The 240,796-nt window shown below is 45.1% G+C and overlaps 6 protein-coding genes, 1 long non-coding RNA gene and 1 pseudogene across 17 annotated transcripts; 3 read left to right on the top strand and 5 right to left on the bottom strand.

The window, feature by feature from the left end:
* Positions 1–18,323: 18,323 nt before the first annotated feature.
* Positions 18,324–41,733, bottom strand: LOC118218140 (serum response factor-like). 2 transcript variants are annotated; one of them, XM_035400563.1, is made up of 8 exons: positions 40,554–41,733; positions 34,904–35,170; positions 26,172–26,403; positions 24,087–24,224; positions 23,455–23,571; positions 22,583–22,774; positions 22,208–22,284; positions 18,324–21,317 (listed from the first exon to the last, which is right to left on the bottom strand). In XM_035400563.1, exons 1-8 carry the CDS (start codon positions 41,202–41,204, stop codon positions 21,219–21,221), a joined length of 1,773 nt encoding a protein of 590 aa, XP_035256454.1. In that variant the 5' UTR covers positions 41,205–41,733; the 3' UTR covers positions 18,324–21,218. The 2 variants fall into 2 exon arrangements, with proteins under 2 accessions (XP_035256454.1, XP_035256455.1); XM_035400564.1 differs by lacking the exon at positions 24,087–24,224.
* On the top strand, positions 28,170–28,370 carry LOC118218142. The gene is made up of 2 exons (XR_004763378.1): positions 28,170–28,214; positions 28,256–28,370. It is a non-coding gene; the product is annotated as an uncharacterized LOC118218142 (long non-coding RNA).
* A 3,750-nt stretch (positions 41,734–45,483) lies between the features above and the next one.
* Positions 45,484–78,535, bottom strand: LOC118218487 (inactive tyrosine-protein kinase 7-like). Its single transcript, XM_035401165.1, has 20 exons — positions 77,940–78,535; positions 62,269–62,562; positions 59,284–59,386; positions 58,991–59,175; positions 58,727–58,874; positions 56,416–56,546; positions 55,748–56,014; positions 54,958–55,094; positions 54,552–54,687; positions 53,706–53,825; positions 53,242–53,391; positions 52,434–52,578; positions 51,896–52,023; positions 50,955–51,149; positions 50,052–50,207; positions 48,947–49,179; positions 48,757–48,831; positions 48,391–48,542; positions 47,928–48,103; positions 45,484–47,755 (listed from the first exon to the last, which is right to left on the bottom strand). Exons 1-20 carry the CDS (start codon positions 78,079–78,081, stop codon positions 47,595–47,597), a joined length of 3,234 nt encoding a protein of 1,077 aa, XP_035257056.1. The 5' UTR covers positions 78,082–78,535; the 3' UTR covers positions 45,484–47,594.
* Positions 78,536–80,116: 1,581 nt separating this feature from the next.
* LOC118218256 (kinesin light chain 1-like) lies at positions 80,117–94,660 on the bottom strand. Of its 4 annotated transcripts, XM_035400807.1 has the most exons (17): positions 94,588–94,660; positions 94,342–94,484; positions 91,565–91,834; positions 90,733–90,963; positions 89,694–89,772; positions 89,203–89,431; positions 88,909–88,996; positions 88,669–88,770; positions 88,367–88,540; positions 87,863–87,962; positions 87,249–87,301; positions 87,085–87,152; positions 86,508–86,616; positions 85,814–85,954; positions 81,859–81,983; positions 81,298–81,355; positions 80,117–81,136 (listed from the first exon to the last, which is right to left on the bottom strand). In XM_035400807.1, exons 3-17 carry the CDS (start codon positions 91,814–91,816, stop codon positions 81,062–81,064), a joined length of 1,884 nt encoding a protein of 627 aa, XP_035256698.1. In that variant the 5' UTR covers positions 91,817–91,834; positions 94,342–94,484; positions 94,588–94,660; the 3' UTR covers positions 80,117–81,061. The 4 variants fall into 4 exon arrangements, with proteins under 4 accessions (XP_035256698.1, XP_035256697.1, XP_035256699.1 ...); XM_035400806.1 differs by having other exon boundaries at positions 94,342–94,641; XM_035400808.1 differs by lacking the exons at positions 94,342–94,484; positions 94,588–94,660 and adding an exon at positions 93,940–94,136.
* A 601-nt stretch (positions 94,661–95,261) lies between these two features.
* Positions 95,262–98,172, top strand: mrpl2 (mitochondrial ribosomal protein L2). Its single transcript, XM_035400676.1, has 8 exons — positions 95,262–95,350; positions 95,810–95,937; positions 96,033–96,231; positions 96,333–96,474; positions 96,710–96,825; positions 96,913–97,023; positions 97,287–97,360; positions 97,549–98,172. The coding sequence occupies exons 2-8, from the start codon at positions 95,836–95,838 to the stop codon at positions 97,759–97,761; spliced, it is 957 nt and encodes a 318-aa protein (XP_035256567.1). The 5' UTR covers positions 95,262–95,350; positions 95,810–95,835; the 3' UTR covers positions 97,762–98,172.
* Positions 98,173–98,211: 39 nt separating this feature from the next.
* Positions 98,212–227,805, bottom strand: LOC118218189 (phosphofurin acidic cluster sorting protein 1-like). 7 transcript variants are annotated; one of them, XM_035400670.1, is made up of 25 exons: positions 129,959–129,979; positions 129,147–129,483; positions 117,113–117,200; positions 115,866–115,955; positions 115,293–115,418; positions 113,775–113,922; positions 113,367–113,458; positions 111,894–111,974; positions 111,373–111,432; positions 107,825–107,976; positions 107,109–107,202; positions 106,754–106,837; positions 106,231–106,334; positions 105,377–105,506; positions 104,781–104,885; positions 104,295–104,401; positions 103,616–103,770; positions 103,402–103,512; positions 102,995–103,097; positions 102,469–102,511; positions 102,248–102,287; positions 101,814–101,940; positions 101,181–101,407; positions 100,965–101,078; positions 98,212–100,661 (listed from the first exon to the last, which is right to left on the bottom strand). In XM_035400670.1, the coding sequence occupies exons 2-25, from the start codon at positions 129,353–129,355 to the stop codon at positions 100,546–100,548; spliced, it is 2,706 nt and encodes a 901-aa protein (XP_035256561.1). In that variant the 5' UTR covers positions 129,356–129,483; positions 129,959–129,979; the 3' UTR covers positions 98,212–100,545. The 7 variants fall into 7 exon arrangements, with proteins under 7 accessions (XP_035256561.1, XP_035256564.1, XP_035256565.1 ...); XM_035400673.1 differs by lacking the exons at positions 129,147–129,483; positions 129,959–129,979 and adding an exon at positions 227,531–227,805; XM_035400674.1 differs by lacking the exons at positions 129,147–129,483; positions 129,959–129,979 and adding an exon at positions 184,315–184,408.
* Positions 183,815–186,317, top strand: LOC118218191 (annotated as a pseudogene).
* A 1,200-nt stretch (positions 227,806–229,005) lies between the features above and the next one.
* Positions 229,006–235,802, bottom strand: npas4l (neuronal PAS domain protein 4 like). Its single transcript, XM_035400933.1, is given in 10 exon segments — positions 229,006–229,781; positions 230,386–230,798; positions 231,099–231,944; positions 232,081–232,222; positions 232,736–232,845; positions 233,000–233,258; positions 233,457–233,556; positions 233,681–233,808; positions 234,068–234,279; positions 235,594–235,802. Coding segments are annotated over 10 exon segments (2,352 nt in total). The 5' UTR covers positions 235,707–235,802; the 3' UTR covers positions 229,006–229,752.
* Positions 235,803–240,796: the final 4,994 nt, after the last annotated feature.

Below are 240,796 nucleotides of genomic sequence, written 5' to 3'. Positions count from 1 at the left end.
CATAGATTCTACAAGTCTTCCCAAAGATTTTCGCTCATTTGGTGTTTTGATGCTGGTGGAGAGCGCTGCCTAACAGGTCGGTCCAAAATCTCCCACGGGTGTTCAAAAGGGTTCAGAGCCCCCAGACCCACTCATTGTATGGGATGAAGTATTCAGGCCTGCACCATTCTGCCATCCGTATCCCAATAATGAACCCTATTTCAGAGTCACTATCTTTTCCTCTTGCCATCTTGATCCAAAATCGACTGGGCCTGCTCAGCATTTTTATACATGCCACAGAGTGTGATATGATGTCAGTTGCTTAATTTTATTACACCTGTATGGAAGCATCTGCATTAGTTATGTACAATGACATTCTAGAGAACCGTACGCTTTCAACTTTGTCAACAGTTTGGGGAAGGCCCTTTCTTGTTTCAGCATGACCGTGCCACCGTGCACAAAGCGAGGTCCATAACATGGTTTGCTGAGTTTGGTAGGGCAGAACTTGACTGGCCTGCACAGAGCTCTGACCTCTACCCCATTAAACACCTTTGGGATGAATTGGAATGTTGACTGCGAGCCAGGCTTTTCACCCAACATCAGTGTCTGACTTCCATTCAGCCACAAGAGCATTAGTGAAGTAAATCCCTGCAGCAATGTTCCAAAATCTACTGGAAAGCCTTCCCAGAAGAGTGGAGGCTGTTACAGCAGCAAAGGGAGGTCCAACTCCATATTAATGTTTTTAAGTGTTTGTGGTGTACGTGTGTGGGTGTGTGTGCACATGCATTTGCCCTTAGGACCTGAAATAGCACAGCTAAGAGAGAAGGGGGAGGGGATGTGTGTGTGTGTATATATATGTATATGTATATAGTATGTATGTATGTGTATATATACAGTATATAGAGGACAGAATTGGTCATGTGGATTTGGTCCAAGCACAGTGAGTGACAGGTCTGACAGTTCTGTGAGATTTCCGGATGAGCAGAGACCATATAGCTGTATGAGTTGTTTTAATGGAAAGCTATATATTTTGATATTTGTATAGATTAATGGGTAATTAAGTTGTAAGTGTAAAGTTGTATATGCTATGATTGGTGTATTCATTACAGAATTTGTTGAAGGTGTTGTGGTGCTGTCAGTGTGGCCTGATTATGAGGGTTGTGGGTGCGTGGAATCCGGACTGCACAGGGTCAGCTGCTATGAACTCCGTGAATCAGCTGCCTGTTTTCCCTTGGCTTTCCTACAAACCTCGCATATCAAACTTGAACTCTGAAATGTGATAAACTATTTAGAAATGTTAAATGCAATTGTGATTGATGTACATAGATATTTTTGTTTTGTACTTTTTAAAATTAGGAATGTGCTTTTGTTCATTCAAATGATAATTATATTAATGGTTTTGGCCTACAACTGGATCTTAGTTTGTGGGCTCTTTGCTAAGAAGAAATAAAAATGAGAAATTATAACTTGCAAGAGGGGCTTACTGCATTACACTGATTCATAAGCATCTTTCCAGAACATTCATCACTGAGGATTCTGAGGGTTGAGTGCCAGTGGCTGAGTTGGGCCCCAGTCAATTCTGGGAGCATCTTTTCGGTCCAGCCCAGAGCATCATGTTCCTCTAAACTGTACCTGTGTACTTTACTGTCTAGACATGCTTCTATCAAGAGGTGAAACAGGGTGGAATAAAAGCGGTATCATTTAATTTCAGTGGACAAAAAAGGGTGGAGTTTCAGGAACATTTTGCTGGCATAACACATTCAGTATTTATGCTGCAATTATTAAGGCTTAACTTAGAATTCAAATCTACCAGCCAGTCACTGGCCCGAATATCATGCACACCACTGCTATTCAACAATATGCCGCCTCCCAGGGACCTTCTGGACCTAGAGGGGACTCCGGAGGGAAAATATCAGGCCCCACTTCTCCAGAACAGAACCTGCCAGGCATTCAAGATGGGAGAACTGTGAGTGGGCAAGGTCAGGACGGGAGCAGCTGGCACGATAACCAGGAAATGGTATAAGAACACCTCAATAAAATTTATTGTGGAGACATACTCAACAATAACCCTGGAACAAATTTAAAAAATAAAACAATACCCTCACCATGACATTCATTCTGACAATAACGACACAATACTAGAAGCATCAAAGAATCCAAAAAAAGGCACACTCTCAGTGGCCCCCTCAGACATGAACCATCTAAGCATGCTCAGTGCACCCCAAAGGCATGACCCGTCTGAGCATGGTCAATACGTTCCTCAAGCATGACCCATCTGAGCATGCACTGTGTACCCCACAGGCATGAACCATTTGAGAATGCTCATTACACCACACAGGCATGACCCATCTGAGCATGCTCAGTGCACCACACAGGCATGACCCATTTGAGCATGCTCAGTGCAGCACACATGCATGACCCATCTGAGCATGCTCATTTTTAGTGGAATGCATTTTTAATCATAAAAATGTGAAAAAATAATATATTTGATTTATTTCATCATATTTATTAAATATACACAATTCCTGATGCAACTGAAAGAATGAAACAGGAATTTAAAACGTTGACCCATTTTGCACATTTTGGACATAAGACTATAGTCTTATATATTTTGCTTATTTTTACTGAAATACATTATTAATCATAAAAATGTGAAAAAATTATATATTTGATTCATTTCTTCATATGAATTAAATAAACATAATTTATAATGCTATTGAATGAATAAAAGAGGAATTGAAGATATCAACCGGTTTTACACATTTTGGACATAAGACTATAGTCTTATCTATTTTGCTTATTTTTAGTGAAATGCATTTTTAATCATAAAAATGTGAAAAAATAATATATTTGATTTATTTCTTCATATTTATTAAATATACACAATTCCTGATGCAACTGAAAGAATGAAACAGGAATTTAAAACGTTGACCCATTTTGCACATTTTGGACATAAGACTATATATAGTCTTATCTATTTTGCTTATTTTTAGTGAAATGCATTTTTAATCATAAAAATGTGAAAAAATAATATATTTGATTCATTTCTTCATATTAATTAAACATACACAATTCCTGATGCAACTGAAAGAATGAAACAGGAATTTAAAATGTTGACCCATTTTGCACATTTTGGACATAAGACTATAGTCTTATATATTTTGCTTATTTTTACTGAAATACATTATTAATCATAAAAATGTGAAAAAATTATATATTTGATTCATTTCTTCATATGAATTAAATAAACATAATTTATAATGCTATTGAATGAATAAAAGAGGAATTGAAGATATCAACCGGTTTTACACATTTTGGACATAAGACTATAGTCTTATCTATTTTGCTTATTTTTAGTGAAATGCATTTTTAATCATAAAAATGTGAAAAAATAATATATTTGATTTATTTCTTCATATTTATTGAATATACGCAATTCCTGATGCAACTGAAAGAATGAAACAGGAATTTAAAACGTTGACCCATTTTGCACATTTTGGACATAAGACTATAGTCTTATCTATTTTGCTTATTTTTAGTGAAATGCATTTTTAATCATAAAAATGTGAAAAAATAACATATTTGATTTATTTCATCATATTTATTAAATATACACAATTCCTGATGCAACTGAAAGAATGAAACAGGAATTTAAAACGTTGACCCATTTTGCACATTTTGGACATAAGACTATAGTCTTATCTATTTTGCTTATTTTTAGTGAAATGCATTTTTAATCATAAAATTGTGAAAAAATTATATATTTGATTCATTTCTTCATATGAATTAAATAAACATAATTTATAATGCTATTGAATGAATAAAAGAGGAATTGAAGATGTCAACCGGTTTTACACATTTTGGACAGAAGACTATAGTCTTATCTATTTTGCTTATTTTTAGTGAAATGCATTTTTAATCATAAAAATGTGAAAAAATTATATATTTGATTTATTTCTTCATATTTATTGAATATACACAATTCCTGATGCAACTGAAAGAACGAAAGAGGAATTTAAAACGTTGACCCATTTTGCACATTTTGGACATAAGACTATAGTCTTATCTATTTTGCTTATTTTTAGTGAAATGCATTTTTAATCATAAAAATGTGAAAAAATAATATATTTGATTCATTTCTTCATATTAATTAAATATACACAATTCCTGATGCAACTGAAAGAATGAAACAGGAATTTAAAATGTTGACCCATTTTGCACATTTTGGACATAAGACTATAGTCTTATCTATTTTGCTTATTTTTAGTGAAATGCATTTTTAATCATAAAAATGTGAAAAAATTATATATTTGATTCATTTCTTCATATGAATTAAATAAACATAATTTATAATGCAATTGAATGAATAAAAGAGGAATTGAAGATATCAACCGGTTTTACACATTTTGGACATAAGACTATAGTCTTATCTATTTTGCTTATTTTTAGTGAAATGCATTTTTAATCATAAAAATATGAAAAAATAATATATTTGATTTATTTCTTCATATTTATTAAATATACACAATTCCTGATGCAACTGAAAGAATGAAACAGGAATATAAAATGTTCACCCATTTTGCACATTTTGGACATAAGACTATAGTCTTATCTATTTTGCTTATTTTTAGTGAAATGCATTTTTAATCATAAAAATGTGAAAAAATTATATATTTGATTTATTTATTCATATTTATTAAATATACACAATTCCTGATGCAACTGAAAGAATGAAACAGGAATTTAAAACGTTGACCCATTTTGCACATTTTGGACATAAGACTATAGTCTTATCTATTTTGCTTATTTTTAGTGAAATGCATTTTTAATCATAAAATTGTGAAAAAATTATATATTTGATTCATTTCTTCATATGAATTAAATAAACATAATTTATAATGCAATTGAATGAATAAAAGAGGAATTGAAGATATCAACCGGTTTTACACATTTTGGACATAAGACTATAGTCTTATCTATTTTGCTTATTTTTAGTGAAATGCATTTTTAATCATAAAATTGTGAAAAAATTATATATTTGATTCATTTCTTCATATGAATTAAATAAACATAATTTATAATGCAATTGAATGAATAAAAGAGGAATTGAAGATATCAACCGGTTTTACACATTTTGGACGTAAGACTATAGTCTTATCTATTTTGCTTATTTTTAGTTAAATGCATTTTTAATCATAAAAATGTGAAAAAATAATATATTTGATTTATTTCATCATATTTATTGAATATACACAATTCCTGATGCAACTGAAAGAATGAAACAGGAATTTAAAACGTTGACCCATTTTGCACATTTTGGACATAAGACTATAGTCTTATCTATTTTGCTTATTTTTAGTGAAATGCATTTTTAATCATAAAAATGTGAAAAAATAATATATTTGATTTATTTCATCATATTTATTGAATATACACAATTCCTGATGCAACTGAAAGAATGAAACAGGAATTTAAAACGTTGACCCATTTTGCACATTTTGGACATAAGACTATAGTCTTATCTATTTTGCTTATTTTTAGTGAAATGCATTTTTAATCATAAAATTGTGAAAAAATTATATATTTGATTCATTTCTTCATATGAATTAAATAAACATAATTTATTATGCAATTGAATGAATAAAAGAGGAATTGAAGATATCAACCGGTTTTACACATTTTGGACATAAGACTATAGTCTTATCTATTTTGCTTATTTTTAGTGAAATGCATTTTTAATCATAAAAATGTGAAAAAATAATATATTTGATTTATTTCTTCATATTAATTAAATATACACAATTCCTGATGCAACTAAAAGAATGAAACAGGAATTTAAAATGTTGACCCATTTTGCACATTTTGGACATAAGACTATATAGTCTTATATATTTTGCTTATTTTTACTGAAATACATTTTTAATCATAAAAATGTGAAAAAACTATATATTTGATTCATTTCTTCATATGAATTAAATAAACATAATTTATAATGCTATTGAATGAATAAAAGAGGAATTGAAGATGTCAACCGGTTTTACACATTTTGGACATAAGACTATAGTCTTATCTATTTTGCTTATTTTTAGTGAAATGCATTTTTAATCATAAAAATGTGAAAAAATAATATATTTGATTCATTTCTTCATATTAATTAAATATACACAATTCCTGATGCAACTGAAAGAATGAAACAGGAATTTAAAATGTTGACCCATTTTGCACATTTTGGACATAAGACTATAGTCTTATCTATTTTGCTTATTTTTAGTGAAATGCATTTTTAATCATAAAAATGTGAAAAAATTATATATTTGATTCATTTCTTCATATGAATTAAATAAACATAATTTATAATGCAATTGAATGAATAAAGAGGAATTGAAGATATCAACCGGTTTTACACATTTTGGACATAAGACTATAGTCTTATCTATTTTGCTTATTTTTAGTGAAATGCATTTTTAATCATAAAAATGTGAAAAAATTATATATTTGATTTATTTCTTCATATTAATTAAATATACACAATTCCTGTTGCAACTGAAAGAATGAAACAGGAATTTAAAATGTTGACCCATTTTGCACATTTTGGACATAAGACTATAGTCTTATCTATTTTGCTTATTTTTAGTGAAATGCATTTTTAATCATAAAAATGTGAAAAAATAATATATTTGATTTATTTCTTCATATTTATTAAATATACACAATTCCTGATGCAACTGAAAGAATGAAACAGGAATATAAAATGTTGACCCATTTTGCACATTTTGGACATAAGACTATAGTCTTATCTATTTTGCTTATTTTTAGTGAAATGCATTTTTAATCATAAAAATGTGAAAAAATTATATATTTGATTTATTTCTTCATATTTATTAAATATACACAATTCCTGATGCAACTGAAAGAATGAAACAGGAATTTAAAACGTTGACCCATTTTGCACATTTTGGACATAAGACTATATATAGTCTTATCTATTTTGCTTATTTTTAGTGAAATGCATTTTTAATCATAAAAATGTGAAAAAATAATATATTTGATTCATTTCTTCATATTTATTAAATATACACAATTCCTGATGCAACTGAAAGAATGAAACAGGAATTTAAAACGTTGACCCATTTTGCACATTTTGGACATAAGACTATAGTCTTATCTATTTTGCTTATTTTTAGTGAAATGCATTTTTAATCATAAAAATGTGAAAAAATAATATATTTGATTCATTTCTTCATATTAATTAAACATACACAATTCCTGATGCAACTGAAAGAATGAAACAGGAATATAAAATGTTGACCCATTTTGCACATTTTGGACATAAGACTATAGTCTTATATATTTTGCTTATTGTTACTGAAATACATTTTTAATCAAAAAATGTGAAAAAACTATATATTTGATTCATTTCTTCATATGAATTAAATAAACATAATTTATAATGCTATTGAATGAATAAAAGAGGAATTGAAGATGTCAACCGGTTTTACACATTTTGGACATAAGACTATAGTCTTATCTATTTTGCTTATTTTTAGTGAAATGCATTTTTAATCATAAAAATGTGAAAAAATTATATATTTGATTTATTTCATCATATTTATTGAATATACGCAATTCCTGATGCAACTGAAAGAATGAAACAGGAATTTAAAACGTTGATCCATTTTGCACATTTTGGACATAAGACTATAGTCTTATCTATTTTGCTTATTTTTAGTGAAATGCATTTTTAATCATAAAAATGTGAAAAAATAACATATTTGATTTATTTCATCATATTTATTAAATATACACAATTCCTGATGCAACTGAAAGAATGAAACAGGAATTTAAAACGTTGACCCATTTTGCACATTTTGGACATAAGACTATAGTCTTATATATTTTGCTTATTTTTACTGAAATACATTTTTAATCATAAAAATGTGAAAAAACTATATATTTGATTCATTTCTTCATATGAATTAAATAAACATAATTTATAATGCTATTGAATGAATAAAAGAGGAATTGAAGATGTCAACCGGTTTTACACATTTTGGACATAAGACTATAGTCTTATCTATTTTGCTTATTTTTAGTGAAATGCATTTTTAATCATAAAAATGTGAAAAAATAATATATTTGATTTATTTCTTCATATTTATTAAATATACACAATTCCTGATGCAACTGAAAGAATGAAACAGGAATATAAAATGTTGACCCATTTTGCACATTTTGGACATAAGACTATAGTCTTATCTATTTTGCTTATTTTTACTGAAATACATTTTTAATCAAAAAAAATGTGAAAAAACTATATATTTGATTCATTTCTTCATATGAATTAAATAAACATAATTTATAATGCTATTGAATGAATAAAAGAGGAATTGAAGATGTCAACCGGTTTTACACATTTTGGACATAAGACTGTAGTCTTATCTATTTTGCTTATTTTTAGTGAAATGCATTTTTAATCATAAAAATGTGAAAAAATTATATATTTGATTTATTTCATCATATTTATTGAATATACGCAATTCCTGATGCAACTGAAAGAATGAAACAGGAATTTAAAACGTTGATCCATTTTGCACATTTTGGACATAAGACTATAGTCTTATCTATTTTGCTTATTTTTAGTGAAATGCATTTTTAATCATAAAAATGTGAAAAAATAATATATTTGATTCATTTCTTCATATTAATTAAATATACACAATTCCTGATGCAACTGAAAGAATGAAACAGGAATTTAAAATGTTGACCCATTTTGCACATTTTGGACATAAGACTATAGTCTTATCTATTTTGCTTATTTTTAGTGAAATGCATTTTTAATCATAAAAATATGAAAAAATAATATATTTGATTTATTTCTTCATATTTATTAAATATACACAATTCCTGATGCAACTGAAAGAATGAAACAGGAATATAAAATGTTCACCCATTTTGCACATTTTGGACATAAGACTATAGTCTTATCTATTTTGCTTATTTTTAGTGAAATGCATTTTTAATCATAAAAATGTGAAAAAATTATATATTTGATTTATTTCTTCATATTTATTAAATATACACAATTCCTGATGCAACTGAAAGAATGAAACAGGAATTTAAAACGTTGACCCATTTTGCACATTTTGGACATAAGACTATAGTCTTATCTATTTTGCTTATTTTTAGTGAAATGCATTTTTAATCATAAAATTGTGAAAAAATTATATATTTGATTCATTTCTTCATATGAATTAAATAAACATAATTTATAATGCAATTGAATGAATAAAAGAGGAATTGAAGATATCAACCGGTTTTACACATTTTGGACATAAGACTATAGTCTTATCTATTTTGCTTATTTTTAGTGAAATGCATTTTTAATCATAAAATTGTGAAAAAATTATATATTTGATTCATTTCTTCATATGAATTAAATAAACATAATTTATAATGCAATTGAATGAATAAAAGAGGAATTGAAGATATCAACCGGTTTTACACATTTTGGACGTAAGACTATAGTCTTATCTATTTTGCTTATTTTTAGTTAAATGCATTTTTAATCATAAAAATGTGAAAAAATAATATATTTGATTTATTTCATCATATTTATTGAATATACACAATTCCTGATGCAACTGAAAGAATGAAACAGGAATTTAAAACGTTGACCCATTTTGCACATTTTGGACATAAGACTATAGTCTTATCTATTTTGCTTATTTTTAGTGAAATGCATTTTTAATCATAAAAATGTGAAAAAATAATATATTTGATTTATTTCATCATATTTATTGAATATACACAATTCCTGATGCAACTGAAAGAATGAAACAGGAATTTAAAACGTTGACCCATTTTGCACATTTTGGACATAAGACTATAGTCTTATCTATTTTGCTTATTTTTAGTGAAATGCATTTTTAATCATAAAATTGTGAAAAAATTATATATTTGATTCATTTCTTCATATGAATTAAATAAACATAATTTATAATGCAATTGAATGAATAAAAGAGGAATTGAAGATATCAACCGGTTTTACACATTTTGGACATAAGACTATAGTCTTATCTATTTTGCTTATTTTTAGTGAAATGCATTTTTAATCATAAAATTGTGAAAAAATTATATATTTGATTCATTTCTTCATATGAATTAAATAAACATAATTTATTATGCAATTGAATGAATAAAAGAGGAATTGAAGATGTCAACCGGTTTTACACATTTTGGACATAAGACTATAGTCTTATCTATTTTGCTTATTTTTAGTGAAATGCATTTTTAATCATAAAAATGTGAAAAAATAATATATTTGATTCATTTCTTCATATTAATTAAATATACACAATTCCTGATGCAACTGAAAGAATGAAACAGGAATTTAAAATGTTGACCCATTTTGCACATTTTGGACATAAGACTATAGTCTTATCTATTTTGCTTATTTTTAGTGAAATGCATTTTTAATCATAAAAATGTGAAAAAATTATATATTTGATTCATTTCTTCATATGAATTAAATAAACATAATTTATAATGCAATTGAATGAATAAAAGAGGAATTGAAGATATCAACCGGTTTTACACATTTTGGACATAAGACTATAGTCTTATCTATTTTGCTTATTTTTAGTGAAATGCATTTTTAATCATAAAAATGTGAAAAAATTATATATTTGATTTATTTCTTCATATTAATTAAATATACACAATTCCTGTTGCAACTGAAAGAATGAAACAGGAATTTAAAATGTTGACCCATTTTGCACATTTTGGACATAAGACTATAGTCTTATCTATTTTGCTTATTTTTAGTGAAATGCATTTTTAATCATAAAAATGTGAAAAAATAATATATTTGATTTATTTCTTCATATTTATTAAATATACACAATTCCTGATGCAACTGAAAGAATGAAACAGGAATATAAAATGTTGACCCATTTTGCACATTTTGGACATAAGACTATAGTCTTATCTATTTTGCTTATTTTTAGTGAAATGCATTTTTAATCATAAAAATGTGAAAAAATTATATATTTGATTTATTTCTTCATATTTATTAAATATACACAATTCCTGATGCAACTGAAAGAATGAAACAGGAATTTAAAACGTTGACCCATTTTGCACATTTTGGACATAAGACTATATATAGTCTTATCTATTTTGCTTATTTTTAGTGAAATGCATTTTTAATCATAAAAATGTGAAAAAATAATATATTTGATTCATTTCTTCATATTTATTAAATATACACAATTCCTGATGCAACTGAAAGAATGAAACAGGAATTTAAAACGTTGACCCATTTTGCACATTTTGGACATAAGACTATAGTCTTATCTATTTTGCTTATTTTTAGTGAAATGCATTTTTAATCATAAAAATGTGAAAAAATAATATATTTGATTCATTTCTTCATATTAATTAAACATACACAATTCCTGATGCAACTGAAAGAATGAAACAGGAATATAAAATGTTGACCCATTTTGCACATTTTGGACATAAGACTATAGTCTTATATATTTTGCTTATTGTTACTGAAATACATTTTTAATCAAAAAAATGTGAAAAAACTATATATTTGATTCATTTCTTCATATGAATTAAATAAACATAATTTATAATGCTATTGAATGAATAAAAGAGGAATTGAAGATGTCAACCGGTTTTACACATTTTGGACATAAGACTATAGTCTTATCTATTTTGCTTATTTTTAGTGAAATGCATTTTTAATCATAAAAATGTGAAAAAATTATATATTTGATTTATTTCATCATATTTATTGAATATACGCAATTCCTGATGCAACTGAAAGAATGAAACAGGAATTTAAAACGTTGATCCATTTTGCACATTTTGGACATAAGACTATAGTCTTATCTATTTTGCTTATTTTTAGTGAAATGCATTTTTAATCATAAAAATGTGAAAAAATAACATATTTGATTTATTTCATCATATTTATTAAATATACACAATTCCTGATGCAACTGAAAGAATGAAACAGGAATTTAAAACGTTGACCCATTTTGCACATTTTGGACATAAGACTATAGTCTTATATATTTTGCTTATTTTTACTGAAATACATTTTTAATCATAAAAATGTGAAAAAACTATATATTTGATTCATTTCTTCATATGAATTAAATAAACATAATTTATAATGCTATTGAATGAATAAAAGAGGAATTGAAGATGTCAACCGGTTTTACACATTTTGGACATAAGACTATAGTCTTATCTATTTTGCTTATTTTTAGTGAAATGCATTTTTAATCATAAAAATGTGAAAAAATAATATATTTGATTTATTTCTTCATATTTATTAAATATACACAATTCCTGATGCAACTGAAAGAATGAAACAGGAATATAAAATGTTGACCCATTTTGCACATTTTGGACATAAGACTATAGTCTTATCTATTTTGCTTATTTTTACTGAAATACATTTTTAATCAAAAAAAATGTGAAAAAACTATATATTTGATTCATTTCTTCATATGAATTAAATAAACATAATTTATAATGCTATTGAATGAATAAAAGAGGAATTGAAGATGTCAACCGGTTTTACACATTTTGGACATAAGACTGTAGTCTTATCTATTTTGCTTATTTTTAGTGAAATGCATTTTTAATCATAAAAATGTGAAAAAATTATATATTTGATTTATTTCATCATATTTATTGAATATACGCAATTCCTGATGCAACTGAAAGAATGAAACAGGAATTTAAAACGTTGATCCATTTTGCACATTTTGGACATAAGACTATAGTCTTATCTATTTTGCTTATTTTTAGTGAAATGCATTTTTAATCATAAAAATGTGAAAAAATAATATATTTGATTCATTTCTTCATATTAATTAAATATACACAATTCCTGATGCAACTGAAAGAATGAAACAGGAATTTAAAATGTTGACCCATTTTGCACATTTTGGACATAAGACTATAGTCTTATCTATTTTGCTTATTTTTAGTGAAATGCATTTTTAATCATAAAAATGTGAAAAAATTATATATTTGATTCATTTCTTCATATGAATTAAATAAACATAATTTATAATGCAATTGAATGAATAAAAGAGGAATTGAAGATATCAACCGGTTTTACACATTTTGGACATAAGACTATAGTCTTATCTATTTTGCTTATTTTTAGTGAAATGCATTTTTAATCATAAAAATATGAAAAAATAATATATTTGATTTATTTCTTCATATTTATTAAATATACACAATTCCTGATGCAACTGAAAGAATGAAACAGGAATATAAAATGTTCACCCATTTTGCACATTTTGGACATAAGACTATAGTCTTATCTATTTTGCTTATTTTTAGTGAAATGCATTTTTAATCATAAAAATGTGAAAAAATTATATATTTGATTTATTTCTTCATATTTATTAAATATACACAATTCCTGATGCAACTGAAAGAATGAAACAGGAATTTAAAACGTTGACCCATTTTGCACATTTTGGACATAAGACTATAGTCTTATCTATTTTGCTTATTTTTAGTGAAATGCATTTTTAATCATAAAATTGTGAAAAAATTATATATTTGATTCATTTCTTCATATGAATTAAATAAACATAATTTATAATGCAATTGAATGAATAAAAGAGGAATTGAAGATATCAACCGGTTTTACACATTTTGGACATAAGACTATAGTCTTATCTATTTTGCTTATTTTTAGTGAAATGCATTTTTAATCATAAAATTGTGAAAAAATTATATATTTGATTCATTTCTTCATATGAATTAAATAAACATAATTTATAATGCAATTGAATGAATAAAAGAGGAATTGAAGATATCAACCGGTTTTACACATTTTGGACGTAAGACTATAGTCTTATCTATTTTGCTTATTTTTAGTTAAATGCATTTTTAATCATAAAAATGTGAAAAAATAATATATTTGATTTATTTCATCATATTTATTGAATATACACAATTCCTGATGCAACTGAAAGAATGAAACAGGAATTTAAAACGTTGACCCATTTTGCACATTTTGGACATAAGACTATAGTCTTATCTATTTTGCTTATTTTTAGTGAAATGCATTTTTAATCATAAAAATGTGAAAAAATAATATATTTGATTTATTTCATCATATTTATTGAATATACACAATTCCTGATGCAACTGAAAGAATGAAACAGGAATTTAAAACGTTGACCCATTTTGCACATTTTGGACATAAGACTATAGTCTTATCTATTTTGCTTATTTTTAGTGAAATGCATTTTTAATCATAAAATTGTGAAAAAATTATATATTTGATTCATTTCTTCATATGAATTAAATAAACATAATTTATAATGCAATTGAATGAATAAAAGAGGAATTGAAGATATCAACCGGTTTTACACATTTTGGACATAAGACTATAGTCTTATCTATTTTGCTTATTTTTAGTGAAATGCATTTTTAATCATAAAAATGTGAAAAAATAATATATTTGATTCATTTCTTCATATTAATTAAATATACACAATTCCTGTTGCAACTGAAAGAATGAAACAGGAATTTAAAATGTTGACCCATTTTGCACATTTTGGACATAAGACTATAGTCTTATCTATTTTGCTTATTTTTAGTGAAATGCATTTTTAATCATAAAAATGTGAAAAAATTATATATTTGATTTATTTCTTCATATTTATTAAATATACACAATTCCTGATGCAACTGAAAGAATGAAACAGGAATTTAAAACGTTGACCCATTTTGCACATTTTGGACATAAGACTATATATAGTCTTATCTATTTTGCTTATTTTTAGTGAAATGCATTTTTAATCATAAAAATGTGAAAAAATAATATATTTGATTCATTTCTTCATATTTATTAAATATACACAATTCCTGATGCAACTGAAAGAATGAAACAGGAATTTAAAACGTTGACCCATTTTGCACATTTTGGACATAAGACTATAGTCTTATCTATTTTGCTTATTTTTAGTGAAATGCATTTTTAATCATAAAAATGTGAAAAAATAATATATTTGATTCATTTCTTCATATTAATTAAACATACACAATTCCTGATGCAACTGAAAGAATGAAACAGGAATTTAAAATGTTGACCCATTTTGCACATTTTGGACATAAGACTATAGTCTTATATATTTTGCTCATTTTTACTGAAATACATTTTTAATCATAAAAATGTGAAAAAACTATATATTTGATTCATTTCTTCATATGAATTAAATAAACATAATTTATAATGCTATTGAATGAATAAAAGAGGAATTGAAGATGTCAACCGGTTTTACACATTTTGGACATAAGACTATTGTCTTATCTATTTTGCTTATTTTTAGTGAAATGTCTCATCTATTTTGCTTATTTTTAGTGAAATGCATTTTAATCATAAATATTTGAACAAAATGACGTATTTGGTTTATATTTACATATTTATTAAATATACGCAATTTCTGGTGCGGTCTGGTTTCTTTTTCCACATTTTGGACATAAGCGTATAGTCTCATCTATTTTATTTCTTTTTTATCATAAACTTCTGATAATACATTGTATCTGATTTATTTCTTTATATTTATTTATACAGGAATATGACAATGAAATATAACATTACATTTTATTTGGCAGCGGCTTTATCCACAGTGATTCAGAAGAACTGCATATGACATTAGAGCAACTACAGAACACAGGTCAGATAAGGTAGCTACAATTCCTATGTGTCAATTATACATAGCCACGAACGTATACATATTATGTTGTATTTTAGAAAATATTTGAATAGGATAATATTTGAATAGGATACGGATATGAAAAAAGTAATTTGCTTTACATGTATATTGCCTAGCAGTATTGTTCCTAGCAATGGTACCTATGGCCTGCTAATGTTATATATTCCACACACGATTCTGTCTTTACATCCCAATTGTAATTAAATGTCCAGAATAGCTAAATACCGAACGAAGAAACACAACATAGCTGCACTGCGGAATACCATACAATATTCTCACACGTTAAGGGTGCACTCCATGAAAAAGATTGTTATAACACTGATTACCGTTGCCATCTATATATAACCATTCATGTTGCTAAAAATGTGATTTTCAATATCTCTGACCACCTCACCCCCTTTGCAGGACATTTCGCTTGTAGCACTCGAGGGTGTGTCCTCAATGGAGGTGTGGGTGGGGTTGAGGAAGTGAGAGGAGACCAGCACAGAGTCTAGTAGGGCTACAAAAAACCTGTATAGGATACCTTTAACTGCTGTCCCTTTTTTCAGTGCATCTAAATTAGGTGGTTCACATTTACGTTAACCAGACTGTGCATCCCAGCAAGAACCAATGAGTGTATTGGTCTCATGCACAGTTTTGGGGTAACACCGTAAACGGTAACTCACCAAGCATATCAATAGTTTTACTAGACAGCTCTGCTCTGGAATAGATGTTTCAGTGTCCAGATGAATCCTTCTATCATTTTATACAAATCGTAATTCGGTCATCGACTGGGATATATCACACATACAAGATGAAGTAACCTCAGTTAGGGCTCCCTGAGATGTTGTTAGTTTAGGTACCTGGACAAACATATTTTTTCAGGTTAAAGTTGCTTCTTCATGGCGCAAGGTTCACAAAAGTGCATATATCCTAGCAGCTTTATCTGCTAGGATAGAAGGTATTGGTGTCAGAGAACAATTGGATGAATGCCTGGCAGAAGTAGATAGTCTTGCTTTCTGGGATTCATGGTCTTGCCAACCATTCTATCAGCACACCCCAGTCAATGCATGTCTACGTGAACCCATATTCACACAAACATCCACATAACAGGTTTTGAAGTTAATGGAGTCAGATAAACCTGTACCTGTACCTCCCTGCGACCAAATTTAAATCCTGATTTATATATATATATATATATATATATATATATATATATATATACACACACACACACACACACTCACCGGCCACTTCATTAGGTACACTTGTTCAACTGCAAACTGCACCCGTTAACGCAAATATCTAATCAGCCAATCACGTGGCAGTAACTCAATGCATGTAGGCATGTAGGCATGGTCAAGACGATCTGCTGAAGTTCAAACTAAGCGTCAGAATGGGAAAGAAAGGAGATTTAAGTGACTTTGAACATGGCATAGTTGTTGTTGCCAGATGGGCTGGCTTGAGTATTTCAAAAACTGCTGATCTACTGGGATTTTCACGCACAACCATCTCTAGGGTTTACAGAGAATGGCCTGAAAAAGAGAAAATATCCAGTGAGCGGCAGTTCTCTGGGCAAAAATGCCTTGTTGATGGCAGAGGCCAGAGGAGAACGGCCAGACTGATTTGAGCTGATATAAAGGCAAAAGTAACTCAAATAACCACTCCTTACAACCGAGCTATGCAGAAGAGCATCTCCTGTCACTTAATGAAGTGGCCAGTGAGTGTGTATATATATATATATATTGACATTAAGTATGTAATATTACAACAATTAGTTCAATTAGTTAAACATTTAGCCAAAATATTTGAGACTGAAGGATTATAAAAACATATAAAAAGGTCCCAGTTATTACAGGTTATATTAAATTAGTTCTTATTCATTTCCTCTGCTTTATTCGGATGTGTGCGATTTGACAGTTTCACTTCTGGTTGTGTATGCTCAAGCTATGATGAATAGAAAATTTGGTTCATTCCAAATTGTGGGAGAAAAAATTGAGGAACTGAAAGAATATGGTAATCTTACTGAAAGATACAGTAGTGCTAAGTAGTTTCATATGTATTTGCTTTAAATGCAGTCCAATGTAATGCATCTGCGTAAAAAGTTAACTGACGAGAGTATTGTTTAAAATATAGCTTTGCAAACCATTTTACCTTTCCTCAACATAAGACATAAACATGTTGGAGAACATTTTAAACATTACAAAGCAATTTAAATTAGATTAAAGAGCAAATCAAAACAACACCTACTGAACATAAAATTAATTTATGACTCATTACACAGCCTCACCACTAGAGGTCCTTAAATGGTAAATGGTAAATGGACTGCATTTATATAGCGCTTTTATCCAAAGCGCTTTACAATTGATGCCTCTTATTCACCAGAGCAGTTAGGGGTTAGGTGTCTTGCTCAGGGACACTTCGACACGCCGAGAGTGGGGATCAAACCGGCAACCCTCCAACTGCCAGACAACTGCTCTTACCTCATGAGCTATGTCCTTATTGTTTGCATCTCATGCCCCCTTTAAACCAGACTACCAAAATATTACACCAGTCCCAGTCCCAGAATTTCACAATCAGAAATATCCACTGATGGCTTATTTATGGTTTTGCTTTTATTTTTTATTACAAAACATTTTCTGTACAGTTACCTTTACACACAGACTCCTCAGATTGGACATCATAACCTTGACTCACCTAACAGCAGAGTCTGAATACATTCATTTTATTTTCACTCTTTTAATTACTATAAATGAAAAGTGTTAATGTTTTGCTTGGCAATAACATTGGGAAAGCAAAAACAAGTGATGTTTCTCTCAGCTGTAAAGAGAATGCATATCGTCATATTTTTTTCCTTTTTTCCTTGACAGAACACTGACGTTTCAGCACACATTTTCAAAAAATGGAAAAAAGCCAGGTTCTGCTTATAACTTGAACTCTGCCTAAGATAAAGTTCTCCAACTCCGAGGGACGCAAGGTTTGGACTTAGTCAAAGTAGCACAATTCAAATTAAGTCTTGTTTTGAAATGCTTACAAGTAGTGAACTACATTTCTACACAATTGAACAAACCAAATGGCACAAGGTCAGTGGATAAACTGGCCATTTTCATATTTGCCCTTTCCCTCCCAGTTTTGAATGACTGGATGTACTGATGAATTGAGATCTGCGCTCTGTTCAGAAATGTGCCGTTAGCCATGGCTGCTTCCCACTGGCCGGTGGACACAGAGTAGGAGGAAGAGGAGGAGGAGGAGGAGGACACCGCGTGCGCTCTTGTGTGACATGCGGGCGCTGGCCGGGTGCGTGGTGAGAAACGGGGCGAAGCAGCCGCATGCGGGGATGCCAGCCGTGTGACACGGAAAAGCCCGGATTGTGTGGCAGGAGGCAAGGCATTTCCCTCGTGTGGCTCTGTTGGTATAGTCAGTGATTTCACACCCAAATTTGTACGCTGTACATGCGTGTAAAATCCGTGCCTGATTGTAAAATCCGGATAGCGGGATAATTTCTGGTGCTGGGACAATAATCCTGCGACCACTGCTGCTCTGCCAAATACACATGCTACCACAACCCTGGCTCTGCAGAATGTGCATGTTAACACCACTGCAGCTCTGCAGAATGCACATGTTAACACCACTGCAGCTCTGCAGAATGCACATGTTAACACCACTGCAGCTCCGCAGAATGTGCATATTAACACCACTGCAGCTCTGCAGAATGCGCATGTTAACACCACTTCAGCTCTGCAGAATGTGCATGTTAACACCACTGCAGCTCTGCAGAATGTGCATGTTAACACCACTGCAGCTCTGCAGAATGTGCATGTTAACACCACTGCAGCTCTGCAGAATGTGCATGTTAACACCACTGCAGCTCTGCAGAATGTGCATGTTAACACCACTGCATGTGATACTCATGCATGCAGCAGGAGACGCGCTGCTCCACAGTGCAGTTCAGAACATCAAAGCCACACACTGGAGCTAACTCCAGCTTCTCACTGTCTCCAGCTTACAGTAACTGACACAGAAACTGAATATGCTGTTAAATGTCCTCCCCGTAAGCAGTGACTCATAGTGATGCACAGCATTGACAGATGCCCCACCCCTCCCAGGACCTCTGATACCCAAGGGAGAGGTAGCATGGGGGGTAAAACAGAGGTAGTATGTGAGTCATTCAACCATTGAGATAGCAGTCCCTTTTCTACCAGTGGAACCAGGCTGGACTTTGACTCTTTGAGAGTTTTAGTCCGTTTTACTCCCCCCCCCCCCCCCCCCCACTTCCCTAGGTCCCCTTCACGCACTCTCGTGACCACATGGTCTAAACATTCCACAATTTCAAAATGAAAAAGGTTAGGGAGCCAAGCCAGCCTTTAGCGTGTTCCTGATAATACAGCAAACCCCAAATCTATGGTATTAAATAATCACACTGACCAGGTCCGAGCGTGAGGAGCTGACACAGCAGACTAGAGGGAGTTTGCAACTGCGACTAGCTGATCAGAAACACGGTAAACCTGCAGCTGCTGCAGCTTACATCAGCACCCATGCAGCTAGGGGGCAGAAACACCCTCCCACCCCCCACTGAGCTCTTCATCAACGCTGGACTAACCCAGAGATGACAATAGAATGCAGGGGTGCCAGCCGTGGGACATGGAAAGGGCCGGATTCTGTGGCACTGCCAACACTTACAGGCCCAGTCTGGGCCCCGCTGGGAGACACACCCCTCACACACGTCTAGAGCTCCTGCGTTTTTGGCACAAGATTCTGTCTAAAAAAACCCAAAATGAAAGTGCTTTGGCTCGTGGCTCTGATTCCTATAGAATATATAAATCAACATAATATACACGTATATTACATTCATTTACATACATAATGTGTAAATAAATTTCAGAAAGTCATAAGTCATATGAACATACAAAACCAATACATTAAAAAAATGCCCCATGCAGTTTTTAGCACAAATGGGCTAAAAATATCATTTCCGTTTTCATTTAAAAAAAGAATTATATACATTTCCACATTAACCCACTGGATCTTAGATCTTCCCTCAGCCACCTGTTTAACATCCCCACCCCAAACGAAAGTGTGTGCACATGCACGCACGCACGCACAAACACCACACGTTCACACGTGTACACACGTACACACACACACGCACATACACACACAAACACCCCACATAGACACACACACACACGCACATACACACACAAACACCACACACACATACATACACACACACGCATGTACACACACACCTCTTTGGCTGTGGTGTGAAGCTGCAGCACTTGCTTTGTGTGCGTATCAGAAAGGACCCTTTTTAAAAGCACACACACAGCTATCCGCACAGCGTGGGTCCGGAGGTCCTGGCCTTCCTCGTATGTTTATATAATGCTGTGAGAAGGCATCTGTGAATAATGGTGGCAGCGTCCGTGTGTCCTAGAGGTGGTGCTAACGTCCGTGTGTCCTGGGGTTGAGTCTGGCACGTCAGGCCATCTGTCAGTCGCCCTTGGTTGTGTGGGCAGAGTCCAGGTTGACCACCTGCAGCTCTGTCAGGTTACTGCTGCTGCCCCCGGCGGACTGCTGACCAATCACCATCTGCCATGGAGCAAAGACCAGTCAGCAGATTGCTTACCTACTTGACGTACTGATAGGAGCAAAAAACACTTACATTTTTAACAAAGATGTTGATACAACAACAGAGAAATAAACACTGCAGTTGTTCTGAAATGTAGTATTTTAGTTTTCAAACTGCTTAGGATAAAGATATGTGTACTGGGCACCACACTGGCAGGACACCCTGAGGCTCCTCCCTCGGAAAGTTCTGGAAAGTTTTGGAGCCATGGAACCGGCTCATATATGCCCAGCTAAACTTCATTACATTACGGGCATTGAGCAGACTTATCCAGAGTGACTTTTGCTTTTTTTTTTTTTTAAACATGGTGCACATTTATACTGCAGCGGTGGAGATTAAGTATCAGGTAAAATGGCAGTGTCGTACCAGTGCCCTTTAGGGTACAAGGCCAGTTTCTCAAACATTATACTACACTGCCACCTATTTCTTCCTGCAACCTTCCTGGAAAACTCCTCCCTAATCCATCCAGGAAATTAATGGATTTGATGCATATGTGGAAGAGGGGATAATGGAGGGCAGGGACAGAGAGAAGAGACAGAACAGGGACAGAGAGTAGAGAGAACAGGGACAGAGAGAAGAGAGAGAACAGGGATAGAGCATGGATAGAGCAGAGACAGAACAGGGATAGAGCAGAGACAGAGAGAAGAGACAGAACAGGGACAGAGAGAATGGACAGAGAGAAGACAGAAAACAGAGGCAGAGAGAAGAGAGAGAACAGGGACAGAGAGAAGAGAGAGAGAGAAGACAGAAAACAGACAGAGAGAAGAGAGAACAGTGACAGAGAGAAGAGAGAACAGGGACAGAGAGAAGAGAGAGAACAGGGATGGAGCAGGGACAGGGCAGTTGGTCGTACTGGGTGTAGCTGCACTGCAGATACGGGGATCTGGACTGCTCCAGGGGGCGCTGTGAGGAACACCTGAGGCACAGCTCCTGAGGGACGGAACACAGAAAAACACAGCGCCCAATCAGAACACATCTCTGCCTGTACCACAGTAATGACTGGCTAGATCCATTGTCAATCAACAGCTTTACAACAGGCCACACTCAGTCTTTAAATAATTCAGTTGCTAGCCCCCAGTTTGTTAGCGCTATTTAGTTAAATTAAAGTCAGTAGATATCCAGCACTGTGCTCTTCTAAGCATGGCTGTGCCTGCCATTGTGACCTTTGACTCTTCTGTCCCTTTCCTATTGGTGGGGAGTGGGTGGCGCTGGCGTGCTATTGGCTCACCTGCGTCCTGGCCCTGCGTATGGGACACCTGCATGGCGGTGGGCGCTTGCGAGAAGGCGTTGAGCACAGCCAAGCTTCCATCAGCCAGCGTGGGTGTGGAAGCGTACATCACCGTGTGCGGGCTCGGGTACATCATGTGACCCCCCATGGATGTGGGCACTGAGGAAGTGACGATGGTGGCAGGTACACTCACTGTGGGGGGGCGGGGGGCAGTGGGAGAGATCAGCTTCAACTTTAAACAGAATCATTAAGACAGCTGCATAGCTGAACATACATCACTGTCCTAGTGTCACATAATATACATTTCCAGGACTGACTTATGTAGCAATCACGAGTTAAAGGTTTGACTGAACAGAAAGAGGCAGTCTGACTGCACATCTCATAGATGCAAATGGGTAACTGATGAATGGCTGGCACCAGTAATGCTTCCAGGGATGCCTGTGGATTTCAGCATCCATCCTCTAGGTGGTGCTGCTGCATTTGTGGAAATGAGCCTGCACTGAAAGCTCATACTTATGGCACAAAATGATAACTGTACTGGTCCATCCATCCACACAACATCTAACCCACTTATTCCTGGGCAGGGTTGAGGGCGGCTGGAGCCTATCCCAGTGGGCACTGGGCGAGAGGCAGATCTATGCCCTGGACAGGCCGCCACTCCATCGCAGGGCACCGGCAACACCCAGTCACACATCTAACAGCACTGGTATTAGACTAAAATGATAGATCCTGTGTAAGTCAGGCTCTCTTCTGTTGTCTTTGTACTTTACTGTACGTTGACCTGTCCAAGCCATTTACCACGTGCTTGGCATGGTCCACATTTTCATGAGTGCCAGCTTGGCACGTGCTGCAGGAGCGCCCCCTACAGGTACCTGTGGAGCTGCTGGAGGACTGGGAGGCCTCAGTGCTGCTGTCGCTGCTGTTGATGGAGCCCTGCTGTGGGGGGAGGGGCACCTGGATGGCCTGGAGCTGCTGTGGAACTCCTGCCCCTGGGAGACATGAGGGAGAGACAACATCTTCACAACACTACCACAGCGTTACAGCAACGTAAACACTGCAACAGCGTTACAGCAACGTAAACACTGCAACAGCGTTACATCAAGCCTTTCTGTGTGTAACAGCAGCCTCTATATTCACATGCACACACACACACAGACAAACACTCTCTCGCACACATATACACACACACATATGCATGCACGAGCACACGTACAGATGCACCTATGCGTGTGCGTACACACAGACAGACACACCTACATGTATGCGTGCATACACCACATGCACATGCACACACACGCACGCACACACACACGCGTACACACACACACACGCACGCACACACGCACACGCACGCACATACACACACTCACACTATACACACGCACGCATGCACACACACACACACACACACACACACACTCACACATACACGCACGCATGCACACACACACACTCACACTACACACATGCACGCACACACACACACGCACGCACACACACACACCTGTGAGCGAGACGGTGGCAGGGAAGCGGAAGACGGCCTGCTGGCTGTGCGGAGCCTGAGTCGCCGTGGCAGTGAAGCTGGGGCCCTGCTGCAGCTGAGTCAGCGGAATGGTGGGGGCACCGGGGGGGATCGGAGTGCCTGTGGGGTGGGGGAGGGGGGACGCATCACTACTGAGTGTGTGTGTGTGTGCATGTGTGTGTGTATGTGCACGTGTGTGTGGGTGTGTGTGTGTGTGTGTATGTGCACGTGTGTGTGGGTGTGTGTGTGTGTGTGTATGCACATGTATGCATGCCCAGCACAGCTGCATGTCTGCAGTCACCAACTCTTTGAATACCATAAGCACCGCCCACAGGGAGACTGGCTCCACACTATAAGCACCGCCCACAGGGAGACTGGCTCTACACTATAAGCACCGCCCACAGGGAGACTGGCTCTACACTATAAGCACCGCCCACAGGGAGACTGGCTCTACACTATAAGCACCGCCCACAGGGAGACTGGCTCTACACTATAAGCACCGCCCACAGGGAGACTGGCTCTACACTATAAGCACCGCCCACAGGGAGACTAACCCCACATGGCTGAAGATAATTCTGGCCCATTCCCTATCAATAAAAGCTTTTCTTTTCCATCAAAAGGTTCTAAAATAAATTCTACCTGTAGAAATAAAATTTTAAAAGCTTGCACCTCTATCAAATAAAAACCTCTTGTTGTGATATGAGCCACAGAAACTGGGCATTTTGAAACATTCTGCCACAATGCAGACCAATATTACCAAATAACCTGGAGGGGATCGGCCTTCTCCCCCTGTCCCCTCAGGTGTCCCACAGGGCTCAGTGTTTTGTCCTCTCCTCTCATCTCTGCAGATGACTTGGTCCAGTTATCTCTGCTCATGCCATATCGTATCACTGCTATGCTGATGCCACTCAACCCCCTCATGTTCTTCCTCTGACAAGCAAGCTCAGGCACGTATCTCTGCATGCCTAGCTGATTTCCTCCCACATCAGGTAACTCAGCCTACGGAAGACAGAACTCTCCTGGCAAAGAGTTCCCCGCGGACTGAAGCTCCAGTCGCTGTCGATGGCTCTGCAGGGTCCCCCTCCCACTCAGGACCCCCCTCCTCTTCTCAGCCTGAGCCTGAATGACCAGCAGAGCTTCCCTAAGCTCAGTACAGCAGCTGTCCGTCTGGTCCTGCGGGTTCTCTCTTCACAACACCATCAAAATACAGCCCTGCTTAACAGAGAGGCTACACAGCAACCTGCACAACCCAGGTAATCTCACCTGGGCTACTCTAGTGCCTTGCTGTTTGGTCTAATGGCCTGTACGCACAGACCCCTGCACCCGGCCCAGGACGCCGCTGCTGCTGCCGGGTCTTCCACCTCTTTAAGTACACACAGGCCACACCACTTTTCAACACCCTTCACTGGCTTCAGGTAGGTCCCTCTTATATTCAGGACCTCTCACACTCATACCAAGCTGTGGATAGTTTATAGTGCTTTTTGGTTTTCTGATGATGATCACCTGACACTCCAACCAGACCTTTCTGTTCAGCATCCTCCTGCCAGCAGGCTTTCCCATCCATCTGAGCTCCCAGCAGCCTCTGCTGACGGCCCACGAAAAATGGCTTAATAAACATTTAAGGAAGAGCTCCAGTAATCAGTGAATATTCATTAGTAATTACAGACCAGGCTTGGCCATTTTTGTCTGTGTGGTTTTTGATTACTTTCTACAAGCAGTCAGAACTTGTTTGGAAACAGTTTCCTTTTTGGATCTTTTGGGCTGTATGACGGCAGAAGACTGAATGCAGCAGTGCAAAGCTTGTCTGTCTATCAGGAAGGACTGAGAAGCTAATCCATGTCTTATGAAGCATAGTATGGAAAGACGTCAGACTGCTTTAAAGAGCCCAATGAATATTTCCAAAGCAAAATAATCCAAATGCTACATTTTTCCCCCACTGCCATGATTCCTGATCATGTAACCATCGGAAACCACAAATGAGGAACCCAGAGAGCGTTCCACTGAGGAGGTGTAGGACCTGCCGGAGGCTGGGATGGGGTGCGGGACCCCACGGCTCCCCCTGCTCACCTGGCATGAAGGTGAAGCCGCTGGGCAGCTGCATGACGCTGCCGGTGGAGCCGCTGGTCTTCAGCACGGTCCCGTTGGCGCTGCTGATGCTGTTGGTGCTGGCAGAGACAGGGGCCAGGTAGTTGGTGATGGGGAAGGAGGTGGCACTGCTGACCTGCATGGTGGTGGAGGTGGCGGAGGCGCTGGTGGTGCCGGGCAGGCTGGTCACTGTGAAGGCGGGTTTCAGGGTGTCCTGAGGACAGATGGTGACACACACAACGACGTTAAACCCCGACATACACAGCCACGCCCCCAGACTGACACAGCCCCGCCCTCAGTTTACAAAGCCCCTCCCTCAGATTAACATAGCCCTGCCCTCAGACCAACACAGCCACACCCTCAGACCAACACAGCCACGCCCCCAGAGCTCATCTCACAGGAGATCCCTGATCACTGGATCTGCTTCATACTCGGAGGCCTGAGCTGACATTCCCATCGCATAAGGAACAAACTCAGTGGCTCCGATTAAAACTTGATAATAACAGAAAACCAACCATTATGAGTCTGGTGCGAGTAAAGACTACAGAACACCAGAAACAAATCTCTGAAGTCCTCTGAACAACTGACGCCATAAAGTAAGAATGTAGGAGGACTTCTTTACAGGTGAGGAAATATCAAAATACAGACTAAATAATAAACACATGCTTTACGCCTTCAACAATATCTGCGAAAAGAACAAATTACTGCAGCCCTGACTGATGCAACAAGAAACAATGGTCTTCTCAGCCAGCATCTGCTGATAGGAGCTTAAAATCGGTATCGGCCCAATGAGATAATGGAAGGGTGCAAATTATGGGGCGGTTTGGGGGGGTCTAGCCCCCCTAACTGAGACTTGAACCCCACTGAAGGACGTAAACACAAAAGGTTAGAGGGGTTCTAAAATTTTTACCTACACCAAGTAATTCTTCTAGTAAATACTCAAATGTGTTTCCACAGGTATGTCTTAAATGAAACTGTACTACAATTTCAAACACCCCTTCGGTGGATTCCTTAACCATTGAGTTTATCTGAGCAACACTGGCTCACTCATTACATTGGCATTAATTGCTAAGAGAAAAATTGTACTTCTGCATACTTACTGAAAGACACCTGAGCTCCCAGGGCCTCCCTGGTCCGCGTTTGCAATCACACCCCCCCTCCCCGGGGTCCACAATCTCACAGACCCCCCCCCAAAAACCCAGAGTGTCATTCGAACTCTGTTGGTAAGTCAACTGAGCAACAGCAGGCTGTAGGTTTACTTCAGTAAATAACCATGCAGTTATTTCCCTCATTTCTGTAGGCTTGCTCAGCCTTTTAATAATTCATTATCTTTGCTGTTACACTGCAGAGGTTTTATATTTTATGGCTGTACACTGAATCATGCACACATGAACAACATCATGAATACAGCTGATAAATCTTATAGGTGTATGTCAGCTGCCATGAACTGCTTTGTGACTTAGTTGCGCAGGTTATTAGGCCTAATTAAATGAGTAATTGAGATGACTCTGGAATAACAATGTGAAGACTTGATGATTTCTCTTTAGGTGCCTTCATGAGGAGGCTGTTGGCAAGCTGCCACAGAAGGCCTGCTTAAAGCCTACAATATCCAGGGTGCACCACTGACCATTCTAAACAAGCTTAAAGCCTAACAACCCGCCAAAGCCTGGAGCTGGCTAACCTTCCCCACAGCCACAGAGCTGCACTGATCAGAACAGAGAAATATAGGCTAAACACAGACTCCAGCTTCAGTGAGAGCTTCAGCAGGATCAATCAGCTTCAGCTCCAAAGCTGCTCTCTAGCCTTTGAAAATCTTGGTAGGAGGGATAATAATAACCAGTGTTCTGCACTACAAAGTTCCTAAAACTGTGACAGGTTTCCATGACAACAGGTCTCACAGCAGGGTCTCCATGCAAAGAAGGGTTTAGTTCTGGTAGAATCCACTGTTCTGAACACTGACAAACTGGGGCTTTTTGTACAGAGCACCGCACCCAACTCACATCAACGCCCTGCCACAGGTGACAGGTCAGATGGGCGGGTTAAGTGTGAGAGTCTGGAGGTGAAAGGTCAGATGGGCGGGTTAAGTGTGAGAGTCTGGAGGTGAAAGGTCAGATGGGCGGGTTAAGTGTGAGAGTCTGGAGGTGAAAGGTCAGATGGGCGGGTTAAGTGTGAGAGTCTGGAGGTGAAAGGTCAGATGGGTGGGTTAAGTGTGAGAGTCTGGAGGTGAAAGGTCAGATGGGCGGGTTAAGTGTGAGAGTCTGGAGGTGAAAGGTCAGATGGGCGGGTTAAGTGTGAGAGTCTGGAGGTGACAGGTCAGATGGGCGGGTTAAGTGTGAGAGTCTGGAGGTGAAAGGTCAGATGGGCGGGTTAAGTGTGAGAGTCTGGAGGTGAAAGGTCAGATGGGCGGGTTAAGTGTGAGAGTCTGGAGGTGAAAGTGGACAGAGGTCTGACAGGAAAAACTACACAGGGGCGACTGGCTGCTCGGGATGGGATGGGACGGGGGGGGGGGGGGGGGCATGGGATGGTTAACATGGTGGGGGACAACCTCTTACATTTTTAAAACCCTACTGTACTACAACCCAGTAACTCAACAAACCCAGATACAGACACGGCACACCAAAGTCTTCTGTGGAGGATAAACGCACATCCACACTACAATCGGAGTGATACTGAAGTCTTACTGTATGTGCTGTCAGCATATAAACCTTTACCTGAACATGATGCATTTACCTGAACATGACACATGCATTACCTCTGGCACCAGAAACATAAACAAAGGGAGTTACGAAGGTTGGAAGGATTTTCCATCGTCAGTAATCCTGACCCGGCAGTACCCCGTACACGTTCACTTTTAAACACACAGTACAGAGTAAACACAGCCTCTCAGCCAGAGACTGAGAGAGAAGCAGGAGGGGTGTAAGTAACAGACACAGCCCGTCTGCATGCTTATGTTTAACGAGCTGCTGTTATATGTAACTTATTCAGTGGGGGAGGGGTAATAATTACCCAGCATGCAGTTCAGTGTGCAAGGCCGAGGGAGGGGTTCCTTGATCCGAGAACACACACCAGGTTTTGCTGATAAGGCCCATCAACCCCCCCCCCCACCCCGCCCCCGCTGTGCCCCACTCCCTGTCATCCCAAATCTCACAGGAAGTGAGGAGATTATTGTACAGGGGCCTAAACTCCATTTTCTGTGACAGAGTTGTGAGGTCATTACTCCAAACACAGAAAAAGCAAATATCTGGGGGGAGGGGGAGGGGTCAGTCGAGGGCCTCTTCCCATGAACACAGGGTGGGTAGAGCAGCAGTGCTGGGGACCTGTAGCTGCAGTACATGCGCCCATGCAGGGAACATGGAGGACTGAGCCTGCAGTCAATCCCACAATCCTGTGCAAAGCAGAATAACAAGACTTCTGTTAAGATGTGAAAAGTACAATCAGCTTGGTTAAAGATGGGCTGCTCAGCGATTTCTACCCTAACAGAGCTGGAATCAGAGGGTAAGCCTGTACCAGACAGAAACTCAATCTCATTTTTTGAGGTTTCTCTTGCCTCGCCACCTGGACCCCACCTCTGTGCACGGTTTAAAGCCTTACTGACGACGCCTCTCCAGACCTTCTCCAGATTCTGCCCGTGTGCTTATGCACGTTTATCCATGTGTTATTATCTCTGAGTGGAGATGGTGCTGTAACGGACGACACCCCCCATGTGACCCCACTGCCCTGTCCCCCCTGTCCCCCCTGTCCCCACTGCCCTGTCCCCACTGTGTTGTCCTCGCCCCCTACAGGCCCACCACCACAATGCAGCTCCAAGGACTGACTCAGCAGCACCCAGAGCATCTGTGGCTTTAACACAGCCCGCTCCGCTACAGAAGACACACAGCATTAAACAACACAAATCAACATGCAGAACAACAGAGAAAAGGCTTTGCTTTGTTGGATTCCTGATTAACAGCATTAGGCAAAAAAATGCTGCTCCATCTAATGAAGTCAAAAACACTTGCACTTTAAACCTCAACATCTGAGCATTATGACAGTTAAGAGGGAATAAATGGGGAGAGAGAGCGAGCAGTTATGCGGCCCAAGCTAAAAATCACAAAGCCCACTTCTGTCCAAATATGGAGGTAGTGCTCAACTTAAAAAAAAAAAAAAAACCCAGAACAAACAGCTCTCACTGAGCATGAGCCACTGCAGGTAGAAACTGAAAGCATGACTGTGCCAGCAGGGACAGGAGTATGCAGCAGCAAGTGTTACAAACACCCAGAGGGGGGGGAGGCAGGAAGGATCATAAACCCCAGGGGGGGAGGGGGGGGGCAGGAAGGGTTAAAAAGTTAAAAACCCCTAGAAGGAGGGGCACCTGACAGTGCAGTGGGCTGACTGTACCCCAGGCCTGCCTCAACTCCAGCACTAATCTCCCGTATACCACCCCCCACCCACCTCCTGCCCCCCCCCACCCACCTCCTGCCCCCCCCCACCCGTCACGCCACCAGCACTGAGGAGCTCAGGTCCCCCCCCCCAGGACTACCACCCCCCCACCCCCCCTACTGCTGCCAGGCACGAGAACCTCAGGGCTAAAAAAGGAAAGGCAGAGCCATCTGAAGAGAGCAGCCAATAGCTGTTCCCCTGGCAAGTCTTTCACCAACAAAAAAGAGGGGGGGGGTTGTGTTCCTTATCTGCACCCCTCCCCTCAGCTCTGCCCCTCTCGGGCAGGAGAAACCCAATTTAGGAGCAGCCCTGTGATAAGGGCGCGTGTCAGTGTAAATGAACTTTCCGTTATCTCGCTGACACTCACAGACGGGCCTGCAGCCCCTCTGCCACAGCCCAGCCACAGCTCACAGAGCTGCACGACCACAGCCCCAACAAAATAACCCCACACTTAAGCGCCCCACGATTAGGGCTCCCATCCACAGCCCGGCCTGTCTGAGCGCCACAGCGCTCCCCTGCTCCTCCCCAAACGGCCCACGGAACACCTCCGCATGGGAACCTAAGGAGCTTCTCCCAAAAATACCATTACCGAGACATCTGGCAAACGCATAAAAGCTCAAACCAGTCATTAAAAAAAAGCATCCAGAACTTTCACTGCTTTGTCCCTCCACTGTGAGGGATAAACTGAAGCGTTCCTTTCACCGGTTAGCCATACATTTCTACCGCTGGAGCCAGTCCACCAGCTGACCAGGGCATAAAACGACCAGCAAATCACAGCAATCGGTCTCAAGATGAGAGGGCCTCTAATTTAAAGAGGAGAACTGGGCATGAACGTCAACTTTAACAGCATTCCTTCAGCGGATAAAGCTCATAAAGGGCACATCTGAGCCAACCCGCACATCCTCATCTCCAGATAAGGACAGGGCCTGTTTGCACCACAGGCCGACCGATGTGGGAAGACATCAGTGCTTGATAACAAAAAGCAAATACACGGCGTCACAAATGACAGCTGCTATGATGTCATTTATGGGTACTCTGCAGGGAGTCCTTATGACATCAGCATCATCACTGAAAGAGTGTGACTCTGGCTCCTTGCTCCGACTCCTCTGAACAGCCAGTGACTCCAGAACCCTACTGTCCTTACAGGAAGAACTTTCCAGAACCAGCAGCCACAACCATAAGCTGTACAGTGAGCTCTTTATAAGCGTAATTATCAGTAAGCTGGCGAACAAATATTACACTTTATAGCCTGAACTTTACAAGACACAGTTCCCATTAATAATATTTGAAAAGTATTTTTTTTTATGAACGTCTCCCCTCTAACAGAAACCTGAGGTGGAACGTAACAGCTCCCTTAATTGAGACTCATTTGTTCAGGCAGATCTCATTCTCAAAGAGCCATGCAGAGTAAATCCATTATAATGTAACACCCCTGGGTGATGTGCAAATGCAATGTAAGAACAGCGTTATGTTTGGGGGGGCAGGGTACGAGCTTGCTGTATTGCAGGTTTTTTTTTTTTTGGGGGCGGGGGGGGTCCTGCTCAATGGCAGTTTGTTTGGGAGGGAGGTCCGCTCAATGGCGGTTTGTTTGCGGGGGGGCTGCGCATATATACCTGCCCTACAGCAAGGTCTGCGCAGACAGAGCTTCTCTACAGCAGGGTCTGCACAGACAGAGCTTCTCTACAGCAAGGTCTGTGCAGACGGAGCAGCTCTACAGCAGGGTCTGCGCAGACAGAGCTTCTCTACAGCAAGGTCTGCGCAGACAGAGCTTCTCTACAGCAGGGCCTGCGCAGACAGAGCTTCTCTACAGCAAGGTCTGCGCAGACAGAGCTTCTCTACAGCAGGGCCTGCACAGACAGAGCTTCTCTACAGCAAGGTCTGTGCAGACGGAGCAGCTCTACAGCAGGGTCTGCGCGGACAGAGCTTCTCTACAGCAAGGTCTGCGCAGACAGAGCTTCTCTACAGCAGGGCCTGCGCAGACAGAGCTTCTCTACAGCAAGGTCTGTGCAGTCGGAGCAGCTCTACAGCAGGGTCTGCGCAGACAGACAGATGAAGGTGGTTTATGGCTGCAGGATGTGGGACTTACATTAGCTCCAGGGTTCTGATGTGTTTGAAAGCGCTGTTTAACTTCACACAGCCGGCCCCAGCCACACCCATCCATTCTGCTGTTTATAGAAGTGTGTAGGAGACTAAACTGAGCCCCCCCCCCCTCACCCCCAACCCCTTTGGCTAGGAGAGACAGAGGGGAGCACAGCTTTGTGCCTGAGCCAGGAAAGGGCAGCAGACGCCCCCCCCTCCCCAATGGAGCACTACTGCCAAGTGGCTCCATTCCATTTGTCCTCCGATGTAACCCCCCCATATACATACTCCCCCATATCACAAAATAAGACAGAAAGAGTGTGGGACTCGCAGACTGACAGCTGAGGCTTATAAGGAATGCAAGGGACCCCAGCCAAAGGAGCAGGCAGGCAAAGTATACCATATATGGGCATGGAGACAGAATGTACATTTTATCAATGAGAAGGGCGAGCTCCAGAGTGTCGGACATCTTGTGCTTTCACACGACGAGACCAAGAACAATCACAAAACCTGCTCCACACACACCGAGCCGGTGGTAAACGAGGACCCAGTGAAGGGATGTCGCCTTCGACAGAAAGCCTAAATTAAATAAAGAGAGGAGAAAAAGGCGGAGAACACAGTGCATGAACCTTTTCACTGCAAAGCCCAGCCTCCACCAGCAGGGGGGGACGCAGAGAGCACTACAGCACAACACCAGGAACAGGAAGGACTGGCCTAGCGCAGAGACACAGGGGTAGCAGGGGTGTCCAATCCAAGTGGATCCAACTACAGTACACTGTTTTGCGCAAGCGCACGTACTGGTACGTTTGTTCACTAAGCCTGTACGTAGCTGCACCATTAAACCAAACCACAGCACCAACAAACCAAACCACAGCACCAAAAAAACCAAACCACGCCACCAGGTTTCAAAGCCTCCATTTTCTGTGCAGTTCACTGTAGCTCCATCTGATGAATCAGTTCTCAGCTCCAGGTGTCCCTGGAGAATCCCCTGTGTGTCCATTAGTCCTCATTATCACTGATGCTGCCATTAGTGCATCTGCACTGGATCACCAACTAAAAAGTGTTATTAAAACTCCATGTTATATTCAGGTCAACACCCATTAAGTCATTCGACACAGCGCCCTACACACGCACTGCACGCATACTACACACACCCTACACACACCCTACACACACCCTACCCGCACCCTACACACACCCTGAGACAAAAACAGGAAACCTCAACGCATTCAAAACAAACGGCAGCAGGAAATGGGGCCAGTGTCACTAAAATGTAATAACATCACTAAAATAAACCCTGATAACTACACCAGCTGGGCCGCACAGTCCACTCTGTACTGCCACCACTGGTGAGTGTTCAGTACTGTGGAAGCCACAGAAATACTGAGCACCAGTGGCGCCCATGCCAGTGAAAGACACCACAGATGAAATCGCAGGAGGTCGGCAGGCAGGCTCACTTCTGGGACCGCGGCTCTTGCACCCTGTTGCGGCTCCCTGTGTTTTATTTCCTGTTTGGATTACTCCCCTTTCATTCCCTCACAGCTGATGTGCTGGCTGGGGTGAGGCTGAAGGGGTGTGGCTTGTAATTGTAAGCACCTGGCTGGGCTCCAGAAAAGGGCTTAGGTTGCCCAAGGACCGGAGCTTCCTCCAAGATTGGGTATCATCTAGCTGACCCTTGTTTTTTTCGGGTTTTGGGCATTATTGTTACTGTCCCCCTTTTATCTAATAAATTAATTTCAATTTTTGAAACTCGTTGTGTGTCTCCACTATGTTGTGGCTGTGAGTTCTGGCCTAACAGAAATCTGGGATGGACTAAAGCTGAAACACCTTCACCTGCACCCCCATGAGCCCAGCACAGGACTCCCCTGAGCCAGGCTCCCAACAGCGTAACAGCACAGGCTTACAGGTAGCCATGGCAACTCTCTCTTCACCTCCTGTGACACATCATTAACTCCATGAAAAAAAGACATCTGGCTTTCAAGAGAAACTTTAATGGCCAGGTCCACCAGACTCACACCAGCTGTCAATAATTATTATAAGTTGATATGATAGCCGTTAGCGCTGGCATGGTCAGGAATCAATCACCAGGCAGTAGGGCCCATCCATGACCAGGAGCATTAACGGTATGAGCCACCCAGCAGCCCCTACAATACCCATTTAAAAAATAATAGTGATAATAATAATAACAACAATTAATTCATATCAATATTATACACCTTGGTTTCTCCGCAGCTGTCGGACTCGGACACCTGGTAGGTGAGGTCGGTCTCCTCGAAGCCGGTGGCGCTCATGCGCTGGTCGGTGGAGGGGTCGGAGCGGGGCGGCGAGTCGGGCGAGTTGAGGCAGGTCTGGATCAGGGCCTTGCCCGTCTCGCTGGTGATCATGGGCTGCAGCTTGCGCGTGGCGAAGGTGTACACGTGCCCCGTCTCGCTGGCCACCAGCAGCAGCACCTGCGTGCCCGTCAGCGTGGAGAGCTCGTACGCCTGCGGGGAGGGAGCGGGAGAGAGAGATGAAGAACTCCACTCTGCATTCTCTCTCATCTGCAGCGGCAGGGCCCTACAGCCCAGACCTCAAAAACCTTCTTTAAATACACCCAGCAGCATGGTACAGACAGCAGTGAGGTACAGCCAGCAGTGTGATATAGCCAGCAGTGTGGTACACCCAGCAGTGTGGTACAGCCAGCAGTGTGGTACACCCAGCAGTGCGGTACAGCCAGCAGTGTGTTACAGGTAGCAGTGAGGAACAGCCAATAGTGTGGAACAGCCAACAGTGTGGTACAGTCAGCAGTGTGGTACAACACTAAAATCTTAGAGCCCAAAGGACGGCTTTTCTATGGGACTCTGCTGGCAGTGCTGTACCTGTGAGCACAGTGATGCACTTTAAATGCTACAGTGAAAGCATGGAGCTATGCAACCATGTCATTTCTACGGATGGGTTAGGGGGAGGCTGCTCAACCCCGTTCCTGGAAATATACCGTCCTGTACATTTACATTTCAACATGTTGGCACACCTGATCCTACTAATGAGATCTCCAGCTGTGGAATGAATTGTGCTTTGTTAGGGTTGGAGTGAAAAGCTAAAGGGTGGAGGAACTCCAGGAACAGGGTTGGGCAGCTCTGGGTTAATGCTAGTGTTGAGTTGCGACACACCAGCCTGCCTGAATGAGTGCGTCAGTAAAGACCAGGCTTTTTAAATACAGATTCTCTACTGAAAAGAACGAGTAGACACTGCTGCTCTCCCACATAAGAGGAGGAAGCTACAGGCTCCAAATCCGGATCCTTTCACTCCGAACATGGAACAGCCAGAGGGACCGACCTGTTCACAATCAGCAGCAACAATGCACAGCTCAGAACAGCGCACAGCGCTAATCTGATTACCAGGTAATCACAGATGTTTCAATCATGTGGAATCAGAGACAAGAACTTTCCTCAACAGTGCAGCCACCTAACCCAAAAGAAAAAATCTCCACGCTGAAGACAGGAATAATCAAAACATTACACTCGTGACCTATGGCCTGTATCAACATTACTAAAATAGCAGATGACAAAGCTCAAAAAATAGAACAAGCAGGATTACAGGGGATTCTGGGAGTAACTGAATTCCGCAGGGAGAAACTACAAGAAACTGCTGGAAAGAGAAAAGAGGGAAGTAAACTGTGATGCGCATTTCATGTGATGCGGACCGATTATGTGCAGCAGTGCAACCTCTGGAGGGTGAGCTCCAGGGCCATTTATTATAACATAACATAACATAATGACGAGAACTGGCGATTCAGCCCAACAATGCTCGCCAATGCTCCCCTCATTTCATCTCCAAACAGCACATCATATGGCAGCAAATATTCTACCTCCTATTGGATCAGGGTCCAGTGGATCAGCTCTTATTGGAGCAGGGGCAAGTAGATCAGCTCTTATTGGAGCAGGGGCCAGTGGATCAGCTCTTATTGGAGCAGGGGCCAGTGGATCAGCTCTTATTGGAGCAGGGCCCAGTGGAACAGCTCTTATTGGAGCAGGGGCCAGTGGATCAGCTCTTATTGGAGTAGGGGCCAGTGGATCAGCTCTTATTGGAGCAGGGGCCAGTGGATCAGCTCTTATTGGAGCAGGGCCCAGTGGAACAGCTCTTATTGGAGCAGGGCCCAGTGGAACAGCTCTTATTGGAGCAGGGGCCAGTGGATCAGCTCTTATTGGAGCAGGGGCAAGTAGATCAGCTCTTATTGGAGTAGGGGCCAGTGGATCAGCTCTTATTGGAGCAGGGGCCAGTGGATCAGCTCTTATTGGAGCAGGGCCCAGTGGATCAGCTCTTATTGGAGCAGGGGCCAGTGGATCAGCTCTTATTGGAGCAGGGCCCAGTGGATCAGCTCTTATTGGTGCAGGGGCCAGTCCTAACATGCCAATGCCACACATCTCTTTACAGACAGAGGAAGGAAGTGGGGGTATGGCAGACACCCACACTGTTATTCTTCTGCAGTACTGCCCTGTACTTCACATCAATCAGACAGCAGCACTGTCCATCACACTAGTCCCCTCCCCCTTACTGCTCTCAACACTGTCCATCACACTAGTCCCCTCCCCCTTACTGCTCTCAACACTGTCCATCACACCAGTCCCCTCCCCCTTACTGCTCTCAACACTGTCCATCACACCAGTCCCCTCCCCCTTACTGCTCTCAACACTGTCCATCACACCAGTCCCCTCCCCCTTACTGCTCTCAACACTGTCCATCACACCAGTCCCCTCCCCCTTACTGCTCTCAACACTGTCCATCACACCAGTCCCCACCCCTGGCCCCACACCAACCCTCTCTCAGAGAAGCTGGGTATAGGTTATACAAACAAAGAGCTCAAACAGGGCCTTAAATAAACAGCACTGAGAATTTAATTAATTAGCCTCTTTCAAACTACACAGAGGTAAAGCAATTCCAGGACATGGGTCTCCATGGAAACGCTGCAGGTGTAGACCTCAGCAAAGACCCTTTATAAACCATAACAGCTGACTCCTGCCTCATTTCCCATATGGGTTCCTGATATAAAGAAATATATTATGTCACTTATTTGAGATCACCACACTGTTTCCAAGACAACAGCACGGGGAACCCAATCTCTGCATTCTAAAGACAGGTGCTGGGCATATCAGTGGTTACAGGCAGTTCTGTAAGTAACTACAATATCACGTTTAATAACTTTCTGTGCTCTACTTCGGTAAATAAAATGCAGAATCACTTTGTATTTGAATCAAGAAGCTGCTATAATGGCCTTGTGGTGGTGAAAAGGGTGTTCCAAAACCTCCATTATGACCGCAATCAGAATCCCTGCACCCAAGGTCATGGGCAGTGATCGTGGCCCCTCATTGGCCAATGCATTCACCTACACTCCGTTGGAAACGCACCACCATTAAATCCACCAATCATCCTTCCCGCAACTGTGTCTAACCTTAGAACAGAATCTACACTTTCAAATGACACCTGTTTAGACAGAATTTACACATTCCAACTACACCAGTTTACACAGAATCTACACATTCCAACTACACCAGTTACACAGAATCTACACATTCCAACTACACCCGTTTGCACAGAATCTACACATTCCAACTACACCTGTTTACACAGAATCTACACATTCCAACTACACCCGTTTACACAGAATAGACACATTCCAACTACACCAGTTTACACAGAATCTACACATTCCAACTACACCAGTTACACAGAATCTACACATTCCAACTACACCCGTTTGCACAGAATCTACACATTCCAACTACACCTGTTTACACAGAATCTACACATTCCAACTACACCCGTTTACACAGAATAGACACATTCCAACTACACCTGTTTACACAGAATAGACACATTCATATGCTCACAGCCACTAATCTGCACCTGAGTGGGCTGCACCTCAGCACAGCTCATTGCCTCAGGCATGGTGCAGGATAAGACATGAAGTAATAATAAATTATTACACGTGATCAGCAACAGCAAGAATGGTCACATGACACGGCCTGCTCCACCGGGATCTGGGTGCAGAGGGCACTCACAGTAACCTGACAGAACTGCCAGTTTCTGTTTGAAAGGACACAGTAGAAGGAAGAACAGTTCAACAGAAACAGGCTCACAGTTATCAGGGTGGGGGCTGCAGATCAGGTTAAATAAAGTTACACAAAGCCAAGCCCCAAAACCAACATATACCCACAATGCCTACTTCACATTATAGCTAGCATATACATACACTGCCTACTGTACAGTATAGCATGTACCTACACTGCCTACTGTACAGTACAGCATATACCAACATTGCTTACTGTACAGTGTAGCATATGCCTACAACGCCTACTGTACAGTATAGCATATACCTACACTGCCTACAGCACAGTTTAGCTTATACCTTCACCCCCTACAGCACAGTATAGCATATACCTACACTGCCTACTGCACAGTATAGCATATACCTACACTGCCTATTATACAGTACACTGCTTGCTGTATGGACTAGTACAGTGTTTCCCAACCTTTTTCCTTTTGCGGCACACTTTCCAAATTTACAGAATCTTATGGCACACCGCGAGCGAAGTACTGACATTGATGTGACATGCCAACAGTAGGCCTAAATGTTCTTTTGGGGTTTTAATTAAGCGATGTGTATTTTAATTACATTTATTTTGGCTTTTGTGAATGGGATTTGTTCATTTAAGTTTTTTAAATTCATTTAAACATTAAACATTTTTTTAAAGGATTTTTCACATGGCTCACCTGACCTCGTCTGACGGCACACCAGAGTGCCGTGGCACACCAGTTGGGAAATGCTGGACTAGTAGGCTACATACCAACAGTGCCTACTGTACATTGTAGCATTTAGCAATGCTACATACTGGTTAGCATGGGTGTGCGCTAATGCACAGTTTCATAGGGCATGGGAACTGCAGGAGGCCTTCCGACAATGTACACACAGGAAAGTGCCTAATCCTCCCCACAGAGACTTCACAGACAGCAGCAGATTAGACTGATTTGTGGAAAACCTCATGCACCACTGCAGGACACCAGGGGCAGATTTGTTATTCAGCATATGACTACTGTTACTAAAGGGACAAAACTGGCCATTGCCCTCCCTCACTGTCAACAAATAATCACACACTGAGTATAAGGACACTAAGCAAGGGTCATGATGACACATTTTTCTGACTTCGTAAATATGTTCCAAGTCAACTACAGATGAGAGGGGTGTGTGCGTGTGACTACAGCTGCTGCTGCATGGGGCGGGGGTTGAAACAGAATATGCCAGTTGCTCTTTTCTATTTACAGCGAAAGGCCAGTCAGTCTGCTGGAGCGGCAGTAAAGACACCATGTGCCTCGGAGTCCCGCATCACCGCCCAGGACCGCACGTGCAAGGAACGTCCTCGCGCTGTATTTGTAAACATCCAAGACACGCGGCATGGTGGACTGCGAATAATATTCTACAACTTACTTCTCTTCCACCTTGATGCACCCTGCGATCACTCTTATCCATAGGCTACTCTTACCTTTCCGTAAACCCTACTGCTCCTTGGTCGTTTCAGAAAAACGCCAAACCATGAAAGATAGGTGTACTGGTAGCAAAGTAAGAAGATACACGAGAAATGTTCTTTGTTCTAGATAGATACATTCTGAACATAACCAATAATACATTTTCACTGACATACGCTTGCAGTAAATAGCACACACGTGCATCCGGCACAGTGGAAGTCGGATGATGATCGGAATGGCGAAAGTTCAGTTCTGGAACTGACGACTAGGCTATTCGTGGAAGCAGACTTTCTTTATAAATAAAGTTTTACTTTTAAGCGAAGAAGACAACACTCCCAGTCTGCTACGTGATAAACATTAACTAACCTTTTTCATGATGCCAGTCTTCCTCTTACTGAAAGTCGTGTACCGCCTCAGTTTGTTGTCGATAAACTCCATTTTAATCTTCACTCGGCCACGGGTCTTCTTCCCAGGTTTTGCCCCGGCAACCACGCCGGACACTACACCGTAGCCACCGGGCTGCACGCCCGCCTCCTGTCCCACAACCGCGGCGTCCATCTCGGCTCTCTCACGCTTCACCCCTCTTCTGCTGTCCCCAACTGAACCCACGGGGTCATCGTCATCCCCCGAATCAGAGTCAGCGTCCGAACCGCTGTATGCCTGAGGTAGGTTTTCCCTGTCTGGATCAAATCTGCCCCCGGAGGCACCAAGCCCGGCGTTCATGCATGGTATAGAACCTTGGCCAGTGCCCTGTAATGTGGTCAATCCTGCTCCGTTACCCGGCCTAGCCCCACTTCTTGAACCCATTCCAGTCCCGTTTCCCCCCAACATCCCTGACCCGTCGCCCGGTCGCCCTACCCCCGCGAGGCTATCACCCACCACGGTCGCCGTTAATCCTGTTCTGACCAAGCCGGGCCGAATCCCGCCACCGATCACTGCCGAGCTTTCACCAGTATTACCCCTGCCGGACGAGGACCCGTTTCCAGTTGGTGCCGACCCAGCCTGGCTAGGTAACATTATATTACGCGAACAGCCGTGTCTCCAAAATGCCAGTCAGTCCCTGGCGTGCAAGTATGTTCGTGAAATTACAGCAAGGCACAGACACTAATCTGGCAAAGGTAAACAAACAGGAAAAACTACGGGTCCCAATGGTTAAAATGGGTCCCGGATCGCTTTAAAATAGCAAAGCAAGTTTCCCAAAGTGGTGCCCTTAAGACCCTTCACCCCAGCTCAGTCAAACTCTACCTCCCTTATTTCCAAAACTCGCTGCACATTCTCCAAAAGGAAAACGCATATAACGCCCCTCTGATTACTCCGCCATGTTATGTAGTTCACCAGATAAACATTTAAGATGTCGTCGGTTTCCGCCTGAAAGGTACACTGGCCGTACCACTCTCCAAATACACACAATGCGTCGCGTGAGAACAGCACAAATATAAGCAAAATATTATACTCCCGAAATTAACAATATGAACGTGGACGAATATATTGACTAGAGATCTACTTTCCTCCTTATAAAGAGATACAATGTTCCCTTTTATGGTGGTGTCTCTCCTTATTTGGTGAGTCACAGCGTCGCGTTTCTATTGGCTGTCGAGGATATGAACAGGAGAGCGATTGGTCAAAATGACGTTTCATTAGAATACATACCACAATGGTTGGGTTCACTTAGACGTCACCGAGGGGAAGGACAGACTGAGGCTTGTGTGCAATGCAAATAGCTACTGTACCCGAAAAGTTACACTACCAGTTAGCTAGTACTGCAAAATATTTTTTCTCGAAAGATATAGTTATCGAGCAGGCAAGCCCTAACATTACACTCTATAATAGGGCGAGAGGAATAATCAATGTTCTTGCTTTACACCTTTAAACTTTGGATGCCCAAAATCGTCTACGGAAAATTATATTGCGAGATGGTTTATTAAACATTCGAACACTACCTTACTGCAGCGACCCTGATTTGATTAACTGCTCAACAGTTTTAATGAACTGTTTAACGTCGTGGTTTATTTGCGGACCTTTCATATTATCACACAAGCTATTTCTGCATGCGAACTCTAGTAATATTATTTGGGAAATATGTTGCGTATCCGTTTCAAGAGAATGGCACGCGCGGGGACGCAGTGGCCGCATGTCGACGCTGTGGGAAACGGGTGCACAGCCAGGATCACAAGAAGACCAGAAGAACCCACCGTTTGAAATTTCACATGGCTTTCGAAAGGTAGTAAAGAGATTAGAATATAATTACATAAAACGTAAAAATATATATGGTCTGTTAATCAAGTTAAAATCAGGTTAGTGGTTAAAATTTTATACAGTATGTGTACGACATATATGCTACAGTATAGTAAAGAATGATCCATTAATGTAGCAAATACATTTGTGGTGATTGTTTGTGGCTGTAGTAATACACAACCACAACAAATCTCCACAAACTAATAAATAGCGTGCTATATATATGTATGCAAGGCATCTAAGATTTTGATCACAGGCTTTTACCACTCATTACATTTACATTACATTCCATTAATTTGGCAGATGCTTTGTTATTTGGGCAATAGGCTTTGTTCTTTAAAACAGTACAGCTTATAAGGAGGAGTACATTTTGGCTGAACCACGCTGTCTGGATCTCCTCTCGCTACTTTTGGAACCCATACATCAAACCAAGTTGTCTAGTTGCCATGGACACGCTTTTAAGCTGCAGCTACATTTGATTAGGCCTTCACATGTACAAGCTGAAATAACATAGAAGCCTTCAGTTTATTAATTATGGAGCACTAATTTGCAACTAAAAAGCAGCAAATGTGTTTAGCAGCTAATTAATCCAATATTTCTGCTAGCTCATGGCTCCTTTAAAAAAATTAAGCAATATTAATAATGAACATAATTACCTGTGATCAACAGTTAGTTGTCCCTTGTATTCCATCTGTACACAATATTATTATTAAGTAGCACCTTGGCTCAATTACGTGAGCACAAACTTGGCTATAACCTCCTTCATCTTTTGGTAATTAAGGCATGTTAGAGTTCATACATATAGAAACAGGGTTAGAAATAACCTGACCCACTGGAAATTTCATTCAATCCACCCTGGTAAAGATGTACAGATCGCTGTGATGTGAGCATCATCTTGTCCCGGACTGGACATGCATGAGTGCTCACATTTAGATACAGGTTTACTGGAAAACGCAGCGTTGCAACAGTCATGTTTATGTGAAGTTGGCCTGTGTCTCACAAAGAGTCCGGTCCTGCGTAATCTGAAGGATCAACAGATGAGAGTACAAAGAATATGGCTACAGTTCAGAGCCCTTCAGCTGAGTTAACTGATTCAGAGCTGCAGGGGTTAGTATGTGTTCATATAAATACAGAAAGATGTCACAGCACAGTTACGGTGTTGTCATTCAGGATGCCGTCTGTGGTGATCACTTTGATCTGCTGCTTTCCCCTTCCGCTATTCACCAGCAGTGATAAGTGTGTGTGTGTGCATGTGTGTGTGGGGGGGTGGGGGGGCATGTTTGCATGACAAAAGGACAGCAAGGGCCTCTACACATCCACCGTGGGTTGTTCTGGAAAAACAAGCATTTCCAGCCTGGCCATTCAGAACCAGCACCCACCCACACACGTCCCCGTCTGACAGCCACTAAGGAACAGAGTGAACGTTCTGAACATAAGCAGGGTTATCTTTCATCTCTGAAGAGTAAAAAAATCTAAGTGTTAACTCAAGTTTTCTCTAGCCAAGCTTTGGATTCTTTTCATATAGAACCATGTTTTCCCAAATACGGTCAGATTGGACCGTAAATCCAAAATGTTTACAAAATCTGAATCACTGAAATGTTTCTCTTTTTCATGGAGACATGTAAAGTAAGAATAGGCATGGCCATGTATGGAACACCTACCAGTACAGATGGGTAGATTGCTAAACTAATGAGTGAGGCTAATGTGTTTGGAGTATGGCTGTTACTGTTACTGATACCCAACAGGGGGCGCCACTGTAGAAAGAGCAGGAGTCTCAGGAGCCAGAAGAAGGGAAACTTGAGCACTCCTCAGTGGATTTAATACAGTCCCCAGCTGGGTAAAACCAAACCTGACTCAGGTATTTTACCCTCAATGAAAACCCAGCCGTAATGAATGTAAGTGTGTATAATACACCTCAGAAGCATCTCCTCCTCAGACACTGAAACTCTCTCTAGGACTGTACTTCACCCATGACCTGAGTGGAGCACAACTTTGAAAGTGCTCAAGAGCAGAGCCACCTAGTGGCCATTTGAAATAAGCCACCCTGAGGGAAATAAAAAAATTTAAAAAAAAGCATTCCACCTTGGCTCCTTGGCTCTTGAGTTGGATCACGTCAGAAATGTGGCAGTATCCATATGCAGCAGATCAGTCTCTTTATGAAGAGTGGTCCCTCAATACATAAGCACTACACGAACGGTGGAGTCTCCATCAGGCTCTTCTTAAAGGGACAGTTCACCTTTTGATATTCAGTTTTTAAGCATTTTATCGATTTTAAATATTTAGAGACGTTTCTAACGAACCTCTGGCTTTACAATGGCTTGTATAAGGGCATTTGTGGGTTTCATGGTCTAAAGCAAGAAAATACACATCAAGTAACTCAAAGCAGCTTGTACAGTGATGTTATGCCTCCATTACATTACAGTGCAGGCATTTAGCAGATGCTCTTATCCAGAGCGAATTGCACAACATTCTACATTGCATCTATTTATTCAGCTGGACAAATACTGAAGCAATGCAGGTTAAGGAATTTAGTCAAGGGTACAACAGCAGTGTCCTACTTGGGAATCTAAACTTTAGGTTACAAGACCAACTCCTTACCCATTATACGACACTGCCGCCCCAGAGGTTGTGTGTGTGCCTGTGTGTGCGTGTCTGTGTGTACATTGCCCAGCTACGTTCAGTCTTATGGGACATATTTCTTATGACACACACAACCTGGGACCTCCACTCAAGGAAAGCAGCACAATTTACTAAATGTATTTTTATAATGGTGAATAAAATGATTCTGTTCATATGTGCAGCCTTGGGAAACATCACTGTGCCAGCTGCCTTTGAATTACTTGAAGTGTATTTTCTTGCTTTAGACTGCTAACCTTCAAATGCCTCAATACCAGTCATTGTAAAGCTGGCTTCTAGTCACAAACTTCTGTGAATATATAAAATGTCCTTCAGTGGATATAAAATCTATCGAGGCCAATGGAAAATACAAACTGCAACTGAAATATAAAAAAACCCCAGAAAGTGAAATATCCATTTAATCAAAGTTTAACCTCACATGCTCAATGCTCAGATATCACAAAGCTTTATTGAAAGTAAGTACTGTACATGGTTACTGTAACCTTCTTCAGAAGCAGATTAGAAGAGATTAGTGTATGTGCCTAACATTCAGATACAATAAAACAGCTAGGCATGTGCAAAGAAATAAAAAAATAAATCCAAAGGTATTGGAAAAGGTCCAAGATAAAAAATATCTTGATAAGACCATGTACTAAGCTGAAAAAAATCCTTCATTTTCAGGCACTTTGAGTCAATAATGTGGCAAAGACCAACCGTGGGACCAGTTTGCATGTCACTTATTAACACACAGATTTTATTCTACAACATCTCCAATCCCACGCAAATTTAGAATGTCCGATTTCCAAAGGGTGTACAATCACGCTCATATACGGCCCCTGCTGCCGGCTCGGGAGAGCGAAGACAACTCGCGGTTCTACTCCGAAACGCGTGGTGTCAGCCAACCGCTCTTTTTCACGCCGCAGCCACAAGCCGTGCATGCGCAGAGCGGGGGTGGAGGAGGCCCAATCATACGCGTGTACAGAGAGCGAGCCACGGGCGCCCGCGGTATGCACCGCGCGTCCCTTTGGATAAAAGCGTCCGCCTAATTAATGTAAGTCGCTCAAGCAATAAACACTGCTATCCCCGCCGACTGACTCCCTCCCATAATCCTCGGGCAACGCAAAGCCAGCTGTGTGCGCCCCCGCGGAGCTGCTGGCCAGTCGGCACTGGTGCGGGCCGGACTCGAACCGAGACCGCGGTGCTCACTCGTTACCGAGCACCCAGCATTCCCATCGAGATGCTTTTAAAAAGACAAAAAAAAACAAAAAAAACATAAGAATTTAAAATAACGATTTAAAAATAAACTGAGTTTGGTTAGTGCGCATGGTTTCTGCACCGCTCTAGGTGGGACGGCCCAGAGGTGGGTCTCTTCAGGGATTGGCTGTTTGAATAATGCGGCCTGCACGGGAGGCCAGGATGACTGACAGCATGAAAAGCTTTCCTCCCAAGCCTGTCTCCAGGTCTTCACTGTCCGTGGCTCCTCCACACTCAGGTAAACACTGACAGGTATACCTTAAAAACACACATGCAAAAAACATATGCCACCACTTCCAGTCCCCATCCCAGGGTTTCAAACGTACAGTATCGGGTCCATCCCAGTGTTTGAAACAAACACTATCAAGTTAATCTCAGTGTTTGAAAGGTACAGTATCAGGTCCATCTCAGTGTTTGAAAGGTACAGTATCAGGTCCATCTCAGTGTTTGAAAGGTACAGTATCAGGTCCATCCCAGTGTTTGAAAGGTACAGTATCAGGTCCATCTCAGTGTTTGAAGCGTACAGTATCAGGTCCATTCTAGCGTTTGAAACGTACAGTATCAGGTCCATCCCAGTGTTTGAAACAAACACTATCAAGTTCATCTCAGTGTTTCAAACATACAGTGTCAGGTCTCATCCAGTGTATGAAACATACTGTATCAGGTCTAATCCAGTGTATGAAACATACAGTATCAGGTCTAATCCAGTGTATGAACCATACTGTATCAGGTCTCATCCAGTGTATGAAACATACTGTATCAGGTCTAGTCCAGTGTATGAAACATACTGTATCAGGTCTAATCCAGTGTATGAAACATACAGTATCAGGTCTAATCCAGTGTATGAACCATACTGTATCAGGTCTCATCCAGTGTATGAAACATACTGTATCAGGTCTAATCCAGTGTATGAAACATACTGTATCAGGTCTAATCCAGTGTATGAAACATACAGTATCAGGTCCATACCACTGCCTGAAATGTACAGTATCAGGTCCACCTTCAGCAGCGCCCCCTGCTGACTTTGTGCGTTTTCCCTGGGCTGGCGGGTGGTGGCAGCAGACGCTCGGAATGGTGACCTGCAGAGGTAGTTCCCATGGTCCTTTGCACTAGCGGCAGAGGATATCCTGTTGGGCTGTTGGTTGCAGAAGTCTGGCCTCAGACCCACAACCAATGAGCACTAATACTGTGGAAGAGCGGAGGCTGCAAGCGTCTTCCTGCCATTCTGTCCCTGCACACCCAACCTACCATTATGAAGGCTAGCCCTATATCTGAGTCTCTGGGCGGGGGACTCCGCCCCCCTCAGGCCTTGCTGTTGGAGGGCAGCTGTCCCAGCGCGGAGAGCAGTTCGCTGAAGGTTGGGCGCTCTTTCGGGCTCAGAGACCAGCAGTGCAGCATCAGCCTGTAAATTCTGGAGGGACAGTTCTCTGGAACAGCCAACTTCAGAGTTCCTTCCTTTAGAGCTGCAGAGAGAGAGACGGGGGGGAAAGGGGGGGAGAGAGAGAAAGAGAGAGAGTGTGTGTGTGAAGGTCTTAAAAGTTTTATATATGACAGTATAGTATGTGTAAAGGTCTTGGAAGGGCAGTAAAGATGGAACTGAAACCGTAGGAGGACCAGTGTTTAAAACAGCCTCACCTTCCAGGACCTCCTCGTCGCTGAGCTCGGCGTAGGGGAGCGCCCCGTGGCTGAACACCTCCCACATCAGCACCCCAAACGACCACACATCCGCCTTGGTGAAGTCATCCTCAAAGACAGCCTCAGCTGGCAGCCAGCGCAGCGGAATCCTAGCCTGCCGATACTGGTAGTACTCACTGTGGAGACAGACAGACAGTTAGACAGACTGTGAGGGCCACGCCAAATCTTCCCAGCCAAAGCCACCAGACTCGGTGTTGTGAGACTCTCAGACCAGTAGGCGGCAGCAGAGTCACGTTGCACTTGCGGACAGTGCTGAAGGTAATGATTGCTGGTAATCCATGTGTGCTTGTTGCAGAGTATAAGTGCGCTTCCTTTGCCATGAAGAGAACGGAAAATCAGCCGATGGACAGAAACAGTAAGGGAAGTAGGAAGCGTTGGGGGGGGGGGCATTTGAGGCCCCTACCTGCTGTACACGTCCTGGCTGAGGCCGAGCGCGGACACTTTGACGCGGCGCTGAGCGCTGATCAGGCAGTTCCGAGCCGCCAGGTCCCCGTGCACAAAGCGCCGGGCGGACAGGTGCTCCATGCCCTCCGCTACCTGGGCACAGATGGACACCTGCAGGGAGGGAGGCAGAAACAGAGGGAGGAGGTAGTGTCATCAGTCTGACCCCCGTCTCAGACCTGGAGTCAACACTGGACTCACCATGGGGAAGGGGGGGCTGCATGGGGGGGATGAGTGGAGATTATGGGAGGTTGTATGGGGGGGTGTGGAGATTATGGGATGGGCTGCATGGGGGGGTGGGGGGCGGTGTGCAGTGCAACATACTCACTTTCTGCTTGGTGCTGATCGGATGTTTGAGCTTCTCTTTGCTTTTTGAGATTCTGAGAAACTGTTTCAGATCCCCCTGAGGAGAGAGATTAAATCCCATGAACCACCTGCACGCAGCACTACCATATCAGCTGACCACCTGTAAGTGTTGCGGCGGCAGGCTAGCCGTTGCCCCAGAGACGGGTTTTTACCAGGTCCACGTATTCCAGGATCATGCAGTGAGGCTCCGCCTCCCGACACAGGCCCAGCAGCCGCACCACGTGGGCGTGGCTCAGTTTGGCGAACATGTCCGTCTCGCGGCGGAAGCCCAGCCTCAGCCGCTCGTCACGCGTCTGCAGACTCTTCACCAGCACCAGCGTCTCCTCCTCCTCATCCTCAATGCCCTTCGCCTTCGCCAGCAACACCTCCCCAAACTCACCCCTCCCTGCAGTACATACATAAACAGACTCACTCACAAACGCGTAACACCATGCATGTGTAAATAGGAGCAACTGGATACACACTATACAGGACCTGTGTGTGTGTAAATATGTGTGTGTCCTACACCTCTGTGTGTGGTACGTGCATACCTTTTATTTGTGTGTTCCTGTGTCTGTGATGTTTGCATTATCTGTATTATCTGTATGTGTTTTATGTGCATACCTGTATGTATATGTATGAGTATATGTGTGTGTATGTATGTGACTGTGCGAGTGTATAAGTGGGTGTGTGTGTGTACACCTGAGTCTATGTGTGCATTTGTATTTGCGAGTGTGTGCGTGGATGTGCATTTGAGTACGTGTGTGTGTGTGTCTGATATAGGCATTATGGACTGAAGACACATCTCTTCACACTGTTCCTTGGCTAACATTAACATTACACTTCTCTGCAGCGCTACCCACCAATCAAGTAGCACTTCCAGGCAGCACTTGTATCTTGATGTTGTAGTCCTTTAATTTTTTATTTTTCTCTTTCTCTCGTAATTGTGCTACACTTCCATCTACAGAATTAGCCACAGCTTTACTAACTTAGCCTTAGGACTTAGCTGTAGTGTGTGAAATAGAGTTGTTGTTCATCACCATGGACAGCTGCTTGTTTATGGCAGAATTGTACTTCATCTGACCTGTGTCAACATTTGCCCAATGAACGTAATGTAATGTAACATAGTGTGTCATAATGTAATGGAACGTAGTGTGTCGTAGTGTAATGTAATGGAACGTAGTGTGTCATAATGTAATGGAACGTAGTGTGTCGTAGTGTAATGTAATGTAATGGAACGTAGTGTGTCGTAGTGTAATGTAATGTCATGTCTCTTACCCAGTGTAGTGATGGTTTGCAGACGGGCGCGGGGGAAGTGCAGCTTGTCACTGCTGCTGTGACGTTTGGTTGCGGTTGCCGTGGTACCCAGGTCGGTCAGAGCCACCACTTCCTGGATATTCACCATCATCTGGCCATTCTGCTGCACAGCTCCCCCTGCAAAGTCATCGCCAGAACTGCATGAGACCTCAAATCAAACCAAACCATCTCTCAAACGCATCAGGAATACATGCAACCAGTAGGCCTTATTCTGTAAATACTGCCTCACTGCACTGTCAAGCTTATTATTGATAAAAACCACTACTGGAGCAGTGTTTTACAGTATGCTGACATTCTCTCCCCCCAGTGAGTCTGGGAGGAAAAGCCAGACAGTCTGAAATCACACAGCTCCTGGCACGCTTAAGAAAACCACTTCTGAGCACCTTCCGTGAGATTTCCCGCTCCTTAGCACCTTACATGAGATTTACCACTTCTGAGCACCTTACGTGAGATTCACTGTTTCTGAGCACCTTACGTGAGATTTGTAATGTGTAAATTGCTCCAAGTTAACAATAGGCTATTATGCGTGGATTAGCAATGCAAACGAAAACACTTTAGATGAGGAGGTGTCCCTTCGCTAGTATAACATAGCACCAAGCCTCGTAAAGGTTATGAACAGGCACCATGTGCTACAGAGCACTAGCACAGCTGCTGCTATGAGCATGTGCAGTCCTTCAGTCACAGTAAACCTGTGTTAGAACTAAAATTCTTCCCTGGCCTTGAGCTCCTCCTGCAATACACATAATATACACAAGGTGCCAGCAAAACCCCAGGACATCCTTACAGAGTCCCCCTGGAAGTTCAGCTTCACAGCAACCGGGGTGTTTTTGTTTTAAATGACACTTCAGACGCACACAAACTGACCGTTGAGACACTCCATCTCCTCCCCCTCGGCTCCCTTCTGCTGTCGCTTGGCGTTGCGTCTCTTCTTGCAGTAGAACACGAGGCCGAGGACGAGGATGACGCAAGCGACCGCGGCCCCCACCGACAGCCCCACGGTCTGGATCATCTTATAGGGAGCCCTGTCGCCCCCCTCCCCAGCAGGCTGCGCCGGTTTCTCTGTTACACACAGGTAAGTGCAAACACATGTACACAGATACATGGCAGTCCCACAACTGATGCCAATACTTCTGGCCAATGCATAGGATAAGTGCATTAAGCCATGAGATGGGATAATCATTATGGGGTATCAGAAACCATGGTGCCATATAACTCTCCCAAAGTAAGCTAGGCCCCTGAAAGGTAGGCCTCTCGCCCAGTAAGCCAGCCCCAATTGGTAGGCCGATCCCCCCACTAAGCCAGCCCCCAGAATGAAAACATGATGCCTGTATACTCCCCAGCCCCTGAAGAGACTGTGGTGAATACAGCTGTTCTTCCCTGAGTGTAGGCACTATAAATCTCATAAAGACAGGTTGAGCCTTACCATGCTCGCTACCATCACGCACCGTCTGAACGCACTTGAGAGCAGCATTCTATTATATAACAGCATATGCGGCGTTCAGTGGGGGGGCTAACTCAGTTAATTATGCTCTGCTGCATAACAGATGGTGTGAGCTTGACTCTGCAGCCCTCCGATAATATTTTTGGGCACTAAAAATGTTCAGTCCTGGATGACAATTTGTTTAAGCCAATAAAAAAAGTGGGCTTACCCACAGCCTACAGCTGGATAGTGCTGGAGTGGATGTTGTGGGCGGGGCTTACCCACAGCATAAAGGTGGGCAGTGCTGGAGTGGATGTTGTGGGCGGGGCTTACCCACAGCCTACAGCTGGGTAGTGCTCGAGTGGGTGTTGTGGGCGGGTCTTACCCACAACATAAAGCTGGGCGGCGCTGGAGCGGGTATTGCAGCTGTTCCCAGCAATGCAGGTGTATTTCCCTGTGTCCTCCGTAGTAACACCACGGATCACCAGGGAGCCGTTTGGCATCTTCTGGAACCTGGGAACAGGGGGGAGCAGCGCTGAGCACACCACTACACAACAGCTTCTGACACCTGCTTCCTGTTCCTGAGTGCTGCTGAATACTGCTTCCTGTTCCTGAGTGCTGCTGTAATTCTGCTTCCTGTTACTCGGTGCTGCTGAGTACTGCTTCCTGTTCCTGAGTGCTGCTTCTGTCAGGGTTTTAGATTAAACGCTGGATGGAGCGACTCTCCAGGCGGCTGCTGTGTACTGGGAATGTGGATTACAGCAAGCCTCAGGAGTCCCTGCAGTCTGCAGGCCTGGTGAGAACCAGCTCTTCTGCAGGAACGCGGCACCACCTACAGGACTTTAAGGCAACCGCCGTGCTCCCAGGCTCCAGCTCCAGTGCTCTTTCCCCTCACCGGTCTATCCACAACGGGCGTGGCTCACCTGCTCAGGCCGGGGTCCAGCGCCCTGTCTTTGACCGTCCACCGGATGGAGGGGGGCGGGTCCCCGCTGGCCTGGCAGTGCAGCATGGCAGTGTGGCCCTGGTACACCGTGGTGTTCTCTGGCTCCAGCCGAAACACCACGTACACTGGGACACATGACAAGTAATAACACACACAGTGAAATGTAATAACACATATACTGATATGTAATAACACGCACACTGAAATGTAGTAACACACACTGAAAATACTGCATACTGAAATGCAATAACACACATACTGAAATGCAATAACACACAGAAATGTAATTAGTCTACAAAACATATTGAGGGTAACGAGTATAAAATATGAATCATACTATACAGTTGCTTCCATATAGATATATAATTTTCAGTTTTAGGGCCAGAGAAGTTTATCCGAACCAGTGACTGAAATGGAACTGGATGTTCCCTGACCACAGTGATCACAAAAGCTGCAGTAATAAACCTGGCCTATAGGGGCAGCAGTGTTTCAATCCATCTGCCGTTCCAATGGGAGCCACTACACTGGCAGTTTTTATGATGCATATGTCTGTGTGTGCGAGAGTGTGTGCCTGTGTGAGTGTGTGTCTGTGTGTGTGCGAGAGTGTGTGCATTTATAATGGTTTCAGGTGTCAGTAGTTGGGCTAGGTGTATCAGGTAGATCAGAAGGTGAGGAGACAATGCAGGGGTAGCAGTGTGCGTGTCATTCCTAAGCAGTAACCATGACAGCGGCATGTTCAGTGACCTGAGCTCATTGTGGCGCAGTGTGTCCCAGACAGGGAGCCGTACCTCCTACGGAGAGGTGCACCGTTGTGCGAATCGCCCCCTGCAGCTCGTTCGAGGCAACACAGGTGTAATTTCCGGCGTCGCCACGCGTCACCTTTGAAAAGTGCATAACGCCGTTCCTCTGCTCCACGTGGGGTGGGATCTGGCTGCCGTCTGTAGGGGGCGACAGAGTACGAGGCAGCTGAGCTTCTCAGAACAATATTTGACTCTTAAAGTGTGAAACACCAACCTGGTTAAATTACCATGTGCCCAAGTCACCTGCACAAGAGATACCTAAACACATAAGCACAGGTAAGTGCAGTAAATACATTGTGAATATGCAAGCTTTCCTCTGGGGAAATTAGTTAAAACTGAAACAATCCTCACAATGGAGCAGAGAGAGAGAGTATGAGAGACAGTATGCGAGAGACAGGGAGAGGGGGAGAGAATGGGGGGGGGGGGGGGGGGGGGGTGGGGGGGGGACGCACCGGTTCTGACCCACAGGATGGAGGGAGGCTGGCGGCCTGTAGCGGAGCACTGCACACTCACTTCCTGGTCCAGCTCCAGGCACTGCACCGGCTGGGGGGCCGGAGTGAACTTGAGCCTCTCTGCAAACACACACTGCGTCACACAGAAGACCGACTGTACAGACACACACTGCGTCACACAGGAGACTGACTGTACAGACACACAGACACACACTGCGTCACACAGGAGACTGACTGTACAGACACACACTGCATCACACAGGAGACTGACTGTACAGACACGCACTGCGTCACACAGGAGACTGACTGTACAGACACACACTGCGTCACACAGGAGGCTGACTGTACAGACACGCACTGCGTCACACAGGAGACTGACTGTACTGACACACACTGCGTCACACAGGAGACTGACTGTACTGACACACACTGCGTCACACAGGAGACTGACTGTACAGACACACTGCGTCACACAGGAGACTGACTGTACACACACACACACACACACATTGTGTGTTTGGGACAGGAGCGGGTTTGGGGCAGGAGAGGGTTTGGGACAGGAGCAGGTTTCGGGCAGGAGAGGGTTTGGGACAGGAGCGGGTTTGGGACAGGAGCGGGTTTGGGACAGGAGCGGGTTTGGGGCAGGAGAGGGTTTGGGACAGGAGAGGGTTTGGGGCAGGAGAGGGTTTGGAACAGGAGCAGGTTTGGGGCAGGAGAGGGTTTGGAACAGGAGCAGGTTTCGGGCAGGAGAGGGTTTGGGACCGGAGCGGGTTTGGGGCAGGAGAGGGTTTGGGACAGGAGCAGGTTTCGGGCAGGAGAGGGTTTGGGACCGGAGTGACCCCTCACCCAGCACATAGACCCGTGCCTGGCCGCTCAGCACACCCCCCTCCGTCCTGCTCTGACAGGTGAACTGCACCCCATCGTCCACCTCCACGCTGTTTATGCGCAACGTCCCGTTTGGGAACTGCTTAAAGCGCCCGTCCTGCAGGAAGAGAGGTGGACATGGGGTAAATGACAAATAAGGGAGGGGCACAGACAACAGACTCCCCTCCCACATTTTACCTCTTTAGTAACATCCATCTACATTCTATTTCTAAGATTATAAATAAACAAATGTCTGTACAGGTTACCAAGTTAAGCACTAAGAGAAGAGGAGGTTGGGAGGCTAGACGCTGAAGTCCGATACTACAGCCACCGAAGGGTCTGACTGCGATCCGTTTGCCCAACATTCCCATTCTCATGTGATGCAGACCTCCGTGTTGATGTTCACTCCACTGCGCAGCCAGGTGATCTCAGGGGTGGGCGTGGCACGGGTGTGGCAGTGGAGGTAACCAGGGTGACCTTCCTCCAGATGGCTGTCCTCAGGCTTGGTCACCCACTCAGGAGCAGCTGGAACACAAAAATCAGCTGTTACATCACCATAGAAACACCATCCATTACATATCACCAAGGAAATATCATCCATTACACATCACCATGGAAACACCATCCATTACACATAACCATGGAAACATCCTTCATTGCACATGACAGTAGAAACATCATCCATTATACATAACGACAGAAACTCCCCCCATTACCTCACCATCAAACACAGAACATGGGGGGAGGAGTGAGGAAAACAGTGAGAGAGAGAGAGAGAGAGAGATGTACTGACTGGCCAGGGACCAAGGGAAGGAGAATGAAAGAGACAGAGAGAGGGAAAGAGAGATGCGCTCACTGTGCCACAGTGACAGGGGGAAGGAAATTGAAAGAAATACAGAGAAAGAGAGATGTATTCACTGGACCATGGCAGAGGGAAGCATTGTGAAAGAGAGAGAGAGAGAGATGTACTCACTGGTCACAGTGACAAAGGGAAGGAGAGTGAGAGAGAGAGAGAGCGAGAGATGTACTCACTGGTCACAGTGACAAAGGGAAGGAGAGTGAGAGTGAGTGAGAGAGAGAGAGAGAGTGAGAGAGAGAGATGTACTCACTGGTCACAGTGACAAAGGGAAGGAGAGAGAGAGAGAGAGAGAGATAGAGAGTGAGAGAGATGTACTCACTGGCCACAGTGACACTGAGCTCCTGCTGCCGCTGGCCGGCCTTGTTCTGGGCGATGCAGGTGTAGGAACCCGAGTCCCCTCCCTCTGTGGGGCTGAACACTAGCTCTGCACCGTCCTGGTGAACCCGGCCGTCCTGGGGCACCCGCACCCCCCCGCGCTCCCACCACAGCACAGGCTCAGGGAGCCCCCGCGGGGGCCCGCAAGCTACACGCTGCACGGTGTCCACCGGGAACACCCTGGACAGGCTGGGCCCCAGGTCCTCAATCTCTGCACAGACAGACAGACACACCAATCAGCAGTGAGGACCGCACCTGACCCTAACCCCCAGCAGTTTCTAAACAGGGCAGTTTCACACACTGTGACTGCAGTACTGAACTGGGCTGTTTCACCCACTGTGACTGCTTCATTGAGCTGGGATTGGGGGGGCAGAGGGGGCAGCTAAAACAGTGGAAGTACTCAACTTGCCCTAAATGCTGAACCCTGCATGACACAATCCCATTTAAAACTGTCAGGGATTAGCAGCTGATTAGCTGAAATAATGCGATTAAACAGAGACCTGGAGTATGTGTGGTGCGTGTGAGTGCGCGTGCACAAGTGTGTGTCTGTGTGTGTGTGTGTGTGTGTGTGTGTGCGTGAGGTGTGTGTGTTTGTGCGTAACCGGCTCCTACCTGCCAGGTGCAGGGTGGCCTGCAGCTTGGTTTCGGGGCCCCGGGGCCCGCGGGCCACACAGCTGTAAACTCCCGTGTTCCGCGGCTTCACCTGGCCGATGAGGAGGGTGCCATTACTTAGCAGGACTATGCTGAGGAGAGAGAGAGAGCCAATCAGAGTGCTGCTGGCAGTCTGACCCCTGAGAGCTGCCAGTCAGAGCAGTTCTGGCAGCCGGATACCTGATGAAAGTGCTTTCACCCAGCAGGAGGGAATTTACCCATAATGCCTCTTTCAAAGTAGCTCAAAACATGCTATGAAGAAAACTGCAGGTAAAGCTCTTCAACGTCAAGCGTGGGTCCAGGTGTTTCAGCAAACCTGCACCACGCCCTGCCCTGTCCTTCCACCTGTACCATGCCCCGCCCTGTCCTCCCATCTGTTCACCTGTACCACGCCCCGCCCTGTCCTCCCACCTGTACCACGCCCCGCCCTGTCCTCCCACCTGTACCATGCCCCGCCCTGTCCTCCCATCTGTTCACCTGTACCACGCCCCGCCCTGTCCTCCCACCTGTACCATGCCCCGCCCTGTCCTCCCACCTGCTTCAAACAGCTGATTCATGGTAAGCAGGCTGCTGCCCTGACTGAGCCTTTCTGTAACAGGGCTCTGAGACCAGCTTTCAGCCCTGATGTTTCATTAGCACTCTAATGTACCCTGCTGTTTCATAATGGCCGTCCCACAAACGCTTATGTGTTTTTATGATGTAGAAATAGCCCCCAGACCATCAACTCCTTATGGAGACGGGAAGGATTTCCGTAGATCTCATCCTGACCGAGATAATGGAGCTCAATTATGGCGCTCAGACACTTACCGCCAGTAACATCCCTTTCTCCTTCCATTACCTCCGATTGGCCCAGGCCCAGAAGAGAGCCAATAGGACCCTGGCGTGCTTTGTGTCCAGAGACAAAACAACACCACCCACCCAGCAAGTACTTAGCGAGCTTCACTCAGCAGGTCCTGCTGCCAGGTCTACCACACACTGCGCTGCCTCTCTGTGCCGGCAAATCACACGCCGATCGCAACCACGCTCCAACCACACTCCACAGCCTGTGACAGCAAGCCTCAGCTAACACCCTCAAATAGCCTCGCAGAATCTCCCAGAATCCCATCTGTTTCCCGCAGAGTAGTTAGCTGGGGGAACGCTCCAGCAGCAATAATAGAAAGAGTAAAAATAACCTGAGGGAACTGGCCAGGGCAGTCCTGGTAGGAGCTCCCACCTGCTAACCCGCTCTAAGAACACCGCAGTCTCCAGTGAGACGGGGCCGGTGTCTGTCAGAAGAGTTCAATGCCGAAATCCGCTCAGTGATCTGACACACGCCCAGGCGTCAGGCAGGACAACGCTGCCAGCAGAATCCAGTTCGGCGGGATCGGACCCTGCGAGCCTGTGCGCCAAACAGCAAGGTTGTGTGTGGCTTCAACAAACTCGACCCACAGGTCCCGCCCAATCACCTGTGGGCCATGAGGTGAACCACAAGCTGAACCCTGAGTGAACTCTGACCCAGGAAGCAATAAGAGGCGTCTGTCAGCATTCTGTCAGGAGCAAGATTCACACAGGAAAGACCTGGCTGCGCCTGAACGCTCGTTTACTGAGTCAAGCCCATGGTTTCTCTGCCAGAGCAAATCCTCCAGCTCACCTGGAGAAGCGTGACATTCATACCCCAGCTCTAAAGGAAACACATAAATCTGTTTGAGCTGCTTCAGCATCTGTGTGTGTAAATGTACATAAAACAAGATCTAAGGCAGACAATCTGATCTATAAAGCAGTTTTATTAAATCCAGGTGCACGTGTATTTTCTTCAGAATGGTTTTCTCAGGTTTCAAGAAATTTAACTACAGCCTATATTTCTGAAACCCCTGTTAATCTTCCCATCTCCTCACGGTAAACACAGTTCCCACCTAAAGCCACATGCTGAAACCACTGTGGAAACACCCGCTCTCAAATCTGCCAACCTTAAACAAATCTGCCAACCTGCAACAAACCTGCCAACCTACAACTAGCCTGCCGACCTTCAGCTGGTAATTACTGCTAGCATATTTGTACCCATGCCACTAGTTATTGTTACTGTATTGCTAATGATTATTTTTGTTTTTACTGTGACCATTCCCCTCAGGAATAAACTATCATCCCAGAGACAGTACAAGACAGCTCATTGGACTGGCCGGTTGCTATGGCCACCCAGGGTTTACAGAGAAGTGAGGGCACAGCTCTTCACTCCCACACACGTGAGGTGGAGGAGGAGGAGGAGGAGGTAGGGGAGGAAGGTGCGTGGGCGTACCGAGACTTGTTGGTGAGCAGCTCGTTCTCATGGTACCACTGGACGGTGGGGGCGGGCTCCGCGGAGAACTGGCAGTGGAAGGCGGCCATCTCGTTCTTCAGAACCACCTGGTCCTCCGGGATGAGCACTGGCCGGGGGAAGCTCTTATCTGACCGAGCGGAGAAACGGTCAGAAACACACACACACACACACACGCACGCACGCACGCACGCATGCACACACGCACGCACGCACGCGCATGCGCACGCTCGCACGTACACACACCTATAATGTTGAGGGTGAAGTTGTGGCTGCTGCAGACGTGCCCGACTGTGTTCTTGGCGCAGCAGTAGTACAGGCCGTTGTCGTCAGGACTGGCGCTCTGCAGCGTGAGCGTGCGCTCTTTACTGTTCATCTGGTGCGTCCCCTCCGTCAGCCGCGTACCGTCCCGGAACCACTGGCAGGTTGGGCTGGGGGGGTAAACGGGGGGGGGGGGGGGGGGTCAGTCTTCAGAACCACCAGCAACAGGGCACTGATTCAGAGACGGGGCGGGACAGAGGGCAGGCGGTGGGGCTTACCGTGGGTGTCCATCAATGTGACACTGCAGCGTTACAAGTGCAGAGCTCTCTAACTCCTCCACCGAAGCAGGCTCCTGTAGGGTCACGCCCCCACTCTCCAGCCCTGAGGAGGGAGGGGGTAGCCGAATTTAGCACAATCCTTCACCCCCCCAGCTCAGAGGCACTCTGCACAGGACTTTATGTTTCCCTCCAACACCAAGAGGGCTGTTATGCTGCACGACCACACATTAATATAATCACAGAACTCCACCGCACTTACAGACCTGCACATTACACTGGAGAGCAGTACTGAGCCTGGCTCACAGGCACATAGAACATTTACGGTGATATGCAGAACCTTCCAGAATTTGCTCATGTGTCCTCATTAGTCAGCTGCTTCCAGACTCCTGGTCAGCACAGGAAGGGTTAGGGTTAGGGTTGGGTCCTCCAGAGTGACCATAACCCAAGTCCCCCTAAGCAAGCTGCATGTCACAGCGTAACACCGGTCCCCCTAAGCAAGCTGCATGTCACAGCATAGGCCCGGTCCTCTTGAGCGAGCTGCACATCAGGGCACACATGTGCACTCTGTGTCTGACACATCTGCATTGCGTGTTAAAAATGCGTGGAATGCAGCAGCCCAGGGGGGCATAGCAGCTCTGTGAGGTCAGGCCTGTCACAGGGCATTAACATCAGGGTGGGTACATTAGCGCACATCACAGGGGGGGGGGTTAGCCCAGCATCCACTGAAACAAACACACTCTCCTTCACTTCACCTCAACCAGAGCTGCCTCAGCCCCCTGAACAGAGACTAACAGACAGCCCAGTTACAGCAGAAAGCCAAATTACAGAGCCCAGTTACAGCACAGAGGCCAGCACACTGAACACGCCATCAAACATTTGTGGTGCTGACTTTTCTTAGACCATTAATCAATCAATAAATCAATCAGTTCTCAGAGCCTGCCCAGCTCTGGGGATAAGGCCTCTCCCACCTTACACACCCCTAGGGGCTTTTACACACCCACATTACACACCCCGAGGGGCTGTTACACACCCACATTATATACCCCAAAAAGCTGCTACAGACATTACACACCCCGAGGGGCTGTTACTGTTACACCCCCACATTACACACCCCAAGGGGCGGTTACACACCCCGCATGTCTGTTACACACTCACACTCCCACACTGTAACTGAAAGTGTCTCAGGTCTTCATCATCCTGACAGCAGGAGCTTCAGGAAGACTTGCTCCGCATTGGCCTGACCCAGCCAGCTTATTAGTTTCCATGGTGAATATTTATCCTCGACCCTGAGACGAAAAAAAGTACAACCAGCCCTCTTAAATTGGCCAGTAAGTGAAGAAAGGGGGCGTTGTTCAGAAAAAGGGGGGCTCACATGAGCACGGCTCCTGATAATTCCAAAATATGCGCTGCTGTTCCACCCGTTTCCATAACTACAGTACAAGGGGGAATTATGCTAATTAAAGGATGATCATAACAGTGAGCGGGAGAACACAAAGGACATTTGCATCTGAGTAAAACGGATCACCTCCCCTTTCACAGCCCAGCGTCCGAGCCTCATATCTGCAGGAGAAAACTAACTGCCACTGACACTCCTGTGTCTGTGCTTACACCACTGCCACTGCCACTTCTGTGTCTGTGCTTAAACCACTGCTACTGACACTCCTGTGTCTGTGATTTGTAAGTGGCTCATGGTGGTCATCTTATTCACACCAGCAGCAAAGCAGGAGGACCAGAGCCCCTAATGCAGCTCCTCTTATTTAATTATCTCCTATTTATTAAGAAAAGCTCTGATCTATGAAGCAAATACATTTATTGGAAAGAATGACTCTGACATCGTACGTGCAAACTTTTGCTGGTGTGTATGTGGGTGCAGGTCTATCACAGGTGTGTATGTAGGTTTAGGTACAGGTGTATTGGAGGTGTAGGTGGGGAGTCAGGTTTGAACAGAGCTCCTAGCCTTGCTAGAGAAGGCCACCTGAAACACAGAACAGGACTATTCCTGTCCGAGGCAGAGCTCCTCTGAAGTAGAAGTCAGCCGGATTTCCCCTTCAGAAGAGCAAGAGAGCTACAGTGTTTCAGCACTGAGACAGAAAACACAGCACTGAAGGGCCATGGAAACACCATTACATTGCATTACATTACAGGCATTTGGCAGACGCTCTTATCCAGAGCAACGCACAACAAAGTGTATAAATGTAACCAGTTACAAGTGCGCTGAAAACCCTAGAAAACACCAAAGCATTCTGGGAAAAATTCTCCTGAACACAATGTAAAGTGGGACACTGACGATCGCATGCATAATGAGCCTGAAGGGAAATTTCACTCCCCACCAAGTCTGACAAAAGGCTTCTGAGAACAACACCGCCCTGCCCACCGCCCCGCCCCCCCCCCCCGCCACACACACACACAGGCTACAGGGCAAAATGTAAAGACCCAGGCATAACACAAACAGCACCAGTGGGGGTGCACAGCACAATCTTTCTCTGGGGTTTTCTGCCCTAACAACATAAATAATGCAACATTAGTTAATTACGGCAAAAAAACACCTAGGTTAGCCTTCTGTATTTAAAGGTACTGGGTATTTACACAATATTGGGTGCAAGGTTAAGGGCAGACATGGGGGCAGGGCTAAGGGCAGATTTAGGGGCGTGGTTAAGGGCAGACATGGGGCGGGGCTAAGGGCATATGTATAAAAGGGCAGGTTTAGGGGCGTAGTTAAGGGCAGATATGGGGGCAAGGTTCAGGGCAGATTTAGGGGCGTGGTTAAGGGCAGATATGAGGCGGGGCTAATGGCAGATATAGCGGTGGAGTTAAGGGTAGATTTAGGGGCATGGTAAAAGGCAGACATGGGGGTGGGGTTCAAGGCAGATTTAGGGGTGTGGTCAAGGGCAGACATGGGGGCGGGGTTAAGGGCAGACATGGGGGCAGGGCTAAAGGCACATGCAGAAGGAGCTGTAGGGGCAGCATTAAGGGGGCAGAGCTCACATTTGATGTTGAAGGACGCGTTGCTGGACCGGACCTCCTCGCCGCTCGCCGTGCGGGCTACACACTGGAAGCTTCCGCCGTCCTGCCGCCGGTCCACAGCCGCGAACTTGAGGTTACCGCCCTCCTGGAAGCGGCGGTCCGAGTCGCTCACAACCTCGCCGTACTGCAACCAGCTGTAAGTCACGTCCGCCGGGTCATTGACCTCACAGCGCAGCATGGCGCTACGCCCATGCAATGCATCCTGGGACTTTGGCTCTTTGGTGAAGTACAGGGAGGCAGCCTGTACACACAAACCTGGGGGGAGAGAGAGAAGGATAAAGAGAGAGAGAGAGAAGCAGAGAGGGCAAGAGAGAGCAGAGAAAGAGAGAGTGAGAGAGGGAGCGAGAGAGGGAGATGGAGATATTTTTTATATGCTATGATGTAACGCAGTCATGTTACCACAGAGCACACTGATCAGCACAATTTTGGTGCACACAGAAAGTTACAGACCCCAGAGGACTTGTGCTCAGGCCTGTGGTTAAAACCCAAAGCAACTCAAAGGTTCTTGATAAACCGATTCTTCTTGGTTTTTTTTTTGTTAACGACCATTTTTCCCCGAGCACCTTTAATTTCCGTCCTTGTTTCGAACCACACGTGAACACGGTAAGTGAATCCAGAATACTGCGTAAAGTCAGGACCAGTTCCTTGTCTCCGGTTATAGAGCGGATTGGGATGTCTGCTGAAGACCTGTCACTATGTTTCAGTTCGGAATTCCCCTAAAACCCCACTGCCATGGCAGATAAGAACTTTGCAGCACTAAAATGAAAGCCTCATCATGAAATGGTCAGCCATTTGAAGAAAAAGGCTGTCAAACTGCCATTTGTATTTCATACCTATTCTCTCTGAGTTCCAAGCACGCAGCACCCTCCTGGAACTCAGGGCTCCAGGTCTGAAGCCAAAACCCTGCTGGACCTCTCAGAGGTGCTCCAGGATCCAACCCTGCTTCACACACAGCCATACTGATGCAGCAGCGCTGCCATGGCAACTGCCTCCCCTTCTCCAGTCAGCACGCACATTTTCCACTGTTAGGGCTCCTTAGCTCAAATCTTGGGGGTACCCCAAAGCCTGGGCGGTTTCCTGCTCTGGGGTCATCACAGATCACAGACTCCCCATCAGGGGGCACCCCCAGAGTTTCACCCAGTGCACAAGAGCTTGCTACCGGCCAGACCCCTCTCTTTGAGCAGGAGAGAGAGGAGTGAGAAAAGGGAGGGAGGAGAGAGGACAGAAGAGTGAAGCGGTGTTAGGAGGAGAAACGGCTAATGGCCTTTTATTCCCACTAAGAATTCCAAATGAATATTTCATGCAGTTTCCCCTTCATAATCACTGACATTTATCAGCCATTCAGCAGGGGGAAGGAAGTCCCCAAACGGAAAGGTAAATGTCAGACGCAGGCGGACAGCAGCGGGAAGAGCCGGGTCAGCCGCACGAGCAGGGCACCCAGCAGGAGTACCGGGAATACCGGGATTACCTGCCATCCCTTTAAAACTCAACCGCACGTCCCTGCGGGAAAGCAGGAGATCTGGCCCCTCGTGCAGCGTGAACCTCCAGGGGGCGACACAAACCAGTCTAAAGCACGCAGAACTCTCAGTCTGTTCAACCCAGTGATGTACAACGAATGTCAGATGCAGTCCACTGTTGAGAATGGGTCAGACATTCAGCAGAACAGCCCGTCGGTCCAGCGGGTTTGGCTGTTGTTGGGCTCCAGATCTCACTGCACGCTCCAGCTTGTTTTGATTAAAACGGTTTGAATTTGGGGTCAGTGCATGTTGGGTTTGTGAAAGAGAATGTGCGAGTGTGTGAGGTGTGTGCATGGTGTGTGTGAGTGAGACCATGACAGGCGTGTGTACTGAGAGAACATATATAACCTCCCCCCCCCAGCACAGAAAGAGCATCATTAACACGTCCGGTCCTCACGGACATAATGCACTGCTTTCAGTCAATTAAAACCAGAAAAGCCAGAAGAGCACATTGATTGGAGGGGAAACAGGAAGGACTCACAGCCCAGAGTCATTATTGCCTGTATCAGCAGCACACAATACACACAATGCACACAATACAACCGACACAGCAGCATTCAGAACCTATGGGCTCACACAGCTCGTCTCTGCTCCCCGTACAAACAGCCTCGTTCTCACGCTGATGCACTTCCAGGGCGCCCTGTTAGCGCACCCCCTGGCTCGCTACGCGGCCGTCGGCGTGGGAGCCCAGGGAACGCAAAACGTTATCACAACGTCACTGGAATGTTTCGCCGATGTTATAACATCGCCAGTGCTTTTGAGCAACATTGAGAGAACGTTCTGCGCTAGCGGGAGAAGCGCCGCGCAGGGCCAGCCAAGGTCCCGCTCCAGCTCCGCGCCGCTCAAAAGCTGGGAGACAATCTCCCAGCGTGGGGTCCCCCGCAGGCCCCAAACACCACCCGCCGTGCCACATGACAGGTTTCCAAACAGGAGCGCACTTAGGCCCGGTCTCCGGGGGTGGCCGGGATGCTAATTGGCGTAGCTCGTTAGGGACGGCTCCTGATCAGGGCGGGGTACGGCTGCTGTCAGGCAGAGCCATTGGAGGGGGGGGGGGGGGGGGCAGGGTCACGCACCATGAATAGGGCCTGTCACCACCCCACTGTGCCCCTCTCCAAACCTGACAGCACCGGAACAAGAGTCTGCACACAAAGACCCCCCTCAGACACTTACCAGCAGCTCTACACACCTTCTAGCTCAGCGTCAGCTCCTTGTGTGTGTGTGTGTGCCTGTGGTGTGTGTGTGTGCAGGAGTGTGTCTGGTGTGTGTGTGTACATATTCACAGAGCAGTGAAGGTCACCTCTGCATCACTTAGGGGACTGAGCAGCGGTCTTTACAAACCCCTGGGCATACAGACAGACAGACAGACAGACAGCCTATGAGTCTGTCTAGCCTGTGTGTCTCGCAGGAGGGTAAGAAAAGGCCAGTCGACCTGGAAGAGAAACAGATCAATCTGGCTGTGAGTTGACCTTTGTCTTGAGAGACCTCCACTTGGCCACGCCCAGTAATTACTGCTGTTTTTCACTGCCTGTAGAATGGGCTTCATCCATGAGTGCACGATGAGCTACGGAACAGGGGCTTCTGCTTTGGCTGGGAGTGTGGGGGGGCGGGGCTGATACAGAGCACACAGAGATAAGGTCAGAAACTAACTTTCTGTTGAACCAGCCACTGTGCCTGATGGATGAAAAAATTCACCAGGCACTTGGACATTTTACCAGACACTTTTTGTTTTTTTGCACAATATGAAAATGAAAATGTCTTGTAAACCATTTTTAAAATCTTCATTTGTTAAAAAAAAAAAAATCTGTACTCATGGATGGGGGTTTGAGACGTCCCTCTCTCCCCCCCCACGCCTGCATCCCAAAAATTGTGGGACAGGGCCTCAGGGAGAGGAACCCTCCCCAAACCTGTGGGACAGGGCCTTAAAGAGAGGGACCCAAACCAAAAGGGGTGTCAGTTAACGGGGATCTTGAACCCCGTCCAGAATTCCAGCGGTGCATTCCACAAACGAGACAAAGGTGGCATTCATGGCCCCTGCTCTGTGAGGGGAATGTAAATTACCCACAACCCCCTGCAGGCAGAGGGAAGCCTGCTGAGCATGCCCAGAGCCTGCTTCCTCAGGAGGACTGAAGGTTTAAAAACCTCTCCGGCGCAGAGTGACTGCGGAGAGCGACCACTGGGGCTGATTAGAGCACCGGTCACCATAACGATTAGAGCACCTGTTGCCATAACAATTACAGCAACCATTACTATGCAGATCACTTAATTGTGCTGAGGATGACTGTGTTAGGGCCTCATATTGACAATGTATAGAGACACTTCCTCTGCAGAAACCACGTCCATCAACTCAACCTGACTTCCACTTCCCCCGGGGGGCCACAAAAAACACGCCCCAAAAATTCCAGCTGTCCCTCTGTACCCTCATCACACAATGGGGGCGGCCTGCGTGTCAATGATGTGATGGGGCTGCGGCCACAAGAGAGGAAGACATTAAGAACAGGAGAGTTCATTAAGATAAAGTTGATTAAGGAGAGGGCTGTGTGTGTGTGTGTGTGTGTGCGTATGTGTATGCGAGACCGTGTGTTTGCGTGTGTCAATCTCCCTCCTGCCATGAGGTGCTGAAACCTACAGAACTCTAAATATATGATGCCTTCTACAGCTGGAGAAGGAAGGGAGAGAGAGAGAGAGAGAGAGAGAAGGACTGACTGACAGAGATGTAATGTGTGAGCTGGTTGCTAGGACTTGTTTCTGGACAGCACAGAGCTTGTGGATGAGGCAGTTTAATTACAGAAGGCTAGCTGGTGTCTGTGGGTCTTTAGAGCAGCGTGTCGCGTCTGAATGAGGGCAGAGCTTCACACCGGCGCTGCTTTGCATTCAGCCATTCAGCGCTGCCTGTGCGCCAGCCAGACCTTCCCATGGTGCACCTCAAACCAACGCAAACTCCGGATCCCTGCATTCACGCCAGAGCATAAACGCACCCCAAGACTTCCCGAGGGTAGGGGGCTGAAAGAGGGGATTAAGGACACCGTCCCTGGCCCCCCAGCATTCCCATAGCAATCAGAGGGAGGGGCCTATCCCCAGGGGCTCCCTTCAAATATTTCCCCATGTGCAGCCAGGCTTCTATGGGCTCCGCCCTTCTAAGCCTTTCTACCAATCACAAAGCATCTTCCAAGAGCAGTATTTACAGTGATTTAGACGCCATACACAGAGACTATAGCAGCATATCAAAAAAACCCAGAGGAAGGGCTCATAGACTCCTGTAATTAAGTCTAATGTCCACCTCACACAGGACAAAAGCAGCTGAAAAGCTTTCTGCCCAGAGCAATGACAAAAAAACAAGAAGAATAGTTTTTTTTTTTTTTTTAAACCCTGTTTTTTGTGTTTCTTCCACATGAATTCACACACATGAAGACAAAAGATTGAACTAAAAATCACCTGTTATGGTGATAATGGTGTGAGTGAACATCACAGCTGCTTTTGCACTGAAATAAGGACCAGATCTCTCTGCAATGAAACTGCTGGTACAGCTACACCCCAGCCAGTACCCACCGAACCCTGAAATACACTCCCCAACCCTGAAATACAGTCCCCAACCCTTAAATACAGTCCCCAACCCTGAAATACACTCCCCAACCCTGAAATACACTCCCCAACCCTGAAATACACTCCCCAACCCTGAAACACACTCCCCAAGCCTGAAATACACACCCTAACCCTGAAACACACTCCCTAACCCTGAAACACACTCCCCAACCCTGAAACACACTCCCTAACCCTGAAACACACTCCCCAACCCTGAAATGCCCCCCCTAAGCAGAGTGCAGACACACAGCTCCCGGCTGCAGAAGACCTGAAGGCCGCAGACGGGAGGGAGAGGCTGAGGCCTCATTCTGCGGAGCTGCACCTGCAGGAACAACGTCACTGGCACCTCATGACAGAATAATAAGCAGGTAATGGGCAAATAAAATAAACTCTGGTGGAATGAAAGGAACATGTTGTGACAGAGCTGAAAGGTTAGTCATAACAGAATAATAAGCACATGTCATTACTGCGCTAATGAAGGATAAGGCCTATCATGATAGATAATGCACGTCGTGACAGAAGGATAAGAATCTCATGACGGAGATATGAAGACTGTCGTGACAGATGGATTCAGGACAGTGCTTAGGTCAGGGGATTGGGGGGGGGGGGGCGCATTCCATGTGTTTCACAGTCTGCCTCTGAAAACTCAGGCCTTGCACCAGACCGAACCTGACAAACCTCCCATCGTGCGTCTTTAACACTGCCCCTGAATCAAAGAGCCTACTGTCCTCTCCTGTGCAGGTCCACCACACCACAACCAGCAGCCCTGCCAGCCACAGTCTTCCCTACCCTCCTCTCCCCTACCCTACAACTCTCCCACCCCCCGACTGCAGCCAAATACAGTAAACATGCATGCTTTTATCACTAGTAGGTTAGACTACTAATATTCTCTGGTCTCTGTCTCTGGTCTTCCAAAGAAATCAATTTACTAAAATTAGCGGCTAGAATTCTTACAGTATCAAAAAGAGAGCTCATGTTTTCCAGGTACTCAAGTTACAGCATCAGTTACCGGTTAGTAATTGATTTTAAGCTGCTTTAACTCCTGTTAAAGCTCTTAATGGATCAGCATCTGAATACATTTCCGACCTTTTAATTTATTATCAGCCAATGAGAACTTTGAGATCGAGTGAAGCAAAGCTCTTTTGTGTTGCAAAGGAGAATTATATATGCAGAGGTGAAGCATCCTTTTCCGTGTATGCAGCAAAATTATGAAACAGCTTAACCACAAAAAGTAAGAGAAGCATCATCCATTGAAAATTTTAAATCTCAGCTGAAAACTCACCTATTTAAGATAGCTTTCAGGCAATTACTGTTGACTTCATTTCTTTTATTATTTTATCCATGCATTTGTCTGGGTATTTTATCCTGATTTTTAATATATTGTCTTTTTTATTCTGCAGTGAAGCATTTTGAGTTGCTTGATTCTCTCTATGAAAGATGCTGTACAAATAATAATAATAATAATAATAATAATAATAATAATAATAATAATAAATTATTATTATTATTATTATTATTATTAACAAGGCTGCCCTGCAATAGATTGGAAACCGGTCCAGGGTGCACTCCTGTCAATCACCCAATGCGTGCTGGGATAGGCTCCAGCCCCTCCTCTCCCCATTATCTATACATAATGGAGGGATGGATGCTTGCCACAAAACATTACACCTACTGAACCAGGCGCACACCAACAAAAGCTACTGAAAGTCTGAATCCTGGACAGAGGAGAGACAGACTTCCTGTTACCTGTAGACAGACAGACTGTCCACCCGTCCATTGGGGAATATCAGTGTGTGACCAGCAATAAAGCAGTCCCAGCTTCAGCAGGAAGGCTGAAGCTGCTCCTCAGCACAACCATACATTCACTGTGCCTGACTCCACATGATGGAGTGACTTCTTCACTATGGAGAAAGCCAAAGTTTAAAAAAAATGAAGCCTACTATGTAAAAAGGGTAAAAAAAAAAGGATCTAAATGAAATGAAAAGAACATTGGGCCCAGTTTAGGCACATGCTCATTCTGACCACGTTACAAACAAGTTCATAGAGGGCAAAGTGTCCTGTTCCACTGCCATAGAGGGCATACAGCATACAGTCATCCTGTTCCACAACCATACAGGGCACAGACCATCCTGTTCCACAGCCGTAGAGGGCACAGACCATCCTGTTCCACAACTTAACAGGGCATAGTGTCCCGTTCCATTGCTATAGAAAGCAAAGAGTAGCCTATCTTTTTCCACTGCTGTAGAGGGAATAGAGCATCCAGTCACCCTGCTCCACAACCATAGATGGCACAGACCATCCTGTTCTACAGCCGTAGAGGGCCTAGAGCATCCTGTTCCACTGCTGTAGAGGGCACAGTGTCCTGTTCCACATCTGCAGAGGGCTTGCAGTGTCCTGTTCCACATCTGCAGAGGGCTTGCATTGTCCTGTTCCCGAAAGAGCGCTTAGATCAGTGAGAGAGCTTAATCGTGTGGGCAGACCATCTCACCAGCGTCACTGTGCTTGAGGCCTGTGGTTTACGCCTTATTGGTCAGCGGTTCCCCCTCTACAGAGATGAGGAGCCGCTGCTTTTCATGGAAACAGCAGCACAGCTCATGGGAGCCTGCTGGGTGGAGGTGCGGACGGGACGGAGGACTGTTTCATTTCCACATCGTTCCTCCAGATCTTCCCAGGCCACCGTGTGATCTGTAGTGATGGAAGACTGAGGCTCCAAAACCCCGTAAATGATTCCCAGATTACAGCCAATCACAGCAACTTTTCTATGGAATATCAGAATGTTCAGAACAGAACCGGAGCACAGGAACAGAGACTCTCTGTGAACACTGTCTCTGGCACGAGGTACTGGCCTGATACTCCAGCCCAAGCCTGACCCGAACCTGAGACCTTCACATTCAAACCCGATCCCAGCCTGATTCCATCTTGAAGACTTATCACCAATAATGACACAGTATGCTACTACCCCCAAAATTTTACAGTCACAATATGACTCAGGATTACTATACTTCTGTACACAGAACATAACAGGTCTGACAAAGTCTAATTTCAGTATGCACAACAGGAACAGAACTTTGTATTATGCAAAAATGAAGCGAGTAGATTCAAACAGGTACCATGAATAACTGAATAAAAATCAGGCAACCGGTGTAATATCACTCTTCTGCCTTTTAAATGCCAAAAATCAACAAAATTACAACCAACAGCCTTGTGCGCAATGTCTCAGACATTTCAGAGAGAATACAGACTAGAGGGTGGCTTCTGCCTGGCAGGCAGGGAGAATGCTCATGTTCAATGCTGTTTGAAATCAGTTTTCCACAGCGTGAGCGCTGATCACACAGTCACTCCGGAAGATTCTCGAACACCATCGCTGTAATGTGCCGTCAGGGTGTGTATTTCCATTATCAGCAAGACCTGCCAACGATGTCTGCAGGCGTACGCAGTGTTAAAGCAGGCCAAGCCAACACCGTTTCATCAGATTAATTCCAGACGTTAAAAAAGATAAATTTAACACCCGCCAGCACGGCCAGGGGGTAGAAAATGGGGTTCAAACAACGGGGTTCAAATTCAGGACTGAATCACTGCTAAATATGTGCACGGCTCATTGGTTGCTCAATTGGCAATTAATGTAACTACAAAGTGTGATGCAAAGAGCCGGCAGTCATAACAAAAATGGCTCTTTTAAAAACAAGTTAAAAAAAACAAACTGCAGAACAAGGTAGCATTATCACCCAGACACTCGGCTGAATTCAAATTAAATTGCAGGAGCCCGCATAAGATTTAAAGACAGAGAAAGAGCTGTCTGTACTCAGGGTCATCAAATGAACACACACATCAACGCCCATGCCCGCATGTGTACACACACACACACTCATGCTGCTCTTCTGGCAGACTCATTTAGGAAAAGGAAATCAGCAGGAGTTTATTTTACCCCCCCCCCCCCCCCCATCAGTGCGTTACAGGTGTTTGGGGAACTGCCTGTTTATCGGTTTGAACCCTGGATGGAGCTGTACTGTGGCTGAACCCTTGAGTGAAGTACTTAACCTGAAAAAAGGTGCACACACACACACACACACACTGCTCCTCTTGCTGCACACACACTGAAAGTGGCTGCGGGCGTGTATTTCCTGAGGTTAAACCTGCAGTCCCACCCAGTCCTAAGAGAGCTAATCACCACCGTCCATCTTCCTGAACAGGCCTCCAGTCACAGTAACATCACACACAAATGAACCCTCATAACCACAGCCTGTGGATGGATGCCATGTGCAAGCCCCAAGTCATCAGATCTTATAAGGCCAATTCATTATTTTCCTTTATTAATGTACATTTAATGTCCATAACTGCATTTACTGCAAAACACCAGAGGCCGACGCAAGTTGGGCAGGGGAGAGTGAGACACAGGGGGCGCTGTCCTCTGCGGGGACACGCCCGTCCTGCTGGCTTTAATTACAGACAGCGAGTCACTTCAGTACAGACTGTGCAGGGCACTTTATGTCCCAAGGGCTGAAAATGACGCACAGTCAAGCAGCGCGTTTATGGGGGGGACCTGCAGTGACCCCCAGCTCGTCCTCTGCCCCCACGCAGGGGGCACGTGAGAGCGGGACGAAAGGCAAAGCTGTGAGAACCAAGACAAAGCCAGAAGAACCAGCCATAAATACACACTCACCTGTACAGGTGTAACAGCAGGTAGAGAAACACTCACCTATACAGGTGTAACAGTGCAGAGACACACACTCACCTGTACAGGTGTAACAGTGTGGAGAGATACACTCACCTGTACAGGCATAACAGTGCAGAGACACACACTGACCTGCACAGGTGTGACACCGTGTAGAGACACTCACCTGTACAGGTGTAACAGTGCAGAGACACACACTCACCTGTACAGGTGTAACAGTGTAGAGACACACACTCACCTGTACAGATGTAACAGTGCAGACACACACACACACGTACAGATGTAACAGAGTAGATACACACACTCACCTGTACAGGTGTAACAGCGTGTAGAGACACTCACCTGTACAGGTGTAACAGTGCAGAGACACACACTCACCTGTACAGGTGTAACCGTGTAGAGACACACACTCATCTGTACAGGTGTAACAGTGCAGACACACACACACACGTACAGATGTAACAGAGTAGAGACACACACTCACCTGTACAGGTGTAACAGCGTGTAGAGACACTCACCTGTACAGGTGTAACAGTGCAGAGACACACACTCACCTGTACAGGTGTAACAGTGCTATCCATGAGATGAGCAGGATATGTTGGGACAGCAGGGAAAACTGATTTTTATGTGTCTCTCAGGAGCAAATGGGGATGTTTAAAAATAAACACTCGGGGAGTGAAGCTAAGGCAACCTTTCTGTGAACGGTCTGACTGCAGCGAGGACGAGAGTCCCAGAGGACCCTTCACACGCGATGCGTGGAGCTCGCTACCCCCCTCCAAAGCTCTGGAGCTGCTGAGCCCAGTCAGAGCGTTAGCCTCTGTGTCAGGGCCCACTCAGTGCACAGCTGTTCTGGGGATTTAGTGGATTTAGTGGATTTAGCGGCCTGAGCACCTGTGTCACACGCAGCCCTGGCGGGCAGAGCAGCCGCTGCAGGTGGGCCGGAGCCACTGGGACTGTGGAGCACCACTTCAGCAGACTGGGGATGAGCCAGCAGGGGGCGCTCTCTACAGAACTCTCTCTCTCTGAAGGCACAGAGAGGTGCGAGAATGAGTCACTCTCTCTCTCTCTGAAGGCACAGAGGCATGCTGGGAGATGAACAGCAGCTGACTGCAGGTAACGGGGCTAAAACGGGGCAATCAGACTGACCTTGGCTGGCCTCCAGGTGGCGCTCTTAAAACTGCCAGTGAGAGAATAGGAGGCCGCAGCTCAGCTCTGTCATCAAACAACCCGTCCGCCAAACAAACCCAGCCGCAAAAGCACTTAACCCCAATCTCCTCTGGATCCCAGGCCCATCTCCGTGAGTAAGCATCTCCCACAGAGCAGAGAGAAGTCAGTCAGGTGAGCTGGCACAACTGCGCGACTCTGTCTGGCAGTTATACACACACACAGTACCCCCATTTCCTGCCTCACTGTTCACCTGCACACACTGAGCACAGAACACTGAACACTGCTCTGAGCACGGAACGCTGAACACTGTGCACAGAACACTGAATGCTGAACACTGTCCTGAGCACTGCCAAAGCAAACACCAGCTAAAACATTCAGGGCACAAGCAGTCCGTGCTTTGATCCGCCCTCTCTCGTCCATGCCCCCCCCCCCCCCCCCCCCCCCAAAGTAAGCCTGTTACAAACTTCAAACGCTCCCAATCGATTAGCTAGGATAAAGATGCAAACAGAGGAATGAATGAGTAACCCAAAACAGCTCTAAATCTGCTTTGATCTCTGCTGGACCCGCTGTGTACCGCTAACTGCTAACAGAGCCAAACAGGGACACCAGGTCCGTTTCTACTACCGACGGAATACATCTGCACAAAGGCCAGGAAAAAATACCACAACAATCACCTGTGTCAGACAGAAAATAGGCTTAAGCAGGGTCCTGTATCATGAAGCAGGATTACGGAGTTAGCTGGATAACTGCAAAACCCGGAACCCTCCCAAATCTGGAACATGGGACTGAAGTAAAAAGAGCTGCAACGGGTTTTACTGAGCACAGTTATCCAGCTAACTCAGTGATTCTGTTTTGTGAAATACCCCCCAGAACGGTAAAGTTCAGTCACTCGGCTTCAAGTTTGACCTGAACACAAGCAGCTTAGGAGCCAAGATGGAGAGTGTGTGGGTCAGCAGTGTTGAGGGCAGGGGTGGGTTTATGCTCTGTAGGAAACAGATCGCCCCCCACTTCTCTCCCCAACCCCATAAACTCACCCCAGACCCAGAGAGCAGCCCTGACCTGCTCATTTACAAGGAGAAATCCTGAATGAAACTAAACCTTCTGTCAGGTTCTCTGCCTCTCTGCATGTCAGATGCAGAAACCGCTGCTCACGTGGAAGAGGAATGTGCCGAGCAGCCCTTAGTACATTTACTTTATTCAACCATATTACCGAAGTCTGGGTCTTTCAGTGCTCTTATTTCCACAGGCAGAAATGGACTTGCATAATGACTGCAGATGGCCTTCCTGTTGTGTTTGAGACGAGACGGGACTGAACGTCCCGCAGGGATAATGAAGGGGGAATAGGAGGAGAGGCTCGCGTGCAGCGCGCGCGGTCAGGATCCCAGGACAGGAACACTTAACGAGGGAAAAGAGCGCAGAGAGCAGCGCGGCAGGAAGCCGGGGGGGGGGGAGAGAGAGAGCGCTGCAGACACGACAGCAGCTCCGGTACGAGTGAGTGCTTCTCCATCAGAGAGACACAGATGACCCCGCCTTGAAGATGCCGAAGATGAAGCGCCCTTCACTGGCTTCCTGCTGCTGAACGCAGCTAATGCTCTTAACATGCAAATTACTCAACTCTGTAAAGCAGTACGTGTGGGGCCAGGCCAAACCAAGGCAAACTAATCGATGGCAGACCATACCATCCCAGACCAAACCAAGCCAACCTAAGCCATGGCAAGCCATACCATTGGCTTCAACCCACATTGACTCCTGTGCCCATGGACCGCCAAGCCACCACTAGACAGCTGGGCCCAACCACATTAAAAACATTCCTCTCTCTGGACTAACCAAAGAGGGCCAGATACAGAGCTGATTCTGACCAATGAGGTCTAGACACAGGCCTGGCTCTGACCAATGAGGTCCAGACACAGGCCTGACTCTGACCAATGAGGTCCAGACACAGGCCTGGCTCTGACCAACGAGGTCCAGACACAGGCCTGACCCTGACCAATGAGGTCCAGACACAGGCCTGGTTCTGACCAATGAGGTCCAGACACAGGCCTGGCTCTGCGGACAGCACAGATGAGAATCTCAACAACCTTCAAATGCAACAAAGACGTCTTCTGCCCCCAGATTACTCTCCAGCTCTTCCTCTCAGCTCAAATCATCACAAACGCTGCGTGCCTGCGCAGACACCCATCACAGACCACAACGGAGCTTGTGCAAACGCTGCATGCCTGCGCAGACGCCATCTGTGCCTCATCACATCTCAGGAGGGATAATATTCCCAATAATAAAAAAACTGACTGACAGAAGCACCTCAGACTGCAGTATGATGAGCAGCATTCATTCATTCATAGGAGGAACAGCAAAGTAACAAAAGCACCACACTAAACTCCATCTCTGTGGCATTACCCCAAACACACACACAACCCCGATCGTAACCCCAACCACAACTCTAACACCGACTCTAAACCCCAACCTCAACTCCTACACTGACCCACCTCTCTCTGCGTCTAGCTGTGCTGTTTTAACTGCCTGTGTTGAGACTGTTTCTTCCCTCCGCAAAGGACATTGTTGAGGGTAAGTGCTCATTTCTGCAGATCTGACTCCACAAAAGGAAGCCGAATCACGCGGCAGACACTACCCCAGGGTGCATTATTAATATTATGAATTTCCCAACATCAGAATACACCAAATAAATATTTAATGACAGGGTCCACATGGCACTTCCAACAGCCGATAAAAGTGAGTGACTGCCTTGCAGCAGAGGACCATGTTAAAAGTACATGTGCTGTAAACGCACAATTGCCACTGCTCATGGGGATGAATCTATGACCTCTGAGTCTGACCTTGTACATCCAGGGCTCATATTAAAGAAACAGAGACTGGGGGCCTAATGAGGTTTGGGGGACAGACACAAAGCACACTGTAACATATCAGTATGTGCCATTTCAGGCCTAAAGAAGCAGGTCAGTGCAATCATGGGCACCACTGTAGTATAATGGATAGAGCGCTCATAACCCGTAGGTTGCAGATTTTATTCCCAGGTGAGGCAGTGCAGTCGTACCCTTGAGTAAGGTACTTAACCTGAGCTGCTTCAGTATTCATCCAGCTGTATAAGTGGAGACGATGGAAAAATGTCAAGTTCTCTCAGTGGCCCTGAATAAGAGAGTCTGAAAGCCAGTAAGGCAATGCAACGTAATATAACTTCTAATATAACAGTGTCAATACCATCCGTGTTTCACACAGCTGTATGCATTCAAACAGAATTATAACATACGCACAGCCTGTGCGCGCATTATAACATATGCACTGGCTATGTGTATGTCATGCCCTCCGGTCAGGGATGCAGACATTCCCCAAATCTTATCTAAGCAGTACTCATTTGAATCGCCACTCTAAAGCACATCTTTTATCTTTCTGCTGTTATCATTACTGGAGCTGTCCTGGCTGTAACTTTCCCCAAGAGAAATCACAGTTCCCATGACATTGCATTTGTAAGAGGATCTGGAATACAGCGGTTGCTATGTGATTGTAATGTAACATATGTAAAGGACTGAGAGTATTAACCATCACAGAGCTGGCCAGGTTTCGGGCTCCTCCATTACCCCTTTCTGACAGCTGCACATTGCTCAAAGAGAATTTTGACAGATCACCACCTTCCTTTCCCAAACAAATTCACTCCACACTCCCCAGAGAGCAGAGCAGAAGCCCTCTCGGACAGAGGTGAATTACGAGGAGCTGTTCAGTCACTGCTTTTCTAATGCATTTGAATGTTGACCGTTTTTCCACAGAAGGACAATTTTTAATTTGACTTATGCTGTACTGAAGTACCCGAAAATTGATATGAAATCTAACGAAGCACACACAACCTTTAAGTATTACGGTGGGATGTAAAACTAGCCCGTACATTCATCATACCTGAAGTGCAGCATTCTCAGACAGACGTGGCATACTAAAGCTGAATCCATCACATCGTACCATTAAGCTATCCCGTGTTTATTGGTGTTCCAGTGTTGTTGGAGTAGCAGTAACGTTAGTGCGCATCACTCAGTCCAGAACTACACACACAGGGATACACACCAGCGCTCGCTGTTCGCAGGAAGACAGTTTTATTTAATCATTTCACTGATCAACTTCACAAAAGGAAAGCGGGACAGTCACAACTTACATTCATGTAAATTTGTTGATCGAGCTAGTTTGTATGGTCTGAAATTTCAGTTAAATTTAAATCAAGTAGTGGAGAGAAAACTGAATGACCAGCTATGACGGTCCATGTATATGGGGAGCCGAGCTCTTACAGCTGCAGCAGCGGGGTGATCAGCTCAGTAAACTAAAAACTAACCTCGACTTACCTGTTTTACTTACAGCAATGCAGTTACGACAAATGAACCGCGGTGCGTTTAGTATTGACGGAACAAAGTTACCTAGATATATTGATATACAAGAATATACTCTTTGATTACAAATGACTTCCCAGACGAAAAGTGTAAAACAGAGGGTCTAAGGCACTCGTGTATCGTGTACGCGCTAAGCTAGCAGTCGGCTAACGTAACATTATCAGAGGAGCCGATCCGCCCGAGCACCAGAGCAACTCACTCTGCTCCCGTGTTCATTTAGCTATAGAACAAAAGCAAAGTAGTACTAACACCGACAGCCTCTACATTTCTTTGTACAGTATGTTCACTGGCCAGTTTAACTCGATCGATTCTTACCTTTAGCAAAGAAAATGATGACTGCTAGAAGAGCCGCACGAACCGAAAGAAGCACCGGGTTTCTGCTGTTGTTTGGGGCCATTAAGTTATCGTAGTTCCGCCGCCGCCGTGCATTTTCCCGGGATAATAGCGATAGATCCATTGCGGCGCTTTACCCAAGTCCTGAAAACTATCTACAGCAGCGCTGGAACGAATTCGATAAAAAGGAAAATAACCGCACTTGAGCATGGAAGTGTAAAAACATGGAAACCTGAATTGTTTGTACAGGGTTTGAAAACAACCTTCTCCTCGGATAAACTATTGCCGGTTTCTGTAACACTCATGTGATGAACTGTGAGTTTAAAATAATTTTAAAATAAGTTATAATTCTGTTCAGAGAAACGCTCCTTCTCAAGTAAAGAACTTCGTGCGGTATTTGGCTTCCTGATTATTTGATACCCCTTCCCATAGAAATGCAGCCTGTGGACTAGTGCTTCAGTCCCACAACCCACCGCACGAGTTTCACGCACCGATCCTCACTCTCACCGAGGCTCTCTCTCTCCAATTCTCTCTCCTTTCCACTCCCCCCGCATCCCTCTCTCGCACTCCTGAACAGGAGCGCTTCCGGTTATCTGCACGCCAGGTAGGAATGAAAGACGGATCAATGCTGCCGCGCGGTGGTGGCGAAGTAGGCTACTCTTTTAAGGACTCAATCCGACTTTTCCCATTTGTTTTTGGAACACCGTGTTTTTTGTTAAACACAGCAGTTTCGTATTCTTTGTTGTAAAATCCAAAAATATTATATGAAACGATGCACAAACATAACTGCGCGTTGATGTTGACATTTACTGGCAGGATGTAATAGAGATTCCCCCAAATCTAGAAAGATACATTTATTCACATGGATTTCAATATTTTGACGCCTATTAGCATGTTAATTGATTATTTATTGCCTGAATTTTTTTATATAAAAGTCAAAGTCACGGTCTGCACCCCTGCATCACCTCGGATCATTTGCAATGGCCTCAGACTATACTGGCAAGGAGTCAATTTATGTAATGTATTTAAGATCAGTTTTACATGCACTCATCCTTTTTGCATGACCACACGGGGGCACTGACGCAGCGCTCCAGGGGTAGGGAGAGGAAAGTCGACTTCACTGATCGTCATCAGTGCTGTGACGTGATTACTGAAGACATCACTGTGTGTTTGTAAATCTGCCATGCTTGATGTATCCCTGTAGTTTTACAGTTTACTATAAGTATCCTAAACTGTTCTTTGTCTTCAGCGTCACCTGACTGTTTTATCATATGGCACTCCACCCATTTACTGCTGTAGGGACCATGTTGCTTAGCACCCAAGCTGCAGATGGGCTCTAGGGAGGAGCTGGGCTCAAGAATGGGGAAGTTGGGACGATTCTAAGGACGCTGATTGACAGGGGATCTCAAAAAAATAGTACAGTTATTGTGTGGCGATGGGGTGGCCTGGGGTGGTGGGGCCCAATCTATTAATTGGGCCAAAATTCCTGGTGGCACCCCTGTGTGGGATATTAGAAGGGGGAGGGGCTTGGGGCCCAGGAGGCCAATGCTCCTGCCCTTTACTTTGGCCCCCTCACTTTCGTTTTTAACATCAGAAAGTTGGGCAGAGCTGGCCACAGCATCACTCAGGGAGGGAGGGATTTCAGACAGGAGGATGCAGGTCAGCTAGATGCACTGAGTCTGCCTGAACCTACAGTGCCGCATTCAGCACGCACACCGTTAACAGAGCATTCCAAATCTGAGTCTCAAACTCTGACTCTGCAACTCAGAGGGAGAGACAGGTTCCAGCAAGTCCTTGTGGTAATTAATTAACTGTCACAGCGAATGAACATACTGGTTATGCTGCTTTATGCTTGTGGATTTTGGAAAGGGTGAAACAGCCAATAGAGTTTTTATAACACCTGATCACAACATAGCTGGTGAGAACTACACAGATGCAGCAGAAACACACACAGAATCATGTGAACAGACCTTGCTCAATATTAACGCTCATTTCATTCTTCAAAGCTCATATTTTAACAAGCCCATTAAAAAAAGTGCAGGAGCTGAGTAAGCCATAAGAACGGAGTCAGAAGAACTGCTGGGGAAGCAGGGCGGTGTGTCGGCTGAATAACAGCGATGCTGCCGCTACCTCAACACTGCAAAAACACTACACTCAGGTCAAGAGCAATTCACCATTTATTGAGGTTTTTTTTCTAAAGCCATATCACAGAGGAGGTAATGAGAGTACCTGTAACTCACTGAAAGAATGCAATCACTTGGAAGGCTACCATGGTTAAAGCAGCGATAAGCCTGTCCCTCGGATGTCAACGGGTTTAAGAGCTCTGAACTTGAATCAACCCAGAATTATTCAGCTGGAAAGAAGAGGTCAACAGAAACCTGATTATGGAAAAGGGCATCAGAGATCTCCTATGTTTCCCAGATCTGTGGAACGTTTGGGAGACAAAATTTACATTCAAAGCTCATATCTGTACCATTCTCAGAATTACAATAAAAATTTAAAAGATAAAAATACATTTGAAAATACATTTTTAATCGCTCTTCCCTCCCCCCATTTTTCCAAAATAACTGAGATGTTTTGTGTTCATAATTCATTAATCATAAAATTAATAAAATATTCCAGGAATTCAGGAATTCATAAAATATGCTAGCACTGTGCAAAAATAAAGTTGAAATATAGCAAGCCGTGTACATTTCCACATTCAATCTTACAACTCCAGTTACATGATAGTAGTGTTTGTGCATATGTGTGAGTGTGTGCATGCTGGGAACAGGTGCGTGTATGTGACATCACACACTCTGTGAATATGTTTAGGTCATCTAGGGACACGATGAGGAATGAGCCAGGTAACAGCAATGTTCCCCCAGCTCTGCACTGATTGGCTGAGGGAGTGGAAGAAGCATCTCCCAGCTCCGTCCTGATTGGCTAAGAGAGAGAAGGAAGTGTCTCCTAGCTCTCTTGGGGTGTTTGGAGGTTTGAGGGGTGTATGGGATGTATGGTGGGGCAGGGGGGTTGGGGTGTTTGGGGGGTGAGAGGTGTATGGGGTGTATGCGGGGGGGCAGAGCGTTCAGGGTGTTTGGGACAGGGGCTGGTGTCGGGCTCGCTCAGTTCCCGCTGTACAGATCCACTGTGCTGGAGCTCAGGACACGGCTCTCCCTCAGCCTCCTGCCTCCAGGACCCTACGGGGAGAGGGAAGGGGGTTAGTGTGATATTTATCAGTGGTTACAAAAAGCATAGATTCCCCAAAATCCCAGTATTTCAGTTTATACCCACGAGAGTTGACTATGCAGGCTGCATCTAGAATTTCATACTGCTAACAGGCCACCAGGGGGAGCCCTACCTGAAAGGAGTCATCACTGGTCTTGTTCAGGTAGTTCAGAGATGCCGCTCGCTTCATGCTGGAAGGTGGTCAGAATAAATAAATCAGAACTTGATACAGCAAGGGTATACACTACTAATTAGCATTAGCAGTAGGAGTAGTGCTTGGTACAGCAAGGTTAAATACTAATGGTCCTACTTGGTGCTGTAAGGTTAAGCACTAATAATACATAGTAGTTAGCATTAGCAGTAGCATTAGCAGATGTACTTGGTGCTGTGGGTTATACACTAATAATAATTAGCAGTTAGCATTAGCAGTAGCATTAGCAGATGTACTTGGTGCTATGTGTTATACACAAATAATAATTAGCAGTTAGCATTAGCAGTTGTACGTGGTGCTGTCAGGTTGAACACTAATAATAATTAGCAGTTAGCATTAGCAGTAGCATTAGCAGATGTACTTAGTGCTACGTGTTATACACAAATAATAATTAGCAGTTAGCATTAGCAGTTGTATGTGGTGCTGTAAGGTTGAACACTAATAATAATTAGCAGTTAGCATTAGCAGTAGCATTAGACGTACTTGGTGTTGTGGGGTTCCGGGGGCCCGTTCCCCTGCAGTTTCTTCACCAGCATCTCACTGCTCCGGCGCAGGACGTCCCGTAACTTCCCCAGGGAGCCGCTGCGCATCAGGGTCCCGCTCCCATCCTGCAGACACACCCCAAGTTCAGCATCCTTTGCCCGTAAACCCACCACAAACCCCGGCAGCACATGGCACTCTTAAGGCACTCTTCTACCTGGCTATGGCAGACCTGGCAACCAAGCTCAAACTGAGACAAGGTACACACAGGGGGACATTATCAGGACTCTCGGTCCAAAGTTTCCAGCTAAACTTCCTTTAGGGCTGGTTTGCTGTTGTGGTAACACTGTGGCTTTACCCTGCTACATGGCTGAAGCCAAGCAGAGCTGGACTGGAACTGGAAAACTCCTGCCAAAGCATGTAGACCTCTCACTGGACCCAGAAGAAAACCCATCATTCTGCAGGTCCCATTGTGTGTCCATACAGATTCTAATACATTAAATGAATGATACATTTTGAACAGGAAACATTCTCAATGAAGAGTGAAATGTGTAGTACGTATGTGCAAATACAAAGGGATCAAAGGCTGGCAAAGCCAACAGACAGTCTCTCTCTCTCTTTTTTATTTTTGCACCCGCTGTACAGTTCAGCTGTGCGCGCAGCTATGATTTACTCAGGCAGAAACAGGCATGTCCAGCTCTGTTTTAAGGTTAACAAATGACTCACAGATCTCAGCAATGGCTGCAAAGTAAGCCCTGTCTCTCTCGCCCTACCCCCATGGACAGTGACCTCATAGTGACACGGTGGAGGCTGCAATCAGTGTCACAGAAAGGAATGTGAACTGTGGACCTGGGTGCAAGTTGTGCAGTACAGAAACGTATGTTCTTTATCAACACCACCAGGCCTGTCTTTTAACTGGGACAGACGCATAGATCTGTGCTTCTCTCTCAGATCTGTGCTGCGCTCTCTCTGTATCTCTCTCTCTCTCTCTCCAGGGAGAGGTTCACTCTCATGCTTTGAGAGCCATATTTCAGCAGGTTTCTAATAAAATCCTGCTGCCCTCTCTAACAGTGCAGCAGAGCTTGTGTTTAGTCAAAAGGCCTAAACTTCAACACGTGCACTTACCTCAGACATAAAACACACATCAAACCCCAAACATCAATCCCCACACAACAAACCCCACACCTCAAACCCTGAGAAAATTAACAATCATTTAATGATCTCATGGCTCCTCATCTCAGACTGTAAGCCTCAAAGAAAATGACCAGCATCTTCACCAAAGAAATCACTTTATTTAAGAATGCATCAGTGCAACCATTACCACAAGACCAAAGAGCATAAGCAGCATATTCACTTTGATGACACTAACATGGTACTACAACCACGGTGCTGACATGGTGCCCACAAAGTTAAACTTCTGCTACTAATGAGTTTCATCATCAGAGAGGGTCAGAGTCAGAGACAGAGAGATAAGGAAGCAACACATCCATCTCCATGCTTATCTGAAGCAGCAATGAGGGGCGGGTTGCTGAAGACACCAGGAATGGAAGAAGAAGGTTTCTTATGGAGGAAAAGGCCAGAAGGAGCACCAAGACATCCTTTTGATTGGGTATGATTGTTGGGGGTGGGAGAGAGGAGTGGAGGAAAAGCTTGATGGTTTAAGCCTAATGGAGAGATGGAGAGGGAAAGGGAGAGAGAAAGAGAAACAGAGAGAGAGAGAGGATTAAGGCCCTGTTCAGCACATGAGTTCTTAAGGTTGGGTGTTTCAGGAGAGTGAAACCCATTCTCCCAGCCCCATACTACAGTACACCTGCTCCTGTCTGCACTGGATTGTCAGTCATTTATGTTGTGATTAAAGACTATAGCCTGAAATAAATATTCATAGATTTAGGGAATAGCAAATTCTGTTGAGAATGAATGAAGCAAATGATGGCGATTCAAAATTTAACGACCTTATCAGTTTGCCAAAAGTTTAAAAGGAATAATGTTAAAACCTTAACTAAGAGTTGAAGACAGTGAGTTACGAATAGCAGTTATGAACACAAGATGCGCGATTGGCTACTTTGTCAGGTTATGTTTCTATGGCAAATGGCTCACAGTAGGTGCAGTAAATAGAGATTTAACCTCCAGCTCGAGTACACACTAACTGAGCCCCAGGATCAGCAAAGGGTAGAATATAATAACAGAGGACATTAAGTTTTTGCCATTAGCTACTGATCCTGGATCAGAACCAGACGTACATGTTTGTGTGCAAGCTGACCCGCTATCAGCTGTCAAGGGCAGATCATATCGGGAGTGAGTACAATCAACAGAAAGAGGAGGAGGAGGGGGACTGGATGGCTGGATTGGTTGTCATGGCAACACAAACTGAAATCATAACGCTTTGTTATATGTGCAAATAGAAGAAACACAAGATGGACATAGACATGCACAATGCAAGGCACCACACACACACACACGCAGACACACCATGCATTAGAGCAGGCACACAGACAGACACATTTATACAGAACAAATATCACAGCTAGTCACTCCATCTCTGCTCACTGGATCTCTAGTTTACAATGCCTGTACAGCAATTACCCCAAATGCCCCAGTGATCACGACGGTCCCAACTGCCACAATGACTACAACTGCCCCAGCCTTTCACTGGCCACAACCCCCTCGTCCAATGGCTTACAGTAATAAACGATTCCTTACAGACACCAAAAATAGCTAAATTAAAACGCACTGAAAAGTCTGTCCTTACCACTGAATGTTCTGCCACCTAATGTCCTTCACCCCTGTAACTCAGGAGTCCAGTCATCAGCCAGACTGCACAACGTCTCTAAATACAGCACTATAATCAGCACGTGGTGAATCACCAAAGGGAAAAGCCAACAGGAGCACAGCACTAACAGAAGGCCCTGAGACACCAGCATTCTCTCCAGCAGCTCAGAGTCCTAACAGAAGTGCAGTTCATGTTGGATTGGGTTGAAGTCCTGGTACTGTGTGTAAATCACATTTTCACATTTTCACATTATATGTAAACACTTAAATTCCAGTGGAAACTACCAACAAAAGAGATGTGGAAGTGAATCTATGGGCCAGTAAGAAGCAACTCGGCCTGGTCTGTGCTTCACCATTCAGTCAGCACAATCAGGACCAGCAGGTCAAACACAGCATGGCTTAGCAGTGAGGGCTGCTGGGTAATGCAGTTCAGAAAATGATGCCACAAAACTCAGACCCAACCTGAACAAGCAGTGCGCGCAAAAGTCATGCTTCAGCCAAAACAGCCACAGGGCATCCTGGAAACCATGGCAACCCTGGCCCATTATGGGTAACGGCAGCTCCCTTTGCTGCATGGAGCTGGTGTGACGGTCTCACAGGCGAACCACACAGGGACGGGGATTTAAAGCGTGGTTCTGTGTGAGCGCCACATAGGGTAGAGCAGGAGGAAACATTCTCTACATCTTTTACAATGCTGGAAGATTAGAGCAGAGTCTTTAAATGATGGTATGCGCTGCAGTCCAGAACTTTCCCAAGTGTCTGAGTGGGTTTCCAAGATGCCCTGTGACACTGTAGCAATAACTTGCATTTTGTTTTTGTTTACAGCATGTCAGCCACAGCAAATGCCACTATTTGGAATCACAACAACGGTTTCAGAATTATCAATCGAACAAATAAAGCCAGCGCCTACGCAGCAAAGCCATAACATAAACTAAACAAAAGCCAGGACATCCAATCAGCTGCTGACTTTTAACAGGGTTTGAGCTGCAGCTGAGGGAGGACAGTGCAGGGCCTACAGGGGTCTGAGTGGGGTCTGGGTGGGGTCTGGGTGGGGGCTCCATAGTCCGGTCTCTCCATCCCCACACTGTTCTCATAGCTGGAGAAAGAACACTGTTCAACCATGCACTGCCCCCCAGTCCATAGCAGGGAACAGGAACAGGAACAGGAAGTGATGCAGAACTGTACTCACCCCATTCCACTCCACGCCCACATTCACTTCCTCTCCACCCTCAGAGCTGCTGTCATACTTCACACCGCTGGTGCGCCTGCGAGCATCCTCTCCACCCTTCAGCACCTCCACCATGCGTGCCGAATTAGCGGGGTCCGAGCCCTGAGACACGCACACACGTACGCGCGCACACACACGCACATGCACACACACTGTGAGAAACACACATCAATGCCATACAGGCTCACAGTGTCCTGCAAACTGTACAGCACAAGATACACACTGTAGAGTGAGACTGTGCTGAGATTGGACGGAGTGTAGCACAGTGGGTAAGGAACTGGACTTGTAACCGAAAGGTCGCAGGTTCGATTCCCAGGTAGAACACTGCCGTTGTACCCTTGAGCAAGGTACTTAACTGAAATTGCTTCAGTATATATCCAGCTGTACAAATGGATACAATGTAAAATGCTACGTAAAAGTTGTGTAAGTCGCTCTGGATAAGAGCGTCTGCTAAATGCCTGTAATGTAATGTAATGTAATGTGTGCGTGCGTGTGTGTGTGTAGAAGTCCGTAGCTGTGTGTACAATGTGTGTGCATGTGCGTGTGTGTGTGTGTGTGTGTAGATGTGAGACTGAGGCACAGGGTAATAATGCGACTGGCCAGTGTCGGGCGGGTCAGGTGGAGCAATGGGCTGGTCAGTGGGCGGGGCACTCACCGGTTTGCGGGACCTGGTGGCGCACTCCTCTAGGGTTTCCGCAGCCTCCATCTTGCCCTGACGACGGTACAGAGCGCCAAGGTTCCGCAGCGTGGTGTTAACGGTGGGGCTGTGCAGGGACACACACGCGTGCGCACACACACATACGTCACTAACTCTGCACAGGATAGGAGAGCTGCTCCACCAGTCATGTGACCAGTCTCTGTGGAACCAGCTTCCAATAATCACATGCATTTCACCCAACAAAATTACATTACTGTCAACTGGACTCCAGAGATCCAACATGCCCTCCAGGGAGCCAGCACTGCCCAGTAAGGCTCTACTCAACCCTGCTGTCCACACTGGTTCTCTTACACATATGCAGTGGAATCATCTCATTCAAAGGTAACTGGCAGTCGTAAAAAATAACACATTTACTGTAACCTGATGGGCTTAGATTTGCACATGAGCAGTGGAGTCAGGGGATTTAAAGCCGCTGGTGCAGTACACCGAACATGCAGAAACTCCTCTCATTAAATGGATCTACAGTATGCTCTGAGCACTGCTGCGTGGGCTTTCCTGGGTTCAGCCGTCTCACCTGTTCACTTTGCAAGCCTTGTACCAGCCACCATACTCTGCATAAGGTGTGTTGTCCCTCTGTCTGCTCTGGAAACAAATTGCAGCTGTCAGAAACACACACACACACACGCACACACGCACATACACACACGCACGCGCACACACGCAGACACCTGTACTTACTTTGCTCATCTCCTCTCTTTCCTCTGCATGCATCCAAATGGGTTTATTTTCAGCTGTAAACAAAAGTGAAGACAGAGGGTCAATACACTGCCAGAGCACAGAGAACACAGGCAATCTGCACATCTACAGCACAGGGAACACAGGCTCTCTGCACATCTACAGCACAGGGAACACAGGCTCTCTGCACATCTATAGCACAGGGAACACAGGCTCTCGACACATCAGCAGTCCTGCACGCTGCTTTAGAAGGAAGGGAAGACGAGGAACTGGAGACCCGCGCCCTGTATCATGAAGTAGGATTACTGAGTTAGCTGGATAACTGCACTGAGTAAAACCCGGAACCCTCCCAAATCTGGAACATGGACTGAAGTAAAAAGAGCTGCAACGGGTTTTATTGAGCACAGTTACCCAGCTAACTCAGTGATCCTACGTTGTGAAACCCCCCCCCCCCCCCCCGCCTGCAGTAAAAGGCACCTTCAACCCCCCAGCAATATTTATAGAGTCACTCCTGAGGAATGCTGGGTAAACACTACACCACTCCGGCACAACCCGAGCGTGTAGGTGCTTCCCCAAACACACCTTCAGCCCAAGCGTGCACCAGCCTACCCCCTTACCATCCACAGATCCAAACTCCTTCTCGTGGGCACGAGTGAGAATCTCTTTGTACAGAATCTCTGCTTCCTTGTACTTTCCCTGTTTCAGGTAGCAGGAGGCCTGTGCATGAGAGAACGAAAAACATCAATGTTCAGCTTGAAAAGGAACATTCCAGAATGTCTTCAGCTGGGCGCAACTGAGGTGTAGAACAAAAACACATGACCTTGAGCACAACGTGAACAGAACGCTGCTCTCAATCATGCACAAGGCGAGATCAAAGTGTGTTAAACGTGTTTACAGCCAACCAGATTGCCCGTATGAATCACCTACACATGAAGCACTATACTGCAGGGAAGTAGAAACACTCGTGTGTAATTTTCTTCTATGTGCGGTGAAGGTCATTTTGAGGGTAAAAACAGTGGGCATGTGGGTACACTCCCAACACCAGTGCAAAATCACCTTTAACCTGATTCACTGCAGAGCTTAGAAAAGCTTGTGGTTTTTTGGCCACTTCGCAGCCTCACCAGGTTGTTCTTGGTCTTGGCCACGTTGGGGTCGTCGGGGCCCAGTCGGGACTGGTAGATCTCCAGGGCCCGGCAGTAGTAGTACTCCACCTCCTCGTACTTGCCCTGGTTCTGGCACAGCAGCGCCAGGTTGTTCAGCTGCTTGGCCACATCAGGGTGGTCCTTGCCCAGCACCTGCCGGACAAAATCCTCCTCAGCTGTGTTTCAGCTCATACACAGGGGCATGGCCACCATCTGACCCAACAGAGGCACGGGGGTGAGCCCTCTCTCTAACCCAAAAGAAGCACAGGGGTGAGGCCTACCTTTTCTCTGATTTCCAGGGCTCTCTTGCACAACGGTTCTGCCTCTATGTACTTCCCTCTCTTGCCATAGAGCACAGCCAGGTTATTCAGCGTAGCCGCAACCTGAAACAGAGCACAGTCCTTTCCATATTTAATGATGCCATAACATCAGGGAAAGCTCCTGTCCTCATTCCCCAGGTTGTGACACAGGCGTGTGGCAGGTGCAGGTTGTCATAGGTGTGCTGTAGGTGCAGTACTCACCGCTGGGTGGTCTTTGCCCAGGGTTTTCTCCCGGATAGAGAGAGCATCATTAAGCAGATGGGCAGCCTCTTTGTATTTGTTCTGATCCCTGAAACAGAACAGCTCTTCAACAGGACTGAATACCTTATACTGAAACACAGACTTGTTCTTTCTTTCTCAAGTGCAGACAAACATGCACTTGGATGGCAGTGGATCCCCATGATATAATGATCAGTGGATCCCTGTGTCATAGAATTGGTAGTTCTTGGTCACATACCCGTAGGCTAAAGCCAGAATGTTCAGCATGGGGCCTACCTGTACACTAGAGCCAAGATGTTGAGCATGGTGGCCACGTCAGGGTGGTCGTGGCCAGAGGTCTTCTCCAGGTCCTCCAGGGCCTGCTTGCAGAGGGGCACGGCCACCTCGTACCTGCCCTGGGAGGCGTACTGGATCACCAGGTTATGCAGGGTCCGCAGCCGGGCTGGGATCTCATACCCCCCCTGCTGGGCAGCGGCTAATGCTGCGCTGTTGTGCTGCGGCTTAACTGAGAGAGAGAGAGAGAGAGAGGGGAGGAGAGAGGGGAGAGAAAGAGAAAAGGAAAGAGAGGGTAGAGAGAGAGAGAGAGAGAGAGAAGAACAGACAGACAGAATGAGAGAGGGAGGGGGGATTTAGTAACAGACTCAGTCTAAATGCTTTTACTGACTAATGCAGAAAGCCCTGGACAGCCCCAGAGGTAGAGAGCCTGTTACAGTGGGAGCACATATGAGGAGAGTGAGACTTATACAGCTGCTGACAGCGGTTCTTACTTCCTTGGCCCTGCTCGTCATCATCGTTGGGGAACAGGTCATCCAGACTGTCCTTCGGTAGCTCCCCGTCCTTCTCCTCCTGCGACCACACAGTACAGGAGTCACAACAGGAGCACACGACTCCTCACACAAAGCAGGAGTCACAGCAGGAGCACACGACTGCTCACACAGAGCAGGAATCACAAAACAGGAGAGCACAACTCCTCACACGTATTGCTAATGTTACATTGCATTATTAGCTACACTGTAACAGCCTCATCAACCCTCAGCTTAAATACTACATGTCGCCATTCCACTGAATTCAGGCTAAGTGTCCTCACCCATCAATTTTCATAGTAAGCTTTTTTCATTTACAGTTGAAATGAAGCAGACATTGCCATTGCCATTTGACATGAATGACATTTCCAAACCGAAGAGGATTGTTCAAAAGCAGAGGACTGAAAGGCATCATATCAATGATGGGCTGCTTTGTGAAGGAGACTGCCACCGGCTTCATCGGCAGAACAGGAAGAACAGGAAACCGGGAGCAATTCATTCAACCAGTCATCAGCTTCAGTAATTCACTCATTCATCAGTTGAAAATGCAGGAGCAGCCGAAATGCCAGGAAAAGCACTTTGGGATAAACTAAGTTATCTCTGATCAGCTCTGCAGCCTGAATCTACCTTTTTCTGAGCATCTGAGACTAATGGAAAAGGCAGATCCAGGGCAAACTGCTGCTCCATCAGAATCTCAGTCTAACTCCTGAAAATGGTTGAAAGCATGAAAACAAGAGAAGCTGCTCTCCAGCTCCAAACCAATGAGATGCAGGAAACCGAGAGGAAGCATCTGTAGGTAACCATATAAGGGCAAAAGGGGGAGGAGTCTCCAGACTCTCTAGGGGGGTGTTAGGGTTAGGTGGGGAGGCAAGCGAGAGGGTTAGAGAGCGGGGGCAGGTGAGTGCATGAAGAAGGTTGGGGGGGGGGTGAGAGGGTGAAGGTTAGAGGGGCAGATGAGGGAAGGAGGCAGGTGAGAGGGTGAGGGAGGGGGGGCAGCTCTCACCGGGGGGGGCACGTCCGCGTCGTACTTCTTGAGCTGGTTCATGAACTCCAGGTGCTTGTTCTCCTCCTCCAGCTGGGCCACGCTCTGCTCGCTCTTCTGCAGCTTCTGCTGGGTGTTGGCCAGCTCGTCCCGCAGCCACTGGTTCTCCTGGCACAGCCGCCGCACCTGCGCCCGCAGCTTCTGCTTCTCCGACTCCACCGAGCTCAGGTGGCTGGACAGCGCCATCATCACCTGCACACACACACACACACACCGTCGTGGGTATAGACCCACCGCCACCGGCTCACAGTCTCAACAGCAAAGAGGAATCCACCCTGCAGTTTAACAGTGACTCATGAGCATAGCGCTGTTTACACACACACACACACACACACACACACACACACACACACACACACGCATACACACTCATACACTCATACACTCATACACACACACTAACACATCAGGAATCTGAAAATAACCCCTGTAAGGACATGACACATGTTTTTCCCTCTGTTCTTGAAACTTAGAGTGGAAATCCTGTCTCATAAGGCCCAGTCTAATATAAACTCAGACTCAATATAATAGTCAAGGATTATTAAAGAAGCTAAACAAAGTAATACTATGAAATCAAGTTCAATATTAACTCTGTTAATAAAACAAACTAATAAATTAATAAATTAAAGAATCAGTTTAAAATTAGACTGTGACATAACTTCCTAATTCTCCTTTTAATGAGAGTGAAAGTTCCTTCACCACAATCAGATCATTAAGAGACCACGCCTTATAGGGCCATGCCCTACAGAGCCACGCCCAGCCCCACGCAGAGGGGGTGGGGTCCCCAGCCCACCTGCGCCTCCCCCAGGCCGAGCTCGATCATCTCCACAGACTTGTGCAGCAGGCCGGACTTCTCGTGCACCAGGCTGGCCTCCTCGTCCTTCTTCAGGCACTTGATGGTCTCCAGCAGGCTGTGCAGGATGGAGTTGTGCTCCGTCTTCAGGGCCTCCAGGCCCTGCATCACCAGCTTGGTGTTGGAGATGATCTCCTCCTGCGAGAGCTTCTCCAGCCGCTCCTCCCGCGGCGGGTACAGCATGGCGGACATCTTCTGCCCCGCAGACGCCTGCAGCAAGCAAAGCAAAGCAGTGAGCAGGGCGTCTCCAAACAAGGGGCCCCAAACGCACACGACCCCACACACAAAAACACACACACTCACTAAAGAGGCAAAGCGTTCTGAGCACCTTCATACAGGAGAAGCAGGGTTGTGATTTAGACTGCGATAAAAACTACACAACACAGTCAGAAACAGCCTCTCGCTGACGGACACTCTCCTGGCCTATGAGGTCACCTCAGGCAGGGCCAATGCAGGCTGCACAAACACACTTTATAATTCTACTTTACTTCTGTGATTCAGCTCAAAGATGACTGCTAAACACCTGGGAGTCTAATGTTACACAAACACAAGCTGCACAGCTTTCTGTGGACGATGCCAATCAAGCAGAACAGCGCTGGGGTTGTGGGGTGTGGGGGGCTAAAATGGAGGCGAAACTCCACTGACTGGATGAAAAGAAAGCACACACTGATTACCTTTAAGGCCTCTCAAACACACAGGAGTGGAGCCTAAAGCTTCACACACTGGTGTGCAGCCAGAAGCAAAATGGCAGGGCTGACAGCACACAGCTTCATATGAAGCAGTGACAGCAGCTTCAGACAGAGGGGTGGAAGCACAGCTTCATACGGAGAGGAGCTTCAGCTCATGCATAACGGTGGGTTCTGATTCTAGGCAAGCCAGCCCCCCCACCCCCCAACACCAACTCACAATATTTTTTGTTGTAACCTGACCCAAATTTGATAGCAGTACTTTTAATGGGAGGCCGAGATTTTGCATGTGTTAATTAATGACTATTAGACAGTGCTTTGCATGCGTGAGGAACTTATCATTTTTGTATGTTGAAAACAAGGTTTTGTTGAGATTGTAAATACATACAGACTACATAAATAACTAGCCCTGAGAAGAAAAACATAAAACCATAAAAATATAACCTAAAACCATAAAAAATACCACAAACAGAATGAGTACAAAGGGTCAGAGTGCTACAGAGTGGCGATGGGAGGGTTAGGGTTTGGTGCAGTCTCAACAGGTTGGTCTGCGGGGACAGCAGACCAGCAGCGAGCCAACAGCAGGCTCTCAAAGCACAGGCTACTATCACACAGGTGGCCCAGGCTACACACACAGGTAAGCAAGTTTGCTGAGCAGAATGTATTAATCCCATATGACTGGATCAATCTTACATTAAACCCGTTTCCTGGACAGAATGTACTCATCCCATATGACCGAATTGGTCTGACATTAAGCCAGCGCAGAAGTCCCTAGATTAATGCAGGAAGCTCATTAATGCAGTACAGAGGAGGGCATTAGACCTGCTCTGCTTTGTGTTCCCCAGTTTACAGAACTACATGAATAAGACGAAACCACAGGACACCCATCACAGCGGACTCCTTGAGGAGATAAACTCAAACAGCTTTGTGTTTTCAGAGCCGTCAAAAGCATTTAAAAAAAATAAACAGCCTGTGTGTGTAACCTTTGGATCTGAAGAAGCATAATGGTGCAGCCATAACATTTTAACTTGGTTGTGTCATGTGACCATTCAGGCCAAGTGAAAAAGAGCAAAGTACAAGCAATAACAGAGCTCTGGTAACACAAAGCACACTGTCACGATAAGGAAGCAGACAACCATAAAACATAGGCTAACACAATAAAAACCTAGATTCAAATTAGACCAGCACACAGCTGAAAGTACAGGAAGGAGAGCAGAACAGTGGAAAGTTGATTTGGCTCAATCATGACTGACATGACATGGCAAAGATATTATACAGGTATGGGATAACAAACAAAAAGTAACAATGCCCAGGTGGGCTGTGTTTCCCCACACAGGGATTGTCTGTTTGGGGCAACATGACAAGAATGCACACTGACCTACAGCATAGACTCAGTATGAAAAATATTAAAGACATATTCGCCTGCAATATTTAATATGAGTACGGAGGAATCCACGTTTATACGGGTTCAGCACAGTATTAATCAAGCACACATTCACAAATCAACACGAAAAAGGAAAATTCAAATAGCATATTTATCAGCCGAGATTAGATATTACAGCAATGCAAACAAATGTATCATTTTCCTTGATATGTAACCTTGATCCTCCAGGGGTTTGTCTCACATACCCTATAAGCTGCAGGTTGTGGAATTTTACGGAAATATTCCAGAAATATATGACACTTACGAGCTGGCTAGACACAATGAGAACGATAACATTGTACAATCTTGATTAATAAACTATCGAATTATCAAGTCTTTTAGGATTGGACACACTGCAGTTCTTACACGTGCCTAAATAACTCCCGGCAAACTGAAAGCAGGAACAATTTAATATTCGTTCGGTTAGCCTTGATGTCAGGACGAGTAACACAGGCTGACGCAGTATATACATCCTTACGCTACGAGACTTAACGCGCTAATCTTAGCTAACCAGTCAGCGCTACCAAAACAATAGTCTAGATACGTTGGTTACGCAGCCAGCGAGTGAACTTGATACAGCAACATAAATATACATCATAATAGCATACCCCAGTATTCTCTGCCGGGATGGGTATACTCCACAGGCTCCGGTCTCTTTGATGATGAAATGCAAAATATCACATCTGGCAACTTCACCTCTCCCTGGTACCACTGGCGCGACTGTTGCGCCCGGTCCGGACGATTTTTCTGGCTTTAGCACAGATACACCAACTATGAAAACATGCACCATAAATTTGGCTGCAGACTTCAAAAACACTTCCTAAAAATGAAACTTAGAAAACCCCCACGCACACCTCTCGTTCCTTTGTCGGAATCCCCAGCAGCGACCCCTTTAAATCCAATATGGCGGCGCATATGTGACGTTCCCGGCAGTCTTTGCACTGGATGTTAATGACGTCAGTTTTATTTCTTGTAGACGATTTCTCAGATCGCGGAGTTGATCCATAAATTGAAACCGTGTGCCCCGTGCAATTGGTTTGCTCGTGAGGTTGGGGTGACAATTGGACAGACATGCATAACCCTGTGTTGGATGTCAAATTATTTAAATAAAAAAGGGAGTTGAGTTAAACGCTCCTACAATTAAAATGAGGTATTGTTTTTAAAAACTTTCAACTATTCCACATGTATAAGCGCACTTTATAATATTTAGTAGTGTAAAAATATGGCACATCAACACGTACTTTCAAAGGTCTACAGAATTTGCAAATCAATAGTTTTGTTTCCATCCTTTTCAATGTAACAACCTATGTTTAACTTAAACAGTGAATACGAATCTTTCAAAAGTCCCATTTTAAATTTCACTCATTTTTTACGTTCCATAAACAAACAAAAAAGAAAAAAAACAACGTGAGGGCAACACGCATTTGTTTTTATTTATTATAATTATTTTTTTTATTTTAAACACGCATTTCTACCCCATCCCCAAACCGATGATCTTCTTGAAAACCGTGCCGTACGCAGATGCCAACGTCATCATTGTGCGACATCATTGAGTGTGTGTCATGAGGATCTGACCTACAAGGAAAATACTAGTGTAAAGGTGTCTTATTTGCACAGGTAATTGAGAAATTATAGCTTGTTAGTGTATATGGGATGAAAATAGCTAAAGTGTAATTGTAGCTGTACTACGGAAATCTAATTTTGTGACAGAGGGCGAGTTAGCTAATGGTCGCTTGCTAGCCAGATGGTTAACTGAGTATTGGTAATCAGCTTCCTAACGTTACATAGGCTGCATATTTGACATGATGTACGTGCTTTATCGTAAGCACGGTATTGCTAGCTGGCTACTGTTGGGCAGATACCGTATCGCATATTTGATCTGGCAAAATATTCAGTGAAAATATTTTGTACGGTTATCTATGTAGCTAGTTGACCATCAAATAAGTGTCTAACTATTCACTATTGTGTGCGGGAATCAGAAACTTAATAGCTATCTTTATTCGCCGTGATTGCAAATGATTTCATCCGGGACCGGAAAGAAATGAATGGTCGGGTTTGTCCTTGTTCATTTACTAGCCTCAGGTCCAGGAGAGAGGAGTACCATGTCGGTGTCGGCGCTGTCACGGGCGTTGCGATGCCTGTCACTATCTCCAGTCTGCAGCGTTGCTCAAGGCGGCACCCTGGCTGGCCGCCTCCCCTCGCCGGTACTACTCTCGCCCCAGGATTCAGTTGGTCGTGACAGCGTGTGTGCTGAGGTGTGGCCCCGTTGTGCTGATATGATTTTGCCATTTGTATACAGGCTGGGAGCCACGCTGCCCTGTGGTCTGTGGTCAGCCACAGTCATCCGATTCACGCAAAGCTGAGCGCCCCGCCGATGCAATGGCGCGGATTTTTCACAGGGATTCCCCTGGCGCAGAACAGCAGATTTTGGAAACAGAGAGCCAAGTACACCATCCGACCAATTGGCAAGAAAAAGACAGGAGGCAGAGACCACACAGGTATATGAAGCTAAGCATATATATGGTGTTGAGTTTGGTGGTTGTGCTGTGTAAAGCATTGCTGGATCTCGTTCCCCCCCTCACCCTCACCCTGGCTGTAGGCAAGCTGTGCACTGCTGGCATTGGCGGGGGCCACAAGCAGAGATACCGCATTGTGGACTTCCAGCGCCTCACCTTTGAAAAGAACACAGAGAAGCAGAGTTTCGAGGAGAAGGTCATCGAGGTGCGATACGATCCTTGCAGGTGAGGGCCCAGCCTGTTCTATTTTCTTTTAGTGCAGTGTGCACAGAACCAAAGCTTTACAGAGAATGTACAGTTTCACTAGTGCTGTCACAGGGTGGACGTGGTCTGACAAATACAGCCCTCATAGCACTTTGATTATTGGAGACACAGGTAAAGACTAAATCAGCTGTAATGATTTGACACTGGTAAAGACTAGATCAGTGGTTTTAATGACTTAGCCTCCTCTTGTTCACAGATCTGCAGATATCGCACTGGTGGCAGGGGGCAGCCGCAAACGCTGGATCATTGCCACTGAAAACATGCAGACTGGTGACATCATCAAAACCTCTAGCGTTATCGGCCGTATGGCAGGTAAGATAGCTGGACCTGACTGCATACCTGTTGGGAATAGAGTACATACCGGTTGCTAGGAATCTGATGTGTTTTCTTGTCCTCCAGTTTCAGCCAATGAGGGTGACTCGTACGCCCTGGGGGCTCTACCTGTGGGCACGCTGGTCAACAACCTGGAGCTGTACCCTGGGAAAGGTGCCCAGTACATCCGTGCTGCAGGTAAAGTTGTGTGTGTCTGTACCTGAACTCAGGTAAAGTGAGCTGTGTGTGTCTGTACCTACACTTGGGTAAAGTGAGCTCTATGTGTGTGTATACCTGAAAGCAGGTAAAGTGAGCTGTGTGTGTGTGTACCTACATCTAAATGCAGGTTAAGAGAGCTGTGTGTATACTTGTACCTGAACGCAGGTAAACATAGCTGTGCAGTGTAACTGCTGGTCTTTCTTGCTGTGCGGGTGCTAACCTGCGTTATGACCGATTCACAGGAACCTGTGGAGTGCTGCTGAGGAAGGTGAACGGAACCGCCATCGTGCAGCTGCCGTCCAAACAGCAGGTCCAGGTGAGAGAGCCTGCCTGCGCACCTGCCCGCGCACCTGCCTGTGTCTTTTCCACACCAAACACTAAACGACCCAATGGGGCAGCCACCCTGTCTGTTGTGCTGCTGTTCAAAAAGTACTAAAACAATCCAAGATTTCAGTTTGGTGCTATGGAGACAAAAATATTTACATGGCTCTCTGCTGCCCCCAGGTGTTGGAGACCTGCATGGCCACCGTGGGCCGCGTGTCCAACGTCAACCACAACAAGCGCATCATTGGCAAGGCTGGCCGCAATCGTTGGCTGGGCAACAGGCCGTCCAGCGGACTGTGGAAGAGAAAGGGCGGTTGGGCGGGACGCAAGATTAAGCCCCTCCCCCCGATGAAGAGCTACGTTAACCTGGCCTCTGTAGGGAGTGCGTCATAGCAGCAGAAATGCCAGCAGTCTGTGTCACTGGGTACCCCGGACTGTGGCTCTGATACACCTGCACATGACCAGGGCTGGGCTGTTAGTGGCACACCTACACCTGAACTGCACTGCCATGCTGGTCTGGCTGCTGTAATAGATGGGAAGGCTGCCTCATTTCTACTCTGATGAGGCCTGTGCTGCAACATGCAGTCTTTCATTTTTTTGTAACAATGTGCCTGATGGGAAATGAAGTATTTAAACCAATTGCAGTACGACCCTTTTATCAATCAAGAACATTATTGGCATGTAAGGGCCATACTGGAGGTCTTTGCCCCTCTGTTTGTGAAGAACACCGGTACCTTTCCCGGTGTGTCTGCTGCAGATGAGATAAAATGAGGACAGTGCAGCAATGATAATAAACAGCATCTACCGAAGCTTAAAAATATTTTAATAAAAAAAAAAAAAACATATAAAATTACAGAACATATTTACATCTCTTGTAAAACATGCAGAGGTTAAACCATGTTTTTCTTTAGTGGTGAATTTAAAAATAGTGTCACATACTGTACTTTAAAACAAGGTTTGTGCAAAGATGCCTGCTATCACTAGGTAAAAAGCAGACAAGTCACCAAAATAAAAGTAAAAGACTGACCTACAGTTAGTCTATTTCACATGAAATTCACCCTTTGTTAACTAAAGGTTTGTCTACTCTGGTCCCCATGTTTAGTGCATTAAAACCGAGGGTTTAAATTGTCAGGCGTGAAGGACAGTGCACCTCTACCTGGTGCAGAGTGCATAGGACACCAGCGCTTTAACACTCAGACAACATGCGACAGAATGTTCCGGAACATGGGAATTAATAAAACCAACATTCCACTGTAACGGTGACAAATAACATCCAACTGACATGAGCAGGGGTGGCTTAACAACAAAAACTACAAATGAAGAAGCATGTAAATGGAGCTTCTGCTCCACAGTTTTGAGTGGTTTCTGGGTATGAACCAATGCTTTTGGTAGGTTTGTTCATTCTGTAAGACTTCACCCCCAAACAACAGGCGTTAACCCCAAACGTCAGGATTTAACGCCCAAAACACCAGGCGTTAGCCCCAAACACCAGGATTTAACCTGAAACGTCAGGTTAGTGTTGATCTAGATAAGAAATGCCAGGTGAGTTTGTGCTTAAGTTTGATAGCAGCAATCTGAAACAGTGGGTTTATCACAGAATACATTAGCCTGTCAAAAGGCTGTAAAAAGTGGACATAAAGGACAACAGTTCATCGTCTCTAAGACTGAACATTAAAAGCTTGGTTCCCAAAAGGAAAAGTATTAACCAAAGTCTTCAACAATTTGACTCTGAACTACATATCAGAACAGAGAACGAAACCATCCACTCAATCCGCACCCAATACTCAACATAAACACCAACCAAAACTACTAAAACAAAATGGCCATCTCTACCCATATTCATCTAAAACTCTTCTCACATTGCTTTTGTCCTGAGGCAACTCAGCTTTCAAACTGGACCAAACCAAAGGAGAAGGAATTTTGTCGGAAAGTTGGAACCTTTTCTGAAGTTGTAATTGGGTAAGAAGCAGTTGGAGGCCTCAGCACCACGCCTGCATAAATCTGCTTTTTTGTTTTTAAAAATCAGTCAAATTCTACTTTCACAATCCGCCCATTGTGTGCTGGTAACCTGGTCACTTTTTTCCTGAATCTAGCCATTTCAGCTCTGCGTTAATAGTGAAAGCGTTTCGGTTTCAGTTTGCATCCGGTACACAGTGTGCTTAAAAAAGCAGAGGCATGTTAGTGCTAATAGGTGTTGTATATATAAAAAACATTTAAGAAAATTATACAAAAATTGTGCAACTCTTAAGAGGCCTGGGAGTGCTTGGGTAATTTCACAGCAATATTCCTCTTTCATCTGTCTGCCCAGCCCACCTCAGCACAGCTCAACACACCGCCACTCAACACACCCGGACTCAACACTTAACACACTCAGCTCAGCACATATTAACTCCACCCTGGGCCCCGTTTCAGGAAGCAGAATTACTGAGTTAGCTGGATAACTGCACCGAGTAAAACCCGGAACCCTCCAAAATAGACTGAAGTAAAAAGAGCTGTTCCGGGTTTTACTGAGCGCAGTTATCCAGCCAACTCAGCGATCCTGCTTTGTGAAATACCCCCCTGGTGTGTTCAGCACATACTAACTCCACCCTGGTCTCTTACCCTATTCCAACAAACTAATAGTCTACATGCTGGATATTCATACTGGATATGCGTTTCCCTGAATATTTAACTAAAATATCTGAGCATGGAAAAGGTGCATTTTTCTGCAGTAATACGTCTTGTTTTAGGTAAGAAAACCGTAAAATGCTGAAAGCAATAAATGAGGGGTCTTATGAAAGTAATTTCATTCTGAGGAAAGAGCAATTCAGCACACATGCATCCCTCCAGATAAGAAGACTGACAGCCCAGCATTACATACGTCACACAGCGTGTCCGCTCAGGACTTCACAGCTATAAAGGTAAAAAAAAAACAAAAACAAAGTGCAAATGCAGCTGCCATCATTGAATGGTGGCATTGTGTCTTAACGTCAAATATACTTTCGAAGCAGCACAGTTCTTAGAAAAAAGATATTTCTTTTTTAAGTATAAAAATAATAACAAAATGGAATTTTGAGAACTCAGTTTTGACACAGTGAAGTTTCCACAGGTAAAGGATTATGGCTCTGATGGCTGGGCGTGGCAAATAGGGAAGCGGGTCAGGTGTGGGGGTGTGGCAGAAGGGGTGGGCGTGACGGGTCATGGCTGCTTGGTGTACCCGAAGATCCCCACGGGGAAGTGCTTAACGTGAGTGGGCCACTGAGCAGCCAGTTGGAAGAACTTGACATCGTTCCACTCCACACCATCGATGGAAACTACAGAGAGACAGAGGGGACAAAAATCATCGACACCGTTAGACTAGCATAGAGAACACAGGAATACTCAACCAGGAGCCAGATAAAACACAAAGGCAGTTGCAATGTTGGTATGAAATCTTGGTTTTCTGTGCCTTGTGTTTTAGCCACTGGGGGGTGCAAGTGCAGTACTGGTTAGAGCTGCCAGTGCAGGTTTGGTACCTCTTAGTGTGTGTGACAGAGAGAGTGTGAGAGTGTGTGTGTGTGTGTGTGTGTGTGACAGAGAGTGTGTGAGAGTCTGTGTGTGTTCGCGCAGTAGTTTACCCCTCAGCATGGTATGCTGGTGCTGGGCTGTGCAGATCAGTCGACTGATTCCATCGATCACCTGGCTCTTGGCGTCCAGCTCCTTCTCCTTCGGCTTCTTGCTCAGGAATATCACTGAGAGGGAAGAACAGAGCAGAGCAGGAATATCAGTGTGTGTGTGCGTGTATGCGTGTGTACGTGGGCACGTGCATGCATGAGTGTGTGCAAGAGACTCACCCTTCTTGTTTTTCTCCTTGGTGATGACGGTCATGGCCATGCTGGCCGGGGGGGTGAGTTCTCCCCCAGCGGGGATGCGGCTGACCTGGAGGAAGCGGAAGTTGCTCTTCAGCGTGTTCTTCAGACACGCAGCGTCTCTCTTCTCCCCCTCCCTCCTCCTGTCTGCACCCGGCCATGCCCAGTAATCCACCTGCAGCCCCATCACCTCACTGCCTGCGCCAGGAGAGCTGCAAACAGGCACACGGATCAGGCTCTAACCCAGGATCAAACCCAGACTCTCACCCAGGATCAAACCCAGGCTCTAACCCAGACTCTGATCCAGGCTCTATCAAAGCTGAATGAATCATTGTGACACTGTCTGTGTGAGAGGGAAACATTTAAAACCTCCATTCAGGAGCTCCAGTGACACAGTGAGTAATGAGTACTGAGTTAGAGGTGTGAAATCACAGTGAATGATGTGTGCGCCAGTTTGTCTGGGCTCCGTGGTGAGTGTGGTAGAAGGTCTCTGATGGATCCCTGATTATAACTCATCTCCAATGTCAGCAAGATGTTTATGTGTGTGTGCGTGTGTGTGTGTGTGTGTGTGTGTGTGAGTGTCTGTGTGTGAGAGTGTGTGTATGTGTATTGTCATACCCAGCTCCGGGGACGGCAGTACAGGGAGACGGGGATTGTGGGGGGGTGCTGGACCCACACGCGGGGCCCTGAGAGGAGGGGGAGGCCGGAATCCCAACACCACCCCCCATGGCCTCATCCGAGTCTACTGCAGAGGATCACACAGAGGTCAGAGGTCAGACATGGAGTAATAGTCCAAAACATTCATTTGGTCACATGCTTGCAATCAAACACGAACATGCTGTAATGTCATCAGAGATGAACGGTTTGTGTTAATGACATACTGGCAGTAAAGCAGTTTGTGCAGTAAAGTGGTTTGCGCAGTAAAGTGACTTCTGAAGTGGTTTATGTAGTAAATTGGTTTGTGCAGTAAAGCAGGTTGTGCAGTAAAGTGGTTTGTGTTGATGGCAATGGGCACAGGTAACACCATACATATTGGTTGGGAAGTCTCTCACCTGAAGTGGAGAGATGTTCCACTATTCCAACTTTCACAACCTGTGAGGAGCGCAAACAAAAAGTATTTGATTGCTGAATCCTCCAGAGGTAAGACAGGCTCCTTTTTCAGTAAATTCTCCTCTTAACTAAATCCATTGTCTTTCCATAATGCCTCCATTTAACAGAGGCCCAGTTTGCAGATCAAACACGGCACTCTTACACTCAGACACGGTGCTCTTACCCCAATAAACGGCACAAACGACTGGCAGGAGTCCTCCTCAGCACTAGAGAGAGTCAGCATTAGAGAGAGAGAGGAGAGAGAGTCAGCTCTACAGAGTCAGCAGTAGAGAGTCAGAGTTGGGTTTTGGCTCAGGGAGCTGTGTGAGGGTTGGCTGTTGGATGGTGACGTTAGTGGTTGGGTGACATGGGCAGATGATGCTCTGGTGACTGGAATGTGTTCTGAGATGGAGGAACACTGTGATTTGCGAGATGGTTTCAGGGTCACACCGTAATGAGCTGGAGGTGAAGCTGCACCTTACAAAGCCTCCAGATTCAAGAGCCAACAATGAAATTGCATGACAGCCTGTAGCGACAGTACGGTCACCACCACACAGTGACCACAAGCGACCGTACGGTCACCACCACACTGTCACCACAAGCGACCATACGGTCACCACCACACTGTCACCACCACACTGTGACCATGAGCGCACAGGTACCCCAGAGCAGGTCTTACCTGTTCACAGGTACCCCAAAGCAGATCTTACCTCTTCTGTCTGTAGGTGAGCATGGCTTCTGAGATGGGAAAGTGGTGCGATACGTTTGCCCCACAGAGGTACTGGACGATGCGCCCCGCTATATCAATACTTTCTGCAGGGATCACATTATAACAGCATTATGAGACATTATAAGCACCATATTAAGCACAGTACACACATATTTGCAAATATTGCAGACACAGGATAAAACATGCACATACATACAAACATACTTTAAAGTGTACACATATTAACACATACTATAAATTCTGCATATGTGCACATAAGCTAACGCATATACAGTTGTAAAAACACATTATACATTTACATACTTATTATAACCACATGTAATAACCACTGGGTACATACAGTGTACCCCCATACAGAGGGTCAGGGGAACGGGGGGATCTCTCTACCTGAGGAGGGGGGGTCCGTCCGGCAGAACACCTCCCTCCAGGCCGAGTCCATGAAGATGCTGCTGAACCTGCTGTCGAAGGACGCCACGTACTTCGCCAAGGGATGGGAGCCTTCACAGTGAGCCAGGAGTCATCCTCAAGTCATATAATGCCTTATAAAATATGTGATTCTAATAAAAATTCTGGGAAAAAAGAGCTGTGTCAGCATGCTCACCGATGGGGATGACCAGGAAGCGAATGTAGCTCAGCCAATCAGGCGTCTTGTTGGCCAGCTGCTCCACGAAGAAGTGCAGGATGGTGCTGAGGTAACTCTGGTCCCCCGCCACCGCCACCTTCATGGTAGGTGGAGTCTGTGCATTGCAGTTGCAGCTGTGAGAAAAGACCAATGGCTGAGCAAAATCTGCGGAGCTGCGCAGATGGGGAGTGGGGTCAGTGATTCAGCTGTACAGTGTTTCAGCTGAGTAGTGGCTTAACTGTGCAGTGTTTCAGCTGTGCAGTGATTCCACTGTACAGTGATTCAGCTGCGCAGTGGTTCAGCTGTGCAGTGATTCAGCTGTGGAGTGATTCAGGTGTGCAGTGTTTCAGCTGTGCAATGTGAATGTTTAGTTCTGACAGCTGTAGCCAGGGTCAAAGTGTCAAACAAGGGACCCCACATCACCCTGAAATAATTTCCTGACCCACAGTAAATACTGAGCTGAAGTCCTGGAACGCCACGATGCACTTATACAGTGTGAGCTCTGCCTTCTGAAATCAAGTAGACAGGTGCATCTGCTGGAAATTTAGCTAACACAGTGGAAAAGGGCATGTTTGAAATGCACTTAGAGGTGCAGAATCTTAGAGGTGCACGTATGGAAAAAGAAGATCCTGCAAGCATAAAGCAAGGTGGGACTCACAATCTCTGGATCCGGGTCACAATGGTGCTGAAGGTGACCTGCACATCTGCAGCTGAGCATGTGGACACCACAGGGTGGTCCTGCAGCTGGAGGATCTCTGACAGGTACTGAGAGAGAGAGAGAGAGAGAGAGAAGAGGGGAGGGACAGGGAGGGAGAGAGAGAGAAAGGGGTGGAGGGAAAGAGATAGAGAAAGACAGGGGTTTGTCTTTTGTCACATTATATGCAGTTGCACACTATACAGACAGAGAGATATAAAGAGTCAGATTTTATGGGGAGGAAAGGAAAGAAAGTCTCCTCTATAAGCTGCACCATATGTGCCATTTCTAACCCCACCAGCACCAGTAAGAGCAAGGCCCCAGATTAGGGGTACCCTTCAGACACAGCAGGGGGAGGGAGGTGTGGGGTCCCCTCAGACACAGCGGGGGGGTGTAAGGTATCCCTCAGACACAGTGGGGTGGTGGGGGGGGGGGGGCAGGAGGACTCACCTGGCCCTGCCAGTCGGCGGTGTTGATGAGAATGATGCTCTCAGGGAGACGCTCGTCTGACATAAGGATGTGGTTCAGCTGGTCATACACACACTTCCTAGGCTGCTGCAGACACAGGAAGCAGGAAGTAGAATGAGCAAGAAGCAGGAAGCAGAGTGAGCAAGCCTCCTCTTCCTCTGAGTGAGATCTGTGTTTGTTATTACTGCACTTATATGCTTCCTGTCTGAATAAAAATTAATGTGACTGCAAATCAATGCACCCCAGACCTTCAGTACAGAAAATCAAAACTAAGAGAAAAGAAATTGGACTCAACAACCGGAGCTCAAGATGCAGACAGCAGAGCAAAGCTGCTCACTACACTGAGAGTTTCAGAAAAGCATTAAAGCAGGTATGGGGTGTACCTGCATGGTTATGGCGGGACAGTGGGGGTGTACCAGCAGGGCATGGCAGGAGAGTGGGGGTGTACCAGCGGGGCATGGCGGGAGAGTGGGGGGTGTATCTTGGGGGGTATGGCTGGAGAGTCAGGGTGTACCTGTGGGGTATGGCTGGAGAGTCAGGGTGTACCTGTGGGGTATGGTGGGAGAGGCGGGGTGTACCTGTGGGGTATGGCGGGAGTCTGGCCTGCTCTCGCTGTTCACGCTGTAGGTGCGCACGCTCTGGGCACTGCCATTCAGTGGGTCCCTCAGCGAGGTGCTGCGGGCAGCCTGGCACCGCCTCCTCTCCACCCTGCAGGGACCAAACCTGTCAGGCTAGCTTAGCCAGTTAGCAAAGCATGTTCACCCTGTCAGGCTAGCTTAGCCAGTTAGCTTAGCATATTCACAGCCACCCTGGTCTTCATTGCAGTAAACCACTGATCCCGTTCTTTACACACTACCTGGGGGACAGGTTGGCAGTGTACCTGTGGGACAGGTTGGCATTGTACCTGTGGGACAGGTTAGCAGTGTACCTGGGGGACAGGTTAGCAGTGTACCTGGGGGACAGGTTAACAGTGTACCTGTGGGACAGGTTAGCAGTGTACCTGTGGGACAGGTTAGCAGTGTACCTGTGGGACAGGTTGGCAGTGTACCTGGGGGACAGGTTGGCAGTGTACCTGTGGAACAGGTTGAAAATGTACCTGGGGGACAGGTTAGCAGTGTACCTGTGGGACAGGTTAGCAGTGTACCTGGGGGACAGGTTAGCAGTGTACCTGGGGGACAGGTTAACAGTGTACCTGTGGGACAGGTTAGCAGTGTACCTGTGGGACAGGTTAGCAGTGTACCTGTGGGACAGGTTGGCAGTGTACCTGGGGGACAGGTTGGCAGTGTACCTGGGGGACAGGTTGGCAGTGTACCTGTGGAACAGGTTGAAAATGTACCTGGGGGACAGGTTAGCAGTGTACCTGGGGGACAGGTTGGCAGTGTACCTGTGGAACAGGTTGAAAATGTACCGATGGGACAGGTTGGCAGTGTACCTGGGGGATATGTAGTCCTGGGACTCGGTCTTGCTCAGTTTCCCCCCTGAAACGGGCAGCCTGTCAGCGCTGACATAACAGCCACTGCCGCAGTCTGTGTCCTCCTGAGGGGGGCGACAACAAACGACTGAACACAGGCTAACAGCCCAACCCTCTACTGCAGAACCCAGGCTAACGGCCCCACCCCCTACTGCAGAACCCAGGCTAACGGCCCCACCCCCTACTGCAGAACCCAGGCTAACGGCCCCACCCTCTACTGCAGAACCCAGGCTAACGGCCCCACCCCCTACTGCAGAACCCAGGCTAACGGCCCCACCCCCTTACTGCTAATGGCCCCACCCCCTATTGCAGAACCCAGGCTAACGGCCCCACCCCCTTACTGCTAATGGCCCCACCCCCTATTGCAGAACCCAGGCTAATGGCCCCACCCCCTACTGCAGAACCCAGGCTAACGGCCCCACCCCCTACTGCAGAACCCAGGCTAACGGCCCAACCACACAGCTCTACCCAACAGGACACTGACCCCTGCAGAGGTGTCCATGGTAACACTGTGCAGAAACCTGACCCCAGGTGACCTGCTCGTTTCTGTGGGCTGAAAGCCTCCACTCTGCAGGGAAAACCCAGAAAAAAAACATTTTAATCTCTCACCCAACAGAGGGCGCTGCTGAAACAGTGAGCAGAACAGCCGGCCTCACTGTGTGTGTGTGTGTGTGTTTGTGTTTGTGTGTATGTGTATGCATGTGTTGTGTGTGTGTGTTGTCTGTGTGAGAGTGTGTGTATGTGAGCGTACTGTGTGTGTGTGTGTGTCTGTGCGTATGTGTGTGTGTGTGTGTGTTTGCGTGTGCATAGGCGGTGTCAGAAGAGGAGCTGTCACTCACAGGACAGATGATGTCACTGTGCTGGTGCTTCAGGGTGTGGGAGACCCCAAACTCAGCCTGCGAGCTGGAAAGGGACGTCCCGTCGAAAAACGGCCTGGAAACAACACAAACAGATTAATGAACACATCAACACACAGCGCACTGCTCTGTATGGGTGAATACATCAACACACAGCGCACTGCTCTGTATGGGTGAATACATGAACAGCACACTGCCACTGTGAGTCAGATTGAGAGGAGGGTGTAACTGAAAGCAGAATTCAAATGAAAGACGGGTGGGCATTGGGAAGGGGACATAACGGGGTCCTCAAAACAAAGGGTTTGGGGGTGCAGACAGACAGGGGGCTACACTTGAGTTTGGGGGTGCAGACAGACAAGGGGGCTGTACTTGAGTTTGCGTTTGGGAGTGCAGACAGACAGGGGGGCTGTACTTTAGTTTGGGGGTGCAGACAGACAGGGGGCTGTACTTGAGTTTGCGTTTGGGAGTGCAGACAGACAGGGGGCTGTACTTGAGTTTGCGTTTGGGAGTGCAGACAGACAGGTGGGCTGTACTTGAGTTTGCGTTTGGGAGTGCAGACAGACAGGTGGGCTGTACTTGAGTTTGGGTTTGGGAGTGCAGACAGACAGGGGGGCTGTACTTTAGTTTGGGGGTGCAGACAGACAGGGGGCTGTACTTGAGTTTGCGTTTGGGAGTGCAGACAGACAGGTGGGCTGTACTTGAGTTTGGGTTTGGGGGCGCTGAGGACGCTGTCGTTGTCCTCCATCTCGGGCCCGCTGTCGCTCTGGTTGTACATCTCCAGACTGTCGTACAGCAGGTCCAAGTCCTCCTCCACCTCCTGGGTCTGCTCCACCGGGTCAGAGTCCAGAACCTGCCAGCAATAAGCACCAGTCATTCACCTTCCCACCGCAATTCAGTTTATCATGAATGTAAAACCATATGAGTGCAAAAATACTGGGCCCCCCAAAAGCAGGTAAGACAGAGATGACTAACACTGCCTGTCATTGGCTGAGAAGCAGCAGTGCTCTAAGCCTCAGGCAGGATGGCCAAGGGGCGTCACATTCGGGTGAGGAAGGCTACCGGACACAATGAACCACAGGCTGTACACCTGCTGTTGTATTACGCTAAGCTAGCTTGCGTTTTACTGAGTGAAAATGAAATGCATATCCATTTTAGCAGAGCGCTAACAATGTGCTAAAGGAACTTTGGTAAAGACACTGCTGGATACTGCGCTACAACAGCCTAGAGGGGGCGGGACATCCAGCCCAGTCATGGCAACCAACGCACAAATCCGCAGGAAGCCGAAGTTTTATGTTCACGCACACAATGGGAATATGGAGGATACTTGCTACCTTCTTCCCTTCTACGAGTCTGAAGAAAATGCGTTCTTTAAAAACAGGTGAATAGCCCGAGAAGCACAAACCACTCTGACAGCTTCATAGTCATTATCCTGCCAATGTAACAGAGTTAACTAGAGCGATAAACATGTGATGAGCATGTGAATCAAGGCAAATCAAGACCATGGACACAGTGTTCCAACTCCACCAGACCGTGAGAGAGCTAGAGAGGTTCGAACAGTCCTGAAAGGGCTTGGACTTGATTCATTAATGACTGTAAGCAGCAGTTACTGCTCAACAGGGAGTTAAAAAATCAAGCGATTAATACTGATGTGTGATGCAGAACCAAGCACTCGGATTTACAATGCAGCTGGGCAGTGGAGCACATAGTCAAATCCAACTGAAGGGATTTTAATGGATGTGCTAAAAAGCCCACAGGCACGCCACTGCATTATGGGAAAGTGAGAGCTGTGCAAAGAGGAGAATAAATGCAAGGCTGGGTCTGTAAAGAGGATGACTTATGACCTTCCTGCAGGACTCATAACTGTTCTGCAGGAATATAACCTTTCTTAGGGGCTGGAGGGTGCTGTGGATAGGTAGGACCTCAGGTCAGATGGGAAGTAACACTAGTCTGGATCTGCCCTGAAATACTGAATCAGCCATTTCAGCCAGAGTTACTCTAAGTTCAGGTTTAGAAAGCATGAGGTCAGCAGGCTCTGATGTATGAACAGGAAAGAGTGGAAGAGCTGCTGTAAGTACTGCTCAGAAGAGGAGCAGTACAGTGCTGAGCCACTGCTGCACAGTCCTGGCGTTTTAACATTGAAGCAGAATGGAGCATCGTCGCCTGCATGCACTGCAATCAGTGTGCAAACTGCACTAACAGGCTGCTCTGTTGACACCAGTGAGTCTGCCCACACTTTTGCACAAAAGTCCTATCCACACCTGTGCACCTGTCCACACCTGTGCACAAAAGTCCTATCCACACCTGTGCACCTGCCCACACCTGTGCACAAAAGTCCTATCCACACCTGTGTACCTGTGCATAAATACTCCATCCACACCTGTGGACCTGTGCACACCCGTGCACTAATGTCCTATCCACTCCTGTGTACCTATCCACACCTGTGCACAAATGCCCAATCCACACCATCTTTAACCTGTTTGGGGGGTGCACAGCATAATGGCTCAGGCCATTTCCAATGCAGCTCTCAGGTGATTTTAATATCATGCCATTATTTCCAAGAGAAACACTGTTATTAATCATCACAGTCATTAAAAACCACTCGTGATAAGACATATTTGAAATGAAATTAAAAGCTATTAAGGTCAGCTGAAGCATACTGGTAATGGAGAAAGTAAAGATGATAAAAACTTCTGTCTGCTGGTCTTTATAATAACTGTCTGCAGGGGGCAGATAGTACTTGAAGCTGTAATCGTCAGAAAAGAGCTAGCCTACATTTTTAATAAACTCAATTTATACAGTTATGCGTGCTATTCAATATAAGCTGGCCATTTGATTATGAGCAGGAGATGATTGAAAGATGCAAATGTATTTTCTCCCTGGGTCCCTGCAGTTCTTATCTGACCCGTTAGAGCATAGAGCCCAGTAACAGCACAGAGCCCAATTACCAATTACAACACAGAGAGCAGTTACAGCACAGAGCCCAATTACAACACATAGCCCAGTAACAGCACAGAGCCCAATTCCAGAATGGAGCACAATTACCAATTACAACACAGAAAGCAGTTACAGCACAGAGCCCAATTACAGTACAGAGCACAATTACAACACAGAGAGCAGTTACAGCACAGAGCCCAATTACAACACAGAGCACAATTACCAATTACAACACAGAGAGCTCAATTACAGCACAGAGCCCAATTACAACACAGAGAGCAGTAACAGCACAGAGCCCAATTCCAGAATGGAGCACAATTACCAATTACAACACAGAAAGCAGTTACAGCACAGAGCCCAATTACAACACAGAGCCCAGTAACAGCACAGAGCCCAATTCCAGAATGGAGCACAATTACCAATTACAACACAGAAAGCAGTTACAGCACAGAGCCCAATTACAGCACAGAGCACAATTACAACACAGAGAGCAGTTACAGCACAGAGCCCAATTACAGCACAGAGCACAATTACAACACAGAGAGCAGTTACAGCACAGAGCCCAATTACAGCACAAAGCCCAGTTACAGCAAAGAGCCCAATTACAACACAGAGCACAATTACAACACAGAGAGCAGTTACAGCACAGAGCCCAATTACAGCACAAAGCCCAGTTACAGCAAAGAGCCCAATTACAACACAGAGCACAATTACAACACAGAAAGCAGTTACAGCACAGAGCCCAATTACAGCACAAAGCCCAGTTACAGCAAAGAGCCCAATTACAACACAGAGCCCAATTACAGCACAGGGCTCAGTGGCTGCTGGAGTAACAAGAGGACCTTGCAAACACAATAACAGCTGACTAACAAACTTACAGTAATTTAGATTAACTGGGACAGAACAAGCAGCCATAACGGCATCACTTTCTCTCTGTAAAGCACAGCATTAAGGATAAGTGCGTTTCGTGTGTGCAATACGCAGTTTAATGGGTCCCTACAGCACACTGCAGGCTAACAGCATTTATTCAGGTAATTACTGATGTAATCTGCTTTGGCTCTTCCCTCAGTCCCATAGACATTAGAAAAAGCTGAAATATGCTGCCTGCAAACTCAACATCTTTATACTGAGGTTTTATTTCGCAGCCCAAGGCAGCTCAGCGATGGCTCCATGCTTTACAGCTGGCCTACTGAGTCCCACAGAGCCACCATGCTGTGGAAATTACAGTTTATAAAAGAACCTCCTCTCCTCTCCCAGCATGCTTTGCTCTTCCCAGCTTCCCCTGCCGCACGCCCCAAAGGAAAGTGCTTACCTCGTCTGACACCTTGAACCTCTTCAGCAAGGCCACAAACTTCTGCTTGAAGTTGGGTTGCTGTAGAAACAGGACACTGGGTGTTAGCGCGAGGAAGACAAGGAGTCCGTCTACATGAATCTGTAACTAAGACGACACTTTCTATGGCAGTGTTCCTCTGGCTATGGCTGGTCCTTGTTTAATCATGACTGATATTTGACAGTGTAATAATGGAATGAGCTGATAATTCCCTGTGAGCGTTTACTACACACAGTCACCCCTCAGATAAACCCTGTGTTCTCTGTTGCTTCCCTTGGGTTTGGCTGCAGGAGAAAGAGCAAGCTGTCCCAGAAACAACGGGGGGGGAGTGGGGGGGTTAACAAACCTGGCTCCCCTCCTTCACACAGCACAGGGTCAAACAGTGGCCCCCATCCCGCCACCGCCCTCCCCGAACAAAGCTACTCCCCTCATCCCCATAGTGCTGTGTACAGAGGGTGCAGGGATGCAGGGGCTTTGGGGGTTAGCTCTCCCGTCTGTCCTACCCTGGTCATGGATGTGGTCCGGATAATTTTCCTCCGGGACTTTTTTGGCTTTCGGACCTCGTTCTCCTCATAATACAAGTCCTGCAACAGCACGGAGAGTAACACATTCATCCCATGCCTGTGAGATGCCATATAAAACTACATTTATAAAGTTATTTTTACCTTACCTTAATGCACTGTAAATCTGGTGCTGTATTCAAGTTGCAATATTTGAATATATGCCACCTTTTACGATCTTTTAGAATATTTCTAAAATAACAGCATTTTTTTTCTTTTAGCACCACAGAAAGAATCACTCACGCCTTTATAGCGTCTGGTCTCGATTACTGCAATGCCTTGTGGTTCACACGCCTTCACCTTCACACTGTAAATCAGCCGCAAACCGTACAGAATTCCGCCGCTAGGCTACTAACCAGGAGTCAGCATTTTTCCCATAACACCCCAATACTGGCTTCTCCGCACTTAAAAGTTTCATTGATTACATACTAGGCTTTACTGTACATGACTAGGCACCTGATTATATCGGCAAACTTTTAACTCTCTGGTCTTGGGCTGTTCCACAGTCTAGATAATAATCAAAAGGTGAACGAGCCTTTGCTGCAATGTCCATACAATATTAGGTCTGCTGATACAGTCTCTGCTTTTAAAACAAGCCTAAAAACCTATTTTCCCGAAAACTGCTTTCTGTAACGACTGAGCTATTTGCTGGGCCTTTTCCCTTTCTAATCGCTGGGTTTTAACGCTACTGTTCTATCATTTTCTTTTATTGTTTTTTATTGTATTTTACTTTTACTGTGCTTCTTTCTTCCCTTGTTTTATTCTTTATGCTTTATTATTGCCTTCATATTTTGCCATTTTATTTTTTTATTTTGCTGTTCATTCTTCTCTTTTATGCTGCTTTTATTGTGTCCTTGCGTTGTAATTTTATACCTTATTCTTTTTTCTGTTCTGCAAAGCACTTTGTGCTCTATGCTTGAAAGGTGCTATATAAAGGGTATTACTATTATTGTGATTATTATGCATGCACGCACACACATGCACACACACACACACACACACACACATGCATGCATGCACATACACACACACGCCTCTCTCTCATTTACTCTGTATCTGTCATATAGTGCCTGCTGTATGAAAGCACTGATTCTCTGAGGAAGCTGAAGCTGAGAAATGAAAAGCATCAGAAAACATTTGTTTATGGAGGGAAGAATTAAGACAAGCAGCTTTTGTGTGACAACACAGAGGCTTTGTCATTGTGGAACCGCAGAGACACAAAGTGTGGCATAGGAAGGAGACGCCGCCTGGCTGAACAGGGATTTAGTAATGATAAATATTTGATAGAGAGCAAGCTATGTAGCACATTAAAGGTACTAAAATAGCACGTTGTTGTACTGGGAATAGGCAGCAGGTAGGTGTGTGTGTGCGTGTGTGTGTGTGTGTGTGTTTGTGTTTTCAGTGCAAACTCCCCACCTGTCCATGAACGCCATCATCACTGGCCTCCTGTTCTGAGGAGTAGCTGTCCTCATCCTCTTCAGAGTAGTTATCCATGTCTGGAGAACGATCTGTGGGAGATGACATCAGAGTTTACCCTGTGCGCTCACTGATGACATCACAATTTAACCTATGTGTTCACTGATGACATCACAGTTTAATCTGTGTGCTCACTGGTCACTGCTCACATGTCTGTGTGCTCCCCACTGAAGTCACTGCTTGTGAATTTGAGACAAATGTGCCATTTAGCAACTTAAAGACAGGAGATCTCAGTTTCAATTAAACTCAGCGTGTGTGTGTGTGTGTGAGTGAGTGAGTGAGTGAGTGAGTGAGTGAATGAGTGAATGTGTGCATGCATGTGCGTGTGTGATTTTGCCAATGGTTCACCAGAGGGTTTGGTCTTGGGTCCAGTCTGCAGGTCGATGGGCTGGCTGGAGAGAGAGAACACACTGATCTCCGCCGCACGCACTGGAGCCTCTTTCCCGTTGCTATGGAGACCCAGGATCTGGCCTCCGTCTCTCGGGTGTTGCATCACCTGAACAGGGAAATGGACACACCCAGGACCACACCCACAGGTCACCACCTTCAACTGCAGGAGCCCTGATCTCCCCCTACGAGCTGCCCGGCAGGCCACCTGTGTCTGCTGGACAAGTTCACCTTCTGTTCACCCTGCGAGGGAGCAAAGCTGACCAGCCTCACGCATTATAAACACTGAACACCGCCTCTATCCTTTCATAAAGAGCATAAGGATAACCTTCGGTGTGTAAAACTGTAGTGTGTGAGGCATACATTCTCTAAACCTGCTTGATGGAATTTATCATATTCGTGCATCATATTCGTGCTTCTGTGGAACTCAAGATGACTTAATGTCAGGCTTTAATATAGAATCTCATTCTGCAGTGCCCTGCGCTCCTCCCCAATCTGCTCCCTATCAATCATTCAGGAGTGACGGCCCACACAGATCTCAACACAGCTTCTGCCTGGCTCTTACAGTATATGCGCGTTCAGCCTCAACACACAGCTTCAGCCTGGCTCTGATATGTGTGTTCAGCTTCTGCACACAGCTTCAGCCTGGCTCCTATATGTGCGTTCACCATTCCATGTCCTCTGTAATCCTGAACACACCAATGCTGTGCTATTGCGAGCATGCGAAGCTAGTGTGAGATCTCACAGCCAAAAGACTTCACGTAGAGACAGAACAGAGACAGGGAACAGTGCACTTGGCACATGAATGCAATTTCCTGGATATTCAAACACGCCTTTTATTTCTTCGTGAAAACCGGTAATGTGATATCACCAGGAAAGCTGATGCAATATCCTTAGCATACGTGAAAGAGCAGAACAAAAACGCTTAATAAAGAGAGGTTAGCACTGATTTTATTGTTCACACTTTGGGTCTGTTGCCCATGGAGTAATGTGAGACCTGTATGTTGTGTTAATGTGCTGTTGGGTGAAACTGGACCTGCATTTACACATGATTCTGAGGGCCGGCTGCACTGCTGCGGCTGCTTGAAGCTTCAAGCTAAACAGCTAAAACCTGCCCCCCCCCCCAAAACCTGCCCCCCCTTCAAACATGCCTCCACCATTAAACCTGCCTCCCCCTCAAACCTCCAGGAGAAAGCCAGCAAGATCAGATATGAGTGAATACGATAAGGAAATAGTGGAAATAAATAATACCACACACACAGACACACACGCACACGGATGCACACACACACACAGACACACACACACACGCACAAACACACACACGCACACAAGCACATACACGCACACACACATACACACACAGACACAGACAAACACACACACACACATACACACACACACAGACGCAGACAAACACACACACACACACACACACACACAGACAGACGGGTCGGCAGGTGTGCAGCCAGCTCTGACCTCGGCCATGTTGATGATGCCCAGCGCCAGGGTCTTGTAGCCCAGGATGGTGCGGTTCTTATAGCGCTTCCGCCTCTGGAGCAGGATCTGCAGCCGATTGGCATCCCTCTTCAGGAAGTGTGGGTACTGTAAACCGCACAGACGCACCAAACATTACCATCAACCGTACAAACACACAAAACATCACCATCAACCGCGCTAACGCACCAAACATCATTACCATCAACAGCACAAACACACCAAACATACCCATCAACTAGGCTAAAACACCAAACATCACCATCAACCGCACAAACGCACCAAACATGACCATCAACCGCACAAACACACCAAACATCACCATCAAACTGAACACAAACCCCAATAAGAACAATCCAAATTGCTGTGCCTGTAGGGAAAATGTGAGCCAATCAGAGTAGCTGTACCTGTAGGGAGAAGGTAAACCAATAAGAGCGGCTGTACCAGTACGGAGAAGGTGAGCCAATCAGAGCAGCCATACCTGTAGGGAGAATGTGAGCCAATCAAAGCAGCCGTACCTGTAGGGAGAAGGTGAGCCAATCAGAGCAGCCGTACCTGTAGGGAGAAGGTGAGCTCCAGGTCGGTCTCCATCAAGCCACTGGGTGGGAGGATGTACTCATTAGACCTAAGGACCCGTTTGGAACCCTGAAGAGAGAGAGACAGAGAGGGGGGGGGGGGGGAGAGAGAGAGAACGAGAGAGACAGAGAGAGAGAGAGAGGGAGGGGGGAGAGAGACAGACAGACAGACAGAAAGAGACAGAGAGAGGGGGTTTAATCCTGTTTAGCGTTTAGTCCCCTGCAGGGCACTGAACACACTCTAAACTGAAGGCACTGATCCCCTGCACTAAACCCTGAACCTGACACAGTCTAAATCGAATGCACTCATCCCCTGCACTAAACCATGACTCTGACACAGTCTAAACTGAAGGCACTGATCCCCTGCACTAAACCCTGACTCTGACACAGCTTAAACTAAAGCATGTAACTGTCAGAAGGTAACTGTGCAAGCACACATACACACACACACACACACACACACACACACACACTCTGTACACACTCCCACACATACCTACACCGTGTACACACGACCACCCACACTCACACACCCAGAGACACTCTCCAGTCTGCTTTTCATTCAGACAAAGAAAAGTAGGCTACACAGGGCACCAGAGGAATAGAACTGAATTACAGTAAGATTAGAGAGCTCATTAGACCCACATTCCTACAGTGACTCAGCAAACTGAAATGGACTTTAATGTCTATTCCCTAATTACCCCGACAGGAGACTGGGCAGAAAAGAGCCGTCTGCCTTAAATAATCACCAGACTGGAGACGTACGGCCTGGGCAGATTTCAGACGAGGTTGGAGAATAAGTCATCAACCACAAAAGACGGGTAAAAAACTAGACTTTTATTTTTCTTTCAGTGTAAGAGAGAATCTCTACATACTGTCCTCTCTGCATACAGTATACTCTCCTTTCTCCATTTACTGTCCTGCCCACATATACTGTTCTCTGTTTATATACTGTCCTCTCCTATAAGTAACCCCCCCCCCCCCCATACTCTACGGGGGGATGGGGCATCAGAGGGGAGTGGGTGGGGGCAGCTCAGGTCCTGACCAGTTGTGCAAACACTGAAAAACAATTCCTGCAAAAAACTGCCGCTGAACATCTGCCCTACTCCTTAAAACATGACGATGTGACCATGATCATAGTTATGTATAGTAGTTGCTGTTATATTTATAGTTACAAAGTTATAGTTAAAGCAGACTATGTCATTATTACAGTGCAAAGTATTTCACCTGTATTTTAACAGCAATCACGACAGAGCTGAGGTCTTTGTCCAGCTCCTTCAGGACTATCAGCTTCTTCAAGGTGAGGCTGCATAACCTGAGAAAGAAAAGGAGCGTAAGAGAACATCCACCTCCCTCCACCTACAACATCTGCACAGGGACCTGAAACACACAGTACAGCTCATCTTCTGTTCTTTTACAGATTTTAGCATAAATTATGCAGCAGGACATTCAGGAAGAGAAAGAGTCTCAATCTCACACGAGTCTCACATACTCAACCGAATCTCACACAGTCAACTGAGTCTCACACACTCCACCGAGTCTCACACACTCAACTGATCTTATTTAACAAGGCAAACCAGTGGTATATAACATGCATACATAGTTTGTGTGTGTGTGTGTGTGTGTGTGTGTGTGCATGTCTGCATGTGTGCATGTATGTGTGTGCGCCCTGTTTAGTGCTGCAGAGGTCTGCAAGTGGGCATGTGTGTGTGTACATGCTTGCGTGCGTGTGTATGTGTACGTGTGTGTGTGCGTGAGCCCAGTACCAAGCTGCAGAGGCCAGCTTGTGGATCAGACAGAAGCCTGTGCTGCAGCAAAGCGATCTCACCACACTGGAATATTCATCAAACCTGAGTAAACCACTTATTCTACCTGTCCCAACCCTCCAAAAAGCAAAAAAGCAAGTATCATAAAATTATTATGTCAATTACTCATGAAAGTTGAAAATACTCAGGTTTGAGGTGTAAATAGTGCAGATTGTGCATCCTCTAGAGCTCAGTGTATCACTGAGGTAGATCCCAGCAGAGCTGAGTAGCTGGCCTTGTAAAGGGACCATTACACAGCTCATCCACTGAGTCTGCTCTCTGCTCTCAATGTGATTCAGCTCCTGCTCTTCTGCATTCAAATTCAGAACTGTGTTACACAAATCAGCACCTGTTTCAAAATGAATTTAATTTGACATCAGGGTAACAGCGTAGCGCTTTAATGTGAGTCAGCCCTGTTTCTTGGGGAGAGGGGTAAGTGAGCGCTTGCCTTACATTCCCTGACCCACATTTGCTCCGTCCACAGTACATCACAGTCTCTTGTGCACTAACTGTAAGTCGCTCTGGATAAGAGCGTCAGCTAAATGCCACACATGCCAAATGTGAATGTAAGCCAGAGTTTGGCTCTAACACAGCCCAGTCCTCTGATACTATCCCAGACTGCCACTCACACACAGAACCTCCAGCTCTCACAGCAAGAAAGAGTTAGCTCCCCATTCCTGTAACATGCGAGTTCTCATTGGGCAGTAGAAATGTGACATCACACACAGTAGAACCGTGATATCACAGTAAAAATCACATATAGTAGAGCTGTGATATCACAGTAAAATCACACAGTAGAGCAGTGACATCACTAAAAATCACACACAGTAGAGCCATGATATCACAGTAAAAATCACATGCTGTATAGCTGTCACATCGCAGTAAAATCACATGGGGTAGAGCTGTGATATCACAGTAAAATCACATGCTGTATAGCTGTGACATCGCAGTAAAATCACATGGGGTAGAGCTGTGATATCACAGTAAAATCACATGCTGTATAGCTGTGACATCGCAGTAAAATCACATGGGGTAGAGCTGTGATATCACAGTAAAATCACGTGCTGTATAGCTGTGACATCGCAGTAAAATCACATGGGGTAGACCTGTGATATCACAGTAAAATCACATGCTGTATAGCTGTGACATCGCAGTAAAATCACATGGGGTAGACCTGTGATGTCACAGACCCACAGATGCACGTCCACCAGGAGGAGAGGCTAGCTGGAACCTGATAGGCAGCTCTAAGCTCCTCAGATGGACCAGTGTGCCACGCTTCTTCCCCTAATGGAGTGCAGAGGTCACAGCCTGAGGGCCTGACCAATCAGGCCCACTGAAACGGACCAATACTCTGCACTATAATCATCATTAGCACGGTACAGCTGATACGAGCTCATTCCACTGCAGGTCCTGTGAAGTCAATCAATCAATCAATCAATCAATCAACATTTAACATCTGCAGAGTAGACCGTTCAGTGTTTAACAGTTTAAAGCATGGCCTGTCACTCTCTGACACACTAAAACAGCGTGGGCGGTCTCTGTGTCTGACTGATAAACACTGTGGATCAGCTCTGTCTAACGTGATAAATCACTGCACGGCACCATCACACCTGCTTTCTATGGACTTCCTGCCAGTTCACAGTGATGCTATTTGTCTCAGTGCAATTGCCTGTATTGGGAAACAAGGCTCTAAGTGTATTTAATTTTTTTTATCACCATAAATTATATAAAGTGACAGTTGTGCAAATAAAAATATCGCACCGCTGAGCAGAAAGGCCCATGACTTCTTTCAGACAAGCGTCCCTCCAACACCAGACCGTTTGTTTAATAAACCCTTAAAAACACTGAGCAGATATTAGACAATAAGGATAAGGACGGGCCCCGCTGCCTGTGTGTGTTCTGGTCCTGATTCCAGGCCAGCTGCCTTAACAAGATTTTGATGGCAGGGTACAAACTGCAGTGTGCTATGGGACATCAGTTGGGCCTCCTGGAGGACTGAGTGCACAGTCATTGCTCCAGCTGATGTCAGTGAAGTGCAGATTCAATATTTCCTGAATATTTGCACATAGCCTTTGGCAAAGCTGGCTTGCCACTGAGGTACACTGTGGCATTACATCATTGGTTTGGCAGGTGCAGGGGCATTTTGTGAGGTGGTTTTAAGACAACTGATTTACAAAATTTGGAAACTGGGAACATTGGCTACTCTGAAGAGGCAGGAACAGTGGTTTCTCTGCACTGGATTTGATGACCCTGTCAATCATCACAAGCAGTTCAGGTCTGAGGGGCGTATGTTTCACTGAATTTACCTGCCCCGGCAGGACCAGGGCAACCAGCAGGCAGAGCAGAGGACACCTGTCAATCATGAACCAAGAGGGAAGAGGAGAAGAGACGAGAGGCAAGGAGAGGAGGGGAGAGGAGAAGAGAGGAGAGGAGAGGAAAAGGAAAAAGAAGAAAAGAGAGCAGAAGAGAGGAGAGGAGGGGGGAGAGGAGAGGAGAGGAGAGAAGGGCACACCTCACTTGTTTGTGCCATTATTATCACCATTCTGAATCTAGGGAGAAGCCGGCCATCAGAATAATTACAGTATCTCTGGAAAGGCTAAGGGTGAGCTCAAAGATATCCAGCATCACCACACACAACAAATTCAGACCCCTCTGTATGAGTATGATGGTGTGAGGCAGCGTGGTGATACTGAAGGATATTTCAGGCAGAAGTGCTTCCGGCCCCCAGGCCCTCACTGAAGGGATGTGTAAACACACAGAGAAGTAAAGATGCTCTGGGGTAAAAAGGCTCAATGCACAAAGGCGCTGCTGTTTCAAGCAGGAAGGAGCCATAGAGGGCACTGGGAGCAGAGCACTTCAGAGAGAGCAGCACAAAGCCACAGACTCCCCCCCCCCTCTGGCAGAATACAGCACCTCGGCCTCTCGTCCATTAGCTTAGCGCGCTAGGACATCAGGATAAAAGCCCTGCTTCATTACCATATGAATGCGCTAATGGGACCATCTCTGCTAACAGGGCTCTAAGTTCAGATCCATTTGAGCCCACAGGTGGAACATTCCGGACCACCCATAATATTAAGTCGTCCCTGTTCCTTAGGCTTTACCTGGGAAAACAGATGTTTTCTGACTCCACCTCTCTGTGGCCCTGTCTCTTTGTGGCCTTTTTTGTGCTAGCCACAATTTGCCAAACTGTGTCAGACCCAAGCCCTGAATGCAGTTCCAGAGCCAGGCTACCTGTGCCGTTCAGACAAAAGGTGTGCTGCACGATGGAACACTTCCCTCAGGTACATTATACTTCTGACCTGCTTCAGAAAACACTGCAGCTGGAAATATAAATGGATCACCGTGCAGTGGACTAGTAGTACAGTGGGCTATTAGCTAAAGGCTATAGACAGTCTAACTGTCTCCACCACTACTAGTCGCTACATTCCTTGCTGCTACACCCACCTGCTACGCTTCCGTCACTACGCTTAGACGCTACACTCAGCTACTACGCTCAGTCGCTACGTTCCCCGCCACTATGTTCAGCCACTGCACTCAGCCCCAGTGCCCCCAAGGTGCAGCATTAGCCGCTCCTGCTCAGTGCATTACTGACTCCAAATAAAGAGCCCAGTTGTTTAAAAGCTGCTGAATGTTTTATAAAAGCATGAAATTCCATAAGGAAGACGGTCCATTCAGAGCTCAGCTCATTTGTCTGTGGTGCAAGTTAACAGAGCTGAGGAGTAGCCCACAGCGCGCGCGCACACACACACACACACACACACACACACTCAATGGAAAAAAAAATTAAAAACAGACATCAGATAAGTTAGACAACAAGAGACAAAAATCAGAGCTTATGAACAATAAGAAGCTGGTCACGCTTCAGAAGAGCAAGCTGCAATGAACAGTGTACCAGGGAGCCAGAACACAGCCCCTCTCATTTAAAAATAACGATTTTACAAGAGCGTACAGCTGCACACACACTTCATATGAGGACGGGGTGAGGATGGGGAGGCAGAGCCTGAAGCAGCCATGTGTTTAACAGACACCGGTCCTGCCCTTCCTGGCTGTGAAATAAGCTGCACTGCTGTCACTGCCGTCACTGCACTGCTGAACTTACAGTAAGAGCTCACAGACGCAGCCATGACCCTCCATTACAGATTCATGATGACAAACCCCAGGCGCTTCTCTTCCTGCCCTCTTCTCTTTACAGACCACTCTCATCATTCATGTACTACAAGTGCTTCCCCTACATGTCAGTCTATTGCTGATTGGCCAGGCCTGCTTTTAATATGTAGTAAGGCACAGCAAGAGACACAGCACTGTCAAGGGTTGTGTAGCAGCAATGCACCATGGGCAAGCAAATTAGGCATGAACGACTGAGTCTGGAGGCAGTCACCAACACAAACACACAAGGATCATTTTGAATGTTTTCAAAGTGAAACCTGCCAGAAAACCAGGCTACTTTGAAAATGGAACAGCAGAGAAACACCATTCCTGGACTCCTGTGTAGGTTCGCTCTTGGCAGCGAAAAACAGTCGCCAGACTATAAGCAGTGAGCTTACCAATGTGTGAGTCTAGCTGTGCTACACATCACTAACAGCTAACGACAGGCTAATTAGAAGAAGCATTTTGCTTTCTTAGGAAAAAGATGAACTACATTTTTAACTGCCCTTCAAAAATAGTGGGACAAATAAAAAATGTTAGACGTTTAAATGTTAGATATTAAGACTTCACTGAGACCTGAGTCCTGTTGCACATGTGCAGATCTTCACAGGCAGAATGGTGGGGGGAGGGGGGGGGAGGTGAAGGGGGGGGTTAAAGCACACGGCACAGCTGAGGCTCGTTTTAAGGGCCTCAGTGATGCAAGCTCAGGCCACTCAAACACAGTGACAGAGGCAGCATTGTGAGGAAGCTTTCACGCTGCACATCCACAATGGCCTGGATACCAAAGCCATCTAAAGGCCGGAGGCAGCAAATTCTAGCCTCTTTGAAGTGCTTTCAAATTGGATGACGTCACTTTCAAGGGGGCAAGAACTTCAAGCCATGAAGGCAATTTGGTGAAAGGCACCATGGGATTGGCCATGAACTGCTTAAAGGCTTTTTTCTCTTTCTACTGTCCAATGTGTATTTAACTGGTTGGTGCATAAATAAAATGTTAGTTACATCATGCATTCCACAAAGAGGGAGGAACTTTGAGCTCCTTCAGGAGGAGGACATTCAGAAGAAAGAGAACAGCAGTACCACTGGCATGAGACCAGAACCCAAAGACCAAAACTTTACACAGAACACCTGAGCAGGCAAGTTTACACAGAACACCTGAGCTTTACACAGAACACCTGAGCAGGCGAGTTTACACAGAACACCTGAGCAGGTGAGCTTCATACAAAACACCTGAGCTTTACACAGAACACCTGAACTTTACACAGAACACCTGAGCTTTACACAGAAGACCTGAGCAGGCGAGTTTACACAGAACACCTGAGCAGGTGAGCTTTATACAAAACACCTTAGCTTTACACAGAACACCTGAGCTTTACACAGAACACCTAAGCTTTACACAGAACACCTGAGCTTTACACAGAACACCTAAGCTTTACACAGAACACCTGAGCAGGCGAGTTTACACAGAACACCTGAGCAGGAGAGCTTACACAGAGCAACTGAGCAGGTGGGCTTTACATAGAACACCTGAGCTTTACAGAGAACACCTGAGCAGGTGAGTTTACACAGAACACCTGAGCTTTACAGAGAACACCGGAGCAGGTGAGTTTACACAGAACACCTGAGCTTTACACAGAACATCTGAGCAGGTGAGTTTACACAGAACACCTGAGCTTTACACAGAACACCTGAGCAGGTGAGTTTACACAGAACACCTGAGCTTTACACAGAACATCTGAGCAGGTGAGTTTACACAGAACACCTGAGCTTTACACAGAACACCTGAGCAGGTGAGTTTACACAGAACACCTGAGCTTTACAGAGAACACCTGAGCAGGTGAGTTTACACAGAACACCTAAGCTTTACACAGAACATCTGAGCAGGTGAGTTTACACAGAACACCTGAGCTTTACACAGAACACCTGAGTAGGTGAGTTTACACAGAACACCTGAGCAGGTGAGTTTACACAGAACACCTGAGCTTTACACAGAACACCTGAGCTTTACACAGAACACCTGAGCAGGTGAGTTTACACAGAACACCTGAGCTTTACACAGAAAACCTGAGCAGGTGAGTTTACACAGAACACCGGAGCTTTACACAGAACACCTGAGCTTTACATAGAACACCTGAGCAGGTGAGCTTTACACAGAACAACTGAGCTTTACACAGAACACCTGAGCTTTACACAGAACACCTGAGCAGGTGAGTTTACACAGAACGCTGCAATGACCTCAGTGGCTCCGGTTTCTTCATCGTCTGCAAACTGAATCTTCTATTTCACAAAAGAAATTTTAAGTTCTTTATCCGTGTGGGAGCTCTTTATCTATCCTCTCTTTCTCTCGTGTTCAGTGACATTTAACAGATATCTGTTCCTGAGAGGAAAGCTCAGAGAGAAAGCGTGCAGAGCGTGGAGAGCTGGCACAGCCAGGAGGGCCACCCTGACCATTGAAAGCACAGCCAAAGCAACCCCACACACTGCAGGGAGAAAGGCACTAAGACCCAGCACCAATATGACCCGGCTCTCCAGCCTGTCCTGTGCCACTGCACGGCATCCTGTGCATTCCTGATAACCGCCTGTCTCCAGCACGAGCACTCTTCATGCATACAGACTTCACGTTTCAGCGGAAGGTCAGGATATCAGCACTGCACACTGATCCAGGTTCACGGAGAGGACACCGCCTAAAAAAGCCGTCCGGCTGCCTGAACTCAAAGCCCTTGAATCAGCTCTGTTCTCAAACACTTCCTGCTAGGAGGTGAGCTCGGCAACTGAACTTCAGTAATTCAGCACCACCGAGAAAGAGACCCTTCACACAAACAATATTACACGTAACATTAAATTATCATTATTACTATACGATAAACTGGATTGGCTGATTGTGCCCTATGATAAAGCAGATTGGCAAGTCGTGCCCGATGAGAAAGCACATTGGCCGATCATGCTCTATGATAAAAGCAGAATTGGCCAACCGTGCCCTATGATAAAGCTGACTGGCTGATATTAGCGCTTGTTTCCTCTGAGCTTCACTCTGAGCTCAGCTGATCTCCTTCAGACCCCAATTCTTGTCTGTCCTGCAGCCAACTGCACATGTGCTTCTCATTTACTAACCCTAACCCTCGGCTGTCCTGCAGCACTGCTAAACCCCCCCAGCCCTAGAGCTAGACCCCGCCCCCACCCCACACCCAAAATATGCTCCCCCCACCCCCACACACAATGTTCCTCCTGCCCCCACACCCAAAGCTCCCCCTGCCCCCAAACCAAAAATATGCTCCCCTCACCCAAAATATTCTCCGTTCACCCTAAACTATATCACACAGCAGGAGAGATGGCCACTTTTCCATGCGTTTTTCTTCTGTAGAGGAGGGGACCACATTGCCTGCCCGCCCCCCCCAGATCCAACACAGCTACAAACCCCCCCACCCCACCCACAGGGGGGCATATGAATGTTTCCTAATCGTGGCTTTACCTTAAAGATCATTTGCCTGTAGTGCCATAACCAAAAAGAAAATAAGTTTGACGTTCAACAGAAGTGGCCCCTCTGTGGACTTGGAGAGATGCTAAAACAGCAGTGGGACACCACACTGAACCCGTCTCTCTCACTGTGTCATTATTACATCAAAGCGGCCACAGCAATACAACCACTACTCTTATCACCAGGCCCGAAAGCAAAACAAGGAACAAGCACATCAAAGTCCACAGAAAATTACCTTTCTATAAGGAGATGTGCCCGTTAAGTCAAAATAACCCTAACATGAATTAAAGATGAGTGAGTGAGATTGAGAATGAGTTATGGTTGGTTAAAAGCTCAGCTGGAGGCTGATTTCTGAGTGACTCAACAATGTGAAATCAGCTGTGCACTATGGAGCAATCGCAGTTAAAATGGCAGTTTCTTATGTACTACTTTGTGAGACGAAGAAAAACAGAGAAACCTTTTGGGCAATGGCCACCGCCTATCTCTCTCTCTGTGCCTCTGTTCACCTCCATCTTTCCCTTTCTGCCTCTCTTCCCCTCCATCTCGATCTCTCTCTCCACCTCTCCCTTCCCCTTCATCTCTCTGCCTCTGTTCACTTCCTCCTCTCTCTCTGCCTCTCTTCCCCTCCATCTCTCTCTCTCTGCCTCTCCCTTCCCTTCCATCTCTCTCTACCTCTCCCTTCCCCTCCATCTCTCTCTCTCTGCCTCTCCCTTCCCCTCCATCTCTCTCTGCCTCTCTTCCCCTCCATCTCTCTCTCTCTGCCTCTCCCTTCCCCTTCATCTCTCTCTGCCTCTCTTCCCCTCCATCTCGACCTCTCTCTCCACCTCTCCCTTCCCCTTCATCTCTCTGCCTCTGTTCACTTCCACCTCTCTCTCTGCCTCTCTTCCCCTCCATCTCTCTCTCTCTGCCTATCCCTTCCCTTCCATCTCTCTCTACCTCTCCCTTCCCCTCCATCTCTCTCTCTCTGCCTCTCCCTTCCCCTCCATCTCTCTCTGCCTCTCTTCCCCTCCATCTCTCTCTCTCTGCCTCTCCCTTCCCCTCCATCTCTCTCTCTCGTTCTCTCTCTCTCTCTCCTCCATTTCTCTCCTCCTTACTGCACACTCATAGCTCCGACTAGTTCCACTACAATTAAACCACATGAATAATTAATTTTGCTTTGGCTCCCTAACTGATTTAAACACACATTTGATTACTGAGTGAAGATTTATCTCGCAATCTCTCAGCACGGCCATTTTCCCCAGTGAAAGAACCTACACTGTGAAAACTGTTAATCAGGTCAATAGTTCCAAAGCTGTCAGGAAGTGTGCAGATATTTTTAAGAAAAAATGGGAGTGGTCATGGGTTGTTTTGTAAATCCATCATGTACATGTATATGTCTGTATTTTTACAAAACATGTGTAGTGTTTATTATCATGTGTATCTGAATTTATATTATTTTGCACACTGTATGTATTTAGGCTAATTGCAACCAGTTTAGGGGCTGAAGATGAAAATTATAGTAGCATAAGCTAACTCTGGTACAATAGGCTACATCAAATGGCAACATTTTCAGCATGCCCACTTCTGACAGCGCTAGCTCTGCTAGCCTGAGTCTGCAGCATGCCGACTTCTCATAGCACTAGCTCTGCTAGCCTGAGTCTGTAGCATGCCCACTTCTGACAGCGCTAGCTCTGCTAGCAAAGCCAATGAGGAAAGGGTTTGTCACGCACTAGCGGCTTCAGTTTGCCAGCTGGGTGCTCGCAGATTTAGTGCTCAGGAAACAGCAGGACTCACACCGCCGCAGGCATGTGGTGGAAATCACAGTGCTCTGATGCTAGCGCTCGCTAGGCTCAGCCCACACACACTCTCTCTCTCCACACATGCACACGCATGCACACACACACACACATAAACATACACGCGTGCACACACACACACACACACACACTTGCACATACGCACACACACACTCACACGCACACATTTCTGAGAAATGCAGCCTGACAGGAACAGCAGACACAGGAGAGAGACTCACATAAGCTGCGCAGGAGGCATCAACCACTGAGCCCTGCCGCGGCCTTTAACCTTTCCTTATATCAAATGACGACATTGCACTGTGTGCCGCACAGAATCATCCAATAAGACCACAGGAAATTTGGAAATGAATCCTCACAAATCATTTAACATAAAGAAATGCAGCAAGAAAGAATAAGGCTAGTATTTCCTCATGTCACTTCATCATAGTTTACCAGACATTTCACTGCAAACAAAAAAGAAAAGAGGCTGCATGAAGTGCTACCTGTGGGAAATCTATAGTGGGAAATTTATATATCTAGCGGATGATGCTTTGGCTTGTCCCGGGGAATTTCCATACAGCAGCATCACACTGTCAGGCTTTTCTGAGCTTAAATGTGAAATTCCACCCGTACATCACAACTGGATATTCTGTTTCTGACCTTTTGGTCTGTTTACCGTAGTTAAGCTCCACAGAGCACAAAGCAGGGGGAACAGACCGCAAGCCTCATCTGAGCAGTGAAGTTCTCTACTTTTAAGCAACATTTAAGAAAAGATGAAGTGTTGTTAAAATTGAAAACATCATCTCTCTCTCCTTTATATATATAGACAAAAACTGTCTGCGGTAAACAGCATAAGGGTTAAGGGGGGGATCCTGTGGCAGGGACAAAACAAGTGTGGAAAAGCAATGTCAGCAGTCAGCAAACGAGTAGTAACAACAAACAGGAACGTTCGCTTGTTTCCACTGTTCTGAAGGTGCTTCTGAAGGTCTTTTCTTGTCACGTTGTGCTGCTTCTAACTGAATTGAACCAGGTAGGGAAACTGGTGGAAAATACTGAGACGCCATTATCACATAAATTATATGCAGGAAAGTTTATAAATCCCCTAAATACAGTGTACAACAAATGCAAGCCACAGCAAGACTATTGAAAAAGACAAGGCACCCATAGGCAATGTAAAGACAAGCAGTCAACCTTTGATAAAACAGCAAAAAGAAACAAGAAAAAGAAACGTCCTTTGTCATTCCACTTGCTCAGATAGCCTATATGAAACAGACCCAGAGTTTGGGAAAACGTTAAACTGATTTTGAACCTAATTCTGATGTAGACCACAGCTAGCTGAACCACGTTCACTTATTTAGAAACTCATCCCCGATAAGTTTCACACTTCAACACATATTCACAGTAACTCTGCCTACAGAGGGTAGGGCGGTTTTAAAACACAATAGTTTCGGGACTTGGAGAACACGATCCTTTCACTCACTAATGTCTGTTAAGAGTATCCTCCAAACAGCGAGTGAAATCCTGCTAGTAGCCAGCAGATAACTTTTTAAAGCCAAGAGACAAATAAGCCAAGTTGGCTATCCAAGTAGCAGGTCGCCAGTATTTATGTACTACTCTCGGTACACTTACGTACAGTTTAAAACTGCTTGTGAAAGGCTCCGTATGAGATTTAACGGTTCGTGGATAACATTAGCCTGGTAGTTCTTGGTAGCATTCCACAACGCAACAGTACAGGCAGTTTAACAATGGTGAAATATTTTCAGGAATATCTCAATAAACTACACACACACACGTATAAGGTTATTTCTGAAAAATATAAACTTGGTAGCAAGATCAGCAAGCCACACCTCCAAACTAACAGCTGTTTTGTCACAAACACAAAAACCAACTGACAGATTGTGCACGAGAAACGCCAGTCTTGCTGATGCTCAGGAAACCGCACAAGTATGATCAGCACGACAGTAACGGAAACTTGGCGAACGTTACGATCAATCATGTACAAAAACTTACTACTACTACTACTACTACTACTAATAATAATAATAATAATAATAATAAAATACCTCGGAACACAGCTTGGAGAAGAGCGGTCTATTTCCCAAGTGGCAAAAAGGTTCATTGGGACGGACATCGGACCTCCAGAGCCAACGGTTCCAGCTCCCGCTCCGAGTCCAACCGGGGCAGCTACCGGCGCTGGTCCACCGCCACCGCCGCTGCCTGGGTTTAAGAAGGCAGCCCGAACCCCTCCTCTCTCTACAGCAGCCGCCATCATCGTCTCTCCCGGGCTTCAGCTCAAGCTGTCTGGCACTGGTCCTCGCAGCGAGTGGCTCTCCCCCTCCTTCCTTCCCTGTATGACGGTCTCCCTCCAGCAGCAGACCGCTAACCGGAGAGCCTTGGCGTCTACACGCTCACAGGCGGGGCGTGATTAGCTACACAGCAGTACCACCACGGGCCGCTAGGGGCAGCCCCGTAATTTATTTGAGAACGTAGATCTCATTTCAGTTTTGGGGGGGCAACAAATAGGGATTTTTCTGTTGGATGATTTAATTTAATTTAATTAATTAATTAATTAATTAATCATTATTATTATTATTATTATTTTTTTGGAGGAGGGGCATTAATAGTACCACCCAAAACGACGTTATAATGTTGGGGGGAGACCATTTGACATGTTCCCAAAGTTGGGGAGGACGTGTCACCCCTATCCGCCCGGAATCTACATCCATGCATTTATTAACATTAATAAACGCACTAAATATTTTAGGTGTGGATTTTTCCCCCCAACTTTTCATTTTAAATAGGCAGGGAATAGGCCTACTGGCATAATCAAATGTCTTTCAATTTGTTGACAAAAAGAGAATGTAAAACAATCTACCTTTTTGTTGCTGCCTCTGCAGATAAACTGTTTGCGCTGAAGCAGTTCTGGAAGCTGAGCAGGTTTACTGGTTTCATTTGAGGAGTGCTGGTGCCCTGGCCCAAGGCTGTCAGATCTGGACTGCAGGGCCCTGGATGATCTTCTGCTCTCTGGCTCCACTGCACTTCAAAGGCCAAGCCCACCCTCAGGCCTCTGAACCTGGCCTGGCCTTTCTCTGAATGAGACCCCCGGGGAGCAGGGCTTGCCTTGCCAGGACTTCTCTGCCCCTCTTTTCTCACTCAATGGATGCGCTTTGCCAGTATGCCAAGGAAACAGACAGATACTAGCTTCTGGTCTGGCACAACAGTCCAAACTGTCCCTACTGTAGGAGTGTGTGCCATGAATAAGGAATGCCAAAGTTCTGTTTAAACAACAGCAACAGTTAACATCTCAGCGGCTTGCTTTGGCCAACACAGAACAGTAAAAAACATTTAGTCATTATTTGTACTAGAACCGAAGTACTGGCTTATACCACCCCATTTTACCTATGAAAGTGCCCCCATACCGTAGAGTAAAATAACATACCTTATTCCATATAGTCTTCCAAATATTAGCAAGGCACTCTTCTTATTTATTATTTCAAAAAGTTGAAACAAAAATGCCTTTGTTTATACATGTCCACTGAGGACATATATTAAAACATCAAACTGTAACTTTTTTTCCATATTGTATTGTTCTCACGTCCATGGCTGTCTGTCATTTGTATGGTATGTTCTCATGGACCACCACCTCCCAAGCAGTGGTGTAGCCTGTCTGTACTTCCAGCGCTGTCTGTGTTCTTTCAAATGCCAGCTTCATCAAATCCCTGGGCTGTGAGGAAACGTAATGCCTTACTGACTGATGTGCTCTGCTTTGAACAGAAGAGAAGCAACTCAGTGCTGAAGAGTCCTCTGTGAACCTAGGTGTCACCTTTCTGGTGCCGTTCATAGGAAGTTGGCATATATGACTGCTTTTACATGTGTGCTTTTTAGTCCACAGCAAAATAATTACAACCCAGCAATACGCTCATTTGGAGCCTCACACAAGGACAAGCTGCATTGCAGAAGTGACGTGTTCAAACTACTCTTCTTAGACACCAGCCAAGTTTGGAAACGGCAATGGGGGTTGCACATGGCACAGTTCTTTGATATGGAACATGCTGCACATTTTTCGCAAGTGCACAGTAAGCCTACTGAATGCTATCAAACAGCAGCTATTTTACTCTGAAAATGTGTTCTTTGAGAAAAGGCATGAGGGGTTTGAAAACAGCCTTTATGGCTTATGGCAGAATAGTGCAGCTGAGTGAATGAAGAGCTTTTCAAGTGTCACAGAGAAACACTCGGCTAACCCTTTTCACACAAACAGAGCAGAGCGCAATGCTGTGAGCACGCCTCGCTAATTTAGCCATCAAATGACAGCAATTAAAACAAGCGCCGTCTGGGGATGAATGCTAATTAACATTAAAAAATCATAATGCCTCACTTATCCTGCTGCTTAGCTGAACAGTTTACTGGCCACCAGGGGACAAACAGGGAGAGGATATTGTGATTGCAATGTAGGCAGGAGGTACTAAGGGACTTATTTCTGTGCTATTAGTTCATTAACCCCTTGAAGAATAGGTTTTTTGGAATGTTTCTTTTTTCAATGTTCTAATAGTGTCCTATAACTCCACTGCTTTCAATTACCAGTAGTGATTGTTACACCAGCTTAAGTTAAGTTAACATTCTAAGCGCATATTTGTGATCTCACACCTCAAAAAAAAAAAAAACATAAAACTTCAGTATGAAATATGGTCACCACTGAAATAACTAAATGAGACAGACTTCTCAAAACCACCAAATTCTGCCTGTACTTTTGACCCCCTCCCAAGCTGTCAGTTATTTATGCTTTTCCCACATTATTTCAATATCTATGCCTGTTCTTATAATAGAAAATATGTTTATCTTTGCATTTGTATGTCACTTCCTGGAATTCATGGGCCTACTTTTTTAGAATGATTTATTGTGATGTCACTTCCTGTTGCAGGATGATATAAAAGCACACAGGACAACGAATGGCCAGCCTGCATTCATGTGCCAAGGTGCTAATTAACCTAAAAGTTCATGAGCATGTTTCTCTTCCATCAGAGGAATCACCAGATCAGCAAACCAGACCAGAGTTACTACTGCTACAGTGGGGCTTCACAAACCCACAAAACACATCATCAGAGGCTCACCCATTTTAACCAATTAGAGTATTATTCTGTGGGGAAAAGAAAAGGTTTTGATTGGTTCATGAGAGCTCCAACCATCATGAAGAAGCTGCTTCATTTCCCCAATTGCTACAGAAAAGGACTTATGCAGCAGGACTCCCACATCTACATCCAGCAGCCACAGACTCCTTTATCTTACCCCATCTTATCTGACTGCCTGGGGATGGGGGTGATATGCCATTTGGAGACAGAGTTTCAGTGTCTCCATTAGTGGACACACACATGCACAGATAGATGCATGCATGCGTAGGCAGACACACACACACACACACACGCACGCACACACCTTCACACATACACGCACACACACACACATGCACGCCTGCAAGCACACACACACATGTACGCATGCGCGTATGCATTCATACACACACACACACTTACACACATGCGCCCGCACGCATACACACACACATGCATGACTGCAAGCATGCACACATGCGCACACACACATGCAGGCATGCACGCACGCACACACACACACACAACAGGTAACTTTGCAGGTTAATCAGCAGTGTGAGTTAGTTTTAAGAACAGGAAATAATCATATAATATTGCCATTCATAATGAAAAATGATTTAGTGTAGAATTAAGGACATTTTCATGTTCTCACATTCATATACTCTAGCACCATCTGGTGGCAACACCATACCAATATTTCATCACTGGTGCACTTGTACACAATCTAATTACCTTTGATCTAATTATCATGTTTTATTGGGCAAACAAATTACCTGTATGGAAAACTAGTAAAGATGAGGTCACTTTGCTGTATGGTTGAGAGATTACACAAAGCTGCAGTGCGGGTGTATGGGGGGGAAATACACTGTTTCCCAGAACTGAGCCAATGAAAGAATGGTTATAGGGGCTCTTATTTAATGCACAGATCATATGATTGAGATGAATGCTGTTAGATTTACCTTCAGGAGCAGCTCTAAGTGCAAAGCCTCCCATTATGAAGCAAAGAGCAGCACCACTGGGGCCCCAGCAAGATCACTGGGGTGTCACCAAGGTTGCTGGGGCCTCATCGAAGTCACTGGGGTGCCACCAAGGTCACTGGGGTGCCACCAATGTCATTGGGACCGCACCAAAATTGCTGGGGCCCCATCAAAGTCACTGGGGTGCCACCAAGTTTGCTGGGACCCCACCAAGGTCACTGGTGCCACATGTGCCCTTCTTAAGGGAACTAAAGGAATGGCTGCATCAGGTAACTTAGGTTTTCCGGTAGTAAGCAGGCTACAGTTTGTGGTGGCCCCATATTCTACCTAATAGCACCAGGAAAGCCATTAGATTAGACCAGAATTCTTTTTGTCTCCAACGAGCAGTTTACAATTTGTGTTTAGTGTGAGGATTGCAGGGATTGACCAGGCGTGATGATGATGATGCTGCGCACAGGTGATGAAGCAGGAGTGAAGTGATTAATGGAGCCCGTGGCTCTCCGGGGACGCCCTGTTCTGATCAAACGGAACAGTGAGAAACGGGGGAGTGAGTCAGTTAATTACAAAGATTTACCGGCAAGCGCAAGGGAACCCCGTCCGGCTGGAGCCGCTCCGGCTGAAAAACGACATGGCGCGAGTATAGACGCGATCGTCTCCTGGTGCCTCCGGCTTCAACCACCGGCCGTCTGGGTAACATTTACAGCCGCGGTGAGCAGAAGTCCACCCATCAACCGCTGCCAAAACCTCCTCAAATTTACGTCGTCTCTCATAATAAATGTCCAGTGTCTGAAAAACTCTCAGCAGCGCAATGTTCCCGAGATGCTCAATCGGGACCCTGATTCATATTTTCAACCCCAAGTTTGATCCACCTTCTTTAGAATATCAAACGTTCTATTAATCAACCTGAGCTTTTTAAAATGTATTTATTTGTTTACAAAATAGACACAAAATACAAAAGACATATATGAAGAGATGAACAGCCGCACCTAGGATAGAGAAATCCATATGGTAATGACATTTTAAAATTAAGATAATTAGGTCTTTTGCCTTTGACTACGTAATCAAGTAAACGGTTAAAAATCTATCAACACCGCAGGTGGCAGGATTTCTCTATGTATTCGGACTACTTATAAGATTCCGCCGCGGTATTAATTATCAAGTTACCACTAGATGGCGGACTTTCTCTATCACAGTGCTTTCGAGATATTATCTGCGCTCACGAGGCTTTGCACTGGAATTATACAGGTAAACAGGCCACGCTGTTTTAATAACCATAAACCTGAAGAAAGCCCATGTTAGCTTTCCTTCCTGGGAAGGGGGGGGGGGGGGGGGGGGGGGAGGGGTGGATTTGGGTTGCTAGGTAAGTGAAGGACAAGTATATCCCTATAACTCCATTACAAAGCCCATTTACTCCTGCATAGTTGCATGCATTTTCAAGTCCAATTAAGTTAGCACACAGCAAATCAAGTTAGCATGTATTGAGTGTTCTGCTGAAATGGACAGTTCGTTCCCACAGGGTACACAGGTGGCAGACTTCATGTCATTAGCGGTGACGTTGATCAGACGGATGCAGCCTGTACTCATCCACACCTCCTTTAAACAGACAAATGACTGATCCTTTGCACATTCATTATCTGGCATTGATTATCTGTGACTTGCAGACTGAGGCTGGGCTCTTTATTCCCAGAATCCACAGCCAAAGCGCCTGCTGGAGTTCCCCGTGCCCTGCCGGGTGGTGTCTGGCCGTGCTCTTAAAAAATGAATGAGGGGGGACGCATTCTGGGGAAAGCACAAAGCGTTCAACTGACCACAAGGTCAGCGCCTGATAACGGGAGAAGCAGGGAGATTAGAAGGGCACCCACTGTGCCTCCCAAAATCTTTAAGTAGCGCAAGATAGCATCAGCATCCCTCAGACACAAAGGAGTCTGACAGCAGGGCGAAGGGAGAGCAAAGGAGACAGGAGGAAAGGAGGGAGGAGAGGAGGAGGGAGGTAGGAGGGGAGGAGAGGTGGACGGTGGGAGGACAGAAGGGAGGAGATGTGGAAAGGAGGGAGGAGGGATGAGAGGTGGAGAGAAGGAGAAGAGGATGGAGGAGGAAGGGAGGAGAGAAGGATGGAGGAGAGGTGGGGGGAAGGAGAAGAGGAGGGAGAGGAGGAAATTTAAGGCATTAGGAATACCTGCTTATTGCTCTAAAACAGTAGTAACCAACCATGTTTTTGGAGATCTATTGTCCTGTTGGCTTTTAATTCCAGCCCTAACAAAGTACACCTCATTCAACAGCTAGAGATCTTATTGAGCTGCTAATTAGCAGACTCAGGGGCACCAAATAAGCGTTGATATGAAAACCTACAAGACAGTGGATCCCCAGGAACAGGGCTGGTTACCACTGCTCTAAAATCAGCATAAGCAAGATGCACAAATGTGAATACATCTGGGTTATAAAAATAGGAATCTGCTAACACTGCAAGCTTATATTGCGAGTGCATGTGTCAAGAAAATATACTGCAGTAAGAGTCCAAACGCAAGGACCCAGACAGCCTAATGGAGGAGCTGAACGTGACCTTTCACCTCCAGGGGGAGCTCTCTGGGCCCAGTGAGGAATGGCTGTTTGATCTCCCCCGCCTGACCCGCCCTCCTTGCTGTGTGCTCCAGCTCTCTTTCTGCCCCGCAGCTCCGCTGATTAATGAAAGCAGCGCTCCTCATTTCTCCAGCCAAGCGGGGGAGAGAGGCCAGCGGCGACATTAGCGTGATGGGGCTAATCTCCTGCGCTAACAGCAGGGTGCTCAGAGTTTTTGCTCATAGTGCGCGGCTTCCTCCCATTTCAAACGAGTTGACGGTGCGGTGCTGCTGTTTTTGGCAGAAAAGAGTATTGGGGGTCTGTTTGGTCCCACTTGTATGGGGCGGATTATTTTAGAGTAAAACAAACACGCTCACTCTCTCATCGTTAGTGCTCCTTCCCTCTCAGCTGTCACTCAAAGCCCCTGCTTTACAGAACTGACCCTCAGAACAAACCGCTGCTCTGCTAGCAGGCCTGGTACATGTATGGCATTTAGCAGACAGACTTCTCCAGAGCCACATAGAATTTTTACATGCAGTCCATTTATACTGCTTGAATTCCTCTGGTTTCTTGCCTCTCACCCAATGCACGCTGGGATAGGCTCCAGCATCCCACTGCGCTGGAATGTTGCTGTGAGGGGAAGAGTCATCCCTGAGTGATGTCATCCCAGCGTGATGTCGGCGCTGCAGGGCTGAAAATTACACAGCAGCTAAGAAATGGAGCTTTATGTCGAAAGGTTGCAGGTTTGTGGCCAAGTTGGTGCATAGCCATTTTACCCCAAATAACCACTGCTTCTGTAAAAGCATGGAGTGAAAGTGAAATAATGTGCAGAGTTAATACTAGCCCTGCATACCAGAGTACATGACACGTTTCTGCAAAAGAACCAAACTCAAAAAGCAGCCCTTTATTCATATTAACAGTGTTTAATTAAATATCTGCATCACATACTCACAGAAGGGGCAGATTTTTGGGTCAGGTCTGTAGTAATGGTGTGGGTTTGAATCTCAGACTCTCAGAAGGGGCAGAGTTTTGGGTCAGGTCTGTAGTAATGGTGTGGGTTTGCATCTCAGACTCTCAGAAGCGACAGGGTTTTGGGCCAGGTATGTAGTAATGATGAGGGTTTTTACCTCAGACTCTCAGACGGGGCACAGTTTTGGGTCAGGTCTGTAGTAACGGCGTGCGTTTCACTTGTTTATGATTTCTTTCTTGGCCAGTAGGCTAATACAGCACCAATATCCATTTGCAAACTGCTCTTACTGATTGCCATGCGTCCTGGCCCTGCAGATCAATTTTGTGCACGTTCGGTGACAGACAATAAGCTCCCCTGTGCTACATGACTGAGAAACAGCCTGGAGGCACACTGAATGTTATTAAGTGTGTTCTGTATGAGTCACACAGGCTATACAATCAATGCACCACATCTCTCTCCTACCGAACGGATATCTCGTTTCCACAGTAATGTCGTTTTACATCATTTTCTGCCTGTTGTGATTAGTTACAGCGCTGCAGCAATCATGTTTCATATGTTTAAATATAACCAGTGCTGGGGAAACTAGTAGTTACATTTTGCAGAAGTTTGCTGGCAAAAAAAAGGACTGCATTTATATAGTGCTTTTATCCAAAGCGCTTCACAATTGATGCCTTGCATTCACCAGAGCAATTAGGGGTTAGGTGTCTTGCTCAGGGACACTTCCTCATGCCCAGGGCGGGGGATCAAACCGGCAACCCTCCGACCGCCAGACAACCGCTCTTATCTCCTGAGCTGTGTCGCCCCCCTGTGCTATGGTAGCTATGGTAGTTCAACTACATTCAAATTTGTGTAGCAGCTGTGGGTATTTAAGCGAATTACTTTCTTGTCATTTTGTGCGGTAGTTAACCACAGGAACTACCAATTATTTTTGGCCGTAAAATATATGTTTTCTCCAAACCCATTTGACCAAATATGGCGTTTTCCTTTCTCTTTTCCTAAGCCTAAGTTGTGGGAAACACTCCGCTTCACTATAGTTGCCAAGGGTCAACCTTTGGAGTAATTGTACTTTCGCAAGCTACATTTCTCTTTATATTCACTGAATATATCAGTACTGGATATGTTAGACATATATATATGTATTGCATAGCATCTAAAATACAGTTGTAACATGTAAGATCTAAACCTGCAGGAATCGTGATACTCTGTACCAGAGCTGGGCATTGGTAAATGGACAGGTAAATGTTAGTGTGAGGAAATGACAGGTAAATGGACAGGTAAATGTGAGTGTGAGGAAATGATAGGTAAATGGACAGGTAAATGTGAGTGTGAGGAAATGACAGGTAAATGGACAGGTAAATGTGAGTGTGAGGAAATGATAGGTAAATAGACAGGTAAATGTTAGTGTGAGGAAATGACAGGTAAATGGACAGGTAAATATGAGTGTGAGGAAATGACAGGTAAATGGACAGGTAAATGTGAGTGTGAGGAAATGGAAGGCAGAAACAGGACAGCCTGCTGGGAGAAACCAGCACAGCTACACACCCCTGCTCTAAACACTTCACTGCGTGAGTCTTAAGGGCTGCTCTTACAACATCCTCCTCTCTGACAACCTACTGCTTATCTTGCTCTTCGTTAAACCGCTTGTGTTTTGGTTGCAAATAGTACTTTGTGCTGAGAGTTCATACAGACAGTCCCTTCCTGCAGTAAGTGGTCCGGCAGAGTTTTGATTGGGTACGAGGGTAGGGTTTGGATGCAGCATATATAAGCAGATTCTCAGTTCTGTGAGGGTGGCACTCATTGAAGACCTTTCTGTATTGTCTGTGACTTTGGGACATTTGCTTTGTCGTCTCTCAGTCAGACAGGAGGGTGAAATCTTACAGGCAGACCAGAGGAGAGAAGTTAATCTGCCTCCACATTGTGGCCTCTGAAGGCATACAAATAGAGAGAATAAAATATGGACATAGAGTCAGATTTTCCTTTTAAAAGAGTGAAGAGCTTTAACAGACCCCCAGTGACTAGTCCCACAAGTCTAACCAAAGTACAAGCCTAACCAAAGCACAAGTCCACCCATAGCACAAATTTAACCACAGCACAAGTCTAACCATAGCACAAATCTAACAAAATTTTTCCCCAAAGATATTTCTCATTGATACTCAGAGACATATGTGCCCGGAGCATAATTATTTTGTTACACATCATATGGACTCTTAAGGTCCTAAATGTTGTGAGCAGTACAGCCAGGCCGCTCTATGTGCCCTAAAGCCCCGGACGCCCTGTTTCACCAATTCACCAGCTTTATGTTTGAGGACAAACAGAAAACATTCTCTGGCGAGGCCTGGGATTTACTCTGACAGTAAGCCCCTGTCTGTGAGAGAACATAACTCAGGCGTGCTCTCCTTCTGTCTCTCCCTCTCTCCCCTCCTTTCTCTGGGAACATGTTTCTCCTGATAAAATTCAATTAACACGAACCAGCATTTAGACAAATTTCTCAGAGCATTAGAAATCGCAGCCGTATTAAGTCTCCATTTCCAGAGGTGTTTTCGCTGAATGATTAATGAAGACTTTCATTTTCTGTGCAGCGATGCAGAACATTACAGCCAATCAATTCAGCATTTTAAATCCGTTTTCCTTTCTCATCCAGTCGACCGTAACATTTTCCGACGCCTGCTCGGCTTGCGTGGTGGATGACATCTTTTCCACTGGTTTTTAATTGGACTTTCATATTGCTATAAGCAGAGAAAATAGCTGTGATTTGTAGATTAATTAGTGTTTTGTCTTCATTTTGTTTGGAGAGTCCATTTCATTCTGTGTCTTAAAGACAGTCATGACAGAAACATTAAGACCTTCATTAGGGTTTTGTGCCTTTTATGTTTGGCCAAGGAGAATGTGGTGTGGAAAAAATATACAATGGAATTTACTGTCAAACTAAATTTGATTAATAAATATGGTAATTTCTGTCAGCATCATCAGCAACTTCCTCTCAAGATCAACAACAGCTGTGTTCCAGAATTTTAGAGCGCATTTTCACTTGCAGTAAGTGCAACACCAAAAGCATTTTGAACTTACTGAAAAAAATGCCTAAAATTATTTCATTCTATCAATTTCTTATTCACATCTCATTCAAATCAAACTCAATACAAAACTAATGAACCATCACTGCACTGTCAGTCAGTGGGACTGAACACCAAAACTGGCAGCATTGCAAGAGTATAAACATGCCACGTCATACTGATGTCTGTGACATTTTGATGACATATTGTTTTTATTACTTACATTATTATATACACAATCTTCGAACAACATTTTAAGCAATGATGAGCCCTCCAGGTGAGTTCCCCTCCCAGAACCCAGGTGCTAATCTCAGAGAGTCGGAGCCGGGTCACAGAGGAACGGTCGGGGCATGACCTTGGCTGTTTGAGGATTTGATTGGCAGCATTCGCCAGCCCTCTCAGCTCATACGTCAGAGGGATCACAGACAGCTCTCTCTGTAAGACAAACCTCTACGTTCTGGTAAATCTGCTGATCAATGGAACTGTGACAGCAACTTAAAACACACAACAGCACTCCATTTGTGGAATGTTGTTTATTGTAGCAAGCAATGTTGTTTATTGTAGCTTTTCCCCTAAAATGTTGGCATGATTTCAAATGTCAAATAAACTGTTCAGATATTCCCCCACTGGTGCATGCAGGGAGTTCTTTGTTTAAATTTTGTTTTTCCAAGATGAAAGCAAGTTTCCCAGTGATCTATTTCAAATGGAATTATCAGCCAGCAAAAAAAACTTATTTCACACTTTATGGGGTAATGTGTTTGAACAGCTCATGGAGAATTCATCTGAGAGAGCCTTTGTAAGTGGGTCAAATTTGAGTAGGAGGTTTCAAGTACCTAGTATGTTTACACTTAATTTACATAAGCACTGTAAAGACAAACAACCTGTTATTTATATTGCTGTTAATAAATTGTTGTTTAAAAAAGCAAGCTAGTTGTTTGCAGGGGTCAATAAATGTAATTATAACCATCAACTGCTTAAAAACACAGCAAACCCAGCCTCCAGAGACCTGGCTCCGTTCCCTCACTCCCATTTATTTAACTGGCTTCCGATTGGCTGATATGATTCCCTTGGTGGTTTTAGTCTCTTCAGAGCTGGAGGAAAGCAGAGATCTGGGTTTCATTCTGGCAGCTGAGGTGCAGCCAGCACTCTCACCAGTTTCACGAAAAGCAATAAGTGCAACAGTGCTGAACTATGTCAACACACCATTCGATTCACTGGTCCAGCCAACATGCACTCTGATAAGTGAGGAAAGAAAACCCCTCTGTCATAAATATATTCACCATTTGGGTTGAGCCGGTTCAACATTACATTTCATCAATGAATCTCAGCTGTCAGTTTCCATCAACGTCAAACATAGAGCTCCCTCAGACTGCAGGTCTGCAATTTATAGTGTGCTTGCACTCGGAAAATTCTACAAATCCATTTATTTAGACATCCAGAGGGAGGAGATTTCATTAGGAGGCGCGTCTGGTCTTCTCTGCAGTATCAATGTCTCAATTTTCTCAGAGAAAGCAGAGAGACGCTGTGAGACTGAGGCTGTTTCCTGGATTGAAATCCCCCTCAGAGTCTGAGGAGCAGGAGTGATTCTGCACGCACGGGTAATGGTGCTCATCTGTCTGTGCAGCAGTCACACGGCATGGGCGTAAGAATCAGGACGGGGGCCGTGTCCAGGCCAGGGGCAAGCAAAACGTCTCCCTGGGTTTTCAGACACACCACAGTCCCAGCTGATCACAGCACTGAGCTCCGGGCCAGGGGCGAGTGAAACGTTTCCCTGGGTTTTCAGACACACCACAGTCCCAGCTGATCACAGCACTGAGCTCTGGGCCAGGGGCGAGTGAAACGTTTCCCTGGGTTTTCAGACACACCACAGTCCCAGCTGATCACAGCACTGAGCTCTGGGCCAGGGGCGAGTGAAACGTTTCCCTGGGTTTTCAGACACACCACAGTCCCAGCTGATCACAGCACTGAGCTCCGGGCCAGGGGCGAGTAAAACGTTTCCCTGGGTTTTCAGACACACCACAGTCCTGGGACAACCAACCGGTGGAGAAAAGCCCAGACATTCAGAACAACAAAGGCGTGATCCTGCTGCTACCAATCTGAGCTGCGGGGGCTACATAGACCATTGGGCCTGAGGGGGGGGGGGGGGATCAGGAGACTGACAACCTGTCGCTAAATAGTTTCTTCCCCTAACAAAGGGAGCAGATGTTATCTGGCGGTGGGTAGTGGGTTATCCTGCAGAGATTACTATGCCCTTGCCCTTCTCTGAAATCTTATTGAAGGTCTCGTCATCCTGTCGATTGCCGCCACTTTAACGACTGCACTTCCTGGGCAGGTTAGCAGCGCACTATAGCCGAGATCACTCAGGTTTAATGAGCAGTGCTTAACGAGCGAACATTTTAACGAGCTAACGGCTCCCGCTACGTGGGTTTGTGTCTGTCAGCAGGCCCACCTCAGACGACAGGAAGCTTTGCACTGCTGCGCAGGAAATCACATAAAAGTGTAAGAACGTGACTTCTCCCTTGCCATGCCAGAGACTTGTGATATCCCCTTTCGTATCATTGGCTGCCCCAGGAGTGTAGGGTGGGACAAGTGCTATTCCCATCTTGTGTTATTGGCTGCCCCAGATAGAGCGCTTCATTAATTGGCCCTAAAAAGCTGGCTTAATTAACAACATTGGCAGATGCTCTCTGAATAATTAATTTATAGTGTATGTGTGTGTGTGTGTGTGGGGGGGGGGGTATAGAATGGGCAAACAGGGGTAGAGTATATTGTACTGTGAGGGTTGGGTATACTGAACACAGGTGAGGGTGGGTATACTGAAAGAGAGGGTTGGTACACTGAACACAGATGAGGGTTGGGTATACTAAACACAGGTGAGGAATGGGAATACTGAAAGAGAGGGTTGGGTATGCTGAACACAGGTGACAGTTGGGTATAGTGAACACACGTGAGGGTTGGATATACTGAACACAGGTGAGGGAGGGGTATACTGAACACAGGTGAGGGTTGGGTATACTGAAAGAGAGAGTTGGGTAGACCATGAGAAGAATGACGGATGGCGTGTCTTCAGTAGTTGTCAGTAATGGCCGCTGGGCCCATGGGATAGGATGCGGAGCGTGTTGATCGGTGAGCTGAATCCGGAAAAGAAACGGTGATAATTGGACAGGAGCCCCCCCCCCCACTCCCCCTGGGGGCTACACGGTGATGTGGTGCCACTCTAGTGCACACACCCGCCCCCACATTGACCACAGCAACAGAATCAATACAGACAAACTCCTATTAAAATGGCTCCTAACTTGTCTGAGCATCCAGAGACTCAGGGCAATGTGAAGGAAGAAAAAAAAAAACATCACTGCGACAATCAATCAGTGGCACAGCAGTACAGACAAGTCCCTTTCACTGAGGACACTTCCCTCCCTTTGCAAAGAAAAAGCTACATACAGTTTTAAAAATGAAAAATATGTACCTGACAGCATGCCTAAAGGCTGAACCACTGAGGAGCTAGAGATAAAACTCTCTTTAGTCACTGTCTGGTCCAGCTAAATGCTCGGCACCACGGCAACGCACAGGAAGTGCCCGTGTGTACTACACAGAGAACACCCTGTATTTACAGTGTTGTATGACAGTGTTGTATTGGGAGTGTTGTGTTAACATTGCTGTATTACATATACTTTTTTGTTCATCTCCGGAAAGCTTCGGAAACACAACTGTGTTTATTGTCGTGTCAGCAAAAGAAATTATTTGACCTGCGCTGAACTAAACAGAGTGAGCGTGAGAAAAAGACTGAACAGGGAAAGGACAAAGGAGGGGAAAGAAGGAGTAGGAGAAGTGAACGAGTGGTAGGGGGAATTAAAAAGGACAGAAACAAAGGTAAAGAAGGCGAAGGAGAAAAATAGAAAGAGAGGGAAGAAAGGTTAAGAGGGACAGAGAGAGAGAGAGAGAAATTAGAGCATCTGTCTGTCCCAGGAATATCTGTTCTGATAACACCTCCACAAATGAAGCCCTCGTGTACTACACCTGTCAATGGCTCCGAACGCAAGGCTAATTCACAAATGAGTCCTGGGACCTGTTTGACTGAGGGGCAAAGAGAGCTCACCCCAACCTTCACCCGAAAAAATAAAGAACACCTTGTGCCAAAACAAAGTGCAGGCTCCCATCCTCCAGCTCCCAACATGTCAGCAAATATATGAGTGATGTGCACTTCACCGCTGAGGTAACTCCTACGCACTGCAGGTATTTCACCTGGAGAAAGTGGTTACCATGCACACTGCGGTACTCAGCCTGTACCAACAAGATCTTTCTTTTTTCAGGAGTGCGTTTGGACTGTAACGGAACACAGCTTAATCCACTCCACTGTTTATACATTCAGAGCTCTACACTGTCAACACTCCCCAGTGCCAGAACATTCTCAACAGATAAATAGTCACCCATGTAATCTGCTTTCTTTTCCTGGTAGAAAAAAATTAACTGGGAAAAAAGCCCATTAAACCATGAGCACTGTTTCAGCAGCTCCTGTCATCTTATAGTGGATTCTGGTGGTTTGCAGATAAACAGCTGAACATATTCTCCCTTAAGAGTGGCCTGATGCTCTCAGTTCGCAGTGAAGAGTTTTGGACTTTTCACAGCACATCGTTCGAACACCGAGCCCATGCGCGTCATGCCTCCACATGTAAACAGTGTCGTTAAATCAGGGTTAATCACATTAAGTAATTAAGGCTTATGCATGAGCGATTCAGACTCATACTTGAGCGATCGAGGCTCAAACACGAGCAATTCAAGGCTCATACAGGAGCGAATCAAGGCTCAAACACGAACAATTCAAGGCTCATACAGGAGCGATTCAGGCTCAGACATGAGCAATTCAGGCTCATAAATGCTGTACAACTGCATGTTGCCCAAGTTATCCCAGCTCCTAATGTGGGCAACATGCAGTTACTGCTGTGAGAAACTGGACATGTTGTACTGTGGCTCCATCTAAGCCAAATCTTCAGCAAGCATTTAGTCTGGACAGATTAGCACTATGGAGAGCATGCGGCATACTATGCCTGATATTAAATGCGGCAAATGCTAAGCACTATTTAGTTCCACATCACAGTGTACCATGGCTCGTGGTGTGTAACATTACCCCAGTTCATTAACAGTCTATTCGGGTGGCATGGATGCTGATTCATATCTGGACAGATGAAGTTGGGTCCCTACATGAAAGAACAGTATGCATTCCACAGCAGACTGTGAAAGCTCTCCTTCAGCACTGTGCAGCCTGTACACATAGACTAGTATGAGAGCCAGCACAGGAATATGTGTGTGTGTGTGTGTGTTTGAGAGCCAGTGCAGGAGTGTGTGTGTGTGTGTTTGAGAGCCAGTAAAGGAGTGTGTGTGTGTGTGTGTGTGTGTGTGTGTGTGTGTGTGAGTGTGTATGCGTGTGCATGTGCTTGTGTGAATATGTAGGTATATTCATGTTTGTGTGTGCATATTGCACCATAAACACTAAATATCCATACGGAAGACATTTGTGCACAGAAATAGGTCTGATGTGATCTAGAGCAAGGATTCAAATGCCTAAGAGAGCTTTGACAAAACCCCCAGAGGTGAAGTGACTTACTAAAAACAGACTCTCCTTCTCGTGACATCTCTCTCTTGCTTGAAAGTTGAAAGAGAATATCAAACGAGTCAAAGCTCAGTGAGTGAGTCATTCTGCAGCATTCCTTGTTCATACTGTGCACTGTCATTACGGATTCATCCCTAATTGAGATAATTTTTCCAGATCACTAACTGTCAGCCACTGAAAGAACATTCAGTGTGTGCATCATGCAGAAGTTCATTTCTCTTTTCACTACAGAACAGTTAACCCTGCCCACCAAACACAGAAACATGTCCCAGTTATGATAGGCAAAGTATGTATCAAGGAAAAGTTTTTCTTTCCATATAAAGGTATTACCAAAATAACTGTGCATATGTCAGAATGTATTGCCTGTTGGCAGGGCTTGCTAAATATATTCAACAGTATGTAAATATAAACATGAGAAGAACGTTGCTGAAATGAGCTGAAGACATTTTTACATCCTGCTATGTTACTAACATTAGAAGGTGAGGATACTGCAACCCTGTGGAAAGATGAACAGGAGCGAGGAGGAGATTACCGGAAGCTTTCCACTCGCTGCTTCTCCTGTTCTTATCAATAGTTACTGCTTTTCTTGCATCAAACCTCAGATTAAACTTTTTATTTTTAATTTCAGAGTCTGGCACTCAGATGAGTAAATCCACAGATACATTGTACCTTTCCAAAGGTAAGCAAACACAGCACCTCTCTGTATAGATTCCTCTCCAAATTTAACCACAAAAATTCTGCACCTCAAACTTTGTCCTGTATTTCAGAAGTCTCTTTGCTGGGGTTAGACAGCAGTGTGTTTCACATCAACCAGCCCACTTCTTCAGTGATCATCTTCAGTCCCAAATATAAGGGAGAAGAACAATTGCTCGGGTTCCCCTCTCTCACAGGATCCTGTTCCCATCTCTCTGGATCCTGTTCTCCTCTCTCAGGAACTCTTCCCCCCCCTCTCTGGACCCTGTTTCCCCCTCTCTGAATCCAGTTCCCCTCCCTCTGGATCCTGTTCCCCTTTCTCTGGATCCTGTCTCCTTCTCTCTGGAACTGTTCCCCTCCACCCTTCCTATTACCCCACCCCTTCTCTGTCTCTGAAAAACATTTGTCTAAAAATGTATTTTTAAACCCAGATTTCACACTGGCACATATTTTAGAATAAATATAATTGCTTCATGTCAATTATTCAGCATGTGGGAGAAAATAATTCTGATTAGAATAACTTCTCAAAGTTGGTGCCTTCATCTCCAAACTTGAATGTCTTGGGCTTATTAATTATAGAGATCAAGCTACTGCAGTTGTAGGGCTTTGAAAAGTACGTATTGACCTGCATGGAGGAGTGCTTGTCCTCTGAGAGGGGATCCAGCCCACTCGCCCCCACACAACCACACCTGGCAGGTCGACTGCCTGCAAGCCCCCACACAACCACACCTGGCAGGTCTACTGCCTGCAAGCCCCCACAGAACCACACCTGGCAGGTCTACCACTACAAAACCACTGCCTGCAAGCAGCCAGGCTACCTGAGGAGAGGGTGCCGTAAGTACGGTGGAAAGGGCAAGACTCTTTTCCAACTGACAAGAAAAACCTCGGAAGAAAAATAACATAACCAAAATGGAAAGTGTCTGTATACACTCTATAGCTCAGCCAGTGTGCTGCGAAGAAAACGAGATGTGAGAGGTGTGCTGCTCAAAAGAGAATACACCCCTCCTCCCCGACATCGCTGAGCAAAGTTTCAGTGATGGGACAGGTCCACAAATAGTCCTAGACATTCCAAATATGGTGAAAAGAATAAAATTGAGAATAGAAATTGATGGGAAAAAATACGAGAGAAATGGTGAAAATAAAGAGGAGGAAAAGCAGTTTGGTTAAGCAGTTTAGAATGTCCAGTCATACCCAATCACATCAAATCATATCCAGTCATACCCACCATCCAAAAAAACAAAACAAAAAAAACTGACAGTTAGGCTAAAAGATATACAAGTGCATTTGCCAAATAATTAATTAGCCAGATCAACCAGATCTATCAGCCTTCTGAACACATTTAATCATAACCAGGGTTGAACTCTTTGAGTTCATAAATTGCAGGCCCTGAGTATCCGTTTTACATTTGGGAAATTTGACAGTCACTTCCCCCACCCCCTTCTGCAGCAGATATAAAAGATCTATTCGGTGCGGCGGATTGATGAACTTGCCTAATATCTGTGAATGTCAGCATTTTTCACAAACTCTTATTTGTGTGGTGGAAGAGGCCGGGGAATATCTACTGAAACGAGATTCTTTTGAGATTCGAGATGAAACGAGATTCCTTCTGCAGCTACCGATACAGGTCTGTCTGTCTGTTGAATGAGAGATGAACCCAATCAGTGGGCAATCCCACATGTCCAATATGAGTGACCCACTCTCTAACGGACTCCAGACCCCAAAGCAGGTACGAAAGGACTGCTGGTGAATTATGGGAAGAGTACAACCACAGATGCATTCCCTCTCGTTTCACTTCATCGTTTAGGGAGGGTCGGGCATAGCTACTTATTTGCTCAGCAGAGCAGAATAAATAAAGTTAATGTGAGCCACCTAAATTAGCGCTACAGTTGTGCATGCATGAACTACAGCCTGCATACGGCCTCATCCAGGGATGTGTGCCGGAGTATCAGAAGAACAAGAGGCGTCTGGACGTCCCGTTTCAGCCCTGAATCACAGAGCCCCCCTTGCAGCAGTTCCAGCGCACGCTGCAGTGATGCATCTGTGTACAGACTTTTACTCTGTGAGACTCCTCTGCGTGCCAGCTGGCCCCAGCTATGACAATGCACTAAATAATGCAGTCTGCCTATACCCAGGTTAATAATGCAGTCTGTCTATCCCCAGGTTAGTAATGCAGTCTGACTACCCCCAGGTTAGTAACGTAGCATGCCAATCTGTGTGTATGTGTGTTTGTGTGTATGTGTGTGTGTGTGTGTGTGTGTGTGTATATCTGTGTGTTGGTGTGTGTGCGTGTGTATCTGTGTGTATCTGTGTGTGTATCTGTGTGACTGTGAGTGTGTGTGTGTGTATCTGTGTGTGACTGTGTGACTGTGAGTGTGTGTGTGTATCTTTGTGTGACTGTGAGTGTGTGTGTGACTGCATGAACGTGGGCACTTACTCTCACCGGAACGCTGGGCGCACACCCTTACTTTCCCCCTCCAGCACATTCCAGGGAGCTGCATGTGAGACGTGATTCTTGCCCTCGTCTCGAGGACTCTGCGCGGCATATGGCGAGCTTGATTACCGTAGCAGAGGCAGTCTGCCCTGTGTCTCAGCCATATATCTGCGCCCTGCTGCTGTCCTTTGGCCAGTTAACATTTTAACTGTATCATCTGTTTCCTCAAACAAACCAAAATGAAGTGGCTCGCGCCGATCCATAAAAGCGCGGAGGAGGTTTATACGCAAGGTGCAGCTGTCACGGGGGCGCAGGGACCTGTTTTTTTTCGGGAGTTAAACTCTTCCCAGTCCCACCGAATCAAACAGACGCCCGCAACTGCGCTCATCAATCAGCCACTTTCAAAAACCAAACGAGCACATCCGCAACAACATTACGACACACAAATCCATAATGCTTCAGATATTCTCCGGATCATTAGGTAGGCGGCATCTATTTTGTACCAAACTCATTAATAAATCAATAATAAACAGATGTTTGAGGAAAAAAAATGAGGACAAATCTGTATCAGCTCAATCAATTTGCTGCTACTTTGGAAGGAATCCGACAGGCCTCCACTAGCCAAACAGTTTTTAAACAGTATCACAGAGGAACAAATTCTGGCCAATGACACAGCGGATTAGACACACACAAAAAGCTTTTGCTTTTTTAGTGGACCCATTTGGATTGCTTTTTTGCTCGCATTAAGAAATGACTGCAAAATGCAGTTTACTACATCTGGATGTCTCCATTCCATGGATGTGTGAAAGCATTTGAAACAAACTGACTGTATGAGATTCTACTCACTTGGTTAAGTGTTTTGAGTAATTAAAGGACAAGGATTACATATATTACATTAATTAAAGCAGCTTTGTAACAGTTGATGGAGGGTCTGAAAGAAAGAATGAGTAATTCTCTGTGTATTCACACATTTGTGGGAGAATATGCCACCTGCATTGAATCTGCATTGAATATGGAACCCCCCCCCCCCCCCCCCCCCCCCCCCCCCCCCCCCAATCTCTGGACCCTGTTCCCCCCTCTCCGAATCCTGTTCCCATTTCCCAGGATCCTGTTCTCCTCCCTCAGAAACTCTTTCCTCCTTCTTTGGACCACTGGACCATACCACATATGGAAAAAGCTTGCTTACATAATAAGTTTCAGGCATAAATATTGCAAATAGATGTAATTTCAAAGTAGATAAAAACAAAGAAATTCTGAATTATGAATCACAGACCCGACTGAAGGCAAAAATGTAAAAATAATTCTCTCACATTTCCAGTGTGTTTTTCACAGGAAACCAAAATGAAGATTTAGACATTCTACAGTGGCCTGAAGGTGACACATTACATATGAAAAAGCAGGTGACGTATGAAACAGCAGGTCACATGTGAAAGTGAAGGTAACATATAAAAGAGGTTGAATATGAAAGAGCAGGTTACATGTGAAAGAGCAGCTAGCTGAAATATCTACTGTCACTAAGTCTGACATGATAACTAAAACGTCCCATAAAACTGCCAGTTTTTCAGAGCAAGTCACCGATCAATTGCAGTTCCGTCCAGCCTGAATTAAACGCATTACCTCATTAAGTTCTCTGCTGGTTCCACAAACATCACACTGCTTTATTAGACCTGAAAAACCAAAATCTGACAGTGTTCTTCTGCACTGTCCAATGTGCACTGTAGCTTAATAACCTCATATTTTATGCTTTATGTCCTTTTTTAAGTGTGTCCCCAGCTGTGGCATAGTCGTACTCTGGGTGTTCGTAAAGGAGAGGGTGAGGACGGATTTATTTGGAGAACGTTACCTGGGGAAACGTTACCTGGGGAAAGATGTTTTAATGTCACCTCTTTTACAATGTTAATGCAGCTTTCTTCCACCACCAAAAAAAAAAATAACACCCAAATGAATCTTCTATTAGCGTTAATAAAACATGAGGCAATAGGGGAAAAAAAGGATTTACGAAGGGAAAGGTCGTTAAGTTAATTACTGTTGAACATTTTCTTTTTTTGACAGTCTGTGACTCACTGGAACAATTAAACAAGCACAACACAAAGAAGGGCCCTACCTGCCCCTCGCCCTATTCAAAGTGCAATGAAAACCCAAATATTATACAAGATACTCTTCTCCATACTCTTAAAAAAATTAATATTTTGTAACAAATTTGGTTTGATCAGCTATATGCATGCTCACAACTTCACAGACGTCGATAAAGGGTGAAATAGTTTTTAGGGGTTTGTACAAATAAACAATTACATAAAGAGGGGTCTCTATACCTAGAGATTGTGTCTATTCTGTTAGAAAAGCATGAAAACAACCACAAGAATACCTAATCCTGGCACATAATAAGTCTTGGCCTTTTTCACATGCAGCTTAATTTTGTGAATTAGTCTTTGTCTAATTATGTGAATGAGCCGCTCAATCTTAGTCTAAGCTCCTTCAGCTCACAGTGCATTTTATAATTAACCTTATTACCTTTCTGCCTTAGAGACCCAACACAGCACAATGCCTTTTTTGCACATGACACCAATATCTGCTGAATCAACAAGTAACAACAATGCAGATGGACTGCACCTTAGATTCCAATGTGTTTATTTTGAGTGCCATATGCCAACATTTGCCATTCTAACTACATGCTGACTGAACCTACGTGTTGGTCTGGTTGTCTGTCTTTCCATCACTCACCTGTCCATAAGCAACACCAAATGTTGAGGACACCTGTGTGTACCTGGGCTAAGGGCACACCTGTGTGTACCTGGAGTAAGGGCACACCTGTGTGCACCTGGAGTATGGGCACACCTGTGTGTACCTGGAGTAGAGTAAGAGCGCACCTGTGTGTACCTGGAGTAGAGTAAGAGCACACCTGTGTGTACCTGGAGTAAGAGCATGAGATTCAGACAGTGCTTTATATTGCGTGACTCTATTCTCCCAACAACACATCCACAAGGAGCGATTGTGGGTAATCAAACTCCTGGCTGCTGGAAGGTAATACTCCCAGAAGCCCAAGTGATTGTGGGAAAGGAGAGAACAGAAAGGTCCTAATAACTTCAGAAATGGTTTGAAAGATGATGCACCAGATTCTAATCCCTTGGCACCAATCACACAGCCCAATGCGCCAGATACTAATCCCTTTGCAGCAATCACATAGCCCAATGTGCCAGCTAATAATCCCTTTGCAGCAATCACATAGCCCAATGCGACAGATATTAATGCCTCTGCAGCAATCACATAGCCCAATGCGACAGATATTAATGCCTCTGCAGCAATCACATAGCCCAGGGCAAACATTGTACCATTTCTTTATGATAACAAAAGAACAGAAATTTTGTATGATAAAAACATTGTCCAGTACCCTGAAAAAGTATTTCCCCTTCCTGATTTCCACTACTATTGCAGATTTGTCATACTGAATGGTTCCAGATCTCTAGACAAAATTAAATATGAGACAAAGGGAACCTGAGTGAACACAAAACACATTTTTTAAACTATAATTTCATTTATTTAATGAAAAAAGTATTAAACACTCATGCCATTTGAGGTGTGAATGTATGTGTCGGTGTGTGCGTGTCAGTCCACCCCCCTTCCCCCTCCTCTCTTTCACTAGATAATATGCAGCTTACTTTTAGTCAGCAGTCAGTTTTGGGCAGCTTGGCAAGAAGTCAGTTTTTAACAGTTAGTGGGAAGTGGGCATCTGAGTCCTAGGTTTCGTGTTCTACATTTCATCACTGGTCTTCTTTGGAATATTCTGCTGTCTTTTGGTTTTTAAATATTGGTCTTGGCACATCCTTGGATTACTTTGGAACAAACACACTATGGTTTCGTTATTTAAAAAAAAAAATATATATATTGTTCATTCATTACTTGTGTGACTGTCCATGTCTGTAACCTTTGTTACTTGTTCTAAGGTAGTTGAATTATGTCTTTAAATTAGATGTGCATATTTGTCGTAACTTAACAAATATCTTAATTTCAAACCAGTTTGAGTTTACATTCTGATAAGGGTTGATCCAACTCTGCCTAGCAACAAATTTGGCAATTTAATTGATAATTAATATCTTTGATAATAATTACCTAATTAAATCACAAATATATTTAACATATTGGATAAGTAAGGTGTTTTAACTGCTGATGCACTTGTGTTCAATATTCAGCATACCAGACATCAAACAAGGATGTTAACGGATATGTGTTAACATGTTAACACATGAGGGAAACAATCAAACAATCAATTAACCAATCATTGCATTAATTTAGCAATTATACCCCTGGGTAGAACACCAGAGGGAGAGACACTAGGGAGGAGAGAGGGAGACGGGGTTAGTAGAAGAGCTGGGCATCACAACCGTGACAGTTGGTAAGGTTCAATATGAGTGAGGTTTAAATTCAACAGGGCTGGCTGCAATCAAGCCTGGCTGTGTTCAATCAGCTAAAACTAATTGTCAATTAAATTTGGTTAATTGGTCATTGAGTAAGTAAGGGAGAAGTTTTCACCAATTAAAATTATCTCAGTTTCCCTTTGATTAATATTGCATTTTGTCTAAACATTTGAAACCATTCAGTGTGACAAATATGCAATAATAGAGTAAATCAGGAAGGGGGCAAATACTTTTTCAAGGAACTATTATTTTCTTTATGATAACATAGTTCTGCAATTGTGTGCCCACAACTCTGATGTATCTACAGGACTGTGCCAGCTGATGGAGTTAATGAATCTCTATGAAAATCTAATTTCACTCCCTGACTCTCCTCCATCATGGTAGACGACTTCTGCCATGGTAGTGTTAATTAGTCATTTCACAAAAGCAGGAGAACATTTCCACATACTCCTTTACAACAAGCTTATTGTGAAAGGTAAACTCTAAAATCCATTAGCTAGCCATTGATTAATACATCATTAAAACATTATTAATATTTATTACAGTGCATATTTTAAAGCAGGCATCACTCAACTCAAATTAACTACTACTCAACCACTAATTAATCTGGTATAGGCATGAGACATTTAATGGAGTTCAATAGAGCCAAAGGATAGAAAGAGCCAAAGAGCCAAAGGGTCAAATAGCCAAAGAACATAAAGAGCCAAAGAGTCAAAGAAAAGAAAGAGCCAAAGAGCCCAAGAGTCAAAGAGCCAAAGAGACAAAGGGCCAATGAGTCAAAGAGCCAAAGTGTCAAAGAGACAAAGAGCTAATGAGTCAAATAACAGAAAGAGCCAAAGAGCCAAAGATACAGAGAGACAGAGAGACAGAGAGTCAAAGAGACAAAGAGCTAATGAGTCAAATAACAGAAAGAGCCAAAATCAGAGTCAAAGAGTCAAAGAGCCAAAGAACAAAAAGGGCCAAAGTGTCTGTAAAAAAAAAAAAAAAAGCAACAAGAAAAAATAAGTGAAAAAAGAGAGACGAACCAGAGGGCTGGACAGAAAGACATAGATTCCACCCAGGGCTGATGTTGCTGTTGTGAAAGAATGTCAAATTGCAACCAATTTAAATTTTGCTCACAGTACACCCACACTGGATAGAAGGAACATTTTACTTTACTGAAATCCAATAAGGGAAAAACAGTACTGGTCCAGGAGGCTGGAATTTGCTCAGTAGAAGCCAGCAGCACATAGCTCCTGGACTTCTGATATGTGTAATATACTGTAGCTAAGGGTCGGGATTGGGGTTGGGATTGCGCTTATACACTGATGATAAGAGTGATGGCAAGAGAAAAGTGTGGAGGCCAAAAGGAAGGAAATAGTTTGGGCATGTATGGCTGCCACTGGTACTGGATCACTTATCTTCATTGATGATGTACCAGCTGATAGCAGCAGCAAAATGAATTCTGAAGTGTACAGAAACTTCGTATCTGCTCAAGTTCAAGCCAATGCCTCCAAATTCATTTGACAACGCTTCATGCTACAGCAAACATACTGCTAAAGCAACAACTGAGTTTTTCAAGGCCAAAAACAGGAACATTCCTGACTGGCAAAGTCATTTCTCCAGTATGAATTCAGTTGAACATGCATTTCATATACTACAGAGAAAACCTAAGGTAGTTAGTTCCCAAGAGCAGCAGGAGCTGAAAATGGCTACAGTACAGGCAAGATACTCAGCACCGGGTGACAGCCTGAAGAGCTTCCAAGGGTGACTTCACCAGGGGCTGCCAGACACAGTTGGCACTGGCACAGACAGGACACCTGGAAACCAGATCATAAGGTGCTACAGCACTAAGACCCAACAGCGCCCCCTGTAGTACAGATACTATAGTGTCTATTAAGAGGAAGACTGAAAACACAAAGAAACCAGAGCCATGTCCGAATCAGCGCACTTGTCTACTATTCAGTATAGTTGTTGAGTACACTGGATGAGAAAGTTAACAAGGCAAAATTTTCTCTAAATGTAGTGCACTTAAAATACCAGAATAATGTACCTATTTCTGGGGTTTCGCTGAGTATATTCGGGAGCATACTTTTCGCGAAGCAAATGAACATTTTGGTACCATAAATACGATGCCCAGCTAAGCTTTAAAAATAAACTGCAGCTTCGCTGACATTTTCCTTCAACAGTAAGAACAACTACGTGTGCATGGCTGCACAGGTGAAACGTCTTACGACACTTCCACAGCATGGTCGGAAAATAGTATGGAGGATATTTTTCACATACTGCCCATTGCGTACTAAAACATACACACTAAACAGCATGCTTAGTAGACAGTAAACATTTTGAGGACACTGTATTTAGGAGGCTGATTTGGACACAGCCCAGGAGAATGAGTAAGTGTACTGTCATCTTAGTATGAATATTAGTATGAACTATAGTATACTGACATCTTAGTATGAATAGCAGTATGAACTGCATCCTAATTGGATCATTTAAATCCATTAAGCTAAGAGCAGCTAAAACAATGAAAGTTTGTGAAGTGTGAAAAAGAACTCGTGTAATTATGAAGCATAATTATAAAATTAATCTAATTGTCTTCTCTTTGAGACTTAAAAAGTATTGCCCAAAATAATTATCCATGGAGAATCTCAGACAGAATTTCCTTCCTCTCACTGTTGAGCAGTTTGTCTGCAACAGATTTAAGCTACCAGCACATTTTATGTGACTTTCTTTTATTGACTTAATATCTGCAATTCTTACTCTTCTGCTGTAAGAAATAAAGCAATAAATACATGTTTATCTTCAAGCAGCCATTTTGTGGGCTTAATGCTGAACAGGTCACACCGCAGTCATTAGCATCTACCCTTATTTCCCCTAGAGGAACGGATGAGAGAGGAAAAGAGAAGTTATTTGCTGAAAATGCACACATTTCTTGAAGATTACAAACATTATCTCACAAAAAGAAACATTACAAAGCTTACAACCACAGGAGGCACTAATTAACCCCATGTCTGTTCCAGGAGCCAAAATAAGGCAATAAAAAATGCATACATATATATATATATATATATATATATCCAAATCCAAGGCACATGGTCGATGTGGTCTTTTAAAACCACTGAAATGTTCACTATGAAGAGATGGTGAAGCCATTCAGACAATATTTGTCATATATGTGTCTGTATAGAGTTGACCTGGTGAAAAGGTGCACCAGTGGACATCGGCGATTACATTTGTGAACACTCAGCCATGCTTTTAGAAACACAGCAGCGACTGCATTAACAGCCCAACATTTCCGCAGGGCCTGACCAGACTCATTTTGACTCCAGTTGAAAAAGCGTTCTCTGGCACTGTTGGGTGTGCCAGGGGCCCATTATTTAATTGTGCGGCTTCATTCTTCTCCATTTCATAGTCACACTACTGCTTCATTCTTCTCCATTTCATAGTCACACTACTGCTTCATTATTCTCCATTTCAGTCACACTACTGTTTCATTCTTCTCCATTTCATAGTCGCACTGCTACTTGATTATTCTCCATTTTACACTACTGCTTCATTCTTTTCCATTTCACACTACTGGTTAATTCTCCTCCAGTAAATAGTCACACTACTGTATACTGACATCACACTACATTTGACTTTGTATCCACCTCTTTACCAACTCTCCACTGATTAAGACTTACAGATTTTAATACCCTTATATATTCTCTCCTCATGCACAATTAAACCCTAAACCCCAAATACAAAAAAAGCTTGTACAGCTCTTACAGTCATACTAATGACAATGAGAAGCTATCTCTCCAAAGAATGACCTCACAGATTTAGAAGTGAAAGCATTTATTTTTTTGTTACTTAACATAATTTTGGGTAAATAACCCAACCCACTCCCAGATTTTAGAATAGAAACAGTTTCCTAAATAAGCTGAAACAGTGAGTTACAACATCCCCTCTGTGTGAAGAATTACCTGCGTCAGAGAAGCTGACACATAATCGCTTATCTCCAGCTGATATGGCCAGTAATACTTCGCTCGTCATCTCTCTGCATCCCTGTATCTCTTTGTTCAGGAGGAAAAATGAAAGGAAACAGAATGCTGAGCATGAGGCCCCAGTACCTGCAAACTGAGATTTCCCGTGAGCTCATCACAGAGGGGCTCTGTCTCACTGGGGGGGACCATGTCCCGAACTCAGGGATCAGTTTCAATTACGGCTGATCCTGTCATCACTGGTGCAAAAACCACACACACACGAACACACACACACAAAGGCACACACACATACACATGCATGCAAGCACAGGCACACACGCACTCACACGCACACATGCACTCACACACAAGTATGTGCACTCACACACGCACACACACACGTATGCATGCATGTATGCACACAAGCATGTAAGCATGCACCTGATATGAGAGTGGACAGGTGTGTGTGTATGTGTGTGTATGCATATTTTGCCAACCACTCAGTGCCACATAAATGAATCAGGATGCTGTATACTTTTCTATACTGCAAGCTGACCTTGAGCACAAAGTGAAAAACAGAGGACTCATGAATGAAATTCTTTTAGATTGGTCTTAAAAAATAAAAGCTACTCAGCTCCACAGTAACGTGATGTTGAAGCAGCTCCAGTAAGGCACGCACAACAGATTAATACACGTCTAGTGTGTATATTACTCCACATCCATGCCATACTCTGTTAATAGAAACTCGCATGGTTTAATTAAGAGCCACTGAGTGGTACAGATGTGCCCCAGTTAAAAACATGACTGCCATTTTAGCAATTTATAACCAGGCGCTGTTTACTCACACGGCCTCTTCTCTTCCCGGCCTCAGCTCAGATTTATAGCGCCATTATGCGTTTGTCTAGTTCTGCACTTTTGCAAATGAAGAGTTGACTGCCACAAATTAATCATCACTCCTGCCAACGTGCTCTGCTTTCTTTAAGAATTACAGAATAAAACCAGAGGTTGCAGGACACCGCTAGATTTAAGAACCGGGTGACCCCCAAGGAGACAGGCTCTGTCTATAGTCAGACCCAGCTGTCCTGCAGCACTGTGTGGCTTGTAGTGTGCGACTAAGCCACAGACCTGCAGGCCAGTGCATCAGAACTGCATGCATGCTGCAGTCCACCAGCGCATCAGAGGTACATGCACACTGCAGTCCAGTCCAGTCCAGTGCATCAGAACTGCATGCATATTGCAGTCCACCAGTGCATCAGACATACATGCATGCTGCAGTCCACCTGTGCATCAGAACTGCACACATGTTGCAGTGCACCAGTGCATCACAGCTATATGCATGCTGCAGCACAACTCAGTGTGGGGATTGCAGGATATAAGGAAACAACTTGAGAGGCTCAGCTGGTGATTCCAAAATGGAAAGAAAAGAAATATGGGGAATGCTTACATATTCCTTATGTGATTCATGGCATTAGCTACAAAACCTATTTAATTCATATTGTATCAGGTATAAACATATTCATAGCATACAATACTGAAAAGACATAACATCTATCAATCAATAGTTGCTATTTAACCAAAAAGTTTAAACGTAGTTTGATTACAGTATTTTACAAAAACAAAGCTTCCAGCAGCCGGGGCTGCAGTTTATGCAAATTACAGGATGTGATGCATTTGACAGCATGAGAAATCTGAGCTGAACTGCCGGAGAACGCCTCCATTATTCACAGGAGATTCACAGGCAAAGTGGCGTACCACGCACAATAGTAATACCTGACCTAGCTTTGACCGAAATGCTGTTAAACAATAGGCCCGTAATTACATGCTGGTAAACATGCACATTTTAAATGTATCATAAACAGTTTGGTTGGTGGGCCACTAAACCAATTAAGTGCAGTTTTGTAGAGGTGTACAGCTGAGATCCTCTGATACATAAAGGGATTGTTCTGAAGCACAGCCATTAGCTAGCCTGCCGCATTTATCAATTTTGACATTTAGGGATTTAGCTTTAGGGATTTTACACACATAAAACGGTGCGTTGAAAAATTAAATTATAATAATGCACCTGGGCAGATATGTTTATAGATAACAGTTATTCTAAAACTCACTTTTCCATATCACAATTTAGCAGTTAATGTCCTGGCTAAATTCAATGACACACAAACACACACACACACACACACACACACACACACACACACACACACACACTTTAAAGAGCTGAATTTAAAAAGCTCTTTCTTGTCCTTCATGCAAACCTCGCCCAGGCTGTAAAAGGCCCATGCCTTGCTGCTGGAGAGAAGGATAAACGGCAGTGCAGGTTTTACTGCAGTCTGCGGCCGGCACCGAACCACACTCACATTTAAGACCTTTAATCAAAGGCGCCATGCTTCCAGCTGCAGCCAGCCTGAGGGAGTACATCTCTCACAAAATTCCCCCTGTGATATGCTCCTGTGTGCCGGGGGAACTCCTGCTACGTGGTTAAAGAAAGTTAACAACTCGCTATTTCTGTCTGATTGGCTAGACCTACTGTAGCGATGGCCACAGAGTGAATATTGATTCCCCCCGCCAACGCCCCCACCCTTACAGGTGGGCATGATCTCAGAATCAACCCTACATCACTATTCTCATTTACATCTCTCCTGTGATTGTGCGTAATGCGGACAGAATCACTTGCACTGTTTATGTGATCCCCGGGAATGGACTGATTTCAGGATTTAATTACATTTTTGGTTCCACTTTACATTAGATGGGCAGAATAGCTGTACAATGACACGGTCAGCACATAAAATGTTTCATCACAGCTATACAACTCTTACACAATACTTTCAACTGTAAAAACAGATTTTCAGTTACATTTAAAGCATTTTCTACTTAATTAGACTCCAGACTTACCATTAAATCACCACAATTAAGTCTTAAGAAAGTGATTCATTCTTTTTCCTCTAACAGTCAGGACATGTTTTAACTCTAGAGTCAACATCCAGAGACAACATTCACATGTTTAAGCACATTTTTCACATGTAAGAACTATGTAATTAATCATTTCTGCATGTAAAATTCCACACTGTCCAGAATAAAATACCAGCAAATGTTGACTCTGATTTGAATGATGGACGATGATTAGAATGCAGGGCACAGAAAGCAGTAATTCCCTCTCTGGACTCGTGTGAAACCCGTCAGGTTTATGAGTCTCAGCTCTAAAAGAACCTTCCGTCATCACCGCATCCACTTTGCCTCTGTCAGGTCTTATAAAAACGAAAACATTATGGGGCTCTTCGAAGCCGGAACCCCCGACTGTTTAAAAGGGTGATAATATGAGCCAGAGACAGTCAGTCTGAGCTCCTCCCTAACCCCTCCACACCCCAGCTGGTTCACAGCCCTCACCCCTATGGAAATACTTTAAATAGGTGAAGTGAATCTATCAGATAAAGCAGAACAGCATCATTCGGTCCCTCTCTTGATGGGCAGCTGGGATCCCAGGTGGACACCAGTAGTACCAGCACTAAATGTCCCATACCTGCTCTACATGTCCCAGACAATGTCCCACACCTGCTCTACATGTCCCAAACAATGTCCCACACCTGCTCTAAATATCCCACACCTGCTCTACATGTCCCAAACAATGTCCCACACCTGCTCTAAATATCCCACACCTGCTCTACATGTCCCAAACAATGTCCCACACCTGCTCTACATGTCCCAAACAATGTCCCACACCTGCTCTACATGTCCCAAACAATGTCCCACACCTGCTCTACATGTCCCAAACAATGTCCCACACCTGCTCTAAATGTCCCACACCTGCTCTACATGTCCCAAACAATGTCCCACACCTGCTCTAAATGTCCCACACCTGCTCTACATGTCTCAAACAATGTCCCACACCTGCTCTACATGTCCCAAACAATGTCCCACACCTGCTCTAAATGTCCCAAACAATGTCCCACACCTGCTCTACATGTCGCAAACAATGTCCCACACCTGCTCTACATGTCCCAAACAATGTCCCACACCTGCTCTAAATGTCCCACACCTGCTCTACATGTCCCAAACAATGTCCCACACCTGCTCTAAATGTCCCAAACAATGTCCCACACCTGCTCTACATGTCGCAAACAATGTCCCACACCTGCTCTACATGTCCCAAACAATGTCCCACACCTGCTCTAAATGTCCCACACCTGGTCTACATGTCCCAAACAATGTCCCACACCTGCTCTACATGTCCCACACCTGCACTAAATGTCCCACACCTGCACTACATGTCCCACACCTGCACTAAATGTCCCACACCTGCACTACATGTCCCACACCTGCTCTACATGTTCCACACCTGCACTACATGTCCCAAACCTGCTTGACATGTCCCAAAACTGCTACACATGTTCCAAACCTGCACTACATGTCCCAAACCTGCTCAACATGTTCCACACCTGCACTACATGTCCCAAACCTGCTCAACATGTCCCAAACCTCCTTGAGAATCACCTACCAGCTACCTCCAGCACCCTGGTGCAAAGCTGGAGAGCAGGAAAATACAGTTTCCCAGGATTCCAGAGTGGTGCAGTGCTCTGGTAGCAAGTGGGCATTACATAAGGAAAAACACGTGAGAAATGTAGGACAGTAAAGGATTGCGCTATCCCCTCCCCGCATCCTCCCAAAATAAACCTTCTGAAGGCTTACAAGAGCAGAGCGCACAGAGGCTCTTCATTGTGTTAAAAGACGGAGGCAAACCACACTGAACTGGCTGTCCAGAGCCAGCCCAGGCTCTGCAGCAGAGAACAGTACCCACCCTCCGCTTCCATTCAGTCCTAATACACTCCACACTACTGCAGCCTGTCAGCTCGCCTGTCAGCCTGAGGCGGTCAATAGTGAATAAGACCTGGAATTACATTGTCTAGATAAAAACATGGCAGTCAGCATCTGGGCGAAGCACGTAAGAGAAATGCACTGAACTTCTCAGTGTAGCAGAAAGAGTGAGATGATTTAGTGGTTTGGAACACAATAGCTCAAATGCATCAGTTATTGGTAGCTGGTAGTCGCAGAGAAAATGGGTTCTGGTTATAAATGTACTGACATTTAATCCCACTTCACACATAAATAGCAATGAGGTTGACTTCACAGGCGACTCTCTCTCTCTGCCTCATCGGATGTCATCCCCACTGAAATGCATTTGAACCGAAGCACAGAAGCTTCAGAGTGGACATGTGGACAGGGAGCTGAGAGAAAGGAACTTTTATAAAGAAAGTAATTAAAGAAGATTATGCAGAAAAAGCTGTTTATGTGGGAGTGGAACGTATGTCTTAACATTCAGAGAAAAAACAAGGAATATCATCTCAGCTCGGAATAACACAATATTATTACAGACACTATCTCTTTCACTCTCTATCTTCCTTTCTCTCTCTCTGTCACTTTATTTTACATAGGTTAAGAATGTATCTGTTAAATGACGAGCATTCTGCTTCTAATAATAGTAGGGATGCCATCCACAAGCCAACTGTTCTTCATGATAAAACATGGCGATTAACCATCAGCGCTGTCAATCAAAGGCCTGTCTCCACGTCAAAATACGAGACGGAGCAAAACACGACTTATCTTTGGCACATTCTGCCAGGATTAGAGGCAGACTCAACAACATTAAAAACCCACGGGCAGGCTGTCTGCCGTCTGTAACGAGGGAAGAAATGAAAGAAGACAGAGGAGGAGGAGGAGGTTAGCGTCCTGCCGGCTGCAGTGGGAGGTGAGCACAAACGAGGTCTCCATGTCTCATTATCCAAGACTGAGCACAACGGGAGCGCCGGGTGCCGTGATTGGCTGACAAGAGAGAGAATTGATGAGTCACTGGAGTGAGGGTTCATGAATAATTCATGCGTGCTCGGCAGCGACATGCACCTTGTCACATCTGATTGTAAAACACTGAAAATATCTCATAAAACTTTTATGGGAATAAAGGTAACTGAAAGGCCGGGACCGCGTCTCCGCACAGCGGCAGGTTCTCCGAAGAGACCGCCGCCAGCACGAGGCCCGGGGGACCCGCCGTCACCGCCAACCCCGCGCGGCCCCTCCCTCCCTCGTCCAGCCCACATAATCCAGCTCATAACCGCACAAAAACAAACAGGGGAAAAACTCAAACATCACTGCGGCTCCTCGCCTTGCTTTCTGAGGCGGATGCAGGAGATGGTCTCACGGGAAGCGGAGGCTCTCTTTGCAGTCACACACATCCAAAGAAAGAAGTGTGAGCGACGGGATCTGGGCAACTGAAGCAGTGTGCTAAAGTTGAAATTCTAACGGAAACTTCGCAAGTGTACTAACCCCCAGGCCCCTCAGGCACGTTCAGCTGCCGATCACATGGGAAATGGAGAAATGGACTGACCCACATTAGCGCATTTTAATGGAGAGGAAAGACACCACGCTGGCTCTGTTGTGTGTTCTATGTCTCATAGCATACCTGCAGCGAGTGGAACAGACCACCCACAAGCATGCTAATAAATCTCACTTCCTAAGGGGAAATGAATGCCCTCCATCACAGGTGGCCCTGCGTAGTGTGACTGATCTGTCTGTGTGGGGCTCTCGCTCAGTCAGAGGCCGGTGTACGGACTGAAGAAAGTGGAATGTGCTGGGGAAATGAGCTGAGAGGAACTCAAATGCAATGTGAAAACGAGGCCTCTCGCTGAAGAGGAGCAGGATGATGAGGAGATTCCTCTCTGTCGTCCGGGACCCAGAGCAAGCTGGGTGTAATCAGGGAAGCCATTAGCTGGGCTCCAAACACATTTACAGACGCTCCATTACAAACAGCCACTGGACAAACAGGTGCTGCAGGTCAGTGTGTACAGTGTATGAGCCCACAGAAACCAGTCTACAGCCACGTCCACTCTGTGTCATAGGGCAGTGCATGCCTAATCCCTGACTGCAGCCGTGACAGTGGAAGCGACTGTGACTGTGCTTGCGACTGTGCCAGTGGCTGACTGTGACTGCGACTGTGACTGACTGTGGCTGCAACTGTGGCTGTGGCTGTGGTTGTGCCCATGACTGTAGCTGGGGCTGTATCTGTGATTGTGACTGTGACTATGGATGTGACTGTGACTCTGGTTGTGACTGTGGTTGTGGCTGTGACTATACCTATGACTGTGGCTATAGTGGTTAGTGGCCATGCACTCAGTGAAGGGCTGTTCTGGGTTATTATCAACCAGAAAATGTGGTTCTGCTGGCAGGCAAAGACTAAGTCACACAGATGAGGAACAAGTTTGCTTAGGAACAGGTTTGCTGCCGTTGGGATGATTTATCAAATCGCCAGGGAAACAGGACTGAGCTGATATTAAACAGACACACTCCTGACTGCCAGAGGACCAGGCAAATCACTCGGACTGCTCGGTAACCAGAGAACGAACGCTGCACTAATTTGAACTCTCTCTAGCGCACCCACCCAGCTCTGAGCAGACTCTAAGCAAGATTGGATGCGTTATATCAGCAAGCTCAATTGCAAAAGATTTCAGAGCAGGTTTAAGGTTAAATACTATTGCAAATACAGTCATACCCCAAACTCTGTTTCACGTTACATCATATCATATTACAGCCATTTAGCAGGTGCTGATCTTATTCAGAGGCACTTACAATGTAAAAGAACCTCACAGCACCCACCCGAGTTACATAAGCACAGTGGCTGACCTGGCTAACAACATTGCCAGATGAGCAATTGAGCAATTTTATGCACATCAATAAAGCACTAAATGTACATACTGTAAGTTACCTCATACAACCTATAAAATAAAAAAATAAAAAACAAATACTGAATACGTACAGATAACATCCATTCATTCATAAAAACCACAACAATGTGAATGCTGTCTATGCTGGAAGATGACTGGTGGTTCTGCTGTTCATTCCACTGCTGGGGGGGCGAGTACACATTGGGCGGGGGAAGGGCCACCAAGGGGGGGGGGGAAGCCACTCACACCCAAGTTACAAAATGGCGAGATCTGGATGTCTGAACATATGGCACCACAGTCTAGTGCTAAAGTTTTAAACGTTTGGCAGATGCTAAGTTTAAAGCAGGAGACTCTGCTCTCTTTGGGCGGGCAGTGAAAGACATTACATAGAGACGAGCGCAAGGGACCACGCAGTTTCAGAAATCCGTTTAGTCTGGATGCCAGAGATAAGTGAAGTGATGTGACGTTTACATACACTAATGAGGGTGTAAATAAGAGCACAGCTACAGACACTGACCCTGACCCCTGCAGAGGAAGGGAGCCCAGTGCTCCAACAGTGTCTGTAATCACCGTCAGTGCTGCTTTGGGTTTCTGCACAAATCTCTGAAATAGTGTGCATTTTTGGCTCATTCTCTTCTTTCCATTTCAATTCCCTCTCCTCCCCCAAATTTAAAAACTGGTGATTCATTATCTCAAAATACCTTCACTCCCTCTCCAGAGCCTTCTAAAGGCTTTGTAAGCTTTAACATTTATTGTCTGTGAGCTTGATTTAGGTTTGCAGCCACAGAGAGGAACCTATTGATTCAGGCAGAAAATAATGATCTCCAGCAGAAGGGAGATAAGACGGTAGGCAGATAAACCAAAATAAAGCCTGTGCCAATCACGACAGGACTGTTTCGCATCACCAAAAATAATCTGCTGTGCGTCTGTGTCCTGTAGCCCAGCTGTGTTTCTGTGCCCTGTAGCTCAGCCATGTGTCTGTGCCCTGTAGTTCAGCTGTGTGGCCCTGTAGACCAGCTGGGTGTCTGTGCCCTGTAGCTCAGCTGGGTGTCTGTGCCCTGTAGCTCAGCTGTGTGTCTGTGCTCTGTAGTTCAGCTGTCTGTCTCTGTCCTGTAGCTCAGCTGTGTGTCTGTGCCCTGTAGTTCAACTGTGTGTCTGTGCCCTGTAGCTCAGCTGTGTGTCTGTGCCCTGTAGCTCAGCTGGGTGTCTGTGCCCTGTAGCTCAGCTGTGTGTCTGTGCCCTGTAGCTCAGCTGTGTGTCTTTGCCCTGTAGCTCAGCCATGTGTCTGTGCCCTGTAGTTCAGCTGTGTGGCCCTGTAGACCAGCTGGGTGTCTGTGCCCTGTAGCTCAGCTGGGTGTCTGTGCCCTGTAGCTCAGCTGTGTGTCTGTGCTCTGTAGTTCAGCTGTGTGTCTGTGCCCTGTAGCTCAGCTGTGTGTCTGTGCCCTGTAGCTCAGCTGTGTGTCTTTGCCCTGTAGTCCAGCTGTGTGTCTGTGCCCTGTAGTCCAGCTGTGTGTCTGTGCCCTGTAGTTCAACTGTGTGTCTGTGTCCTGTAGCTCAGCTGTGTGTTTGTGCCCTGTAGCTCAGCTCTGTGTCTGTGCCCTGTAGTTCAGCTGTGTGTCTGTGCCCTGTAGTTCCCCTGAGTGTCTGTGCCCTGTACTTCAGCTGTGTGTCTGTGCCCTGTAGCTCAGCTGTGTGTTTGTGCCCTGTAGTCCAGCTGTGTGTCTGTGCCCTGTAGCTCAGCTGTGTGTTTGCGCCCTGTAGCTCAGCTGTGTGTCTGCGCCCTGTAGCTCAGCTGTGTGTTTGTGCCCTGTAGCTCAGCTGTGTGTCTGCGCCCTGTAGCTCAGCTGGGTGTCTGTGTCCTGTAGCTCAGCTGTGTATCTGTGCCCCGTAACTCTGCTGTGTGTGTCTCAGTGCAGGTCAGTAGATTAGCATAGCACAGCATGCAGACTGAGTGTGAGTCTATTTCCCCCTATTTCTCTGAGGACAGTATATTTCACCAGTGTCCCTTATTTTCCAAATCACAGACTTTGCCTGTTTAATTTATTCATTCATGACAAATTGACCTCTCACTTGCACTTGTGTAGGTCTTTAATAAAAACAGCAGCTGCAAACATTTTGTTTATACTAAAAATATATATATATATATATATTTCCCAAATATATAATTGATAAAATGTTTGGAAGCAGTATGGCATTCTCCCAAAACATCTGTGCATGTACTTAAACACATTCAGCCGCCCTGACCCCTGACCCCCACCCGCCAACTCCCCCCCCCCCCCCCCCCCCCCCGCCAACACACACACCCTAAGAATCGGGTATTGACATAGGCAAGCAGCAGGAAACCACTCCAGGGAGACAGCCTGGCTTCTGCACTGGAGATCCAGTCTCTAAGTTTGAACTTAACCTGCTTTCGATTGCCCCCTAAAACTTAAATAAGAAGAGCACTATTGAAAGTAAGGGGTGATTCTGAATTGAACAGAATATCCATCGCTGACCACAACTGTCTGCTATTCTCCCAGGGTAATGAGTATAAATGAAATGGGAAATGTAGATCGACCCTCTGAAAGTTGTGAAATTGATCCCGGACTCAAAGCTTCACGCAGACAGTTTAATTCTGCAAATGGCATGGTGAGTAAGAAGTTGGGGCCAGGGGGACTGTGGGATTGCTGGTAGCCCCACCTCCAGACCTTATTTTAGTGCTTTTTGGGTATCTGGCTCTAGGAGTGGGTATGTTACCACTACCCCCGCTAAAAAATACTACAGACTTACAGTTGAGTTTACTGGTTTTGAAATAAAATTCCCCTCTGCTGGGAGCACAATTATTCTGATTTGACTTATTCTCTACACGCGCAGCTACCCAGAATGCACAAAGGGATTTTACCAAGCCACGGTTTGTGCTGAACTGAAACAACCGTCTCAACATGATTAATTAAACTTTCCGTGGAAATGGGGACAATTTATTCGTAAACGCTAATTAAATTGAGACTCATTTGAGTCATTACATACGGAAAGGGCTAAAATAAACCGTAATTGGGAATGAGATCATCGGTCATTGCTGCAGCGCAGATCACCTAAATGGGCTGGGATTGGTGTAATGGGGATGCTCTGCAAAACACCTAAAGTAAACATCACTTCGCGCCATTAGGGAGAGCAAGCATTTCCCTGTAAACGCACACTGAAGATGTAGAGTAATAAATTCGTAAAAAGAATAATGACCCACAGAAGATCATTTTTGGCCTGTTCAGAGGCCACTTTTTTAGCTCCAACAGAGAGATCAGTAGATATGGATTCAGTGAAATATTAATGCATATATCAATATTCTGATCATCACTGCTATAGGAATAATTCTGCAACAACAACAGCTGAAACATTGCCCATATCTTAGGGAATGGAAATGGTTATCGATGGTTTCCATCAATAGCACTGCGTCGCAACATGGACTGTTCGCGTATAGAGTGCTTTATGTTGTGCTTGGTATCATGCAGGACATTTTCTTTGAAAAAGGGCAGGAATTTGACCGAAATGCCAGAGCTTACTGCTAGCCTTTGATCCCATTAGTGGCTCAGTGTTTGTGTTTTATCTTCTTCTGCATTGATGTTGTTCCCTTAAAAAAACCTTCAGCTTCATCTTTTCTGCAAAGCAAGCAGGGAATCTGTATTCACTACAGTCTGAACTCTCTTTTCTCAAGTCTGCTTCTTCTAATACAGTACAACCTTGTAATGAGGTCACTCTGTTGAAGCATCTTACTGTGATGCATCCCCCCCCCATATTTCTCCCAATTACTGGCCAACTGTTATTCAAATCCCTCGTGTACGTGCATTACAAACTCTCATGCACTTTCTGCATGCTCATGCACTTAATGCATGCTCTTGGAACATTACATTGATATGGATGTTACTGGATATTACTGTGACCTCCACACAGTACACTGACTATTACTGTTACACCTCTACTGATTTTTAACAAGACTCCCATACATTTCCATAGCCAAACCATGACTCCCAACATTTGCTGAGCTCAGCTTTGGAGCCTAGGGGCTCTGGGTGTGCTAATGAGGCAAAGCAAAGCAGAACTGCATCATGGGAAAATCTAAACCAAAGGCTGCGCCTTACAATTAAAAACATCATATGATTACTAAAACACAAGAGAGTGCGGAGAATAACGCAGAGAATAATGAATGCAGTTCACAATCACTGCGGCAAGAAACTGGCCTTGCTCACCCTCTCTAAGCCATCCCACTGAAACATACAGTCCAGCCACTCTGACTGACTTTTCATATTCATATTCTGTTTATTCATTCCTATTCACAAGATAAGACTTCATGATATCAAAGCGTGTATCCAATATGTATGGGTGACTGTGGCATCAGAAAGCACATGTCCATGAACAGAACACGATTTCAGGAAAAACACATTCGCTGAAAGCCCACAGAAAAGGAGCAACTGAAGGTGAAATGGCAGAAGACTGGAGATAAACCGAAAATAAGAAATATGAGATTGGAGACAGGGATGTAATCAGATAGTGTTTCATTGCACTCTATAAATCATTATTGCAGAATGTTGATGACCTTGGTTCCCCTACCCGGTGCTTTGAGAATTAGCAGGGAGAATACAATTAAAACCAGCCCTTTGACCATCAGGGGATGTGAATGCACTGTAGAGAAAGCACCACATGACAGAACCTCTGGAGGAAGGATGCAACACAAGATCACTCTGAAAACATGGTAACATCCAAGAAAATAACATCCTGACATCAGACACAAAACACATTCGCTGCTCAATACCATGTTATTAGAACTAAGACCAAGCATGGCTTACAGCTGAACAGCCATTATTTTCTGGATCAGCTGAACTTTGACCCTGTGGCTCCATCCCCTGCCCTTGTGCCGTGTTTCTATTGGCCAGGAGCTGCACTTATGGCAATGCGGGTGGATGTGCATTCCTAAAACTCTGACCTACCTGTAAGCTCCATTTTCAACAGCAATTCCTTTGGATGGAAACAAAGACCTGATTCCAGGTAGTTTATTACCTCAACTGTAACCTGCACAACCCATTTTGTTTGCTGTGATAGATCCCTTATTGTATTTCTGGTACTTTCCATTCTACTGCTACTTTACACCAGGTGGGTTCCTCTCTAAATTTCTTCCCATCGGGGAGTTCTCTCTCCACCTTTTGAGGGTTTTTTTTTTCGCTCTGGGAGTTTTTTTTGCCTCATGTGCTTGCTATTTGCTTGCTTACTTGCTTTTGCTCCGTTCCTTGCTCTTCTTCTGCTACCCTGTAAAGCGTCTTTGTGACAGTTCTCTGTAAAAAGCACTATTCAAAAGAAATAGATTAAATTTGATTTGATTCTGACACCATCACTGTCTGAAACCCAAAAGGGCAGACCAGTGCTGTAAATAACACAACAATCAGAACCAATTATAGTGTTTTTCTAAGGTGAGCCACATCATCTGATTGGCTCATATGAAGTGGTGATTGACAGCACATGGTAGCATAACCAGCCAGTGGGTGGAATACTGACTACAGCAGACAATGGAAAACAAATGCTCACAAAACCAGTTTCAGGAGCATAAATTTAATGAAACTGAATTCCTAATTTTGGCTTGGGACCCAGCACTTCCATAGCAACCCAACTCTGAAAAACAGGACAGACAATTCATACAGGCGAACTCGATTCATTTCACACGGGTCCAATGAACACGGCACCAAAGAGCTGACAAATTCTACAGAAGGGGTTTGTGGGATAGCGCTGAGGTACTAAAGACAGAGAGAAAGGGCTGTTGAGCAGGCAATTGTGGTTTTTTTGTTTCTGTTTTTGTTTCATATGAGGAACTGAAGTAATTCCCTCAGGTCATCAGCAGTTTGATTGACACGCTCCACAGCTCTGTCAATACAATCCCTTCCAGGCTCTTGCACTACAAGCAGAGGCAGGTGTGTATTGTGTCAGCTCAAAGAGATGTGTGTACTGCATCCACTGCCCGCAGTCATTTTCAAATCTTTTCCCATCTTAAATCACTATAGATTCACATGAGGTAACCTGCCAGGAGACCAACGCTTGATCTCCCCTTCTTACACTAGAGAACAGGAATTGCGTTAAACCATCTGAAATACAAGGTGCGTCACTAATGCACGTCCAACATCCTGAAAAATATGTCTATTACTGCTACCTTCAACTTTTTATGTTTTAACTCCCATACTTTCACAGTAGTACACATTAACAGAAAAAGGAGTCAAAAAAATTACCTCCAGCTATATATATGTTGACAAGCATTACTGTCCATTACAAAGTCTATGTTTTCACAGTAAAATACTGTACATTACATTGCATTGTAGGAAAATGAGAAATGTTAAGAAAAGCTCTAAACTAATTACAATAATGCTGCACTGTTTAAGGTTTTTCACTTTCACTACGGATAACAAAGCTGAAGAAAAGGGAAGCACATGCTCTCTGTGTGGAACCAGGAGAAACAAACCCCCAAAGACCGGCATAAAATATGAGGACTGCTGCCGTCTCAAAAAAGGTGGAGCTGACCTACATGCCACTCCTTTCACAAAAGAATGCAACCTGTCGTGTTGGAAACACCTAGTCGACAAACTGGTGTGAGCTCGGGTGCTATGGCGTTCTCCCCCCGTGGATTTGCAGGTTGAAGCTCACTTCTATGCAGTGAGAAAATGCTACGGTACAATGTACCTTCACCTACCTACACTGCCCTGTCTGCACCCGTGTGCTGATTCTCTACATACAAACGGCCCAGTCTATTACTCACACACATTTAGAAATGTGAAGCATGCTTCTACACGCTCTTCTACAGAGAGCACCTGACCTCGTATTGAGAAGTACGATACCCAACTTTAATATTTAGCAAAATTGCAAGACATCACAATATCTTTGTACAAAAACCAATAAGAAGTATACAGAATATATCACTGCAATAATAACACATGGTGTGAGAAACGGACAGGGGTGTTAAAGCTCTCCAGCCACCCTGATGTGCACCAGCTGCCACGATATCAATGAAAAAATCTTTACAGGTCTGCACCAGTTCTGTCAGGCAGAACTCTCCCACGTGCAGGTTCAGGAGAGTCCAAAATCACCAGGCAGTGGCCTGATCAGCCTGCACAGTCCAGTTAGAGCCCAGAGTCACACAGTAGTGGCCAAATACTTACTGCTACTACTACTTACTTACTTACATATTCACATCTCACCATATTTATTTAGTTATATTTCAGTGGCACCAGGTGAGCTTGAAACAGAAGAGGTGCAAACCTTTTCTTTAAACTGATTATTACTCTCAACCTAATTCAGTTTTACTTTCCCTGATTAACAAGTAAACACTCAATTCACAGAATGAATCCCAATGATTAGACCAATGATTGGCAGTTTTATTTTTGATACCGTTATTATCCTTTACCTCATTCTAGGGCATGATTCTCTGTTACTGGCAGAGAGGTAAGAAACATGCGGGCTGATAAATCTGCGGTTTACATGGTCGCGTTGGCTGTAAGTGAGATGCAGGAGGGGAAGTGCAGCGTCTGCAGGTTTTTACAAGGGTGGTGTGAGTGAGCGCCTTCCCGCCTCTCCTGCAGGCAGAGCAGCCTCTCACAGCGAAATAAAGATGGAGCCCAGAGAACCTTCTGCAGCCCCGCTGACTCGACTAGACTGCTGGAATTTAACCATAAACAAATGCAGCATTAAGCACATGTAACGTTAAACATGTAACGGTAAGTGCATGTAACGTTAAGCATGTAATAATGTTAAGCACATGTGATGTTAAGCAAGGGTAACATTAAGCACATGTACTGTAATGTTAAACACGAGTAATGTTAAGCACATGTAACTTCAAGCAAACGTAATGTTAACCACAGGTAACGTTAAGCATGTGTAGCATTAAGCGCATGTGATGTTAAGCAGGAGTAACATTAAGCACATGTACTGTAATGTTAAACATGTGTAATGTTAAGCAAATGTAACTTTAAGCTTGTGTAATGTTAAGCACATGTAACATTAAGCTTGTGTTACGTTAAGCACATGTAACATTAAGCTTGTGTTACGTTAAGCACATGTAACATTAAGCACAGGGTTCAAGCTTTGCTTACTCCAGGCCAGTCAGGAGAGTTGAGTTCATTGAAAAAAGAAAAGCACTTCCCAGATCAGATTCACTCTGGACCAACCCATTAACGTGGTCCAGGACAGAGAGTTAGAACCAGCCCTACAGCTAGCATTGGATTGAAATGAATATTTATATGAATATTAATATTAATTAATGGGTTTATAGCTTCCCGATAAATCTATCAATTAACCCAATGGAACAAAAAGTACCAAAAAAAAAGATATTGGTTGACATATATATACAGTATATATTCCTTCAATGTTCCATTTCACATTTCCGTAGACTAATGTGCAGTATATTGCACTGCACAGAGGCAGAACATTTGGGTCATAAGTGCGTAAGAGCAGGCTGTCGAGTCCAGCTGGGCTCCTCATCGCCTCATTTATAGCAGAGCACGGCCGCACGTCGCCCAATCACACGCGGCAACTGCGACAAACCAAGCTTAATTAAAAAACCCAATTAGTTCACGCGGTGTTAATTGCCACGGTGATTGCATTTTGAGGTCAAAGAGACGGTATCATCACTTCAAATGTACTTCACTTTGCAGAAATCCGCTTTTGAAAAATCCGAGGGAAACTAGAAGGAGACGATATCACCGCTTCAAATGCATTTCACTAGGCAGAAATTTGCTTTTGAAGAAACTAAAGGGAAACAGAAACAGAAAGCAGAAAAGATTAAAGAGGTACAGCCTGCAGTTATGTACAGTCAATGTACCTGGGCAGTCAGGATTTAATTGAACTCAAACTGAGATTATATCCTTATTGAGTTGTATAATGAAAGCTTCTGTAAAATGCACCTGTCCTCAGGATGTGATGACGCAGTTTGCTTTAGAGACTCATGGTTCTCATGGGCACCCCTCCCTCCCCCTGCCTGCCTGAGCTAGCGGGGTTTAGCCTCCTGCTCGGTGCCTCCCCAGTTATACACTGCTGGTTTCTGTTTAAAGACTGTAGTGCACACTGAGGAGGGGAGAGCCGGGTCTATGCAGCCATTTCAGTCTTCCAGAGGAGGGTAGCCTACAAAAAAGCTAAATGTTTAGAGACTCTTTTGATATCCTGCCCATAACACTCATAACATTCTTGGTATTTATTGCCACACACTTTCTGATACCATACTTTTTAACCACAGTATAACACTTTTTGCTAAGGGAACTGATAAAATAGTCAGAAATGGTGGATTGCCATTTCACTGATCCCAAGGTCCTGTGCATGCCTGTTCTATTAACTTGTCACACAAGCTTTTCACTTGAAAAGTACAAGCACTCTAGATGAAGAAACATTAGACTTATTCATTTAGGTTTTGCCTACGCGATATGAGCGATTGAAAAGAAACGTCAGGAGAATCGCATGAATCAACAGCCAGAGAACAAATCGGGATTGTTTTGTATTTTAAAACCCATATAGAAACCTTTGAACCTGAAACAGATGCAGCAGAAATCCAGCTTACACACCTAGATTTCAGTCAGCAAGGATGCTTTAGAAATTGATGACAGCAGTGAAACAATACTAGGGGACAGAAAATCAGAAATAAATACGCTGATGTGCTTAAACTTGTGAACTCTACCATGGACGTACTTACAGGGATAGACTGCCTTGCAAAATGTACATTTACGGATTATGATTTTGCTGTGGATGAAATAAAAGTAAAAAAATAAATACATTTAAAAAGTTTATTTTTCTGCCACCTGACAAATACAATAAATGACTTGTTCAGCAATGGAGAAGGATGCAAAGCAAAATTCAGTTGTCATCCTTACTGATCTGCAGACTCTTAAATGAACAATTATTTCAATAAAAAAAAAAAACACCAATGAAAAAGAAACATCCTGCAGTGTGCTAATGCTCAGTGTCACTATGATCTGCGTGTGGCGCTTTAGTAAGGAGCATGTGCGACACCCTGCTTCCTCTTTCTTGGCTGCTTCCTTCAAATCAAAAGGCCCCCCCACTCCCACCCCCCCCCCCAGCCAGGCAGGCTTTGGAATGATGCCACTGAAATTTGCATTGCATGTCCCCCGGACCTGCACGGAAAGATAATGAACTTACTTAGCATTCAAGGGAAAAAAAATCCATTAGAAAAGACGATGTGGGATTACTCTACCGCTGGTAGAGTAGAGCGGGGCCTGCACCCCTTTCCCTGACTTTAACCGCTTTGACTCGTCCCTCTAAAAGCTCTGTCCGCATTTACAGCACACAAGGAGGCGCAGACCTGACGGCTGATTGGTCCGCAGCAGGTTGTGAGGCCTTTGTAAAAATGTTAAAAACGTAGTGCCTTTCCAGAGCCTGCAGTTTATGAATATCCATAAAGTATTACCATACGTCATTATACTTTTCATAACAATACCGGAGGAGGGTGGTTTTGGTTTTCCAGAGAAGTACAACTTTATTAGAGGAAAGCTTTCATTGAAAAACATTTGTTTATTTGTGTTTTTTTTAAATTCTGAGTTAAAAATCAGGAAGCACTAAAGCCTATTCCACTGATAGCACTCACTGTTCTAAAGTGAGTTTTATTGGTTTAAAACATTGCGGCTATTTTTCAAGTTGTGAATGAGCTTCAGTTCAATCCTCCTGATCTGACTGATTTCAAACAGAACTGATCCCAGCCTTGAGTGTCACCACGACCATTACCCTCTCCAGCGTGAACACAGCTTAATCAGGCAGACAGAAAAAAGCCAGCAGAAGCAGCTCATATTTCTTCACTCACTTTAGCGATAATGTATTGCTTTTTAATTAATGCTGCGCATCTCGGAGCAAACCAATCTCCCCTGGAGTCATGTTAATGTTTTCAGTGTTAATAGCCAGATTACCTTCGCCTTCCGTAAATCACACCCTGTCGCAGCTGGGAGCCCTGAGCATATACGAGAAGAACTGCACAAGCACGCCATTCATCAAGAGCACAAGTAAATACTCTAAAGAATCAGGGTGACAATAAATACCAACTGTGCTGCTGATACATCCTGTTCCTTTGTCTCATTGGTGGCTGTTGATTCCTCTGCCAATCAAAGCTACCTGCCACTCTCTCATCTTCCATTCGTAGCTAAGACACGCGTGCCGTCCAATCAGCGCTCTGCTTTCCTCCCACGGCACACCATGCTTGGCGGCCGCACAGCTCTGATTCTCCCGTGACCTCCCCACCGCGTATGACCCCACTGACCGCCGCTTCGTAGCCTCCTCTCCTCCCTCTAATCCCCTGATCCTGTCATGGCTGCTCATGGCTTGTCGTGTTGGTTGCTATGCCGATGTCTCTCTTCTTTCCTCCCCCGTGTCTGCCCCAGAGGTCTCTGTGCACATCTCAGCCCCGCCTGAACGGCTCCTTGAGCGGGACTGGAAATCACCACATAAAGCTCAACCTGACGAAGGCTGAGATGCTCTGTATCCCCCCCTCCCCGGCCCCCCATGTGACCTCTCACACTGGGCAACACTGCACCGTCGGTGTCTGCCAGCGTGAAGAAGCAATTGGTGCTAGACGGTGCCAAATTCAATATGACTGCGAGCATGGGGACAGCGAGCCAGACCTTGGAGAGGAAGAATGTGCCGCTTCTACAGCTGCATGTGTAGGGTTTGAGGGAGGGGCTGGGGGCGTGGCATGGCCTGCTGACCTTCAGTACCCCAGCTCTGCCTCCTAAGCAGCGCTTGGACACCCCTCCCTGCAGTTTGGAGCGGCCGCCGGTGGCTGGCTGCGGGTTTTAATGTGCTCATTTATTTCCCTGCGGGTAATCGATAGAGGCTCAGGGCCCCGGCTGATGTGATTTATGCCTCCCATTTCCACTGTTATGCTTCATGTACAAATTGTCTTCGGTGATGAAAACTCGCCATGTTTTCGCGACTTGCTGACTCAAAATCCGCTCCACAAAACTGAGGTCATTTATTTATGTTTTTGTGTGACCCTCTAACCCCCCTGCCCCCCCCCCCCCCCCCACCACCAATCACACCCCCCCCCCCCCACCACCCATCACCCCGCCCACCAGATTCAGTGTAATTTGCTCCAGATGTCTACAAATCACATCGCGGCAGATGCTAAGAGACAGTTTACTTTATCTTCATTCTCCCTAACCCACCCCGCCCAATAGGTGGGCCCTGTACACAAGCTGCCTAACTGCTCCTCCTCCTAACCCCACCCCCACACTGGGACGCTCCGCTCCGACTGGTCTCATCAAACACACATGTACACACACACACACGCACGCACGCACACACACACACACACACACATACATACACGCTCTACCGAGTCTCCACCACTGACTGCTGACCGGATAGCTAGTAATTCATACATCCCTCTGCCGTGATAAGAGGCAGCCTCTCTGTCACCAAGCATGTTTCAACATGCAATAAATGACACTTACATTTACAAAAGCAACGCTTTTCCATTCCAGATATCGACCTGTGCCTTTTTCCAGTGGTGCGTAAATATTTGATACGCAGTAATACAGTATTGATTTGTGCTTATGGTATTTGTTTTTCCGAAGGTAACAGCCATCGTAGTCGCAGTTTGCTTTCCACCCTCGATTAACGTTAATGTAAATGTGCGCAATAACATTCCTGTAAATGTGTGGAGCGCTTCAGTAAATGACTACTCTATTTCTACTTTAATGGTGTCAGCTTTGGAAGAGAGAAATCTGTTGAAATTATGAACTAGTGAACCACTGAGATTTCAGTGGTGTAAAGTATGAAGATAAAGTCATGAGTAGGCCTGCAAGAACTACTCAAGAGTGATCATATTAATGACAAAGCACACTGCGTATAGGGTCAGGCTCACATACAGTACAAAACTACTATTCTCACCCCTATTCCACACACCAGACAGTGAGCTGTGACTCAGGGTAACTGTTTGCTTATATTGTCTGATAATAGGAGAACCAAGCTGAAGCTAAGCAGGTGAGACTGAATGACTGAAGCTAGGTGGGTGTGGGTTTGGCCAGCACTAGGAGACCTTCTGAGATAAAGAGGTAGCTGTTGTTTGACCAGCAGGGGTCAGTCTTCCCTCCAAACCCAGCGCCGGGATGGATACAATGCTGTAGCCACTGTATATGATGTCATGTATATTGGCATTTATTTTTATCTTCTGTACTGTTGCATAACGTAGTTGTCCAAATTTCCATTCCGAGACAAGGATGTTTGACTTTTACTTTCATACCCCAAACTCATGCCCACAATGGAAAAGGACACCTGCTCTAGGAGTCACCGGTGCTGACCCGAGGGGGAGTAGTTATCCTAAACACTGACACCACAGAACAGTGAGGTCTTGTACCGGAATATTCTGGCTGAATGAAGAGGAAATGACAGGAATTGAGCTGTCTTGTGCAGTTTGAGAAGATTAGACAGGTATGATTACAGCAGATGACATGAGAGCAAGTTCATTAGCATGATGTAACAAGATGAAATTAAATACTGGAAAAAAAATTACACTCACAAAATCAGAGAAAAAGCTGCAATTGCCATTAAAGATGCAATCCACCAGAAAACAATTTCAGTTGGCAAAAACAATAAGAAAACCTCAGTAGAAGAAGCTGTTTTCATGGTTAACCTATTTCGCTTTGAGGTACAGACAGCCCTGTGTACACAGCTCATCTCCCAGGACTGCTGGCATTCAGCTCCAGTGCTTTCGTTAAAGTAGATTTTAAGCAAACCTCCACATTCCTCATTCACTATTCCTACAGCTGCCGTTCCCCCCATTTGTAAAACCCCCACACAGAGAGTATGACATCACCATACAAATCAAATTGTAAGCAATCAGAACAAGCCACAGCTGTAGTATCAGGACCATACAGAGCGTGAGCAACAATATCCAGTAAAAGGGCAAAATGAGGACAAAACTGGATGTGCAAACAAACAGCGGGTACGAGTGATATGATGCAGTTTCCACAGCTTTGTACAGCATGTTTATCTGGATATGTTTACTTGCTTTTGTTGTATTTATGAGATGTTGTTCTATGCTGTGATGTTTCCAGACTTACTTTGTGCCACAGCCAGGCTGTCAGGCTGATTGCATCGTTTTCAACAGTAATAATAAATCTGACATCTGATCTCACCCACAGGAATGCAAAATGATTCAAAAGAGGTCCACGCTGTTATGAAGAAAAAGGGAGACTTTTCTACAGAGCCAATAATTTTATCATTCTGCCACAGACGCACTTTTTTCACAGAAAGCTCCTGCTTCTGTTGAAAACACCTATTTCACTGAACACACCTGATTCCACTGAACACACCTGCTTCCACTGAACACACCTGTTTCCACTGAACACACCTGATTCAACAGAACACACCTGCTTCACTGAACCCACCTGTTTTACTGAACACACCTCTTTCACTGAACACATGTGCTTCCACTGAACACACCTCTTTCACTGAACATACATGTTTCCACTGAACACACCTGTTTCACTTTCTACACTATCTTTCCCATATTCCACATTCAGGTCCATTTACTTATGAAAACACCATCAACCGCCCTCTATGTTCTGAGCAGAGATTCGATTCTACTCTCACGTAAAGTAAAACCGAAGCTCTCTTAGCTCCGGCATCATTTTCTTCAGAAGGTTGTGAGAGTGAATAAAGCCACACAGATCTCAGCTAAGCTGCTCTCTCTCTCAGACAGCAAGAACCGAAAGACTTTTCCGGAAACTTCCCAGCAGCCGGGCAGGACGCCTCAGGCCAAACGGGGCGTTAAAGCCGCATTTGGCTCTCACACTTCACTGCACACCGAGGCGGAGGAACTGCAGCTCACCTCATTTTCCTAAAAACAGGGAGTGTGGGCTCAATGTGTGTTCAAACAGCAGCAGGAAGCTCGCAGAGCGGAGGCCTCATCAGCTTCACTCAGCGCCGACCTGCTGATCCGCTGACCCGCCGACCCGCCAACCGAAGGGCCCTGTCATTTCAGGCCAGACTTCAATCACAGATTCAGAAAGCAGCAACGTGTCCTCTCCATGGAATCGCTTTTATATTCCATGTGACGGATAACTGCGGCTGACCGATCAGGTGACATGACTATGGGACAGCAGATAACGTGACTGGGGTCTGCCTCTTTCTGAAACTAGTCACTTTTTACTCAGCATTTGTGGACATATAACTTGCTGTTTTTACCCAACTTATGCTGTATTATCTAATAATATTGTGATTGAAATTATTCAAAAACGTCTTCCAAACATGCTAATTCCACTAATTTCATTTTCTGCGGCACAGAAACCCTAACCCACCACCACCCCCCAAAAAAATTTAATGGCGGCTGCAGTTTCAGGCTGTGTGGGTCACCGAGGAGCTGTGCCATGTGACCTTCCCATCATGCCCCTGCATGCTTGTACCTTTACACCGTTACACCAGCCACGCCCCTCCCACACTGCTGAAGGTGCTCTGACTGCCCTGAAAAAGGCAGAGCAGGGTGTTTTATAAATGCAGTTCATTATTATTACTAAAACAACATGTGCAAATTAAATTCATTTACATGACTCGGTGCTTATCTGAATATTGAATGTCTGTGGTGTACCATGAACACATTAATTACAGCCTTTATTTTAACCAGAGTTGCTGACTCTGCAGCTGCTGCTGGCTGGGACGGTTGCTCAGTGGTAGTGCATGCTGGGATACGCATATTTTGGATTCAGATTTGACTCAAGGGGCAACAACCAACCCCTGACTGGAATTCATGCAAAAACGAGCCATTTAACATCTTTTAAAAAAAAATGCAGAATAAATGCAGACACGCCATATGAATGACCTGAAATGAACTGTAAAATACGTTAAATATTCTAAACATTTTCTAAATGTTTCCCTGTTTGAGTATCACCCAGATACAGTATGCTGCATGGAAATACTCCGCACTTGAAAGGGGCAAAAAAAAGAAAGAAAAAAGGGCAATCCATTCTGCCCTCAGCATTTATTCTCCTTACATTATGCTTTTTATTCATAATTCATCGATCTCTCAGGGCATTAGTGGATTCTAAGACACACGAGTCTCGTAATTAAGACAAATGAGAATCGGGCTCATCCACCAATCTTAAGCATGTTTAATTCAAACAGATGTGCTCTCACAGTCAGTAGGTTTCCTGACGGGGAATTATGACTAATTTATCATGACCGGGACTGAATATGGGCGGTGGGGGGGGGGGGACTGAAACGTTAATCCTTCGCAGAGAGGAGAAACCGCTTCCTCCAGCCGCAGCAGTCTAATTCTGATCAGGGAAATGAGCACATTTATCCACATCTCATAGCCCTTCCTGAGAGCTTCCATATCAATCTCAATACACGCTCCAGATTCAATGGGCAAAAGATGGCGGCACGCCACATGCTAACTCAGTTTAAACAGAAGCCCCGATCATTCAGGGGTGCCTTGCTCGATTCGCATAAAGTCACATAAATATCCAGTAGATACAACAAACAAGCTTTTCTCAAAGCAGATAAATTACAATTATTAACAAAAACAATGTTGGGGAAAAAAAAAAAAAAAACCTACATTTTGATAAAAATCAATGGTGTTGCTCATCCACCTCTGTACCCAGCAACAAGCAGTGTGTCTAATAAAAGGAGAAATTTGCTTGCAAAACCGCTGAAACTTTCTCGATTTCCTTTGCATTGGCGGATATATCATCATGGTATGAATAAAACATTATCCGTCTAACTATTCATGTGTTTTAATCATGTATTGCCATCATACAAAGATAATATGATCTTGTGCTGAACCAGCAGAATGCAATGAGCACTAGCACTAATCTCTCGGGGCGGATGTTGTAATCTGTGAGAAAGATGGTATAGAGGATCACTTCCCAATGCCCAGGCCTCATGAGCTATTAGATCGGAGATTAAAATGAGACACCATAGAGATAAATAACAGACCTGTGAGACGTAAGTGTTAGAGTTTGACATTTAGATCTTTATACAAAAAGGATTTCCTCCCAGGGAGAATCAGAGATCAAAGAATAAGGTACTGCTTCCTGCTTAATTCAGAGCCAGTTACTACAGCAGTGACCGTGGGACGTACTGCTTCCTGCTTAATTCAGAGCCAGTTACTACAGCAGTGACCGTGGGACGTACTGCTTCCTGCTTTATTCAGAGCCAGTTACTACAGCAGTGACCGTGGAACGTACTGCTTCCTGCTTAATTCAGAGCCAGTTACTACAGCAGTGACCGTGGGACGTACTGCTTCCTGCTTTATTCTGAGCCAGTTACTAGAGCAGTGACCGTGGGACGTACTGCTTCCTGCTTAATTCAGAGCCAGTTACTACAGCAGTGACCGTGGGACGTACTGCTTCCTGCTTTATTCTGAGCCAGTTACTACAGCAGTGACCGTGGGACGTACTGCTTCCTGCTTAATTCAGAGCCAGTTACCACAGTAGTGACTGTGGGACGTACTGCTTCCTGTTTAATTCAGAGCCAGTTACTACAGCAGTGACCGTGGGACGTAGTGCTTCCTGCTTTATTCTGAGCCAGTTACTACAGCAGTGACCGTGGGACATGCTGTTTCCTGCTTTATTCTGAGTCAGTTACTACAGCAGTGACCGTGGGACATTGTTCGTTGAAACGAGCGAGCTCTCCACTTTGAATAATTATCACCCAGCTGCAGTGGACGACCTTTTTGTTTAATTAAATCTGTGATTGTGTTAAATGCAGTTCACACACAGTCAATTTAATCATATCAAAAAGCAAAACTATGTTTCCTTTGCTGTACTCAACATAATGTGACACGACCTAATCTTGCGTAGAAAAGCAGCACATTTTAGAGACACCAGTCTGCTGCTGAAAGTACTAATGGCACAGTGATGTGGGCAAGTGCATTATACATATCCATACACGGATCATCATAAATCACATCCACCACATTACATATTTTTATCCCAGTTCTGCATAGTAAGTTGCCTGTGCTGTTACTGTAAGTGTAGACTAACACCATATCTGCACACTGCACCCAAGCTACAGACACACTGAGAGCCTCTCAAACTTTCACTCCGTACAGCGAGGTTCCCACTCAGCTGTTTTTTTAATATCATATCTACCACCATTTTCTGTCCTTTCTCCATTTGCAGTCTATCTGAATTATATGAGCACTACACTATTACAGCAATGCACTCTTTCCGAACTGCCAATACTCTATTATACGCAGGGAGAAAAATTAAACACTAAACTTGTATGCTGCATTTAAATGCTCCACAACGATTGCAGAACTTCCAGAAAATCTTGGAACAAAAAAGTGCAAAAGAAGAGACAGAGCTCGTTGTCATCTTGATATTTAATTCTGTTTATGGCAGAGTCCTCAGCGCCGCGTAGCTGAATCAGTGAGTGTGTGAGTCGTGGCTAGGCTTATTCTCGACGGAGTGGCTTGCGCGTAGCGTAAGCTCAGCTCCCCCAACGCACAGGAAACCAGCGTGTTTTGAACGTTCTGACGCCTTTGGAGCTGCAATGGCGAAAAACAGAAATGAACGGTTCCTGTTCTGGACCCACATGCCAACACTGTTCTGCAGGGATGGTCACACCCCCCCCCTCCTGAATGTCTCATTTTGGTTGTGCCCCCCCCCCCCCCACTCTTCACTCCTTACTGCACTAATTAGCAGTAAGAAGAACCCCTGCACTCCCCCCCCCTCTTTTTTACACCCCCTTTCTCTCGCCCACAAACCTCAAACCACTCCTCCCTCACTGCATGAACTAGCTTTCTCTACCACAGAAACAGCCCCTCCCCCAACCCACCCCCACCCCAACATTTTACACCCCCTTTCTCCTGCTCGCTGCTCGTCCTCCATCGCTCTGTCTCCGAAGAGCTGGCTCCTGATCCACAGATCAATACAGAGAAAAAAGTGGGTCATCCCCCACCCCCCCAGCTGTAGAGCCAGCTGGGGAGGAAACAGTCTTTTGCGCAGAATATTTACTTTATTTGTACATTTATTTCCACCTCTGCAGTCTGATCAACTTTCATCCGAGAGGAGCAAATGAAGCACAAATAAAAAGCTTTTCTGATGGGGTGTCCCTCAGAAAGGAAATTAAATACATCTGGAACCTGGGTACGGAGAAAGACGTTAGAGTTGTGCGTTCAGTCAAAGCCACATACTGGACAAATGTTCACACCTGCCCTTTACTCTGTTCTTTACCTCCCTCCCACTCGCTCTCTCCTCTTCACTCTCTCTCTCCCCTCCCCCTCTCTCCCTGTGTCTCTCGCTCACTCGCTCCCTCTCCCTCTCTCTCTCTCCCTGCAGCTGTGGGCTGCTCAGCACTGCTCCAGAGACAGCATGTGCTTTTACCGAGAGGACAACAGAGAGAAAACTAAATAAGAGATTTCACTGTGAAGCCACAGGCAGTGTGAGCTCTCTCTCACTCTCCCTCCCTCCTCTCTCTCTCCCTCTTCCTCTCCCCCTCCTCTCTCTCTTTCTCCCTTTCTCCGCCCCCCCCTCTCGTCTTTCTCTCCCTCCAGGGCAGACCCATGGGGGTTGAGTGTGTGCAGAAGGGCAGTAATCTTGCTGCAGACCAGGAGTCCAGAGGACGCTGATCTCTGCGCTGGCCAGAGGACGCTGATCTTTGCGCCGACCAGAGGACTGCTCCCACTACTTTCTCAGCACTGCCTGTTTGTCACAAGGGGAGATCCTTGGGGAGAGAGTGTCATGAGAGCAGCCAGCCTCTCGCTCAGTGCCGAGGGGACCCAGGGACACACACACACACACATATGCGCGCGCGCACACACACAAACACACGCACCTGCCGGCACATGGAGAACGCTGCACGCTGTCTGAAAAGCAGCCGGATTCTGTGAAGAGGCTGAATTTCTATTCACTTTCTTCTCTCTTTCTGTCAGTTTGGGTTCAGCTTCTCCAGCACCAACAAAAAAAAAAACCCCTCCTTTTCTCTCTGTAATAATATCAGAAGCAAACTTTCTAATCCGCCAAACGGATCCCCACGATGCGGAGACTGCAGGTGGATTTCATTCTCTCTGCTTTCTCACCGGCTTCTTTCTGCATGGATGGCATAAATTTCCGCCGCGGGATTTAACGCCCCCGCGCTCCGGGGAGAGGATGCTCTGGGCTCTCTCCGGTGACTCCGGCTGATGGATTACAGGCTTCTGGGACTTTCGGAGCCGCGGTTCACGGGCAGCCGCGCGATCGCTGCCAGGGTACAGCGGAAGGGGGGAGAGGAGTGAGCGCGCCGGACCCCCGCCAGCCTGCTCCGCACCCCGCCAGCCTGCTCCGCACCGCCGCTCTCCGTCGCCGACCGGCTGGCAGCGCTGTGCGTCTGAGCCGCCGCGCCTGCGTTTGATGCGGTTAGCGATGCCGGCGGCTGGCCGGAGCCGCGGGTGCGCGCGCTCGGCTGCGGGTTTGAGCGCTGGGCGAGCGCGGGCGCCGAGCTCGCGGCATGTTTAAGAGCGGAGGGGCTGCACACCCTGCAGATTCCTCCCCGGAGCCCAAACTCACCGTCCGCCCCTGGAGCCAGCTCGCTGTTCAGGGCGTCCCGCCCGGAGAAATGGAGGGTACCGCCAAAACCGCCGGCTGGCCGTGACCGACTGATCGTCCCGTCCTCTGCACCAATCTGTCCGGCCGCAAAGGAACCTTCACCGCGGCAACCCCCCGACCCCCCGACCTCGTCCCGTCCCGCACCTCCTCCGTCAGAATGGTGCCGCCCCCGCCCACCAACAAGCCGCACGTGTGCCTGTCCACCATGCTGATCGTGAGCAGTATGGCGCTGATGGACGCCTACCTGGTGGAGCAGAACCAGGGCTCGCGGAAGATCGGCATCTGCATCATGGTGCTGGTGGGCGACGTCTGCTTCCTCATCGTCCTGCGCTACGTGGCCGTGTGGGTGGGCGCCGAGGTGCGGACCGCCAAGCGCGGCTACGCCATGATCCTCTGGTTCCTCTACGTCTTCGTCCTGGAGATCAAGGTCTACTTCATCTACCAGAACTACAAGGCTGACCGCTCCAGCCTGGACACCATCGCCCGCAAGACGCTCACCCTGGTGCTGTCCATCTTCATCCCCGTCCTCTTCGTCATCCTGGTGGCCATCGACCACATGGAGTACGTGCGGGCCTTCAAGAAGCGGGAGGAGATCCGGAACCGCCTCTTCTGGGTGGTGGTGGACCTGCTGGACATCCTGGACATCCAGGCCAACCTGTGGGAGCCGCAGAAGAAAGGGCTCCCCCTGTGGGCTGAGGGGCTGATGTTCTTCTACTGCTACATCCTGCTGCTGATCCTGCCCTGCGTGTCCCTCAGCGAGATCAGCATGCAGGGTGTCAACATCGTGCCCCACAAGATGATGCTGTACCCCATCCTCAGCCTGGTCACCATCAACATCATCACGCTGCTCATCCGTGGCGGGAACCTGGTCTTCTACAAGGACGTGCGGGTGTCGGGGATCCTCATGGGGAAGAACGTGCTGGCCATAATCCTCAAGGTCTTCAGCTTTGTGCAGTACAAGAGACAGCTGCACAACGCGCCCCCCGCGTTCGGAATGGAGCTCCAGAAAAACTCTGCCCCCCACGGCCGGCCCATGCCCCCACCGACACGCGTGATGCTTCAGGACCGGACCCCCCCTGCCGGAGGTGACCGCATGCGAGCACACGTGACACCGGCGGATTGCGATGGGGGCGTCAGTAACCGTCCCCGCCAGGGAACCAGACTGGGCCCGAAATGGCACCCAAACCCCGTCTGGGAATCAGTCCAGACCCAGAGTGCAGCCTCCTTCACGGTCGCACTGAGCGGCGCATTTTTAAAAAATGAAACTGTGGGGAAAAATACAAAATGAAATATATTTTTAAACAGTGTCTGCTGCATTATGACGAAAAAAAAAACTGGAAATGGATGATACGCTGTAGTGTAATTTTCCTCTGGTTTTCTATTTTATGTGAATAAAAAGTTCTGTTAATGTTACTGCAATTGGATGAACCGAGAAAGGCTGTATTGAGAGAAAATTTTTAAAAATGAAGATCGGGCATTTTTTTTTAAACAGGAGGATGTTTCATATGTACAAGATAAAGTATTGTGTACATGTCAGCTGACTGTGATGTGTTTGTATGTGCTTTGAGTTACTGGGGTTCACGCTTTCATGTAAATTCTTATTAATGAAGAGACCAATGATTAATGGCTTATGTTCTCATTTTAATTCAGCAACAGCCCTCCCCATTAACAAGACTAAGATAGAAGAGCCAGTGCTTTATCAACACCGTTTTAATCTCCAGTTACAGGCTGCTTAAAAACACAGGCGGAGAAGTTTACCTATCGCATCCTGTCAGGCTGTCGTTGAAGCCCACATATTCCTCTTTGACAGGCGGTTCAGTTCCACTCAATGACCGATGGCTGGACACCACAATGAATGAAAAGCACTTGAGGTCGCTATGACTTATGGGACATTTGCGGAAGGGCACAAATAATGGTGGTTCCCTGTCAGCCGCGCACACAGCTAACGGGTGTGTCACAGTGTCACAGTCAAACCTGCAACCTGCTCTCTCGTGAGCCACTACAGAGACAAGGTTAGGGGCGTTCTGGTGCTGCAAAGCCATTCTTTTGCCCAGCAGGGTAGGGTGTGGATGTGTGTGAGCTGAGAGGAGTCTGCAGTATGACCAGAGCGTTATAGCCAGTCTGCCCTGCCGCTAACTCGGTTTCACTGCACATTAAGCAGCCATCTCAACAGGGCCTTGGCTGGAGCACAAAGCCTGATTAAACTCCGGCCCAGGATAGTGTACCAAAGAGGTCGTTCTGATTCACACACCGGGTGCTTGAATAATTAATGCAGCTTAAAGAAATAGAAGCTGAATAAAATGAACAGACGCATAAAAGAAGCCTCAGCAGATGAAGCAGTGGCACGAGGCCCAGAGCTCATTACTGCTCTTAGAACTCTGTGCTATTAACCCTCATTACTGCTCTCAGAGCTCTGTGCTATTAACCCTCATTACTGCTCTTAGAGCTCTGTGCTATTAACCCTCATTACTGCTCTCAGAGCTCTGTGTTATTAACCCTCATTACTGCTCTTAGAGCTCTGTGTTATTAACCCTCATTACTGCTCTTAGAGCTCTGTGTTATTAACCCTCATTACTACTCTTAGAGCTCTGTGCTATTAACCCTCATTACTGCTCTTAGAGCTCTGTGTTATTAACCCTCATTACTGCTCTTAGAACTCTGTGCTATTAACCCTCATTACTGCTCTTAGAGCTCTGTGTTATTAACCCTCATTACTGCTCTTAAAACTCTGTGCTATTAACCCTCATTACTGCTCTTAGAGCTCTGTGCTATTAACCCTCATTACTGCTCTTAGAGCTCTGTGCTATTAACCCTCATTACTGCTCTTAGAGCTCTGTGTTATTAACCCTCATTACTGCTCTTAGAGCTCTGTGTTATTAACCCTCATTACTGCTCTTAGAGCTCTGTGCTATTAACCCTCATTACTGCTCTTAGAGCTCTGTGTTATTAACCCTCATTACTGCTCTTAGAGCTCTGTGTTATTAACCCTCATTACTGCTCTTAGAGCTCTGTGCTATTAACCCTCATTACTGCTCTTAGAGCTCTGTGCTATTAACCCTCATTACTGCTCTTAGAGCTCTGTGCTATTAACCCTCATTACTGCTCTTAGAGCTCTGTGCTATTAACCCTCATTACTGCTCTTAGAGCTCTGTGCTATTAACCCTCATTACTGCACTTAGAGCTCTGTGCTATTAACCCTCATTACTGCTCTTAGAGCTCTGTGCTATTAACCCTCATTACTGCTCTTAGAACTCTGTGCTATTAACCCTCATTACTGCTCTTAGAGCTCTGTGCTATTAACCCTCATTACTGCTCTTAGAACTCTGTGCTATTAACCCTCATTCCCGCTCTTAAAACTCTGTGCTATTGACCCTCATTACTGCTCTTGGAGCTCTGTGCTATTAACCCTCATTACTGCTCTTAGAACTCTGTGCTATTAACCCTCATTACTGGTCTTAGAGCTCTGTGTTATTAACCCTCATTACTGCTCTTAGAGCTCTGTGCTATTAACCCTCATTACTGCTCTTAGAACTCTGTGCTATTAACCCTCATTACTGCTCTTAGAGCTCTGTGTTATTAACCCTCATTACTGCTCTTGGTGCTTTGTGCTATTAACCCTTATTACTGCTCTTAGAGCTCTGTGCTATTAACCCTCATTACTGCTCTTAGAGCTCTGTGCTATTAACCCTCATTACTGCTCTTAGAGCTCTGTGCTATTAACCCTCATTACTGCTCTGAGAGTTCTGTGCTATTAACCTTCATTACTGCTCATGCACACACAATCTCTCTCTCTCTCTTTCTCTGTCTCTCACACCCAGACACAGATAAGATATTATACATAAATGTTGGACGGTTGATTAAAATGAAAAGATCCATTCAAAAAATCCCTGCCTCCCATTCGCACGGAAACTTCTCTCGCGAACAAAACGCAGCCAGATTGGAGGGTGTAGCCTGTACTTCTGATTGCACGCTAGTGTCAGAGGTGAAATAACAATGGAGCTCAAATAATATGTTGAACTTCAAACAAATACCTTCATAGTACTATTCTGTTAACAGCATCATGGCCATGTACAATTCCAAATTCTCCAGTGATATTCACAAGAAGCTTAAACCAGTAGTTTGATTAAAATGTTTTTTTCATCAACCACATTATTTTGTTATCATAATTCAAATTTGGCAAAACACAAAAGTTTTAATTTGTCCCCAGGTGGAACTCATTCATTAATTTCATTTTTTATTTTCAGCTCTTTTTAATTATTGTATTGATATAATTTAATCATTATTATATGATTGGTTCTTATTGTGCTATAATTTGCAATAAACCATTTTTATTTGAAAACAACATCATGAGATGTTTTTCATTAAGCATTGAGCAATTGCTTCCACCATTGGACTTCATATGTCCTCTTATTTCTTAGTCTAAATTCATAATTAAGTTAATAATTAATTTTAACTTGCTGAACAGTACGAAATTATTCACATAAAATAAACAGAGATTTGTGTCTAGAGGCCAAGCTCATAAATACATAAAACACTGTGCCCTAAAAAAAAATCATGAATAAGGTTAATATCAAAGACTGTACTAATGGTCATTTATAAAATATAATTCTTCATGGTTCAGGCATAAGCATATGCGATACGTGTGGGATGAGATTATTTCAGTGAGAAGCTTCTGCATTTTCCAAGGCTGACTCATAAAAGGATTATCATGGCAGAACCTAATACCTGGCCACACTTGGGCTTCTGAATGGGAACTGTTTTTATCTATAAGAGGGAAAAGCTTATCTGATGCATCAGCATATACAGGCAAAGACATTATATTTATTACATTACAGACGTTTAGCAGATGCTCTTATGCAGAGCGACTTACGCAACTTTTTTTTTTGCATAGCATTTACATTGCATCCATTTATACAGCAAGATATATACTGAAGCAATGCAGGTTAAGTACCTTACTCGAGGGTGCAATGGCAGTGTCCTACCAGGGAATCCAACCTGTGACCTTAGGTTACAAGACCAGCTCCTTATTATACTACACTACTGCCCTGTGAGTGTTGAATCTGTGACTGGTCCAGTCCTTGTCCATAGCACAAGGGATCCACTTTATAAACCGTCTGGTTAATGAGGTCACTAAATGATGATTTAGGTGGCTGTTTTATATGTAGACCTCATGGCAATTTCACCCTACTTTAAAGCAGTTTTATTAATCTTCTTAACTACCGATTCATTAGTAGTTTCCCTTGATGGGAACTGTTTTATGGCCTCTTCATAAGACTTGTATTCCAGGTATTCATTCCAAGAGTTGGTATTCCTCAGGAACTTTGCAAACTGCCCATAAAAAAGGTGATAGAATATTTACAAAGATCTCGTAACAAAACAAATGACCAAACACATAGTGGAGCTGTAATACACTGGTGAGAATTGGAGGCTGGAGCTAGTAGGGGTCACTGCTGTGACACTAGAGGGCGCTATTTGTGATGTGAAAGCGGGTTAATATTAATATTGCCATCCCTTCCTTGCTTTAAAAACAAAACTTTCAACCCACAGACTTTAATTCACAGCCGGTCATGCACACAGACTTTCTGAATCATTGAATCACTGAATCACAGCCCATCACACCCACAGACTCTGATTCACAGACCATCATGCACACAGGCTCACTGAATCATTGAATCACAGCCCATTACACACGTACACTCAGACTCTCAGAATCAAATGGAACCCCACTCCTACATGCCTGGGAGACATGCACAGTAACCAAATCTGAGTACCCAGAGACTCAGCAGAAAACAGATGGCAGGAGGACATGCTTCACAGCTGAAACCTTCCAAATCCGCTGAGGGCGGGGCTTCAAACAGCCATTTCATGCCCCGGGAGTGGATGTGTACTTTTCACTTTTCAATCTTTCTGCATTAATACCCGGTGTTCATTAATGGTGCAGTTCTTCACTTCTCTGCATTAAAACACAATTTAGCTGAGTGACCCAGTGCAAATTATTTATCACACCTGTCCAATCTCACAGAACCGTTTTGTCGGGCAATGTTTTTTTTTGTTTTTTTTTTACACAACGCAAGTCATTATGTAAGACTGTATTGTCTCTTCTGCCACCAGGATGAAGTGAAGACATGAAACAGTCTATGATTTCCCACTAGAAAAAAGAAATCTTTGTTTTTTCCTCCATAAGAGGGAAACTTGCTCCCAAAAGCACTTGCAGTTTGGGGGAGCGTCTCCTGAGCCAGGTGAATATGGGCGGCTGCGTGCCCGCGGGCGCAGATGAAATATTCGGGCTTGTTTCTGCTCTGTAATGAATGTGCCGCGGCTGCTCTGCCGCTCGCCCCGTGGGGCTGAGAGAGCACTGGGACTCCAGCACTAAAGAGGAGAGCACCTCTCAGTGCTTAACGAGGTCTCCCCGGGAAACGCACCCCACACGTTTCACTTATTCACCGCACAATCCTTTCACATTTCTGCGGGAAAACTTTTTGTGCAATTAAAACGTGTACCGAAAATTCAGGACGACCAGTTAAATTGTGTTCCTTTAACACTCAAATACTCCAGAGACACGATATTCCCTTTAGTTCAGAGAGCTGAAGTATGAAATTAAAATTACAAAATTAACCATGTCAGCATAAAAATTTATCACCAGGAAAAGTATGAAGCTTTTCTAAAGGTAACACGGTTCATCTCATCCATCTCTCAGCTAAAGACATATATTCTTTATTTACAGTATTTCGTTTTTTTAATTTTTTTGCATTTGTTGTTAAATGTCTACAATTTTTTTTATAAATACTCAAAAAAAACAAACTTTTTTGCTACTTTTTTGTATTTAAGTCATTAAAAATATTGTTTTGTGCTTTGTGAATTGATGTGTAATTTCATATAAGTGGTGTTAATTTGTTTTAATGAAATGCCTAATTGGGGTGATGGGTGAACAGGAAACAGGATTATTTTAATGACTCGTGGCAGAGTGGAGAGAATGAGGCTGCAGCAGGGGAATGTTAGGGCGACCCGTGGGTTGCAGAATGCTGGGGGGGGGGGGGTGTAGAACACTGGGGGGGGGGGGGGGGGGGGGGGGTGGTGGAACGCCGGGAGAGGGGGGAAGAACACTAAGGGTGGTGCGGACTACTGGGGGGGTGGCACGGAATGCTGGGGGAAGGGGGGGGGGGCTGCAGAATACTGAATTTACGTGTGCGAAAATCACACCTCAAACGTTGGGCCACTGATTTAGCGTGAACAATTACACACTTTTACTGAAGTGAATCTGCACCACTAACTGACCTCTGCCAGAAAAATACAACTTTAGCTTTTAGCTCCTATAAAATATACATGCTAAAACAGTAGGGTAAATCACTGGTAATGTGTTAAACAACAATCCTAAGACCATTTTAATGATAACTGACATAACAGACATAAAATGTATTTATTTAAATACATGCATAACTAGCTATCAAACTGGTCAGAGTCACACAGGCCACATGAATATTACTGGTGTATAATCAAGAATCGTTTACTGCAGGGTCCATTTTGCCCACATTGTCTGCTTCTGTTATGTAATGTGTGAAAAAATATTCTGGAATCTGCCAGGAAACTTTGCACCAGAGAGAAAACAGGCAGGTTGTTGGAAAGTTTCAGCCTGGCTGTAAACATTGCTGGCCAACACCAGAGGAAGTCTCATTACGGCTCCAAGTAAAGATACACTGGATAAGAGTGGAGGGGGGTGCAGAGTTTAATGGGATAAAGTAGCACCCCTCCCGGCATGGATCAGCCCAGCAGGAGATTAAAATTATAAAAGGCCTCTTATTTCTGGCCATGGCAGGTGCAGGCCACCGTATTGCTCACCCTTAACATAGAATAATGCTGGGCGCAGGCTGATGACATCACATGTTTCAGACTGTCCCGTGGTGATGACATCACATACTTCAGACTGCACCGTGGGGATGATATCACATTCTTCCGACTGTACCACGGTGATGACATCACATGTTTCTGACTGTACCGCAGTGATGACATCATACATTCCGTTACTTCACAGCTACAGAGCAGCAGCTACTGTCTGCAGTCCCCACAGATCCACACTATAGAAGATGTATTTCACAACATAAAAAGGTGAGTGTGAATGCATTAGCAGATGATGTATATGACTGCACATCAATGGTGAGAGACCGTGCGTTTCCCATGAGCCCACATAAATACGGCAGGCTGTAGTTGTGTATTTTTGCTCAGAGTGGCTGCGTTAATTAGCTTCATGGGCAGGTTGGTGGCTGGGCTAGGGAAGGGCGAGACAGAAAAAAATCTTACAGCAAGGCCTCACTGTCCATGACACATCTCCCATACAGTCACAAAGTCAGACAGCAACGCCTTACTGTCCATAACACATCTCCCATAGTCACAAAGTCAGACATTTCACACTGTGTGACAACCTCACACTATTCTCCAAACCCTAACCCCCCTCCCTGGGGTTCACCCACTCATTCACTCTGTAGACACATGAAGCTGAACCAAACTCTCGTCCTGGATCCTGACAGACAGCAATGCATTGTGGGCTGTGACTGTGTAACAGGGTGATGGGTGCATCAGAGCATTCACCCCTAGCAGCGTCTCTAGAAAGCCCAGGGGCCGTTTACAGGCATTATTAATGGAGAGTGTATTGGTGCGCTGTAAATGTGGGTAATGTACACCATCACACCGCTGACCTTCGGCAGATAAACGACCTTTCATGCTGTGGAGCGATGAGTGTGGGGGGAGAGGGAATGGGGGGGAAAGTGGTTGGGGGGAGGGGGGGCGAGGTGGCGGGGGGGGGGGGGGCGTTCAGATAACAAGGGCCGCAGATCGGGGGGGTGCACAGGGGTGGTACTGCACACGAACAACAGGAAATGGCTGCGTCTGAGTTTACTGCACGTTGGCACTGCAGAAACATTCAGAGTTTAGCCTGAGTGCTTTTTAAGAGCTTCAGAAATAATCTTTTTATTTTTTCCACCACCTAAATGGGCTCAGTTCGGATTTTTTCAAGTTCCCTTTTAGTGGTCCATTGGGAAGCACTGGGCCACAGTCTGTTTGCAAATGCCACTGTACAAAAATCATATCCGAAATCTGCAGTGACCACAACCAGCAGTGACCGTGGTCAGAGACCTGAGAGCATGTTTAAAACTGCTGAACTGATCTCACGCTGCCAGACGCCTTCCAGTGAATACCGTCCAAGTGGCACAAAATCCATCTTTACGCTTATAGACTCAAAACAGCCTCACCATGCGACTGAAATGGCACTGTCTTCCAGGACTGCCTGTGTGTTGCCTTGGTAATACTGTGTTCAGGGTTACCTCCTGCCTGCTCTATAGGGGACACATTAACAGCCGTTTCTCTACAAGTTCAGGGAAAGAGACCACAGGAGAGGCGTTCCTGTATCTTTATCACAACAATCTGATGGTTGCTGAAAGAATGCAGACTTAATTGGTTTGATGATCCATTTATTAATTATTCGTGTTTGCTATATTCTGGCATATTCAGTGATCTGGAATAACAAAAGTTTGATGCAGTTCAATGCAAATACATGTGTTTTCAATCCATTATCACATCTGTGGCAAGTGATAAATGTGGCAAGTGATAATTGCAACTCAGACCTTGGCAGTATTGACTGTGACTGTGGCAGGGGCCCTGAACGACCAAGACCGTTGAATTATCCAGCTAATGTTCCAATAGTTTCTAATTTATTTTTTAAAATATATTTTAATAAACAGAACATTAAACTGAATTTAAAATTTTTTTTTTTAACTTGTTCATAAGAACACAGGGTCTATTAATATGCTTGTCTGGTGTAAATAAATATAACATAAATAAACAGGGCCATTTGGTAAACCTGACGAATGAAAGACTGGAAACAGCATTAAATAGAGTCATAAAGACTTTAAAGCAAACAGTGTCTAAGTGCAGATGGAGGCTTACAGGTGAAGACACAGGTGAAGGTTTTATTGAGTAAAAAAAACTTATTGGCTGCTGCTAAAATGGGTGAGTTTCAGGACAGCAGTGATAAATAAAGTTACACACCGTTTCATATCCATCGTCATTGGCTTAGCGATGCCATCCATCCGTTTCCTGTGTCTCTCTCTCCCCCTCGCTCTTTTGCATTGACACACGCACGCACGCACGTGAGCACACACACACACACGCACACACCTGCACCCGCACATGCACACACCTGCACCCGCACATGCACACACAAATGCACATGCACAGACACACACAGACACACACACACACGCACACACACACACACACACACACACACACGGACACATGCACGCATGCACGCACGCACACGCACACACACACAGCAGTAATGTAAATCCTTGTAGACAGGAGCAAGGGGTCCTGACAAGCCCAACTGACAGCCTGTGTGTGTGTGTGTGTGTGTGTGTGTGGGGGGTGGCATGTTTCTGCTCCCCTGAAAAGCAAATACATTCTGCTCATCGATCCTGCTGAGGTTCCACAGCCTTGCACACCTCAAACAATGGGGGGCACTCACATTTAATGGGTCCTGATTGGCTAGTCACCACCTGTCAATAATGCGACTGCTACTGGGTAATTATACAAGGTCTAGAGGCAGGTGGATTTACAGTTTGGCTGTGCATGTGTAGAACACAAAATACAGCCTTGGTCAGTTAGAGGGCCAGACACAGATCAACCAGCAGCATAGCCAGGAGAGCCAGGTGTGGATAAAGGACCAGCACAGCCAGAAACTAGACCTTCAACCAATAACGGATTACCAAGCAATGAACTCTGAGAGGTTCAAAGCTGGTCTCGCGATGTAAATGCAGGCAGACACAGGGGTTTAAATGATGACCTGCTGCTGTGCAAAAACAGAATGGCAGCCCCTCCTGTAATTACAGCCAGGTAAATGAGGGCAGAACCCTCGGTCCAACAGATGGAAAGGGATGGGGGAATCATCACTACTTGATGCATGTGCTTTTTCCCAAACCTGTTTGAATTAAATATCGGTTCCACCGAAACAAAAAAAAGTGTTATCATTTGCCTCAGCCAGAAACTTAGCACACAGCCTGCAGAGGACAAACTTCTACACCTCACATGTCAAACTGGCAACCCTCCGCATTCTGGGTAATTTATCCTGTGTGTAAACTGAGACATGCTTGATTTCAAAAACATAGCCCTGCTCAGGAGAAAAGCTCATCGCTCATGTTATGATGGGTTTATGAAGACGGTCAGAATGATGGAAACATCCATCGCCAGCAGCGAGGCAGCGGCAGAACAACACAGCCGAGCCTGATTTTACTCATCTGTGTGAGAGAGACCTGCTGCGGATTATTGTGTGAGAGAGACCTGCTGTAGATTACTGTGTGAGAGAGACCTGCTGTGGATTACAGTGTGGGAGAGACCTGCTGTGGATTACAGTGTGAAAGAGACCTGCTGTGGATTACTGTAGGAGAGAGACCTGTTGTGGATTACTGTAGGAGAGAGACCTGCTGTGGATTACTGAGTGAGAGAGAGACCTGCTGTGGATTACTGAGTGAGAGAGACCTGCTGTGGATTACTATGTGGGAGAGACCCGCTGTGGATTACTGAGTGAGAGAGAGACCTGCTGTGGATTACTGTGTGAGAGAGACCTGCTGTGGATTACTGTGTGAGAGAGACCTGCTGTGGATTACTGTGTGAGAGAGACCTGCTGTGGATTATTGTGTGGGAGAGACCTGCTGTGGATTACTGTGTGTGAGAGAGACCTGCTGTGGATTACTGTGTGGGAGAGACCTGCTGTGGATTAATGTGTGGGAGAGACCTGCTGTGGATTACTGTGGAGCACATAGGTGTTTTCATGTGCTAAAGCCCTGTATCAGAGTGTGAAGGTTCTTTACTCCACATCTTTAAACTGCTATAAAAATATCTCCATGAGAAACCCCTGCATCAGTTCCTGCCCACTACATTATGCGCAGGTGTCTGTTATAAGCATAGTGGGTAGGCTGTTATAAGCAGTGAAGATCATAGTTCAGCAAGGCCTGTACAGGGCCACAGGGGAACAGGAGAGAGCACTGACCAGTAGTAGTTATAATAATAATAATAATAATAATAATAATGTATTAATATGTTCATTACATTTTGAGCTGTATTTGACACATCATTGTACTTTTGAAATGAGTCTGTTCAAACACCTGAAAACACCTAAAAGTCATCTTTATTCAGCAGGACACCCTTAAAACAGACAGACATTCAGCTTTAGTGGATTATGAATAATTATCTCAACAATGAAGCTAAGAAGAAATTATTCAAAAAAACAAATTAAGCATAAACGAGACCACGGCCACTCATTTTGCTGAGGAGACGGATGTTAATAAAAATGTGTTTATAAAGCATCGTTCACCACACATACCTTTCTTTGTACAATTTATGACAGATTCAGTTCTGAAGTGGCTAAATAAAGATCAGTATTCAGTACAGCTCATACAGGCATAATGATAGGAGAACTGAAACCCAGCAACCACTGCTCCGGACCCCAAGCAGGAGATGCAGTGAGCATGGCCAGTTCAGACACCCAGAGACTGCCCTTAACTACAGTCTCAAACTACAGCGAAGGCCAATAATATTACACCGAGTAAAAAACGTCTAACATTTTTAGCTTACAGTCTAGTTTTCTGTTTGCTCTCCCATCTGAGACAAATGACTGCACTTCACAGCTATTTAACCCCAGCAATGAGATTCATTAATTCAGTGAATATATCAAGCAGGTCCAGCACCATTTAGATGTATTAATCAAAGCAACACTCTCAGCTGTAATGTTGTGTGATGCACGCAGGCTGTAATGGACATGTTGTTTGTATTGTGTTGAGTATATATTGCATCATGTTTGCACTGAAGCTGGTTGCGAGGCTGGCGTACGCGCTGACCTTTCCTCGAACTCCACAGCGAAGAAGCGGGTGTTAGGGTAAGGAGCAGCGTCGTGATCGATACGCAGCGAACTCACGTCTGGGACGGGACTTTGTGTGTAAACAATAACCGCCAAACATGCCTACATGAGGGTCCAGGCCCCATTGAGGAGACAGAATGGTGCATGCTCAGGCCCCACAGATTGTATTACATTGCATACCAAAGGTCATTGGAGCAACTACAAAACACAGGTCCGAAAAGGTACAATACTCGTTAAGTTTAAGTTATCCAAAGCCATGAAGATCAAGCCTACGCAGTAAACACAGGCCATGCAAATGCTAACAATAATCCTGCTTTAGCATGTGGTGCTCCGAAACGGAATACTCACAGGTTAATACATTTAATATCTGTCATCATTCCTTAAGCTCTCTGTTAACATGCCTGGAGGTGGACTGTTGATAAAGTAAAAGTTTACTGCATATCATATCTCTCTGGGTTCCAGTCACGTACTGCACTAAAACAAAACTGCAAAGTGACTGCAGGCACCAGCACGGCTGCCCAACTCCATTACAGCAATCGCTATATTGCAAAGGCTCAGGTGCAATGAAGGTATTAATACAGAAATCAGAGTCAATAAGGTCCTTCCTTCTGGCAGTACAATCCACGCGAGAAAAAAAACACAATCTTTCAATCCAGATTCAACCTAAGGCCAAATCAGAGAGCATCTGTGCATCACTGATCAAAGCCACAAGACAGTAACAGGCGCCATGTTAGATCAGTAGCAGAGGGCCTGAAGCTCTCAGTCATGTGACCTATCCCAGATGCCTTTGCACCCTCTTGGTGTGTGAAAGGAAGAGACACAGGCTGTTCATGGGGGGTGGGGGGGGGGGGGGGTTCTGCAGTCACTGTGTGGGACACAAACTTTCAAAAAAACATGCTGACACAGGCAGCTGCCAGGAAGACCCGCTAAATAATACAGCACTGAGCTGCACACACTGACTCACAGCCTTTTAAATACTGCATATTCCAGTAAAGTTTCCTGAGAAATGACAACTACTTCCAGCATGGGTAAAGAGTAGACCGGTGACTGCACATTAGTCAGGTGGTAGTGGAGGAGGCTAATGATTGGATATAGCCGTGACAGGAATGCAGACCCCTGACAGACTCTGCATCCTCATGCAGACCCCTGACAGACTGTGCATCCTCATGCAGACCCCTGACAGGCTATGCATCCGCACGCAGACCCAGGCCTTTATGTCCTTCTCATGGCGAGGTGGAGATTATAGGCCTGCCTGTCTCTTCAGCGTTCTAGAGACAGGACTCGGGCTATCCCTTCTCCTCATGAAGCCACTCACTCATCCTCAGTCCAAATAAATAAGCAATGAATGAATGAGCGATATTTCCATTACTGTGTCTATAACACTGCAGTCACGCCCCAGAGGGCCCAGCTGTACTGAAGCTGTGGAGCTGACTGGATTATCGCTCCACTGGCCCCGCGGCCAAACTGGAGCAGCGCGAGGCTGCGTCTCTCTCTCTCTCCCCCCGTTTCCTGTAAACACACACAGCACGCTCACTCCCCCTTCCTCTGCCAAGCAGCAAAACACATTAAACAGCTTCCACGTCTAATGATGTTCTCGCTGTGGGTTTCCTCTCAAAGATGATTCCCATCATCGTGATAAACCGTTTCGGACAATATTTTGCAGCCCTCAGACCTTAAACGACACAGCATAATGCTGATAATTTCCCTGTAGCCTGTGGGTATGGAAGAAAAAAAAAACGGAATATGCAGATATGCATTTTTGTCTAAAGGAAACTCAGTTACTAACAGGCTGTCTCTGCTGGAAAAGAACATTTGTGTCTTTGGAGGGTAGTTGCTCCACAGCAGAAGATGAATGGCTATTAGACAGAATAAACTGCCAAAACTCCACCGTCAGTGTAACCTAGATTTTGTGTTTTGCCATTTTGCCCTCTTTACTGTAAAAAAAATATCTTGTTAGCACCTATATCATGGAATTTAGGTGTCCTGTTAGGCATTACACATTACTGTCAATAAATAAACCATAAGTTGCGTAAGTCACTCTGTGGGTTACTGGTTAAAGGTACAATCGAGGTCCACATAGTGCCCCCTAGCTCTGTAAAGTAATTAATTCAGACTGTGATTAAAACATTTTAGAGGACAAGTCTTGCGGTGTCAGGAAAGCAGGTGTAATAATCATACAATAATATAATAATAAGTACATAATAATGCCACACACACAAAATCTCACTGCAGTAGAAGAATGAGGACACGTGGAGCTCAAGGGCTGAGAAAAGGCAGACTGCAGTGCTTGTGCTGCAGATGGTATCCCTGCATATTCAAAAGGAATTTCAGTGCGTGTGACATACAGGGTGGATGAACAGAAAGCTAAATTGCCAAATTGTGCCTTAAAAGTCAGCAAGCTTCTATCTGCAAACATTCCATTTGTTTCTAGAATATGCATATAAGAAACAGGTCTCCCCTCCCTGGAGTGTCTTAGGGTGTGTTGGGAGGAGTAGAGGTGTGTTAGGGTGTGTTGAGAGGTGTTAGGATGTCCAAGGATGTGTAAGAATGTGTTAGGGCATGATAGGGTCTCTTAGAAGGTGTTAGGGTGTGTTGGGAGTTGTTGGGGTGCGTTAGGAGGAGTTAGGATGTGTTATATCTGCTCTTTAGCAATACTGAGCTTACTGGCATGCATTATTAAAATTGGACATCTTACACTTGCAATACATAATTGTGTGCAATATCACCCATCTTTTCAGTTTAAGATCGCAGTGTAGGCTCTATAAATTCAAAGTGCAATTAAATTTGAGTGGTAATAAAGTGCTCTTATGTGCTGTGAAAAGGCTCAGATGAAAATAATTACAGCCGGGTGATATTTGAGGCTCTGTCTTTCAGCTCATGCATGCATAAAGAAAAAAAATCCTACATCAATTTATTATTAACACACCTGAGCCCCCCTTGCATTTACTTTAGCATAGATTTATGCAGGAACATTGCACACCTGCATGATTAATGCAAGACACCCGTTGTGACAGGTTTTAGGGACAAATAGGATGAGAGGAAGAACAGCACAAGGTGTTTCAGCTCAGTGCCACAGCCGGAAACAGTACAAAATATTTCCATTCTGTCCTAGATAACTGAAAAAGAAATTTCAGTTCTGACTTCAAAAAAAATGCACATAGAGTTTCAGCTCTGGGCTAGGTTGCTGTACAAAGCATTGAGCAGAATAAAAAAGTCATTGGTTTGTCTGTCCAGCAGTTTAGCTCATGTTATTTCTCAAAGGCCCAGGCTTAAAGGATTCAAATTGTAGTCATATTTCCGATTGGCGTTGGGTTGCGTCCCAGTTTGAGCTGCGCTGGACTAGCGGACATGAACTCATGTGAGAACAGAGTTTCTCTGGGGTTCATAACCTAGGTTATACAGGTACAGTGAGTCCTGGCTTAAATTCCCGCTGATCTCTGCATTTTTTTGGTTTTATTGAGCTGTTCAGCAGATCTAGAATTTTCCTGATGATGCTGTCACTTCCTCTAAGCCCAATGATGTCCTCACTTTCTCCTCCTCCAAGACTGACAATGATCTCACTTCCTCTTCCTCAAAGCCTGATTATGACTTCACTCGCCGCCCTGCCCCCAGCCCAAACAGTTACTAATTTTTAGCTCTTCTCAGTAAACGCTCTTATTCAGGCTTTTCATTTTTTCTCTCAGGCTCCCTCCCACGGACGGGCTAGCAGAACAGCAGCCATGAAGGTCATAATGGCTGCCTCATTCAAAGTAGCTCAGGGAATCCACATATAAGCGATGGATAAATCCATCACACTGGTGTAATAGAACAGGCAGAGCTGCTAGCTGTCAGATAGCTCCCAGGGGATCCTGTCTGAATGGATTGCACTTTGAGGACCATTTACAAATCCCCAGGACCGGCAGTGCTCACTGAAGCTCAAGTACATTCTCCACCCCTGTGCCCAATACACACAATCTGTATGTGCATTTGAGTGTGTGTGTGTGTGTGTGTCTGTGTGTGTGTGCATTTGACTTGTTTCCATTGGAACGGGCTAGATACAAAGTCCAAGGCATCCCTGAGATCAGAATACCCTAACCCCTAACCAAAACCCAAACGCTAACTGAAAAATAAGCTAAATACATGTAGCTCCAGTGAAAAAAATTTGGTCATCCAAATCAAGGACTAACCCTTGCGCAAGTTCTGAAACATAGCCCTCATCTTACCTCAACCCTAATATTTACCGTTTTCAGATCCATGACCTGGAGCATAATTATAGTCCTACATCAGGCCATCCAGTGTTAAGCAGTGAAATAACTCCGGTCACCCAAATAAAGGACTAACCCTCGACCTAAACCATTCCCTAGCCCCAAAGGTAATGTAATCTTGCCTATGCCCTATCGCTCACCGTTTTTAAACTCCAAACCTAATGGTAATTTTATATATACATCATTTATTTTTGGGAGCCCTAAGCACCCGTTTATGTGATCTGTAGACTGCACTGCTCTGTCTACAGATCAAGGTTTATGTATTTGAAGATACTCTGAGCGATGTAACGCTGTGGATCATAAGATCACAGAAGAGAGTACCGGGTTATTTATAAACCAAAACACAAGAGCCCTGCCAAACTTCAGCTTTCAGTCATCCAGAAAGACACTTTCCTATGCATGCAATTCAGAGCTGACTCTGAGCAGAGCATCAGGCAATGACACAGCTCGCCACAGCAGAAAAGAATGAAAGAGTCTCACAGCCCTCGATTTGCACAGTTAACCTCCACTCCGTCTCTGTGAGAGCAGATTCTTGCGTCTTCTGTCCGTTACCATGTGAAAGGTGCACAGTGCTCAGTGATTTATGCCTCATTGAACAAATCGCTGGCCTCTGGACTTCTTTTTGGACCAAGCTTCCATATTTTCCTTTGCGGTAAAAGGATGAAATGTGAAGCCGAAGAAAAACAAAAGCAGTTATTTATCCCTCCTTCCGCCAGAGACTACAAGGTCGTGTGGAAAAGAGACCAGAGACCTGAAACCTTTACGACCAGAGAATGTCAGAAACACACATAAATATCCCAAAGCGGGTGATTTCTCCCCCAAAAACATTCCTATAAATATTCAGTATAAACGGTTTATTTTGGAACTTGTTTTTTCCTGAGACATTTCCAATAAAGCTGAACTGACACAGCCGCCAGTCAGCACAGATAAACCTGTAACACAGCCGCAAGTCAGCACAGAGAAACCTGCAACACAGCCGCAAGTCAGCACAGAGAAACCTGCAACACTGCCACCAGTCAGCACAGAGAAACCTGCAACACAGCCGCAAGTCAGCACAGAGAAACCTGCAACACTGCCACCAGTCAGCACAGAGAAACCTGCAACACAGCCGCAAGTCAGCACAGAGAAACCTGCAACACTGCCACCAGTCAGCACAGAGAAACCTGCAACACAGCCGCAAGTCAGCACGGAGAAACCTGCAACACAGCCGCAAGTCAGCACGGAGAAACCTGCAGCACAGCCGCAAGTCAGCACAGAGAAACCTGCAACACTGCCACCAGTCAGCACAGAGAAACCTGCAACACTGCCACCAGTCAGCACGGAGAAACCTGCAACACTGCCACCAGTCAGCACGGAGAAACCTGCAACACTGCCACCAGTCAGCACGGAGAAACCTGCAACACTGCCACCAGTCAGCACGGAGAAACCTGCAACACTGCCACCAGTCAGCACAGAGAAACCTGCAACACTGCCACCAGTCAGCACAGAGAAACCTCCAACACACTTTATTTAATGGATTAGCTGTGGCTAAGCAAAAGGAACGTGGTTAAAGATGAAGGCCTGTGGTTTCACTCTGACTGCGGTGTTGTCGAGCCGCTCACAGGTTCCTTAAAAATGATGAGAGGAGAGATCTATGGGCCTCCGCCTTCTACACCAGGGAGGGCTGAGTTTTCAGACGAGTGACTGCACAGGAGCAATATACAAGAATCAAGGAACTGTGCGGCAGTTAAACTGCTCCTGTCAAAACACAGCTGGTCCAGTGGGTATATAAATGCAGCTGTTCATGCAATATGCACAGGCCTAACCACTACACACACAAACGGAACTGCTGGTGGGAGTTAACGGTGGGAGAAAGGGTGGGGCCATGAATTAGAGCTACAGCAGACGACCACAGTATGGACCTGTTCTTACGAGCTACAGTAGAGGACTACAGTAGAGGACTACAGTATGGACCTGTTCTTACGAGCTACAGTAGAGGACTACAGTATGGACCTGTTCTTACGAACTACAGTAGAGGACTACAGTATGGACCTGTTCTTATGAGCTACAGTAGAGGACTACAGTATGGGCCTGTTCTTATGAGCTACAGTAGAGGACTACAGTATGGACCTGTTCTTATGAGCTATAGTAGAGGACTACAGTATGGACCTGTTCTTATGAGCTACAGTAGAGGACTAACAGAATGGACCTGTTTTTATGAGCTACAGTAGAGGACTACAGTATGGACCTGTTCTTATGAGCTACAGTAGAGGACTACAGTATGGACCTGTTCTTATGAGCTACAGTAGAGGACTACAGTATGGACCTGTGTGTGTGTGTGTGTGTGTGTGGGTGTGCATGTGCATGTGGTTTCCCATGAGTGTCTCAATGTGTGCATATGTGTGTGCTTTCCCATCATTGTCTGAATGCATATGTGAGTGTGTGTGTACTTGTGTGAGTGTGTGTGTGTGCGTGCGTGCGCATGTGTGTGTGTGCATGCTTCCGTGTGTGTATACCAGGCACATTCACATTCTGTGAGGATCTTAATGTGATCTAGTAAATGTAGTTTACACAAATATGACTGATAACCTGCCGCTGAGCTGCCATTATATCATTTCTTAGGAAGATAAAATAAATGCATGTTGCTGAGTCTGATTTATCACTGAGCGGCTTGGAGTGCTTTGAGCCTGTGAGCGATGACAGCCGCCCGCGAGCAGAAAAAGCAGCCGATCCGTCTCCTCCTCGGGGAAATAACCGCGCATCTGCACCCAGAGAGAACATCAATAACAGAGCGGGAAACAGGAACTGCGTATCTCAGACCTCCTCACATCACCCCACAGCCTCCTCAGACCTCCTCACATCACCCCACAGCCTCCTCAGACCTCCTCACATCACCCCACAGCCTCCTCAGACCTCCTCACATCGCTCCCAACACTCAGCCTCCTCAGACCTCCTCACATCGCTCCCAACACAGCCTCCTCAGACCTCCTCACATCGCTCCCAACACAGCCTCCTCAGACCTCCTCACATCGCTCCCAACACAGCCTCCTCAGACCTCCTCACATCGCTCCCAACACTCAGCCTCCTCAGACCTCCTCAGATTCTTCACAGCCTCCTCAGACCTCCTCACATCACTCCCAACACTCAGCCTCCTCAGAGCTCCTCACATTCTCCACAGCCTCCTCAGACCTCCTCACATCGCTCCTAACACTCAGCCTCCTCAGAGCTCCTCACATTCTCCACAGCCTCCTCAAACCTCCTTACATCGCTCCACAAACCTGCAACCGCACAACTCAAACACACAGGAGCTGCAATCTGTCTGCAGTACTTTTGATTGATGATGTGGTCAGTGCTTTCAGTAGTCGGTTTGTGTAACTGGATTATCCGCGCTCATCTCTGGTTTCAGAGCGTCTTGACACACAGAATGACCAACAGCAAAAGAATGATACTCATTCATCATGTAGCTTTGAGAGTTCAGCGAAATATGTACCCAAATATAACATGAATCAGCTGTGTGTGTGTGTAAGAGAGAAAGAGTATGTGTATGTGTGTGTGTGTGTGTAAGCGAGAGAGAGAGTGCGTGTGTATGTGTGTGTGCATTCCAGAGAAGAGGTGGTATTTGTACACTACTACACTGCTGGGGTTTCCCCTCTAGAACACAAACTGCAGGTTACTCTGCAAACATTCAGCTACTCTGGCAATTAGATCAGCAGCAGTCAGATGACAGATATGTCATCACCAGCCAATCAGAGCTCATTAAATGTGAGCATCCACCATTACCTATGACAAAATAGGAAATCAAAGCCATGTATCTACTGTGACCCCCACTTACTTCTGTCTGGATTTAAATGTCAGTCTTGCAGTCTTGACTAAGACAATCAGCTACAATCTACAATATCAAATGTATACCTACAATACAAATAATCTATAGAACCACAGAACACCACACTAATTCCAATTCAGAACATTCAGAGATGATTGAAAACTTGTCCTCCTGATTTGTACTGTACTGTGTAATGTGTCTGTACTTTGTACAAATGCAGTCCAAATACAAAAAAAGCGGTAATGATTAAACACCTTGACTCACACATCGACCGGCAGGCCATGCTTATAAATCATCATTATTAAACACACCATTACTACAATGTTAATTATGAAAATAAAATGACCCTGCCGGAGAACAACGCCCTTCAAAGAAGGAACGGATATTCTCCGTCACTTAATCAATTCATTAACAAAGCAGTAACAACACTAAATTATCAAGTATTAGGAGAGCTGTTCATTTAAAAAGTCAATTAAACAAGAGACTTTGGGATATGTTACACAGCAATAAATCTGTTAGGAATACATTATGCTTTACTACATAGATCTGGAATACATTCACATATTAGGGATATATTATTATTTATGAGGATTGGTTGAACATTATCCACCCTGTCCAAATCTATAACCCCTATATCACTGCATTGCAGGTTTATGAGTGAGGAGTTCTCTCAGCCGTTTGGTGTGTGGGTGTTGAGAGAAGATCATTGAGCTCAAACATACAGCAGGATGACTGTGATGAAAGCAATGAGGAGAGAGGGACACAACACAACAAGGTGTTAGATGTGAGCATACATATCATAACTCAGGGCTGAATATTACACTCAGGACTGAATACCACACTCAGGGCTGAATATTACACTCAGGGCTGAATATCACACTCAGTGCTGAATACAACACTCAGGGCTGAATATTAGACTCAGGGCTGAATACAACACTCAGGGCTGAATACCACACTCAGGGCTGAATATCACAACCAGAGCTGAATACAACACTCAGGGCTAAATATTAAACTCAGGGCTGAATACAACACTCAGGGCTGAATACAACACTCAGGGCTGAATACAACACTCAGGGCTGAATACAACACTCAGGGCTGAATACAACACTCAGGGCTGAATACCACACTCAGAGCTGAATACAACACTCAGAGCTGAATACAACACTCAGAGCTGAATACCACACTCAGAGCTGAATACCACACTCAGAGCTGAATATTAAACTTGGGGCTGAATACAACACTCAGAGCTGAATACCACACTCAGAGCTGAATATTAAACTTGGGGCTGAATACCACGCTCAGAGCTGAATACAACATTCAGGGCTGAATGTCACACTCAGGGCTGAATACCACACTCAGGGCTAATGCCACAGCACATTCAATACATTCACCATTGTTGTTGTTCAATTTGCAGGCTGCTCATTTGAATTCAGCATAACTGCCGCTGTTGTCAGAGGCCCCAAATGACTCCTTTCATAAATAAAAATGCATCGGCTTCCTAACCCTCTTTGAAGGGCACAGAAACCTCCAGCTGATGTGTCTGGGGCGAAATAAGCAAACAAGCTGTAAATATGTTTGCTAAACTTCAGAAAAACAAAATTTCATCTTCATTTTTATGCACCTGCTCAGCCTTCACAATAAAATATCAACAAACTGTTTGGACATAAATTACTTTCTTTCAGGACAGGATTTAAGCAGTGGAGACATTTTTATGTGCAAACCTTAGATGCAAAATACGATTATCTAGAGAAAACATGTAACAATATTCAGGTGCACTGCCTTATTACATTTATAGCTATAATCTGATCATAACCTTAGTTTTCACGAAAAGCACTTTTCTATGGACTTGGAACAACCAAATTCTAAAGTTGAATTCTGATTTTGACCCCTTGGTAGTATTGTAGTTGTAGTTAATAGCAAATGCACTTTTTGTTATTGGCAAACCTTCACTGCTTAAATTGTACCCTAAAAGAAAGTGATTTATGTCCAAACAGATTGTTCATGTTTCATGGTGAAGGCTTCACTGGGTATAGCTCACACAATAAATCTTACAGCCGAATGCATCCGATTACTGTTTTACACAGTTTATCTATGTCAATATGTGCATGTTTCAACAAAATTAAATCAAATTTAAATTTCGCTTTTTATTTACAAATCAAAACCAAAAATTGATTTGTCCACTTTACCGACTTACTTTCGACAACACATACATAAAACCGTTTATATTAGCGAATGATGTTTCTATACGCCAACACACTCAAACTAGAAAACACATTTAAATAGATTAAAATTTAGGAAAATAAAGTTGAGGGGAGCAGTGATGGAGTGGGTGCCACAGTGAAAAGAAGAGCTCTGCTAAATCAATTCATCCAGAAAAATTGAACAGAAACCGTTCTAATTTCCAAATTAGAAATGGACAGCTGTGTTGTGGAAATGAAGACTGCAGCCTAAACTCCACTGCAGTGTTGCCTGAAGGTTTGTGACATCATTACTGAGGAACAGGATGGGGCGCAACCCCGACAGCACAGGAACAGTCCTAAAGAGTCACATCACACCATTATTCAACCCAGCCGGGGGCTTAGCGCAGTCAAACAGAAGTGTAACGTGTAACAGGAAATGAGGTAGATGGTGATTAAGATTTCTGTCTGTGTGCATTCATTAACAGTAAATAACACGTGCCTGTTCTGTGCTGATTAGGGCCCAGCTGACTCCAGGGATCCCTCACAATTGTGTGAAAAGGTGGAACGGGGTGGGGGCCGGGGGGGTGGAGGTGGGGGTGAACACATTTATTTCACTGAAAAATAGTTATTATTCATGGGGAATGGAGTAGGGTCTTGAAAGCAAAAACTACTTTAAAGGAAGGAAGAAAGGAAGTTCCAGGTTTCCTCCAGCTGAAGAGCAAGTGCGATCAGCACAGCATTTCTCACCTTTAAGGAGGTAACCTTCATGCTCACTGATTATAAACTGTACATAGGCTCCAGTAAGCAGACATATTTCACATATACTGCCACTGTCCATTGCAACCAATTGAAAGTATACAGAACCGTGTGCGCGTGTGTTGTGTGTGTGTGTGTGTGTGTGTGTGTATGTGCATGGTTGTGCAAACACACAGACACCCACCACACACATACATGTGCACACACACACAAACACATGCTGACCCACAAACACCCTCCCCCCTACACGCACACACCCCCACACCACAAACTTACACCATTCAGAGTCAACCAATCATCTTGCTGACTCAGGCTTGTTATAAAATGAACAGAACGTCTCTTCCAGGCACAATGTATTTATTCATGGATATACTTCCATATGGAATGCATCTGATAAGAGAAACAGCAGTGTCTCTGCACAGGTAGCTTTCCAGTCCACTGCAGGGTCATGAACCCCAGAGAGCAGGAAGAGAATTAGCCGAGTTACATAGAGACATTGCTGGTCAAATCACATTCAAACTGTACAGGTCCATAGGGCATATTCTCTTTGCTTCTGAAAGGTATGATTTAACCCCCTACTGGAAGGCTAACAACTTACTGCAGCAACCTCCTCTCCAACAAAGCAGGCCAATCTCCGCTTAGATACAGCAGTTTGGGAAGAAGATGATACTGGGTAGTTTGTTCGGGGTGGAAATATATTACTGTTATGAGGGGCTAGTGCGAAAATCCATAAAAAGGTATTGGACTCTTGGAAATTCACTTTTATAGAAGATATTAACCTGTACATTTTGAAATGTTGCATTTGTTGTTTTTTTGTTATTTTAGCAGCAGCGACCTGAAGATTTGTTGTGTTCTCCTGAGCTCGAACCCTTGGCTGCCAAGGGCAGCCATGTAGTACAGTGTCTAGGGAACTGGGCTTGTAACTCAAAGACAGTAGGTTTGATTCCCAGGGGGTGCACAGCCACTGTGTCCTTGAGCAAAGCACTTACCCAGAACTGCTTCAGTAACATATCCAGCTGTGTAAATGGACTGTAGAGTCCACAGAGACTGTAAGCTAAGTAAGTCCTTTTAAATAACAGCATCTGCTAAATGTCACATGTCAGTTGACTGTAATAATGTAATAATACTGGACTGTGACATACAGGATCCCAGCTGACTAGGAGACAGAGCATGTTAGAACACCAGACTTATGCACAAAGCCTTAATGCCTGTTCCTGGTGCTGTTGGCTGTCCAGGCAGCCTGTTCCACTCTTATGCACCATGAGAACATTTCCTGTAACACCTGTGATTGACTTTCCACACCAGTTTGGTGGACGTGTAGATTGGCAGGCAAACATGAAGTGCTTAGGAACAGCTCAAGTGTGTACACATTTTAATCTTCAATAAAACTGAACCAAAACCAAGCTCATAAAGCAGCACATAACAGATTACAGGGAGTCATCTGGCCTACCACTATGTAAACCATTGCACAATCATAACAGATTAAACCAGACAATTAATGTCTACAGGGGCCAGTCAACAGAATAATTTTTGATGATAAAAAATACAGCCAATTCAGCCCATCTAATCTCACTTCCTGGTATCACTGTAACATGCAGTTTTAGCCAGCTGTTAATTTATACTTCTAACTCCAGTAGTACCTACTCACTAATTAACAAACAGCAGGAATTACATCTATAAGCATGTGTGAGTGAATTAGATCCCCTGGGATAAATCTTGGGCTTGCTTTTCAGTTGCCTGGGATGTGCAGGATGAGATATGAGTCTGGCGTCTTTTTTAATTAACTTATTACTTGGTTAGGCTGCATTCCTGCAGTCCTCTGCGTACTTTCCGAGGTCTAAATGTCAGCCAATCATAAAGAGCCGGCGCAGATTGTCACTTCCTGTAGTTCCTGCAGACTGACGCAGAACTTAAAAACGTAACCCGACCTGGCAGGGTGTCCCTTCCCCCCACGGTCCTCCCTCATGGCTGTCCTCTCTCAGTCTAACAGGCGCATGGCGTCCCCCTTCTGGTCCACCCCACGACAAGCCGTAAATTCTGCTGCTCATAATTAAAATTTCATGAATAACCCTCTGACAGATGACATTTAATGCAATTGGAAATGATGTTAGCCTCAGCTCCAGCTAAATCGTGTTTGTTTTGCCGGCTCACGTCTTCGGCGGGGAGGAAAGGTTACGGGATCCAATTTAAACACGTGCATTAATCCCCACGTTCTGCCGGCGCTCCATACAGGCAAACACAGAATTACAACACGGCTAATATTTATCGGGCGCATTTCGACCTACAAATTAATTTCACAAGCCTTTTTTATGAACTGAAGGGAAACGTACCCTCTGTGGAATAAGCCTTGCCCCAGAACTGATCACCCTCAGCAAAGGCAAATATTTAAACTTTCCACACAGCGTCACTACAGTCAGCCGTCAAGCTCAATCTCACAAAACTCAATTAGTAACCGTGAGAGGAACAAAGAGAACAAACAGGAGCAACATTCCCTTCCGTTTCTGTTCTACTAGCATTGTCATGACATCACAGTATAGTCACTCATCCAGAGCGACACACAGAAGGGCAAATCATCAGTGTTAGCACGAGGAATACAAAAATTCAGCATCTCCAATAAGGCACGTTTATAATCAATGAGTGTAATAAAACATATTTTTAGAATATGCATTGTAACTAAAACAAAAATACCACTAGATGAATGACACAGCTATACCTTTAACATTATCCCAAAATGAAATGCAAAAAGAAGGAAGAGGATAGCCAGGGGAGCCATGGTGCAGCCTGAAAAGGTGAGTCTTCAGTCTGTGTGGGAATATGGGCAGGGTCTCTGCTATTCTGACTGCAGTGAGAAGCTCAATAAATCATTGGGGGGGGGGGGGGGGGGGGGGGCAGAACAGACAGGAAACGACCAGGAAGTGCAGGTGCACGAGGGGGAGGGGCAAGATGCCCACAGGTAGCAGAACGGATAAGCCTGGTGATCTTTTGAAGATATGACAGACCCTTTAAATTCATGACCGGCTAGCACCAAGGTTTTGAATTTGATGCAAGCTGATACTTGTTTCCTGCAGGGAGATGAGAAGGGGAGAAACCAGGCTGAGTCCAGAAAAGGGTGCAGATCAGATGTGAAGATCAGTGCACTAAAGAGGGAGCTCATGCTTTGCATTATCAACAGGTGTGTTCCCCATGCAGTGAGAAATGTTTTACAGATTTTCATTAACACAGTGTTGCTCACTTCACAGTAAAGCAAAGCATTTTCCAGGCAGCAAAATAAATGAGTATTCATGACGTCATAATCACAGAATAAAGCCAACAGCATCGGCTAACTCACAGCAGTCTGCAGCTCTGTAACTGTGGCTTTGGAACCAGTGATTCAAAGATGAGAGAAATAGAGGAAAATAAATAATTAAGATCTATGGAATGCACACAATTAGAGCACACCAAACAGCCTACACCAGTACTACATCACTGCTACACCAGCCCTACACCAGTACTATACCAGTACTACATCAATGTTACACCAGCCCTACACCAGTACTATTCCAGTACTACACCAATGCTACACCAGCTCTACACCAATACTAAACCATTCCTACATCAGTCCTATACTGGTACTACACCAGCACTACACCAGTACTATATCAGTCCTACACAAATCCTGCACCAGTCCTACACCAGCACTACACCAGCACTGCACTAGTTCTACACTAGCACCACACCAATGCTACGCCACACAACAGTCTGAAATTAGGGAAATTACTCAGGGACTTCCTCAGCACATTCAGAGATCAAAGAATTATCGCTGTCTCAAAGTCACCGTGGCAACGAGACCAAATCGATGAGTAAACAATGGCAGACAGGCATGACGGATTGTGACCTGGCAACCCTTCAGCCATCTTAATTCCCGCTTTAATGAGCCAGAACTAAAGCCAATAACATCCGATTGGGTTCAATGGTTAGATCGTAAAAAAAACAGGTCAACACAAAGGCGTAAATAAAAGTTGTTTTTATTCTCCTCTCGAAGGGGGGATAAATTAAAAAATATTCATAACAAATCTGTCCCACAAAAAAAACGACGACTGTCTCTAATATTGTTTTATTCTTATTGTAGTTACAGGAGTCGGCCAGTGTGTGCGGTGCACCCCTTTCTAATTGAGAGCACCTGGGGGTAAACCCTATAATAAGGAAGCCCCCAGTGCTTTCTGGGCCGCTTTTCTCTTTCTTTCTCACTCTGTTCCAGGTAATCCTGCACCAGGTCTGGCGGTTGGACGGCCCGCGGGTTTTTCCCTTCACCCTCTTTTATTCACAGGTTTTGCGTTGTACATTCACATCCCATATTTGCACACGCGCATCCACACACATTTAATACAAATACCCTACATTTCACTCATACATGTATCACTGTTTTCGTCTTAATAAATAATTCCTTTGTTTAAAAGTATACCTTGTTGTGTTGTCTCAAAAGTAAAATTATAATTTCAAAATAGTATTCATTTTAGCATTTGTGACTTCAACCAGACAGACTCAGACTTCAACCAGTCATTGCATGCAAAGTATAAGCAACAAAGTACTATACATGACATAGCATTAATATGTCCCAAACATTATGGCTCCCTTAAATATGGGGGTATGTATAAAAAGTGCTGTAAATTCTCCAAGGTGAAACCAAAGTGTATATAAATACCCTTAAATAAAAGCTGAGAATTTCTACTTTACCCACAAGTGAATAGGCTGATTACAAATCTAAAATTGCCTGAGTTCTTCTGTGGTATTTCATTCCCTAAACATGAATGAATAACCCACATACTTCCTCAGTAAATCAAACACTTCAAAGATGAAAGAAGACAGCAAATCTTCTAAAAAAAAAAAAAGCTGTATTAACCGCATTTCAGTGGGCAATCATTTATTGTTTTAAAAAGTTTACAGGTTTTAAATGTTTAAAGAAGGCTGAACTGTGCAGTTAGTGCATTTTGATGAAAAATATTATTTATATTCTGTTATTCAGAATCTGGGAGAGCTCCTGCAGCAACATCTATGTGTGTGTGTGTGTGTGTGTGTCTCTTATTCAGCACAATGGAGAACTCCCTGAGGAGCATCCATGTGTGTTTTTTCAGCACCGTGGAGAGCTCCTACAGCAGCATCCATGTGTGTTTTTTCAGCACCATGGAGAACTCCTACAGCAGCATCCATGTGTGTTTTTTCAGCACCATGGAGAGCTCCTACAGCAGCATCCGTGTGTGTGTTTTCACAACCATGGAGAGCTCCTGCAGCAGCATCTGTGTGTGCTTTTGTTCAGAACCATGGAGAGCTCCTGCAGCAGCATCTGTGTGTGCTTTTGTTCAGAACCATGGAGAGCTCCTGCAGCAGCATCTGTGTGTGCTTTTGTTCAGCACCATGGAGAGCTCCTGCAGCAGCATCTGTGGGTGCTTTTGTTAAGGCACCATGGAGACCTCCCGCAGCAGCAAGGAGGAGGAATACCTTTCATTTGCACAGGGATGCAACTGCACAGAAAAATATATCAGGGAAAAAAATGTGAGGACTGGGGGGTTTGGACATAGGGGTTTGTTTGGGAAACGCAAAGACAGGGTAACCTCATCACGCTTCTTCACCTTCCTCTTCAATTTCTTTAACAGCTTTTATCTTTTTTATCACCTCTCTTTCCATACGACTCCTGGACACAGTCAGGGGTTGCTTCGCCAGAATTCCAGCCACTGTACCGAGAGCTTCAACTGCAGGCTCCAATATCACAAATATGTGTAAGTATATTTTCAAACAAATAAATAAATAAATAAATTCACTCAAGTTAAGCCAGTTCTGTCCAAGGACAGGATTACTCTGGAGAAAGCAGTTGATGGGTGTGTCGCTGCAGGTGAGAACATGAATTTTAATAGGCTGTCCAGCTGTCCTCAAGATGAGGTCACAGACACAAATAAACAGTCCCTAAACACTGAAGGCACCCCCGGCTAACCTCCTGCCCCTCCCTCTCAGGGCATCACGGTGACAGACCAGGGCAGCAGAACAGAGGCAGGCTGACAGGTGACGGAACGGGAGCGATCGTCTGTGACTCTCAGGGGGCGGTTACTCAGACCGGTGACTGCTGTGTAAATGAGCTGTGAGGCGCGTGGGGGCAGCGGGACGTCCCGCGGCGGTTAAGTGCTTCAGACAGACTCCTCAGGGGAATCAGGGGCGGTAAAACCGCTACTGGAGAGACTCCCTCACACCCCTCCTGCCCCTCCTCGCTCCACCCCCGGGCTGTATACAGCAGCCCATTCATACAGCTGATTAATGCAGCATCTTCACTTCTCTAGGGGCTAAAGCATCCAACACAGGCAAAGCTACTTAAACTCAGCAACTACAGGAAAGAGCAGCAACACTCTCAGGTCCAGCAAGAAATGCCAAAATACACTGTACTGTTAGCATATGTGCCAACATAAATATAATACGCAAATGCATTATAATGTTACACATATAGCACTGTAGGGCCTAGAAGAGTCGAAAATTCAGACTGTTTCTTGTAGATGAAGAATTTCCACATTTCCTGTAACCTTACATCCCCATTGAAGAGGGTTTTTATCCTCTGAACTGCATGAATATGGATGCTCAGGAACAGGAAGCGTCAGATTAATAAGCATTGACAGAGGCTCTGATGCATGTGGGGAGTTATCAAAGGAGGCATGCTAATACAATTACAGCACACTACTGCTGCTGCTGCACGCAAAATACACACACACACACACACACACACACACACACACGCATATGCACACACACACACGCACACACACACACAGGCATATGCACACACACACACACACACACACACACACACACGCATACGCACACACACACACATGCATATGCATACACACACACACACACACAGGCATATGTACACACACACACACACACACACACATGCATATGCACACACAAACACAAACACACACACACACACACACACACACGACCCCAGTATATTTTCGGGCAGTATCACCCTGTTGGCATCCACATAGCCTCACGAGTGACTATGAATGTGTTCCCTGCTTACCGCTGTAAGTGTTGCAGAGCATTCATTCTGCCACAGCACATTCCTAAAGGAGGCAGCTCAGGACAGACAGAGGATGGAGGTCAGCGACTGGTTTTCCATTACAAAACAAACACACATTTAACACCGACATCTCCTCAACGCTGAAGCTGAAGAAGACCCCAGCACCACCTGAGCAAATCAATCAACCAGCCAACCAATGAATACACCACCTGAGTTACTCAATCAACCAAACAACCAATCAGCGAATCAATCAAGCAGCCAACCAGCAAATCCACCGGCACGTTCACAAGCTCTCGCTGCTCAGCAGCTGAAGATCTAAGCCCTTAACGTTTCCACGCAGGTGTGTTTACAGAGGGAAGCATTCAGCAATGAGGGAGTTGAAGGAGAAAGCCTGATCAATCCCTCGTTCGTTTCGGCGTTCTTGCGGCTCTCTCTCTCTGTTGTGTAAACTTATTTGTTTGCTTGTGGCCGAAGAGGCGATCTCGTACTTCTCGACGCAGTGTCTTCCCCCCCCCCCCCCCCCACGCTGCCAAGCACCGCTTCGGCTAAGCACCTGCTTTCATCTCCGACGAGCTGAAAAACCCTCCAAGGTTACAAGCGTAGCTTTATGCACCTGTTTTTCTTTTACTAGCAGTCTGTGGTAAATGGCTGTAAACTGCACTGATAAGCACCGGGCCCCAGATCCCCACTAACAGCCTCCATCCTGCTATTACCTGACCTTAGAAAAGGCGCCATTATTCCTAAGAACAGAAGGACACAATCTAACCCCCATCACAAAAGATCTGTGCAGTAAAACCAAAAATTCAAGCATCACACTAGTGAGGAACACAAAATGTTTGTTTAGAGATTCAGATATTTTTGGGAGAGATTATAAATATTTCATAAAACAGCGCTGTGGAAAACAAACTACTGTATTCTCATGAGAGCGAGGAGTGGAGTATTCTGTAACCCAGGACTACTGCACACATATTCATCCACATTCAATTCACTTACATGCAATCCAACCAATAAAGTTAATATGAATATGAAAGTTAATGTGAATATCATCATTTTAGTCTATGCAACAATGATGATATCCAATTATCATATCAAAATCAAAATGTAATTCTAACACTTTAGTTTAATAACAGACAGTCACAGAAGCAATATGAACATGCCATCACAAAAAGTGCTCATATTTTATTGTATTTTTCTATGTCAACTCAACATCCATCGCAATCTTTTTGCTGGTAAGGCGTTTGACTCAGACCTGAGTTGAGAAGTTCCAGTAATCCTCAGGTCACTCAGAGATCAAGAGGTGAAAAGTTCAGAATTTTAATTTGTAAGCAGTGATGACAGGAGATTTGGGACTGTCTGCAAGTATTGACTGCGGACTAAACACTAACGTGTTTATTGATGTGCAGATCTCTCACATTCTGAGCAATACTTTGTAAGCAGATGGTTAGACATCCCTTCCAAACACACACACATTCACATTCATAGGCACACACACACACACACACACACACACACACACACACACAATTCATACTCTCGCTCACACACACACACACACACGCACATAAACACATAGTACACAAATACAGCATACACACACACACACATTCACAAAAACACAGCATGCATGCACACACACACGCAAACACACACGTACGCACATAAACACACAGTACGCACACACAGCATACACAAACAGACACACACACACACACACACACACACACACACACACATGCGTGCGTGCACACACACACACACACAAACACACAGTATGCCAGACTGTGGCTATGTACTGTGACTGACGTCACACAGGCTGGCATCAGACAGTCTGCACTGTGCGCATCTCCACACAGCGGAGGGCACCTGGGCCCCTTAGCTTGAGCATGCAGAGAGGTGGGAGTACCAATGAGCCAAGCAAAGCACAGAGTCCTCCAGCAAAGCCCTATAAACTAGCGCACATTCAGACCCGCTTTTTAATAGGGAAGCACGGGGCGCCGATTAAGCTGGGCCTGAGAAAATATGCCAGGTGGCCAGAGGTATTTATTGCATTTTTATTCCTCCTTTGTTCTGCTTTTCTTTTTTCTGTGCGTATGCTGGGTTACCAAGCATATTTCATAATGAAAGATTCATAAAAAAGTGTCTTCTCCACTAACCAGAAAGCAGTGACCTTTAAATAAGCTCTTTAGGAACACTGCTCTGAAGAAGGTGTCTGGAAGACTCCATTTCGGCTCTGATCTGCTCTCCAAACACGCAGCAGTCCCTCACCTCCACGCCTGCTCCTGCCAGTTCATTTTCTGGCTTTTATCTTGTTCAATTATTACTGATATTAATACAGGCTTTGATAAGCTATTCAGTTCGCACCAGACCAAAGGCTGCAAGGGATGTATTAATTCTGACAAAACACCATTTCTTCCAACCTACAAAACACAAGAGTAGATCTTACTACCAAAAAGAAAAACCCTTGTTTTACAAAAACAACAAATTTGCCTCAAGAACCTAATGTCCACATCAAATTTATTGAATTTAAATAAATATGTAAATATTCAATTATCTATATCTCAAAGTTCAATCAAAGACCAGGGGGATTGGACGTATAATGAGTTGCCCATCGATCCACTGGTGTAGTGCTAGTGTACGGTAGGCAATAACATTCATATTCAAACCTGCACACAATATCATTCCACAGGCAGCATGGTGATTCCTAAAATGCTGAACTATCACATGTTCTTAAGACTCTGGGGAGAAACCTTCGTTTTCAGGAAGAAAATGAAAGTATGAGACTTTTACCCTGGAAAAGGAGTGTGTTCTGTTTATGCTCTTGAGCATGTGCTGGAAATCCAACTATGAGAACAGCCTTATAAAAGAGACACACACATACACACACACACACACACACAAACAAGTTACTATCACACAGCTCTGAAGATCAGTTTTAAAGGAGTCTTATCACTCCTCCTGCCTGTAGAAATCTATATTTTTATAGCACTATTACAGACTAATGAATTAAAAGACTATTCCTCTTAATTCATTAACCTTTATTTATGCAGGATAAGTTGACTGAGCACACATGCTCTTTTACAGAAACTCCCAGTGAATGCTTCCCCCCCAGGTAGCATGTCTTTGGATTGTGGGAGGAAACCAGAGTACTTCAACCGCAATTTCAAAAGGCACATGTTTCATACGGAACAAATATGCAGATGTGTCCAGTTAATTAGATTTGTTATTTCACAGTAAGGTGCTCAAAGTAGACAGGCATACGCTCTGTTTTCCTTTCTCACTGATGTAAGTGAGGGGGCTTTGAGTGGATAATGGATCCTCTGTACTTCGCCTCACAGCACGGGTCCAGAGGAGAGGGGGTCAGGCTTTCACCAACGCCTACTTTATCCTCCTGCCTCCGCTGTGTATTTCAGTTTGAGTGTGAGTGTGTGTGTGTGTATTTCAGAAGGTCCTCACATATTAGGATGAGCTGAGCAGAGGACAACACACACACAAACACACAGACAGACACAGAGACACACACACATACACACACACACACTGGATGGATACATCAGCAATAGCACCTCTGAGAAGTTGGTGCGCGCAGCGAGTGCCAAAGGTCAGAGCTCAATGTCCTTCACTGTCCCAAAGCAGGGATTAGAGCACAGACAGCCAAGATGATCTAATCAGGGGACTGTTTAATATTCACACAGTACAGGACCAACACCGAAAACAGGAAGCAGACTGCGGCCCAACTTCCTTCTTCCTGCAAGAAATTATTCTTATTTCTGAGAATAATAATAGCAATAATAATAATTACAACACTGCTTTTATTTTTTTTAAATTATTATTATTATTATTATTATATTATTATTATTAGCATGTACATCTTTAGAAATGCTGGATTTTAATGGTATAATTTTATTTAATATAAACAAAAAAGATTTCACACTGACATTCTTGATGCAGTCAGTCTCTATCAACCATTACAGGAACTATTGAATAAACAAACCAATTCACAGGTCTGGTTACACTTCAGACCTGTGAAATTTTACACAGGAAAGCAATTAACATAGATAAGAAAAGAGTTCCAGCTCTGCGAGACATCTCTGATTGATTGGTTTACTAGTGTGATGGTGAGCATAAGCATGTAGGCAGTACTGGATATGAGACATGAAGCTGATTAACTGGTCCTAAAGATGAGAGCATCAGCACGTTACACCCTCCCCACACCAGGCCATACATTTCTATCTTATTGAGTACCACTACAGCAATACTAATATGTCAAAATAAGTGTAAAGGCGACTGTTAAATTATATTTTTGGACAGGCCTGAGTTCTTTCATCACGGAGGTATCCAGGGTGGCCTGTACACACACACACACACACACACACAGATGCCACATAAAGAGGAGCAGAGGAAAAAGCGTCCCACCTTTCTGCTTATTTCATGCTTTTCCTTTTTTTTCTTTTTACAACCAGCATTAGTACTGCGTACGTATTTGTGATTTGTGCAGGCCCGAGTTTCATTTCAAGGTTTCGTTTCAACATTCCAAGGTTCCAAACAAATAACAAAGCTCAGCCATTTGCAGTAAAATGCTTCAGGAAGCTAATCTTCCCCACTGAATCTTCCCACAGTCCATAAGCACCTCTTCATTTAGTCGGGAATGTAATTAATGGTGTAATGCAAAACAGAGCAAAACACCACACAGATCCAGTGCATCACATGTCCTCCTAAAGAATTCTGATTAAACGAGGTATGAAACCTTGGCCAGGTGAAATTGGCTTTGAAATGCAATAGTAAAATGGCTCATTTTTTAAAACGAGTCCACTCCCTACTGCAACATCAAACAGGAGGAAGGGGCTGAAATGTTTTTTTGACCAGCGGTCATGCCAGTGAAGGAGAATGGTCATGGATCAATAAACACAAAAAAGCTCCCGTGTTTGGGGGATGACATGCTGGCTCATGGACTCACCAGCCTGGCCATTAAAGGTAACTTTAGCTGAACTCCATAGAATTGAAGGACGACAGACAGACAGACATATAGATAGACAGACAGAGACAGAGGCAGTCAGACAGACAGACAGACAGACAGACAGGCAGACAGGCAGACAGAGACAGAGGCAGTCAGACAGACAGACAGACAGACAGACAGAGACAAACAGGCAGACAGACAGGCTGGTAGACAGGCAGACAGACAGAAACAGACAGGCAGAGAGATAAACAGACAGGCAGGCAGACAGAGAAACAAACAGACAGAGAGACAGACAGGTAGAGAGGCAAACAGACAGGCAGAGAGACAGGCAGGCAGAGAGGCAGAGAGACAGGCAGACAGACAGGCAGTGTTTGAGGGCGCCCAAACCCAAGCAGAGGGCATTGCTCACAGTTCAGGTTCTGCTCTAAATGGCAGAGTCACAAACATCCCCACACCAGAGCAGATTAGCCAGAGCTGTTTTTCTTTTTAACTAAGACTTCATGACATTTTCGTTTTAAATCAAGGCGAGCACTGGGAGAGATAAAATGGGATTACTCACTATTGAGAGCGGAACAGCTCCCTCACCATACAAATAAATAGAAATGTATATTATCATGGAATGCACAATATAAATGTGTGTATGAAGGCACCAGTCATCTTCCCCCCAGTGTGTGTGTGTGACCTTAATAGTCCCTTCCCATGTGAACTCCGGCAGGTGGAGATAGCACCAGCCCTCCCTGCTCACCTGGGCAGCAAGAGAACTCCCCGCCACATTCACCATGACAGGTAGTACAGGCAAACTCACCATATAACAGGTATTACAGGCCAACTCACCATATAACAGGTATTACAGGCCAACTCACCATATAACAGGTATTACAGGCAAACTCACCATATAACAGGTATTACAGGCAAACTCACCATATAACAGGTATTACAGGCAAACTCACCATATAACAGCCATTACAGGTATTCTCTCCATATGACAGCTATTACAGGTAAAAGGCCATAGTGCTTTGACTGCATCATCCTCCCTCCAACATTCTAATGCAGGAGGCACCCAGGAAAGAATATAAAAGCTCACTATTCAGTCAGGGGGGCATCAAAGGGGTGTGGGGCGTTAAGAAAAGCAAAAACAAAGTGAAGAGGTGTTTCCTGCATCTGAGTGGCAGCTACAAGCCCTGTCCCTGAGAGCTGTCCACAGAGCAGAACTGAAACGTGTTTTCTGTGCTGTGAAGCATCATATAAGAGCTAAAGATCCTTATTCTGCATTCACACTGTCACGCTCATCAGGCCTGTGGCTGAATCCTGCTTCTCCAACCCCTGTCAGTCAGGGTGCTGGAGAGAGTGGAACTCCCCACTCAGGAAAAACAAACTCCGACTGGAGACTCTGAGGAAAATAATGAGCAATACAAAATTCCCATAAGGTTCAAAGTGCCTCAAGAAAATTATAGGGTCAGGTATCTTCAGGAAAAATTATCACAGCTGTGCTTCCATTCTGAATGAATCCCTTGGACAATTACAATTATTATGTAATTGCAGTATCGTGGACAGTAGGTGATTAATTTCAACATGATGTAATGTGCATGTATGAAAATGACCCTTCGCTGAATCATAACCCATCCTTACACTGTGAACCAGCGGCAAGGCAAGGCTGTCACTGGGCAGTGTCTGATTCCTCACTTCAGCTCCTAATCACACACTCTCCAAAGGACTGCATTATAAATACCTTATGGGCTGTTATGCCCAGTTTTAATGAATGAAGACTCGGCACCAAACATTGATTTTGATGCAAGACATTGATGCAATTTTGAAAAGCATTCTTCACTTAAGAAAAACACCATCCTGCCAACAGCGGGGTGGTGTGTGTTTATGTGTGTGTGTGTGTGAGTGTGAGTGCGTGTGCATCCGGCACCCTAAATAAATCCTGGGAATCAGAAAATATTTCCCATCGTCTCCACGCTCACACATTTCCCAAAAATTCCAGAAATGAAGCGAATATACCACATACAGCAGGCTCTATAAACACATACAGCAGGTTCTATAAACACATGAATCATACTTACACAGAAAGAGCTGCTGTTTAGCAGATGAATAATCACTCATTTCCCCCCACAAGCACAGAATTAACTTATTATTCAATTTCCTTTAGCAACATTACAGTACAGTGAATTGCAAGGCTGAAAAATGTAACCTAAAACTAAAACAAACGAAAACTAAAATGAATACAAACTTATTTTTCATTCCTGAAGGTCTTCCCTTGCCAGTATGAAAGCCCTGAAAGAGCTGATCTATTCAAGAGCAGCTCTGCATTAATTCACAGAGCAAAGAGTGGAGGTTAAATGTGTGTCGGCCTTGGAGGGCAAGAGAGGCCGACGGTCATTACTCAGATTAATGTGCGTTAAACACAGACTCTCCAGGAGCCTCAACACTGCTGCCTCAACACAGCCTACAGACACCAGCATGTTCTGTACACATGTTATATCAATCTATTACAAGTAGGTTTCTGCTAATGTGCAGATCATTCCATACCAACAAATAAACAAATACATAAATAAATACACTAGGACTGGAGCTTGAAATCCCAGCTATTTTCCTTCAACAAAATCATCCATGGCAATGATGTACAGGAACAGGGAGGGGGAAAAAAAAAAAGAAAAAAAAAACTTCTTAAAAATGTGAAATGTGCCACTGAGGCGTGCTGTGTGTGTTATAATTATAATCTCTGAATTACAACAAGCTGTTAATTGCTCTTAATAAGACACTTTTCATGTCTGAAGGATTCAGCCTCTTAAGGGTAGAAATATCTAATTCATATACCAGATGTTTGTGTTGTACGTCAAACTAAAAAAACATCCAAACCGATCGGTGACCATTAGCAACACTGTAAACACTCTCGCCACCCAATACAAAAGAAGAGTCTATCGGTTTACAGCAGTGCAGAAGAGCAGAGACTGAAATGGTGTCCTTCAGGGTGAGGTCACTGGAGCACAGAATAAGCTGGAGACCATCAGAGTAAAGCCCTCAAACCTGAGAGGATCTTAAATGCACACACACACACAGGTACACGCAGGCACACGCAGGCACACACAGGCACACGCTCTCACACACGCACGCACACACACACACATGCACACCCATGCACACACAGGCACACAGGGGAGCTTCAATCTCTTCACAAAGCTGTGAGTCTGTCAGGCGTATTGACAACAGAATGAAAGGGTTGACCGACTCGCCACATCGGGGGTAATTTTGAAGACGCTGTCGCTGAAGTGACATTCCGGCTGATTGGATTTCACCAGCGAGCCCCCTGTTCCTAATCCAGCCTCCCTGGTGCTCATTGGCAGGACAGAATAGCCCACTCCTCACCCCCTTCCCTGCCCCGTTCGGCGAGGAGCCGGATCGCGCCTTACTCCGTCTGCTCTCACCTCCTCCTTTTCTTTCAGAGAAAAATAACGCCGCACATAATTTCAAACACGTTACAGTGCTGCTCTAACACTAGCAGTGGAATTCAGCACAGGTTCCATTGATGCCTGAAGCCATGTCCTGCAGAATTCCCTTACTGATGCAGAACTGTGGGACTAAAATTCCCTGTGCTAATGCAGAACTGTGGGACTAGAATTCCCTGTGCTAATGCAGAACTGTGGGACTAGAATTCCCTGTGCTAATGCAGAACGGTGGGACTAGAATTCCCTGTGCTAATGCAGAACTGTGGGACCAGAATTCCCTGTGCTAATGCAGAACTGTGGGACTGGAATTCCCTGTGCTAATGCAGAATTGTGGGACTAGAATTCCCTGTGCTAATGCAGAATTGTGGGACTAGAATTCCCTGTGCTAATGCAGACAGACAAGGGGTCGCAGTGAAAATCGAGGTTTCCATCCCTGCTGAGCACCGTCGCTGGGATCCAGAACAGTTAACTGCACCGTCAGCAGAAAACCCACCTCCTTTAGTGAATACCCATAAAACAATCCAGCTTTACAAACTGAAATGACACGAACATAACCTGTGAAAGTCATTCTCAATCTTGTGAGTTCTGGTACACCCATTTGTGCTTTATAAGGAGAATTGGAAAACATAAATTGCATCGCACAAACACACTGCTCCACTGCCATGCTGTTACACCCACACATTTCTTCACCGGAGTCAGTTAACCCGTATTTTAGGCTCTGTAGGGTGGGTCATGGTCATTAAGAGGTTTTCCAAGTGTGGAAAGTTCCGGACCCCCCAGGCTGTAGCATAGCTGTGAGTCTTAAAATCAGCACGGGCAGAAAAATAATAAAAAAATGTCATTCTATAATTAGATTAATTTCAGCTTCTCTAGGAGACCTAGAGTGTCACCTGCATCCCTGCGCAACCCATTCCTGCACGAGTGGCAGGGTGACTCCAATTCAACATTCATTTGCATTTGAAAAATCCCTTTATTAAACTACTGCCTCCGGTACAAAGGTCTGTTTATGATATATGCAGCAAAACACTAAAGTTTCTCATCAGAAAGAAAAAGATTCAACATGAAATGAGAGCTTTCTGCAAACAAGCCTAGCTGGAGAGTTTTGGCAGAACGGGGTGTCTTAGGTCTGCTTGTTTAAACTGTACACACTGGACGCACAGAGCTCTGCCTTCAGGAGAACAGACAGACAGACGCATCATCATCTAAACCCTACACAGTAAAATGCCTAGTGTTAATTCAACTCTTAACAGATAACATTTGGTCCCATTCTGGAATGTGGTCAGACAGACAGACAGATAGATAGATAGATAAATTCCAGTCTTCAGAAAACTCCTTTCCACCCACATTCTAGCCCAGAAGAGCACTGTTAAATCACATTTGCACTGCTGTGTCACTGAAATTGGCCAAATACAAATTCTTCACTTCCACCTGAGACCCTGTTGTTTCAAATCAGCAATACCAAATTCAATTTAAAGTATTCTGTCTCACCACAGAAAATAAACAATATTTTTTATAATATGGCACCATAACACAGAATGCTGCAAGGAAGGGGGTGAGAGAGAGAGGGAGAGAGAGAGATTTCAAACCACAGAATGCAGCATGGAGGAGGCATAAATATTTTATTATTTTCCATTTTTGTATTAAACATTTTAAATATTTTAAAGGTGGAGGGGGCTCTCTTGTTAGTCGTTTACACTGAGTTTGTAAATGTTGTATGTAAACAATTAAAGACACACGATCCTTTCTGGCCTTGATCGATGCGCCTGCGTCCATCACATCGCCCAGGGGAAATTATCGCTACTTCTCGCGACGCCCAGATAGCCCACGCGCAAGATTTCTGCGCAAAAGGCGTTTCAACATGAGTTATCACAAGAAGGCATATCAGACAGATTATTTATAACCTCGGTCTTCAGCGGTGATAGCTCTTAATTAAAGTGCCAAAATAATCACTGCCATAGTGTCTGCTAAATTGTGAATATGATAGGAAATCAGTTTATCCCAGTTTTTTTTATAACACCCACCTCCCTTTCCTGTGTATGAATGCTCGTAGTTCATGGCCCAATCGCGGTCAGTGAGGAGTCTGAGGACGACTTGCATCACAAGCTCGGAGTAATTCTCGTACCTTTGAACACGTTCAAATCCGGTTCTCTTCAATAATTAAATACATTGATAGGTAATATAAGTACACTGCAACAACGCCGTGTGTAACAGCATCAACAAAATAAAATAAAAAATTTGCATTTTCGATAAACGCTCACATCATGCTTTTTCGTCAGTCATTTGAAATGAACACAGTGCATAATTTAGAGTTTGAGAGAAGACCAATGCTAGTGCCGTCTCGCTAACAGTTCTTTGGATGAATCGTTATTGTCCTTCACCGGGGGCAGTTTCATGAAACGCAGCTGTTTATAAATAGCCCACAGAGCTACAAAACAAATTCTACAATTGTTGTGTGTACTTCATCAGAGCTTTGAGTTCATTTCAAAACCTCGTCTTCGATCTACATCTTCTGAATTAGTCACTCAGATTTAGCTGCATTTATTAGTGACTCATAATGCGTGTGTATTCGACATCTAAGGTACAAGTCTTGGGCCTGGCGCACCTGGTAGCCTGCATGATGATGTGAAACAAAACCTTCGGCTATGCTGCAATCTTCCCACATGTACAATAATGAAATCCTTTGATTTAGCCAATAGCCCCATCTGGCGATAGAGTGTTGTCCCATAAGAGGCGCGCTGCTTTTCACTCGCACGCAACTGACAAATACTCGGGCCAATCCAGGGTCTGTACGACCGTCAGTGTTGCAGAGAGAAAAAGCCTGCGAAACAATATTGGGCTTTCTCTGAAATCCATTTCCATCACCAACCAAAACAGACCGCCCACCGCCAGGTAAACGCACAGCAGTTGAAAAGATTTACTTAGTTTTGACACACGGAAAAACTGTATCATGTTCAGTAAGGTTTAGGTCAGCGATAATGTGGCATCTGAAGCAGTTTCCTCAGCTGCTTCCGTGAGTAAACGAGGTCTTAAAAAGTTTCTTGGTCTGTTTCTCATAGCCTAAACAAATTCTTGAAAACCACAAACCCTGCCTGTCTATTCATAAATATTCTACGGCGAATACATTTGTACTCACGTGCAGGGCATGGGCGTTCAGCTGTGCTGTTCATTTCTCCATCAAGGGAAAACAATAATATAGAGAAATGTCCGTCTTACAGTTCACAACGCCATCTATGCGCATCTGACCACTTAGTATTTCTGCGCATGTCTGTCCTCGTGCCTCAATATTTTGTTGAAAACAAGTATGAAATGTTTCAAATTGATAAAACCTGAAAACAATTTACACGTTGAGAGGATTGGGTGAAGAGTGTAAAAAAGAAACCTGCAACTTTTTTCATTTTCATTAATTTACGGGGAGAAATTACATCTGGCCAACCTGGTAGCTTTGCTACAGTCTATAAGAATGAATGAATGAATGAATGAATTGAACACAGCTGGTGAACCAGGCCTGAGCAGCGCCAGTGCTTTCTGTTTCGTTATGTTACAGAACCAGCTGCTTCCTGTTTCATTATGTTACAGAGACCAGCTGCTTCCTGTTTCATTATGTTACAAAAACCGATTGACCTGACATTTTTCAGCTTAATTCAATGTTCAATGTTTTAATTTATTTTCAAGTTTTTTTAAACTCCAAAATAGCATGTTTCCACTGGGAAGACACAAATGACTAAAAGATGATGTAACTAATGCAAACACAGAATCTATCAGACTGTAATGTAAACATACAGTGTAATAGACTCATACAAACAGATGATGAAGGTGAAAAACTGGAATCCGTTGCTCTCTCTGCTGGGGTTTAGCAGACATGCTTGTCCAAAGTGACTTACACAATCGTAATTTCAATTATTATTGTGTTTTAATTTTTGTGCACATGCTCACTTATAGAGCTGTATATTTTACGGACGCAATTCTGGTAAAGTAGCTTGATATACAACATGATACCCTACCTTGGATTCAAACCAGGTTTTCAAAATCAGTTTCCCCATCATTACTGTACACTATACCTTTGCACAAGTCTGGAGAGAAACCTCACACCTCAGTGAATTTTACTCTTGCATAGGGAAGTAAAACTGGATACGTATTTATAGACTAATTCATCATATTTAATTAATTTGGTGGGAATATCCTGAATAATTAGCAATTCACAATTAAATTAATGTGAAATATGCAAGTGTACCACAAGAGGGCATGTTTATGTCAAATGAAATTTAAATGCTTAAACTTAAAGAAGGATATATTTAAATATCATACACCAAATAAACATATGTGAATACTTTACACACCATTGGATTAGTCCAAAGTAGTGTTTCATGCCTGTATGTTCCAGTTATAAAAAATTAGCATAGCATTGAATTCCACCAGATATTTCACACATTTATCTTAAATTCAGTTGTTTTATTATTTTGTGTAAAAAAAATACAAAACATAATGCAAAAATATACATTCAATGTTACTAAAACTACTGGTATAATTAATATCAATACCGACTATAGTTATTCCATAGAAGGGATTGTATTGATACAGCACATATGAGCAAAGGTACAAACAAAACCATTAGTCACTTTACTCTGATAAATAAATACAATGTTCACATTTAAACCTTCAGCAGGACATCTAAGGTCTTCAAAAGATTTGAAATCTATCAAAGAGGTTGATGGTAGATTTCTTTATTTTAAAGGAGAGCGGGACAGTCCACCCACTTTTCAGGTTTCTTACTTCATTCAGTCAGGTTGAAAGCCGAGAGGGTAACAGATGGAGGAGAGACCACAGCTGAGAAGGTACCATGGAGGGGGACGAACCCCCTGTCCGCTTGGGGGAAACGCATATGGGTCGAGAGTCCAAGGCCAATAACGTTAAGCAAAAGGACAATCATTTCAGTTCTATGGAAACAGGACTATAGTGTTTTTTTTCAGTCATATAACAGCACAATAAACTAAGTGCTCAGTCTAACTATTGGGTAACATTACATCCAATAATACATGACAGCTGTATTTTAGCCAAAGCTCAGCTTTACAACAACTGTAAAGACACTACAAAATAGAAATATCATGTCAAAATGTGAGAAAAATTCAGCTAGCAGTACAAAAATATTCATTTTACAGACTTTACCTAGAGGTATTCATTTATCACTGGTTGAATCTTCAACTAAAAACATTGTTTTATTGGGGAGACCTGTCCCCTTTTTTTTTACGGAAACCAGACAATCTGCTCAGTCAATTTCTTCTTTGGACCCAGCGAAGATGCCTTGAGTTGTCATGACAATATGCCATACAAGATCTAGTACTGACACTCAGACTAATTTCAGTACATGGATTCTTCAACAAGTCCATCTGTAAGAGTAAGAGGGGAAAATAATACATGAGGCATGTCTTCTGCATATAGCTGGACCACGTAATCCTCATCACATGTCCAGATCACACAAGACCGGTACCATCATGGTAGTTCACAGTTCACACATGAGTGAGAATTGTATGTGTTCTGACACAGTACAGTATATGTCTGTATGTAGGCTGAGTCGGTAAACCCAGGTTATCTGTATTATGGGTAGGTTGAGCCTGTAGACCCCAGGTTATATGTATTATGGGTAGGATGAGCAGGTAGGCCCCAGTGTTATGTGTATCATGTGTAGGTTGAGCAGGTAGGCCCCAGTGTTATGTGTATCATGTGTAGGTTGAGCAGGTAGGCCCCATGGTTATGTATATTGTGTGTAGGTTGAGCAGGTAGGCCCCATGGTTATGTATATTGTGTGTAGGTTGAGCAGGTAGGCCCCGGGGCTATGTATATTGTGTGTAGGTTGAGCAGGTAGGCCCCATGGTTATGTGTATCAAGTGTAGGCTGAGCAGGTAGGCCCCAGGCTGTGTGTATTGTGTGTAGGCTAAGCCTGTAGGCCCAAGGCTGTGTATTGTGATTGGAGGTAGAATTAGGGTTAATTACCTTGCTGGAGGCTACTGCATGGATACTGGCTGAGTTGATACAACTCATTGCTGTTGCCATGACACCCTGAGGTCAGGGTGCATGGATCCAGTGTGGGGGGTGTGAGGAGCTTGTCCTCCTGGGCAGTGATGAAGACCACTGGACCCTGCGCTTCCAGGACCTCCAGCACACAGGGGGGCCCCAGGGGGCAGGTGGAAGTGGGTCTGGAGTAAGGCGTAGCTTCCCTGCCCGGGACCTGGTCCAGGTGCTTCAGGATGCAATCGATGACGTCCTCATCCAGTATGAGCTCGGGTTTGAGCGAGGTCTGCTGGGAAGGTGGGGATGGGGAAGAGGCCTTGGAGTATGCAGAGGGCAGGCTGAGGGTGGGGCTGAGGATGGGGCTTAGGGTCGGGCTGAGGGTGGGACTTAGGGCAGGGATGGGGGCGGGACTTAGTGCAAGGTTTAAAGTGGAGCTGAGGGCGGGGCTTATGGTGGGGTTTAGGATGTGGGCAGGGTTGAGGGCGAGACTTAGAGAAGGGTTGAGGGTGGGGCTTAGGGCAGGGTTGAAGGTGGGATTTAGGACAGGGTTGAGGGTGGGGCTTAGGGCTGGGGTGAGGGTGGGGCTGAGGGCAGGGTTGAGGGTGGGGTTGAGGGCAGGGGTGAGGGTGGGGCTTAGGGCAGGGGTGAGGGTGGGGCTTAGGGCAGGGTTTAGGCTGTGGGCAGGGCTCTGGCTGTGATACATACGGAAACTGTTGGCCAGGGAGGAGATCTGCTGGGCGAGGATGCCAATCTCCACCTGCTCCTCCTGGCTGTACAGGAAGGGGCTCTCTGTGGTGGGGGAGGGGTCAGGGGTCAGCAGGGCTGTGCTGTGCACAGGCAAGAAGGGACTAGCGCCCCCTGGAGGATGTTCTGGAGGATACGCAGGAAGGCTGAAATCCTCAGGATGGAAAGCCATATCAGACGTGGTTTCGGACAGGAAGTCAGGGACCAGTCGCGCATTAGTGGAGCATGCTGGGAAATCATAGCAGGACTCTGGGGACTGGGAACATGCCACGTCCAGGCTGCTCGGACAGAACGGCGTATCTGAGACCATCTGGAGCAACTGAGGAGGAGAGAAGTGGTGCGAGCTTCCCTGGGGAGGCAGGAAGTCCTCAGCGTAGCTGCATAAAAAGTCAGTGCTCTGGCTCTCAGTCAGGATGGGGAAGTGGGCGGAGTCAGGGCTGATGGGTGGGGTCGTGGGGGAGTGGGTGGAGTCAGGGCTGATGGGTGGAGTCGTGGTGGAGTGGGTGGAGTTAGGGCTGATGGGTGGGGTTGTGGGGAAGTCTCTCAGCGATGTAGGAGCGTTGGTATCCCAGGTGTGATTGGTGTGCTCTGTGAAAGGCACAGCGCCCCTCTTAGCCCAGGGCTCCTCCCCCAAACCGGCTGCCTCTCTCTGTCTTTTACTGCACCTGCTGGCACCCTCGCCCCGCCCCGGGGGGCTGGTAGAACCCAGTGACAGGGGCAGGTCTGGGGGAGACCGACTCAGCACTCCTGGGACAGCAGCACTGGTCTTCTGTCTGAGGAAGCTGGCCTCCACCTCACTGTAAGAAAAGTAATTTCTTCCATCATGATCTTAAAACAATTCTTAAAAACTCAGCTGAAGCTGTGTGTAAAGAAACAGAATATATTTTAGGGTCAGTGTTTTTTTGTTTAATGAGTGCAGCTCGTGATATGCACCTGATGACGTAGTTTGTGCAGCTCACTTCCTGCCTACAAGTCCCAGAATCCCTTGCTGCTCGGACATACAACCACACCCAGGAGAGATCCTTATGCTGCAGCCTCAGCACCATCTCCACAGTGACACCCTTATCTTCCTGCTCTGTAAGACAGATAGAAACACATTAAAGCAGGCAGTATGCTCCAAACGACATGAAAACTAAAAAAAAAAACGAACCACTGGCAAACACATCCGTGAACAGTTCTAAATCTGGGGCGACCTGGGGCGACATAGCTCAGGAGGTAAGAGCGATTGTCTGGCAGTCGGAGGGTTGCCGGTTCAAACCCCGCCCTGGGCGTGTCGAAGTGTCCTTGAGCAAGACACCTAACCCCTAACTGCTCTGGTGAATGAGAGGCATCAATTGTAAAGCGCTTTGGATAAAAGCGCTATATAAATGCAGTCCATTTACCAAATCGATCATTTCTATAACGTCAATGTCCACGATTATTCACCCCCACGCTAACATCTTTATAAACTGCATCACATGATTGCAATGAATGAATTTTCTGATTATATGTGTGAAATTAGTTTTGACAGTGCTTGATCGAGCAAACGGGCTTTCTAAAGGTAAATCTGGCAACAACACAGTGGGCTGGAAAACACATCGACACTCACGCAGTCTCCTGTGTGCAGCTTCACCGATACTGAGGTCATCCGGATGGAGCAGTCCGTACCAGGACTGACCAATCAGCTCCTCTTCAGGGTACCCCAGATGAAACAGGACACTGAGGGAGACAACGAGGGAGGGGCCATGAGGGAGGGGTCAAAGAGGTAATACAACGAGGGAGGGGTCAACTCACAGAAACTGGGAACAGGAGCTGCAGCGTTAGTAATGTGTAAATGAGTGAGGAGAAGTGTGCTCGCCGTGAGAGATCTCACCTGTCAGACATTCGGCGGAAGGTCATGTCCAGCCAGTGGACGCTCTCGAAGTGTCCCAGCATGCTATGGGCATCGCCGTCATGCAGCCGATCGACAGTTGGCATGCACAGCGCGATGAAGGTCTGCCTCAGGTCAGAGGGGGCCTGAGATGATTTTGGGGTGGTCTGGAAACGCCCCCGCACCAGCATGGAGCAGCCACTGCCATCCTGTCTGAGCCGGAAAGGCTTGGAGGTGTGCATCCGACACACGAACGCTCTCTCTGAGAGAAAGAGGAGCAAAAATGAATAAATGAATAAATACTGCACAGAAGCCTAAATGAATAAATACTACACAGAAACCATACTTTTACAGGTTCTTTCAAAGTCAAGGGGTGGCATGCTGTTGTCTCTCTTTGTTTCGTTGTGTGTGTCAGAGAGAGAGAGAGAGAAAGAGAAAGAGAGAGAGAGATGGTTCTCACCTGTTCTTCGGATACTAGCTGCCTCCAGATGGGACCTGACTACCTGCACGTCTGCACTGTCCACCATGTCATAGAAGGTGTCCCCTTGAAGCACATCCACCTGCAGGAACAAGACAAACCAACATGAACTCCATCTAAGGTAAAGATATGTGAAAAAAATATTCTAAAATGCTCTACTTGACTAAGTCACCAAGCCTGTAAAGAGTCCATTTGTTTTTACATACCATTGAGTAGCCCAGATATTCCAGCACATTCTCAGACACATGAATGAGCTTCCCTTCCCTGGTCATGGCCACGACAAAGCCAGGCAGGGCCTGCAGGAAGTCCTCACAGGGCAGGGAAGGTCCGCAACCTTCCACCTGCAGCTCTGATTCAAACAAACAGGAGGAGCAGGAGTGAGCCTGGGTGTTGTACAGAGTAGAGGAGTAATCCTGTACAACACGAGCTCTGATTGTGTGTTGTGTGTGTGTGTGTGTGTGTGTGTGTGGGTGTATGTATATATAGTGAAGTGTTGAGCTGTGTGTGCAGTGCGGTGCTGAGCTGTCTGTGCAGTGCGATATTGTGCTCTGACCTCAGGGGGGTGTTGACCTGTGTGCAGTGGGGTGTTGTGCTCTGTGCTCAGGGAGTTGTTGACCCGTGTGCAGTGGGTGTAGGTGTACCTGGGTAGATGATGGACTTCCTGATGAAGGTGCAGATGGCTGCCATAGAGTGCAGGTAGGACAGCCTCTCGCGCTCCTCCGGCCGGATGGGCAGCAGTCGCCGCATGTTCTGGATCTCTCCGTTGATGTGGTCCCGTCGCGCTTTGGACGCACCTTTAGTGGACCTGTGGAGCACCAGGTTTGGGGCGTCAGGATGACTGGTCTGCTGCAGCAGAGGGTGCAGACGGGACCGGAAGAGAGAAGCAACTACAATACAACCATCACCCCAGTGCCAATAACAACACAGTGTCACTAACAACACAGTCCCACTGACAGCACAGTGCCACTAAAAGCACAGTCTCACTAACACAGTCCCACTGAAAGCACAGTGTCACTAACATTACATTACATTTATTTGGCAGATGCTTTTATCCAAAGTGACATATAATAAGTGCATACCAAAAGTCACTGTAACAACTATAATACACAGGTCTGATAAGGTACAACACTCATTTTGTAGTTATTTGAAGCCACATTAAGCCAGGTTCACAGGGTGAACATTACTCTGACCTAACCTAAGCTAAATCAGACTAGGAGGCATGACAAACTATAACATCAAGACAATGATACAAAGCACAATTAAGTGCTTAGTAACAATACAGTGTCACTAACAACACAGTACCACTAGCAGCACAGCATTAGTAACAGCACATAGCATAGTATCACATAGTCTCACGGCACATAACACAGAGCTCTGCCAATTAGCTTCCAGAGGCTGACAGAGGAAAACATATTTCTGCATCCATCCCTGAAAGCTGGAGAGGATGGCACTGCCACTGAGCCAGAGACACCCTGAGGAAACTGTTTAACACACCAGCCTAAAGCCAGAGAGAAGCACCCTGCTCTTGCAGCTGAGCTCTGAAAGTGAGGAAGAGTCTCAGATCTTTTATAGGCAGTGAGGGAGTGCTCAGAGCCCGTCTGTCTCCTTTATAAAAAGGACATCACAGCTGCCGGCTCCGCGTTACTTTAACAGAGCGATACTGCTGTCCAATCACGCCCAGAAGAGGAGAACGTGGATGCCCGCTTTTTTAAATTCCCTCTCCTTTTCATCTTTATCTCTGGTAGTGCTGTTCAGCCAGCCGAGAGAGTTTCAATCTTAAAAGTCAGAATAAAACATGCGTTTTTGTAAGCTTCCCTTGCTGAGCATTTCTAACTGAAACTAAAGAACAAACAGATTCAGGTCGGGAAAATGCTATAATATAACAATAATACAATATACAGCGGGGCGTTCGAAGGCTGTGTTTGAAACCACAGATTTATCTTTTAAAGTTAGCCCTTGGGATAGATGAAATAGACGGCTACAACGAGAGATGGTTAAACAGCTGTCTCCGTTTTTCATTTTGCGTGTTGCTTCAACAGCAAAGGGCGACATACAACCGCCACAGATAGCGTTGTTATTGCGAAAGACCAGCGATACAACAGGTACCTGTTAAACTGACCTGATTCTTCTGCAGGACACCCTGCGGTTGCTGCACGTTGTGTCGCGATATGACGAACAGGGCAAGAGCTTCGCGCTGACCGGTCTTTTGCAGGACTGGCAGCATGCAGTCATGTTTCTTCGGCTTATAAACAACAAAGAAATTAAAAGAGAGGGGGGTATGCAGGAAGAAAAAAAGTTTTTGTTTCTTTACTGTCGATTCCGCGAAATTTCCAGTGATGCCATGCAATAAATAAAGCTCATCTGCTCATTCCGAAAAAAATAGTTGTTCATTAAAAAAATATATGCGTTAATTGTATAAAATTTTAGAAAATAGTATTTAGGAAAACCGATATTTCAAATAAAATGTTTTACTCGTCGAGATTAAAAACAAGTATATGTCTCAAGATTAGGCACCACCACTCTTCCTCCCATTGGCCTACTGATGTACTACCTAGCTACTAGTCTCTCTGTCGCATCGGCCTTCCTTATATAGTCCAGCTCAGGATTAACCTGATACCTGCTGTTTTACAATCTGGCTCCGCGAAGGGGAAGAAAAACGGCTAATGTTACTTGTTGTGACGCAACGACAACTGACTGGATATTTTTAGTTACACTGACTCTAAAAATAACTCACAGACTCCCCCCATATCGGAGGCGTCTGGAAACAAATAAAGCACATCTGGAAATTAACTGTAGCTATCTGTGCGACCAGCTGGCCCAATATACCATCTTCTTACCCGAGAAAGATAGGTATTTTACATATACTACACGTTCACCGATTGTTCTATGCAGTAGATGCAACATGTATACACATAACAAATGGAAGATTCCCAGTCATGTAAATTTGTGGGAAACGCAAATTAGGCTACAGAAACATACACCTCACCTTCAAAACCTAGCAAAACAAACCCGAGACACTCAAGGTGCACCTGGGCAAATTGTGAGCTAGTGACAGACTTTAGCGAGACGCAAATACAATAACATTTACTTTCAGGTTTCAGTCACTTCTTTATTCACGAGTGAATATTTTAAATATGTTAATATACAGATTGGTTGTGTGAAACGCCAACCGCCAAATACAATCTTTGGGGACAGCAGCCTGTTGAGAGGCCATGCAATATTTATTTTCTGGTCCCGTTATCTCGAGATCACGACTTATTTGTGCCGTGGTCTCCACATTACAAAAGTTGTTTTCTCGTGATCACGAGTGATTGTATGCGACGGACAAGGCAGAGCACAGCAATACTCAATTAATCTATAGAGTGATTTGATGTATTTACATAATATTTATTACATTTATCTCAGGTGCGCTACTACTGAAATATTTTCAAAAACATTGATGCTTGATTGAGTCTGTCGTATGAGCGGGGTTTGTACTTTTGCAATCAGACGGATTTCACCACGTAGCAGGTAAGCTCAGTCAAGAACAACGAATTTAAAAGCATTTAAAATAATTTCAGTGCATGACTGACCCAAATCTGCTCTACGGTTAATTGACCATCAATATTCCAACAAATTAGTTATCGTTATTGTCTTTGACTTACATTGTGCACGTTTCGGACAAAGTGGCGAAGTCACTTTGATTTCTTGGACAAGCATTAAAAAAATGCACAGTGATTGTGTGCGACAGACTGGGGGACAGCACGTGCTACTTTGACATACGATGAATGAACGCATTCGATTTTACTTTGACCAGAGATCAGGTAGAATTCGGGTTATGTTTTTCAATACTAGACAACGTCCAAGTTTATATTTGAAAGTCACCCCCATGTTTCTAACTGAGACCGTTCGTGGCCAATGTAAACATCCAGGTTCTCTATCACTGATGAACTTAACGCAATTTATACCCGAGCCATCGTAGGGCAATGTAGCACATAGTATCGCCAAGGCTACGTCACACAGAGTCACTGTACAGGTTATCTAGTTAGCTCGAGAAACATTTGTTATGTCGAGATAACGGGACAAGTAAGTCGTGGTCATGATGAAAATAGAAAAAAACATTATGTCGAGATCATGTGACAAAAATAATTTGTGATCTGGAAATAAGGTGGTCAAAAAATCTAATTTTGCATGGCCTCTACTGACCTCCGTGAAAAGTGTTCAATTCAGTGCTTTCATTTTCAGTGCATTTTACCAGAGTTTAAATGTAGTTTAAAAACATAGTTTAAAAACGTCCCAAAAAAAAACTTTTTCTCTCAGAACAACACGAATCACTCTGACTATCAAAATCATAATGCTACTATTATCAATAAATGTTTATTCTTTGAATCCTTACAGTAAAATGTGTCCATTCTGTTGCTTACCCTATTTTCATTTATCCTCACAAGTGCGGCCTGTGCGGGTGTTTCATGGGGGTCCATGGAAGGATGGGGGGGGGGGCACTTGCAGTGTCACAGTCAAGTTTCCCTCAAGAGGACTGAAAAGTAGCCTGGCGTCGATGGCTGGCTGTGTCCAAATGAAGTCGTGAAATCTGTCTACTGACAGCCGTCTGCAACTGGCCAAAAAGGGGGTGAAGACAGGCTGCACTTCTTGTGTTCTTGCGTTCAGTGTTTTTTTTTTTAATGTTGGCTTATCACCAGTCAGAACCCCCTGTTAAAATCAGTATCAGCCAATAGACAAGACATAGTCTTCTCTGAAAATGAATTTGGGATGAACAGACCATTTCCATACAGACTAATGGCTTTTGGTGGCCTGTGTGTGTGTGTATACACACAATTAATGATGATACATTAGCCTCCACAGGCCAGTATTCTGGCTATTGAGAGAGAACGGCCTTTTAAAACTGCAAGGGAAATTAGGCAGCTATTTTTCAGACCGTCTCCTGGCATTAGTGCTTGAGCTGACCCTGGGGGCGGAGCTAGACGGGCCAGCGGTGGGCCTACTTCCTGTTAGCAGGGCCACAAGGCGGGACTGCGTGTCTCTGCCTGACCTGCCGTCTGCTGCCTGCACTTAACACTGCAGATAAGGAGGGATTCACTACACTGGCATGGTGACAGACACGAGCAAACTGGAGAGGCGGGGGGGCAGAGAGAGAGGTGGAGGGGGGAGAGAGAGAGAGAAGGAGAGAGGGGGAAGAGAGAGAAAGCGGGCGAGAGACAGAGAGAGAGGGGTGGAGGGGGAGCGAGAGAGAGGAGAGGACAGAAAGAGAGGAAGAGAGGGGGTGAGAGAGGGGTGGAGGGCAGAGAGAGAGGGATAGACAGAGAGTAAGAGAGATTGATTGTTGTTTATACTGCTTTGGCATTACATACTTGTATGTCATACTAATAAAGCAATAAGCCTGAACTAAATTGACAGAGAGGGAGATGGAGGCAAAGAGTGGTGGAAACAGACAGACAGACAGTCAGACAGAAGGAGGACCTGATCTTTGAATTGAACCCATTTAACAGGACACCCCAAAACCACAGCTCACATATAAATCTGCCCAGTCCAAACCTGTCCTGTCTTAGACAACACAAGTCGAACTACAAACTAGTGAAAGGGTGATTTAAAAATATATGTTAGGATATACAGCTGGATTCTTACAAACTAGCTCTTTTACGTTATATCAGGAATAGTCCTAATGCACCACTGTTATGAGAGTCACAGCACTCAAGTGGATAATATAGGCCCGTAAACACAGTCTTTAGACATATTGAGAAATTGGTCCCAAAGAAAGGAACCTCCACCTCCACCCCTTCTCTAGCCCTGTGCCACACTGCCACATTGATTAAGGAGTAACACAGACACTTCATCATACACAAACCACAGAGGAAGACTAATTGTTCTAACAGAAGCCAGTCTGTGGATTGCAGACTGATTTATGCCAAACCTCAAAACCCTCATCCAGTGTTGCTGCCAATCACACATATCCATGAAGGTCAAACAGCTTTGTTTAACGAATCTGTGACTGTTGCTGTGCTAAGACTCCAGATAGCCTGTGGATTACTTATTCCCCACAGTGTTTGACAAATGACAGACGATAAATGCTACAGGGATTTTTTTTCAACCAATCAATCATGATTTCTTGAGGTTACTCGTGCTGCAGTTTTATCCTGAGTGGTTTTGACTTTTGCAGCTCACATAACATAGATTTTATCCAGTATTTATACTGGGGCAAGAGGTTCTTTCCCCAAAGAAGTTTGGGTGGGGTTGGGGGGGGGGGGGTAACAGAGGCAGTGTAGACAGGTTCTCGGGGGTATAATAGGAAAAGGACAGACAGGGCTCTGTACATGTCAAATAACTCCAGCACATGTTTATTTTATTTTTATACAATCAAAGAATGTTTTGCATGATAAAACAGGGTTTACCCACAGCACCGTCACCACAATGCCTAAATCTGGGTCCACATCACCTGCACCACAGAGCCCAACTCTGGGCCCACAGCACCTGCATCACAGAGCCCAAATCTGGGCCTACAGCACCTGCATCACAGAGTCCAAATCTGGGCTCACAACACCTGCACCACAGAGCCCAACTCTGGGCCCACAGCACCTGCACCACAGAGCACACATCTGGGCCTACAACACCTGCACCACAGAGCCCAAATCTGGGCCCAGAACACTTGCACCAGAGATCCCAACTCTGAGCCCACATCACCTCCACCACAGAGCCCAACGCCTCAACAGACAAAACACAATAAACCATCGTCCACATAAAAATTAGAAAATAATAATGAAAAGTGTGATGGGTATGTTGATGGTGTGAGCAGGCGACAGGGAGGCGACGTTCAGGCGAGTCACAGGACGAATTGCAGGTGAACTGTAAAAACATCTAAAGTTACAGTGAGCTTCACATGCAGAAGGCATGTTATTCACATGAATGGATGAATATGCACGCCAACCACATCGGCACACACACACGGACACACAAGCACGCACGCATACACGCACACATACACACACAAGCATCCATACACACACTCACACATACGCACACTCGCACACACACACACACGCACACAAACAAACGCACATACACACAAGCACACATACACACAAGCATGCACGCATACACACAGACACACACACACACACACACACATGCATGCACCCCACCTGACCCACACACATGCATGCACCCCACCTGACCCACATACACACACAAGCATGCACACAAGCATGCACACACACACACACACACACACACACACGCACACAAACACACTCACACATACACACACGCACACACATACACACAAGCACGCATGCATACACGCACACATACACACATCCATACACTCACTC

This window comes from Anguilla anguilla, chromosome 18 (assembly GCF_013347855.1).
Source record: "Anguilla anguilla isolate fAngAng1 chromosome 18, fAngAng1.pri, whole genome shotgun sequence".
Lineage (NCBI taxonomy): Eukaryota > Metazoa > Chordata > Actinopteri > Anguilliformes > Anguillidae > Anguilla > Anguilla anguilla.
Note: the sequence above shows the minus strand (reverse complement) of the source record. Positions and strands in the feature narration are given on the sequence as shown.

What these genes read in the sequence shown, in the direction of transcription:
- LOC118218140 (XM_035400563.1), bottom strand. Translation starts at nt 41,204, where the DNA reads ATGTTACCTAGCCAGGCTGGGTCGGCACCAACTGGAAACGGGTCCTCG. An exon ending in TGCCACCGTCTCGCTCACAG is followed by an intron (nt 23,572 to 24,086) that starts GTGTGTGTGTGT and finishes CATGTCTCCCAG; the next exon opens with GGGCAGGAGTTCCACAGCAG. An exon ending in TACGCAGGGCCAGGACGCAG is followed by an intron (nt 22,285 to 22,582) that starts GTGAGCCAATAG and finishes TCCGTCCCTCAG; the next exon opens with GAGCTGTGCCTCAGGTGTTC.
- LOC118218487 (XM_035401165.1), bottom strand. Translation starts at nt 78,081, where the DNA reads ATGGATCTATCGCTATTATCCCGGGAAAATGCACGGCGGCGGCGGAAC. An exon ending in CTTCACCCTCAACATTATAG is followed by an intron (nt 58,875 to 58,990) that starts GTGTGTGTACGT and finishes CCGCTCGGTCAG; the next exon opens with ATAAGAGCTTCCCCCGGCCA. An exon ending in AGCCAGGACGTGTACAGCAG is followed by an intron (nt 48,104 to 48,390) that starts GTAGGGGCCTCA and finishes CTGTCTCCACAG; the next exon opens with TGAGTACTACCAGTATCGGC.
- LOC118218256 (XM_035400807.1), bottom strand. Translation starts at nt 91,816, where the DNA reads ATGTCCGCCATGCTGTACCCGCCGCGGGAGGAGCGGCTGGAGAAGCTC. An exon ending in TGACGAGCAGGGCCAAGGAA is followed by an intron (nt 89,432 to 89,693) that starts GTAAGAACCGCT and finishes TCTCTCTCTCAG; the next exon opens with TTAAGCCGCAGCACAACAGC. An exon ending in CCACCAGGTCCCGCAAACCG is followed by an intron (nt 85,955 to 86,507) that starts GTGAGTGCCCCG and finishes TGCGTGTCTCAG; the next exon opens with GGCTCGGACCCCGCTAATTC.
- mrpl2 (XM_035400676.1), top strand. Translation starts at nt 95,836, where the DNA reads ATGTCGGTGTCGGCGCTGTCACGGGCGTTGCGATGCCTGTCACTATCT. An exon ending in CTGGCCGCCTCCCCTCGCCG is followed by an intron (nt 95,938 to 96,032) that starts GTACTACTCTCG and finishes ATTTGTATACAG; the next exon opens with GCTGGGAGCCACGCTGCCCT. An exon ending in AGGAGGCAGAGACCACACAG is followed by an intron (nt 96,232 to 96,332) that starts GTATATGAAGCT and finishes CCCTGGCTGTAG; the next exon opens with GCAAGCTGTGCACTGCTGGC.
- LOC118218189 (XM_035400670.1), bottom strand. Translation starts at nt 129,355, where the DNA reads ATGATGGCGGCTGCTGTAGAGAGAGGAGGGGTTCGGGCTGCCTTCTTA. An exon ending in ATGATGGCGTTCATGGACAG is followed by an intron (nt 111,975 to 113,366) that starts GTGGGGAGTTTG and finishes GTGCTGTTGCAG; the next exon opens with GACTTGTATTATGAGGAGAA. An exon ending in GGTTCAAGGTGTCAGACGAG is followed by an intron (nt 107,977 to 111,372) that starts GTAAGCACTTTC and finishes TATTGCTGGCAG; the next exon opens with GTTCTGGACTCTGACCCGGT.